We start from the raw sequence: 277,234 nt of genomic DNA, 5'->3' as shown, positions 1-277,234 counted from the left end.
TCAGCACCCGAGGGGGTTGCTTGGCAGGGAGGCAATTCGCCACCCGAGAGCCTTGGACCAGCAACGCGCTGAGCATCTCGCTGCTGCCATCGGTGCCCAAGAGCTGCTCCCGCCTCGCTGAACACAGAGCTCAGTGCGCGGCTGAGGGGGGCTCAGGCGGGGGGAAGGAGTGGAAATGAAATGCCAGCTTTGCTTCTCTGCTTCCTGCTCTCTGCATCAAAAACTTCTCCGGGATGATGTTTCCACAAATAAAAGTTAAAATCGCAAAAGTTCAGATGCTTTGCTCTGTGCTCACGTGGGTGGCTCAGCGCAAGGGGTGCCCAAGGGTTGGGCTGCGTTGGGCCCCTCACGGGTGCAGCCTTGTACCCGCACAAACGTTTCCCGTCCAGCACAAGGACCAGGAATCAGCAGCTCCGCTGTGTCAGGCCGTAGGACCCAGGCCTTGCTAACGCCCCCCCAGCGCAGAGGTGACAAAGGGCTGGTAAGAGAGAGGGGAGCGACCTGCCCCAGAGGTGCCAGAGGCCGGGTGACTGCCCGAGAAGCAGGAAAGTAGCAAAACCCTGTGGGAACTGGGGGAGAAGTAAAGGCGGTGGGGGGAGATCAGAATGACAGAATCATCCGGGTTGGAAAATCCCTTGCAGCTCCTCCAGCCCCACCATGAGCCTCCCCCTGACCGTTCCCAACTCCCCCAGATCCCTCAGCGCTGGCTCAGCCCGACTCTTCAACCCCCCCAGGGATCCCGGGGACTCCCCCCTGCCCTGGGCAGCCCATTCCAAGGCCCAACAGCCCCTTCTGCACAGAAATCCTTCCTCAGAGCCAGCCTGACCCTGCCCTGGGCAGCTTGAGGCCATTCCCTCGGGGCCTGGCGCTGGGGCCTTGGCTCCAGAGACTCATCCCCCCTCTCTGCCCCCTCCTGGCAGGGAGTTGCAGAGGGCCAGGAGGTCTCCCCTCAGCCTCCTCTGCTCCAGACTGAACCCCCCCAGTTCCCCCAGCCGCTCCCCAGCAGACCTGTGCTCCAGACCCTGCCCCAGCTCCGTTGCCCTTCTCTGGCCACGCTCGAGTCATTCAATTCGAGATCGTGACCACTGACTCAAGCCAAGACCAAAAAAACCTTTCCCCCCCAACACCTGCAAGAGCTAATTCACCCGGCAAGCACGGCTAATTGAAACAGAATTAACCAATAGCAAGTGGGTGGTAATTATGGACCAAGGAGTGTAACCTTGGACAGGCTTTTCCCAATCATGCAACAGACTAAATGGGCTGTAGTTCCTTGGAGAGGGGGGGCTGGCTTGGTGGAATCCCCCCAGCACCCCTCTTTGCCCGGCTATGGAATAAAGCCGTTATCTGGGCTCTGGGTGTGGGACTGGCTCTTGCGCAGAGGGGACGAGCCCCGTCTGAGGGACAATAGTGGTGACAAAGGGCCCCTTGTGGCTCCGGGGCCCACAGCCTGGCCCAGCCGAGCGCTGCGGAGGGGGTGCACAGGGCTGCCATAGTGGGGGGCTGGGGGGTCCCTGTCGCTGAGGAGCTCCCTGTGTGTGATTTCCCCGGGGGCAGCCCCCCCAGACCCGGGGGCAGCCCCCCCAGACCCGGGTTTCTCACCGCAGAGCCTCAAGGAAAAGAGGCACCAGCCCCTGTTTACCTGCAAAGTAGCCAGGAGGCAAGAGAAGGCTGCTCGGTAATGAGCCTCAGGACACTCGCAGCTATTAACCAGAGCTCACTTGCTAATTTTTAATCTCTCCTTGGGGTGAAGTGTCCAAAGCAAACAACAGTTTAACCCTGTGAGTGCTGGGCAGTGCGGAGATGGGCAGCAGGGGGGGGCACAGAGCCCTGCGCTGGCCACGGGCCCTGAGGGCTGGCGGGTTTGGGGTTCGATAGCCAGCCCCGGCCACGCGTGGGGGTGTCTCTGCTCCCTCCAGAGCTGGTTGCAGAGTTGCAAAGCCCTTGGGTGCGAGGCCGGCACCCCCGAACTGCCGTGGCAGCGCCCTTGCCCCAGCCTCAGGAATTAATCCCAGAACTAACGTCCGTCCGTGTTAATCCCGGGTAAAGGAACGCGCTCAGCAGCTCTCCTGACAGGATCCCTCCGCGGGGTCTGCAGCACCAACGGTCCCTTCTGGAAACACCCCCCAGCCTCAGCCTCCTGGGCTCATTTTATCGTGGCATCTTCAGCCCCTAAAAACGTCCCAGCCCGGACATTTCTTTGTCTTTTTGTCAGAAGTTTGATTTTTACAGACTTGTGACAAGTTTGCACTTGGCTGCTGCTCCCCGCACCAGGCAGCTGCCCCCGGGGAGCTGCTCGGAGGCTGCAGCCGCCCCGAGCCTGGGGTGTGGGAATAAACCCCCCCGGCACCAGGAGGCAGCTTCAGGGTCCCCACGGGACACCCCGGGGGAGGCCCTGCCTGGAGAGAGCGGGCACCGGGGGACAGCGAGGCACAAACAGCCCCCCCACTGCAGAGGGGACAGATGGCCGAAGGGACAGAGGGGTCCCAGTGCCACCGGTGCCCCTGTGCAGGGCTGGGGGAGGGGCTGAAAAGGGGCACATTACTGGGGGGGGGAGGACCGGCTCCTCCAGCCAGGTCTCCCCTCGCTGTGCCATGGGCGAGGGGATGTGGGGACAGTGTGTCCGTCCCCCCCGCCAGTGCCACCAGCCCCAGCAAAAGCCCCCGTGCAGCTTCATCGGCTGCAAACCCGCTAATTGTCCCCGCGGCAGCGAGCCCGGGGGGGCCAGGGGCCACCAGCAATCAATCCTCCCGGCCCGGGCTGCAATTACCACCCAGCTCGTTAGCACTAATTGGGCTACTCCCAGGAAGGGAGCCTGATGGAAAAAAGCCATAAACAAAAGTTCTGTTGCTTTTAACTTCATCTTGTTTGAAAGCCCGGGGAAGGGAACAAGGCAGAGGGTCCGCCACCCCCGGGGGGGCCCGTCCTGCCTCGGTCACCGTGGCTCCGACGGGACGTGGTCATGTCACCAGCCCGGGGTCTCGGGCCCGGGGCGTTCTGTGGCAGGATCCAGCCTGCCCGGGGCCAGGGGCGCCCAGTGTGCTGCCAGCCCCGCGCTGCCCCCCGCAGACACCCGCTCCGGGGGCGCCGGGGGCTCCCGAGCGCGGCTCTGCTCTCGCTGCCCAAGGCCACCCCAGCGCCAACTGCTGGGGGTGTCCTGATGCTTGTCCCCACTGGCCCCATTTTGGGGGTGCTTGTGGCCTGCAGGCGTGCTGGCCGTGTGCGACCTGGGGCAGCGCTGGGGGGGTGCAGGGAGTGTCTGACCCAGGCCAGGCCACACGGGACTGCAGGGGGACAGCTTGGGGACAGCCCTGGTGATGGCCTTGGGGACCGCTTGGGGACAGCTTGGGGACTTGCTCGAGGCTCTCCTGGCTGCCCAGGCCATGGGGCAGCTCTGAACGCGGGTCCCCAGCAAGGCCTTCAGCTCACACCTCCCAGAACCCGAGTCCTGTCCCCACCAGGACAGCGCTGCCCCGGGGTATGGGACGGCTCCGCATCTCCCCCCGTGCACAAACCCCCCTAACCCTGCACCCTGACCCTCACCCTGACCCTCACCCTGCTCCCCTGGCCTCTGCTGCCCTGGAGCTGCCCCACGAGCACCGGCAGGAGAATTCAACCTGCTGAACTGGGCTGGACTGGGATGGGGAGGTCTTGCAGCCACCCCCAGCCCCTGCCCCAGCCCTGTCCCCAGCACTGTGCCAGCTGCCCTGGCCCGGCACCACCAGGGCTTTGCTGGGCTGGTCCAAGGCTGGGGGGGCCGAGCAAAGCAGAACCACCCAGGGGGGGTTTCCTTAGGGCCATGGAGGTGGCAGCAGGGGCTGAGCAGTTGGTGACAGGTCCCGTGGCCACGGCTGCCTCCTGCTCCCAGGCCAGCTGGGGGACTGGCACGAGCCACAGCAGGCAAGGGGTGGCCAAGGGCACAGGCCGGGGAGAGTCTGGATTGGAACCCCCCCAACACTCTCCTGCATCCCCCTGTGTGGGCACAACCCCAGAGTCTGACACCCTGGGAGGGGGTGTCCTGGGTACCCCCAGAGTATCTGACCCTGGGGGGGAACAGAGGGGTAAGAGCAGAGGTAAGAAAGGCCCCACAGGGCTGCGGGGAGCCGTGGGGCTGAGCCCCTGGTGTGGCTCACACGGGGCAGTTTGCTGGTGACCGTCCCCAGGTTGCCCCATCTGTAGGGGTGCCCCTGGGCTCGGCACTGGGGAGGCCGCCCCTCGATTCCTGGGTTCAGTTCTGGGCCCCTCACCCCAAAAAGGCCATTGAATGACTCGAGCGTGGCCAGAGAAGGGCAACGGAGCTGGGGCAGGGTCTGGAGCACAGGTCTGCTGGGGAGCGGCTGGGGGAACTGGGGGGGTTCAGTCTGGAGCAGAGGAGGCTGAGGGGAGACCTCCTGGCCCTCTGCAACTCCCTGCCAGGAGGGGGCAGAGAGGGGGGGTGAGTCTCTGGAGCCAAGGCCCCAGCGCCAGGCCCCGAGGGAATGGCCTCAAGCTGCCCAGGGCAGGGTCAGGCTGGCTCTGAGGAAGGATTTCTGTGCAGAAGGGGCTGTTGGGCCTTGGAATGGGCTGCCCAGGGCAGGGGGGAGTCCCCGGGATCCCTGGGGGGGTTGAAGAGTCGGGCTGAGCCAGCGCTGAGGGATCTGGGGGAGTTGGGAACGGTCAGGGGGAGGCTCATGGTGGGGCTGGAGGAGCTGCAAGGGATTTTCCAACCAAGATCATTCTGGGGTTCTGATGCAATTCCCCCCCTCACCCCTTGCTGGGCTGCTGGGTGCTTTGGGTGCCTCCAAACCCCCCCCAAGCCACACACCAGGCCAGGACGATCTGAACTGCAAATGTCAGGGGCCCAGAGCGTTAACCCCCACCTTGGCGTGCCCGGCTCCTGCTCCCACGATGGCTGGGGAGGGTTACAACAGCCCATCACCCCCTGATCGCCGGGTACATCTGGGCCCGGGACGTGGCCGAGGGGCGGCGATAACAGACCCACACATCCAGCGAGTTCTGGGCCTGCACAACGGCTGGAAAACATCAAAATATTTCATCACTCCAGCTGGGCCAGAGTGGAAAAGTACCTGAGAGAAATCAATCCTCTTGGGCAATACAAACAGTGGCCCTAAGCGAGACCCTCTGAGCTCTCCTTTAAAGGGAAGCGTTGCATTTTCCATCACTTAAGACGGCCATCGAGCCCAGCTAGACAGGACTAAAGATGCCTGTGACCAGCATCTCCCCGGGCTAGGACCCTCTCGGGTATCGACCCTCGAGGCACCGTCCGCTCTGGCGAAGCCGATCCCCTCAGTTATCCCCCCCCAGGATGCGCCGTGAATGTTCCCTCTAAACCTGGGGAGAGGGAGATTGCAACCCCGCCGCCTCCTCTCGCACCCACCTCTCCACCTACCGCTGCGTTTGGGTGCACACGGTTATTTCTCACGAGTGTGGGGACATCCACATTTCACTGCATCCAAATACTTCTGTCTGTCTGCGCGTCTGTACGTCCCGTGTTTGTGGGTAGGCGCCTTTATGAATATGCATATAGCAGAATGAATATACATGTCCGTATAAATATACATATATACTGATGGCGGATACTTTATAGTAAGTCCGTGTGCAGCTTGTCATTTCTGAATCTGTAGATAAGTCGCCGTTTTAACCATCATTTTGCTGGATTATTTGGTCAATTCTTAAACTGGCTGATGGTTAAGCGCCGCTTGGCATTAATGAACATTGATTTGCTGCCACACCATTATGGAGTCCATATTTCCATCCGTGCCCCCGTTGCGCTGCCCCAGGCTGAGCCCAGCAGCATCATGTGGGCCCAGGGGCTGGTGCCAGGCCAGGCCTGGGGGTCACTGGGGCCCCCCTTTGGCAGCGGGCGGTGTAAGAGATGCTCTGTGTCCTCTGGGTCACAGATCCCCCCCCCCAGAGCCCTGCACACCCCCCCCGACAGCTGCTGGGCTGGTGCCCCGAAGCCCCTTCGGTGCCCGGATGGCGGATCGCAGGGAGTGACGCTGTCACATGTGTCCCCCCCCATGCTGGCCCCTCTTGAGAGGGGCGGGGGGCCACCCTGGCCACCAGCCCTCCCCAGCCCCACCGTGGGGGTTCCTGGGGCAGATTCCCCCCCTCTCCGCGTCCCCCATCCCCAGGGCAGCCAGACAAGGGGTCTCCAACGCCCCAGCCATGCCCCGGGGGGGCAGTGAGGGCCGTGGGTGCAGGTTTGGGTGCAGAGGGTGCCCCGCACAGCCCTGGCCCTCCCAAGCTGCCGGTGGCTCTGTGGGGGGGTCCCTGCGCGGCCCGGTCACACTGCCCGGCTGTCCAGGAGGTGACTGAAAAGTGACTGAGTGTGTCCACACCCCCCGTGCCCCTGCGCCGGGCAGCCCTGGGGACGTGGCGGGGGCACCGGGCACGGCGACAGGCGTGGAGGGTGGGGGCACCTCCTGGCCAGAAGGCAGCACTGCCACCCCCTCCCTGCATTGTCACCCCCCTGCACTGCCACCCCCTCCCTGCACTGCTACCGACCACCCCTGTCACCCCCCTGTCCCCCGCGGTGCCACAGCTGATGACGCTGTGCCATGGCCAGTGCCGAAACCACCGGCTGCGGCCGCCCGGGTGGCCGGGGGGGCTGCGCTGCCTTCCCCGGGCACACGCAGCCCCTGCTCCGGGCTGGGACACCGGGGTCCTCTTTGTCCAGCAGCTCTGAACCAGAGTAATGGTCATTCTGGTTTGGTCCCCCCCGCCCCAGCCCGTGTGCGGGCGCAGCAGCCGTGGCGGGGCGCGAGGGCTGGGTGCCATGCCCGGGGCCAGGCAGGCAGGCGGTGGCAGAGGACGGCCCCAACCTGCCGCCGTTCCTGCCTGGGCTCTGCGCTGCCTCGCAAGGACGGGGCGACCCTGCAGCACCCTGCGGGACAGGGCTCTGTGCCCCCCGGGACAGAGAGGGGGGGCAGCGAGCAGAGCCCCGCCAGCCCCACAGCCGTCCCCATCCGGTGCTGCTCCGCTCCCACCCGTCTCCAGGTCTCTCCCCAACCCCGTTTCTTCCCCTCCCTCTGCCCGCCGAGCACTGTGGGACAATCCTGCTCTTCCCAGCCCCACGGAGCACGGCGGGGGGGGGACAGCAGGCACCCAGCCCCTGCCCACGGAGCTCCCCCCCCCCCCCCCCCCCCCCGGTGCAAAGCACCTGCAGCCCCGCAGGGGCTGTAAAACACCAGGGCAGCCCCTGATCCTCGCCGAGGCCGTGGGCAGGGGTGAGCAGCCCCACGGGGGGGTTCAGACTGGGCTTCACAACTCGGGATTGTCCATGGACCGCTCTGACGCTGCTCTGAGGATTCAGCTGAGCTGTGCCCCAGCCCCACGCTGTGCAATAAACTCTCTCGGCGTTCAGAAGGGGAGGGTTCTGTCTAACCTGCCCGAGGCCACCGTCCCCGGACATGGGTACAAACGTTTCCCGTCCAGCACAAGGACCAGGAATCAGCAGCTCCGCTGTGTCAGGCCGTAGGACCCAGGCCTTGCTAACGCCCCCCCAGCGCAGAGGTGACAAAGGGCTGGTAAGAGAGAGGGGAGCGACCTGCCCCAGAGGTGCCAGAGGCCGGGTGACTGCCCGAGAAGCAGGAAAGTAGCAAAACCCTGTGGGAACTGGGGGAGAAGTAAAGGCGGTGGGGGGAGATCAGAATGACAGAATCATCCGGGTTGGAAAAGCCCTTGCAGCTCCTCCAGCCCCACCATGAGCCTCCCCCTGACCGTTCCCAACTCCCCCAGATCCCTCAGCGCTGGCTCAGCCCGACTCTTCAACCCCTCCAGGGATCCCGGGGACTCCCCCCTGCCCTGGGCAGCCCATTCCAAGGCCCAACAGCCCCTTCTGCACAGAAATCCTTCCTCAGAGCCAGCCTGACCCTGCCCTGGGCAGCTTGAGGCCATTCCCTCGGGGCCTGGCGCTGGGGCCTTGGCTCCAGAGACTCATCCCCCCTCTCTGCCCCCTCCTGGCAGGGAGTTGCAGAGGGCCAGGAGGTCTCCCCTCAGCCTCCTCTGCTCCAGACTGAACCCCCCCAGTTCCCCCAGCCGCTCCCCAGCAGACCTGTGCTCCAGACCCTGCCCCAGCTCCGTTGCCCTTCTCTGGCCACGCTCGAGTCATTCAATTCGAGATCGTGACCACTGACTCAAGCCAAGACCAAAAAAACCTTTCCCCCCCAACACCTGCAAGAGCTAATTCACCCGGCAAGCACGGCTAATTGAAACAGAATTAACCAATAGCAAGTGGGTGGTAATTATGGACCAAGGAGTGTAACCTTGGACAGGCTTTTCCCAATCATGCAACAGACTAAATGGGCTGTAGTTCCTTGGAGAGGGGGGGCTGGCTTGGTGGAATCCCCCCAGCACCCCTCTTTGCCCGGCTATGGAATAAAGCCGTTATCTGGGCTCTGGGTGTGGGACTGGCTCTTGCGCAGAGGGGACGAGCCCCGTCTGAGGGACCAGAGCCCCACGGCCGGGCCCTGGCTGGGGGATGCTCGCTGCCTGCTCTAGCACAGGACGACGCCTCCAGGAGCCTTTCCTGGTGCTGTCTGACAGACTTTGCTCCCAGGTCTGGCCAGGATTAGTCCCCAGCACGCAGTGACAATGGCACTGCAACGCACCCCATCACCCGAGGCAGAGCGGAGGCAGGGCCTTCCTGCTGCGCGTTTCCGACCCGCCCGACTGTCACTGCCCGGGCTCTTACCGACCCGCGCTACAGCCCGCGGGTTAAACCCGAACGGCCACAAACAGCCTCAAGAAAGAGGCTCAGGAACAGCCTCAGCTGCCCTGGAAACCCAGCGCCAGCGCAGGGGATTCGGGTTCTAAGTGCCAGTCAAGAGCCATTCCCTAAGGTGACAGTGGCCCATGTCGGATGGTGGGAGCGGGGAACCAGCCCAGCGTTACCCCGTCCTGCTCCGGGGTGCTGGTGGGAGCGGGGCGGGACCCCGAGCAAAGGGGCAAAGGCAGGTTGTGGGGGAAAACTTGTGGAGGTGACGGTGTACGAGAGAACTTGAGTGAGGCACCTGAACAGGGAGATGCTGTCAGAGAATCCCAGAACCCTTCAGGCTGGAAAAGCCCCTCGGGGTCATCGAGTCCAACCCTCAGCCCGACTCTACAAAGTTCTCCCCTACCCCACATCCCCCACAGCTCATCCCAATGGCCCTGAAACCCCCCCAGCAGCACGCTGGAGGAGCTGCAGGCCCGGCAATCCCACAGATGAAGGGAGCAGCGTTTATTAATCCTGAGAAACCCTCAGCAGTGAGATGACAAACCTGGGGAAGGGCCTGGAGAATCAATCCTGTGAGGAGGCAGGGCAGGAGCTGGGAGTGTTCAGGGTGAGGAGGAGGAGGCTGAGGGGAGCCCTCATCCCTCTCTGCAGCTCCTGACAGGACATTGCAGAGAGGCTGGGGCTGGGCTCTGCTCCCAGGGGATCAGGGACAGGACAAGAGGGAACGGCTGGAAACTGCCCCAGGGGAGGCTCAGGCTGGGCAGGAGGAGAAAATGTTTCCCAGCAAGAGTGGTCCGAGAGTGGAACAGGCTGCCCAGGGAGGGGGGAGTCCCCATCCCTGGGGGGGTTTCAGGGCCGTTGGGATGAGCTGTGGGGGATGTGGGGTAGGGGAGAACTTTGTAGAGTCGGGCTGAGGGTTGGACTCGCTGACCCCGAGGGGCTTTTCCAGCCTGAGTGATTCTGTGATGATTCTGTGAGTTTGCTGCCTTGCAGAGAGTGGGAACAAACCCCGCTGATGTCTTGTTCTTTCCAGTGTCGGAGCCCTGCGGCTGCCTGGGGGGGAGCAGGGGCTGGGGGGGCAGGGGGCTGCGTGGGGAGGGTTTCTCTGCTCGGGAGCGCCAGCGCCCGCTGCTCCTGGGCCAGGAGGAGTCCCACGTCCCAGGCCTTGCTGGTACAACTCCCAGAAAATGGGTTGGAACGACCCCGGGAGGGCGCTGGGCCAGTCCGTCCTCCGCAGCCCCGGGCCAGCTGCGCTGCCGCTCCTCACACCTGCTGGGCTCCAGCTCGTCCTTTCAAAGTTCTGCGGGTCGTCTGAGCGGACCCCGTCTCTCTGGGCTGTGTCTCTCCTTGCTGAGAGAAGCTTTTCCTGGTCTCTGAAACAGCTTCTTGAGTATGTGATGACTCGTTTCGTGTCTTGCCTCAGTCTTCTCTGTACCAAAGCGCCGGACCCTCCAGCCTTTCCTTCTGGCCGCCTTTCCCAGCCCCGTGGTGATTTTTGTGCCTTTTCCGACTCGCGTCGCGCTGCTGGTCACTCCTTGTGCTGCAGACCCGGCTCACGGGGTGAGAACTGAACCCAGCCCTGCGCCGGCCGGGCGCTGACAAGGTGCCTCGCCCAAATGACCGGGCTTCGGGGGTGGTTAGCAGGATTCTCTGGCCAGCGGGCCACACCGACTGGCCCTGGTGACCTTCTGGTCTTTGCGGCGCGACCCTGAGGGCACAGGAGGGAAACTCGGTTATCCAGGCCTGGTGAAACACCAGCACTTTCCAGCTGCCAGATTTTGGGCCAGATCCTTCTCGTCCAATTCAAGCATGAAGAGAATTCTGACGCTCAGTCCAAACCCGTCCCCTGCAGTGGGTGATCAGACACTTTGTCCCCAAAGGGTCTAAAGGTGCTTTTTAATCTGCCCCTGATGCGGGGGCAGTGCCTGGCTGCTTTGCAAACCCAGGGCTCAACCTAACACCTCCCTTTTCTCTGCAGCATTACTGGCAGTTTTACCACATCCATCACTGAGTGAGAGTTATTTGCTTTGCTTTATATTAATTTCAAAATATTTTCGCAATGTATTTAGTTTGGAGGTTTGGGGTTTTTTTTTCCTCAGCCTTCACCCTGCAGTCAGGAATCTTTCCCAAAGACTTTGGCTTTTCCTTTCTAATTTTATTAATGTCATAATTAGCATTCACACTGATTACTCCCTAGCTATCCTCTGTTGTGTAATAGATGGAGGGGGATGCTCCATCTATAAATCCCCTGGCAAAGCAGGGTTGGATTTCTGCCCAAGTTGTGCTGCTCTGTGACTCATCCAGTAAATGATCACTGGCTTGAAGAGAATGACTGGGCTTGAGTGGAAATGGGGTAAAACACACCAAAAGGGAGAGGGGTGTCAGACCGGCTGACTCTGACAGCACCTGGCCCCGGGACCAGGCCAGCCCGGACCCCGGCGGATGCCCCCAGGACAGCTCGGGGGGGAGATGGTGACCAGAGGAGGAATCGGGAGAGGAGCAAGGACCAGGATTCAGGCAGCACCAGCACGGGCTGGACCAGCCCCGGGGAGCGCAGGAGCCGCCGGGGGGGCTGGGTTGACGTTGTTATGTCCGTCCCAGAGTCTGCAGGGGCTGATGAAACCTGCTGACAGCCCAAGGCTGGGAGGTGTCACTGGGGGGGGGGATGTTTATCACAGGGGCCCTGGAGGAGGGAAGTTTCAAGCCCTCATTCTGACACCCGGATTGCCAACAAAATCTTCAATATGCCAGGAGGGAGAAGGGATTGCTGCAAGTCCTTGCTGCAGCAGCCTTGAGGCCTCCCAAATAACACTGCTGCCTTGGGGCTGGGGGGGACCGAGAGCCCGGCAGCCCCCCCTGCTCCGGCTCAGCCCGCACAGCGCCAGGCTCAGCTCTCGGGCACCGGCAGGAACCGGGCTGGAACCCACCTGGGGTGAAACCCGGGAGCGTCCGTGCGGGAACGTCCAGAATCCTGCCGGAAAACCAGCCGGGTCCCCTGCCAGAAACCTGCCTCCTGGGACCCCCCCCGAGGGGCTCCCGCTCCACGTTCAGCCCGTGGCTGCGCGCTGGCAGAGCCCCCGGTAGCTGCCCCCCCCCGTTCCTGGGGGTGCACCCCAGGCTCTGCGACGTGGCCGAGTGCCAGCGGAGCTCCCGGCCTGGCAGGGGTTTGGGGTGCCCTGAGGGGGTTGGGTTTGGCCTTAAATCCTAAATCCTGCAGCGGCCTTTCTCCCGGCCCATCATTTCTCCTCTTCCCTTGCTGCTGCCCTGTTCTGTCGGTCTGCACATCCACCATCTCCTCCCCCACGTTTTCTCCTCTTTCACCTTTTCTGTGTATTTTTGCCAGGGGTGGCTGCTTGTCCCCCGGCCCTTGGCCCTTGAGGGCATCCCTCCAGCTGCTCCCAGCCTGCACCATCAGCTCCCAGTTCGGATGGAGGTGCCTGTGCCCGACTCCCCAGCCCCGGGACACTCGCCTGCTCCTCTCCCAAGGGAAGCCACCACCACATTCCCCTCCCATCAGGTGTTTTGGGGGTCGCGCCATTGATGAGTCAGTTCGTTGACATTCACAACCCTGAGTATGTGTTTAAAATGAGCCTTTTTGGGTCAAGGCTGACAGGAATCTGCACAGTGACTCGAGCCTGTCTCCACGCCAAGCTCAAGGGACTGACACCGCCTGAGTCATGTCTCCAAAACTGGGCTCCCCCGGGACACCCCCCGCTCACGGACAGCCCCAAGCACCACGTCAGGAACCACGATAACCAGCTTTGTTGGGGGCGACGTCACTGGTGTCCCAGTCGTGGCCTGGGAACACCTCGACCCTGGCAAGTGCTTTTCCATGCAGGAAAGCGGCCACCAAGTGACCCCGCACCACAGGACCCCCCCGAGGAGGAACTCCCTCCCCTGTAGCCCCACTCCAGCCCCCGGGACCTGAGCAGAGCCCTCTCCTGCGAGGTGCTGCTGCCAGAGCTGGGCTTGCTCCGGCCGAGGGAGAGCGGCTGGGGGAACTGGGGGGGTTCAGTCTGGAGCAGAGGAGGCTGAGGGGAGACCTCCTGGCCCTCTGCAACTCCCTGCCAGGAGGGGGCAGAGAGGGGGGATGAGTCTCTGGAGCCAAGGCCCCAGCGCCAGGCCCCGAGGGAATGGCCTCAAGCTGCCCAGGGCAGGGTCAGGCTGGCTCTGAGGAAGGATTTCTGTGCAGAAGGGGCTGTTGGGCGTTGGAATGGGCTGCCCAGGGCAGGGGGGAGTCCCCGGGATCCCTGGGGGGGTTGAAGAGTCGGGCTGAGCCAGCGCTGAGGGATCTGGGGGAGTTGGGAACGGTCAGGGGGAGGCTCATGGTTGGGCTGGAGGAGCTGCAAGGGCTTTTCCAACCAAGATCATTCTGGGGTTCTTACCAGAAGGCTCTTGTCTCAAGTTTCCTTGCCCAGGCAAATCAGAAAGAGCCTGAAAGATGCAAAGACAGTGAGGAAGAAGCCTGACCACAGAGCACCCAACACCCCTCGGGTGCTGCGAGCGCCCTTCCCTCAGCCCCCAACTGCCTGCAGGGCCCTTCTGGGGGGCCCCCGCTCGCCCCGGAACGGCTGCATCTTGTCTTCTGGAAACACCGAATGGGGGCAGTTTGGCACCAAGCACCACTGTCCCACTTCACCCCGCGCGGTCACCAGCTGGTGGGTTTATCGACTCCATGGTTGCATCAGATCACCTTCCCCCTTTTCCCCAGGAATTGCTTCGTTCCCTGACGTGACCATCAGGTAAGAAATGCTGCAGGAATAACGTGAAAAACAACCTGCAAAAAAACCTGCAGCAGGCAAAGAGCAACACACATGGCCTTGCTGATGCCAAGTTCTGCTTACTCACAAAAACCACCCCAGGTCGGAATTGGTGGTAAATATACAAGTACTGGGTGTAGTTCAAAGCCAAAAGATGTATTTTTGCCCCGTGCAGCTGGCCAAGAGGGAGATCTCTGCAAGACCCTGCATCTACCCCAGACCCCTGCTCCAGTCTTGGATCAGATCAGTTTTTTCTCTTCCCCTGTTTTTCACAAGAGTGGCCAAGGGCTCAAATATTCACACACGTGCATCTGGAAGTCAGTGCCCGCAGGAACCCAACAGACAGGAGAAAACATTCCTTTCTCCTGCGCCAAATCACCTCCGAGGGAAATGGGGGGGATGCGGGGCTGGGTGCTGGCTCCAGAAACGGGGTGCTCTGTTCAGCCTGGCCAGGAGCCAGGGGTGGGGGGGTCCCCACGCTGCTCCAGGAGCCTCGGGGGTGCCTCGGGCTGGAAGACAGCAGTAGGATCTGACCACGGGCACCCAGAGCTTTCTCTTTGCAGCTGTAAAAACTTCTGAACTCTTGGTGTGCGCTGTTTTCCCTTGTGGGGAAAAAAAAAAAAAAAAAAAAAAAGCTTTGGTATTTTGAATCTAAAAATAAAAAAAGCTTTACCAAAAGGTCACAGGCCCAAGGTAAGACACAGCCCCAACACCCAGAGGGCAGAGAGCGGCTCCTCGAGTCGGGCGTCGGGGGCCCCGCGGGACGTGCGGCATCAAGGGGCCAAATCCCGATTGCAGCGCCCCCCCCGCCGGCTGTCACCCCCGGACTGGGAGCCCGGGGACTCACTAAGGGTCCCTGATCCCCTCGGGTTAAGTTAGGGTGGAACGACACCAAACCACGGGTTCAAACGTCTCAGCTGCGGTAGAAACAGCTTAAACTTGGAAAAGGATAATATGTGATGTGGTCCCTTATAAATCTGAAGGAGAGGGAAAAGGGGGGAAAAGGGAAAGAGGGAAAGAAAGGGAAAAAACAGGGGGAAAAGGGGGAAAAAAAAAGGGGGAAAAATCGGGGGAAAAGGGGGGAGAAAGGGGGGGGAAAAGAAGGGGGGAAAAGAAGGGGGAAAAGGGGGAATGGACGCAAAGCGCTCCGCACCCCTGGCTGCAGCGCGGCCCGGGCGCTCTCGCGGGGTGGGGGCTCACCCCGCGCGTTTCTGGGGCCGTTGCGTCCCCTCGCCGCGGACGTGCCCCGCCGCGGGGCAGAGGCGGGGGCGCCCCGCACTCCTTTCCAGGGGAGGCGAAAGGCGGAGCAGGGCTTCGGCACGCGGGTTGAGGGGGCATGGGGCGCCCCAACCCCCTGTCCAGTGGAGCTGGGGGTCACGCCTGTCCCCCCCTCCCCGGGCTTTATTTTTTCCTCAGTTCCCCAGATTTTTGCTGCCTTGGTGCTTCTTGACCGGCCATCCCGCTCCCGGGGCAGAACGCTCACCGCGCCCCGGCCTTTCGCCCACACTCGGCCCAGCCCTCCCCGCTCTGAGTTCGTCAATACAGCCCCAAGGGACGGGGGGGAGCACCCCTCAGCACCCCCCGCTTCCTTGGGTGACACTCCTGAGACAACCACGAAGGCCGCAGGGCCGGGCCCCGGGTCGCTGCTGGAGGCGTTACCAGCTCCAGGCTCCCGGCCTGCTCGTCCCCACGCCAGCCGTGACCGGAGAGCCACCGAGAGCCCAGGAGCGCCCCAAGGAGAGGGCGCTGCGCCCACGGGTGCTGCTCTTCCCCCGTCCCCCCGGTGTCTCACAACTTCATCGCTTTATTCCGGCGAAAGCCTTTATGGGGGCGTCCGCTGTCCAACCCCCCGCGGGATGGGAGCAACAGAGCGCAGGAGCCGAGCGAATATGCAACAGAAACAGCTGCGCTATTTGCAGGCGATATTTTATGCTTGTTACTGAGTTCGACTTCGATGCTGATGGAAAAGAATCTGAGGGGAGGCAGGACCACCAGGGAGTCACATCCTCCCCCAGCATAAATGCCTCTTTTTTTTTTTTATGGAGCACAAATGCGTTCTGGGCAGAGACGGGGCGAGCCTCCGAGGACTCCCCTGTATTTGCCATCTGGTATTTCTCAACAGCCTCTACAAAAAGTTTGGAGGATGCTTCCTACAGCAAGAAAGCAATGCATTGAAAATTGTAACTTTTAAAATAGGGAAATAGATAGGAAAGAGCCTTGGGGGGAAAGAGAAGCTCCTTGTTTTCCTGCTGCATTGCGGCTGCAGAGTGAAGTTACACTTTACTGCTGTAAATTAAGAAGCATCAGCTCAAATACATGCAGAGGCACAAAGAAAAGGAAAAAAGTCAGAGTTTTCCAGCTGGGAGAGGCTCAGCCTCAGTGCTTACAGCCCTCCTGAGCCGAGCCCAAAACAGCCCAAGGGATGGAGCAAAACCCAGGGCCAAGAACCAGCTGAGGAGGGCTGGGCCCGGCCCGGGGGCAGGCGGGATTGCGAGGGACCCCGACAGTGGGGCTGAGCCCAGACCCCGGCGTGAGGCTCAGCAAACCCGCGGGAAGCCCCGGGCTGCGGGGGGGCGGCAGAGCGGGGTGGCAAGGGGAGAAGTGCCGGGGTACAGCACGGGGCAGGGGGGAAGGAAGGAGCTGGGCTTGGGGCAGGCTGCAACCCCAACAGCACCGGTACCAGCAAAGGCTCGTCTAATTGCGAAGCTCAATTAACAGCAGCACCAGGCACGGGACACGGGTCTCACTGCTCAGCTCCGCTTGGTGCCAGCGAGCGCCAGAGCCCCAGAGCGGGGTCGGGGCACCGCGGACCCCGACAGACAGACACGGGGAGAAGCCGTGTGAACCCCAGCGGTAAGAAAACAACGACACGGGGAAAGGAGAGACTGGGCTTGTTTTCTGGAATAAACAGGGAGCTGGAAGGGGAGCACACCCCACTACATCAGGAGGTAAAAGGCTTTTCTAAAGAGTAGGGGGTTGTTTCTCTCCATGACTACCAAAGGATGAAGAGCTTAGCAGCATCGCTAATTCAGCTGGAATTAGAATCACAGAATCCCCGAGTCCTTCAGGTTGGAAAAGCCCCTCGGGATCATCGAGTCCAACCCTCAGCCCGACTCTACAAAGTTCTCCCCTACCCCACATCCCCCACAGCTCATCCCAACGGCCCTGAAACCCCCCCAGGGATGGGGACTCCCCCCTCCCTGGGCAGCCTCTTCCACTCTCGGACCACTCTTGCTGGGAAACATTTTCTCCTCCTGCCCAGCCTGAGCCTCCCCTGGGGCAGTTTCCAGCCGTTCCCTCTTGTCCTGTCCCTGATCCCCTGGGAGCAGAGCCCAGCCCCAGCCTCTCTGCAATGTCCTGGCAGGAGCAGCAGAGAGGGATGAGGGCTCCCCTCAGCCTCCTCCTCCTCACCCTGAACACTCCCAGCTCCTGCCCTGCCTCCTCACAGGATTGATTCTCCAGCCCTTCCCCAGCCTCGTTGCCCTCCTCTGCCCTCGCTCCAGCCCCTCCAGATCTCTCTCGGGTTGAGGTGCCCAAACCTGGACACAACCCTCCAGGTGTGGCCCCCCCAGTGCCGAGCACAGGGGGACTGTCACCTCCCTGCTCCTGCTGGTCACACCGGTGCTGATCCAAGCCAGGAGGCCGTTGGCTTTCTTGGCCCCCGGGCACGCTGCTGGCTCCTGTTCAGGGGAATTCTGTTCCAATTAGGGGAATTCTGAGCGCCAGCAATGAAACCCCTGAAGTGAGGAAGCCGGGGAATGTGCTGGATCGCAGGCTCTGAGGAGAGGGTGAAACAAGCAGCTCAGAAACCACCTGGGTCACGGGTCCTGGCTCCGCACAGACACTCCTGCAGCCACACCGAGCTGCGGTTCAGCAGCGAGCACCTCCCCACACACTCACAGCAAATACCGCGGAGGTGGCAGGTCTTGGTGTTAACGCTCAGACGGGATGAGGTTCCAGCCTACACCTCCCCTGGATGTCCCGCACACGGGGACGGGCTGACTCCCGCCGTGGGGGCTATGTGAAGATGGGGCTCACGCCAGCCCCGGGGAGAACGCGCCCAGCTTCGTGCTGCTGCTGGGGACGCAGCTGGGAGCTGGCAGAGCCAGCCCAGCCCAGGCCGCCGCTGGCCTCACTCAGGTGCATTTTAACCTTCTAACCCCGGGGCAGCCAGAGGCACGCTCCTCTTCCAGGCTGCCTGCCCAGACAGGGCCAAGGCCGGCATCGATCCCAGCCTTGTGGCTTTCAGACTTGAGAGGAACAGGGGGGAGCAGGGGCCGGCTGGAGGATCCCGGCGGGAAGGGTCTCGGCCTGTCTCCGTGCTCAGATCCAGCCCGTGAACCCGCCAGCTTCCCTCTTCCTGCCCCGGCTCCAGGAACCACGTGTTGTTTTTTTTCCTCTCCTCTCTGTAGCTCTATTTCCTAGAGAGCAGCAGCACCTTGCTGCCAAGCGGGGAGATGTTCAAGAGGGAAAGAGCCGGCGTAGCCTTGCCTTAGCCCACCCGCAGCAGAGGCAACAGGACCCCGGAACAGGGACGGACCCAAAGTGACCCCGCGGTGCCAGCGGGGGACTAGGGGACGCAGCAACAGGAGCAGCTGCTCGGCCTGGAAGGAAGCAAGTTTGTCAGCACAGCAGAGGCAGCAGGAGAGAGCCCAAAGGCCGGGCAAGCAGGAGCTGGGGAGGGGGTTAAGGAGGAATTGTGTATAGAGACAGCGGGGCCCGGGGCCTCCCCCCCTTCAAAAGGAGCCTTGGGGGGTGGAAACTGCCTGTGAGGCAGCCCCGTGCGCTGGCAGCCCAGAAAGGCCCCGTGTGCTGGGCTGCACCCAGAGCAGGGGGGGGCACAGGGCCAGGGGGGGATTCTCCCCTCTGCTCCGCTCTGGGAGACCCCCCTGCAGGGCTGGGTCCAGCTCGGGGGCACCAACAGCAGAAGGACACGGACCTGCTCCAGCGGGGCCAGAGGAGCCACGGAGATGCTGGGGGGGCTGGAGCCCCCCTGTGAGGACAGGCTGGGAGAGTTGGGGGGTTCAGCTGGAGGAGAGAAGGCTCCGGGGAGACCTTAGAGTGGCCCCCCAGGGCTGAAAGGGGCTGCAGGAACGGGGGGGGGGACTCGTCATCAGGGGGAGGGATAGGACGAGGGGGAAGGGGTTTAAACTGACAGAGGGGAGATTTAGATGAGATCTGAGGCAGAAATTGTTCCCTGTGAGGGGGGTGAGGCCCTGGCACAGGCTGCCCAGAGAAGCTGTGGCTGCCCCCTCCCTGGAAGGGTTCAAGGCCAGGCTGGACGGGGCTTTGGGCAACCTGGGCTGGTGGAAGGTGGCCCTGCCCGGGGCAGGGGGTGGCACTGGAGGGGCTCTGAGGTCCCTCCCAACCCAAACCCTCCGTGGTTCCATGATCTGTGCTCTGCAGTCCAGGCAGTGAAGGGTGAGCACCAGGGAGGCAGGAGCAGGGCAGAGGAAAGGGCCCGGCCATCCCGCTGAAGTTCTCCAGCAAACAGGGAGGACAGACAGACACAAGCATCGTAACTTGACTAAACCCACCTGTGAGGGTCTAACGGCAGCTCCTCAGCATCTCTACCTCGAGCCCGCACCTTTCCACACAGCCAGCAGCCTAACACAGCCCTCTCCAGTCCTCACAGCTCCCTCTGCCCCATCCCACAGGAGGTGAGCACGTCCTGCGAGAGGGATTCTGCTTCCCCAGCGGCCCTGCTCCAGCCCTTGCAGCTTCCCAAAACTCACTCAGACCTTCAAAATGACACAACAGCAGCCGCCCCGATGAGTTAAGCACGGGTGCCCCAGCACACCGAGTTTTTCCACTTATGTGCCTCATTTTACACGACACGAACCTGCAGACGGTTCTCTGGAAGGAACCCTGTGCTGGGCTCGCAAACAAGGCCCCAGCCTCCAGCTGCTTCAATTCACTTTTAATCAAAAAAAAGTGTTCCCAAAGTACCACCACTCATTCCTTCAACATTCCACATTTTATTGAGTTTGGCTGGATTGAAGGGTTAGTTGTATGGTACGTGAGTTCAATAAATATTTAAGAACTGGATGATGGAGCCCCATTGCATTTGAACAAGTACATAGAACAGTAAAAATGTATTTTTAAAAGATCAAATAACTAGCTGGGGTGGATAAATGCAACTCTTGGGGAAAAAAATAAAAGATGGTGTGTGCACTTCAGGTGGCTTTCCGGCCAACGACAGCATGGAAGCCCATTACCAGAAAACTGACTGATAGATTAGAGCAGGTTTTTAGTACAGACTAAAATGCACTGCAGCATTTCCTGGTCTGAACTGAGGAGGAATATTTACCAAGGCTCTGCCCTGCCAGGCTGGGTGGCCAGGTAACAATGCACCTACCACCAGTCTGCTCCCTTAAAAAGCTTTTTGGGAAGGGAGGAGGAGGGGACACGGAGAGTAGCAGTGGCGGGAGAAGGGTCTCACGGGCAGATGTGCGCAGACTCCAGCCTCCCAAGCTTGACAGAGATTGCTCCTTTGCTGTGACAGACAGCCCAGCGAGTGCACCACACACTTAGCCGGGGGATGATTTCCTGATGTCTTATCACAGCAAAGGAAGAGATACCGGTCAGGTCTGCTCCTTTCTCTGAAGACACGAGTAACAGTCGTTAATAAATGAAAAGAATTGCCTGAAGTCCCCAGACAGAGCTCTAAGGTAAGTGGCATTAGCACTGACCCTCCCTGCTCAGAAGTCCCGCCTACAGGGTTCAGCCTACCACCATTCAAGAGCACTTAAGTTTTCCAGAAGCCCAGCTACTAAAGTGATATACGAACTTGTTATGCACCCTACCATACCTGCGCACCAGCCGGGGAAGCTCCAACACCCCCCTCTGTGCCCCCGTCCCAGCAAACCTCTACGTCCCGGAGTTACACCGGGTGCTTCCACCTCAGGAGGACTCCAGCCGGGGTGGGGAGGCTTTGCTGGCGCTGCGGGGGGGCCGCGTTAGGAGCCACACATCATACACTCCTCCCGGTTCTCCAGGGAGCACACCATGGCTGCTTTGTTCCTCTCCTTCTCTTCCTCTTCCTTGGAGGCTTTCTCCCGCTCCCGGAGCTTCTCTTTGTTCAGGGTGAACTGGATGGGGTTGGCAGCTGGTTTTGTCCTTAGGTAGTACATGCCGGTCTTCAGACCCTGCAGAGCAGAAGCACGAGCGTTAAGAGCCACAGGGCAGGCAACGAGTCACTGCGGCCACCCTCTCCACTGCACTGGTCACACGCTCGTGACTAGTAGCCAGGATTAACAGAGCAACGCTACCTGCATGTGCAGCTTTACGCTCCAGAGAGGCGTCCCACTAGTAACACCGGGGTTTTGGGAAGGAAACAGCCCTTTCCCCTTCCAAGACCGGGTGAGACTAACTTGTCAGGCCAGAAGGGAGCAGCCCCGTTGGCTCCGTGCCCCGAAGGAGCCCCCCAGCCCCGCACACACACCTGCTTCCAGCCGTAGAAGTGCATGCTGGTGAGTTTGCCGTAGTTGGGCTCGGCGATGTGGATGTTGAGAGACTGGCTCTGGTCGATGAAAGCGCCTCTGTCTGCTGCCATCCTGAGGATGGTTTTCTGGGAGATCTCCCACACTGTCTTGTAGAGCTGCTTCAGGTCATCGGGAATCTCAGGTATGTTCTGAAAGGCACAGGAAGAGTTGAGCTGTGCGGCGCAACCACTGACTGCCTAAATGTTTGTATTTATAAAATCAAGGGCTTCACCAGCTGCTGAGACTTCAGCAATCCTGACCAGGACTAAGGCTTTTTGCAGCTGAACTCTGACACTGAATCCAAGTGTCTGGAAGCACCCCAGCCCAAAGAAACCTGCTGAAACAGGACAGCTCCTTCGGGGGAATTTGACAGAAAAAGCTGTTTGCAAACAGATCATTATGCTTTGCCCTGAAGAGCTGTGAGGCCTTACAAAAAGCAGCCCAGTAGCTCGTACCCCGCCGAGCTTCATGACGAGGGGGATGAGCTTTGCTAGCGTGCACGCGGCCACACACAACGGCCACAGCAGCATTTCAAACTCTGCAGCCTAAAGGATTCGTCCCACGCTGACTCTTCCACATGTAACTTCTGGATCTGGATGTCACACACCCAGCCCGCCCCAAGCCAACTCCCCGCTACGGAACTACCCCTCGATAATCTTCGTGATAAATGAGAACCCAAACAACCTGCAGACCCTGCCTGAGGTAAAGCGGCCTGACTCCGTATTTGTTCTCTCGGTAATTAGCAGCACGTTTCCACTGGGCCTCTCTGTCACATGGAAAGCTCCAGCAGGAGCAAATCACCTCCGAGATCAGCCACGTGCCTCATGCTGCAGCTCTTCCTCCCCAGCCCAGCTGAGTCCCTACCACACAGAAGAGCCCCAGGCACCCCCGCGCCGTCCTCCCGGCTTCCTCTCACGTACCTGGATAGAGCCGTTGTGGGCGATGATTTGGTTTTTCATCTCCTCATTCCACAGGCCCCTCTCTGTGAGATCTTTCAGCAGGTGGGGATTCACAATCTGTAAGGGGCAAAGGCCAAAGAATGAAAGCGCTGTCCGTACTCTGCTGAGGCAGACGCCCTGCCCAAGGCACAGACACACCGTCCTAGAGATCAATCCACCCCCAGGGGCTCAGGTTTTGAAATGGCTGAAGACGACCCTGCACAGCACTGACAACTCTCACCCTTCGGTCAGCAAGGACCAGGCTGGGCGTGAGCTTACACCAAGCCATCGGGGTACATGTGAGGTGCCGAGGGCCCCTGCGGACAACAGAAGGCCGGGTCTGAACGAGCAGGACAGGAACGGGAGAATTCCTGGGTGTTACAAGTGAGAATGGGGAGTGTGTGGAACTCCCCCGTGTGAGGAATGCCAGAAGATGTGAAAGGGAGAGAGCCTGGCTTACCAGGGCCACTCACAACCACCTGAATTACTAAACAGGGGTGTAAGCAGTCATTGAGACTGGGGTCAAAAGGGAAAGAACAAAATAGGTGCAAAATAGGTGGTTTATTTGGGAAGAAAAAAACAGGGAAGTTTTGCTTGCTGGGACTGGGGGTACCTGTCCAGCAGCCCTCCACAGAGGAGCAGGTAATAACCCCGTTGTTCTGACCCCACCACACGTGCCTGATCTGACCCCGCAGTCGGGGGAAATGGAGCACTTCCCCCATTTATTTATGAGTCACCACAGTTATTACCAGGACAAAATTTATCCTCCCTTCTCACGCACGCCGCAGAAACCAAATCTGGTCAAAGAAGCAGCGACCACATCCATATGTCAGTGACTTACTAACGTGTCTCCTGAACACTGAGGGCTTCTATCCAGATAAACAGTTTCCATTTAATGACAATTTCCTCTAATGTAAAAGATGCTCTTAAGTGGTAAAACTTTTTTTAAAAATACATTGGTGACAACTTGTGTATCTATAAACCATTATGCAGTGTTAATGTTCTATGTCCAAGACAAAAAATAAAACCTGTCAAAAATAAGAACAATCATTTCAGTGGTTTAAGCTTTAGCTGTAAAGAGTAGATCATCAAAATCACTTTGGATAATCTTTGAAAAAAGAGCTGAAAACAAATGACAGCTCATAGATGCAAAAAGCAGCATTTACTGTTCCATCAAATATTTCAGAGAATTAATAAACTGACACTTTGGCCTCAACTCAAGAACCATAACTCTTGAAATTTCTTATGTTTATCTTTTTTATGCGCTTTTCCCTACGGCAGCTATTCCCCTCGCCTCAGAGGGCTCTGCTGACTCCAGCCTCCAGAACTCAAATTGTTTCGTACTCTTTCCTAAACCCTGCTGCATCTGAGCAGCTTGTACATGACCTCCTCCCATCTCCTAGCACCTCACACACAGCTGTTTCCTCAGGACTGGGCGAGCAGCACCGTGCTCTCCAGCTTCCCTCAGTATTCCCTAATCCTCACTCATTTGACAGTTATCCCTGCAGGTCGGCTGATCTGATTTTCTTTCCCCCTTTTTGCCGTGTGTGAGGGGGAAGTGTTAGAGCGACTTGGTGTGTAGCTAGCATTTAGCCAAGGTCAAACCACCACAAGGCCTCATAAAGGTTTTTTTCCAGACAAAAGCAGTATTTCTTCACAGTTTTGCATATTCCAGGGTAGGTGTTCCCCTCGGTGCTTCTGGCCTCTGACATAAACACCTGAGCAAACCCCAAGTGTGGGGCCTCCACCTTCTTTCTTAGCAGTGAGAGTCAGAGGTGAAAACAGAAAAGCTCTTGCCCACAGCTGCCTTGCCTACCTGAAACTCTCCCGAGAGGACTCTGCGTGTGTAGATGTTACTGGTGTAGGGCTCAATGGATTCGTTGTTGCCCAGGATCTGAGCCGTAGAAGCAGTTGGCATGGGAGAAAGGAGAAGGCTGTTTCTGACCCCGTACCTAGCGACAACAGTCATGAGTTAGAAAGCTGCAACCAAATGAGATGAGACAGAAGGCCCCAGAGTGCAAACTGAGCTAAAGAGCCGAGAGGGCCGGTACAAGGAACACTCAGCTCACGTGCTCAGAAATCCCACCTCAGGGTCACCTGCAAACCTGCAGATTACCTGCAGTAAAAAAAGGGAAGCTCTGCTAATCTTGCAACGTGGGTCAACACGGAAGCATAAATCAAGTCTTTGCTGGTTTTATCTTTAATCAAGAGGCTTTCCCAAGTTCTTCAGCCATGAGCAAGGGTGCAGATCTGTCAGGCACTCCACAGCACTTGGGCAAAGCCAGAACAAGCAGCCCGAGAAGAGCCTGAGGCCCCTCCATACACAGACAGCAGACAGATTTATTAAATTTAAAAGTCAGACCCACATAAATTGAGCAAGTTCATTACAGGCACTTCATGCTTTAATGATTCCTGCCTTCAGGATGTTCAAGGCTCTGCTGCTCCTCCCTGTCAGTGTGGAAATTGTTCCCAAGCCCGGCTGACTCTGCCTCACTCATCACTACATTTGTTTAACAGGAACTCAAACGTTCTGCTGATGCATCCAAGGTGAAATAAGAGCTTGAGTCAGGGGGGTGGCTGCCCTCTGGCTTGTAAGAGCCAAAAGGAAAGCAAGCCATCTGCAAAACACTCTTGAAGAAAGATTTACTGGGGCGGGGAGGGGAACACATAGGGCCATTTTTTCCACTCACGGCCTATCTTTTGGTTTTAGTCACTCAGAACACACCGAGTGCATCTCACATCTCAGACAAACCGTGCAAGACTACTCACTTAGCAATCTTCTCCTTTAAAGCCTTCCAGTCCCAAAGCTCGGACGGGGTCACGTTCCACATGTCGTACTGGAGAACCTGAAGAACACGGACACAGTCCAAGTGAGACAGGGAGCTCTTTTCTCCGCATTTTATAGATCACATTGCAAATCGACCTCTTATTTTTGTCGACTGTTCTCTACAATTCAGCCTCAGCGAAGCTCCTGCATCATAAACCTCACAGATCTTTTCACGGTGCTAAAGGGGACAGCCAGCACAGGCGAGTCTTGCTTTTTTTCTGTTACTCCCTGCTCCTCTGTTTAACTTACGCTTGTCTCACTGTGCTTAAGAAGCCAAATGATGGAGGAAGACTCCAGCACCATTTGTGCTGCGGCAATACCATCAGCCCGAGGTGCTGCAGTCACCTCTCCCTGTGCAGCAAGGACCAGGCACAGTCACACCGTCTGCTCCCCCAGCGCTGGCACAGGGCAGCTCCTGTACTTACTCCTTTGCTGACCGGAGACCCCTCGTAGGTTTCGTAGGGCCCCTGCTCCTTGGCGAGGTCACAGCTGGCTTCCAGAGCACCGTAATAAATGGTCTCAAAGATCTGCTGGTTCAAGCGCTGGGCCTCGGGACTTTCAAAGGGGTATCGCATCAGGATGAACGCGTCCGCCAGGCCCTGCACGCCAATGCCGATGGGACGGTGGCGCCTGTTGGAGCGTTCAGCCTGCACTCAAGCAGAGAACAATCACCTTTAGCAGAACTACACCGAATCATAAAATGGAAAGGACCCCTGCGAGGAATTTTCATCCGTATCCATCGGGCCAACCACAGTGCTGCAACAACCCCCGCTTCCAGTTCTGCCCCCTGCCCCACCGTTTGCTGCTCGGTGGGGCAGGGATTCTGTGATTCTCTGATTTGAGGACCCAGATGAAGTTTGTTAGAAGCAATCACCGATTTTAATTGCTCAACCTGACACACAGAGGGAGCCATGATTCAGAAATGAACACTAAGCATCTTCAAAAAAAAAAAAAAAGACCAGGCCTGTGAAGACATTTAAAAACACATGCATTCAAATTGTGCACGCAGGAAAAAGTCTGATCCTCCTCAGGTTTGGGTTCACACTTCGGGCATGTGCTCACTTCCTCCTCCAGCGCCCAACGCCGCTGCTTCCCTTGCTGTTCTCGCAATGCAACTAATCCTGCTGCCAGTCCCCCTCTGCAACCACCAGCCCCTCCCGCTCTCCCTCTGTCCACGCACCCTCCCCAAAACGCCTAAAACCAACAAGCGGGAGTGACGCCTCCTTGGGATCTCTCCAGGATCCTTCTCCCTGTCCCACTTGCCACTCTGTTCCTAGTGCTGTTCTGTGCTTTGTGGAAATCCTCACGCAGGAAAAAATTCCAACTGCGGAGCCATCTCCAGGGGAGGATTTTTCTACAACTGCTTCACCAAGGAACCGTTCTGGGTTGAAGCTCAAGAAGCCCTTAACAACGAGTGACATCTGCAAACAGGTAGTCAACCCCCAACTCCTTCTAAAACAGGTTTACAAAACCCTTCACCGCTTCCTCCCACCCAAAACGGAGCTGGGGCTGGCACAGGCCCTGGGCACCGGGCCCTCGGCGCGCCCGCAGCCCCCGCCAGCGCAGCGCTCACCTCTGGCACGGGGTAGTAGTTGATATCGATGATTTTGTTCAGGTTTCGGACAATAACTTTGGTGACTTCAGCTAGCTTCTTGAAATCGTACGTGTGCTCTGGAGTGACGTACATGTTCAGGGCTATAGAGGCCAAATTACAAACTGCAACCTGGGGGGAAACAGAGGGAAAGCAGGTACAGCAGGGAACAGCCCAGGCAAACCCCCCCAGCCTCAGGGCCACAGCACGCTCTGTCCAGACTGCAGGGAAACCAAGGATCAAGCAACCTGCACGGCTGGAAAAATGCGTTTCTCATTGCTATGCCGTGAGCAGCTGAACAGGAGCCAGCAGCGTGCCCGGGGGCCAAGAAAGCCAACGGCCTCCTGGCTTGGATCAGCACCGGTGTGACCAGCAGGAGCAGGGAGGTGACAGTCCCCCTGTGCTCGGCACTGGGGGGGCCACACCTGGAGGTTGTGTCCAGGTTTGGGCACCTCAACCCGAGAGAGATCTGGAGGGGCTGGAGCGAGGGCAGAGGAGGGCAACGAGGCTGGGGAAGGGCTGGAGAATCAATCCTGTGAGGAGGCAGGGCAGGAGCTGGGAGTGTTCAGGGTGAGGAGGAGGAGGCTGAGGGGAGCCCTCATCCCTCTCTGCAGCTCCTGACAGGACATTGCAGAGAGGCTGGGGCTGGGCTCTGCTCCCAGGGGATCAGGGACAGGACAAGAGGGAACGGCTGGAAACTGCCCCAGGGGAGGCTCAGGCTGGGCAGGAGGAGAAAATGTTTCCCAGCAAGAGTGGTCCGAGAGTGGAAGAGGCTGCCCAGGGAGGGGGGAGTCCCCATCCCTGGGGGGGTTTCAGGGCCGTTGGGATGAGCTGTGGGGGATGTGGGGTAGGGGAGAACTTTGTAGAGTCGGGCTGAGGGTTGGACTCGCTGATCCCGAGGGGCTTTTCCAACCTGAAGGGTTCGGGGATTCTGAGCTGCCTGGGGGGTAACAACAGTTCAAAATGGTTCAGTAGAAATCAGTATTACCATAAAAAATTTGGTTCTCTGTCCTGGTCAATCCTATTGCCTGCAAGCCACCCTTACATAAACTAAGCCTGTTTCTTGTGTTGCCAGAACCAGCAGCTGATCTCAAGGAGATCCAGGCTGTATTAGGGCATTTTCTTGGTCATTTTTTAACATTAACATTATTTCCAACCCCAGGAGAACTGAAAGAAGTCAGCTAAGATTTCTTGTGCAGCACAGGCAGGTAGGCTGGCTCTCCACCTCTTCGAGGCTACGCAGGACTTTACAAATATGCCAAAACATGTGAGCTAAAGAACAACTGGCTCAGGCAGCAGGAAGGGATACGTTCAGCTACAACAGCCTCAGGAGCTTTCCCGCACTAGAAATCCCCCCAGCTCTGCTGGCACTAACTCATTCCTACGTCCTTCCTTCACCTTTGTTGGCAACGCTGCGGCCCAAACATCACACAACCTTGGAGCAGCAAGGTTAGGGTAGTACATGGGGAACCCAGGGGGAATTGTTACTGAAATCTAAGTCTAGGAGTAAGAGAGGAATGGTTTTACTAAATCATTCACCGAAGAGACACTTACGTCAGCTGCCAGCCAGGCAAAGAGCTCATTTCTCCCTCGGGCTCTCAGAGGTTCGCTTTGAGGGGTATCTTGTTTTACACCAAACCCTCCACAGGAGTTGGAAGGGTTGGGAAAACACACACACAGAGTCAGTGGACTCGGGTCAAAACATCCCCAGAAATTTCTTGTCTCCCCATTCCCTTCCCCAGGCAACAGTCAGACATATTCTAGAAAGCTGCCAGAGGAGCAGTCACATCTCTCCTAAACGCTGCGGGTTCCTATTCTCCACCTACCTCATCTTTGCTGGTGTACTCCACTATTTCTGTGCACAGGTTGCTGCATTTGATGGTCCCCAAGTTCTGCTGGTTGCTCTTCCTGTTGCAAGAGTCCTTGTAGAGCATGTAGGGTGTGCCAGTCTCCGTCTGAGACTCGATGATCGCGTACCAGAGCTGCTGGGCCTTCACCACTCTGCGGACGCGGCCTTGCTTCTCGTAACTGCAACGGAGCACACGCTGCTTAGGAATTCCCAGGGAAGGACAAGCATTTTTAACACTTTTTAACCTTTTTTTACCTCCTGGCCCTCTGCAACTCCCTGCCAGGAGGGGGCAGAGATGGGGGATGAGTCTCTGGAGCCAAGGCCCCAGCGCCAGGCCCCGAGGGAATGGCCTCAAGCTGCCCAGGGCAGGGTCAGGCTGGCTCTGAGGAAGGATTTCTGTGCAGAAGGGGCTGTTGGGCGTTGGAATGGGCTGCCCAGGGCAGGGGGGAGTCCCCGGGATCCCTGGGGGGGTTGAAGAGTCGGGCTGAGCCAGCGCTGAGGGATCTGGGGGAGTTGGGAACGGTCAGGGGGAGGGTCATGGCTGGGCTGGAGGAGCTGCAAGGGCTTTTCCAACCTCCATGATCCTGGGATTCTGTGAACACAACATCAGGTTCCTGGGCAGGCAGGACCCCGTTCACTTCTGACCTGTGTGAACTCTGCACTAGCCAGGAGAGGCTTAACAGCAGGGTATCAAGACTGTCCCTGTCCAAAGGAAACAGAAATCTTTCCCCACAAGATCCTACACAACCCATTCAGAACAAAGCCATCGACCACTTTAAGCAGGGATCACTTCAGAATTTCCCTCTAACAAGCTAAAACAACCATTCCTACGTACTTCTGTCTTGAGCAGGTCACAGCTTGAAGCAGACATTACCCATCTTTGCCCTCTTAGTCTGAGAACAGAACTCAGTGACCGCTGACAAGCCAACACCACAAACCTGTGCTTTGGCACCTGGATACCACACAAGGGCAGTTCTGGGAGTGGGTGACCACTCCTTAAAAGCCTGTTCACTTTTCTTACCTCTCGTACAGTTTCTCAAATTCCTCTCCCCAGACCTCATCTAGGCCAGGACACTCATTTGGACACATTAGGGACCAGTCCTACAAGAAGGGCAAAAATTCACAGAAAAATCTTCAGGCACCCTGTTAATTAAAGCCATTCAACTCCATCAGCAGATCCTGCTGTGAACAGGAGCATGTCAACTACAACTTCCATCCCAAAAAAACAGGAATCAACTCTGCCAGCAGCCATGGGAAAGGTGTTTGTGAGACTAGTCAGATTTATTTAAAAATTAATTATATGAATACTTATGACCAAACTGCAGCCCTGAAATGCGTGGCTCTCAAGACAGAACCCATCTGAAAGCAGATACAAGCAGTATTGAACATCAATTTACTGAGAAGATTTTGATGCTTTAAGGAAACTCCAGAGTAAAAGTTTAGCATTAACAGCACAAGCATGAAAGTCGTGGGCTGCAAGATTAAGCACTGAAGCAACATATCCCACTGGAGTGCCTGCCTGCACAGCCTGGCTCTCAAAGACGGTGCAGCAGCTCCTTCAGGCAGCTCCTTCGCTGCCAGGACAGCTCTGCAGCCCTCTGCCAACTCCTCCCAGCGCTGGGCCCTGGTTCTCCACTCACACCCCTCTTCTGCACCGATCAAGCTTCCTACCTGGTTGGTTTCAACTCGCTTCATGAAGAGATCAGGAATCCAGAGGGCAAAGAAAAGGTCTCTGGCTCGCTGCTCTTCTTTTCCAGTGTTCTTCTTCAAGTCAAGAAACTCAAAGATGTCCAAATGCCACGGCTCCAGGTAGATGGCAAAAGCCCCGGGTCTCTGAAACATAAAACACAGTCAAGATCAGAACAAACCAGCCCAGAAAACAAAATCTCCCGCGCAGCTCCCGAGTGCTCACAATACCCTAAACTAACTGGAGCTCAGTTTTATACTCTCGTTAGGGCAATTCAACATGGTTTTTTGCATTATTCTTGCTCTCGGTTACTGGAACCGGGCCATGTTACTCGTTATGGATTGTCAAAAAAAATTATTTAGTACCAAAATTATATTTCCTCTGTGCAAGCAGGAGCTTGACAAATCTTCGATTTACTCATTGTGTCATGGCCCCACTGAGCTCTGGACTATGTGAAGACAAAGGATCCAGAAGCTTCCTACAGTCTTACACCTTCATTCACTATAGGGCATTCAAGGAGTGACTAATAACCAGGGCCAGAGGCTGCTCTAACGTGCACGTCCCGCACCAGCCTCAAGACCTGACCTGACGCACAGTGAAAGGGGAACACCAGGATATCAACCAGAAGGGGAGAAAATGCCTTCTTTTAACCACGTGTCGCTGGGTCAGTCTTTCAGAGATGTGGAACCCCTCTCTCTGACCCCAGGTTCCCTTCGTGACCCCCGTTTAGCAGAAAGCCAGTACCTTGTTTCCGCCCTGATCCACGTAACGGGCAGTGTTGTTGTAGACCCTCAGCATCGGAACAAGCCCGTTGGAATTTCCGTTTGTCTGCAGAGGCACAGGAAAACCATCAGTAGTGAGAAGCAACTGCCTGGAGAGATGGGCCTACATTTGCCTTATACTTGCAGAACTCCTGTGCTAAAGCAGGAGGAACCCACCACCCCAAACAGTTGCTTGGTAGCCCTGTCCCCCCCTGTTATTTTAAATCAATACAAATATATCTATCAGCTACTGGTCCCTGAGTTACCTCCTAACTTTTCCTCTGTGTGATGTGGCCCACAGGCTCGCGGAGGTTACAAACACCGCGGCAAGAAAAGCAAACAGACACCCACAGTGATCCTGAGCAGTCAGAGAGGGAAAGGGCTCCCGCAGGACTCTCTGAGCACACTCCCAGGCTGCTCATACCTAACCAAGTTGGAATTATCTCATCAAACAGTGGAGTAAGAGCCTCTTTTTTGGAAGAACTTCTATTAAGAAGCCAAAACACCATGGGAAACCAAGCTTCGTGCTTTAGAGGCTGCTGCAAAGGGAAGGACTACTGAGCTAGGCCAACTGCTGTCTCGAACTGAGTTGTAGAAGCTGAGTTGATCTGGCAACTGAAATACAGCCATTTCCTGAAGTCAGGAGGTTAACCCCTGCTGGGAACACCAGCTGCACTCTCACCCCAGCAATGTAGCTGCCCGTGGCTCGGATACAGCTCACAGCAAGGCCAATCCCACCAGCAGACTTGGAGATGAGCGCACACTGCTTGAGAGTGTCGTAGATGCCCTCGATGCTGTCATCCTTCATGCACAGCAGGAAACAGCTAAGGAAAGCAAACAGCTTTAGCATACAAAGAGCAAACCAAAATGTCAAGAAGTATTTCACCAGGGCTGCAGAAAACCAAGGGTAAACACTGACTCTTTAACATGCTACGCAAAGCAAATAAATGAAGGGAAACCAGAGCTTGCAAAGTGGAATAAAGGATACTTTTGGAAAACATCAGGAGCAACAGTTGTATTACTGCTACCTGTGTTAGCAAAGCAAAACTTTTTAAAAATCCTATCAGATTTTGCTTCTTGGAGCATAATCAGAGCTTGCTACTTGTAGCATGTTTTAGGAAACAATGACCAGGATTCATTTTGCAATCCACAGAAGACCACCCACATAAGTAACTCCTAAATAAAATACAGCCGTGTAAACACTTCCATTAGCTTCAGAAGCTTACAGAAACCTGTGTATTTTTCCCCCCAAGACTACACTAGGTATAAGGTTAAATAGGACAGCAGCTTCTCAAAACTTCCTACAACAATCACAGAAACACAGCTACTACTTTTACAAGTTGTGAAAGCATTTCATTTGAACAGACCCGAGCTCCAAAACTTTTCTCTTCGTCCAGTTCTGCGCTGGACGAAGTCCAAGTTGAAAGCCAGAGGTACCTGGAGAGCTGAGGGCGGTTGGTGCCTGCGTTGAAGAGCGTGGGGGAGGCGTGCGTAAACCACCTCTCAGACAGCAGATTGTAGGTTTCAATGGCAGCATCGATGTCGTCTTTGTGGATCCCCACCGACACCCTCATCAGCATGTGCTGAGGACGCTCAGCAACTAAACGTGAAAAGCAAAGGAGAAAAGAGAATGTCAGTATGACAGGACTGGCACAGGTGGATGTAGGGGTCGGAGCAGTGACAACAAACAACGTGCAAACAGAGAGCCAGGTCTCATAGAATCACAGAATAATTCAGGTTGGAAGGAACTTCAGGGTCTCCAATCCCATCTCCTGCTCAAAGACTCAGCTAAGAGAATCAGACCAGCTTGCTCAGGACTCTATCCAGTCAGGTTCTGAAAAACTCCAGGACAGGGACTGCAAAACCCCTCTCAACAACCTGCTCCAGCACTCGACTGTTCTCATGGGGGGGAAAAGAGCCCCAAACTGCCTGTATGAGCCATTAAAATCCAACTAAACATCCAATCCAGGTTTATTATATTACAACGACCCTCTCACCCTTTGGGTGTCCAAGGACCGTCATGCTCAGGGCCTGCAGTAACCGGCACTGGCAGCAGAGCAGCTCTTTCAACTTAACTCTATTAAAAAGTGCTTAGCACTGGGGAACGAGTTATCAGCTGGACAGGGACTTCATCTCCTAAATCCCAAGGGGGCAGCTTTCAAAGCACAGGGGCACTGGGCAGGTGAAGCACAGCTGTCAGGTCCCACTGCTGTTACCCGGATGCCCACGAAAACTCGTTACAGCGCTGCTCGTCAACGAGCACGCTGCTGCCACCAAAACCACCCCAGATCCTCGGCCTACGAAAAGAAGTTGTGCGTGCCCACAGAACACCTGCTACAAAGGTTCAGCTGAATTTTCAAACCAGTACACAGTGCTTTCACTGGAGTGCTTCACAGAAAGCTACGGGGTAGCCACTTTGCCCCCTCAACTCCTGCTCTGAGTTACGGTCTTGGCTTTTAAGGAATACCTGAGGTTGGCAGAGACAGTTCGTACCTTTTGAGTTGATTTTCAGCAAGTAGGAGCGTTCTAGAGTCTTTAAAAAAAAAAAGAGAATGTGATTTAGTAGACACGCAGATCTCAGGTTTTTTTAAAAAATCAGCCCTGAATTCAAGCATCTTCATGCTCCTCATCCCAGGCTGCGGTAGAAGCCCCAGCCCTGCACTCCTCCTCTCAGTAAGGGCACCGGCTATTAGGTGACTCATGACTATAAAACCCACAAGTCCCCTGTAAGGTTCCCACACTGAGGACTCGACGCTTTGCACTACGGAGCAGTGGCAGAGCCAGCAGCCCCAAGGTTCAGCGCTGCCTCTCACCCCCGGTGAGTTACGGCTAGAAGCCAAGGGAGTGCTTGTTCCCCACGACCCCACCCCTCCTCAAAAAATTGCCAGCTTTACCAGGAAAACGCTTTCCAGACAACCTGCATCACCGGCTGCCGTGCTGGGTGTTGAACACACAAACGACAGATGGGGCAAGATGCCTTGGAAGCTTGTGCCCGATGGTTTGCAGCAGTGATTACAGGAGGGGATGTCAGGAATTGCACATTTATACACAGATAGGAACACCCCCTCCCGTCACGGTCCCCTCTTTCCATCCTGACCTGTTTCTGCAGCTGCTCTGCTCTTTACACACTAGTTCCCTCACTGCAGACTCCTTCCCCCAGACCAGAAGGTGCCGTATCAGGTGTGCTGATACTCCAGAGCCCCCCAGATCTCGCCGAGATTCACAAGAACCATCGGAAGCACCCGGTGCTGTGGAACAGTGAAATTCTCTCCCCCTCGCCCCTCCGGGGGGCCCACTGCGTCACGCCCGAGAAGAACCCAGCAAGGAACAGCAGGGGCAGCAGGACCAGATGGCGGGGGCTCAGGAGACGGGACTGGCTGTGGGGGAGATGTTCCAGCAGCACGGAAGACGGCAAAGGCGTGGGATGACACACTGAGAACAACTGTTACACGAAACCAGGGGGGGAAACCAAAACTGCCTTCTTTGGTTTATTAAGAATCAGATTTGTTTCCTTGAGGAACGGCACAAGCTGGGAAGCTTTCAACAACACGCAGTGCTGTCTGCTGCAAAACAGTTAGAGCCCAACAGCTAAAATATTGTAGCAGCCACGGGTACACAATGAAGCCAAGAAGAAAGTACATAATTCAGCCAGCCAACAGCTTTATGCAGGTACCCTTTGTTCTTCACAAACCCTCTGATGTCCCACCTACTCCAGTGCCCTCCTTGCCCAAAGCCAGGTGACTCTGCAGGTATTCCCATCCTTCCCAAAAGAACAACATCAAAACAGCAGTCTTCATTATCATGCTTTTTACCTTAAAACCAAAATAGTTGTAGGAGAAGTCTCTGTCATAGATAATGGCCGAATTCAGGCGCTGAGAGGAAATAATAGAGAGAAAAATTTACATTTACAATCAGCTTTTTTTTGCCTCACGTTAAGTATAACAGTGCCATCATTGTTTGCCATTTCTGGCCTCAGAGCTCCAGTGAAACAGATAGCAGGGTCAGAGGACTAAGGTAGGGAGGAGTGCTTAGCTTAAAACAAGAAATGCACAGTTTAAACTTTTTTTTTTTTTTCCCCCATATACAATGCACAATTGCTGGGTACATTTTACTGAAGTCTAACCAGATGCTAAGAAACACAAGATAGAATCAAAATACAAATGTGACTTTCCTGTAAGAACACAAACCTGGAGCAACTTGAAATCAGAAACCAAACCTCAGCTCTCCCTTCTGTGCACACAAAAGAGATTGCTACATCAAAAGGGACTTTTTTGCCAATTAGTTAGTGCTGCTGATCACGACTATGAGGACATCCAGGAAAAGAGATTTTGTTACAGAAACAACCTTACGTCAAGGTAATTCCTACATCCTCTCTTTTAAACTCTCCAGAACAGAGCAGTTATCACCTGCACTGGTTTCTGCATTGGCTTTTTGGCCTAAAATCAACATGGCTTGCCTAAAAATAAGAAAAATTAATTATCTGAACTAGTTTGCTGAATTTTTAAAACTTACAAGTTTAAAAAAAAAAAAAGTTACGTACATCTTTGTTGGCCAAAACTATGTCTAGAGTTTCTTTGGAGATCATTGGCGAGTGCTTCCCATTGTGAGGGTTTACGTAGTTGTAGAGATCATCCATCACATCTAGGACAGAAAGGTGTTTAGGAAGGACATCCACAGACCCGCACACACATCATCAGCCCTTCGCTTCCAAGGATTTCACAGGCAGGACTGCTCCGCCTCTGAAATAACCCCCTCCAGCTCTACAAACGTACAACTTCTACCTGCTCAGTACTATTACTCGTCTGTTAACCTTAAAAACGCACTTCTGTTACAGGGTTTCTTAACAGGATTTATAAGACATAAAAAATGGGAAAGAAAGCGGGTGCAACCTAATTTCAGTCCCATTTTTCATCAGTCTATTTATACAGATATTTTTCACAAACCAGGCAATTTCATTCTTCTTGTGACATGCCTAAAACTCACGGTTTTCATCTCCATGGCATTTTTAGTTAGCCTGGGTACTTAGTAACTTCTGTTTAAGAACGAGATTTCCATATTTATATCCTCTAAAACTCCTACTCCCTTTCTGACTAACTACTCCCCAGGTGCCCCCAGAAGATACTCACCACTGAACACTTTCTTCGTTTCTTTGTGCAGGTTGGACACGGCAATCCTGGCTGCCAGGATAGCGTAGTCAGGGTGCTTGGTGGTCAGGGTGGCGGCCGTCTCGGCTGCCAGCGTGTCCAGTTCCACCGTCGTGACACCACTGTACAGCCCCTGAATCACTTTCATGGTGATCTGGGCCTGAACAAGGAAAATTCTGGAGGTTAGCTACCTGTTGTCAGGGAAAAGAAAATCTGGTGTTCTGGCCATTTAAGATGTAAGATGTGCTTCACTAGAACCAGTACCGTTCCCTCTGTTTGAATAGAAAAGCAAATCAAAATGCCAAGCCCTCTTGGTGAAGTACTGACTCCTAAAATTTTAAATACTGGGGCAGAAGGGAGAGCGAAGAAAGCAGAAACTGTCAATCTGGAATCACTGGCAGTTTCTTCTCTGCAGACACTTTCCTAAAGTAGCAGCCAAGTTCATGGGGAGAAAAGGCAGATTAAAACAGTACTCGCCTGGAAGTTTTAAAACTCCAAAGGAAGCTGCTCTGTATAAATGCCTGATGGGACATGGAAGTGCCACGCTTAAAATTATTTCATGACAAGAGCAAAAAATCCCCAACCCTGGAAGGGCTTTTGCTTCACAGTTTAACCTAATCTTCACCTGCCAGTTGGGACCTTTCATGGGAGAAGACTTGCACCTACCATCTCTAAAGTACTTTCTGCTTTTCTCTCAAGCTGATCACTACAAGAAAGGGCATATTCTGCACTGGAGAGGTCTGATCTAACGTGGTAACTCTCAGGTACACTGGAAGTGCCCACAGTCTCACAAACCCAGGACATGCAGTTTTCAAACCTTACTCTCTGAAAGTAAGCACATCAGGTTAAGGATTTTTAGTAGGATTTAGCTTGTGAAGCATCTGGCACAAGAAGATCCAAGTCCAAAAGGAGAAACTCCATTCCAGGAAGAGATGTCACATGCTACTGCAGAATAAATAAGAATGCAGCGCTTCATGTCAGATCTGCTTCGTTACTGAGACAGCACTAAGAGACAGGAGGAGTGGGAATCTTGCTTTTGTCCTAATCATCATCTCCCTGGGTCACTGAGATGAAGTCAGTGCACTTTGTGTTTCAGTAACCAAGTCACCAATGCTCCCTCCTGCTCTCTAGCTATGGCTGAAGAGCACTACTCTGGGATGGAATGAATGTCAAATATTTCACAGGTGCAACTGAAGACAGAAAACCAGATCATTAGATCTTTGAGATGGGAAGAGCCTAAGTTGGCAACGCCAAACGAACAGAGTGAGTCTGCACATCTGCACAGAAATCTCAGAGATCAATGGATCCACGAGGGAGTCCTCCTCGGCACAGGCTGTGGACAGAGCAGCTTCCACCACTGGGATCGACAGGCACTCAAAATCCTACACGGCTCAAAAAAACAAAGTAGGGATAATGTAACGACAAGGGGGTTCTGTTGGACAGAAAGGGGACCTTGTTTTATTAAGAGGGCTTCAAGAGCTCCTCTCCACATAGCATTGCTCAAGCTTTGCCGACTGAAACTGAGAGCGATCTGCCAAACCCAAAGTATGTGAATTGGAGCAACAAACAGCTTGTCTAAGCACAAGAAGCTCAATCGCTTCAGCAGCGTTTTGAGGTAAAAGTAATTTACAATAGGTAGATTGATTTTTCTCCCCCCCCCCCCCCCAGTCTCCAACTCTGAACCTGTGAAGCACAAAACCTCAGAACCCCACTAGAAGCAGCTCGTTCCGATGCACCTGCACGAGGTGCTGCACCGGCCGCCACGCTGGGCTTTGGCCAAGGCCAGTGACCGGGTACCACCGGCTCATCGCCGCTGGCTCTCAGCTGAGAGCAAAGCAAGGGGCAGGGAACAGGACAGCAGGAAAAAGGACAGACAGACTCACGGGATCGACAAAGTCGGCGTTGAGCCCGTAGCAGAGCTTCTGGATGCGCGACGTGATCTTGTCAAACATGACACGCTCCTGGCGTCCATCTGGGGGGAAGAGGTGACTGTCACAACAGCTCCCGTTCCCGTAAAGAACCAGCTCAGCGCAGTATCCCCCCACCTGGCGCAAGGAGCCAGCCCTCTTTTGGGGCAACTTGGGGTGGGAATCACCAAGGACAAGCTGTTCGGGCCCAAAAGGAGAGGCTATCCCTCCACCCCAGCACGTTCTTACTGCAGACGATCTACTGATCCCTCCCTCAGAGGCACAGGTCATGGTACAGTGAAGAAAACTGGGGAGTCCTGTCCCCCCCCCCTCAGTGCCATGAGAGGGTCCCCCAAAGCAGAGGGGGTCCTGTCCCCCCCCCCTCAATGCCATGAGAGGGTCCCCCAAAGCAGAGGGGGTCCTGTCCCCCCCCCCTCAGTGCCATGAGAGGGTCCCCCAAAGCAGAGGGGGTCCTGTCCCCCCCCCTCAGTGCCATGAGAGGGTCCCCCAAAGCAGAGGGGGTCCTGTCCCCCCCCCCTCAATGCCATGAGAGGGTCCCCCAAAGCAGAGGGGGTCCTGTCCCCCCCCCCTCAGTGCCATGAGAGGGTCCCCCAAAGCAGAGGGGGTCCTGTCCCCCCCCCCTCAATGCCATGAGAGGGTCCCCCAAAGCAGAGGGGGTCCTGTCCCCCCCCTCAGTGCCATGAGAGGGGACACCCCCCACACACACATAAAGCAGAGGGGGGCCCTTCCCGCCACACTCAGTGCCATGAGGGAACCCCCCACCCCAAACCGAAGCAGGGGGGGTTCCATCCCCTCACACCAGGTGCCATGAGAGGGTCCGTCCCGTCCCGCCCCCCCCAAAGCAGAGGGACTGACCCCATCGCCCCCCCTCGGTGCCATGAGAAGGGACACCGACGCCCCCCCCTTCCCCGCCGAGGAGAGAGGCGGCCCCGCGACCCCCGCGGTGCCGAGGGAAGCTCCGTGCGGCGCGGAGGGCCCCCCCTCACCCCGCTTGACGACGTGCATGGCGGCGGTCGGGTCCCGGGGCGCGGGTCTCTCCCAACGGCTCCTCAGCGCCAGGCGCGGTCTGAGCGCTGCCGCTCCCGCCAACTGCGCTGACCCCGCGGCGCCGCCGTAGCGCTCCACCCCCCCGGCGGAAGCTGCCGCCGACATCTTGCCTCCGGGCACTGCCGCCTTCTTTGCCCGCTTCCCCCACCGCCACGACTTCAGCGCTGCCTTCCACCGTTAGCGGAGACTCGCCCCTTCCTCCATCCCCACCCTTCCCTCCTTCTCCTCCCGGGAAACACCACCCCGCCAGGGAAGAGCACGCCGCTTGCCCGCTTCCAAGATGGCGGCCGCCCGTGAAGGAGGCGGCGGGACGGCAAAGGGCGGGTCAGGCCGGCGCCAGCGCGCGCAGTACGGAGCGCGCCAAGGGACAAACCGCGCCCGTCCCGCCGTGAGCGGCAGGACAATGGCGGCTCTAGTCGTACTAAACCGTTGTAACTAATCTGCTAAGTTAAGCGAGGCGGGCACGCTTGCATGATTTGTAAATGTTAAACCATAATATCCTGCTGTCTAAAATATTGTAAAAATAGAATATGGTTCCCTGTGTGGATCCGAGATGATTTGTGATCACTATAACCTCTATTATAATTATGATGAATGTTTGAATATCTACGGATAAAATATAAAGTGTGCAATATATTGCTTGAATATATATTCGCTTGAAACAATGGAATCGCTTCTCAGAATCCCCGCCTAGAGCTGGTATGCAATCGCTTCTCACCTAGAGAGAATATGTCACCACCTCTCGGAACACCCCCCCCACCTAGAGCTAACCTGTGACTGCTGCTTGGAGAAAAGCCGCCAAAAGATGGGATCATGAGGCTTTTAAAAGATCCAGTAGGAGAAAAGCGCGCCAAGAGACCAAGGCTCCGAGACTTCCAAAAGACCCCACAGGGGAGGACAAAGCCCCGAGCATCTCAAAGGACCCGCTGGAGAAAAGCAGGACAATCGTCTGACGAGAGAGGGCTGGTTAAAGACGGTGGCACAGGAGTATAAAAACCTCTGTTGTTTTGAACTCGGGGTGCGTGTGGCAGAGCTGCGGCTCTCCCTGCACCCAGCACTGCTTTGCCTATTGCTTCCCACCCTCACTCGATGGAACCCAATAAAATGATATATTTTTATAAAAATCGGCTTTGTCTGATTATAACATAGTTGTACTAAAGTGAGGCCCAGCCATAAAACTTGAGGTGATCCCCCAAACGAGAGGCGGCCCGCGGCTCCTTTCTGCCCTTGCCCCGCGCAGAATGCCGGGCCCCTGGGGCAGGGGCCCGTACGGGCACGGCAGCCTGCGCGCCGCCATGGCGCCCAGCCCAGGCCCTGCTGTGAGGGGGAGCTGGCACCCGTGAAGGGAAAGGCCCCAGGGGACACAGAACCCCTGGAGGGCTCTGAAAGCCAGGACGGGGGAACATGGGGCACCGTCCTCAGCCAGGGCGGCAGGTGCCCCAGCTGAGGGTGACGTGATGGGCACACGTCCTGCCGCAAAGACCTCCTGGCATCTCAGGCGAGCCCATGATCGCCATTAAATCATCAGGACAGACAGGAGGGTGAGACCCATCCCTGCACCCGTAGGCAACCACCGTCTCCTTCTGCAGTGTTTGTTCCTCGCAGAGGCAGGGAAAATTCAGGGAGTCCAGACAGGGAGCGGCACCCAAAGCCCCGCTGGCATTTAGGCGCCTAATCCAACCCAAAACATCAGTAGTTCCTCTGCTAACCTGCTCTGAACGTCTTGGAAACCAGCAGCTGTGGCACTTGTGAGTCTGAAATGGCATGATAATATCTTGTGTTTATCGCTTACAGCATCTTCCTTTACTGCACAGAGGCTGTGAAGTGCCTCCCCCCCACCCCCAGAGCACACCCGCCCGCAGGGGACGATGCTGAGCAGCTTCATAGCACGAGGCCTCGCCTCTGTGTGTGGGAAACGGGAAACTGAGGCGAATACAGCACCGCAACGGAAACTTCGGGGTTTGCACCGTGAGAGTACAGTCATCCAACGTACCGTTCAGCTGAGGCTGATCCTGTGAGTCTCAGAAAGAGACCCCACCAGCTTTGGTGGCATGAAGTGGCCGGAAATTCAGGTTTTTATTTATTCTGAACAGACTGCTGTCACTTCCCACATGAGGGTGTTGGTTCCCTTCAGACTCTAAGCAGAAATGACAATGACTGATTCCTCAGCGCTAAGGTTGGCTTTGAAGGTGCCCAGCGCACCAACAGATCAGCAGGAGCACAGCACAGAGCCTGGCAGCCCAAAGAGCCCTCGTCTCAGAGATGTGACACAGGGAATTTTTGGAACTCATCAGGAAATGGGAATAAATTTGGGGTTGTTTCTCTGTTTTATTGGAAAAAAGCTTACAGGAGGAAAAAGCATGACATTTTGATCCATTTGAAGCCTGAGCTGTGCTCATGGATCTTTGCCCTCAAGTTCTACTTTGTCTTTTATTTACTTTTTTTTGAAAAAACAGTAGTAGGTGAGCAGTTGTTTCATTTCATGAGAATCTGCATGTGTGTCATGGCTTAAACTGCTTCAAGAGGAAAACCAGCCTCCTCCCCTCTGGCACGGCTGTGGTGAGATCAGGCTGACCAAGATAAACCCAGCTCCTGAGAGAGATGAGTTTTGGAAGGAAATGTAGCAACGAAACCCAAACTTCCTGAGGCTGCACAATACTTTACCTCCACCCAGCTCTGAGACAGCTGTGGCTGGAGTGGAGCCTCTGTGCTAACAGGTTACTCCTTTGCTGATTTCCACAGTGAAATTTCCTCTGTCTGAACAGGCTGATTCATTCAAACTGTCAGAGCCACGGGCACGTGCAGCCGGCAGCTCGGCTGGGTCTTTCTCAGCTGGGAAACAAGCGCTGAGATGGGACAGCACTCAAAACCCAACCAGGGTCGCTTCGGTACCTTATATTCACGCAATGTGATGCCACAAACCAGGTCTGGTCCTGCCGTGGATCAAAGGGACAGACGCACCAAGGAAACCGTGGCTCCTCGCCCTCACACACAGGTAGGAAGGGAGCGTGAGTCCGCCGCCCTGGTGTGCTCTGCAGGGAACCCAGGATGCTGGACCAGAGATTTGCATCTTATCTCCATCCAGAGCTGACACGCTATGTGACGTCTGGGTGCTGACCCCTCTTCTGGACCAAAAGGTCCAACCTCCCTTTCAGCAGGCAACAGAGTGCGGGCTTCTCTTCCAAAGCAGCCTTGGATGAAGCTGATGATTATGTATCTGACCACATAGCTGGTAAAGCTGGGCAAGTCTTGAGTTCACGTCTTCCCTTTGGAGGAGGGATTCACACGTGTGCTCGCCATCACCCAGGGAGCACTGTCCCTGGCAGGCTGCAAGCGTCCTCAGGAAGGAGGCTCTCTTCAGTTCTCCTGATGAAGATCTCCTGGTTTTCCCAGTCCCGCTGGTGTGTGCTGTGTGCTTTTGTACTGCTCGGGGCCCTGAGAGAAGACCTCCTGAAGATCCTGATGGCGCTGCGGTGCCAGGCTGCCCAGCTGGCAGCACTGCTGCTGCGAGTGGAGAGCTTGTGGGGCTTGAGGAACATTTCTGGCCAAAGCAGAGGAAACCCTGAGGGTGAGGTGGAGGCCCTGAGCCATGGGCTGAGCTGCACAGAAGTATTTTAACCCTGCCAGGGACAAAGACCTGGTCTGCTCTGTGACCCTGGCTCTGAGGCCCCCAGGCTACAGGGGAGGTTGTGAGTGTCTTAGATATCTTGGGCGTTTCTTACTGGATCCAGTCTGTGAGGAGAAAATACAGATGGAAGAGTCTAATCCTCCACCTCCTGGTTGTTTTGTGCCTCGTAGCACACTGTGCTAATTCCCCAGCTCTGATTGCTGGTCTCTCGGTTGCCCTGGGGCAACTGTTTGCAAAGCTGCACCATGAAGTGTTTGCAAAGCTGTGCCAAAACATGACCACCAAAATTACCCAAGTTAAAAAGACCTCTTCCATTTCCCTCCTTCGGGTGGAATTACAGTTAATTCCTCGACCCAGAAACATCTGTGGAAATGCTTCGCTTGAAGAGACTGTTTGATTTTGACTGTCTCCCTTGCAAGGTCCAGGGCTCTGCCCTGCCCCAGGAGTACAGCAGGGCTCTGGCCGATGGCGTGAGATGAAGGTGGCCGCAGACACCGAGCAGAATGACTCTTTCTTCCTTTGGTTTCCTCCCATGATAAGCTTCCTTTTTGCTCCTGACTTAGATGCGATTGCAGTCACCCCACAAAGACTTCATACGGTCTGTCAGAGGGCGTCACCGGCTTAGTGGGTCACTGGACAATTCACGACCCACTCCCACCCTGCGAAAGTTTCTGGGTTGAAAAGAATTGACTCTGCTGAACCTGCGTTTGGAGTCTGTCCCTTTCTCCACTCTCCCTGCTGTGGCGGGGGGGATAGTCCTGGTTCAAGGGGTATTCCCTCCTTCTTCCGAGGAACCTGCTCTGTTCAGAGGTTGGAAGCAGCTGGCTCCAGGTGCGGCGTGATGGCCATGGCCAAAGAGTGGCGAGGCCAGTGCCTCAGCCATGAAAAACACCCGCGTTAACACTGAGAGCCAGAGGGAAGCTGGTGTGCGCAGAGGGTCGGGGGTCTAGCCCCGCGTCCCCTGGAAGACGCAGAGGGAAGGAGGTTGACAAGAGCAGAAGGTGACTCAGCGGCTGGATCGGGGGAACTCTGGGAGAAATACTGACTCTCACGCAGAGATCACAGCTTTAAGTCGAGCTCTTTCAGCAGCTGCTACTACTGCTGACGCTGAGCCTGTGCGAAGGCGGCAGCAGTCTGTCTCCCAGAAAACCCGCACCACTACTTCTGCTCCTTATTTGGCTGCTGGTTTTCCCAGCAAACGGGCCAGGAGAGCACAGGCACTAACTGGGAAAACAGGGTGACAGTAACGGGGGTTTTAGGGGATGCAGCCATCAAAGATAACCTGGAAAGGGAGATGGAGCCATTCCTGAAAGTGCTCCCTCCTTCCACCTGGACGCTGTTCAGCCCGGGGGGGACAGAGGACCCCTCTGTGTCCCTTTGTACCACTCCCCCCTCATGCCTTCAGCACCGGGTGGGAGCCTGGCACCGTCTGCCTCCTCGCACTGCTCTGCGGGGGGGTCGGGATCGGCTGCCTTGGCAGCACCGTGGTCCCGCTGCCCCTCCGTGCTGGGTCACAGCTGGGGAGGGCCCTGGGCTGCTCCCGCAGGGTGGCTCAGCCACGGCCGTGGGGGGAGCCCGGCACAAAACCACGTCCCAGCAGAGGCTGGATGCTGAGAAGGGCCTCACACACACCCTGGGCCGGGTGAGCAGTGGGTGCTGCCCCCCACCCCTGCGGAGCCCCGTCCCCAGCACTCATACAGTTGGTGCCTCTGGTCCCTCCTGGCTGGAAACTCAAGCAGGATGGACTGTTTCGGGGGGGCTGTGCAGGCTGTGGGCTCTGGGGGGGCTCACGGGCACCCTGTGACAGCAGATCCCGCACCCCAAGCCGGCCGGGGCAGAGCTGTAGCTGGTGCGGGTGAGTGGAGCTCAGCCGTCCCCCCTCGCTCCCACTGCTGCACACTGGGCACCTCGACACGCCGGGGCCCCCCGGCCCCCACCACGCCGCCGGCCCCCATGGTCGGACCGGGGCCCTGAGGGGATGTGGCTGCCCTGCCCCAGGCTGCCCCAGGCTGCAGGAGCCCCTGCTCCCAGTGCCGGGGACCCGCGGGGTGCAGGTCACCCTCCGCAGCCCCGTTGCAGCTGGGAACCCCCCCAGTGAGCCCCGGTTGTGGTGGGGGCTGTCTGGATTCTATAGGCACCCACGCGCCAAGGCGATGGCCGGCCTTGGGGGCTCAGCCGGGCTCGGTTCCTCTTGCAGCCCCTCCGCCGTGGAGCAGTGCCCTCTCTCCGTCCCCAAACTGGGGGACGCCTCCTTCCAGTTTACCCCGTGGCTGCAGCGTGGTGGAGCCGCCGGGATTCCGCAGGGCGCACAAAGCAGCCGGAGCCCTGCGTGCCCTTGGGCGCGGGGCAGGGGCTGTGCCCGGCGAGGCCGGCTCTCCCCTCCGCGTGGGGCTGGTGCCGTTCGGAGGCCAGAGCGTCTCTGTAAAGGGCCAAAAGAGCCCCCGCTGCTCGCCCAACAGCTCGCGCTGCGGGGGCGAATGTGGGGGACAGAGGGTGTGGGACAGGCAGGCCAAGGGGGGGTAGCAGCTCCGGGGTAACCCCAGCCAGCGTGGGGTACATGAATGGGGGGCGAAGGCGTAAGGTTTCACATTAACAATTTTAGAAGGAGGAAGCGGAGGCACTTGCTGTAAAAGTCTGACAGAGGCAACTGGGGCCCAAATTCCCGTTCCCTTCCTTTTGAATGCACCCAGCCTTGTCCCTTCAGTAGGTCAGGTCCCAGGATATTTGTGGGGAAATTTCCCAGGATCATAACAGCCTCTGTTGCACCAGGCAACCAGCATTTTACCCAGGCAGCTGCCTGTGGCTTAGAGTCCCCAGAAACATCTGTAACCCAACATCAGCTCGGAGTGCTGAGAACCGAGCCCCCGTATCTACTAGAAATGTAACTGGAGTTCTAAGGGGGCCAGGGGGAAGGGTGATCAGCGAGTCTCCGTTCCTATTTTCTGCAAGTCTCCTTAAGTGCACCCCCCCGCCACCCCCCAGCTCGCTTACTGGGCACTGGGTGTCTGGTTTCCCCACCCTAAATCAATCAAACCTTCTTCAGGGGCAGTTGGTGTTTGAGAAGCAATTACCACCATCTCGTTAGGTTTCGGTTCTGCCCCTCCCCTCTCCCGAAGGGTCAGCTCGGCTGGGGGGGACACCTGCCTTTCGTCTTGCCGGGCTCAAATGAGCTTTTCTAAAACTGGTAGGCACATTGTCCATGCACTCTTGGGGAATCCCCAGTCCAATTCCCTCAACCCACAAGAGGTCTCTGTTTGCCCTTAATACTCGCGGAGAGGAAGGAGATGGATTTTCTTGCTGTTTCACTCTTCCTCTTCCCTGGTAAGGCTCATTCTCTGCTGTAATTTATTAAGTCTCGAGCTACATCTCTCCAGGTCATGGGTCCTCCCCCTGCCTGTCTCCCCCCTCGTGGGGCTGATGGATCCCACAAACGATCTTGTAGTTCTAACGCATCTCTAATTTCAAAGAAGCCGGCAAGCCCCGAATCAGGGGAGTCGTTTGATCAGGATTAGCAATTAATAGCACCGGGGAAGGAACCAAACGCCTGTCATGCATTAATTAGAGACAGGCAGCCTTCTGCAGAATTGTGGTCAAATGATTTGGGGTTGGGCTCTCGATCCATACCGGATCCCCCCTTTCCAAGGGGTCCAGACCCCCAGCCCAACAAGCAGCTCGTTAACGACCACAGCTCTGTCTGGTCATTAGTAAGTAAGAAAACCCCTGGCCCCCAGTACCCCTGGGCCTCATCTTCTGATAACAAGATTTGGTCTCCTCCAGTCACAGAAACCCTCCACACGCGCTCAGTCCCGGTTCCCTGCGCTCCTCGGGTATATTTCCCCTGAATTTTCACAAGCTCCGTCACTGAATACGGTGTCGTTGGAATGGTGACCTGGGGAGCTTCTCCACCCTGTTCATCGGTGGTTTCTGTTTTAATTAATGCTTTTAAATTTGCCCCCTCGTTTTTGGGGTAAAAAATGTCTTGGCTTCTCTCTGACTGCTTTGCAGGAGACAAGGGTCTAGCTAATGATTTTGCCAGACTCGTAGCTCTCTGTTCACTATCCAGAACAGAGCCAAGATCTGTCCAGTTGAGGTTTTTTTATTTTTTCTCCTCTAATTCAGACCATAAGATTTTTCTTGGTCCGAGACACCCGACAGAGCCGTGTGGTGTGGCTGATTGGTGTTACGCTCAGCAGCTAATTGGCTTTGCAAAAATTCAGTTTGCCTCTGCAAGTGTTCAGCTTTTTGTTCATTAACATGACGTTCCTTGGCCAATTGATCCTGGAGAAATTGTGCCTGATCTTGTAAGGATTTGATAAATTCTTCTTCCAATTCTCCATGAAAATGTTTCTCTTTTTGGGCCGCAGTTGGTGCTGCCCTAACACAGCGCACACTGCAGCTTTCCCTTTGCCTGCCCCGCCTCCAGGGAGTCCCCATCCCTGGGGGGGTTTCAGGGCCGTTGGGATGAGCTGTGGGGGATGTGGGGTAGGGGAGAACTTTGTAGAGTCGGGCTGAGGGTTGGACTCGATGACCCCGAGGGGCTTTTCCAACCTGAAGGATTTGGGGATTCTGTGATTCTATGTGCCAGCGGTGCAGACATCTGCACTGGGCATGGGGAAGGGGCAGGAGAGGTGATGCTGTTCCTTCCCCAGGAGAGAGAAAGGGCTGGAGTTGGGGGGCTGGGGCGAATGAGCGTGGCCAGAGAAGGGCAACGGAGCTGGGGCAGGGTCTGGAGCACAGGTCTGCTGGGGAGCGGCTGGGGGAACTGGGGGGGTTCAGTCTGGAGCAGAGGAGGCTGAGGGGAGACCTCCTGGCCCTCTGCAACTCCCTGCCAGGAGGGGGCAGAGAGGGGGGGTGAGTCTCTGGAGCCAAGGCCCCAGCGCCAGGCCCCGAGGGAATGGCCTCAAGCTGCCCAGGGCAGGGTCAGGCTGGCTCTGAGGAAGGATTTCTGTGCAGAAGGGGCTGTTGGGCGTTGGAATGGGCTGCCCAGGGCAGGGGGGAGTCCCCGGGATCCCTGGGGGGGTTGAAGAGTCGGGCTGAGCCAGCGCTGAGGGATCTGGGGGAGTTGGGAACGGTCAGGGGGAGGCTCATGGTTGGGCTGGAGGAGCTGCAAGGGCTTTTCCAACCTCGACGATTCTGGGATTCTGAGAGGTGGGCTCTGAGCTCCCCTGTGGCCGTGCCCGCTGCTGCCCCTTCCCGCAGTGACACTGCCTCTGCCCCGGGGGCACTCGGGGCTGCCCCTGCTGCCTCCTGCCCACCCCCAGCGCTTCCAGAAAACCACCCAGCCCCTGTGCTCCTGCAGAAGGGCCACCACCTGCGACACGGCTGGAGACATCATCGACGTGACTGGCAGCAACTTCACTGCGATGCCCCATGGCAGCAGCCAGGACTGACGCTGGCCCAGGGGCACCCCATGGCCTCGCTCAGAGCCCCCAGGACCCGCTGGCAATGGGGTCACCCACCCCAGCGGGCACTCGCCACTGATCCCGGCATGTAGTTTACTACTTTTTCCTGAAAACATCCTCCACACCCCAAAGGTGATTCTGGGGGACTCGGTGAGCACCCCCATGGGGCCTCATCCTGCCGCCTGCCCTGGGGCTCAGCACCCGGCTGTGGGAGCAGGGTGAGGCTCTGCCCAGGCGCTGGTTCCTCACTGGGGAAGCTGGGGGGGGGCTCCAGGGAGGCGTTCTTAACCCTGGTGTGGCACAGGGTTGGTTTGAGCAGAAGTGCCCAATCCAGACCCTGTGGGAGAGTCTGCTCAGAGTCCGGGGGGGCAGGTGGGGGGGAACTGGGGTGCTCCTCTGTGCCCCCCCCCTCCGCCAGCCAGGCTGGCTACTGGGGTCCCCATGGAACCCCCCATGCCCTGAACCCCCCCCAGAGATGGGACCCCTGCGGCCTGGGGAGGGGCTGGAAGAAGAGAGCAGCAGGCGTTGGCTCGTAAAATAGACTACATGCTTTATTGGATTTAAAAGTTTTATGAAATGACCAAAAAAAAAAAAAAAAAAAAATCAAAGAGTTGGCAGATGCGTCAACAGTTGCCGTTTGGTGGATCCCCAACCCCTTCTCCAGAAGCATCCACAGGTCTCTGCCACCACCAGCAGCGCCCCCGGCCCCAGCCTGGGTGCTCGTGGGGCACCCACAGCCCCCCCCGCCGCCCCGTCCCCCGACCGTGGGGGCCAAGCGAGGCGGCGTGTCCCCCCCATCCCCGCGCCTCGGGGAAATGCAGGCACTTAGTCATTTAGAGGCATTTTTCACTTATCTCAAAGCAACAGTGGAATCGTCTAACTACCACCTACGGAACGGGAAGAACCCCTTTTATAGCCCTTCCTGTATGTCAGCGAACACCTGGAGAGATTCTCTGGCATAAAGCGAGGCCCCGGGGGGGGCGTTCAGCCTCCTGCCCTGCCTCCTCGTCCTCCCCTGCCCTCCTGCCTCCTCCCCTGCCCTCGGAGGCAGCACCTGCCCCTGGGGACAGGGCGTCGGGGCGGGCAGGGACCCCCGGCCTGGCCGAGAGCTGGGGTGGGGGGGTCGGGTCCTGCCGGCAGCGGCCTCGAGGGATGTGGGAGAGCGGCCAGGGGCTCCTGCGCCAGCCCCGGCGCTGGGTGCTGCGGGCAGGGGCTGCAGAGCTGCGCCTGGGGAGCTGGGCCCGGGCCTAGGACAGAGCAAAGCTCAGCCCTGGGACGGGCTCAGCCCTGGGACAGAGCAAAGCTCAGTCCTGGGACGGGCTCAGCCCTGGGACAGAGCAAAGCTCAGTCCTGGGACAGGCTCAGCCCTGGGACAGAGCAAAGCTCAGCGCTGGGACAGGCTCAGCCCTGGGACAGGCTCAGCCCTAGGACAGAGCAAAGCTCAGCGCTGGGACGGGCTCAGCCCTAGGACAGAGCAAAGCTCAGCGCTGGGACGGGCTCAGCCCTGGGACAGAGCAAAGCTCAGTCCTGGGACAGGCTCAGCCCTGGGACAGAGCAAAGCTCAGCCCTGGGACAGGCTCAGCCCTGGGACAGGCTCAGCCCTAGGACAGAGCAAAGCTCAGCGCTGGGACGGGCTCAGCCCTAGGACAGAGCAAAGCTCAGCCCTGGGACGGGCTCAGCCCTGACACAGAGCAAAGCTCAGCCCTGGGATGGAGCAAAGCTCGGCCCCGAGATGGGCTCAGCCCTGGGATGGGGCAAAGCTCGGCCCTGGGGATGGGCTTCAGCTTTAGGATAGAGCAGAGCTCAGCCCCAGGATGGAGCAAAGCTTGGCCCTGAGACAGGCTCAGCTCTGGGACGGAACAAAGCTCGGCCCTGGGATAGGCTCAGCCCTGGGATGAAGCAAAGCTTGGCCCTGGGGATGGGCTTCAGCCTTGGCTTAGAGCAGATCTCAGCCCTTGGACGGAGCAAAGCTCAGCTCTGGGACAGGCTCAGCCCTGGGACAGAGCAAAGCTCAGCCCCCAGTTCCCGCCCTGAACTGGGGACTCCCCGCAGCGGCCAAGGCTGCGAGGCGGGGGGGGGGGATCGCACGGAGACCCGGGCAGCGCCTTGGGCCGGACCCAGCCCCTGCACCCCCGCGGTCCGGGGGGGCACACACAGAACCCCCACGCCCCGCCTCAGGGGACGGAGCCAGGGGAGGGTGAGGACACTTCGAGGCTCCTGCCGCTGCAGCCGGGAGCCCCCCCTTTGCGTGGACATGGCAGCTGGAGCCGGCCCTTCCCCGGGCCCCTTCCATCACCCCGGGGCCCCCCCCGCTCCACACCGGGGCCCCCCCGCTCCGTGCTGAGCCCCGGGGGCAGACGTACCTGGCTGCGGGCAGAGTCCTCCCTGGCCAAGGGCATTTGACTTGCTCTTGGTTCTCAAGAGCACATGAACCCGGGGTCCCCCCCCACCCCAACACCGTCACAGCGACGGGGGCCCCCGGGGGCGTAGAAAAGTGACACAGAAACGAGGAGAGAACTCGCCCCAAGGAGCGCTCCCCCACGGGGCTCCCACCACCCCGCCCTTCCCTACAGCCTGGGCAAAAGTTGGAAGAGGCAGAAGAACCAGGGGAAAAAAAAAATTTTAAAAATTAATAATAATAAAAAAGAAAATAAAAAAATAAAACCACATTGAAACCAAACCCAAATGCCGTGTGGCTGAGCAGAGGCAGGAGTAACTGGAAGCCATGCACAGCAAAGCCAGGGACTGCAGCAGGCGAAGGGGAGAAAGGGCGGCTGTTCTCTTTGGGGGGGGAGAATAATCGTCTTTTTTTGTGTTTTTTTTTTTTTTTCTTTTTTTTTTCTCCTTTTTTTTTTTTTCTTTTCTTCTCAGAGATCAGGAAATAAATAAATTTAAATAGCTCCTCCTGCTGCCGGTGTTGGGTGAGGTGACTCGGAAAGGGAGGGCGCGGGGGGCGGGCGGCTGCATGGCCGCCCCCGTCCCGGGGGGTCCCGCTCCTGAGCGGGGGGGTTCCTCGTCCCCCCACTCCCCTCTCCTCTCTCTACTTCTTGGGCTTCTTGAAGATCTTTAGGGGGAACTTTTTCTTGCTCTGGCCGAGGTCAACCTCGTCGCCTGTCAAGCTGCTGTCCTCGTCCCCCGGGCTCTTCTTGGCCGCCAGCTGCGGGATGCGGGTGCTCTTGGCGCCGCCGGGCCGGCAGTCAGAGATGGGGGACGGGGTGTCGGGGTCGGTGGAGCTGGGGCTGTGGGAGCGGGAGGAATCCGAGTGGCTGTGCTTGCCGCCTGCCGGGTGGCTGATCTCCCCCAAGCTGGAGGATTTCTCCATGCCGTGGTTCACCATCATCATCTTCTTCATCACCACGGGGCTCTCGGACAGTCGCTCCGGCAAAACCGCCAGGGCGGAGGCTTCGGCCTGGCGGCTGCCGCCGTTGGAGGTGGGCGCGCCGATGGCGGGGTGGCCGGGGGCACCCTCCTCGATGGACCGGGTCAGCAGGTTGGGCCGGGCGGCCAGCAGCTTGGGCGCCGAGCTGGGCACGCGCTGGTGGTCGCTCAGGTGCGGGATGGAGGAGTCGGAGTCGCAGCGAGTTAAATCTCTGCGGTGGAGAAGGCGGAGGGGGAGAAGAGGGGGCGTTAGCTCCGGCGGGCCGGGGACGCACGCCCGAGCCCGCGCGCACACACACGGATGCAGCAGCGGGCAGGGCAGGGCAGGGCAGGGCAGGGCAGGGGGGAGACCCCCGCGGCAGCCCCACGCCTGGCAGCGAGCCCCCAGCGAGCAGGAGCCGGGCAGACGCAGCCTCGCCCGCCAGTTCTGCTCCTCCTCACGGGCGGCAGCACCATCCAGGCTGGGGCCGGCGGCCCCCGGTGCAGGCGGCCCCCGGTGCAGGCAGGCAGGGAGGGAGGCAGGGCTGCCCGCTGCCTGCCCCTGCAAGCGCAGCCCCACAGCACAACCAAAACGCTGCCACCGTGCGCGGGGGCAGAACTGGAGGGATCGAGGCCCCGGCCCACGGGGCAGAGGCAAGCGCGGGGCTCCGAAGGCACCGAGGCCATCGAGACCCTGGGCCAGGCCCGGCCACCGCTGGGCTCCGCTCGGAGCCGGCAGCTCCCTCCCGCTCCCTGAAGAACGACCCTGCGGCAGGGAGCTCAGCACATCGCCCCGGCCCCCGGGGAAGCAGCACGGCTGCGAGAGCCGCTGCCCTTCCCGCTGCAGGACGGGGTTGGACCCTCATCGGCGGCTCCTCTGCCCCGGCTCAGCATCCGTGTGCGCGCGCGGGCGCTTCGCCCCCTCTCCCCCTTGTCCCGGGTCAGCCGGAGCGACCGGCTCATCCCCGAGGGAGGAATTCGAGGTCGAGCTCCCCCCCGCCCCGCGAAGCCATGCCCGAGCCCCGCGGCCCCTCTGCTGCACAGCGGTTTGTGCCCCAGCCTGGCGCCTACTCCGGATCGCAAACGGCATCGGAGCTCCCGGATCCTTCTGAAAAGCGGAGAGTGGGAGGTAGGAGGAAGGGAGAAACGGGAAGCCTCAGCTTCCTCCTTCCAGCCGGGATCCTGCGAGCCGGCCCCAGAGCTGCGCTGCTCTCGCTACCACCTCGCTACTGCCTGAGAGGGTGGGCAGGGCTGGGGGGGCGCCCGGGCCCTGCCCCACGCAGGGAGGGGGGACAGGATGGGAAAGGGCAATGGAGAGAAAAGGAGCAAAGAGAAGCGAAAGGGTGTGAGAAGAGACGGGAGGTGCTCGCCAGCTCCTCGGCCCCTGCAGCCCCGTGCTCGTGGCTCCCATCAGACCCCCCCGCCCTGCAGCTCAGCCCCGGGACGGGGTCCCTGCACCCCGCCTGGTGCTCAGCACCAAACCCGCCCAGCGCAGCATGTGGAGGGCCTCTGGTTCCTCTTTTATGACGGAAGGACAAATAAATCAGAGGTTGGAGTCAGCAAGAGGCAAGAGGAGGGAAGACGCCCTCGCCCCAGAGCTGGTACAGGAGGTGGCTGCTGGTGGGATGCGACCGGAACAGACCACAAGGTCACCCCACACGCCTGTACTAGCACAAGGGGCTTGTAAAAGGCCATAGAGATTCTCCAGTCGTTGCCCTTCGTAACGGTAACGAGGGTGTTTGTTAACAAACTCCCCTGAAAAAACTGGCCCTCGTTTAACAGCTCCACAGGAACACAGGGAGGAAAGGGGTACGCAAGACCCTGCTGTGCCGTTGGGGCACAGCCCAAGATCTGCTGTCAGAGCCCAACTGTGCAGGCTGTTTCACCTCTTCTTATAAGAAGAAAATAGCCCCGGGCATTGCTGGAGCAGTCCCGGCCTCTCGCACTGACAGAGCTGAGCCCACGCGACACGTGAGCGGCGGGGCTGGTGTGAACCCCCCCGGCTATTCTGAGCCTTGGAAACCGTCCAAGGGAGACAACTGCGGCCAAAAGCTCCGCACGCAGCCCCGGAGCAAACCATTCCCAGCGCCCCCAGCAGATCCTGCGGCTCCACAGAAAGTCACTGTCACGGTTCATGGCCCCAGGTCTCACTGGGGTAACTGGGGCTGCGTCAGGGGCAGCAGCATCAATAAAAGTGGACGGGGCTGAACACGGGAGTTTCAGAGCCATCTTAGAATTCCCGAATCCTTCAGGTTGGAAAAGCCCCTCGGGGTCATCGAGTCCAACCCTCAGCCCGACTCTACAAAGTTCTCCCCTACCCCACATCCCCCACAGCTCATCCCAACGGCCCTGAAACCCCCCCAGGGATGGGGACTGCCCCCTCCCTGGGCAGCCTGTTCCACTCTCGGGCCACTCTTGCTGGGAAACATTTTCTCCTCCTGCCCAGCCTGAGCCTCCCCTGGGGCAGTTTCCAGCCGTTCCCTCTTGTCCTGTCCCTGATCCCCTGGGAGCAGAGCCCAGCCCCAGCCTCTCTGCAATGTCCTGTCAGGAGCTGCAGAGAGGGATGAGGGCTCCCCTCAGCCTCCTCCTCCTCACCCTGAACACTCCCAGCTCCTGCCCTGCCTCCTCACAGGATTGATTCTCCAGCCCTTCCCCAGCCTCGTTGCCCTCCTCTGCCCTCGCTCCAGCCCCTCCAGATCTCTCTCGGGTTGAGGTGCCCAAACCTGGACACAACCTCCAGGTGTGGCCCCCCCAGTGCCGAGCACAGGGGGACTGTCACCTCCCTGCTCCTGCTGGTCACACCGGTGCTGATCCAAGCCAGGAGGCCGTTGGCTTTCTTGGCCCCTGGGCACGCTGCTGGCTCCTGTTCAGCTGCTGGTCAGTGAGAACCCCCAGACCCTTCTCTTCTTCTACAACCAGTTATCTGGGTGACAATCAGTAAAAAAAAATTTCAAGAAAGGGAGAGAGTAGCAAATGCAGCAAAAAATAGATTTTCTTTAAACTGAGGCGACTTCAAAAATGCCTCATTCAAGAAGAGGGCAAGTTTTCTCCCCGCTGGGATCTGCCAGTGCCCATCAGCTTGGGGACCCCCTTTCCCACAAGGCCCTGTGCAGTTTTTAAACCCCGAAGACACAAAAGCAAACCCGCGGCTCCGGCAGCGCGGGGAGAAAATGGCGACAGCAGATGCAGAAACATCCTCCGGTCCGGGAGGATCTTCCTCCCCCGAGCGCGGCCGCGGGGAACCCGATCCCCCGACAGCTGGTCCCGCGCCCCGGGGAGCAGCTCGGGGCAGGTTCCCCAGCGCCTGACACCTCCTCTCACCGCGACCGGGGGGCTCCCTGGCATCGAGGTGGTCGGTTTGGGGGTCACGTCCCCATTGCAGGCGTCGCTGCCGCTGCCGTTCCCCGGGGACACCCCGTCCCGGGGCCGATGGCCGACGCCGCGCTGGGTCCAACCTCCTTGGACCATCATTTTTTTCTCTCGGGGCTCCCCTGCTCGCCCTCCAGAGCAGGATGGAGGGCTGACGGGGGGAGCAGCCTTGAGCACACACTTTTCCACCATCCTGGCAGTGCTAAACCGACCCATTTTATTCACGATCTCTCCAGCCCAGAGCCCACCCCGCCGGCCGACGGGCCGGGACACGGGCACCCGCCGAGAGGCACCTCCCGGCCTGGTCTTCCAAACCGGACACCAGCAGCTGGGAAGTTTTACTGGGACTTTCTACAGCCCAAAATGCTCCTTTCGGGCGGTTCCCGCAGGACAGGGGAGGTTGTGTCCGTGCAGACACGACTCCTCGGATGAACACTGGCTTTGACAGAGAGAGCGAGGACGAGGGGACGCTCCCGAGCCCAGCGCCGGGCAAGAGGGGAGGAAAGAACATTGCCAGGGTATGGCCGGTCACGGGGGCGAGGCTCAGCCCGAAGGGCTGCCGAGAGCCGCTCGTTTTCATGAGGCTCCTGACTCGCTACGGCACATCCGCAAGAGGAAACGCTGCCCGGGACAGAGCCGCCCTCGACGGCCTCACAAGAGAGCTCCCGTGCGGTGCAGAGGGACCGACCGGGGGCTCGGCCCTCCCGGAAACCTCCGTGGAGATACAACCCCCCCCCATGAACGAGAGGGCGAGAAAATGGGAATGGGCTGAGCTGGCAAACGGGAGAAGCAGAGAGCAAAGCATGGAGTAAAGAAAGCAGCGGTGGGGAGAGGCGGGAGAGGGCAGGGGGATGATATAGGAGAAATATTTTTCCTCAACTCTGCAGCCCGCCGGAGGGTTTCTCCTGGTGGGCTCCTGCTGTCTGCACAGCCCAGGACACGGGGAAGGCGGAGGGGTGGCTCGGGGCTGTCTGATGGTGAGCAGAGCTCGGTCTGCCAGGCTCAGGCCGAGCCTCCACCTCCGCCAGCCCTGTCCTTGGCCCAGTGCACCGCGGCCCCGAGGCCGTCCCCTAAATCCCGAGCTGGTGCGTGGCACCGGGGCACGGGCCTCCCCCCAGGCAGAACCAAACCTGCCCCAGGGCTGCGCTACTCCGCCGCGCTCGGCCCGGCACAGGCAGAGGCTGCGACACAGCCGCTGCGATGCGAATCCGCCTGCAAGTCCTTCCCTCCCGCTCTAGGGGCTGCGAATCGCTCTTTTCCCTGGGTGACTGACTCCCGGCTCTTGCTACGGCTGCCACGTCCCTTCCCCGTTGGAAGAGCGTCGCCAGGGCGGGGGTTTGGTCCTACGCTCCCACCTCCATCGGGTTTATCCACGGGTGCCACCTGAAGCAGGCACTGGCAGCAGAAACCTCTGTGCACACAGCAGCCTCCAGCCCCTCTCCCCGCCCAGGGCCAGCCCTTTGTTAACGCCCACAAACACACAGCAGCCTTCGCCACACCAGCTCTGACCTTATTTGCACCGGATCCTCTGAAGCCAATTGCAAAAGAGAAGCAAACAGTGAGGAGTTCACGAAAGCGATTCCCCGGCCACGCGCTGGCCTTGCCTGGAGAGAAGGTCCCTACCCGGTCACCCCCAGCAGCCTTTAGCACCGCACGCACCTCGCGGGGAGGGAAGCGATCCCCGAGCCCTTCTCGGGGGCAGCGGGGGGGAACAACTTGTTTGAGACGATTTCTCTCGCGAGGTCTCGCCAGCATCGGCCGGATACGAGAGAGGCTACAGCGACCGGCAGCCCAAGGCACTCAAGGCAGCGCTCGCCTCCCACCAAGGGAGCCAGGCATTTTTTTGGGTTCCGCTTTCGTCCCTGGCAGTGACTCCCTGGAAGGCCTTTCTCAGCCTCAGCTTCCCCATCTGTTCCGTTTGCCTCCCTGGGAGGCTGTGGAGCGCGAGGGATGTGTGTCAAGGCCTCCAAGGCTGGTTACATCAAAGAGAAAGAGCGATCCATTGGCGTGTGCTGCGGCCGTGCTTTTAGAGACACATCGAAGCAGGATCTGCTCGTGAAGCAGTTTGACACAAAAAAAAAAAAAATTAAAAGCAACAAAATCAGAACAGAGGTGGGCACCCGATTCTTCATTTCTGTTTTCTGAAATGAACAGAGAATGGATGAGCATGGATTTTGGAGTCGTCTGCTATTGTGTAGCTGAAGCAAATCTTAGGTGGGAAGTTCTTCCTCCGCAAAACTCCGACGCTAAATCACTTTATCCTGCACCCACAGGCGGCCTGTGCTGTGGGAACGGGGAGAAAGCGGTCGGACCCGCCGCTGGGTGCTGACGAGGGACTAAGCGCCCGCGGGGAACAAGGGGAAGCCCCTGGTCATTCTCTCCTAACGCAGCACTGTTGCCTCTCCTAGTCGGGATCCCCAAGTCCCCCCCCATTTCCCTCTGCTGCTCACGGGATGGAGACTTTAACCTGGTCAGCAATTAAGCGTATCACAGGCCTGGGCTGAGAAAAACCATCACGTTTACACAGGAATTTTTGAAAGAGCGCTGCAGCCTTCGAGGGGCCAGGACAAGCCCTCCCTCCTGCAGGGACGGGAAGGTCAACGGTGAACAAGGCCTGTGTGGTGTTACCAGAAGCATTCCCAGCTTTTATCAGTCAAACCGGGACAGCTGCAGCTGAACTCAGACTGGCACTAATTAATCTTAATTATGCTGCTTCTCGTAATCCCCAAACAAATAGGACTAAATGAACCCAGACGTTGCTCTTTCATTGCCCACTGTGGAGCAGGAGCAGTAACATCGCCCTGCCCCGATACTGCGGGAGCCCCGACCTGCCCGGGGCTGCTCAGGCTCTATACGTGCCCAGGCACGGGGTGCTCGGGCCCAGCAAAGCCCGGCTTTGAGACACAGGACGGAGACTGTGTAAAAGCTGTCAGGAGGGAACCTGCGCCCTGCCAGTAAAGGAGTAACGGTGCAACGCGCCGGGACCAGTGAAGATGTGGTGACCTGGAATCCTGTCCTGCCTCGGTAAATAAATGTGAAAGGACACTGCCCCTCCCGACCTCCTCACTGAGAGACCTCCAGCCTTTTCCCAGAAATCTGTTCCCTAACGCTGAGGATAAGGAGACTATTTTTAATTTTACCAAGGAGAAAGCGCAGAACAGAGAGACAAAATGACTTGGCCGTGCCAGGGGCAGCTCCCCCACAGGGCAGGAGGACGGGACTCCCCGACAGCCCGTCCCCAGCACCCACAGCTCCGCACCCAGCGCCTGCAACGCCCCTCAGCTACAGCCCACGGAAATGCCCCCCCCGCCCCTCAGTCGAGGGTTTACCTCGAGCATCGTAAGAAGCTCGAGCCATAAGAAGCTCCAACTCCCTCCTCTTCTCATTCAGACGTTCCTTAGCCAGAACTCACCCATGCCTCAGCCCCTACCAAACCACCAGCAGAATCACTCTGAAACACAAAAGCCCTGAACGCTGCTTTTTGCCACCTCTTAAAGCCAGCACGAATCTCAAACCCTCCGGCAGCACCAACTGTCTCACAGCACCTCCTATCCCATCGTGTTTCCTTTGCAATTCGCTCGTGAAGACCCCAACTGAGGCAAGGCTTCAAATAAGGTCAGTGTTTGTCTGATTAGTTGTTACTGTTGTTCTCACAGGTGCATCACCCAAGCGAAAGACTCTTTTTTAGCGATAACCGAGGGCCCCGAGCGCCCGTTTGCTCAGCTACAGTTAAACAGCAGCACCTCCATGGTTTCTGCACCCACTGAGTTCGCAGATATGGGGATGGACCATGGAGACTCCTTAGAGAGCCCACGGCACGGGAGAGCGGTTGAAGAAACAAACACGTGGATAAACCATGAAATAAAGACCCAAAAGGAAAGGGCACGAGGAATCTAGGAGAAAGAGCACCCCAGCAAGCATCAGCTCTGAGACACAGCAGGCAAGAGGGAGCTAGAAAAGAAACAGCAATATACCCAAAGCTCTCAGTGCGACAGCGAACTCCAGAGGTGACATCAGGAGGGGGTAGATCGGGGATGGAGTCCATCTGAAGGAAATAAGAGGAGGTGGTGTGATGGTAATAGATAGGGTGGACATGGCAAGCAGGAGCAGATGCAGTGGTGGAGGATGAGGAGCAAGAGGTGGAAGAGGCGGTGGTGGCAGCAGATGGTGGGTTGGTGCCGGGAAGGTCGGAACTGAAAGACTGTCCGGAGGAGAGGCTGAGCTTTCGACGGAGAGAGACTCTGCCTGCCCGGAAAGGGGCAGCTTGGCCCAACTCATTCTGGCCTTGCACGTAACTCTCTACCAACCTCTGAGATCCGTGGCCGTGCTGGGGGTCCACCAGGCGCTGGCGAACTGTGCTGGGCAAGGCCGGAGCTGTAAGGAGAGAAAGGGGAGAAGGCTGAAGGCGGTGCAGCCGCCCCGCTGCCCCCGCTGCCCCCCGCCCGAAGTTATGCTGGTTTAAATGCAGAGGAAGCGTTAAGCTGGCGCTGCTGCTTAACATGCTGGATTAAAGCCCAGCCCATGAAAAAACTCTGACATAGGTGCTTTCTGAACACCTTATCGGATCATCTTGCTCGAAGCAGAGACGGGCTGCGTGATTCATCGGCTCTACATCAGAGCTACCACCCAGGCTCCCTTTATAGTGAACGTGAAGAAGTCGGTATTTTCAGGGCATGATTCATTTCATCCTGACGCCGACATCGAACGGTTCAGACGCCTCATGCCGTGGCAGTGTTATTTCTAGCCTAAAAAAAGGAGGTTCTGGTGATCAGCTCAGCTGCGGGACCCAGAGCCGGCGGGGTGAGCTCCGTGCTGGCGCCCAGCTCTGCCGCTGCTCCCGCTGCAGAAACTCCCAGCCTGGCACCCTCCTGCCCAGAGAACGGCCGGGACGGGGGCAGATGTCACTACGGTATTAACTGGGGCAGCACAGGCTTTCCTCATCAGTTCCCACCTGAATTACATCTCTGGTCCAAAAGGGCTATCACCAGTCTGTTTGATAATTACTGATAATTACTTACTGATCGCAGACACGCTCGGCTTGAAAAATATTTATCTCTAATTGTAAATTCTCTCTTCTCTCTCAAAGAATCACAGGAGGGTTTGGGTTGGGAGGGACCTCAGAGCCCCTCCAGTGCCACCCCCTGCCCCGGGCAGGGCCACCTGCCACCAGCCCAGGTTGCCCAAAGCCCCGTCCAACCTGGCCTTGAACCCTTCCAGGGAGGGGGCAGCCACAGCTTCTCTGGGCAGCCTGTGCCAGGGCCTCACCCCCCTCACAGGGAACAATTTCTGCCTCAGATCTCATCTAAATCTCCCCTCTGTCAGTTTAACACCGTTACCCCTCGTCCTATTGCTACAATTCATCTTGGTTCAGAGAGACTCCTCCAGAGCACTGTCACCAGCTGATTAACAGCTTTTGAAGATCACAATGATCCTTCTGGCCACAGCCGGGCAACAGAGGCCAGAGAGCTCAGCCAGTTCCCTCTGTCCCAAGCCTGCACTACCTCTGGGCCAAGCCTAGGCGCTGAGCCCGAGCCAGGGGGGCACCTCTGGAGGGGCAGAGGGAGGCCCCTCCACCTCCACGGAGGTTTCTGCGCGCTGGTTTCCCTCCCACAAGGAGGAGGAAGGACCCCGGGCTGCGTCGCCAGCCTGCGGACAGCCAGCCTGGTCCTGCTTAAACCACAAACTGGAATTTCCATACAAGATGTTCCTCCTTTTGCAGGAGATAAGGTGTTCAGGATTGTTCAGGATTTCTTATGCGCATAAGAAATAAATGTAAAAATGGGTTAAAAAGGTGAACAGACAGGAAAGCTAAGAAATGGAGAAAGAGCTCCTTTGGGAATTGAAGAACCAGCAAATGCTGCTGTGAAAGCATACAGCGAGGAAACACGAGTCTTCTGCAGCTCATCTGACAGCAACAGCTCAGGTACCACCGCTGGGACGTATTTCAAGTGGAAGAAGGAACAAGTGAGAATAACTCAGGCAACTTTGCTGTTTCCACATCCCCGAGGTTCATCCAGCTCCTCTCACAGGCTCCCACCGCTCAGGTTTGCTACTTCTTGTTTTTCTACACCGCCCAACTACGAACCCTTCGCTGGAGCTCTTCGTACCATCCGCTTTCTATTTCAAGACTTTTTTTTTTTCTCTTAAGAGCTGCAGAGCAGATATTAAGTGAAATCGAGTCACACGGAGTCAAGGTGGCAAAAAACCAAATCCCTTCCTCCCGTGGGAACTGCAAGAACCTGTCGGGAGGAGGTGAGGGGAGCGTGAGCGCAGGCAGCGCCGGAGGCTGCTCCCTGCTCCCGCGCCGCTGCGGGGCCACAGCTCAGGCCGGGTGGGCTAACGGGGATCCAAGCGCTGCACAACAGTTAACTGGGGAAATTCTGCGTTTCTGCTACAGGTTTCTTTTCCTCCTGGGCCACGCTTTTTTCCCTGAGGGGTCTGCTGGGTTTTTTTCCTGGTGTTCCACTCCCCGTTTACCCACCTGACGCCCTTGCGCTCTCCTTCTGCACGAGCTGCCCTGTGACGAGCACAAGCCCAAAGGCTGAGACCTGGCTTTGCGCAGCCACGGCGGCCCCTCGCTCCCCCCAGACCCTGCCCACGTTGCATCAACATTTGCCAAATAACCTGCCCAGCATCCCGAGGGAGACCCCAAGCCTGGCCTGCGTCCCCCTCCGCCCCGTGCCGGGCAGCGCTCGCGAGGGGAAGGCTTCCAGCCCAAACCAGGGGGCTGAGGGTGCCGGCCCCCAGCCCCGGCAGCAGGGCACTGGGGATGGATCAGCATCACAGAGCCATTCCTCAGTTTATTTAGGGACGCCGAGGGAGGAAAGGCCCGGCAGTCGGCAGCAGCCCCTGCGGGGAGGGAGCGGGGTCGGCCGCCGAGGGGCTGCGAGCACCTGGGCGCAGGAGGGAGTGGGGTGGGAACGTCACCACCTCCTCCCGGCCTAGCCCGAATCCTCCATTTCCACCTCCGGGGTAAAAACGAGTGAAAACAACCCTCCAGATTTCATAACTGGATTTTTTTAAAAAGCAAAACCCAAAGCATGTGAGAACTACAGCAAACTGTGATTCTTCTTCATCCCACCAGACTCTTCCCGGGGGTTAGTAAAGATGCTGATGACTCAGTGAAGAGAGGTACATTCATTAGTTTTCCGTGCCAGAAAGTTGGAAAATTTGTGTATGTATTTTAGTGCAGAAAAAGGGCAGAGGGTAAAACAAAAAAAAAAAAATTAAAATATAATTGAAGAGAACCAAACCAGGGTATTTCCAGAGGGACTGATCCTCCGAGGACAGAGACGAGCGGTCACTGAACCTGCGCCCGAAAAGCCAGGCTGCGTCTGGGATGGGCCCACCGGGTGTGCACGGGAGAGAGAAAAATGTGATTTACTGGGAGAATCATCACGGGCAGCGACATCCCCAGAGCATCTGGGGAGAAAAGACTTGGCGCTTCTCTCCTGAAGCAGTTTTTGTACACCAGGAAGGAAAAATCCTCTCGGGAAAGGGAAACACTGCCTTGGTTTGGGAACTTGGGTGCCCAGTGCTCGCTACACGGAGTTAGTGCCTGCAGGGATGCTGCGGCGAGCAGGCAGGGAGCAGGCAGGGAGCAGGGAGGGAGCAGGCAGGGAGCAGGCAGGGAGCAGGCAGGCAGCAGATTCGCTCCCCATCACCCGACTGACAGGAACTGCAAGTGCTCACAGCAGAAAATCTCCCTCAAGGAGTCTCAAGCAAGGCATGAAGAAGCTGAGGCTTAAAATCTCAGCTGAAGGCTCAGCTTTAGAGAGCTCCTGTCCCCGGAGAGCGTGCTTCAGGTGTTACTTAGGGCTCTCCTACAGACACCCCACGTGTTCAGTGCTACCTCGCATCTTTGCAAGTGTTTTATTAACGCTGTCTAGCTTGGCTTCCCACAGAATCCCCGAGTCCTTCAGGTTGGAAAAGCCCCTCGGGATCAGCGAGTCCAACCCTCAGCCCGACTCTACAAAGTTCTCCCCTACCCCACATCCCCCACAGCTCATCCCAGCGGCCCTGAAACCCCCCCAGGGATGGGGACTCCCCCCTCCCTGGGCAGCCTGTTCCACTCTCGGACCACTCTTGCTGGGAAACATTTTCTCCTCCTGCCCAGCCTGAGCCTCCCCTGGGGCAGTTTCCAGCCGTTCCCTCTTGTCCTGTCCCTGATCCCCTGGGAGCAGAGCCCAGCCCCAGCCTCTCTGCAATGTCCTGTCAGGAGCTGCAGAGAGGGATGAGGGCTCCCCTCAGCCTCCTCCTCCTCACCCTGAACACTCCCAGCTCCTGCCCTGCCTCCTCACAGGATTGATTCTCCAGCCCTTCCCCAGCCTCGTTGCCCTCCTCTGCCCTCGCTCCAGCCCCTCCAGATCTCTCTCGGGTTGAGGTGCCCAAACCTGGACACAACCCTCCAGGTGTGGTACCTCCAGAGGTACACGGTAACTGTGAATCACAAAGTCTAGCAGGACACCACGATCTCCCTGAGGCTTTAAACTTTCCCCGTGCACACCCAACCCCACAAACCGCCAGCTCCTACCCCCCTCCATCCTGCCTCCAGCCCCAGAATCCTGCAGCTCCCCTGTTCCTTAACATCCCGCCGGCCACCCAAACCCTCAGCACCCTGCCTTCACCCCCATCGCCCTGAGCTCTTGCCCCCGACCTTCACAGCACCTAACCCCAGCCCAAAACCAGGAGGGGGGTGGCGATGGCGCGTACAGGCACCTCCTGCAGCGCACACGGCCAGCACCAAGACTCTGCCGTTCCTCCCCCCACCTTCTACCCAGCTAAACAGATTTTTGGCAAAGTCACAGAATCCCAGAACCGTCTAGGTTGGAAAAGACCTTGAAGACCATCTAGTCCAACCATAAAAGTCCTCACTGGGTGACCCGAAGCAGACGTAACTGAAGACTGCTGCAGCTACCGCTGCCAGCACGGGCTCCCTCTCCCAGCCGGAGCTCCGGAAGCTGTGGCAGAGCAGCTGGAACTGCTCCTCAGCCCCCCCATTCTCTTGTGCAAGAGCCAGAGATAGGAAACTGTGTTTGGAAAATGCGTTTTTGAGAGAAGCAAGGCTGAATCTGGGTCAGTTTAACATGGGAATAGTAAGGACTGATTCACAAACCTTTTGCAGAGAAGGAGACAGCTTTCCCTTAATGCAAGAGCTCAGAGATCGCCAGAGTAACGGGCACAGGGTGACCCAAGTCCAGGCCCTTCCTCCCCCTGGCGAGACCTGGGCTCACGAGAGGGGGATCATCCACCCTCCCTCTGCAGCAGCCCCGCTCCTCCCTCCAGGAGCTGGTGCACTTCCCACAGGAACAGTCGCTGATGGCGAGGGCGAGAACACCCGTCCCGGGAGCTACAACCCTGCACAGGAGATGGGGCACTGGGGGTTCAGTTTCTGCTCCAGGAAGTGATGAGTAGGGTTACAGGTCCCAGGGAATGTTCAGTAGGTCATTACAGGTCCCAGGGAATGCTGAGTAGGTCGTTAGAGGTCGGCAGGAGCACAGCAGACCGACTGCTCCTCCCCACAGGGAATGGCAAGAGGTGCAAGTCCAAAGCCCTGCCTGAGGAGGGGTGCCTTTGGGTCCTTTTCTATCCCAGACAAGTCCCCTAGCCGGGGGGAGATGAGGACAACGCACCGCATTTTCCTTTCTCACTTTTGTGAGTCTAGCCTGTGCCTTTGGGGCTTTTGTAAATGCTTAAATTCAGTGAATCGAGAGAACAGCACACACATCTCGGAATCGCCCGTTCTGCAGGGACTAGCAGGCTCCAAGCAGCCCCAGCAGCGGTGGCCTGGCACTTAGGGACATTCCCGGCCCTTAATGACTAACAGTTTGTCTTCGGTCATTTAAAAACCAGCTTAAGCCCTGAATCCCTCCTGACACACCTGAACTACAGTCCCAGGGCTGCCCCCCGCGGCGGCGACCGCTCTACCTACATTGTATGGACATGGGAGACACGAGCTCTTCGTCCAAGTCGTCCACGTCATCGGTCATGATGAAGTGCGAGGGGTTGGGGCGCGGGGTGCCCATCCAGCTGGGGTCAATGTTGAGGGCTGAGGCCAGGGTGTGGATGCCCGGGTTGTTGACGATCTGGAAGCCGCAGAGCAGCTCGATCTGCTGCCAGCGGTGCAGGCGCTCCCGCAGCGCGGCCGTCACCTCGCTCAGCGCTTGCCTGCGAGGGAGAGTGTAGGGGAGGAAGGAAAGAGCACACTGTCAATTGTGTATGTTTGCGTGGACAGGGAGTCTACTCTACGGGTGATATGTGAGACAGCTTTCCATTTTCAGGAATAGAGGAATTAAAAAAAACCAAACAAATAAACAACTGAAATATCCAGGAACAATCTCTTTAGGAATACTGCAGCCTCCTGAATCCTCATTTTGACAGGATGTTCAACTGCTCTGCATAGCTGCGATTTCTTCTTTCACACAGATAAAATTAAAAAGTTATCGATTAAAAGGAGCAAGTCCAATCCCAGCTAACCAAAGCCAGCGGAACAAAAGTTCACCAAGGAGAGACCAAGAGCACCTTCAGAGGCTACAGTACGCTCGTGTCCGCAACACAAGAGGGCTGAAAGAGGCAGGCAGAAAGAAGGGAAGGTATGAAGTAGATACTCACTTTGCAGTTAAGATTTTATGATCAACATCATCTAGAGATGAGCTGTGAGCAACATGAAATGTTCCAAACAGGGTGTTTCGCTTCTTTTTAATTTTTTCAGCCTGGAACATCAACAGAAAAAGGTCACAGGAAGAAGACGACCTTGTGTTTCCTCCAGGACAAGAACATCCTGGATGGGCCGAGACAGAAACAGTCCCTGCAGCTGTTTGCACATGTGCAAACGGGGTTTTGCTGAAGGGAAATGTTATCCTTCCTAACACAGCGGGTGAGGAGTCTGCCAGCAGCGAGTGAGCAGGTTGGGGGTTTCATGCTCCTCCTTGGCCCTTCTCCTGATTTCCCAAGAGTCAAAGGGAACTGAACCAGCTACTTCATACAGCAAATGGCTCTTGTTTCGTCTTTCCCGTGAGTAAACGATCAGAGAAACACTGTTAATGCCCTAGTGTTGGTGGTTTGGAGAGGTTTTTTGTTTTGGGGTTGGGGTTTTTTTGCCTTCTCTTTGTGGCACAGCGTAGACTCAAAAGTAAAGTCTCCACGCACAGCGCTCTGGTTCACAGATCCAGTGGCATGACTACAAACCAAGGGTGTGGGCATGAGAACTGACACAGCAAAAAACCCCATTGCAATGTTAAAATGTTCACAATAAAAACATATTATGGCAGACAGATTTTTCTGTGCTGCCAGCTCTGACTGCTGTGAACGTCCACAGAGACAAGCACATGTTACAACAGCTTCCCTGCAGCTCATCGCTTTTTGGTTGGCACAGGAGATCTGAAACAACTGGGAATCCAGAAATGATTCATCCCTACAGATCGCATGCACACGTTTGGAATTCTGTTGCCTGTGCACGTCCATCACCTAGAGCAGGGATGAGGCTTAGTTGGTGCAAAACCTCCCGCTCCCTGACTGCGCAGGCAGCAGCTCACCCCCTGCCCCTTCCCCGCGCTCCAGCCCAGACACAGCCGAGAGGGGATCACCGTGAGGATCTTCAGCCCCTCCTCACACCTCTGGGAAGGTTTGTGCTGCGCTTGAAACAAACGCAAATATAAGGAACTCCAAAGGAAATAAAGAAGGTGCAGAGAAACCAACTTCATGGGTTTCGCTCCCCAAACCTTTCCCTGCGGCTGCGAGGGGAAGACCCGGGACAAGACGCTGAAAACTCTCACCCCTTCCTTGGCCACCAGCAGCTGCTTCTCCGCGTTCTGCTTCTTGATGTTGTAGTACTGGACCTCCACCTCGTGGGTCAGCTGGAGCCATTTCTGCAGGGCCTCGGGCGCAGCCCAGCTGCAGTGGGACTCCAGCTCCTTCTCGGCGTTCTTGAGCGCCATCCGCACCTGGGGGAGAACCGGCCGGCGCTGCAGCGAGGCCAGCACAACTGCTGGCTGCCACCCCCCCAACAAAGGGAAAAAAAAAGCCTCCACACAACTTAATCTTACTCGTGACAGAAGCGAAAGTCATGAGGAGGAGAGGTGGCACCCTGGTGCTGCAGGGATGCAGGGCAGCTGCCTGACAGACAAGGCGGCTGCTGGGGTGACCAGAACCCCCCCCAGTGTCCCCCCTTCACCCTCACACATTGCCAGCCACCACCACGCCGTCCTGCCTCAGCCCTCGGGGAGCAGAGGCAGAGCGTGTGCTCATCGCTGACCCGCTCGACCCCTTCCCACCCGCCCCTCTGCCTCACAACGGCACAAGCTGCAGGCAATCCCTCCTGAGCTGGCACGCACAGGGGAGTTAAAAGAGAGTTAGACTTTAGGTAAGGATATTCGGGGTGCTTGTTATAGCCTCTAGAAACCTCTGCAGATTTTTCTGCCTGCCTGCAGGTCTGCAAAGCCCACAGATTCTCCTCCTGAGGCAGAATCGCTGACAGCTCTGAGCAGGCAAATCGCCTTTTCTCACTGCAGCTCCTGAGCCAAACAGAGGGAGCCTGTCAAGAGACAACTTTCACACTGGAGCAAGATGATAAAAATATTTAGACACAAAACATGTGCTGCTTGGTCAGGAAAAAAAATAACACGTCTGGAATCAGCAGTAGCTTTCTGGGGGACTCTCCTTCCATCCCAGCTCAGTCTCCTCCACACACCATCGGTCTGGTCTCCTCCACACACTTATCTTGCTGGAGAAGGGAGCGATTACAAAATTAGAAGAAAGTGGGTGACAAGCAAGTCGAAGATACCAAAACCTTACATAAAAGCACTTCTAGGGATCATCAAGAATTCACACTTCTGCTCCATTACACACGGTGTGGAGAGATGAATACACCTGCAGCCTGCCACAAGCCCTGCCACAAGCCAACGTGTCCCAGAGCGGAGAAGCTGACGGATGGAGACTCCAGCTGGGAGGACCCTTCAGCCACAGCACCTCGCTGCTCCGGAGGGGTACACGCGGCTGGAGGCCGTACTACAGGCTTCCCCGCTGGTAAAATAAAAGCCAGCCCTAAGCACCTTCAAGAGCTTTCTCTGCCCAGCCAGCCCCGGCCCACCAACGCAGAGCCCGGGCCAGAGAGGTGGAGCTGGGAGGAAAGGTCCAGCTCCGGCATGGCCACACCTGGATGATGTCTGGCCCATTTTCTCTTTCTTTTTTCTCAAGGGCCCAGGTCTAAGGAAGGCAGAGGCAGTGGGAGCGTGTCCAGCGACCTGCCCGGGCCCTGTACAGACCCTGCCCAACGCCAGCACACGCTTCCCACCACCCCATTTACATCCGCCCTTGCCTGGTGCCGCTGCCTCTTCGCTTCCCACAGAGCAGAGCCACAAGCGGACTCAAGACAAGCATTTTTTTTTTAAAAAAGATTGCTCAAACTTGGATCTTTTCCCTTAACGTGTTATTTAAGTCAGTCGTGTCTCACCAAGTCTGGCACAGGCGTTTTCTAGTGAGCCAAAAGCACCGGGTTAGAGGCAGATGTTTTGAAATCCCGTATTTTACCCTCGAGGACGTTTGCACAGTCCATCGAGAAGCAGCCACAAGACACTGCACAGAAGAGGTCAACTACTTTTATCACCTACATGTGATACAGTCTTGCTGAGCACAGCATTGCCTAAATCATTCCAAAAGTCACAAATTCCTAATCGCAGACCCCAGGAAGGTCTGTTTTTTCCCCTCTTTCACCAGCAGCACCAGGTGCTGCTCCCACCAAGGCAGAACTTTGAGCACGATCTGCAAGTGTCTGGGATTTAGGAATACAGAGAATAAGCAGGCAGGAAATCTGTCACTGGGTATTTGGGGTAGAGGAGCACTCAGGGAGCAACGTTTCTATGGAATGGTGGAAAAGGGAAGCGGTGCAGAACAACAGCCAAGGGCCAGTGGTTGAGATGAGCCATTATACAGCAGCATCCAGAACACAAACCCTCTCAGGGGAATCAGTAAAAACCAGAGTTACTTTGCGTGTCTACGTTCTCCTGGGAAGATTTCCAAGATCTCATTTTGATCACTAAGAGCAACAACTGATAAAGCGAGGAGTGCCCTGGGGGTCTGTGGCCCCGGTGGGGCTGTGGGGGGATGATGGAGCGAGGAGGGAGGATCTGTCTGAACAGCCCAGTACGGGGCAGCCCCATCCCTGAAATACGCTGCTTCTCCATCTCAAAGGCCCAGCACGAACTTCTAAACCCTCCAGTATTGTTTTAGTGATCAGAATCGACTGGTGCAAAAGGTTTTGTTTTAGTACTCCCTGGGACCCAAGAATATCTTGAAATCGGATGAGTTTTACGGTCAGTGGGGGTGACTGGTTAATGCTGTCTGTGCCCTACAGCTCGCCGGGACGGTGATCGTGTTATATCACACAGTGTGGGTCAGGTGGGTAAAACCAATACTCACCCTGGCAACGCATCCCTCCCGAAGGCCTCTAAGAAACAACAGAGCAGTTAAGTCACCTCTTTCTGGGCTTCTTACCAAGCGTAAAGTGAAGGGGAAGCAGAATGGATGAGACTCTGACTCCTCCAAACGCCAGGAGCAGGTCGGGGACGAGGGCTCGGGGTTACCAGAGGAAGGCTACACATCCTTATTTCATGGCCAATGGGACAAAGTGCCCCGATTTGTGTCTGTGTGAGTACAGAGACCCCAGCGTGTGTGCTGGAACACAGCTCAGGGACTCTGCTGAGAGGCTGTAGGACCCGTTGGGAGGAACAGGGCTGCATGAGGACAGGGAGGCTCCACAGAGAGACCTGGATAGATCGGATCGGTGCCAACGTCAGCAGGATGGGCTTCAACAAGGGCAAGTGCCAGGTCCTGCCCTTGGGCCACCACAACCCCCTGCGTGGCTACAGGCTCGGGGAGGGGTGGCTGGAGCTGTCTGGGGGAGAAGGGTCTGGGGGTTCTCACTGACCAGCAGCTGAGCAGGAGCCAGCAGCGTGCCCGGGGGCCAAGAAAGCCAACGGCCTCCTGGCTTGGATCAGCACCGGTGTGACCGGCAGGAGCAGGGAGGTGACAGTCCCCCTGTGCTCGGCACTGGGGGGGCCACACCTGGAGGTTGTGTCCAGGTTTGGGCACCTCAACCCGAGAGAGATCTGGAGGGGCTGGAGCGAGGGCAGAGGAGGGCAACGAGGCTGGGGAAGGGCTGGAGAATCAATCCTGTGAGGAGGCAGGGCAGGAGCTGGGAGTGTTCAGGGTGAGGAGGAGGAGGCTGAGGGGAGCCCTCATCCCTCTCTGCAGCTCCTGCCAGGACATTGCAGAGAGGCTGGGGCTGGGCTCTGCTCCCAGGGGATCAGGGACAGGACAAGAGGGAACGGCTGGAAACTGCCCCAGGGGAGGCTCAGGCTGGGCAGGAGGAGAAAATGTTTCCCAGCAAGAGTGGTCCGAGAGTGGAACAGGCTGCCCAGGGAGGGGGGAGTCCCCATCCCTGGGGGGGTTTCAGGGCCGTTGGGATGAGCTGTGGGGGATGTGGGGTAGGGGAGAACTTTGTAGAGTCGGGCTGAGGGTTGGACTCAATGACCCCGAGGGGCTTTTCCAGCCTGAGTGATTGGGAGATTCCATGAACGACTCTGGCTCACAAGAGCAGAGCTGGTGACAGGTGCCTGTGGGTGCCTGGGCTCTTGGTATTCCAAGCAGGAAATAAATCTGCTCTTTGGTGACTATTTGCACACCAAGGCCACGCTGCCCCGCGGCTCCCTGGTTACTTGATGGCCCAGGACACTTTTTTCTCTCTTGTCAGTGGAGACCCTATGTTCTTGTCTCATTTTCTTCCCCGCCCTTCACAGCGGCATAGAAGTTTGGACACAGTGAAGTTGGGAGGAAATGCCAATGGCTGGGAACAGCCACGGTGCTCGCTGGGCTCGTGCGATTCTGGCTCACACAATTTCAGTTTAAACTTAATTATAAATTAATGTCGGGTAAGAATTCTATCAGCTGAAATGGGAAGCAGCAACTGGAGTTGTGGGTTTGCATCTCTCTTGTAGGTTTGGGCAAAGGGCAGTTTTGAGGTAAAATTCCCCGATGCTCACTCTCTGTCACTGCAGGCAGGAGCCATGAGCAACGTCCCCGATTTCCATTATTTCCCCACAGCTTTTGTTACAGGCTCGGGGGTTTCACATGTAGGACTGGGAGTGCTTTTTCTGACCTACAACAAATGATTTCACAAATGCCCTGTGTATCCTTCGGGACAAAACGCATCTCTGTTGCCAGCAGCAGCGTTGCACACAATATTCTGTCTAGGCCTACGTTATGATATGTAATTTGTGGATGCATTTTAGACATATTAGGACATATTTAGACATATTAAGTCTAAAGTTAAGTTTTTGGGAATCGCACCCGAGTCTAACCTTGCCGTGCAGACTCTAATGTAGCGCTCCGTGGCTTTGGAAGGCCGTTTCCTTCGTACACCCCTCTGATCCGCAAGCAAACGTGGCAAGCACAACCAAACTCATTCCAAATCTCCCCCAAACCCATGAATAGGCAGAAAAGAAAAAAAAAAAAAGGCAAGAGCTTATGGTTTGGAGTGGGAGTTAGAAGTCGACAGAGGGGTGCAGGTACAGCTCGGGGCGGGACGGCGCGTGACAGCAGCACAGCCACGTGGAGCGCTGGGAGAAACCCTCGGATCTCTTCCACCCGGAGGAGCATCACCAGCAGAACGCCGCTGGGTTCCTCTGCCTCGCCCTCTCCTGGCACGTCTGGGACGGGGGAGCACCCACCCGGCCGCCCCTCACCTGCTCCAGCTCCTGCTCGGCGTATTTCTGGCGGCTCAGCTCGTTCTCGGTGCCCTCCCGCAGCTCCCGCAGGCGGTGTGCCTCCTGCTTGGCGATGCTGATCTCGTCTTGCAGCTTCTTCTCCAGGTGCACCTTCTCCACCTCCACGGAGCGATGCTCCTCCTGAGCCTTCTGCAGCCTGCAACACAGCCAGAGGGAGCGGGCGCTGCGGCGCGGCCGGGCCCCACAGGGAGCCCAGGGAGCCCGCGGGCACGCGTGGCACCCGCCCCGCTCCCACGGCCACCGCCTGGGTGGCAGCGCCGCAGGGCGCGTCGGGGAGAGCCCCCCCCGCCCGGGGAGAGAGGAAATCCTCCGCTCCACAGCGTCTTCTCGGCGGTGTTTGTCAGCGTGCTGATAGGCGCTTTACAAATATGAATAGGAATAAAGGTATGACTATAAGTATGCCCAAGAAAAAATAAAATTGTCAACTCTACAGTTTCTTCTCAGGCATGTTTAGCAATAGGGTGATAGGTGCTTTACATAGAAATATCAATAAATATAAACATAAAGATAAATATGCCCAAGAAGAAATGAAATTGTCAACTCCACAGTTTCTTCTCAGGCATGTTTAGCAATATGGTGATAGGTGCTTTACAAATAGAAATAGAAATAGAAATATATGCCTGAGAAGAAATGAAATCATCAGCTCCACAGTTTCTTCTCAGGCACATTTAGCAATAGGGTGATAGGCGCTTTACATATAAATATAAATAAATATAAATATAGATATAAATATAGATATAAATAAATATAAATAAAAATATGCCTGAGAATAAATTAAATCATCAACTCCACAGTCTCAACGATTTTGTTTATTAAATACTCAGTATGTATTTTCTTAATTTTCCAAAGCGCATCAAGATTTCCTTTAATAAGCCTCAAAATCCATTTGAATGTTCAGAATTTTTACAAAACTGAAGACCTTTGCCTTTAATTAAAAAAAAAAACAAAGGGAGGGGAGCAGCAGGTATGACCGCCCGGGTGGGATGTCTCCGTGTTCCCCTCCTCTCAGTCTTGCCTGGCAGTGACTGTGTTTCCTCAGGACAGAATTAAATCAGAGGGAATTCTGTATGATAACAAAAAGGAGTAACAGGTCCCAAAGCCACATGCTTCTGGAGACACAGCGATCACCAAGACAAAGGGGGAAAAAAAAAAGATTTGGCAAATATTCAGTTGAAATGAAACGAAGAGGTTCGCTTCGTAATGAAAAACAGCGTGGAACCGCAGCTACCAGTGACAGAAATGAGTATTCAAGGGCTTCTTGCACGAACCAGCCTAATGATTCAAATGAAAAATACTTTTTTTTTTTTTTTTGAAACGGCGGCAACAATTGGTTCGAATCACGCCAGGATGAGTTTCCAGAACACGGCGAAGCGTGGTGGCTTACGCCGTCGGAAAGCAGGGGCATCAAACCACCCCACCTTCCAAAGATGAACTTCTCTTTCCAAGGTCTCCGTTATCGCAGGATGAGGCCAATCGGAGAAGCTGGACAAACCCGGACTGCCGGAGCAGAGGCAATGCTATTCTAAAGCCAGACCAAACTGAGGAAACTCCCGCTGAGCTCTGCCCGCCCCAGACCAGCCCCTTCTCCCTCCAGGTGCCTCCTGCCCTGCCCCGGCAGCTCCTCTGCGGATCGGTGGGATCTTAAATAAGGTGTTAACCCACACCAAGCTACCAGCAACGTCTGTGGGGTCAGCAAGGCACCAGCGTAACCAGCAGAACCAGTCGCACCTTACAGCAGATGGATTTTCAATGAGTAGAACCATCCATAAAATGAAAACAAAAAAACCCACCCTGCCCTAAACCCCCAAACGGAATCACTTTAGCCAGAAATAAGGATTTCAAGGTCATAAAACCTTCTCGCACTCCACATCCAACCTGGAGAGCAAACCCATACCTGGGCTGTGAATGGCCAAGAGCACGTCTGGGGGGGCCCCCGGACACCCAGAAAGGGACACACCACCCCGCAGTCACCACAGCCGCTGCTCCCCGCAGCAGGTGCCCAGGTGTCCCTCTCCCAGCCACACGTCAAAAAAAAAAATGACAATATTATCTGCATTTTTCATTTATAATCCCGAAAATTCGGTCCAGGTCCTGCAGGCTGTTGTTCATGGAGGTATTCTGTCTGACCAGGCAGGTCCACAGACGGTCTCTGAATCGCTGCCTTCTCACCTCTGCCTTCTGATACAACCAGCCCTCTTCTAGACACTTAAGCAGTCCCACTTTTCTGGCTCATCCTCCAGTTGCTAAAAGCACCTGTATCCTTAGTCACAAACTATTTTTTTATAGATTGGCGGGGCCGGGGCAGAGCCGCTCGCTGGCCCAGCCACGGGCTCCTCCCGGCGTGCGGATGGCAACGTGAAGGGGCTGGCTGGGCTGGGCTCTCCCCAGCCCGATGCTGGCTCTCTCCTTGGAAAAGCTCATTTTCAATTTACAGCTCTGTTGAGAGCTTCAAGTGTTTTTCTTCCTAATTTAAAGAGACTCTTGCCAAGACATTCCAAGTTTTTAGATAAACCCACGCTCTCTGCCCTGTGCCTCAGTGCTAAAGCTCTTCCATACTAGGGCTGTAAGAATCTCAAACCACCAAAATATCTCTGTTTAAAGGAGAAATTTCCCTTTATTATGACACATAAGAGGGAAGGAATTTGATCCTTAAGATAATTCTCAAAGGCACTCCAACACTGTATTTTCCCTTACTACCTTTTTTTTCCTGACAGCAGAGCCCGTATATTTTTTTTCTGCTGGTTATGGACAAACCCATGTTTTGTCTGTGCATTCCTGTTGAAACCCAGCTGACTCCCCGAATTCAGTTTCACGTGCACTGAGCTCCACGAGACGACAAAGGGCCTTCAGAGCTACACTTGTGACGAGGGCAAGAAACGAAACTCCACCCAGGGGCTTCACAGCTGAGGCACAGATCTTCAAAACAATCAGCAGATCACAGAATCCCCGAATCATGGAGGCTGGAAAATCCCTTGCAGCCTCTCCAGCCCAACCATGACCCTCCCCCTGACCGTTCCCAACTCCCCCAGATCCCTCAGCGCTGGCTCAGCCCGACTCTTCAACCCCTCCAGGGATCCCGGGGACTCCCCCCTGCCCTGGGCAGCCCATTCCAACGCCCAACAGCCCCTTCTGCACAGAAATCCTTCCTCAGAGCCAGCCTGACCCTGCCCTGGGCAGCTTGAGGCCATTCCCTCGGGGCCTGGCGCTGGGGCCTTGGCTCCAGAGACTCATCCCCCCTCTCTGCCCCCTCCTGGCAGGGAGTTGCAGAGGGCCAGGAGGTCTCCCCTCAGCCTCCTCTGCTCCAGACTGAACCCCCCCAGTTCCCCCAGCCGCTCGCTCCTCATGCGACATGTGCGCTGTTTGAAGATCTTCCCTACAGATCTTCAAGCAATCTCCAGTCGTCAGCGGGATGTGCCATGAACTTTTTTATCTTCGTGGGTTATTTAACGGACTGGAAAGTGCCACTGTTGAAGGATGTTCTCCAAAGGTATTTTGAAGATGAACAAAAAAGAGACTCTTGCCAAGACATTCCAAGTTTTCAGATAAACCCACGCGCTCTGCCCTGTGCCTCAGTGCTAAAGCTCTTCCATACGAGGGCTGTAAGAATCTCAAACCACCAATATCTCCATTTCAAGGAGAAATTTTTGTAGCTTTTTGTAGTAAACTTCCTTTCTCAGCTCCAAGAGCCTACCAGAGCTGTTCCTCCGATCACCACGCTAGCAGTTGGCAGGCAAGTGGACGGGCATCGCTCGCCTTCCGGAGGGGTGTTCAGCACCGAGGTTCAATGAGCCGGGAAAGGAGGTTCCTTCAAGCTCTAGAAAAGAAGTTTCTGAGCAGAACTTCAGCACAACTGCTACACAAGTCCATGGGAACCGGTGCCGTTGGCACGTTTTGGCAGTTTGTGCAGTGGCTGAGGACCACAGCTGAACCTCGCTGGGACAAGGATGAAGACGTGAAGGCGCGTTCCCCCTTCAGAGGAGAATGAGCTCAGTCCTCTGCCGAGAGGCCCCACAAGGTCCAGGAACTCACCTCCCCCTTGGGGAGCCACGGCTCAGTGCCCTCTGCAGAACACAAGCCCTTTCTGCAAACCCTGCAGAAACATCACACGCTGCTCTGGCTTAAGACCCAAGCCACGTTTAGTGTACGTGGTTTTGGGTTTCTTCCTCTCCGGCTTTCGAGCATTAGCTGAACTTCCCAGGCACATGGTTTTTGTTTACGTGGCTCTGCCCTCGGCAGCAAATCCCAAGGTTGTTCCCCACAGCCAGTGTTGGGACTTCTGGGGTGACCCCACTCCTCAGTGACACCCACAGACACCTCCCACCCCGGCCACCGCTCTGCTGCTTGAGGAGATGGACACCGAGAAGGAATTCCTGTCTCCTTCTGGCTGTAGGAAAAAAAAAAAAAATTTTTTTTCTTTGGGGTGTTTCTAACCTTTAACCTAAAATTACACAAAGCTCTGTGAAAGCAGCTGTAGATTAGAGCCGGCTCCATGGTGGGCAGAGGGGAAATGCACTTTATCCTACCCCTACACCAAAAAGAAAGCAGGTCAGGTGGCCGCACCGCTGCCAGGGGACCGTGCCCGGTTTGGCACCCGCACCTGGGTACTCCCTCCAGTGCTTGCTCTCCGTGCAGCTGCCAACTGATGCGATCGAAGAAGAAAACCATCCGAGTAACACCCACGTGCGGGACAATTCCCTGAAGACTGTCATGAGCATATAGGCAAGAGATGAGGCTGCAGGTCGTAGGGTTTCCAACGACTGGGCTGTTTGCGAACGCGAGGGGCTGGGCTCCGCTTCCAGGGAAACCACCAGGAACACAACTGGGTGCCCAAATTAAGGTTTATCCTAATGAAAAGTACTTACAGACAAAGACTATCACGCTATTTGCTAAACCTGCCCTTAAAAAAAATATTTCATTGCTGAAAAACCCAACTGGTTTGTCATCAACAGTCTTGAATGCTCTTTTCTCTGGTCAGTCATTTTACTGGAACCATTAGAAGCTTTTCTGTGAGTAGAGGTCACATTCCTGAGGCTACAGGATTTTGCCCAAGTGCCTAGAGTTCAAATATTCGTATTTAACACTCCAAAATTATTAATTTTTTCATCCTTCGCAGGCAACACTCCTGGATTTAGCTACCATCGTGCAGACAGGGAAGCATGGACTTTTACATACAGCTCAAAGAACTCCAGAGGGGATGTGTCATTCCTCTGATGGCTTCCACCCACAGCATGCTTTCTCCCCGTCAGAAGCCAGGGTGAAAAACCTGCTCAGCCTGGATGACAAATTCTAAGTGAGCTGGATTACCTTACAGTCCTTTAAGAGGCTCTTCTTCCCCTCCAGGTAGGGATTTACACTGCCACGTCGGGGCGTGGGGAGCCTGGTGTACTTTCAGGATGAGTCAAGCTGGGACTAGAAACCACTGTATGTTTCACTGCTCCTCTGTAATTAAATTTTAATTTAACTTTTCTATTATCATAGAAAAACTGGCTGCCCCTGGCCTGGATGAGTGAACAGTCTGCTGGGTCAAGCCCTGGCTGGATGGACAGTCCCAGAGAGTCAATGGAGCTAAATCCAGCTGGAGGCCTGAGGACACCACACACACAAGTGCAGTCCTCAGGGTCAGTGCTGGGACCATTTCTGGTCGGTGTCTTTACTGATGATCTTGATAGGGACACAGAGTGTGTCACCAGTAAATTCACAGATGACACCAAGTGCAGCGGGAGCGTCCATCTGCGTGAGGACAGGGAGGCTCCACAGAGAGACCTGGATAGATCGGATCGGTGCCAACGTCAGCGGGATGGGCTTCAACAAGGGCAAGTGCCAGGTCCTGCCCTTGGGCCACCACAACCCCCTGCGTGGCTACAGGCTCGGGGAGGGGTGGCTGGAGCTGTCTGGGGGAGAAGGGTCTGGGGGTTCTCACTGACCAGCAGCTGAACAGGAGCCAGCAGCGTGCCCGGGGGCCAAGAAAGCCAACGGCCTCCTGGCTTGGATCAGCACCGGTGTGACCAGCAGGAGCAGGGAGGTGACAGTCCCCCTGTGCTCGGCACTGGGGGGGCCACACCTGGAGGTTGTGTCCAGGTTTGGGCACCTCAACCCGAGAGAGATCTGGAGGGGCTGGAGCGAGGGCAGAGGAGGGCAACGAGGCTGGGGAAGGGCTGGAGAATCAATCCTGTGAGGAGGCAGGGCAGGAGCTGGGAGTGTTCAGGGTGAGGAGGAGGAGGCTGAGGGGAGCCCTCATCCCTCTCTGCAGCTCCTGACAGGACATTGCAGAGAGGCTGGGGCTGGGCTCTGCTCCCAGGGGATCAGGGACAGGACAAGAGGGAACGGCTGGAAACTGCCCCAGGGGAGGCTCAGGCTGGGCAGGAGGAGAAAATGTTTCCCAGCAAGAGTGGTCCGAGAGTGGAAGAGGCTGCCCAGGGAGGGGGGAGTCCCCATCCCTGGGGGGGTTTCAGGGCCGTTGGGATGAGCTGTGGGGGATGTGGGGTAGGGGAGAACTTTGTAGAGTCGGGCTGAGGGTTGGACTCGCTGATCCCGAGGGGGGCTTTTCCAACCTGAAGGGTTCAGTGATTCCATAAATGTGGTAAATAAACAGGAAGTACCTTTCTGACATAAGACAACACACTCTAAAAGAAGAGTGAGCACCATCGAGTACAGGAGCACTCACATCCCTTGCACTCAGCTGGATGTTTTGCTCCTTCCAGCAGCGAAGTGCTGAGGGTAGGGAGAAGAGCTCTCACACATCACCAGCACCAAAACTAAACAGCAAAATCTTCCCCAAAATCCACAACTATTTTTTTGAACCAGAAATGACAACCAGAGCAGAACAGGAACTAAACAAAGAGACAAAACACGACATAAAAACATCGCGGAGAGGAAACGGAGCGGGAGGACGTACGGCTGCGCGGGACCACGGGTCAGAGGAAACCTTCCCAGAAATCTAAATGATTAACAACCTCAGGAAAGCGACAGCTGAATGCCCCCACTGGGCGCACACATAAACCCCACCTTTCTTGGAGGTCATGGAGAGACTGCTCAGCTCTGTGAAGTCCCTCGAGGTCTTTCATCATCTTCTTCATGTGCTCCTTCGAATAGCGGTTCTGGATGTAGGCAAACCAGCAGCCGCCCACCCCGATGACGATGGACACCACCAGCATGAAGTCCTTCAGGTGGTTGTGACGCGTTACTGGAAGAGACCAGAGATGCTACTGAATTCAGCAGAACGGGATGATTAACTCCACAGTGCTTCCCCTGCACCGGAGCTGGACACGAGAGCTTGAGGCAGCGTTAGAAGGAACCGTGACCCAGGATTCCCAAAAGGAAAAGATGGGCTACATCAGTAGTTAAGGGGGAAAAAAAGAAGCTTGACAATATTTATTCAGTGTGAATGGGGAAGCAGGGAAAAAAAAAAAAAAAGGATGATTAAATTCAAAATCTTATAATTTGCCTGGCAGGACATGATGCCGGAGCATCCACAGCTCCCCAGAGCAGCTGTGCTCTTTTAGGACACGGCAGATACCCTGAGTATGAAGGTGTAAGAGCTAACAAGAAAAGAACTGTGTTGAAAAAAATACAACTGTGATCACAGAGACAGGCCAGATCAAGTATCGAACTGTCAAGCTGCAAAACTTTCCATCAGAATTACAGCTCAGCGTGGAACCCCCCTTTTCAGCAGTTAGCAAAACAGCTACTTAGAAAAAAGTGTGGATGCATGTGAGAGAGAGAAAGTAAATAAGTGGGGGTTTTAAGTGCTAAACAAAACCCCAAACCATGTGTCAAGCAGAATTTTTTACTGTTTACTATTGAGCAAAACCCCCAACAAGTATGTACTGAGAAAGCTAAAAATGAGAACGAGCAGCTTAGTCGGGCTAGCTGGGACTGCACGCCGTCTCCCGGTTTCGGCTAAAAGAAGTAGATTTAGATGGGATCTAAGGAAGAAATTTTTTATGAGGGCGGTGAAACACTGGCACAGGTTGCTCAGAGAGGTGGTCGATGGCCCCTCCCTGGAAGGGTTCAAGGCCGGGTTGGACGGGGCTTTGGGCAACCTGGGCTAGCGGAAGGTGGCCCTGCCCCTGCAGGGGGGTGGAGCTGGATGGGCTTTGAGGTCCCTCCCAACCCAAACCCTCCCGTGATTCTACCCCCAAGCACAACCTCCCCCCTGCACCTCACGGTCCCGTTTCCTTTCGCCACCAGTACTACGGATTTACCCAGAGCCGCGGATTTCCCGTCGAGGCTACACCCAGCTGAGGGGAACCCCCCTCCCCAGCAGCACGGGGCGTGCTCGCCCGCTCCCCCGGCCGCGAGTCCCCCGGGAGCCAGCCCCGTCCCCACGTGCCTCCTCTAAGACACCCTGAAGTCCCAGATGGAAAATCAGTGCAGGACGAGCAAGGTGAGCGTGTGAAGGGACATTTCTCCGTGAGCAGCCCCCAGACCCCCCCCAGGACCGGCTCTGCGTGACGGTGCTCGGCTGGACACAACCGACGGGGTAATTTAGGTTGGCAGCTGTGGGCGAAGCACAACCAGAAAACCCCTTTGGTTCCCCTGAAGCAGGAGCTGGGGGGGTTTGAACACAGAAAATGTTATGTCTGCAACCTGCCCCCTCCCCTCTCTGCCAGCCCTGAGAGCACAGGGCGGCTTCGGGGGGCTGGGGGCAGCCACGTCACCTCCGGGTTCTGAGAGCTGCCAGCAGGTCCAGCCACGGGAGGGCCCTTCCTTAGAGGAATTGCCAAGGATGTGCCAATCCCAGCTCCTCTCAAAGGACCCAGCAATGCTCTTTCTCCCAGATTGATGCGAAAACCCTTCCTCTGCCCTGCACCCAGGCTGGAGGATGCCCCAACCCAGCACGCACGAGCTGGGCTGCACCCACAGCAGCACCCATTTTCACAAGCAAAAACCCTGCCACGAGGCAAGTCCTCGCTGCCGGATCCTCGCAGCAATACCTGCCTGCCCGTGGGGCAAACGGGCCGCGGCGGCCCGGCAAGCAGGAGCAGGGCTCCCCAAAATGAGCTGAGGCAGGAACAACATTTATTGTACCCCAAATTCCTTGATGCCCTAGTGAAGTCAAGCCCAGGGACACAGGACATTTGCTTTACCTCATCCCCAAACCACCTGCCAGGAATCTCTTTTTCAGGCAAGACACAAGATGCAGAAACTAAAGGTTATTGCCAGCAGGCAAAACGTGATGAAGGGAAGATGAAGAAGTGGCAAAGGGGGATGCTGATGTGTTTTAATTAGGAGAAGAAGATTGCTGGATTTGGTACAATTCAGCATTCTGGGGATGGTGAGCTGGAAATGTTTTTCCATGCTCGTGCATCTCCAACAAATGATACACTTGGGATTTCCTAGCAAAGGCAGAATGACGTGCAGGCCTGTAAGAATATCCCCATCGAGCACAGATGATGGGGTAGATCAACATTTTCTTTTTCACACGCTGAAGCTGCCACGTTGAAGCGATACAGGGACTTCTAAACACAAACACCGTTACGAGCCACAGACAGAATATTCTGGTACTATCAAGAATACAAATACACACACAAACATAAGGATCTGGCCAAAATGAATCATTCCGAGCCAAAGGCTTTAGATGAAGCATCATGTAAAGGTGTGTGCAGCCTCAGTCTAAGGACTATATTGCCTCACGCAGAGGGACAGACGTGAACAGGCGCAGACATGAGCCTGCGAAGCGCGGCAGAGCAAAGCCAAGATCACGCTAAGCTCGACTGTACTGATTTCAGAACAGACGTGTTGCAACAGCAAGGGCATGAAACCTGTGAGGAGGAAACAGCCTTGTACTGGATCTTGGTTTGCTGATTTATTTCTTCTGAAGCAAAGAACAGCTGACATGTGCCGTAACTGGGAAAAAATGAGGCTTCTAAAGGTCGGCTCCCCCTGGCGCAGATGACGGATGCGCGTGCTCCGAGTCCTCTGCCTGCATCCTAAGGGATGCACCGCCCGGAGCCTGTTCCCAGCGACGCCCACAGCGATCTTCAGCTGTCCAAGGGCCCGAGTCTGACCCCGGTCCGGCACCAGGCGCTGCCCTGTGCCTCCTCCTGCTCGCAGCCCATGCTCAGTTCCTCCGCTGGAGCCCAGCCCGCCTGGAAGCGCGTCAGTCTGACGGGGCCACCCTCACTAGCAGAAAAATCATTTCTGGAGTGACTCAAGTGGGCTGCTGCCATCTGAGGCTGGCAAGAACTGCTCTGCTTGAGTGCGAGCCAGAAAGGAGGAATACACACAAGCCAGCCCAAGAAACAGATGTAAAGCAGCCCAGTACCCTGACTCTACGGAAACACTCTGGCAACCTGTGACGGACATTCCGCATTCAGGAACCTGCGATGTGGAGCAGACAGACTGCCCGGAGAGCACAGGGAAAACCCCCAGACGTGGTCGCCACTGGGGCTAGCTTCCTCCCACAGCTGTGCTCAGGCATGAGAGGCCAGCACGGCACCCGGGGCGGTGGCCCCGCAGAGCTCTTGAGGGGTGCAGGCAGGGACCCGCAGCTGCCTGCTGTGTTTGCATCAGTTGGGGCATAAAACGACTCCTCCACAACGTCTAAGAAATGTTTTCCAGTCGATAAAAGACAAAAGTATACCTGTGACAGAATGGGCTTCCCTCTAGGTTTGCCTTTACACACAACTCAGAGCTGGGCCCCCACCTCAGCGAATGGCAACTTCCACCAGTCCCAGCTCCTCCTCCTATCGGGATTCCAAACCATCCCACCATGCAAAGTCCTCCGCAGCTTCCCTTGGTGTTTCTTTTCTTTCAGTGATCATAAAGCCCATAAATTTCCATCAGTCAGCGAGTCCTGGCTTGGCTGCGGCTCTGCTCCTGATCACACGGTCTGTGGGGCTGTTTCAGGGCCATCAAGTCACCCAGCTTCAATCAACCCTCTTTTCTTTGTCGGTCTCCCACAACCTTTCCTCCATGTTCCATTTAACATTTCTCATTTCTGAGAGGTTCATCTCAGAACCTTTAAAAACATTAAAACTAGACGCTTTGATTATCACCCATCTCTTCTGTCTGTATCCGTTACACTATTCTGATCAGCTCAAGCATGCCTAAACTAAGGGTTTCAACCTTTTTTAACCCGGTCTTTACCCCGGGGTTAACTAGGCTGGGTTTTGGCCAGCCATGCGGAGGCTGTACATGGGAGGAATGAGCAGCGCAGCGCGGTTGTATGACTTCAGGCCAGCTGAGCCCCTGCAGCCTCACAACACTTTACTAATTTCTAGTCTCTTCTTCGGAATCACAATGACCACTGACTTCTTATTTCCATGGCCTCATTTATTTATGAGTAATTGTTAAAAAAAGCAGCAGGTAACTGCTGGCCAGGCTACAGGGGCTGCTCCTGCTCTCCAGGCTGCCGGGAACCTCCCCCTCAATTTAACCTGCAATTCCCGAAGCCAAGGAATAATCACCTCCCATTTGCCAGGAACAGATGTAAGAGCGTTTCAGCAGAAATTTATTAAATAACAATCGTAGCATAGTGAGACTGCTACGGCTTACGAAGAAGTGTGTGATTTTTAGGACAATACATATTTTTTTTAAAGCATGACATTCGCCTCTGGAATTTTATAGAGTGAACATAATCTACCGCTGAAAAATAATCGATGCCATCTGTCACTTGAAGAGGTTAATCGATAAGCAGCGATGGGGCTCAGCTCCCGGCCCACCAGCACTCAACTGCTGGATTAACAGCGGTTAAATAATAATTATTTAATGCAAACAAACACCGCAAAGGTAAAATCCCAGCTCAGGGAGGAAAACCTGTGCCCGTGCCAGGGGTGGGACGGCTCTTTGCCCTGCTGAAACACAAGCACTGCAGCAATCTCTGAGATGTGCAAACATAAACCAGAGGAGGAACGGCGTCCTTGTCCCAGATAAGCTCTCCTGCACACTCAGACCCCTTGCAGACGCTGGTGCCAGTGAGCTTCTGCAGGAGCTGATTTTTCTCAGAAGCAGATAGAATAGCTTGGCACTATCTCGAAACCCGACCCTGAGCGCCTCTCGGTGAGGCAAGCTGCTCCGGCTGAAATCCGGGCAGCAGCTCTCCCCCGCCAGGCTGACCCTTCCCATCTCAGCCCTTTCGGGGAAGTTTTGCTGCGATTTGGCCACATTTTCCCAGCAGACGGGTCCTGCAGCCGGCCCGGACACACAGCACCTCTGCAGCAAGCGGGAGCAGAGACCCACAGTGTGTCCCCCCCAGCACCCCGAGCGCAGGGACACCAGGGAAACCCAGCCTGAGCCAAACTGGCAAACTGGGAGGCACCGCTGGACAGACAGACAGTACAGATGGGTGACCAAAGGGGTGGGTGACCTCCTGGTGGGAGGCTCACCAGTGGCACCGACCAGGACAGGGTGGGGGGTGACAGATTTAAACTGACAGAGGGGAGATTTAGATGAGATCTAAGGCAGAAATTGTTCCCTGTGAGGGGGGTGAGGCCCTGGCACAGGCTGCACAGAGAAGCTGTGGCTGCCCCCTCCCTGGAAGGGTTCAAGGCCAGGTTGGACGGGGCTTTGGGCAACCTGGGCTGGTGGCAGGTGGCCCTGCCCGGGGCAGGGGGTGGAACTAGGTGACCGTTAAGGCCCCTTCCAGCCCAAACCATTCCCTGATTCAGTGATGACAGCCAAAGTACGAGCTGGGCCAAGGTGGGGGGGGCTGGGGCAGGCTGCTCACCTGGGAGGGGAACCCACAGAGGGAAGGTAAAGCACAAAAGCACACGGCGGGATGGGGGGGCTCGGGGGGGGCTGCCCCACAGCCTGCACCAGATCTGCACGGGGCAGGGACAGCAACGCTCCTCCCCTGACCGCAACGGAGGGGCTTCCCCCCGCGTCGGGGAGAGGGACAGGACCTTCCTCCTCCCCTTACCCTGACCAAGCCTTCCTTGAAACCATTCACGTGTAAATTCAACGCGAAAGAAATAAACAAGATTACTGGCCCTGCTTCCCATTCCGGATGGATTATCACAACATCCTCTTCTAAGGAGCAGATTCTGGCAAGTTGCTGCAGCTACGTCATTTTGAATCCCTTTTATTTCACGCTTTGAGAAGGCTGCTGGGCTGACTTGTTCAGATGGTTTGTTCTCCACCCACCCACAGCTCCTACAGCCTCTCCCTCCTCTCCCCTTTCCTCCCCGCTTTGCCCAGCTGGCTGCCAGCGCCGCTGCCTCACGCCCTGAGCTAAGGCAAGTCGAGGTGTTGCACAGAAATACCTGCCGGCCCCACCTCGAGCTGAGTCACCTCCCGCTCCCAGTGCCTCCCAGTGCCAACCATTCTCAGCTCCACCACACGGGCTCTTGACAAACACCCTTCCCCTTCAGCAGCGTGCACTCACGACAAGCAGGTAACTCAGGAAAACTCAGCTTGGATGCAAATGTTGCCTTTTTGCCCCCTAGAACTTTTCTTTGTGAGATACAGGTTGACCAGAATTATTCAAATCTCCCTTCCTGAGATGGAATGGATAGGTAGCAAAAAGTAAATTCAGCCAAGGTGTTTTTTCTCTGCAGGGCTTCTCCAACGGGAAGCGAAGGGCTCCCCAGAACAGGACAGGGCTCCCATCCCTAACATAACCCTGGGTTAAGCAATTCAAAGAACGGTAAATAAAAATCCAGTTAATCTGAAAGCTGTTCTACCCGCTGTTTGCATCCTTCCCCACGCTGTGAAAGGTCTCTGGGTATCTCAGATCTGGCACACAGTGCCAAGCACGTCGCCTCGCAGAGCGACCGGCTGCAGGATGTCTACACTTTCCAAATGGACTTTGGGAAGATAAAGAGAAGGGGGAAAAAAAAGGACAAAAAAGTACACAGCTGTTACATTTTACACTCAAATTCTCAAAAAACAGTACTTGCCACGAACTGCTGGTTTGTTTATCTAGAAATGTAGCTCTCAGTACTGTTAACCCACGTGAAAATGAAGAGCACAAAGCACGCTCGGCAGCAAGGAAGCTAAGTTTCCCCGAGAGGCATTTCTCAAAGTGCCTTTCAAGAACACACACGGCTTCGCTGCCACCCCCACGCGCGCCACGGCACCCCGAGGCAACCCAGCCGACCCTGAAATGGCCAACAGAAGGGCCTGGGAGCTGGCAAACGAGTGACTGCCATTGCAAACCAGCTTCAATGGTGTTTTAGTGAAAACCTCGGCGGGGCCCTGTCAGAGCCTGCTGGGAGAGGCCCCGGAAGGTGCCGAGGAGTGTGCAAGGCCGTGAGCTCTGCACCGGCTGTGTGACAGCTAACGCTGCCCTGACACAACCACTGGATGCAACACGTCTCCCGGCTGCAACTAATATCTCTTATTTCCTACCAAGTGCCACAACACAACCAAAAGGATTCACTCAAAGACCCGGCCAGGCTGGAGCCATGGGCTGAGCCCAGCTGGGGGAGTTTCACTGAGGGCAAATGCCGGGGGCTGCCCTTGGGCCACAACAGCCCCCAGCAGGGCTACAGGCCTGGGGAGGAGTGGCTGGAGAGCTGCCGGTCAGAGAGGGGCTGGGGGGTGAGAATGAGCCAGAGTGTGCCCAGGGGGCCAAGGAGGGCAACGGCATCCTGGCTTGTGTCAGCACTGGCGTGGCCAGCAGGGACAGGGGAGGGATCTGAGCCCTGGGCTCGGCACTGGGGAGGCCGCCCCTCGATTCCTGGGTTCAGTTTTGGGCCCCTCACCCCAAAAGGGCCATTGAATGACTCGAGCGTGGCCAGAGAAGGGCAACGGAGCTGGGGCAGGGTCTGGAGCACAGGTCTGCTGGGGAGCGGCTGGGGGAACTGGGGGGGTTCAGTCTGGAGCAGAGGAGGCTGAGGGGAGACCTCCTGGCCCTCTGCAACTCCCTGCCAGGAGGGGGCAGAGAGGGGGGATGAGTCTCTGGAGCCAAGGCCCCAGCGCCAGGCCCCGAGGGAATGGCCTCAAGCTGCCCAGGGCAGGGTCAGGCTGGCTCTGAGGAAGGATTTCTGTGCAGAAGGGGCTGTTGGGCCTTGGAATGGGCTGCCCAGGGCAGGGGGGAGTCCCCGGGATCCCTGGGGGGGTTGAAGAGTCGGGCTGAGCCAGCGCTGAGGGATCTGGGGGAGTTGGGAACGGTCAGGGGGAGGGTCATGGTTGGGCTGGAGGAGCTGCAAGGGATTTTCCAACCCAGATCATTCTGGGGTGCTGTGAAAATCCTGGTGACTGCACAGGCTGGGAAATGAGGCCACAGCAGAGCGACACAGTTACAGTCACGGGCATGACCCTGCCCCACACACTCCATGCCCCCAGCCCGATATATTCAAGCCCCCAAATTATCTTTCTGACCCTCTGCACTCGCCGTGTCCCACAGGTACAGCTCCACCAAACCCCCTGGGTGCAGGCGTCACACTCGGTTTGATCCATGTGGCGCAGAGCACGGCCAGGCACAGCCCTGACTGTCCGACAGGGCCCCCCACCATTCCAGTGTAGAAAAGACAGGGAAACTCTGTAAATCACAGTAAATCACTCAGGATGTGTCAGCGTGGGGAAGCGGGCTGAGGCTGTGTTCAGCCTCTGTGTCCAGCACCCTGTGACAGAGGCCAACCCTACAGCAAGGCACCGGAGCAGAGGTTTTACAGGTGACGCTGGATTGTCTGTGTCCAGTTTATCACAACTTCAATCTCGCCACAGCTCTGCCCGGCCTGCAAAGGGGCTGGCACAGCCTGCTCTGCTCGCGTGGGGCCTCTCCTGCTCCGCCGCTCCCGCGCCGCTTCACCCCTTCGCTCCCGGCACCGGCGACCGCGACCGGGCAAACCCGCAAGCGTGTGAACGCTGCAGGGAAAAGCAACACACCCCGAGGAAACCCGACTCTATGCTTTTTCTCTTTTTTTTTTTTTTTTCTAGGGAAGGAAGGAAGAACGGACACAATTTTACCAAAGCCTGTAGTAGTTAGCACACTGACTGCAAGACTGTTCGTGTCACGTCAGGTTTGCAGCACTGCCTTTGCTTCACCTTGGAAGGAAGCAAGGGAAAAAAAAAAAGCGCCCTACAGTAGCCAAAACTTAACAGCAACCTCAGGTGTCTTAGGCAAGAGTCCCACTATGAAAGCTACAAATTTGAAACCTCAACTTTTAAACAAAAAGTTTCACAAAGTTTTACTTTAAGAACAGAACCAGGATGGATTATTAGAAAATCAGCAGTTTTACAGCAACTTATCAATAAGCACCGATGAAACAGAAAAATCTACATACTCTGTAAATTCTACACCGGTTGTTGATGTCTCAGTTGAAATATCAGAAAAACCACACATAGGAATTACTAATTTTTTCATTTCCCCGTGTGAATCAATCAGAGCAGTGTAGCAGCAGACACTGTCAGACAGGAGAGGGAAGAGCCCACGCGAGGATGCAGACGCGGGACGGGCAGCGCTCCCCCTGAAGCCCGCCAGCAGCATAAAGCACAAAAATGCCCCTGACTTAAAAAAACCCAAACAAAGCCAACAGCTTGATCAATTCCCCTGATGGCACCTACAGTTCTTTTCTCTGTTGATAAAGCCCCAGTCCCTTCTCGAGTCTTTTTTACTTGCTAGTGGACCCTCAAGATAATTACGGAACGACGCTTTTATAAACGTGCCGATTTTCAGTGGCAATAGGACGCTCTATGACCAGCCAGATTTCCTGTTGCCCCACTCCTTGGCTGTCCAGGGTCAGAGCTTTAGAGGACCCGAGCCTAAAGCCCAGCCCAGCGCCGGGGTGCTGCTGGCAGACGGGCTGAGAAAACAATACGGTGACGCGAAGGGACCCTGTGAAGTCCATTAATGAGACAAAGCTGCTTTTCTGTCTAGGTGCAGGTAATCTAAACACAATCCAGTTAACTGTAAATATTTAAAGTGGATAGTAAATCTCGCAGCGATAAATGAATCTGGTATTTGGTTAAGAAATCCTATTGCATTAAACAAATAATGATTCAACGGATCTAGAAATACTCGTCAAATACGCTTTTACTTATTATAAAGGGAAACAAATCGTCACATTGGCAGCTATACCCAAGGAACTGTGGCTTCATCCACCCCAGGGAGGGGGCACCAAGGAACAAACGCTTCATGAAAAGCAAAAAAAAAGGTCAGTTTGTTCAGAAACCTCCAACAAGTGCCACCTCCTGCCTGGGAACCGTCTCCTTCGCCAGGCACCCGGTCCTTGCGCTGCTCTTCACCCACAGAGCCCAGGGCAGGTGCTGGTCGGGCAGCAGCTTGGCAAACCACCCTGGCTTGTGCCCAGCTGTGAAGAATTAGGTGTGGTGGATGGCCGCCCTGGAAGTGGAGCTGCAGAAACCTCTCCCGAAATCCCCCAGGCAACACACAGGTCCCTCGCTGACGGCCTTTGGGATGGAGAACTCCACGCACAGCTTTTTCTCTTTTAACCCCAAATGGTACCACAGTGGTGCCTTGAACCCCCAGTGAGGAGACATTATGACTCAGTCTCCATCACTAGAGCACTATAAAGAATAAAAATTTCAATTCACTTTTCACCAAAAATCCCTGTAGTTTTGGATTTGAATTGAGAACAGTCAGTGTGAGGTTAATGGTTGGACGAGATGATCTTCAAGGTCTTTTCCAACTGAGATGATTCTGTGAATTTTACTGCTTGTTTTTTTAATTCCCCTCTCCCGTTTCACCCGAAGTTGTGGTATTTTGTGCTGGATGAATTCCTGACCCCCAGGAACAGGACACCAAAGGGACACAGCCACGGAAGAATCAATCGCTTCATCTTGCTGAGATTTTAATTTTACCACACTCCTTCGCACTTGGATTAATTACAGAGCTACAACCCTGCAAGTGGGCAGACCTGTTTGAAGGAGGAAATGGCATGTCTGGAGCCTGGCATAGGAAATCAGACCTCGTGGGATCACAGGAGCCTACTGATCAGCATGGAAACTGGCCGGGTGCCCCACTCAAGTACCCAACGCTCGCTGGAGCCTCTGCAAGGAATTACCGGAGACATCAGAGAACGAGCTCTCTAGCCCCGGGGTGGGAAAAGGCTTCTCCCAGCTTTGGGTGACAGAGAGAGGAGCCGCGCCCCAGTACGTGTGCTGTAACCCCCTGACAAGGAGATGTCCGGGGCTTTATGAGGCTGCAGGAAGCAATCGCGGTGCTCCAGTCTAGGCTGACTTAATCTGAATGCTTTTATCCCTGCGCTGGACAGAAAGTAGCTTCAAGAGAGAAGAAAAACCCTCGTCAAGAGAGAAGACAAACCCTGGAAATCCTGCACATCCCCCTGCCAGCAGCTTCCCTCTCCAACAGCAAAGGCCACGGCAGCGCAGCTGAGAAGAACCGTCCCAGGAACGGGTCTGGAACCACTAAACCTAGCGCTGCGCCAAAGCTGCTTCTGCAGCTTAAGAGGTCACCAAGTACTTCCCGAGAGTGCTGATTGCTAATGGCTGCTGAAAGCCGCTGCTTCACACGCCGTCCCTTACGGAATCCGTCTGCCATAAACGTCCACTCACCCCGCACTGCAGTATGAACGGGAGAGAAATCCATCCAGCTGACCAGAAAAGAGAAAATATCACCGGAAAAGTGTTAAATCTCTACTTCAGCTAAAAACTTAAAGCGTGTTTCCTTTTCACCTACCCGATACGTACGCAGATGGCAAAAATCTGTAACAAACCTGGAGGGATCTGACACCAACCCCATGGGGACAGCTGACCGTGTGACCGGAGGGTGCAGTGCCACGAGAGCCGCGTGGCAAAACGGAGCACCCCAACCATTAATCCCAAACCATTACAAGTGATTTACTTTGCCGTTTACAGAGCACCCAAGAACTGCCTGAAAAATTCCCTCCCGCAAGCACAGGAGTTCCTGGGCCTTTGTGGGCTGAGCCACGACAGCAGGCTCTCACCCGATGTCTGCGCCACCCCCGTGCAATGCCACCGACCCACCAAAGAGCTTCGCCTTGTAGCACAGGCCAAATATAAATAAAAAAAGCAAACTGTGCCTGAATAAATATAAGCTTTTTAGTAACTGGAAGTAAAAATGGCTGATTTTATAGCCTAGGCTTCTAATTGACTCAGCTTAAATCTCTGCCCAGCCTCATAAATTTCACTTTGCTTAATCCGTGCAGCCACTTTTTCCAGGATTTACCTCACTGCCCTTTTTCTCAGGAATGTGGACACAAGCTGAAAAGAAGAAAAAACTGTGCTAACAGTTGGACTTAAAAAAAAAAAAAAAAGAATTGAAGAAATAATGGAAGTGCTTTATCACCTCCCACTGGCCAAGTGCTGGGCAGTCCCGAGAGGGGAGGCTGGAAAAAAAGTCAAAACCCCCCCAACTTCTCTATTAGATTGTCAGCAGATCCGTGTCCTGCAGAGTTAAGGGTACATCCTATCTGCTATTCCAGCAGCCATCAGTAGCAGATGCTTAAAAGAACCACCTAAACTACAGAGGAAGCACAAAGTAGAATTTTTGATGGTGTCACGCTCCAGCTGCCAGAGTTCCCAGGCCAGAATCTGTGCTGAAAATGTTGCATTTGAACCATGGTAAGAAACTGCCACTTTGGATCCACGGCAAACCCCCTGCACAGGGGACAGGTGACAAGGGAAAGGGAAAAGGGGCGTAAGGGGCTCAGACTGTGCACAGGCGACACAGTCTGCCCTAAAAACCCATCTCGTAGGCACAATGCCAAGCAGAAACAGGCCCTGATCACGCAAGGCTTTACTCCTCTCTCAGAAGCACCTAACGCTCCTGAGAAAGATGTTGAGTGAGGAGAGACAGAAGTACCTTTAACAGAGAGCAGACGTGAGCCAGACGGAAGGAATGCAAGAGGAGCGCCCCGGGCAGTGCCAGGGAACACGGGCGCCTGCCATCAGCATCCCAGGAACCCAGTTCCTCGTTCTCATCCAGCCTAAATGCCCTCCTGCCCACCCTACAGCCCGTCCCCTCATCCTGAGGTGGGTTAATCTGCAGCCTGAGTCACCCACGGAGCCCCAGGGCCCCTTCAGGCAGCAAAGCCGGGCAGGTTTTACCTGAGGGCAGCCCAGCAGACAGGACGCCTCCGGGCTAGAGACCTGCTCCAAAAAACCCAGAGGCAACCCACTGCTGTCTCAGAGGAGCTGTAGCAGGGATGATTTACCTAGGTGAGGCTGTGCAGGGCACGGTTTGGTTCACACAGATCTATCTTTGCTCTTCAATACTGAGAAGACACAGATGCTCTTGATCAACAGTCAAAGGACTTGGAATTTTGGTACTCACAGAGAGGAGGCCCAAACAGCACCGTGTCCAGCGCTTTCAGCTGCAGCTTCTGCCTGTGGCTTCGATCTGTCATTTTCAGAACACTTCCCATCATGGTAGCGTTGTTCACTGCTAGCCTGAAAAAAAAAATAAAAATTAGTAGGTATGGTCACATCCATCTGGATTAATAACTGACCAAAAATTAGCAAGGTGGAGACTACAGAAGGAGGAATGCAATGAGCAGGACCTGAAAGCTCCCTGCTTGGGCTATCAGGACAAGAGAAATCCCTCAGACATTGTCATCTCCCCCCAGCAGGGCTACAGGCCTGGGGAGGAGTGGCTGGAGAGCTGCCGGTCAGAGAGGGGCTGGGGGGGTGAGAATGAGCCAGAGTGTGCCCAGGGGGCCAAGGAGGGCAACGGCATCCTGGCTTGTGTCAGCACTGGCGTGGCCAGCAGGGCCAGGGAAGGGATCTGAGCCCTGGGCTCGGCACTGGGGAGGCCGCCCCTCGATTCCTGGGTTCAGTTTTGGGCCCCTCACCCCAAAAAGGCCATTGAATGACTCGAGCGTGGCCAGAGAAGGGCAACGGAGCTGGGGCAGGGTCTGGAGCACAGGTCTGCTGGGGAGCGGCTGGGGGAACTGGGGGGGTTCAGTCTGGAGCAGAGGAGGCTGAGGGGAGACCTCCTGGCCCTCTGCAACTCCCTGCCAGGAGGGGGCAGAGAGGGGGGATGAGTCTCTGGAGCCAAGGCCCCAGCGCCAGGCCCCGAGGGAATGGCCTCAAGCTGCCCAGGGCAGGGTCAGGCTGGCTCTGAGGAAGGATTTCTGTGCAGAAGGGGCTGTTGGGCGTTGGAATGGGCTGCCCAGGGCAGGGGGGAGTCCCCGGGATCCCTGGAGGGGTTGAAGAGTCGGGCTGAGCCAGCGCTGAGGGATCTGGGGGAGTTGGGAACGGTCAGGGGGAGGGTCATGGTTGGGCTGGAGGAGCTGCAGGGGATTTTCCAGCCTCCATGATCCTGGGATCTCTGATACAGCCTACCTCTGTGAAAGTGTTACACAGCAGTGTCTGGCTTTACTTGGACAGACGGAAAAACCACAGCCACACCTATTTCATTAATCCCAACAACCTAACTTACTGTTTTCCTATCAAAACTGATCTTTTGGTGTCCTACCAGTCACTAAATATATATATTTCTTTTTAATCAAGCATATACTGCTAGCCTTTGGCATCTTCTTTCACAGACCACAAGGAAGAAACGTGGGCACACCATGCACTGCCTCGAAAACCTTAAGTTGTTCCCAGCTAATCCCTCCTTCTCAGTTCACAAGCCCCTTTTTCATCAGTAATAACCTTTACCCAGAAAGCTGCACGGAGTTTTTTCAAACCTGTTATGAGTTTAGGCCAACTCACAGCCAGCGTTTCTCTTGAGGAACATGAGGCTTAGAAGTCTCCTTTGCTGGAGCACCGAGGGGCACAAACTAGCACCAGCACATACCAGTGCTGGGTGGTGCAGAGATACAGAACTAGTAGCCCATGAACCAGGGACTTAAACACTACTGAGATACAACCCAGAGAGCAGAGATGATCCTTTGCTGAGGCTGAACAAAGCCAGAGAAGCTCCAGGACTGGGCTGGGGTTATGAAGACAGGCTGTGGCAGGCTCAGAACGTAGCCTAAGTCTGGTCTTCTCCAGGTCAGGGTTTTAGCTCTAAATACGTAGCTTCAGGCACAGGCAGGTGAAGTCTCACACCCAGACCAGAAAGGACAGTGCTCACGAACACACAAGCCGGACTGCAGCCCCTCCTGGCACACACAGCAGCTCCACGCTCGCTTACGGTTAAATCCCTCCTTGCAGAGAGGGAAGCTGAAGCCTCTGGACAGAACTGAAGCAGAATAGGAGCCAGACCTGGCTCTGCGTGTGCCGAGGGGTGGCACACGATGTTATCACCTGCCCCAGACCTGGTTTTCTTCCTGGCACACAGAGTCACAGAATCATTCCGCTCTCGGACCACTCTTGCTGGGAAACATTTTCTCCTCCTGCCCAGCCTGAGCCTCCCCTGGGGCAGTTTCCAGCCGTTCCCTCTTGTCCTGTCCCTGATCCCCTGGGAGCAGAGCCCAGCCCCAGCCTCTCTGCAATGTCCTGTCAGGAGCTGCAGAGAGGGATGAGGGCTCCCCTCAGCCTCCTCCTCCTCACCCTGAACACTCCCAGCTCCTGCCCTGCCTCCTCACAGGATTGATTCTCCAGCCCTTCCCCAGCCTCGTTGCCCTCCTCTGCCCTCGCTCCAGCCCCTCCAGATCTCTCTCGGGTTGAGGTGCCCAAACCTGGACACAACCTCCAGGTGTGGCCCCCCCAGTGCCGAGCACAGGGGGACTGTCACCTCCCTGCTCCTGCTGGTCACACCGGTGCTGATCCAAGCCAGGAGGCCGTTGGCTTTCTTGGCCCCCGGGCACGCTGCTGGCTCCTGTTCAGGTGCTGGTCAGTGAGAACCCCCAGACCCTTCTCCCCCAGACAGCTCCAGCCACCCCTCCCCGAGCCTGTAGCCACGCAGGGGGTTGTGGTGGCCCAAGGGCAGGACCTGGCACTTGCCCTTGTTGAAGCCCATCCCGCTGGCGTTGGCACCGATCCGATCTATCCAGGTCTCTCTGTGGAGCCTCCCTGTCCTCACGCAGATCGACGCTCCCGCTGCACTTGGTGTCATCTGTGAATTTACTGGTGACACACTCTGTGTCCCTATCAAGATCATCAGTAAAGACACCGACCAGAAATGGTCCCAGCACTGACCCTGAGGACTCCGCTTCTGACCAGCCACCACGTCCCAGAGGAACCCAAGACAACGCCGTGAGCACTGACCTGGGCATGGCGTGTCCACTCAGCTGCAATTTTCTGAAGGTCTCTTCATATTGTGGCAGCTCTACGTAGGTGATGAGCCACTGAACCACCTCGTCGACTGTCCAGTTATACACTGTAGAAGAGGCAGAAAACAAGCAAGCAGCTTAATATTTTTACTAGGCAACTAAAATCATCAAGCCAGCAACAGCAGAACTTCACCAGACACACCTCAGCCTACCACCCTCAGCAGAGAAAAAACATCTGCTGAGTTTAACCACATTCCTGCTAAGTGAGCTGGGGTGGGGTATTAAACCCTGTGGACTATTAGACAAGACATAACCCCCTGGGATACTCCAGGCGATCCTGCAGGTCCTCAGCCTCTACCTGGTGGGATTATTCTTGCTACACACGATGGGCTAACACAGCTCCAGCGCAGCCGTGAGGGGCTGCTACACCTTTAGCCTTAACAGACAGCACCACGCCGTGCGTCAGGGCTGGTGCCTTCCCAAGGGCAGCCTCCGACAACAAACGTTTCACGGGGGTTGATTTGACACTGGGGATCTGAGCTCACGAAAGAAAACCATGCAATGAGGCCATCAGATAAAAGAGCCTCAGACAGTGCTGGCGCGGGCGATGTCACCAGAAGGGCCTGAGGCCAAAATCCTCCGAGAGGCAACACCCGAAGTGCCAGTGAGTGATGAGTGACAGCTTTTCATTTTCTATCAGCCAAGTGACTTTGCTGTCTCCAAACTCCCAACAAAGTACATTCATCCTCACCACATGCCCACACCCCTGGAGTACTGAACCCAGCCAACGTATCCGGCAACACACTGGGGAAGCCTCACCCCTTCCTCCAGACCTGTGACCTGAGTGTTGGTCTGCTCGAGGGTGGGGAGGCTGCAGAGAGACCTGGCCAGGCTGGAGCCATGGGCTGAGCCCAACTGGGGGAGTTTCACTGAGGGCAAATGCCGGGGGCTGCCCTTGGGCCACAACAGCCCCCAGCAGGGCTACAGGCCTGGGGAGGAGTGGCTGGAGAGCTGCCGGTCAGAGAGGGGCTGGGGGGGTGAGAATGAGCCAGAGTGTGCCCAGGGGGCCAAGGAGGGCAACGGCATCCTGGCTTGTGTCAGCACTGGCGTGGCCAGCAGGGCCAGGGAAGGGATCTGAGCCCTGGGCTCGGCACTGGGGAGGCCGCCCCTCGATTCCTGGGTTCAGTTCTGGGCCCCTCACCCCAAAAAGGCCATTGAATGACTCGAGCGTGGCCAGAGAAGGGCAACGGAGCTGGGGCAGGGTCTGGAGCACAGGTCTGCTGGGGAGCGGCTGGGGGAACTGGGGGGGTTCAGTCTGGAGCAGAGGAGGCTGAGGGGAGACCTCCTGGCCCTCTGCAACTCCCTGCCAGGAGGGGGCAGAGAGGGGGGATGAGTCTCTGGAGCCAAGGCCCCAGCGCCAGGCCCCGAGGGAATGGCCTCAAGCTGCCCAGGGCAGGGTCAGGCTGGCTCTGAGGAAGGATTTCTGTGCAGAAGGGGCTGTTGGGCGTTGGAATGGGCTGCCCAGGGCAGGGGGGAGTCCCCGGGATCCCTGGAGGGGTTGAAGAGTCGGGCTGAGCCAGCGCTGAGGGACCTGGGGCAGTTGGGAGGGTTTCCAACCCAGATGATTCTGGGATTCTGTGACTGTGCGAGCATCAATTTTTAAAAAGGGCATATGGAGAAACACTTGTAAGAAAACGGCTGTAAGCAGGGATTTGCTGGAGGAGGTGGAGCGGGTGCAACAGCTGAACCAGGTGAACTTTTCTTCTTAACTGCCTCAACCTGTGCATTTGTGTGTTATTTTTGGAGACGACACCCAGCCACAGATAAGGAAACTTTTGGAAACGAAGCTTCTGCCACTTCTAGCAACGGCTATGAAGGCAAAGAACATCATGCAACAGATTTTTTTTTTTTCACAGGACAGGAGGGGTTTCCTCTGCTTTAATTTACCAACTTCTGCCTTCGCTTAGCAGAGGCTGAGCTCTTGCAGCATCACCCAGTGAGCCAGAGCGCCGAGCTGGACGTCACCCGCTGCCGACCATCCCCACCTCGCACGCTTCTGGCCCGGCACCCGCCGGTCCCTCTCTCACATGCCCTTTCCAACAGCCAAGTGGAGAAAAGGCCTGTTGACTGCTGGCTCCGAGGCTGCAGCGCTGCCGAGCTCTTAAATGTCAACAGTGAGTTGTCCCGAAAATATGAGAAACATCCTCCAGCTCACTCCGGGGAGCTGAACGCCTTGGAGGGGACGATGAGCGGGCAGAGCGAGATCCGAGCGAGACTCGAGCACAAGGTGTCACCTCCACGGACACAGCTTGGCAAACGTGGAATCACAGAATCCCCGAACCCTTCAGGCTGGAAAAGCCCCTCAGGATCAGCGAGTCCAACCCTCAGCCCGACTCTACAAAGCTCTCCCCTACCCCACATCCCCCACAGCTCATCCCAACGGCCCTGAAACCCCCCCAGGGATGGGGACTCCCCCCTCCCTGGGCAGCCTGTTCCACTCTCGGACCACTCTTGCTGGGAAACGTTTTTTCCTACTCTAAGTCAGCAAACTGCCCTTGCTTCAGGAACCCCCCTCAGCTAACTGTCCTCCCAGGCCTGGCAGAGCTCCCCCCTCCCGGCCAGCCACGCCGGGCTTGTCCCACACGGCCCCTCCATGTCCCCACCTCTCAGCCTCACACAGCAGCCCCCGCCTTCCTCTGAACCCCCCCGGCCTCTCTCTTTTCATCCTTCCATGTCCAAAGGTCTTTATTTTGGGAGGAAATCACTAAAAAACCAGCTGGCAGCAGGCTTACACACAAAAGTTTTGAGCAGCCTGGGCTAGTGGAAGGTGTCCCTGGCCACGGCAGGGGGGTGGCACTGGATGAGCTTTAGGGTCCCTCCCAGCCCAGCCCAGCCCGGGACCGTGATGAGTCTGATCTGCTGCTTCGGTGGCTTTGGTAGAGCCCGGCTTGCCGAGGGCTTTACCTGTCAAATCCAACACCTGCTAAGAGCACCACAACCTTTGGATTTGGGGGTAATGAGGGAGCAGAAACAATTTTCTATTTTATACGAGTGACCAGGAACAACAGCAACAGCAGCAAGGAAAAGCACTTGGCTTGATAGCAGATGCATTGGGAACAACTGCCCCAGCACCCGTCAGGAAGGGTTTAACTGCCCCGGCACCCGTCAGGAAGGGTCTAACTGCCCCGGCACCCGTCAGGAAGGGTCTAACTGCCCAGGCACCCGTCAGGAAGGGTCTAACTGCCCAGGCACCCGTCAGGAAGGGTCTAACTGCCCAGGCACCCGTCAGGAAGGGTTTAACTGCCCCAGCACCCGTCAGGAAGGGTCTAACTGCCTCAGGCACCCATCCTCGCCAGACCTTGGTGCCCTTCCAAAGCCACTTTTCACACCCCCAGGAAGGAGCAGACCTTTTCCACAAGCCTAATTCTATTAGTTTCACGACTGGAGTTCAAACGCCAAGATTAGGCTCCATAGGACACGACCCTTCAGAAACTAATTATTTTCTCAGCTAGCTATACAGAACGATGAGAAGGGAAAACAAGAGTGGCAGCTAAATCCAACCCAAGGAAAACCGTTATACCACAGCAGCTCCACCCAAAGACACGGCAGGTCCCGTGTGTGTCGGAAGCAGCGAGCAAGCAGAAGCAGCTCAGCAATTAAGGGACCTGGGGAGTATCACGGGGTGTTCTCCTCCACCCCTTAATGATTTCTACCCTTTCCCAGCCAACACTAAAATATCCTTCAGGCAAAGCCATCTGTAAACAGCTGTACAACAGAATAAATATTTCTTACATGTGGTTTTCCTTGAACACAGGAGACAAAGCGACTCCTCAGCATCATCCCGACTTGTAAGTGGTTTGGATGAGAATTTTCAACCCGTGGCTGCCCAGCCCCACGGGATGGAGAGTCTGGTCCTGGATAAACAACTCCAGGATCGTGCACAGAACCGCTGTGTTTTCAGCCTGCCTTTCAAACACTGTACCTGAGTATTCATTCAGTCCTCCTGGGAGCGTGAGGGACTGTAACACTCCTTACAGCTGTACCTACACAGCGCCTTGGAAACCCCGAGCACATCCCACCCCCGGGTAATTTAAAGGCTAAGACAGAAAAATGAAATACAAAGAGAACATGGCACAAATGAGAAAATGAAATCTTTACAGTTGATGGATTGATCTGAGGACTGAAATCCAGTTTTTAAAGTGATGGGGGTTGATAAGTTTACCTGATCTTGGGAGGACAGAGGGAAGGGAAAAAACTAAGTGAAAGGAAAAGCAGCAGTTAAAAAAAAGGAAAAAAATACGTTCTTGAGAGCAACACGATGACCAGCGCACTCAGAGAAAAGGAGAATCACCGGAGGAGCAAAGGGCAGCCTTTGGCAGAACCAGTCTGTGCCACAGACAACAAAAAACCCCGATACACCAACGTGATCTGCATCACTACGCTCCTCACAACGCAGAAAGGGAATCAAAACGCATCGTCCAGTCAACACGTGTGCTCTGCAAAGTGTGATCTTCCCACCTCTATCCCCTCTCCCACCTTTGCATTTTCAAGGCACCGAAGATTTTTGTTATTAGTACTGCTGGTCTTATAAAGCACCATTCTGTAGTGAAGCCCCAGATTTGAGAATAAAAAGTTTCTTAACTGGAAAGAATAAAGAAAAGTCAGTTTTAAGATCTCTCAGAAAATAAATTCCAAAGTTCTGGTCGGGGAGAAAATAGAAGTGAACCCTGTGCCTTTTCTTGACCACCTCGGACACGCTCCAATGCCCAGAAACAGCCAGTGCTGCAAAAGCCCAGGGTGTGGGCAGCCCGCACGCAGCGGCCAGGGCAGCACTAGTGAACTTTAAAGTTTCTTCCAAAATTCAGAGTTTCAGGAGGTTTCCCACCAGTGACTGAACTTCCACCACCTCCCTGGGGTAATGAGTAATACCATTCCTTAACAGCTCGCAGCTTATTTCTACACCAAACGTATTTATGTAGACTTCCAGTTTTAGGACTTTACCTTCTTTTCACTAGGTTAAGAAGCTTTTCAGGTTCAGCAAATGTCTTCTACAGTAAACGTGCTAGGTAGGAAAACTCCCACATAGCCCTGTTGAATATTTAGGATGCTGCCGCCCCATAAAAATACCATCTGAAACTGGGTATTTGAAGGAGAACCTGGAATACGATGGTATTTAGCTCTATTTTAATAAACATTTATAGGGGTGGAGAAACAAAATAACAATTTATAGTTTTAAGGCTGTACTCAGATGCCAGCATTAACAGTTGGGAAGGACAGAGACCAACAAAATCCTGAAACCCAGCCTCAAAAAGGAAGCTGGAAGAGTACTTGTACAAGGCAGCAAAAGCAGCAGCAGATCTCTCCTGGGAGGTACACACACTGCTGCCATGGTTAGACAAAATCCAAAGTGTTTATGCTTTTTAAGACAAGGGGGTGGAGCGGGCTGTTTCAGTTTGCTTGTTTGTCTTTTTTTACCTTCAGATGTCTTCCAGGCCTTCCAGAGATCTTCCACACTAATGAGCTTGTCTTCTCCATGGAAGGTGCTGTGCTTGACTGTTGGGTCATGATAATTCAAGTCCTCCCTCAAGAACTAGGAGAAGAATAAACAGGGGGATTATTCTTTGATTCATCTTTTAGAGAGATGGGGAATATTTAAAAAAAAAAAAAAATCTTTCACCTGTCTTCCTTATTATCACATTCACAGGTTGTCACATAATAATTTCTATGGCAAAGTTCTCAAGTTCTCCCAAGTCTGAGATGCAGCAGCTCAGGTCTTCTAACCTTTGATCAAAACTACATCATCTCCTCAGTTCACAGAATCACAGGAGGGTTTGGGTTGGGAAGGATGTTAAATATCATCCAGTGCCACCCCCTGCCCTGGCCAGGGCCACCTGCCACCAGCCCAGGTTGCCCAAAGCCCCGTCCAACCTGGCCTTGAACCCTTCCAGGGAGGGGGCAGCCACAGCTGCTCTGGGCAGCCTGTGCCAGGGCCTCACCCCCCTCACAGGGAACAATTTCTGCCTCAGATCCCATCTAAATCTCCCCTCTGACAGTTTAACACTGTTCCCCCTTGTCCTATCCCTCCCCCTGATGACGAGTCCCCCCCCTTTCCCGCAGCCCCTTTCAGCCCTGGGGGGCCGCTCTAAGGTCTCCCCGGAGCCTTCTCTTCTCCAGCTGAACCCCCCAACTCTCCCAGCCTGTCCTCACAGGGGGGCTCCAGCCCCCCCAGCATCTCCGTGGCTCCTCTGGCCCCGCTCCAGCAGCTCACGCACGCTCTGTGCTGGGGTGCCCAGAGCTGGACAAAGTGCTCTGGGGCGGGTGGCTCAGGTTGGTGACACCATCTATTACAGACCTGCACTTCTAGCTGGAGGCATTTCTCTCTACTTCCAGTTTCAGGATTTTATTCTGCCGCCTTTTTGCCAAGTAGCCCTCTGCCAGCAGATTTCTGCCTGGGGCCGTGCTGACAGTAAGCAAGTCAGCTTAGGAGCTTCAGCCTCTCATTAAGACAAGGAAACTTTCCAGACATCAAACCATTCCGCTTGTTCTCTTCCAATCAGCTGCTTTCCGAGTCCTCCACTGACACATCAGCGTAAGACGGGGTCACAGCGTTCACAGAAGGCACAGACGCGTGGCAGCACTAATCCTTCTCTCCTGCTACTCCCTCTCTCTTGGCACAGAAACCCAAAATCTTCTTATGCTGCCTGTGCCCTCCCCATGGAGAGACCCCGCACCCCCAAGAGCATCTATGGAAGGGATGAGGGAGCATTTCTGAAATCCAGCATTCCACTAGGAACCGCCCCATGCAGGAACACAAGCTGCAACACCAGAAATAAGGACACATCCCCTTATGAGCAACAGTAAATGCTCAAAGCTTTACCCCAAGCCCGTGACAGAAGCTGCCTGCAGGCAGGGTGGAGCAAGATGTGCAACAGAAGCGTTAACCCAAAACCACCAGAAAGAGAGAAAAAAAGCCAAGTGATGGGGTCCTTGATGCCCCAGTGCTCAGGGGAGAGACGGGGCACAAGAGCAGCCACGTGGAAACATGGAAAAAAGCTTTTTCTAAGGAGGAATGGAGTGGGACAGGTGACGCAAGGCAGCAAGGTCTTGGTATTTACAGAGGGGTCTTCGGGGAGGGCGGGGGGCCGGGCTGGGGAGGGCAGGACAGTGGCTGCTCTCCACATGGAAATCTTACCCCGCAGTCCTAAGAGTTAAAGGTGAAACTGCACAATCAGATAAAACACCACAAGCTACTCCCTGCCCAAAGACGAGGCAAAGCTTAAAACCAGGTTTTCTGGGCTCCAGCAGATCCACAACTCCGAGGCTATCCAGGAAGCAGGGGGAGGTTTGCCAGCTGAAAAGCACTATTTTTTTTATTTTTTTTTTTTTTGGTTAAGACCTTGTGTTTGATTGCATCCAAATGTAGGTCATCAAAATCACCCAACGCTGCCAAGTAACAGGCTCCGTTATTTTGCAGGAGTTTCTGTGTCAATGAGAATTCTGCCCGGGATTACTTCACACACCACGCTGGGCAGCGGCAGCTCGGCTGCTGCAACATCTAGAATCGACTGAAAGCGCGGCCACAAAAGAAAGGATCTGCCCTGCCCGTGCCACATTCTTCCAGCAATCCAGCAGGAATCTGAGAAATGAACTTTAGGGGACTGAGAATAACAATATATGTAACAATAGGGGACTATAGATATATATTAGAAGATACATAGAATATATGTGCTTTGATTTTATATTTATATATAGTATAGATGTAAAATATATTATTATTATATATTTAGGGTTGTTTAATATATATTTAGGGTCGTTGGGATGAGCTGGTGGGGGATGTGGGGTAGGGGAAAACTTCGTAGAGTCGGGCTGAGGGTTGGACTCGCTGATCCCAAGGGGCTTTTCCAGCCTGAGTGATTCTATGATTCTACATCTGTAATAATATATAAATACATATATACATAAACCAAAATCATTAGTTAACTATTTTTGGTTGCTGCTCAAAACTGACAGATCAAACTGAATATGAACATTCTCTGCAGTACATCTGAAGGTTTCTGTTCCTGGTAAGAGAAGCCAGGAAATACTCAGCAAGCATATATGTTAAATTAATTTTAATACAGACAGAGTAGAATAAATTAATATAACTGAGGCTTTGGGGATTCCAGGATTTTGGGATTCCAGACTTTGAATTACAGTATCACCAAAAATTCAACAAAGCAGCACAATGGAACCAACTTTATGTCAATGGAGTAAGAATCCAAAAATTTATTTTTCCATCTGACCTGCACCTCCAAAGCAAAGCTGAAACATCTACGGGAGGGGAGGCATTTTCACTGACGGAACCCACACCTTCTGTCAGTAAGGTCTGCGGAGGTAAATCCACTCAGGGAACACTTGTGTCACAGTAAGGTGCTCTGGTGTGTTCCCACCCCCCTCCCGGCTCAAAGGATGGGCCAGAGACAGAGACACCAAAGAAAAGTGAAGAAAACTGTATTAACAACGAACTAAGAGAGTGTAAGAAAGAATTGAGGCTACCCTGCACGCAGGAGGGATTCATGAGATGTGAAGTAAGCAAAGTACGTGGAACTCAAACAAGAAAGGAGATCACGCACATCCCTCTATCTAACAGATGCAAGAAAACTGAAAAATAATTTCACATTTACATCCCTGCAGGCAGCACCCAGTACATGACTGCCATGCAGCCTCCTTTGTTACAGCTCCTCCAAGGGTGTAACAGAATTACTGAAAAAAAGAGTAATCTCTGGAGAAGGAGGTAGTATTTAATATCAGACAGGGCATGACAAATATCTGTGCAATTTTAACTTGCCAGGCTCTCCGGAGATGCCACCGAGGCCACGACAGGTACCTGCAGCTTGTGCCTGGTGCCTCTCCAGCCCACGAAAGCTTCAGCTGCTCTGCCCGACTTGCAGACAAACATGGAAAACGGGAACATTTGGGCAGGTGGTCGCCGATGGGCTCTGCCACGGGCCAACGTGCGGCCCGGAGAGGCGAAGGGACCGGCCCCCCGGCTCGGTGAGCCGTGACCGAGGGAAGGCGGCACTGTCACCCGGCGGGCTGCCAGCTCCCACCGGCCCCGAGGGAGCAGCTGCCGCTCTGTATATTTAGCTCGGGGAGCACAGAAAAGAAAAATGATCTCTTGCAGCTTTCCTCCAGCTCACCGTCACCAAAACAAACCCCCAAGGACTCTACGGAGGGGACGGAGCTGCTGAGATATCTCGATAAACAAGCGGGAGGAGGATGGAGGACCGGGCCGTACCCTCGTGCATGGTGCAGCCCCGGAGGCTGCAGGAGCTGGGCTGAGCGCACCAAAGCCCAGGAAGGCTTAAAAGCAGATTTTTTTTTCCCCTTAGTCTATTCTGGGGAAAAGCCAGAAAAGACGAATAGTGCAAATACAACAAGTAAGCCAAACTACCTGGCACAGCCTTTGGAGGTGAGGGCTGCTGTGCTCCGAGCTGGGGAATGGAGAGAGTTCACAGACTCATCCGGGTTGGAAAATCCCTTGCAGCTCCTCCAGCCCAACCATGAGCCTCCCCCTGACCGTTCCCAACTCCCCCAGATCCCTCAGTGCTGGCTCAGCCCGACTCTTCAACCCCCCCAGGGATCCCGGGGACTCCCCCCTGCCCTGGGCAGCCCATTCCAACGCCCAACAGCCCCTTCTGCACAGAAATCCTTCCTCAGAGCCAGCCTGACCCTGCCCTGGGCAGCTTGAGGCCATTCCCTCGGGGCCTGGCGCTGGGGCCTTGGCTCCAGAGACTCATCCCCCCTCTCTGCCCCCTCCTGGCAGGGAGTTGCAGAGGGCCAGGAGGTCTCCCCTCAGCCTCCTCTGCTCCAGACTGAACCCCCCCAGTTCCCCCAGCCGCTCCCCAGCAGACCTGTGCTCCAGACCCTGCCCCAGCTCCGTTGCCCTTCTCTGGCCACGCTCGAGTCATTCAATGGCCTTTTTGGGGTGAGGGGCCCAAAACTGAGCCCAGGAATCGAGGGGCGGCCTCCCCAGTGCCGAGCCCAGGGCTCAGATCCCTCCCCTGTCCCTGCTGGCCACGCCAGTGCTGACACAAGCCAGGATGCCGTTGCCCTCCTTGGCCCCCTGGGCACACTCTGGCTCATTCTCACCCCCCCAGCCCCTCTCTGACCGGCAGCTCTCCAGCCACTCCTCCCCAGGCCTGTAGCCCTGCTGGGGGCTGTTGTGGCCCAAGGGCAGCCCCCGGCATTTGCCCTCAGTGGAACTCCCCCAGCTGGGCTCAGCCCATGGCTCCAGCCTGGCCGGGTCTCTCTGCAGCCTCCCCACCCTCGAGCAGACCAACACTCCCACCCAACTGGGTGTCACCTGCAAACTGACTGGGGGTGCCCTCGATCCCCTCGTCCAGATCACCAATAAAGTTGTTAACCAGAAGCGGCCCCAGCACCCAGCCCTGGGGGACACTGCTCCTGACTGGCCGCCAACCGGATTTAACTCTGTTCACCACAACCCTTTGGGCCCGGCCACACCAGCAGTTTTTTATCCAGTTTCCCTCTGATTCTGACCCGTTAGCTCCTCAGCTGGGACCACCAGACACCCACTACTGCTCCACACACCTTCCCCAACCGCCCCGTGCTGCCAACCGGCACAAATCCGTGGGAGTTCCCCTTGCACCGGGCTGGGACGCACCAGCAGCGCTCGGGGCGCCTCTCAGAGCCCACGTTTGTGCGTCTATCACAGGAACGATTTTCAAGGCACAGAGCTCGCAGTTTTTCCCCGTTGGAGGGGCTCCCCACAGATTTCCTGTGCACAGGTAACTACCGAGCACTGACATTATCACAGAATCACAGGAGGGTTTGGGTTGGAAGGACCTTAAAGCCCATGCAGTCCCACCCCCCGGCCACGGGCAGGGACACCTTCCGCTAGCCCAGGTGGCTCAGTATGTGTGCATATATATAAAGCAGCCACAGGGCTCCCAGATCTTCAACTCACCAGGCGCAAGAACCACTGCGCAAAACATTGACCTGCTCACAAACCACCAAAAAGCAGCACTTTCAAAGTGCTACAGACCCTGCTGACCCCATCCCTGGAGATACCCTGAACTCAGAGTCCTGGGCAACCGGCTCTGGGTGCTCCTGCCCGGGCAGGGGCTGTGGCAGCTCCAGAGGTGCCACCCAGCCCAGCTTGAGACGCCACCCAGACCAGCTCCAGAGGTGCCACCAGACCAGCTCCAGAAGTGCCACAAGATCAGTTCCAGAGGTGCCACCCAGACCCCCTCCAGCTGCAGCCAGTCTGCAAATCCACAAGAACAGAAGGAAATGTAGTCAACCAAGAACCTCAGCACCAAGTTCAGAGAAAGACAAACCATGATCACACCTTCCAAAAGCAACAGGAACAGAACCACCACTACAGGCAACAACCAGCATGAGCAGAGATCGCTGCGGGAAGAGACAGCCTGTAGTGCCGTGCGTTGGGGAGGGAACACATCGCGTCCCTGCAGCAGCCTGTGGCAGAGAATTACCTGGTTTAGGAGGAAAACACTTTTTTTCAGTGCTCTCTGCTCGCAGCCACTCCGGCCCTGGGTTTCCAGCAAGTGCTGGAGGCACTGGCAGAGGTACGCACCCCCTCCAGAAAAAACAATTACAGAACCGTTTCGCCTTCCCCTGGTTAAACACAGGGACCTAAATTTTACTTCTCCACCTGCCAGATCCCGTGACCAGTGCGCTCTTCTCCACTCTGAGGGGCGAGGAGTTCCAGTTGCCCTGGTTCCTTGGTTAAGGCAAACCTGTTGTCTCGGTGGCTGAAATCACACTCAAAAACGAGCCATTCCATGAAGTGTGATTTTTTGGAGGTTTTTTCCTCATGTTTTTTAATCCGCAGAAACCCCCAACTACTTGCACAACCTCTGCACCTCCCCTCAAACCTTTATCTCTGCTCCCCAAGTGCCATCATCCATCCCGAACACCAACCTGAACATCTTTCCTGAGCTACCAATTTTCAGAAAATGTTTGTCTGCAAGCCCTCTTTCCTGCTAATGTGCCTGAGCCCAGGCAGCGGGATCAGAGGTTGAGAGGAGCCAGGGACTGACCCAGCAATACGATAAACCTCGTTTCCTTGGGAAAGCAGGCTAACAGCGTCTGTCGTGTGAACCTCCATCAGTGCCCCGAAACAGCTGGAGCTGCCTTCGGAGTGAGCCGAGGAGCAGAAATAGCTCCTTAATTAGACCGTTTCCCTGTCGTTTTAATCGAGGTCACTGATGTCATCTTAAACTTCATTGAAAATTCACTTCCAGAAAAAAAAAATACAAACACAATGATGATTTAAGGACAGCCTAAAGTCGTTGCACAAGATTTCACCTATAATTAGAATGTTTAAACGACACAGTTATCTGTCTGTCCCTCTCTTTCTGCCCAGTCAGGTCTTTTAACCCAAACAAAACGGACCCATAACTCACCGCCCCCAAGAGATAGGGCCAAAACAGCAACTGCAAACACCAAGTTCTCAGCCCACAAGGGAAATGCAGCTACGGGAGGGCAGAGCTTGCTCTCCACGGCCCCCGGGCAGGTGTCCCCACCGGCCTCCGCAGCAGCGTCTGTGAGACCCAGGGGCTGCCTGAAGCTTGCACACGCTTCTGGAGAACAGGTGACTAGATCTGTTAGCTCAGCTGGATCCTCAGCAGAGGAAGGGTTTGGGGTGGGGTTTTTTTAATTAAAGGAATTAAGATAAGTTGAACAGAAAGGCAAAAAGCAGAGAACTGTGGTTTTCCCGGCAACTCATCCAACTCAGCTCAATCTCTGTGCAAGGCTGACCAGTCACCAATGCGTTCTGTTCTGAAACAACATTAAGACGTCCATCAGCTCACTTTGTTCTGTGTCAAATCCACTTAGTAAAAAAATAAGCCCCTAGTATATAAACCTACACTCGAGGGAGACTCCTCAGAGCAACTGTTTGCAGCATGGCACTGCAGGTACCCGGGTCCCCTCCCAACAGAGACCTCCCGAGGTCCTGTCCCCCCAGTCCTGGGACCCCGGAGAGGCTCCCCAGCACGAGCCCCCCCGCAGGGCTGCTGGCGGGTCCCAATCGGGTGCCCAAGCACGTTGCCATCCCACACTCCTGTCTGGGTCCTTGGCTCCATCATTTTCTAAAAAAGTCTGCGGAAATGGAGCCATGTCACCCTCCATGTCCACTCCTGGGGCGGGAGCTTCGCACGCCGCAAGAAGAGTGTAAGAAGATTAAACGTAAAAGCTTAAAAGGGTTAAATTTGAGCCTCCTGCATTCTTTCAAATAATACCTCCAGCAGCTGTCCCACCAGCACAGAGAGGGAGTTAAAGCACGATTACAGGGTACACAGGGGGGTTAGAGCTGATAACCTTGAACGCAGAGAAACCGAGCACTTGGGCAGTGGCTGGCTCACCAAGGGGAATTCTTGAAATACCTTTTTCAGTGGCTTCAAAGTCTTTATTGAAAGTTTCATTTAATGCAACTTTAATAAAAGTGTCAAGCTTAGAAAAGGTAAAACTCGTGCCTGTTATTTATAAAATCATAGAATCATTTTGGTTGGAAAAAGAACTTTAAGATGCATCAAGTCCAACTGCAAACCAAGCCCACTGAGAATGCCAAGTGCACTGCATATAACCTGGGGTCACTACGACACCTCATTTTGTCAATAAGTCAACAGATATAAATCCGAACTCCCTACCAGCTGCAGAGACCTGCATGTGCACCCAAGGCTCTTCCACAGAGCGCAACATTGGCACAGCACGCTCACTGAGCATAAAAGGGAAAGTGGGGAAAAACGATCCTCGATCCTCACAAAAGATGTATATTTAAAATATTACAGAATCCCAGAATCATGGAGGTTGGAAATGCCCTTGAAGATCATCTAGTCCAACTGTTAACCCAGCACTGACCGTCCCCAACTCCCCCAGATCCCTCAGCGCTGGCTCAGCCCGACTCTTCAACCCCCCCAGGGATCCCGGGGACTCCCCCCTGCCCTGGGCAGCCCATTCCAAGGCCCAACAGCCCCTTCTGCACAGAAATCCTTCCTCAGAGCCAGCCTGACCCTGCCCTGGGCAGCTTGAGGCCATTCCCTCGGGGCCTGGCGCTGGGGCCTTGGCTCCAGAGACTCATCCCCCCTCTCTGCCCCCTCCTGGCAGGGAGTTGCAGAGGGCCAGGAGGTCTCCCCTCAGCCTCCTCTGCTCCAGACTGAACCCCCCCAGTTCCCCCAGCCGCTCCCCAGCAGACCTGTGCTCCAGACCCTGCCCCAGCTCCGTTGCCCTTCTCTGGCCACGCTCGAGTCATTCAATGGCCTTTTTGGGGTGAGGGGCCCAGAACTGAACCCAGGAATCGAGGGGCGGCCTCCCCAGTGCCGAGCCCAGGGCTCAGATCCCTTCCCTGGCCCTGCTGGCCACGCCAGTGCTGACACAAGCCAGGATGCCGTTGCCCTCCTTGGCCCCCTGGGCACACTCTGGCTCATTCTCAGCCCCCCCAGCCCCTCTCTGACCGGCAGCTCTCCAGCCACTCCTCCCCAGGCCTGTAGCCCTGCTGGGGGTTGTTGTGGCCCAAGGGCAGCCCCCGGCATTTGCCCTTAGTGGAACTCCCCCAGTTGGGCTCAGCCCATGGCTCCAGCCTGGCCGGGTCTCTCCACAGAGATAACATATTGACTAAGTTAAGCTGCAAACTGTGGTTTATATTTTCTTTTGCTTATTTTCTTCCACCTTGAACCTAAAGACGGTTGTCAGGGGAGGATGTTCTTGTTTTTATTCCCATGTTGTGCACACACCAACCTGCCGCGATGCCCCCAGTGAGCCCCCACGAGCTCCTGCCCTCTGGCCGATGGCTCACTGGGTTTCAGCATCCGCTGGGCTTGCTTTAACCCCCACCTGCCTTCACCAGCCTCCAGGTTTCCTCCTCCCCCCAGCAAAATCCCAGCACGTGTCTCTCGTGGCAGAGCCCAGCGCTGGGCGGCACTTGGGGTTGGGGGGAGAAGGATGGGCTTGTCCCACCCTTCCAGCAGCGTTTGAATGCAAAGGTAAATAAATGAAATACAAGCTGTCTCAATGAATCAAAACAAACTTTTACAAAAAACAGACTTTCTTATATGAAAAATTTCACATTTATCTACTTCTTCATACTACCCATATCTAACCATTAACAGCAGAAGTAACAGAAAAGCTTTTTCCATTAAACAACACCTATACTGTGAAGTGACGGTACGAAGGCTTTCACAGATAATGCTGTTAGTGCTCGTACAATAAGCTCTCAACTAGTCCACCGAGACAGAGGGCAAGACTTGCTCAGAAAGACAAAAATTGCCACTTAATGCCCAACTAACAACAGGAGCTTATCCTCAATTTAATAACAGGTGAGCAGGGCGCACCGATGAATTGATTTGCTGGAGGGTCCCTGGGAGAGGCAGAGCCCCACCTCAGCAGAGAACTGCCTCCAGGAAAAACACCACATTTTAGCCAATGCAATTGAACGCTTTTCATTTGTTTTAATTACTCTGTGAAGTGGGATTTAGGCAGAGGGAAGGGCACTGCAAGCCCGGAGCAGCCAACCCACACCACGGGCTCCTCATGAACAGGCTGCTCAGCTCCTGGCTCCCTGGAGACGGCTCCTGGGAGGTGATGGAAGAGCCCGGATTTGCCCAATAAACTGAGCTGCCGCGTCAGCTCGGGTGGGAGATTTAACTGCCCTGGACTGCAGCTTCTTCATCTGAGAAATGGGAATAAAGCACCCAGGATCTAAGGCAGAAATTCTTCCCTGTGCGGGTGGTGAGGCCCTGGCACAGGCTGCCCAGAGAAGCTGTGGCTGCCCCCTCCCTGGAAGGGTTCAAGGCCAGGTTGGACGGGGCTTTGGGCAACCTGGGCTGGTGGAAGGTGGCCCTGCCCGGGGCAGGGGGTGGCACTGGAGGGGCTCTGAGGTCCCTCCCAACCCAAACCCTCCTGTGATTCTATGAACTGGGACTGGAGAGCTGCCTGGGACTGGCAGCAGATTCCTTCACCAGTCTGTTTTCTTTTAGCTTCCAACACTTTCTTATGCAGATGCCAGTCTCCTTATAAGACAGAACCCCCCACCTTGAACAGAGCATCCACTGCAACTGAGGCAACATTGTAAAGGAACAGCTCTCCCTTTTCTAGTAGTCACTTATTTCGACAACAATTTTCTCTTCAATGAAGTTATCTGCTAAAATCTCCAACACAAAGACATCAAAAAAAAACCTGTTCCTTTTTTTCCTCAGTCTGCACACTGTAACTGTTTCAGGAGAGTTGCTGGAAGAACGCAGTAAACTGGAATGTGAAGGAGGCAGCACCCAGTGGATTTACACAACAGTGACAGAGGCTCCATCAGAATTCAGAGGTGTTTCCCCACCCCACAGTTACAGAAGGAATGAATTAATAATAACAGTCATTTAGACCAAACTCCTTGTCTTTCAGGGCTGGAATAAATTCCTAATACCTTGTGTGCAGAAAAAAAAAGTGGATGGAAACCCCCAGAACAGAGAAAAAGCTGTAAACACTACAGATTACAATACTGAACAACACTGGATCAGAAATTTGGCTCAAGGTGGCACTTTGCTTCCTCTGCCAGATGAAGAGGCAGGCGGCAGCCTCAGAGTCTGCCCACCCGGATTTCGGGCAGCCGCCACATCAGCATCACCCGGAGCAGAAGAGCCCCCCCGAGCGCGGGAGGAGGACAGCGGAGCAGCCGAGCACTGACCTCGTCGCTCTCCTCTACGTCCACGTTGCCATTGGCATCGTCGTCCATCTGCTTGTGGATGTTGCGGACGGCTTCGAAGCTGAGCTGCTCGTCTTCATCGTGGCACAAGGGCTTGTCGATGCGGCAGAATTCTGCTGAGGGAAGAGAACAACAGCGTTACGCAGCCTGTACCAAAAATCATAGAACCACAGAATCCCCGAACCCTTCAGGCTGGAAAAGCCCCTCGGGATCAGCGAGTCCAACCCTCAGCCCGACTCTACAAAGTTCTCCCCTACCCCACATCCCCCACAGCTCATCCCAACGGCCCTGAAACCCCCCCAGGGATGGGGACTCCCCCCTCCCTGGGCAGCCTCTTCCACTCTCGGACCACTCTTGCTGGGAAACATTTTCTCCTCCTGCCCAGCCTGAGCCTCCCCTGGGGCAGTTTCCAGCCGTTCCCTCTTGTCCTGTCCCTGATCCCCTGGGAGCAGAGCCCAGCCCCAGCCTCTCTGCAATGTCCTGGCAGGAGCTGCAGAGAGGGATGAGGGCTCCCCTCAGCCTCCTCCTCCTCACACTCAACACTCCCAGCTCCTGCCCTGCCTCCTCACAGGATTGATTCTCCAGCCCTTCCCCAGCCTCGTTGCCCTCCTCTGCCCTCGCTCCAGCCCCTCCAGATCTCTCTCGGGTTGAGGTGCCCAAACCTGGACACAACCCTCCAGGTGTGGCCCCCCCAGTGCCGAGCACAGGGGGACTGTCACCTCCCTGCTCCTGCTGGTCACACCGGTGCTGATCCAAGCCAGGAGGCCGTTGGCTTTCTTGGCCCCTGGGCACGCTGCTGGCTCCTGTTCAGGTGCTGGTCAGTGAGAACCCCCAGACCCTTCTCCCCCAGACAGCTCCAGCCACCCCTCCCCGAGCCTGTAGCCACGCAGGGGGTTGTGGTGGCCCAAGGGCAGGACCTGGCACTTGCCCTTGTTGAAGCCCATCCCGTTGATGTTGGGCACTGACCCAATCTATCCGAGTCTCTAAACACCACCATCGTGTTTTGTCTCCAAGCTGCTTCTGTTTGAAAAGCCCTCGCTGAGCTCTAGAGAAAGCTGCCCGGTGCCGTCGCTCACCGCAGGGCTACGGGCGATGGCCAGAGTGCAGCAAAACCCCTAAGAGTGAGGGCTGGGTCACGGCCTCAGCGAGGCTGCTCTTCTCCAGGTCACCTTCTTCAGCATGTCCACCCCCCTGGGCCCCCCGGCCTCGCTGCTGGGCTTTCTGCTGCCTGCGGGGTGGCGACCAATGCCCTGCGGGCAGGGGAAGGGGAAGACAGCAGCTATATTTTACCTCTTATTTCACAAGCTTCATTTCTCACTTAGAGATTGTTAGTGTTGGCACGGCGTCCAGCTAGGACAGCAAGAGGTGCGGGTTTATATAACACGTCAATTAAACGAACTAGCCTTCTTCCTGATTATGAAATGGGAGTTTTCTGGCTTGTTTTCCACATATTTTTCTGTTTCAAGACTAACACATTTAAATTTTGCCGCATGCCCGAGTCCATGTAAGCAACAAACGTGGCCCATCCATCCCTTCTACGGCACGGCGGCGCGTGACTCGCTGCAGGGCTGAGACAAAACCTCAGAAAACATCCCCCAAAGGTGAGCTCTTTGCAGGACACACATTAAAGCCCTTTTGTCTGGCAGAGGCTGTATCACATTCACCGTAAGCAGATAATGATTAAGAATTATCCAGGGGTGACTGCTCCCAGATCGCTGGAAAACCAGCCCAATAGCTCCTGGCCCAGTTCCCATTAGAAATGAGAAAGGTCTCATGTTCAAAAAACCGAAGAGAGTTCAGACTGAACTCCAAGGAATTTAAGCAGGAAAGTCCAAATTACCTATGAGCTCAAACCAAACTCTAAGATGCTCTCTACAAGATAAGTTTATTTACAGGAAAAGTAGATGGGCTTTCTCCTGCTGCTGTCACACACGCGCTCCCCTTGGTACCCAGAGATGATCACCTGGATGATCCAACTCTGTCACGTCTCCACACAATTAGTGAGTTCTTGGATTCGCCGTCAATGCGAAAGATTTTTTGAACTTCAAATCCACACAAGATTTTAAAAATTATTTTAGCACATACTACACAATCCCCGTGGGAAAAAAAAAAATTCCTACAGGAAGCCCAAACGCCTCTTAAACAGAGGTTCTGGCAGAATATATGTTACCTGCGACATTTTAAAGTCCACTCAGTCAATTTGCTCGTGAAACCGAGGCCTCGTGCTGCCAGACCCGCTGGGCAATAGCCCTGCTTTGGTCCTGCCCCGGGCAGGGACGGGCGCAGGCACCAGCACCCGCCGGGGCCGATGGAAAGCAGCCGGCAGGGACGGGCCTGGGGGGCGCAGAGGTGGCCGCGAGCAGAGGTGGCCGAGGGCGTCCTGGGCTGCAGCAGGAGGTGGCTCAGGGGGTCCCACCCCTGTACTGCAGGGAGGGGGCCAAGAGGACGGAGCCAGGCCCTTCCCAGCGGTGCCCAGTGCCGGCAGCAGAGGCCCTGGGCGCAGGCTGGAACACGGGAGGGTCCCTCTGGGCATCAGGAAACGCTTCTCACCGTGAGGCTGCCCCAGCCCTGGCGCAGGTGGCCCAGGGAGGTGGTGGAGGCCCCACCCTTGAAGATATTCAACAGCCATCTAGACACGGTCCTGGGCAACCGGCTCCGAGGGGCCCTGCTTGAGCTGGGGGTTGGGACCAGAGGGACCCCAGAGGTCCCCTCCCACCTCAGGCAGCGATTCTGTAACAGCACCAACCTCCTGACCCCTGACTCTGGTTAAGAGACGTTTGGACAACGCCTTTAATCATCTGCTTTAACTTCTGGTCAGCCCTGGAGTGGTCCGGCAGTTGGACTAGATGATCGCTGTAGGTCCCTTCCAAGTGGAAGAGTCTCTTCTGTTCCAAGTGTCAGCACACAACCTTCCCCCGGAGGAAACGGGCCTGGCGCCCGCGGGTGCCACGCGCTCTCCTAGATGTCACAGGGGAAGCTCAGCCCTCAAGCCTTCGAGACTGGTTAAAAAAAACCCCAAAACTAAACCAAACACCCACCTTAAAACCACCAACAAAACCCCCAAAAAACAAACCAAAAAACCCCACAGACCTAAGCTAAGCTGCTTACACAGTTCGGACAGCTGTTAGGGCGCAGGTTTTGCTCCTGCGAGTAGGTTCATGTTAGAGGAGAAGCCGCTGGCACTGTGGAGTGGGAAAGAGCAGCAAAGGCAGAGAGTGCACACCGAGAGACAGAGGAGTACAAATACAAGTATCGTTGCTTTGCCACTGATTTACCAGAACTCTAAAGTGTCCACACGAGAGCCGATGATCAAGCCAAGACACCCTGAATGGATGTTTGTGGTTTATGCAGAAGCCAGCTACCCTGAAGTCAGTGCAGCTTCAGCCATAAGCCCGCTTATTCTTAAGTATTTGTGAGAACTCAGTGAAAAAAAACACTCTAGGATGCCATGTAAATAAATGTAAGGCTGGTTTCCTACCTTTTAACTGTTGCTTTTCTCATGTCCCCACACTAAATAGGTGGCTCACAACCAGCTTTATTACGTGCGTATCCCTATCAGGAGGCTGAATAAAACACCAGGCGTTGCATTTTGAGGATCAGCCAAGCATCAGGAGTTTAATTGTAACTGCACTTATCTGCAGCAGAACTTTAAAGTGCTTTAAAGTCATATTCTGCTTAAAACAAAGTCACTCAAAACCCACTTAGGTGGATGCCAGAGCGTTATTCAAATCAGACCAAGCTCACAAATGCATTCAAGACCTGAAGCATTCAAGACCTGAAGCTACAGATTTTGCACCAGCGTCTTTCAAACCCCAAATTAATTTTATAGGCTAATGCATAACATCATATACTATAAACTGAAAGGGGGTTTTGTGGGATTTTGGTTTGTTTTTCAAGTAAAGTACCCTGCTCAGATCACCGAGCTGGTGTGTTATCGGCCCATCAGCCTTCAGCGCTCAGGAAACGTGGAGTCCTCGAGGTGCTGGATGAACCATCGCAAGAAAATTGATCTGTACCTTAGCACACAACTGCACTTCATGCACGCAGGCTGAAAACTGCCACCATTAAATACCCAAATCCATTCACGCAATAAGTATGGATAACTGTCACTGTCACATCCCCACGCCCCCCGGAACCCGACACCCCTCCAGGTTGGGTGTCTAGAGCCGCTCCAGGAAAGAGCAAGAGCCCTCAAAACCACAAATCAAAAAAAAAAAAAAATCTTAAAAACTAGAATTGCCCTAAAACTCCAGATCTGGTCTATCCTTTAGAGCTTTTCAAGAAGAATGTACTTCTAAATCTCCACCACTGGGGTCAAAACTGGTAGCCAAGCCCTTAAAACCTCTGCCAGCGGCACAGCAGGCAGCTGTACTGGCGCAGCCCCCGGGGTTCCTGGCGTGGCTTCAGTGCCGGCGCCCTGATCGCACGCAGAACGGGCCAAAACAGGTTTTGTTTGTACCTAAAAGTCTCTCTTTTTCAAACCTGGTGAGCAAACTGTCCCAATGGGTTGGTTCTTCAGCTCCGGCTGCCCCAGGACGTGCAGCCTCAGCCCTGCCACTCATCGGGGGAGCCCCAGGGCCCTTCAGATGCACTTACAGACAAAGCCCAGTGCTCAAGGGGAGGCACCCAAAAGCAGGTTTTTAAAAATGTGCTCTCTGCCATGAAAACCCGATGACCCTTCAGGGACAAACGGACCAGTCGCACGATGCGACGCTGGGAGAGGACGTGCTGGGCAAAACCTACTGCCACAAAAGCGCACTGCCAGGCATCGGGGTGTACCTCGGGGAAATTCCACCACAGCAGCCCTGGGCCCAGCACTGCCAACCACCACCAATGCTTTAAGGCAGGTGCAGCCCACACAGACCCCCCTCGCCGTGCTCTGCACCCCTGGGATGGGTATAACACCCCCCGCCAGCACCCTGCTCTTCCACCCACCCCCAGAATCCGGCCGCTCAGGGCCAGGTTTTCTTTGGTGACGTCTTTCTCAGATGTTGTGATCAACAACAAAATGTTTCTGTATCAGAGCACATCTGTGAGTTTCAAGTATTGCCAGGTCTGAACCAGCATAATTTGGGCTGAATTTGTAAATTTAGTTTCATTATCTAGAAAGATAATGATGATGATTATTAGGCGCAACCTCCTCCTCCTGTCTTCTTTAGTTGTGGGAAAAAACCCAAAACAAACCAAAACAAAACAGGAGAAAAACAGTTTATCTTTGAAAAACCAGACCCACCGTGCCTCCCTGCAGCAGGGCACTCTGTGAGGCCACGAGCTGCTTCATCTCCAAATGCCAAGATTCAACCATCTCTCCCAAATTACTTTAACAGCCATATTCCCTCGCTCCAGTCCAGATTACCTCACACTCCTACTGCTGCCCATTCATCCTTTACTGCCTCCAGCTGCAAAAAATAAAAAATGATCCAGAAGTGAGTATATCAGATTCTTTCAGTTTTGCCTATGACAGCACCACACCTAAAATGTTTGTAAGAAATGGAAAAATTCATAAAAGGTCATGAAAGGAGCAACTCCTCCCTCTGCTGACAAGTCGCCATGCCCCCGTTGTTGGACATAGAGCTGCATCCTCACAGCAACTCCCACAACCAAACCAGAGCCTAAACAAGACCCTTCCCCTTAGGTCCAGCTTGGGGCACTAGTGAGTAGGCTCCGTCTAAAGTTCTGGTTTTCTGCATTTGTTAGCTAGAAGAAAATAAGCGGTGGAACATGCTGCTCCTCCTGACAGAGATGGCAAGATGACTCAGTGATGGAAGCTGCTTGTGTGTTCCTGAAGAGGCAGGGCTGATGTCCCGCTGCTTCACAAAGCTCAGAAGTTTATTCTGCACGAACTCATGCTGTCCGTACGGTCAGGAGAGCCCAGCAGTCCTAGAAACGGTGTTCACTCACTGGGTTTGGTCCCGCTGGGACAGCTCTGGCCCCCTGGCACAGCGGGGCTGTCCTCTACCCCCGGTGCCCACGGAGAAGCCAGCGGAGATAAGAGTCACAGAGCCCGCGGCTGGACCTGGGAAAACATCTGGTACAGCACCACAGAGCATCCGAGCAGCAGGCAGGGAAGCATTTCCCCTTCGCGGGGGTGCCAGGAAGCCCCCACTCTTCCCCTGCCCCTTCAGGGCCAGCAGGAGGTGGAGGAGTGATGACCGGCGCGGCACAACGCGGCCACAGTGTTGTCCGAGCACTTCACAGCAAGCAGGGGGACGTAATTTTTCATCTGTGTAACTTTTTATTTTAATTGGCAAGGGAAAGGAACTTAGCAGAATTATTTTAAATATTATGGGATGCCCTAACGTTGATTTGCACAGATTCGGCTTTCCTCTCCTACCCTGCAAGAGATTTCTTCATAGTTACTGCAAAATTAGCTCAGGACTTTGGGCTGGGCCTTTTCTGCCATGATTTGTCATGCTCATCTCAGTGACAGAGAGCAAGCACACAGGATGGTCATGGTATTTATACTGCCTTTGGACTTGACTTCAGAAGGAAAAATTAAATCAGGCTGAAAGATATCTCCCAAAATATTACGTGATCATCTTGTTCTGAGCCTGTGCTTATTATTATAGCAATGAACGTAGCAACACTCTGGCAAAGTTCAAATTATAGGAAGGAAAGGTCGTGGTTTTATAAAACGAGTGGTTTTATTCCAATTAACACTCTCACAGCCACATAACTTGAGCCCCAAACGGTCTCTGTCCAAGTGATCCGTTGCATTCAGGCAAGACACATAGCTGAAGTGATCGTGCCCAAATTTTTTGCAACCACCAGGCCAACCCCTGGGTATTCGTAACACAAATGCTGCCAGAGAAGCTCCACTGTGAAAGCCGCAGAAAAGGCAATAAAGCAAGAACTGGCGAGTGTGCTGATAAGCAAGTACACAATCGGCAGCAATCAAGGTAGTAAATAGGGAGGAATTTGCTGTTAGAATCAAGGCCAGAGAAAGCCTGAATAAGGGCAGAAGTGATTTAATCAGCAGAAGACCCTGCACTGACAATAGAACAGGGAGGTTTCACCAGAGGGCACGGAGCATCCCCACCCCTTTACCTCAAGGGGAAGACAGGCTGCAGCTGTAAAAATGCCCACAACAAAGAAATAAAGACCAGCAACCTTGCCTAAAATTTATGCAGGATTAAGCAAAAAGACCAATCCAAAAGCCAGGTGCTCTCTTGGGTTCCTCTGGAGAGGTCCGTGAGGTAACGGGGGTTTAAGCACCAGCGCGTCTTGCCCTCGGTCACAGGCAGCGACACTGTCAGGCCGGTCCCTGGCACCTTCAGTGAGGGAAAGCCGTGAAATGAGTGTGAAATGGGTTTTCTTTAAGTAACATCTTCCTCTTCCAGGGGGCCCAGCATGGGGTTTTGCTACAGTAGTTCTTACAGAGACACTTGCTCTCTGGTCCTCACCCCTGTCCCAGGCTGTTCTTAGGTGACAGACCAGGATTTCAGGGTGGATTCCTGGACCCAGGAGCTGACACCATCATCTTAGCCCGACCCTCCCACCCCACCTCTCTGAGTCATCAGGAGTCTTTTGTCTCTCCATCCTGCCGTTTTGTGCCTCCGGTCCAGTTCTTTATCTCCCCACCATCACCTCTTAACAGCTGCGGTCTGTCCTTCCTTTCAGAACAAAAAGCCCTTTTTCCCTCCCGGGGTGTCCCGATGGCCCCTCTGAGCAGGGCACTATCAGCACATGCCATCTGTACGTCCCATTGTTCGGCACTCACCCCCCCCCCACCCCCCAAAGGTATTTTGCAATCCCCTGCAACCTCCTCCAAGGGGGCCCCGCACCCCCCCATGGGTGCCACCACCCAGGGCATCCCCAACGGACACCTCGGCCTAAGCGTAGACTAGACTGGACAGAGCTGGAAAGCCCTTTGGGTTGGTTTTAGGAACAGATGAGGAAGACTCGTTTTACAAAACGTTTGAGGAGAGACGAGACTTCCCAGGCCCTCCTCCTGCTGCGGCTGCGCCAGCCCCGGCCCGCTCCCAGCAGACAGGAGGCCTGTGCCACACAAACCACAATACGGGAAATCCAGCTTAAACATCTTCCGGCCAAGGCAGGCACAGGCTGCCCAGGGAGGGTGTGAAGTCTCCATCCACGGAGACACTCAAAACTCAACTGCCCACGGCGCCGGCCGAGCAGCTCTGGGTGCCTCTGCCTGAGCCCGGCTGGAGGGGACGATCTCCAGAGGCCCCTGCCCACCTCAGGGCCTCCGCAGCATCCAAGTATTTTATCCCAGACCTTTCCTCTCTCGCGGGTGATTCTCTCTAATGAGAATTCTGTTTGTTTAATTTCAGGTTCTCTCCATTTTCTTCTACGAGGTCCCATTATCTTTAATAATGTCGAGGAGTTGTGTTAATGCCAGCGCAGCCGATTGCCCCCAGTAGCACCAAGCGTCAGAGCAAGAACAGCCATCGGGACAGGATTAGAGAGCAGTTTAATTATAAGAACTGTCATTTACATAACTCGCTTTTATAAACACTAGAATGGCAGCCAAAAAAAAAATTAAGGTCTTATATTTAGGGAAAAGGAATTGTTTACATATTTTACTAATGTAAACAAGGACTCAGCTTAACTTCCTCACTCAGGGCTCCTCCCCTAAAACTCTGGTTTTCAATTTAAAAAAACGTCAAGGACAACTTCATAAATTTTAACAAGGCACTAAACGGTTTTGTGAGGAATGTATCCAGAGATTACCATTCTCCTGGAGGGGTAGGGAAATCAAAGGGAACCTTGCAAGGCTACAGGGATACCTGGCAAAGCCACAGAGCAGCAGCACGATGAGCAAGGCAAAAAAGGGCAAAGTAATCATAGTTTTCCAGCTTCAAATACCAAACAGCAGACCCTGACAAAGTTACGGGAGTATACAACCGTTTGCACTGTCATAGAAGTACTCAAAGTATTTTTATACTACAAGTTTACACTGTGCAGCTGGATATTGTTTACTATATAGAGAACTGCCAGCCACTACTCCATGTCTAAGGTGTAATACTTGTCCACAAATGCATGTGAAAACTCACATTTTTTTTTTTTTTTTTTAAAGGTGAATTTGTCAAACAGAATTGGGATTTCAGGATTTCACCCCATGCCCGTTTCCCTGTTCCATTTGAGCTAGTTTCCCTGGCAGTAACAGAATTCCTTCCCTCCCCGGGAGGTGCAGAGGCAGAGGCTTGCTCTGGAAGGCAGCAACGTGTGACTCTCCTCACACCGAGGAGTCACACACAACCCCCCGGCACTGCGAACAGGCACCTCATCCATCCTCCCACCTCCCTCACAGCCTTAAAAACTCCAACCCGTTATTTTCGTAGCGGTTTTGGTAGGTGCAAGATTGCAGCTGAAGGGAGTTTCCTCAGAAGCAGCGGAGAGCATTCAAGCAAGCCCGACACCACTGAATCATTCCCGTCCCCTTGCTGCTGTGACATTATCATCACCTCGGACACAGTGGGGCTTGCAGCAGACACTCAAATCCAAACGCACTGAAGGCAGCCAGTTTTCCCCTTCACCCCAAAGTGCTGCAGACTGCTTCTGCAGCAGAGACTCCCCCTTCCTCACCTGAGCACAAGTAACCCAACCCACAAGTCTTACTGTAAAACCTTCAGCTATTAAATACGTGTTAGCAGGAGTTCAAAGATACACTTTTTCCTTTAATGAAACAGCCTGCATGATGCACACACACCCCCCGTACCTAACTCTAATTAAGCAGTCTAGAAAAAATGTAAATACAGCCAGATATTAGACTATTTGATCTCCGAAATACTCTTAAAGAAAGTAACAAGGCCCTTGGGTGCCTCTGCTGGAAAGTCCAACTGAAGGTGTTCACAAACCACCTAGTAACAGCGTTCAGAGACAGGGGCCATGCAGAATTCACGGGGCCAAGTCAAGTCTCCCTTATTCCGAGGGCAGCCAACGGTTCCTGGAAAATCCACGGGTCTCTCGGGATCAACTCGAGAAAGCCAGGGAAGGTGGCACAGGTGCAGGAGGAAGCCCGTGGTGATCCACCCAGGCTCCTGGCACCGCAGACACTCGCCACTTCGTGCCACCGGCGCCAGCTTACGACAGCTACAGGAAGGAATTCAGCAGCAAAGTGACACTGTTGTACAGCTGCTAGCTCTTACTCAATTAAAAATTCAAAATTTCCTCCACAAATGGGCTGCTCTCCTTGGCACAAGCTCAGCATTTATTTACTACAATTAATTCCTTTAATGCTGATTGCAATTAGCCGCCTGCATCTTCTCCATGCAACAATTTACTGATTTAATATCAGCAAAGCTTCATTCCATTTCTTCCCAACAGCCTCGAAACCAGCAGCAAAGCCCTTTTTAACCCTTTCCTTCCACCCAATCCCCTCCACCACAACTTTTGCTGTCCCACCCTTCCTCTTCAAATCTTCTGCTCTTTCCAGACCGTTAGAAAACACATACCACCAGCCCCCCCCAACCAAACTTCTCTCCCCCACCTCGCTGGAGTGGGAAGCACACGCCACCAGCCCCATCCCACAGCCCTGGCCCGTACCTGCTCGAGCCCCCTCCCACAGCCTGCTCCATTTACCATAAACCATTATAAACCATCCCATCTCCAGCCCCCCCCACGCCCGGAGAGTCTGGCTGTGACTCTGCCCTTCCCGTTGCTCTCAAACCCCTCCAGACCAGATCTCAGCATCCTTGGGTGCTCTGGCCTCAAAGTGCCAATTTCACATATTTCCTTCCTGAGAAATTTTTGTTTGCTTTCTCCAGGCCTGAACACGACGTAATATTTCTGTTGGGCTGTCTAAATAAGATAGCAATAGTTGTTTTAGTACCGCCCTGCAAGGCAAAGTGGTTTTGCCTAGAGACAGCTAAAAAATACCACATCAAGTCCTTCAGCAAGACGAGCCGCAAAAGCCAAAATGTCCCATGGGCAGGAAAAAGTTCTAATGAACTTGGATAACTAGAGATTGGGTTACTTCATAATAATAAATTAAGTAATCTAACTGCTTACACGGCCTTCTCTTTTGTGCTGAAAAAAAAAAAATGGAATAATTAAAACCGTACCAAACAGCGAAAGCCATCTGGATTGGACTTTAAGGACGTCCTTCAGGCACTACAACTGCCCCTTCACAGCTGATGTACTCTAGAAGCAAGTTCGCTGGAGACAGGTGAAGTTTCACTGATTCATTTAAATCTGCTAATATTGTGGGTTATTTGAAAACTGCAACAATTCACCTAACTGGAGACAGATGGATCTGATACCTACTGGCATCGCAAATCCCAACACCAGAAAACACCAGTCACTGCCTAAATCAAAAGCTCTCCCTCCTCCACCTTAGTAAAACTCCCAGCTAAGTGGCCTCTGGGGACTCCCACAGTACCAGCGTCTGATGTCCATCCAAGTAAGAGCAGCAGCAACTCTTCTTATGCCCCAATTTGTGATAATTTCCACAAGCAACTGCTATCCATATTCCTGAAGAGGTACCAAGTGCAAAACGGGCAAGCACCTGAACAGGAGCCAGCAGCGTGCCCGGGGGCCAAGAAAGCCAACGGCCTCCTGGCTTGGATCAGCACCGGTGTGACCAGCAGGAGCAGGGAGGTGACAGTCCCCCTGTGCTCGGCACTGGGGGGGCCACACCTGGAGGTTGTGTCCAGGTTTGGGCACCTCAATCCCAGAGAGATCTGGAGGGGCTGGAGCGAGGGCAGAGGAGGGCAACGAGGCTGGGGAAGGGCTGGAGAATCAATCCTGTGAGGAGGCAGGGCAGGAGCTGGGAGTGTTCAGGGTGAGGAGGAGGAGGCTGAGGGGAGCCCTCATCCCTCTCTGCAGCTCCTGACAGGACATTGCAGAGAGGCTGGGGCTGGGCTCTGCTCCCAGGGGATCAGGGACAGGACAAGAGGGAACGGCTGGAAACTGCCCCAGGGGAGGCTCAGGCTGGGCAGGAGGAGAAAATGTTTCCCAGCAAGAGTGGTCCGAGAGTGGAACAGGCTGCCCAGGGAGGGGGGAGTCCCCATCCCTGGGGGGGTTTCAGGGCCGTTGGGATGAGCTGTGCGGGATGTGGGGTAGGGGAGAACTTTGTAGAGTCGGGCTGAGGGTTGGACTCGCTGATCCCGAGGGGCTTTTCCAGCCTGAAGGATTTGGGGATTCTGTGAAAGCTCGCCTGGCCCCCCAGGCTGGCTCTGAGTCAGGAACTGGGAACGGCAGGAGCCCTCCCTGGGAAGCATCGCTGCCCATGATCACCAGGAATGTCCATCTCAAAGTGGACATCCCTTCAAGCTCTCCCCCCTCCACACCCCTTGTCCAGGCCGGCTGCCAGCCAGTAGCAAACCTCGCTGGGAAGGACCCGGCGCGTGGAATGAAGCAGCCCTTAACCTTCCAGCCCAGCATCACCCGGGGCCAGCTCTCTCCCAGCCCCGGCAGTCCTGCTCCCTGCGCTTCACCCTCCAGCCCCCCAGAAACAGCTTCTGGGCTCCAGAAACGCTGGGCAGAGAGCGGGGTGGCTCCATCACACACGGAAAGCAGTTCTCATTGAGGAAGCATCAGAGGTTTTCTCTGAGAGCCGCAAATTATGAAAGAATTATACTCAAAAAATTATACTCTGAAAGAAAAATACTACCAGACACAATTCTGGTGGGTTTTCCTCTAGCCTCTGCTTTATAGCATTAATACAAGATGATGTTTTTTGCAAAACTGCAAGCATTTTTCTGAATATCCCTGGCATTCTGCCCAAGCCCTCATGCAGCTGCAATGGGGAAGGGTCCCCCTTCAAACCCCCAAACCCAGGAAATTCAGTTAACGCTTTTAGGTAAAAGTGACCTTCTTCACTTTACATTTGCTATAGGGTTATGTATTTTCAGATATAACGTGTTTATTAATGCTGAGGTATAAATATTTCTGAGTATGAAAATATTTTAGAATTTCCTCAGATTTCTCAAGAGCAATTCTCCACCAGTGCTTTGAAGCGGCCCCTTTTCTGAAGTCACTCCCCAGCCTCGCAGCGTCGGCCACGCACCCAGAGACCAAACCAAGCTCTTCCCCTGCCCATCGTGCCCCCTCACCCCCTGCCCCAACCAGGGAGGCTCCAACCCTTTTCCATGCCAGACCCAACCACCTCCCCGTCTCCGGCAGCACAGACGGAGCCGCGCCGGGACCCGGGACCGCGACCCACCACATCGGATGCTCCCGGCCACTGAGCACCAGCGCTCCCCTCCGAGAGCACGGTGGGACAGGAACGCTGGGGATAAAGCTCATGCCCAGCTGCTGATTCATCCAAGCACCAGGAGTTATTTTAGAAATATAGCCTGAAAGTCTAGAAACCCCTTTTTTATTATTCCCAGCTGAAACCCCTCCGGCAGAGCAGTTCTGTGCTGGGTCAGGCCGGGCAGCACTCCAGACCCGCACGCAACCTGCGGTGCCCAGTTCTGTTTAAGGTACACAGAGTATTTTAGTGGTAAATATTCCTTAGGAGATCTCTATCTCTCAAATGCCTTAACGGCGCGTCGTGAACTACAAAGCTTTCAGGGGTTAAGGAAACTTGCTTCTTTCCACTGGGGTCAGAGGCAGTGGGACACTCCACGCCACTAGTAAAGCCAGGAATGGAGCTGGGTTCCACCAGCGGAAAAACCAGCACGGGCTGCGGCAAAATCCAGGGCTTAACCCTTAATATGCACAGCGATTTGCAGGACCTTCCACTCACATAAGGTGATATTTGGGGGAATGGACTTAGGGGTTGGGGCTGGAAACTGCCTGTGAGGCAGCCCCGTGCGCTGGCAGCCCAGAAAGGCCCCGTGTGCTGGGCTGCACCCAGAGCAGGGGGGGCACAGGGCCAGGGGGGGATTCTCCCCTCTGCTCCGCTCTGGGAGACCCCCCTGCAGGGCTGGGTCCAGCTCGGGGGCACCAACAGCAGAAGGACACGGACCTGCTCCAGCGGGGCCAGAGGAGCCACGGAGATGCTGGGGGGGCTGGAGCCCCCCTGTGAGGACAGGCTGGGAGAGTTGGGGGGTTCAGCTGGAGAAGAGAAGGCTCCGGGGAGACCTTAGAGCGGCCCCCCAGGGCTGAAAGGGGCTGCGGGAACGGGGGGAGGGACTCGTCATCAGGGGGAGGGATAGGACGAGGGGGAAGGGGTTTAAACTGACAGGGGAGATTTAGATGAGATCTGAGGCAGAAATTGTTCCCTGTGAGGGGGGTGAGGCCCTGGCACAGGCTGCCCAGAGCAGCTGTGGCTGCCCCCTCCCTGGAAGGGTTCAAGGCCAGGTTGGACGGGGCTTTGGGCAACCTGGGCTGGTGGAAGGTGGCCCTGGCCAGGGCAGGGGGTGGCACTGGAGGGGCTCTGAGGTCCCTTCCAGCCCAAACCGTTCTGCTTTATTCTGTGCAGGAGCCTACCGTGCCTGCCACCAAAACACAGTGCCCAGGCACAGCCGGGGGGGCCGTGCAGGACCACGGTCCCTGCAGCACAGGGAATGGAGGGGGCTGGCACACCCTGCGGCACTTGCTCCCGGTCTCCAGGACCCAGGATCTACACTCCTGCTCAGTAAAGAGACAAGGAGATCATTACATGGCCAAACCCAGCCTTACAGACATTCTGAAAGAGAAACTCAGTGAGGGGTGGGAAGAAATCAATGTCAACCTGGAACCCTGTCACAGACATGAGTCAGCCCCAGCCCACGGTACACGGCTTTGAATGCTGGCTGCCGAGCACGGTGATGCAAAGCTAATAATTATTATTTTTTAAGTGAAAGAAAAATTGCTAAAAGTCAGGAAACCACATAATGGATGAGTGAGTCATTCCTGCCTGAAAAATTTTGAGACGCCAAAGAAAGCTAAGAAGAAATCAAAGAAAAAACCCCACAATATTTCTGCTGTTCCATCTCACCGTCCTTGACCCACACGAGCCATTTTTGCAGCAGTGCTTGCCCAAAGCCAGGGATTTCCAGTCCCCAGCTCTTGGCACTCCACTATGGGGTAGACACTGCAAAAAGACAGTGAGAGCAAGAAGAGCTCAAGGTACATAATTTCATTCTGCAATAGCAGCAAAAATTTTGGTAGCTTTCACAAGGTGGCAGAGAAATATATAACTCCTCTCTTGTTGTCAGAGTATTTATTGATAAATGCCTAACACCTAATACAAACATATTTCTAATTTTATTGTTCAGGCAAGACTGGAATAGAACATTATTTACCTCAAGGCTAGTCAAAGTTACTCCCAAAGCCATGTGTCATACGATAAAGATGTCAAGTAAAACTACAGAATCGTAAAATCGCAGTCACGGAGTAACGTAGGTCAGAAGGGAGCTCTGGAGCTGCCCCGGGTTCAGCTACCCAAAGCAGCCCTAAATCTGGGCGGGTTGCTCAGGGTGGAGACCCCACAGCCTCTCTGGGCCCCTCCAGTATTTGACTGCTCTTACACAAGTTTTCCCCCTGCTCGGCTCACCCCGGCACGGCGGCACCTCTTCTGTGCCGGGGAGCCCCAAAGCACCCCAGGCACAGCATCACAACTGCCCGAGGAAGGGGAGGACCTGCTCCTCGGAGCGGACGGACCCCCCTCCTGCCCCCTCTGCCCACCGGCAACTTCTTCACGGCGTCCCCAGAGTCCCTCTGCAAAGCTGCTCCCCCATGCCGGCCCCCAGCCCCGATCGCTGAGAGGGTTATTCAGTCCCAGGTGCCAGACTGGCATTTGCTTTTGTTAATTAAATAAACTTCAGGATTAACAAAGGTTCTGCCGGTCCCTCCAAGGGCCACGGCTGCCCTCCAACGCCCCCCAGGATTCGATGGGCCCCGCAGAGGATACAGGCACTTGCATTGGGCTGTATCCTGAAAGCAGGGGGTAACACCGGGGGCACGGGGGGGGAGAGCACCCTACACCCGCGAGCCTCCGCCAAAGCTGGGAGCGGCTCTGGCTCCATCCACCCCGACCACGGGGCTCCGCTGGAGGCCAGCCCCAGGATCAAAGCAGATAGGACACTTCAAAGGATCTGCAAAATTACAGAGAGTTGAAATGAGCCTCAAGTGTTCTGCGGGCTAGGGAGCAACACGTCAGGGCTGTGGTTGTCTCCAGAAGCAGAGATTATTGCAGATCAGCTCGAGGCTGAGCCGTTCTGCCTCTGAGGAGCACCGAGGTGGTTTACGCTCAGTTGGAATGAACTGGTACCACCGGTATCCACCCAGACACGAGTCAGCACTGCACCAGCTACCTCCAGAAAGGCACAAACCAGCGTGACGGAACTTGCAGAATTACAACCACCAAAGAAAAGAGGCTCTTGGCAGGGAGGCCGTGGGGGTACCTGGGGAGGGTCTCCCGCAGGGGTCACCCAGCCCTTCCATCCTTTTCAAAGCCACCAGCTACAACCCAAGCACGAAGGGGAGCATCACCCGACACAGGCGCTTCGTTAACCGCCGGCAGCACAGCGATCCCACAACACCCGCGGCCTCTGCTTCCTCACCACCACCCTTCTTCATCCAAGGAAAGGCTCCGGGACACGCCGTGAAGAGTATGGAAGGGGCCGGGACAGGCAGTAGCTCACACCACGCAGGACCCCGCAAGCTCCTGCAGCCAGCTCACTCCAAACACGGATTTCTTCCAAAGGAAACAGCCTCCCCCACCACTCACACTCCTACCAGCACTTCCTTCTCCCTCAAACTCCAGTCAGGAGCGGTGACCCCCAGGGCTGGGTGCTGGGGCCGCTCCTGGTTAACATCTTTATTGGTGATCTGGACGAGGGGATCGAGGGCACCCTCAGTCAGTTTGCAGGTGACACCCGGTTGGGTGGGAGTGTTGGTCTGCTCGAGGGTGGGGAGGCTGCAGAGAGACCCGGCCAGGCTGGAGCCATGGGCTGAGCCCAGCTGGGGGAGTTTCACTGAGGGCAAATGCCGGGGGCTGCCCTTGGGCCACAACAGCCCCCAGCAGGGCTACAGGCCTGGGGAGGAGTGGCTGGAGAGCTGCCGGTCAGAGAGGGGCTGGGGGGGTGAGAATGAGCCAGAGTGTGCCCAGGGGGCCAAGGAGGGCAACGGCATCCTGGCTTGTGTCAGCACTGGCGTGGCCAGCAGGGCCAGGGAAGGGATCTGAGCCCTGGGCTCGGCACTGGGGAGGCCGCCCCTCGATTCCTGGGTTCAGTTTTGGGCCCCTCACCCCAAAAAGGCCATTGAATGACTCGAGCGTGGCCAGAGAAGGGCAGGGGTCTGCAAGGGCTTTTCCAACCCGGATCATTCTGGGATTCTGTGAAATGGACTGTTTCAGGGCTGATCGTTGTCTCCTGCATTATGTCACCCCCACGGTGATGTAACTGGACTGATTACGTCAGCTAATGAAGTACAAAAATGTACACATAAGTAAATTTGATCAAAAATGAATTTTACCCCATTGATAAATGCATTTTACCTCGTGATTTTTGGCTTTAGCTAGAATAGTGGTGGTTTGGCTTTCTTGTTTGGTTGGTTGTTGGGCTTTGGTTTTGTGTGTTTTGGGGGCTTTTTTTAAATGCGATCCTTATTACTAACATTAAGACTGCTTCAAAAAGTTATCAGCAAAATTTGGAGTCTCTTTATTCATAGTATCCCAGAACCATCTGGGTTGGAAAAGCCCTTGCAGCTCCTCCAGCCCCACCATGACCCTCCCCCTGACCGTTCCCAACTCCCCCCGATCCCTCAGCGCTGGCTCAGCCCGACTCTTCAACCCCCCCAGGGATCCCGGGGACTCCCCCCTGCCCTGGGCAGCCCATTCCAAGGCCCAACAGCCCCTTCTGCACAGAAATCCTTCCTCAGAGCCAGCCTGATTGGGTTCACAGAAAAAACGTTCACTTCCGTGTAGACGTAAATCAGTCTAAGTGGGAAAAGCAGTTGCAAGCAGCAGCAAGCTTAGGCACAAAAAGCAGCTTTTGTTACAGCTACTCATCTTTCCCATACTTGGATAACTTTACTATTTGAATGCTGAAGGGTGTGTAACTCCCTTGTATCTTCATGCATGTAACTCCTACTGCTCTCGTCCTTTACACACAACTGAGAGGCATCAAGGGACACTGAGTCAAGACAGGAGTTCAGCAGCTCCCCCCTCCCCAGCAAAGCGGGGCCAACCCCTCATGGCCCCGTCCCCTTGAGCTCTGCTATCTCCATGGCCGGAGGCTGAGTCCCACCTCTTGAGTCCCAGTTTTGATGCCTGACTACCTCTGTTATGGAAACGCATCCCTAATATCTAGCCAGACATTCCCCTGCCGTGATTAGTGTTCGTTGCCTCTTGGCTTATCCTTGCAAACCTGAGAAGAATCCCAGAATCCTTCAGGCTGGAAAAGCCCCTCGGGATCAGCGAGTCCAACCCTCAGCCCGACTCTACAAAGTTCTCCCCTGCCCCACATCCCCCACAGCTCATCCCAACGGCCCTGAAACCCCCCCAGGGATGGGGACTCCCCCCTCCCTGGGCAGCCTCTTCCACTCTCGGACCACTCTTGCTGGGAAACATTTTCTCCTCCTGCCCAGCCTGACCCTCCCCTGTTGGAGCCTTATTCCATCTTCTTTCTATTCTCCCACTGCATTAATTAGGGACATGTTTTTATGATTTAAAATATTTCATCCTAACTTGTCAAAATTAAACCCACTTGTAACAGGAAAAAGATCACCCTTTTGAGCACAAGCTTTCTTTAAAGGAACTGTACTTCAGGGCTGAACTGGTTTCTTGCCTGTTGGCATTTAATTCAGCCTGGGCAGCCGGTGGGACCAGGCAGCTCGCAGGGCAGCGCAGAGGAGCCTCTCGTGCTCATAACGCGGGCAGGAAGGAGCTAAATCACCCACTCCATAGAAACTATCTATTCTTCCTGTCTTATCTCTGATTTTTTCTACAGGATGTGAAGAGAGATAAGAGAAACAGCATCTTCAGTTTGAGCACCTGCAAGCAGATGCCCACTTTCCCAGCCTGTAAAGCTGTAAAGGAGTTCTGCGCAGCTGGATGCACATAAGCCAGAAAACCAACAACGCTGGGAAGAGAAAACAGCCACAGATGGCCGGGCACATGCAGGTACCACAAACCAAAGGTGCCGAGGAAGACTTAAAGCAACTTTAAGTAAAACATGTTTGCTTCAGGGATGAACTAATCCCTCGCTGGATTAAACCTGATGGCAGGCAGCCCCCGGCGGGTGCGCTCACCCCGTACAGCCGGTCCAGAGCGCTGCTGCCTTCCACTTCCCGCTGCAGGGCGGGAGGGATAGGAAAAGGTGAGCCTGATTATTGTAACTGGAGGGCTAAACCCTTTACTCTGGGTCACTCTTAGTTAGATTAGCCCACAGAACGGCAGGCAGCAGCCCTGACGCTCCAACCAAGCCTTCCTTTCAAGGCTTGATTTCTGCAGAGATTCGGCGTTTTGAAGGCGAAGCATTTCAGGCACAAACAGCTCCTCCGTGCTAATCTAATACATTCCCATTCCATTTTACTAAATTTTCAATTCATTACTTTGGGAAGTTTCTTCAGGAACGTAAAAAGAGATTTACACAAATAGTAGTGTGGGGGGGTGGAAGGTTTCTGACATTACCGTCATACCCTGACAGCACAGGACTGACCAAAGGCCAGGCTTACGCCCCAAGTCTTGCACTCAGCTGCATCTCAGCAATGCTCAACACCTGGACCACAGCAAAGTTTCCACAACCACTGCTTTACTGGGGCTTTTTCAGCATTCTCCTTTTCCCCTGCTCTTCCTTCCAGAACCCCCTGTCCCTGTGCCAAAATCCCGCGTGTCTCGCCTCCCGGCCGCAGGGCACAGCTGACGGAGCCACTGCCCCAGGAGCCAACGCTGCACGTGTGGACAAGGCCGAGGACCCCTCACATGCATCGCCTGTCCCCTCCTCTCACAGCAGCCCAGGAATCGGGGGCTCCCCACAGTCAAGTTTCTGCATAATTAATTCAAGCAAAGCAGCACCATCCCCACGCTGCCATACAAGGGCAGCTTCTCCCAGTTTTAACCTTATTTATCCCTTGTGTGTCTTACCAAGAATTGATGATTTATATTTTCACAGAAGCTCTAGAGAGCAGAAAACAGAGACACCAGCTCAGCACCTTTTCTGAGGTGGCACCCACCCCGCTCCATGACTTTCCTCCGGCCTCGCACATAAACCATCCGTGGGATAACTGCGCTGCTGCATCCAGCAAGCTCACTGGGAACACATTCCTGTAGTTTAAAACATTCTCATTTACAAGATTTTTTTTTTTTTTTTTCCTGAAACCAGCAGGGCCACGCAAAGGTGAGATGCTGCCATCGCAGCGCCCACAGGCTGACCTAGCAGGAAAACCCTGTTCTGGAAAAAACACACATTAATTATTGGACCTCAAGAACAGTATGCAACTCTCGGCTTGACTTGTCCAGGAAAAAAAAAACAAAACACAACTCTTCCTGGTCATACTGTTATCCTTCTACTTCCCCAAACTCAACATTTTATTTCTAGTTCCCTAACCCTTTCCACAAGGATCAGGACACTGGTGACACAGGCGGGCCACCCACAGTTCCCAGATGACGGTGGAGGAGAAAGCTGATGGCACAGGGTGGGAAGGGGAAGAGGGTGGGAGAAAAAAAAAAAAAAAAAATCAGCCTAAAATCCCAGTTTTGTTATTCTTTGTGCTTGCAGAGCTGTTTGGTTCTACACACCTGATGGTAACAGTTGGGAACCCCAGTACAGGAACCCCGGACGAGATCCTGGATGTGTCAGGGATTATACAGAAGTCCTGTCAGCAGGAGAATTCTACCAGATTTCACATTTAACACGCTAAACGGGAATGACTGGAGGAAGGGATGAAGGCAAATGAAGGAGGAAGTGACACCACTCTGCACAAAAAGCTGTGGGAGAGCGTTCACAAAGCTCCCTCCCCGTGTGAGGGATGATCCCCACGACAGCCCAGCAGGGTCAGGGAAAGGCTCTTGCCAGACAGCACATCTTTTTTCCGCTACTTGTAACTATATCAGATTAATCTAATCCCCATGTTACTACCCTGGGGGTACTCTCCCCCTTAAACCCACTCACGGGTAAGAAAACCACCCCCAGCGATGTCAATGTGCAAGCAGCCCCGACACGGCGCGCCGCAAGGACATCCAGGAGAAAAGCATTCTGTCGGATGGGACCTGCAAACAAGGCGTTCCTAAATCCTAAATCTTCTGCTCCAAAGTAAGAGCTTTGAATACAAAAGCAAAATGAAAAACCAAGCCGGTGCTTTGAGCAGAACTGCAGCATAGGTGTGGGCTGGCACGCGGCCGCTGAGCGCGGCCACCACGCTGTCAGGAAATCTGGCCCGCCCGGCTGGAAGCAGAGCCGGTGCTGCCTCACTAATAAAGGTTGTTACTAAAAAACCAACCAAACAAACAAACAAAAAAGAGGCCATCCCAGTTCAAACCAAACCAAAACAAAAAGTCTTGAAATGACTCATTGTGGAACGCGGCCGAATTGGGTGTTTTCTGCCCTGTTTTGCTACGTAGGAAAATGGAAATGCTCTTCTTGGAGGAGAGAGCCCAGAGATTCACACCAGCAAGTCACTTGGAGAAATAATACATTTAATAAAGTGACTTCTTCCTGTAGGTGACTAGTGAAAGAGGTACTTTATAGAACAAGATGATGACTAAGTGCTGAGACCTCCCCTGGCCCCGGGGCCCTGCGAGACCAACCGCTTCTGCTGAACCAAACTGCTGGGGTGCAGGGCGGGCGCTGCCGAAACGGGGAGGGAAGGAGGAAACGCTTTTCAGCAGCGGCAAGCTGTTCTTCAGTCAGCTCAGCATCTTTTGAAACCTCGTCCTCAGCTCGAAAAAACACCACTGCAGCTTCACGGGGCAGAGCCGGGGCCGGCTCGGCCATTAGCGCTTTCCGGAACAGCGGCAATTTCAGAGCGATCACAAACCACTTCTGCTCCTTCCCCGTGAAGGTCTTTCAAAAAATCTTCAACGCTCTTTGCAGTAATAAAATGGCTTTAAAAGGCAAGCTGACAACTCATTGGACTACGTGGTCCTCATCTTCTACACCCAGGGAAGGGTTTCAGCGGGAGGCGATCCGTGTTCACGTTCAGCATTTTAAAGCAACATTGTTGGGGAAGTAAAAAACCCAGGGAAGAGACCGGAAAATGCCAAATTCTTCCTCAGCACTGCTCTGTTACTAACTCAGCTGTTGTTCCACTGACTTACAGCGTTTAATCCTCCCCGAGACTACCCAAAGCCTGCCCAGCGTGTGTTGTCGCCGTGTCCTGGCAGGGGAGAAGCTGCTGAAAATACAACCCATCCCTGTCTGTTCGGTCAGACACCCGCAGCGCGGCACCTCACCCGTTTCCCCACCATTTCTAAGCCCCGTTTAGCTGCTGCCTGCACTAAGCAGCCTGGAGAGGCAACATCACGGGTTTTACAACACGCTGTTGTCCAAAGCACGGCCAACGCTCCCGCAGAGGTGTGAGGACAGGACGCAGTTTTAAGGTAAATTAAAGCAGGAGAAAGTTTCTCTAAACACCAGGCAGCTGGGGCGTCAGGCTGCAACAGCCCAGCGACCACAGGGCAGCGCTTTAAGGCAGCACTCGGGGGGGGGGTTTAATCCAGAGCAAGGCTCTGCTCTGCTTACCCAGCACAGCCCAAAAGCCACTGACTGGACCCCGGCTCACCACATCTGAGTCCACCAGCAGCAATCTGGGGAGGATGCATGAATTAAAGAAATGCAAGAGGCGCTTTAAGCAAAGCTTGTAGCCAGGGCATTTCACGAAGCTGGCTTGAAACCCCCCAGGACAGAGCGCGTCCCACCCCCCTCAGACCATCGCCATCCTTCCGGGGCCCAGCAACTCAAACCGCACAACCCCACGCGGCAGTCATCATTTATCTACCTTCTGGTTTCTCCACACGCCGCAGGGCCCCCGGGTAACGCTGCCTGCCAGGGCAAACGCTGCGTATCGCAGAGAAATCCTCTTTCCACCCTCCCAAGAGGCTGAGCATCACGAATCGGTTTCCTCCGCGTTAGAGCTTCGCACTACAGGTGTGTATGCGTTCTCCTGCGCCTTGGCAAAGTGAACTCAGTACACGCGTGCTGTGTGGTACGTTAGATGTGCTATTTAAACCTGCACAATGGTGGAGTTAATTACTAGCTCCTGAACTCCCAGCTAGCCTTCCCAACAGAAACTACGTGATCAATCTCTCTTCGTTTTTCTAAGTGCCAAGGATGGAAAGCGCCATTCAGAGCCACGCCAGGCACAAAGCCAGAAGACTGGAGTTGAGTTTGACCCCGTTCGTCATTATTTCAGCTGAACAAACAGTACCTTTTCCATAACTGTTTCTTCAGTAAGAAACTCGCCCCACAGAGTTTCAACAAGGAGGATAAGTCACGTGTGACTGGGAAGGCAACAGGAGAGTCCGATTTGAGAAAAGCCCAAGCTCTGGTCCCCGAAGCCAGCAGCCCGGGCGTGCTTCCACAGCACAGCGGGTGCTTGGGCATGCAGCGCTGCACAAGGAGGGCAAACCCATAAATTAAGCAGAGTTGTTCTTTGGCACTCCCTAAATCCTCCTCACAGACAGGTTTACAACCCAGGTACGAAGGGATGAGACCCTTGCATCGCTAAGCACGAACCAGCCTCTGGTTAAGGAACGATTCCCAGCAGGACTTTATATTTGGTTTGGGATTACAGAAATTATTTTCCCTCCCCCTCACATACCTTCCCACACGTGTGGGTGCCTGCAGTGCAGCTTACAGCTGGCAGGCCCCTGCTGCAGAAATTAGAAATGGAAGGGACGTGTGCGGTCATGGAGGCCGGCTCGCTGCCATGGCCAGACGCTCTCGGCAGCGTGACCCTGCTCCTCACCAGCGCCCGGGCGCCGCGGGCTCCCAGCCACGCCGGCAGCACCCCAGCACCCACCCAGGGCTGGCCTCGCTCCTGCGTGGATTAGAACCGTCTCCTTAGAATAACAATAGTCTTACCAAGGAGATTTCTTTGAGGATTAAAGCCCCTACAGCAAAGCACTTCAAGTGCTGAAAAGACAGACGTCAGAATATAAATTTCAAGTTGAATCAAACAGCAGCTTATAATAGTTTATGACCAACATGAGTAATCAACTTCAGTGTCCATTAACTGTGTTCAGAAACAGAACACTTAATTTATGTTTAAGTTAATTATAGACTATCACAGCTTCCAACAATAAAAGAGGCTGTTTAAGCTATGCACTTCTAAATAAGAAAAAATTGTCTTATTTAAAAAAAATTATTATTCCATATAGGAGGGACCATGACTTTCTGCACACTGTAAACCACCAAACTCAAGACAGACAGACAGCAGCTTTCAGTATCCAAATCAGTATTCAAATGAAAAATAAAAATACTGTGATTACTGCACAAACATGACAAGACCAAAAGAACAATATTATTGCCATAGACAGCTTAAAAAGTTAAATCCTAACAGAAACATGCATCTGGTCTCTTTCTGAAAGAGACATGAAGAAGATAATTATAATGCCACGGCCCATAAAGCGAGTGACTGCCCTGCTCTTGTCCATAAAGAATGAAAATTTTATGGATATGGGGCTGGACAATTCAGTGGAATCTGCTTGAAGAGTTACAGGGGAGCTGCAGCAAAACTGCCTTCTGGTCCTAGTAAAACAAAGACTTCAGCCTCCGCAGCACCTGTGCTCCAGGCAGCAAGGAAAAAGAAGAAACGCGTGGAATCTTAACCCCAGCCTTGGCGAGGGCTCCGCTGCAGCCGCTGCCTTGGCTCAGCACGGCCACGGCTCTGGAAAACCTCTGTGCGAACTTCAGTCCCCCCACGGCTCGAGCGGCCGGCCACCCCAACGGCGGGTGCCCGCCGAGGGGAGGCTCACGGCCCTCATCGGCCTTCTGAAGGTCACTGCAAGAGGTGAATAACCGAGGAGCGCACCTGAGCAGACACCCACCTGCCTCTCCTTTGGGGAAAACTGCCAGGATTTGTGTTTGAAGGAGAGCAGAGTCCCTCCGACCCATCCCGGCCGCTCCCGCTGCCCAGCTGCCCCGGGGCTGGTGCCGTAAGCAGGAAGCTCAGTTTGCCAAGTTCATGGCAAAAAAAACCCCAACAAACAGAACATTTGTGCTGCAAAGGTCTGCCTTATGTTTTCAGGCTACATCAGCTGATCTGCAAAGAAAATTAAATAATTTTTAAAAGTATTGTGTTTCTCCCTATAAACTCTGCCCTGCCAGAGCCTTTCGACCAGTACAAGCACAGGACCATTGCCACTGGACGCGCTGGTAATATTTATTTCCCAAGAGCAGAACTATCACCTCTACAGCATTTCCGCACGCCCCGAGCCAGGAAACAAGTGACTAAGTTTAGCAACCGTTAGGCTACTGACAAATCGCTTTAAGTCCCTTTCATCTTCCAGGGCCATACCTCAAAGGCAGTTAGGAGCACCAGCAAAGCCCAACTATCACAGTTTTAGCGGCTTTTACCCTCTAGGCTTTTTACCAGCTATTCTGGCATCCACAGAAGCGGAAGAGACTCGCAGTGCTCCCGTCCAGGCCACTGCCTGGCACACCAGCCCGTCTGCCCCGTCACACCAAGGCGCTGGGGAGGGGGAGCGGCATCGCCTCGGCCGCGCTCCAGCCTGAACCGGGCTCTGACGGGGCGACGTCCTGCTCGCAGCCCAGCGAGCCTGCGGTTCCCTCAGGCTGACGAAAAGAGAGTTTCTGTATTTATTAAGTGCTTGTATTTGATGAGAGGAGCTCTGGAGAATGTCTGCTCTCTTTACCTACAAAGACCTATACGTTTACCACACAGCTGATTTTTTTCAGGTCACCATCAGCGAGCGCTCCCGGGCAGACACCGTCTCTGCAGGGACCAAAGGAGCCTCAGCACCAGGATCTGAGCAGCAACACGTGGGTACGTTAACAAAGAAAAGAAATAAATATCTCAGTGCTTAAAACTCTGGGTTATTTCTGTTCTGCTGTACTGGAGCAGGGTTATGTGGATTCAGTATTCAGCATCGGCTACATTGAAGTTAAAGGATTGTGTTTACTAAAGGCGTAACTTTGGCTACCAGTAAAATTCTCTGCCAAATCCTAACACAAATACATAGGTGTTTCAGGAATACAAGCCCAGACTCCTCTGAATCTTTTTTTTAGCTCCTCATTAAACAGGAACAGAGTTACCCCTTTCTATAACTGTTCAGGCAGAAAACGTTACTTGCAGCATCAGCATAAAGGGGAAAAGGTGCCACAAGCTTTGCTTCAAACTGAGCGACTTCCCTGCAGTTCCCTGATCCTGTATCAACACTCCCCTCCACTAAAAAGGCTCCTTCCTCGCCCTGAAGCCTTCACATGCACTTTTATCAATACTTCTATGAAGACTGTTGAACAATAGAACCTTTTTCTTCTTTCTTTCTGATGCAGTTTCTTTATTCAGACAGCTGTCTTCTGCTGCAACATCCGAGAAACCACAGAACTGAATTTGTAGCCTACACCTGGTTTGTCAGAAGTCAGCAAACCTTCATTAGGAGCTCGGGATTTCAGAAAAATTTAGCCAATATCCAAAAAAGGAGACCTCACATCAACCCCACACACTGCTCCCGTGCAAACGCTACGCGGAGACAAGGCGGCTGGAAAAGGGGTTTATAGAGGCAGGAACTGTTGTTCATTTACGTCCTGAATAAGTAACGGCAAGCTACTGGAAAACGGCTGCAATTAAAAATAACACAATGGGAGAGAATGCACTCTCCAGCACACAATTCCTTGAAATTTCATTGGTTCTTAATCTTTATTGAACCTGGTATTACCACCAGCCAGCTCTCGAGCCTTCCCAGAGGGATTTCCTGGACTATCACAGAAAAGAATGGGATGAGCTTCAACAAGGCCAAGTGCCAGGTCCTGCCCTTGGGCCACCACAACCCCCTGCGTGGCTACAGGCTCGGGGAGGGATGGCTGGAGCTGTCTGGGGGAGAAGGGTCTGGGGGTTCTCACTGACCAGCACCTGAACAGGAGCCAGCAGCGTGCCCGGGGGCCAAGAAAGCCAACGGCCTCCTGGCTTGGATCAGCACCGGTGTGACCAGCAGGAGCAGGGAGGTGACAGTCCCCCTGTGCTCGGCACTGGTGAGGCCACACCTGGAGGTTGTGTCCAGGTTTGGGCACCTCAACCCGAGAGAGATCTGGAGGGGCTGGAGCGAGGGCAGAGGAGGGCAACGAGGCTGGGGAAGGGCTGGAGAATCAATCCTGTGAGGAGGCAGGGCAGGAGCTGGGAGTGTTCAGGGTGAGGAGGAGGAGGCTGAGGGGAGCCCTCATCCCTCTCTGCAGCTCCTGACAGGACATTGCAGAGAGGCTGGGGCTGGGCTCTGCTCCCAGGGGATCAGGGACAGGACAAGAGGGAACGGCTGGAAACTGCCCCAGGGGAGGCTCAGGCTGGGCAGGAGGAGAAAATGTTTCCCAGCAAGAGTGGTCAGAGAGAGTGGAAGAGGCTGCCCAGGGAGGGGGGAGTCCCCATCCCTGGGGGGGTTTCAGGGCCGTTGGGATGAGCTGTGGGGGATGTGGGGTAGGGGAGAGCTTTGTAGAGTCGGGCTGAGGGTTGGACTCGATGATCCCGAGGGGCTTTTCCAACCTATGAAGAATCTAGTTTTGGCTGTTAAGGTTCAAATATTGGATTTCTATTCTGTTCCTAGTTTAACATAACTACAGTGGGTCGGGGATGCCCACGGCCACTAGCAACAGCTTCCAGGAAGAGACACAGCGTGTTGCCAGGCCCCACTGTGAAACTGGAGTGAGGGCGATGAGCAGAGCCCGGAGTGTCGCTCCCCACCACCAGCACAAGCGGTTTATTCCCACCCACTTGCTGCTTCCCCATCTGGAGGTGTGGGAGAGGCTCTGTGAAGGTAGCGGGCCCAGCAGATGAACCGATTCACATCAAGGTGCTAAATTTACTCTACAAGCCAAGCCAGATTTCAGCAAACTCCCCCATTACGAATCGCTCTGTAGCCGTGCCCGGGAAATGATGGATGTCCACAGGCCGGGCCACCAAGCTGACATTTGTGAGAGGGTTCAAGGCCCTGCTCTGCCAGATGACTTCCTGCGTGACAATGATACCTCTGCACTTTAATCCTTCATTTGAAATAGGAAGACTAGAGCTTCCACATCCTACAGTACGATGAGGTTAAATATCCCAGAGCCCGTGAGGAACTCTGAGAGTTGGAAGTGATGTTCCCAGTGCCATTGCTTGGCAGACACCGGACAGAAACCACCTTTGCTCACAGGTCCTCTCTGGACTTTAACCAAGGAGCAAGTTAATTTTAAAATTAACCTGAGTGAATGGCAGTTTGAGAGTTTCTCCCAACCCCAAAGGAATCACAAGTGCAATTGCAAGAGTGAACAAATTACACATGGACAACTGGATTAAGGAGGAGGTGGGGTAAAATGTCCCCCTCCTCTCGCATCCTGGGCACCCTCCACCCCGGTACGGATGCTCTCGGCACCACCCAACAGCCCACATCCCCGCCAGCTTTCCTGCTGCTTCTCTTATGCAGAGCCCAGCTAAGCCGGGTCTAGGCGAGATGTCAGATCCTCCCCAGGCTCTCAGCTTCACAGGAGGGCAAGAGGGTGACAGTAACGCTGGGATTTGGGGTGCTCTGTGCTCAGGGTATCTGTGCACAGACTAACTGTTGTTCTTATAAAGGACCTGACTTGCATCAGGCCAGACTTTTCTGCAAAGAATAGCCAAAGGCTACCAAAAGGAAGGCAGGCTGGGGTGAGGCACTCCCCACCGGGGAGGCTGCCGGGGTAAGCGGGGCACCTCCTTATAGCACAGTCACAGGGAACAGAAAAGCATCTCAGACATTTCACCTTGTTAGGATGAGTGGCTGAAAATAGCCACCAGATGAAAAACAAACCAGTTGGACAACTTATCCAAACCCTAACGCTAAAGCAAACAGCGAGCGGCAAGCTGGAGGCAGGGTGCGGGGCGAAGACGGAGCTGTGGAGCTCCGGCGGCGTCAGAAGGCGATGCCACTTGTCACTGCAAAAGGGACATGCATCTAGCCCCGGCTGCTTGAGCCCCTCTACAGCCCGTGAAGGACACAGGTACCTCTGGAGAGCAATTCCTGCGTCTAACACAGGGAGATGTAACAACCACTTGCAGTTCCCCACCTCCGCAGCAACGGCACAAGAATACTGGATGTTTAGATTAAGATACAGCTCCTAAGTGACACTCAAAGGGTTGAGTTTAAATCACGTAAGCATGAAACATTTGTTCTCCTTTCCCAAGAGGAAAAAAGAAAAAGAAAATAGGGGCGATAGGAAAAAATAACAAGAGATCCTACCTCCTGCTTTTCATACCACCAGCTGTAAGCAAAACTTCTGCAGAATTCACCCTGCTGTCTGCAGCACGGGAGAGGTGCACCCCAAATATCCCTTCATACCCTTTTTTTTTTCAATGATACAACAAATTGAAACAAATGAGAAACAGGAAAACCTGTTTATCTGCAAAACACAGAGAACAAATCTTCAGGAAACAGTGTGGCCCATGAGAATCCACCAAGAGCAGCAAGGTCCTGGGCATGCCATGCCAGGGGATGCTCAGCAGACACGGTGCTGCCCACACCCGAGCCAGCCCTGCCCCGAGCCCGGGGCTCCGGCCAGGGCACCGCAGACACCCCAGTGCCCTCTCAGCAGCTGCTGAGAGCTTTTTGGATGGCTGAGGGAAAGGCTGGCATGATGCTAACGAACGAATCGGCCCGCTCCAGCACACAGACAACCCTCCCGGTGCTCCCATGGCTCTGAACACATTCCTCTGGCTTCCAGCGCTCGTGGCCACGGCCAGGTGAGCTGGCACCTCTGTGCTCTGCCGGGGCCAGGAGTCAGCACCCATCACTGCCCCACCGACAGGTCCCTCTGCCCTCACCATTCCTCAAAATCCCACAGCATCTCCTAAGTTAGTTTTCACACCTCCCCAAGCACCTCCTCCTTGATTCAGAGGGCCTCCAGGACACCTAAAGCGAGCCAGGCTGCAGGAGTGCCATTTCAAGCTGCCACTCCTGATGAAGGCTGAGGAACCTCTTCATCTTCCCAGCACGGTGGCAGAGTTGCAGCTCACACCTCCAGGGACACCCGCAGCCAAAGCCAGCCCGGGGGCTCCGCTGCCAGAAAGGGTTTCCAACACCTTTTGCCGTCAGGCTGGCGATCGCTGCCGGGGTCATCCCGCTGGCGGTCACCTCTGGGGGGGAGCTGGGAACCTAAGAAAGCCACACTCACCCCCCCAGAGCCAGAGCAGAGGTGGGGGCTGCCCTGGCAGAGCCCAGCACCATCCTACAGCACCACATCCCCCCGGAGTTCCACCAAGCTGCAAGATTTTTGTGCCTCAGCCATAGTCTAAGCTGCTGGGGCTCGTCCCAGGGAGGAACCAGCCCGCGCCCTCCTGTGCAGAGAGGCCTTCCCAAATCACACAGCTAAAGGCATGGCTATAGACAAGTCGCTCTTTTCTGATCCTTTCCACAGCTTTTAAGCAAAAATAAATACTTCTACTCCTCATTTTGTAGCTTGAAGAACAGATACACCGTGAAATAACAGGGAACACCGAATCACTAGCTCCTTTCTGAAATGCTCAGAGATGATCTTTAATCAACCACTGCCACGCTTTATGCCCAATTTATTTCTTTTTACTTCCTACAAGCTTAATGCCACTGGTGACGGGTCAGATTCTGATCCAGCTGTAAAAAATATCAAAAAAAGAGGAGAAAGCTTCAAGGCTCTGCAAGGACCTGCCCAGCCCTGTAACCCCATCGCTTTTGAACTGCAACGCCCCCACTCCTCAGTGCTCACCGACCTCCTCAGCAGGTGGGAAGAGCCATCGCGTGCAGGATTAAGAAGGAATAACACTTGGAACAGGCTGGCTGCTCCGGAGGCTGTCCTCGCTGTACTTGAAATCCTGGAGCTTTTCAGTAATAAGCACAAGTCCCCAGGCCAGCACAGGATGACACACTGATTTTTGCCTTAAAACTGCAAAGCAGCTCGAACAAAAAACACTCGGGCGGCACCAGCGATAGCAGCTACTTGGGAAATAGTATTTTCAGAAATTATTTCTCCCCCCTCCCCCAGTCAGGTTTTATCCTGCATCTGTCTATCTATATCAGGGGAAAAAAACACCAACTTTTTTTCTTTGGCTTACAGATTAATTACGTACTGGCACTCTTACAAATCTAAACATACGCATTGCTTAGCAGCTTTAATCCTGAATTATTTCTCCCTTTCCTGCAACACAAAGCTTAACTTGACTAGCAAAGGGGCAGACTGTTCAAACAAGCAAGCTGTTCATTTGTAACCCAGATGAGGAACATTCTTAAAGTCCTCTTGTTTATTATGTTTCTATCCTCCGAGAATCACAGAATTTCAGGCATCAGAGCTCCAAACCTGAAGGAAGGAATTAAACAGATCTTAAAAGTCAGCCCTTTGGGGAAAAACAGCGTACTCCGCTAGAAAAATAGAGACTTTTCTCGCAAAACGTGCGGCGTGAGCGTGTGTTTGTTAAGAAACATCACCTTTTCTGAGCAGATCGCTGCTGCTTCCACTTCCTGAGGCCGGCTGGGATGGGCAGAGCCCTGGAGGGGCGAAGGGACAGCGCAGTCAGGCCGAGGTGGAGCTCCCCGGGAGGACGGAGGCGCGGCGTTTGCCTCTGCGGGTGCCCCTCTTCCAGCAAGGGTGGGCGACGGGCACACCGCAGAGGCACACCTCGCACCGGGCAGCAGCCTGGCGGTTCCCAAAGTCAGCCTGCACAGATGGCCGCAGGCCACAGCGGGCTAATGCGTTTTCCAAAGTGGAAAAAACGGGTTACTTAAAAATAGGTCCCTAATCCAAACAAACAAGCATCCTGATACTATTTCATAAAGATAAAACAAACAAGCGCAGACAATTCACGTACAAAAACACACGCGGTTATCTTAATGACTTCCTTATGTTCCTCTGATGATTTTCATATCGATTGTCGAGGTGGGTACTTCGTCCTGTAACTGCCAGTAAAAATAAATATTTCAGCTGGGCACAGTGCTGCCGTCGTTCGTCATCACCCGGCCCCGCAGCAGGGACGGCACGGAAAAGCTCACCTCAACACACAGCTGCACCCACCCCACGCTGGCAGCTAAGGAAGGGGTTGATGCTGATTTAGTTTTAGTAAGTTAAAAGAATAATTCACAGGTGACACTTCCAGCCCGGCACCCAGGTGAGCCACACTGGCACAGTGCTGGTTTTTTAACACACGGGCTCACAGTTTGAGGCAGAAGCTTCTCAGGGCTCAGTGTGCTGCAGGAGTAACGGGGCAATGGCTTAATTAAAAGAGTCCATCGTCTACGGCTGCCCGAGGACCAGCATCAACTGCTAAAAAATGAACTGGAGTCATGGAGGTGCCGTAAAATTAATCAGGCAGGGCTGCAGGGGCTGATTAAAATGAAGGAAAAATTAAAGTCTGCCCGAGACACCCGCTTGAATCAGATCAGACGGGTCAGCACGACGTTGCCTGCACGCGCATCAACCACCTCAAATGCCAGAAACAAAGTCCTCGGGGCGGGAGGTGGGGAAACAGAAGGTCCCGAAGGCTGTACTCTGGAACAGGGAGTTAAAGAGGCCAAAAAACCGCGTTATTAATAGCTCTTGACTGTGACCTAACGAAGGGTGATCAAATCTCCTCCTCCAGCCGCGGAGCGGGGGACTCCCAGCTCACGCTGCAGACCCCCACCCAAACAGCAGCTCAGAAACACCCTCCTGCCCCCAGCACGCGGCCCTGCCGCGGCGGGCACCCGCGGCACGGCTCCAGCACCCACCCCGCCCCGGGAAAACGCACCCCACCAGGCAGGGAAGGGCTCAGGCCAGCGGAACCCCAGCAAGAACCACCAGGCCCCGGCCTCCAGCTTCTTCTGCCTGCCTAGGAGTTTATCTTTGGTTTTAAAGTAAGGCTAATCAAGGAAGCAAAACAGTTTTGTTCAACACTAATAGGTTGTGCCATTAGGACTTTCAGAAGCGAAACGCAAGGCCGATTACACTCAAGCAGCTGAAGGCAGCAAAAGGGTAACGCAGCTCAGCACTGAACCCGGGCCTGGAGAAGCGCAGGGGGACCAGGGCCGCCGGCGGCGCCTTTTTTAACCAGCGCAGCCTCCGGGTTGGATAAGCAAAATTTTTAAAAGCAGAGGGATAGCCTCACGGAAAACTTGCTTTTCAAACACCTGCTCACACACCCTCCTTTCAACAAACAGATCCACCTGGAATTACACCACCCTTTTCCTTCCTTTTCCTCACCAAAAACCAGACAGGCCTTGAAATCAAACTCACGGCACGGTAACAGCTCCCCGGCAGCGTCGGTGTAAAGCGCAGCGTGCCCCAGACAGACATCTGTCCCCTGCCCGGAGGGAGAGGAGGTGAGAGCACTCAGCCAGGAGAGAATTATGATGTACCAATATACACCAAGTAGCCCACGAGCCAAACACAAACCGAGCAGGCAACAGAAAAAACGTTTTTTTTCCTTTCTTACTCCCTTTCAGATGAGGCACTCTCCATTTCACCACGACCATCAATCAAAGCATCACAGACCCTGCTGGCCACACCATAAGGGCTCTCAGGAGGCATCATCACCACATTTTATTGTTTCATTCCTCCTGAGAGGAAAGGATGGAGAGGAGGATGGCTGCTTTGGACTTCCCGCCTGTGCACACCTATCCCTGCCTCACCTCAGGAGAGGCCAAACCAAAAAGTACAGTGCAAAGCAGGATATAAAGAAAGTCTGCCATGGGTTGGTTTTTTTTTTTTTTTCCCTGTGAGAGTTCATTCCAGGACTGCACATTTAGGGAGGAACCCGAGTTACACCTTGCTCCAGGCTGCCACGGACCACAGGAGACAGAGATGGGGGCGGTTTGTAAAGCGTGAGAAAAGAGGATTTGGTGATGAGGACACTGAGTTGCATTCAGCCTCTGTCTCCACTTACACGCCAGGCCTGTCCCCCCCCTGCCCCCCCCAGCATCTCTGGGTGCCCAGGGTTACCCAGGCCCTGCTCTGAGCTCTGGTCCCTGCTCCAGCCTCCCCTGCCTACGCTTTCCAGGCGGTCAAAGTTAAAGCCAGGCTTTTCTCTCCCACTGGGATGCAGTGAGGGCAAAGGCTGCGAGTAGCCTGGAAAGTCTGAACATGAGTTTTACGTGTCCTTGCGCCAGCAGAACTCCGGAGAAAACAAATACCCCAGAGGGCTCATCTCTGCTGCTTCTTCACCCCAGCCCCAGGAGAGCAGGCAGCATCCCCGCGAACAGCGCTGCCCATTTGAAAGTACAACCTGGGAGGCACGTGAGGCGTGAAGAAAGTTGCTTTTCAAAGTAATAAATAAATAAATTTTTAAAGAAATAAATCTCTGATCCAGCTGAGCATCGCTCCAAGTTCCTGGGCCACCACAGGGCACAGCAGGAGCCAGGAGGAGCTGGCAGCGCTGCCAGCCCCAGCGTGCGCCCGTCCAGCCCCGCTCCGCCTCTACACGAGGCTGCACTGTGGTGCCAAAAGGTGCCTCCAGCTCTCAGAGCGGCCGTTCCTCGAGATGAGTTTCATTCCTAAACAAAGTGAAGGCTGTGCAATCCGCTGAGGTTCCCCATCAAGCTGGCAGAGAACGCTGACCGTTTCCTGGCAGAGTTTTCCAAGTGTTCTCCAAAACTACTACTTCTCCCCTGCCCAGCCCGAGGCTGCTACTCAGTGTGCAACTTCGTGCCTAGAAAGAATTAGCTGCAGGTACAGCAAACGGTGCAGTCACAAAATCCTTCTAGCCCTGGAGAGAAAGACGCCTTTAAAAAGCATTTCCCTGTAAAGCAAGAAGAGCACAGCAGGTCATGGCATTTCACAAACTCCTCCACGCCCGGGGACAGACGGAGGTTACTGGAGGGAAGGGGTTGGGACGAGCCGTGTCAGGCCAGGCCACAGGAGGATTTGGAGGTTTCCAGCACACTAGTACAGGGGCTGCAATCCTGCAGTGGTTCTGGTACACAGCACCGGGAGGTGAATCAACATCAGAGAGCAGGCAGGTCAGTGGTACCTCAGTCGGCTGCCTGTACTTTAACCCCACTGATGTGATGCTGACTGACCTCCTGTCTTCAACTGACAAGTCTTTTTCTAAAGGCAACTCCTAAAAGCATCCTACTTGTTGCAGCAGATGAAATCAGAGGCTCTGGCAAAGGAATAAAGGATAAATGTAGATTTTGGCATCACGGTGGGTGACGTAAACTTCAGCACCACGAAATAAATGCACTAACATAATGTTTCATTAACGAAGCAACTCCCGGTGATAATATTTAAATTGGAAGATACAGAAGGAACCATCCCTTTGTGTTCCCACCCTGCAAGATTCTGCGTCAGGCTTTTGAAAGACACCAAGTCCACATTCTGTTCATATGCCAAAAGATTTCACTGCAAGTTCAAAGTCCAAGAACGATCACTGTCCAAGATAAGAGATTTAGAAAGCAGATTAACCTGCGGTAAAACCCTGCAGCTTCGAATGACAAGCACAGGGGTTCTCAACGGCAGGGCCTGGACACACCATCCTCATCCAGAAACTAATTTCTTCTTCCCTATCAAATGAACCCCTAGTTAAAAGCTTGCGGTTGCAGCCCCCCTTCACCACACTTACTTTGTTAAACACTGGTGTTGCTTGGGTTTATGTGCAGCTTAGACTTAAAGCGCTACAGGCAAACGTAACTCTGAGGAGATGCAGGTTTTGTTTCGATACCATCTTACTATTTTTACAACTCGTGTTCTGGTAACACATTAACCCCCCCAGCTGGGGTAAGAGTCCTGTGTGTAAAACACCACTTGAACAAGAGCAAAGACAACCGCAGAAATCTTGTGATGGAGGAATCAAGAGAGGGAAGCAAGAGACAGGCGCAGGGAGCGTGAGGAAGGGAGGGAGAGGAGCCGTTGTGCCCTGCCATAAGTAAATGCCGAACGCTGCCCTGTGCCACCACCACACCAGAGGGTCCTCAGCAGCCCCCCGGGCTCAGCACCACGAGGTTCATGTCTCCCAGAAAATGGGTCAATCCCACCACACTCCCCAGAGCCCATCCTTTGACTCCTGCAGGAAAGAGACAGGGAAAATCCACACCAGGATCCCTCCTCTGTCTCAACGATGCTGAAACGGGGACCCAAGTGAGACCCCAGACCTCCTCCGGGGGGCAGATACTGCCCCGCATCCCCACTGTAGGCTGTGGGAGCACGGAAAGCAATCTCAGTGTAAAATGAAATAAGGCTGAGGGGAATGCAGGCTTCACTATTCCCCTGGTGTCGCAGGGCAACGGGGCAAAGCGGGTGAGAGATCACCACTAAGGGAACCCGGGATGAATCCCAGTCACCCAAAGCCCAGCCCCTTCATGGACCATTTTCCCTGGATCTCCTACAAACACACCTGGAGCCCAACCCGAAGGTCCCCAGCATCAGCAACGCCTCCCTGTCCACCCACACCCCCTGCGCAGAAGGCACTCAAGTGAAAAATTAAGAGCAGCAACCTCACTGGTACCGGTTAAGGTGATTTAATGAGGAACAGGCTATCGAGCAAGCTTGCTATTTTTACTTTGACCAAAGCAGCCGATGGTACACAGAATGCTTCTGTAAAACAAAATTTTAAAACTTTTTGACCAAAACAGCCAGTGGTACAGAGAACGCTTTTGTAAAACATTTGACATAACCCCAGACGATGCTCTGAGTTTTGCCAACAGAAAAATGACCAAAACCTGAATTAAACAGGTTCAGCTCGGGCAACTGACAAGAGTAACTAGAAAGAGAAGAACACCTACCACCTCAAAGCGATATTTGTAATAACATCCAGGAGGAGCCTCTCTTGCCCCTTTTAGAGGGGGGGTGTGTACGAAAGGGCTGGAAGCTGCGTCGAGACAAATTCATGCTAAAAATAACCACCAGCGGGTGAAAACAATAACGGCAGGGTGACTGTCAGCACATCCTGCGCGGCAGCGGGGGGACCGGCCGCCTTCTCCATGACACCGTGTTAGTCTGAAACATGTGCTCCGGCGTAAAAAGAAGCTGCCGGGAGGTTTGGGAGGTTGATTTTGGGGTCTGTGCTTGGCCGGGGCTTTGACTGTGGACTGGCTGTCCTTCCTGGCTCTAAAATACACAGCACCTCCGTCTCTACGCCTTGTGAAATGGCTCCTGTGCTTTTGAGTGTAACCAAAGTTAAATCTGATAGAGGCAGGAAAAGATTAAAGATTAAAGCACTCCCTAGAAGCACTTGCCTTTGAACGAGTCAAAGCCAGGAGAAAACCTGATTTTCCCTGGAGCTCAGTTGCCAACTCTTATTTTCCTCCATGGATAAAACTACCCATTTCAAACTCTTACTTAAAAAAAAAAATAAATCTTAGAAATCAGAAACATATACCAATACTCGACAAAGCATGCCAATGCAGCCCTTGAGCGTGCACAGGAATCTCCGCAACGGAGCCAAATGAACAAACAGTGCTGAAAACTCACCCTTCTGCTCTCTACAAACACTTCCCTGCACCCCCTGAAAAATTTCACTGCTCCAGGGAAAAGTGACCAGTGCTGCCATTAAAATCATGCCATGTTTAAAAAATAAAAAAACCAACAAACAGCCCGTTCTCTTCCAAAAATCCATCAAAAATGAACCTTTTCACTTTCAAAAATCCATCAAACACCTACCTCTGCTCCACAGTGAGAGCCTGTGCTACTGCAGGCACGCGTGCAGCCGACACAACCCAGGGAAGACGTAAGGAAAGTGTCACGGTCTACCTGAGGATATTCACACGCCGAGCTGCCAGCAACAGCTCTAGAAGCTACAAAGCAAAAGGCCAAGGGACCTCAGAGGACGCATTAACTTTAAGCAGAGTGCAACGAGCATCCCCCAAACTTCCCAGCCACCCCAGCAAGGTCCGAGGTGCAGTTACGCTGCGAGCTACCCACGTTCGGAGTGAACAAACCCCTTCGGGACCGCGTTCACCCGCACGTTTTGGGTTGCGGCCTGCAACCAGCTATTCCCCTGCAAGGTGCCACGTGCTGCTCTGCAGGTTTTTAAACCCAGAAGTAACATACCAGTTGTGAAAACGCAAGAGTCATGAAAAAGTACCTCTTTTGCAGGAAAAGCCCACCTGGAGGTGAGTTTATTAAAGAGACCAGGTCTCTGGACTGCTCCCTGCCTGCCCTGCCCTGCCTCTGCTCTGAGAGAAGAGCAAGTCAGCAGCTGAATCACCAGGGCTGCCACACTTCTGCAGGGCCTCCAAAAATAACTCATCTGGAAATTCCTTGGAGGCACAAACCTTGCTTCATCAGAAGGACTGCAGAGATCCAGTTTCCCTAATGGAGCAGACTGGATGTGAACTGGCCTAAGGATTTCGGATTGCACATAAAGAATGATAAAAAGAAACTTCTTACAGAACAGCTCGCACGGGGTCAGTATTAAGGGGAAAAAGAAAAAAATCAAAGTCACATAAATCATCACGTCGCCGAGATGAAACAATCTGCCTGCCCAGGAACCAGACGCCGAGTTCCCGATCCTTGGCCCGATACTGCGGCTCCAGGGACTTGCCCTGTTCTCACCAAGTGGCTCCGCACACGAAGCGGACTGCCTCCTTGGCAAGGCCGCGGCGGCAGCTTTCGTCCCCCTCCGCGGGGACGCCCGCACCCTCCCCTGGCGCAAACCCCCCTGAGCTCCGGGGCCCGGCCCTCGCCCGGGCGTGCGCCCCACACCCTCGGCGGGGCAGCGCCTCCCGGTCCAGCCGGGCTCCAGAGGGGCTCGCGGCCTTCTGCGCCACCCTGCCGCGGCGAGCTGCCCGTCCCTGGGGGACGCCGGGGCCGGGAGGGGCCCGGGCAGCGGCTCGGGGGGCGGCGGTGGAGGCGCCGAGAGCTCTGCGCGCCGCCGAGCGGAACGGGGCGCCCAGGCGGGCTGGCCCGCGCCCCGGCCGGCAGCAACTCAGCTTCGGGAGAGTTTTCCCCTTCAGGAACAAATTTATTTCTCCACCTGCTCACAGGGCAGAGCTCACCGGGGTTGGGTTTTTTGGTTTTGTTTGTTTTTTGTTTTTTTTTTTTTTTTGTTACCGCGCAAGAACTCAGCGCTGCCGCAAGGAAAAGGCGCAGAGCTGAGGATTTCTGTTTCGCCACCGACAATTAAAAGCACGTTTTATGGAGCGGGCTCCCTGCTCTGACCTCAGGGACTGTCACAAGGACACACAGCAGACACCAGTGCCCACGGGGATGACACCAAGCCCCAGCCCTCCGCCGAGGCTGGCTCCGGCAGCAGCGTGCTTTCACTAAAGCCTGGCTCCCGGGGGAAAGAATCCACTCGAGACCAGAAGGGCTCGGGCTTCTCTTTTCATTTTTTTTTTTTGCCAGGCTGCTGGCTTTTGGGGCAGGGGGGTGGGAAATGAGGAGGAAAACGAAAGAGCTGGCTTTTAGGTCTTTGCTACCTCTCCTCTATCAGGGGTGAGAGGTGGGAGAGGCTCAGCCCGGGAGCAGGCGAGGGCAGGAGGCGAGCCAGGCTGACACAAGCCTGCGGACCCCTCGCCCCTGGCCTGCTGCCTCCCCGGCCGGGCTGGGAATGTCCTTAAAAAAAAAAAAAATTAAACACTGGCATTTACTGAATACACCGAGCCACGATCCAAAACTCATTGCAAAAACACTCTCATTAGCAAATAGCTGGAGTCCGTTGCAAAAATAAACACGGATTATTTTTGGTCCTTCGACCCTTGCCCTGAGCGCCGCGGGTTTCCGAACCAGGGCCGGGACGCGATTAGCAGCAGCTTTTATCCAAGAAACCGAGCAGTAAAGCCTCAAAACGGAGCCGGGGCCGGCTCGCAGCCCCCCGGCCGAGGAACCGGCCTGAAGCCGCCGGGGCTGGAGGCTCCAACGCCGGGAACGGCCGCTGGCCCGGATCCACCGGCGGGGATCGAGCGATCCCCGCGGCTCGCGGCGCCGGCGGGAAGGCGGCCTGTGGGGGAGGGCCCGAGGGCCTGGGGCAGGGGGTCTCACCTGCGATGGCGGTCTCGTCCAGGTGGGAGCCGGGGGGCCGCTCCCCCCGGCCCTGCTGCAGGAGGAAGCCGCACAGGACCCACACGGCCACTCCCGACCGTAAATCCATTTCCGCGTCTGCCTCGCCGCTTCCCCCGCCGCTGTCAGCTCCTCCTCGGCATCGACCCCGGCGCTGGGCCCGGCCGCTCACCTCGGCTCCGCCGGACCCCCGGGCGGGCAGGGGCTGCGCGCTGCGGGGCTGCGGCCGTCCCCCACCTGAGGGACCCACGGTTATATTCCGGGAGTCCCGCCCAGGCCGGGCCGGGCACCTACCACCGGCCCTGCGCTCGCCCCCGGAACTCGCCCCGGGGTGTGCCCCCCGCCCCCCCGCGGCAGTGGTCTCTCCCGGGAGAGCCCTGCCGCCCCCCCGCTCCTCAGCCGTGGGCGCTTCCCGGGACAGCCCTGCCCCCCGCCGCCCCCCAGCAACGGCCCCCCGGGGACAGCCCGCTCCGCCCCGACCCCCTCCGCCTCTCCGCGGCCCGCTCCTGCCCCCGCCCCGAGCTCCATCCCGGGACTCCCCCCGCCCCGGTCTCTCCCGGGACTCCCCCCCCCCGGTGGTCTCTCCCAGCACGCGCCCCGCTGCGCACCGGGCCCTGGCGCCGCCGCCGCACGCTCAGTGACAGGGGGCGGAGCCAATCGCCGCCGTGTGAGACCCTCCGCGGGGCGGGGCCGCCCCGTGCCGACTGCCGCCCAATCAGAGGCGGGCATCTGGACACGCCCCGCCCCCCCGCTTGCTCGCCCCGCCCCTCCCGCCTCCGCCGGCCCCGCGCGCGCGCCGCTGAGCCGCAGCGCCCCCTGGCGGACGCGGCGCTGGGTGCCCGGGCTGGGCGCGGGCCGGTGGCGCGGCGCGGAAGCTAAGCAGGGCCGGCGGCGTGCGGGGCCTGGATGGGTGACCTCGGCGGCGGGGCGCGCCTCCAGCCCCGGGGAGGGCTTTCACAGAACAGAACGGTTTGGGCTGGAAGGGACCTCAGAGCCCCTCCAGTGCCACCCCCTGCCCCGGGCAGGGCCACCTTCCACCAGCCCAGGTTGCCCAAAGCCCCGTCCAACCTGGCCTTGAACCCTTCCAGGGAGGGGGCAGCCACAGCTTCTCTGGGCAGCCTGTGCCAGGGCCTCACCCCCCTCACAGGGAACAATTTCTGCCTCAGATCTCATCTAAATCTCCCCTCTGTCAGTTTAAACCGCTTCTCCTTCGTCCTATCCCCTGATGACGAGTCCCCCCCCGTTCCTGCAGCCCCTTTCAGCCCTGGGGGGCCGCTCTAAGGTCTCCCCGGAGCCTTCTCTTCTCCAGCTGAACCCCCCAACTCTCCCAGCCTGTCCTCACAGGGGGGCTCCAGCCCCCCCAGCATCTCCGTGGCTCCTCTGGCCCCGCTGGAGCAGGTCCGTGTCCTTCTGCTGTTGGTGCCCCCGAGCTGGACCCAGCCCTGCAGGGGGGTCTCCCAGAGCGGAGCAGAGGGGAGAATCCCCCCCCGGCCCTGTGCCCCCCCTGCTCTGGGTGCAGCCCAGCACACGGGGCCTTTCTGGGCTGCCAGCGCACGGGGCTGCCTCACAGGCAGTTTCCACCCCCAGCCCCCAAGTCCTTCTCCTTGGGGCTGCTCTCCAGCCCCTCCTGGCCCAGCCTGGGTTTGTGCCTGGGGTTGCCCCGACCCCTGGGCAGGACCTTGCCCTCGGCCTTGTTGCCCTCCCTGAGGTTCAGAGGGTCCCCCCTCTCCAGCCTGCCCAGGTCCCCCAGCTTGGATCCTTCCTCCCAGCTCCGTGTCGGTGCTTCGCCAGCCGCTGGGAGCTGCAGCACCCCGACGGAGCCGCCCGCTCCCGGCGCCATCACCGCTCGCCAGCGCTGGACCGGTGCCCTCAGCACCATTGGGGCCCACGGCCACCAGCGCCCGGAGCCCGCCAGCCCGCCGCGGGGACGGGAAGCTCTGGGATTGAGGTTTCACCTGTCCTTTTCCCGGAGCTGAAAGCGAAGCTCCCTGCAGGGATCGGATCCGGCCCCAGAACTGCTCCACAGCCGCCGGCCTGGAAGCAAAACCCCGACCTGCCCCGGCCCCGCTGCCGCTGGAACAGGCGCCTGTCAGCTGGGCAGTGTCCCAGTGTCCTGGTGTCCCAGTGTCCTGGCGTCCCAATGTCCCAGTGCCCCTGTGTCCTGGTTTCCCAGTGTCCTGGTGTCCCCGTGTCATGGTGTCCCACTGTCCCAGCATCCCGGTGTACCCATGTCCTGGTCTCCCAGCGTTTCAGCATCCCACTGTCCCAGTGTCCTGGTGTCCCAGTATCCTGGTGTCCCCATGTCCTGGTGTCCCAGTGTCCCGCTGTCCTGTGCCACCTCCCTGAGATGTGGATGGGGGGCACCAGGCTCCAGGACCGGCACCGCGTGGGGACGCCTGGCTGCGGCGGGTGCCCGGGATGGCTGCAGCGGGTGCCCGGGATGGATGTGGCGGGTGCCCGGGATGGATGTGGCGGGTGCCCGGGACGGCCGCGGCGGGTGCCCGGGATGGATGTGGTGGGTGCCTGGGATGGCCGCGGCGGATGCCCGGGATGGATGTGGCGGGTGCCCGGGATGGATGCGGTGGGTGCCCGGGACGGCCGCGGTGGGTGCAGGCAGCGCCCCGCGGTGCAGGCAGCTGCCAGACCGACTCCAGGCAGAAGGTTCCCGGTCGCGTCCCAGCCCCGATCCTCCGTGGTGATGGGGGGTGCGATCCGGGGTCCCGTGCCCGCAGACCCCCCGCGGCTCCGAGATGCCCCGGGGCCGGCAGCCGGGGCCCCCCCGGGCTGTGGGTGCTGCTGGGGGCACCCGGCCCTTGCGGGGCCCCCCCAGCCTGGGGGACGCGGCCCTCGGGGGGCACCGGCGGCTCCTCGGGCCCTGAGCCAGCAGGATAAGGCCGGGCTGGGGGGCTCTGCCCCGGGGGGGGGGGGACACGGGACGGGGCGGGTCCGGTGCCCCCCAGCCGGCCCCCGCTCCCCCCCGGGAGCCCCCCCAGTCACCGTCCCGACGGAAGGAAGCGGCGGGGCGGGGGCCGGGGCGGCGGAGGGAAGTTTCTCCGCGGGACCGCCCGGGGCGGCGAGAGGAGGCGGCCGCAGACTTCCCCCTCCTCCTCCTCCTCCTCCTCCTCCTCCTGCTGCTGCTGCCGCCGCTCCGGCCCCGCTCCCGCCGCCCGGAGCCGCCGCGCCATGTCCCGGGGTGAGTGCGGGGCGCGGGGGGGAACCGGGGAGGGTCCCGCTGCCGGGGGGTCCCGGGGCCGGGTGGGGGCGGTGGGAGCGGGACCCGCCCGGGGCGGCGCGGGGGGTAACGGGACGGGGGTAACGGGACGGGGGTAACGGGACGGGGGTAACGGGGGGCCGGGGCTCTGCCCCAGCCCCGGAGCGGAGCCGGCAGCGGGACCGGCGGCTCCCGGGACGGCGGGGACAGAGCCGGGCCGGGGGCCGCTGCACCCCCCCTGCACCCCCCTGCACCCCCGGCACTGCACCCCCCGCCCCGCCGCGCCTGGCGCTGCAGGGGCTGCACTGCAGGCCAGGGGGCACCACACTGCCCCCTGCACCCCCTGCACTGCCCACCGCACCCCCTGCACCCCCTGCACCCCCTGCACTGCCCACCGCACCCCCTGCACCCCCTGCACCCACCGCACCCACCGCACCCCCTGCACCCCCTGCACCCACTGCACTGCCCGTTCCAGTGCACCCCGTGTGCACTGCACCTGCCGCATGTCCCACTGCAACACCCCGTGTGTGCACTGCACACACACTGCACACACACTGCACACACACACTACACACACACACCACACACACACTACACACACACACCGCACACACACACACCACACACACACTGCACACACACTGCACACACAATGCACACACACTGCACACACACACCACACACACACACCGCACACACACACTGCACACACACTGCACTCACTGAGCAGCGTGACACTGCACACACACACTGCACACACACACTGCACACACACTGAACACACACACTGCACACACTACACACACAGAGTGCACACACACACGGCACTCACTGCACACAAACACACCTGCACACACACACTGCACCGCACGTCACTGCCACATGCGTGTCGCTGCCACACGCTGCCACACATGTCGGGCCCCACGGTGTGCGCACACGCAGCCCTGTCACACACGCAGCCCCGTTGCACACTCAGCCCTGTCGCACACGCAGCCCTGTCACACACGCAGCCCCGTTGCACACTCAGCCCTGTCACACACGCAGCCCCGTCACACACGCAGCCCTGTCGCACACTCAGCCCTGTCGCACACGCAGCCCCGTTACACACGCAGCCCTGTCACACACTCAGCCCTGTCGCACACGCAGCCCTGTCACACACGCGGCGCTGGGAGGTGCGGGGGGACAGGGGGACACGGGGTGCCGCGCTGCCCTGTGACGGGGCCGTGTCTGCCTGCACCCCGGCCCCCCCGGGCGGGCGGAAGGTGAGTTTGTGCCGCAGACCCCGACTGTGCCAGGGCTTGGGGTCACTGTGGAGAGGCTGCAGGGACCCCCCCAGGGACCCCCCAGCCCCGTCTCGGCGTGGGGCCCCGGGGGGTGCTGGGGGCGCGGGGGATGCGCTGTGCCTCGCCCAGACACCAGCTCCCGACTCGGCTTGTGCCACCTCTCGGTGCAGGGCGGGGACCCCCGGGGGTCCCCGAGTGCCGGGGGGGACGTCGTGGCCGTGGGCCGGGGGGGGGCGCGGGCTGGGGTCGCTCTGGGCGGAAGGAGAAGCTGCCGGAGCGCCGGCGGTGGCACGTGGGGACGTCGGGCGGCCACGCCCGGGGCTTTGGTTTGACTGTAGCGTCGAGAGGTGCCAAACTGGCCCAAACTGGGCCGCTACTGGTGTGCTCCACACCGTGAGCCGTGCCGGGCTGCGAGCTCACCCCGAGGCCCTGGAGCACGGCCTGGCCCCGTCCGTCCGTCCGTCCGTCCACCATCCCTCTGTCCGTCCCAGGACCCCCCGCTGCGGGCAGCTGGGTCTGACCAGGAGTAGCCTTGGCCAGTGCTGGCCCCGGCTCAGCACAGCGGGACGCGGCGGCGGGGCTCACCGGCCCCGGGGGGGGAAATAAAATGAGGAAATTAGTCACGACGAGGAGCCTGCAGCTGGAAAATGAGGGAAATCGAAATCCCGCGACTCAGCGTGGAAGTTATTTTAGCCGCGGCCGCAGGGCCCCGGGGCAGAGCTGGGGGTCCCGGCGGCACCCCGGGACTCGTCCCGCGGAGCGGGGACCCCGGTTCGGCCGCGCCGGTGCAAAAACCGCCCCCGCCCCGCTCCCACGGGGTCCCTCCTCGGTATTTATAGATTTTATTAGTTTCCTCTTTGCTGAGCCGGCGGCAGCGCCGGGGGGGCCGCGCTGGGCCGCTCTCCCCCCAGAGCAGGAGCGACCCCGGTGATGATGGTGGCTGACCCCCCCCCCCACCCCCCGCGGCCCCACGTCGGTCTGGGCTCGTCCGTCTGCCCGGGACAGACACGCTGTGGGTGTGGGGTTCGGGGTGCTGGGGTGCAGGATGTGGGGTTGAGGGTGCGAGGCGGGGTGCACGGTTTGGGGGGCAGGACACGCCGCGCCAGCCCACACCCCCACGCTTGGGTTTGCTGGGGGCAGTTTGGGGGTCGGGCAGGCCGGCAGTGGGGCGGGGGGGACCCCGTGGTGGTGAGGGGGTGCTGCTCTGCTCCCCCCCCCCCAGTGGAAAAACCCGGCGGGGGGATGCCCCGGCTGTGCGATGGCAGCGGGTTTTGCTTCCCTTTTCTGCTGAAGAAGAGATGAGTCGCTTTTCCCGTCCTGGGGGGTGGTGATGGCGGGGGGGGGGGGGGGGGGCAGGTCACGGTGCATCACCCGCAGCCCCCCTCGCCCTCCCGCACCCGCTCCCCAGCACCCCGAATCCCAGCCGAGCGCCCCAGCAGCCAGGGTCCCGCTGGGGTGGGGGGTGCTGAGCCCGGGGCCAGGCTCTGTGGGGTCCCCCCCGCGCCCTGACTCTTCCTCTTCCTCCTCCCGTTCCCCTCCTGGGGGGCTGGGAAGGGGCAGGTGCCTCCGGTGGTCCCCAGCCCCCCGAGGGTGCCCGCGCCCCAACATCTCTGGAGGGCCCAGGAGGGGTTAAGGGTGCTGCCGGCCTGGGAGAACAGAGCCGGCCTTGTGCAGGCAGCAGGCAGGGAGCAGGCAGCAGTGCAGGCAGCGGTGCAGGCAGAGGTGCAGGCAGGCAGCGGTGCAGGCAGCAGGCACGGAGCAGGCAGAGAGCAGGCAGAGAGCAGGCAGCGGTGCAGGCAGAGGGGCAGGCAGGCAGCAGTGCAGGCAGCAGGCACGGAGCAGGCAGAGAGCAGGCAGCGGTGCAGGCAGCAGTGCAGGCAGAGAGCAGGCAGAGAGCAGGCAGCAGTGCAGGCAGCGGTGCAGGCAGAGAGCAGGCAGCAGTGCAGGCAGTGGTGCAGGCAGCGGTGCAGGCAGAGAGCAGGCAGCGGTGCAGGCAGCAGGTACCGCAGGGATGCCACCATGCAACCCCCATCCCCGTCGTGGCTGGGGTGGCCCCCGCAGCACCCCCCCCTTTCCTCGGTGTCCCCGTCGCGGTGGCGTTCCGGGGGGCACCGAGCGTTTCCACTTGCGCCCCGGGCCCGGCCCTGCTGACTCAGCCCGGGGGCCGGGGGGGTGCCCGCTGGGTGCCGGCTCACCCCGGGGTGCCCGTGGCCCCACGGCCGGTTTGGGGGTGCGGGGTTGGAGCTCGGTGTGACCGCTGCCCTCCGTGCCCCGTGGTGGGACGGTCACGGGGCCGCGGCTCAGGGGCCACCCCGCTCCCCGAGGGATGGGGAGCTTCATCCCTGCACCCCGTTTCTGCTCACGGCGGCTTCCCCGTGCCCCCCCCGGGGCTGACTCCTGCCCACCCTGTGGCCGACCGTGTCCCGGGGCTCCTCCCGCCCGTGTCCTTCCCCCCGGTATTTGCAGACAGCGTCGGCTCTGCCCACGGGGTGTCCCCGGCACCCCCTGGGGTGCCCCCGGCAGCCTCTCGGGGCAGCAAAGCGCCCCCACACCCCTCTGACCTGGGGTCTGGGGCTGCGGCAGGACCCCTCCCACCCCCACCTCAGCTGGGGGACCCTGGCTGGCACCCGGGACCCCCTGCCCGGGGGGATCCCCCGGTGTCACATCACCAGCCAGCCTGGGGGACCCCAGCCTGGGGGACAGTGGGGACCCTCTGCCAAGCCCTGCTGTGTGCTGTGGGGTGACTGCCCGGTATGCAAATAGCTCCGGGGACCTTGGGGTGCCCACGGGGACAGCAGTGGCCTTGGGGTGCCTGCGGAGACAGTGGGAACCTTGGGGTGCCCACGGGGACAGCGGGGACCTTGGGGTGCCCATGGGGACACTGAGGACCTTGGGGTGCCTGGGGGCCGTGGGGACAGCAGGAGCCTGGGGGTGCCAGGGGGGCTGCGTGCCTTGTTGGGGGCCCCTCCGCCTCCCTGCCCCCCCCATCTCTCGCATCTTGCACCCCCCGGCCGGGTCCCCCCCCAGGTGTCACTCGGTGCCCATCCTGCCTGGCCCTACGGGGTCCCCCGGGGACACGGCGGCTTCCCAGGGATTTAGAAATAACCTTGAGAAAAAGCCAAAGGCTGGGATTTAGGAATAACTTTGGGTTTTTTTTCTCACAAAGCAAAGCCCAGTTGGGGTTGATTTCGGCCGGGGAGCGGCTGGCCCCGGCGACCTGACGGCCCTTGGCTTGGGAGGAGAGAATTTAAATCTAAAACAGGAACCAAAATGGCTTTCCAGGAAAATTCTGATTTTTGCCGTCTCTTCTTCAACCTGATCTCGTCAGAAAAGGCAAAAAATATCCTGCAGCAGCGCTGCCAACTGCCCCGGGGGGCTGAGGGAGAGCGGGGGGTGCCTGTGCCCCCCCAGGCCTCACCGACAGCGGCGGGGGGGAAACAGGTTGAAATCGGCTCAGCTCGGAGCAAGCGGGGCCAGGGGGCCGCAGCCAGGCCCCCCCCGTGGTGTGATGGGGCGGCTGGTCCCACCCCAGGGGCTGCCCTGGGGTCCCCCCCCAAGGTCCTGGGCGAACAGACACCCCGGCTGCGGGGCGGAGGGGCCGCGGGGGCCGCCTGGGGGTCCCGGTGGCCGGGGGTGAGCGGGCGGCCGGGCCCCCCCGGGGTTTTGGGCACGATGCAGCCGAGCCGAGGGACCCCCGGGGGGGGCTGAGGCGCTGGGGTCTCCCCGGGGGGTCCCTCCTGGTGCTGCCGGGTCCCCGCGGCCCCCCCCGTGGCTGGACGGTGGGCACAGGGCAGCGGGGTGGCAGTTGCCCGTCCCTGGAGGTGGCCCCGCGCAGCCACCGAGGGAGCTCGATCCATCACCCCGCTCCTGCTGCCCCCCGCCCCTTCCCCCCCAGCCTCGTGCCGCTGCTCCGAGCCCCCCAGATCCCGCTGCCTGCTGCCGCCCCATCGCTGACCCCCCCGGCCCTGGGGCACCCCGGACCCGCCTGCTGCCGTGAAACCCTCCGGGCTGCGCTTGCGACCCAACCCGGCAGAAAATCGAGGCCGAAGCCGGGGGTTTATTTGTGACCCCCCCGTGCGAGCAGCCCCGGTGGCTTCCTGCTGCGGGCAGGCGCTGCCGGGGGGGTGGGGGGGCTGCCTGCCATGGCCCCGCTGCTCCCCGGGGCTGCCGCCTCCTTCACAGGCTGAAGACACAGGGGACACCCCCCCACCCCCCCCGCCCTGCGCCGTTGAAACACTTTTGTGATGGGGAAACTGAGGCACCGCGCGGCGGCTTCCGCAGAGTTTGGGCCAGGGCCCCCCCCTGCCCCCCCGGCTCGTCCTGCCTGTACCCGGGGGTGCAGGCAGGGAGCCAGGCAGGGCGGGGGTCACGGCGCAGCCGGCCCCGCCATGGGCAGGAAGCCGGTGTCAGGGCGGGAAGAGGAAGAGCGACTTCCCCATCCGAGGGGGCAGGGGCCGGCCGGAGGGGCTCAGGGTGGGGGCCGTGGCCCCTGCGCCCTCCCCCCCGCCGCGAGGGGCTCTGGGAAGGGGGTGTGTGTCCCCCCAAACCCGGGGCTCGGGGCCGATGTGGCACCCCCGGGCTCCCCACCGTTTCCCCATGGCTGCGGCACGTGAGCTGCTGCCCCCGTGATGAATCCCAGCCCGTGGGGGGGGCCCGGCGGGGAAAGGGGCCGCTGGCCCCAGTGCGGCCCCACGGGGGGCACCCTCCCGCCCCGGCACCGTGGGGTGCCCCCGCGCCTCGGGGGTCTCTGCCCCGGCCTGCAGCAGGAAGGGGGGCAGGATGCGGCCCTGGATGGCAATCGCAGAGGGGACCCGCGGAAGGCAAACGGGGAAACGCGCCGGCCGCGGGGAGCAACGCGGCTGCCAGAGCGGCCGTGGCACCAGCCCGGCCTCTGCCCCGCCGGGGCCGGCACCAGCCCCGCTCGGTGTGTGCGGCACCGGGGATGGGGTGTAGGGGGGAACCCCCACGCTCCCACAGCCCAAATCTGCCCCTGGCTGTGTGCTGCCTGCGCTCAATCTTGTACCAGGCTGGTGCCATGGCACGGCACGGCGCGGTATGGCACGGCGTGGTACAACATGGCACGGCACGGCGCGGTATGGCACGGCACGGCACGGTATGGCACGGCGTGGTACAACATGGCATGGCATGGCGCGGTATGGCACGGCACGGCGCGGTATGGCATGGCGCGGTACAACATGGCACGACGTGGTACAACATGGCACGGCATGGCGCGGTGTGGCACGGCATGGCGTGGTATGGCATGGCGCGGTACAACATGGCACGGCACGACAGGGAATGGCATGGCAAAACATGACATGACAGAGCATGTCATGGCACAGCATGGCATGACATGACATAGCACAACATGACATGGCAGAGCATGACATGGCATGGCATGGCATGACAGGGAATGGCGTGGCACAGCATGGCACGGCACAACATGACAGAGCATGGCATGACATGATGTGGCCCGGCACAGGGCGCTGCAGCAGCCTGGCAGTCCCCGTGCACGCCAGCCGCGGTGGCACTCCTGGGTCAGGAGGTGCGTTTCCCGTCGGGGGAGTCTGTGTGCTGGGGGGGCCGTGCCTGGCCGGGAAGCCCCCGCCGGGCCATGGGGTGGAGGGTGAACCGAGCATGACCTGCCCCTCCGCACCCTCCGGCCTTGGGGTGTCCGAGCGTTGCGGGGGGGGAACAGCGGTGACCCCAGCCCCGGCGCATCGTCCCCCTGCGCTGAGCCTGTCCCCCTCCTCCCCGCAGGCTGCTGAAGGGACCCGCGTGGGGCCGCCGAGCCGAGCCGAGCCGAGCCGAGCCGCGGGGATGCAGAGCATCAAGTGCGTGGTGGTGGGCGACGGGGCGGTGGGGAAGACCTGCCTGCTCATCTGCTACACCACCAACGCCTTCCCCAAGGAGTACATCCCCACCGTGTTCGACAACTACAGCGCCCAGAACACGGTGGACGGCAGGACTATTAACTTAAACCTGTGGGACACGGCCGGCCAGGAGGAGTACGACCGCCTGCGGACGCTTTCCTACCCCCAGACCAACGTCTTCATCATCTGCTTCTCCATCGCCAGCCCGCCCTCCTACGAGAACGTCAAGCACAAGTGGTACCCCGAGGTCTGCCACCACTGCCCCAGCGTGCCCATCCTCCTCGTCGGCACCAAGAAGGATCTGAGAAACAACCCCGAGACCATGAAGCGGCTCAAGGAGCAGAACCAGGCGCCCATCACCACCCAGCAGGGCGTCAGCCTCTCCAAGCAGATCCGCGCCGTCAAGTACCTGGAGTGCTCGGCGCTCAACCAGGAGGGCATCAAGGATGTCTTCACCGAGGCCGTCAGGGCCGTGCTCAACCCCGTCCCGGCCAAGCCCAAGAAGCCCTGTGTCCTCTTGTGACGGGGCTGCCGGCCACCGGCCAGAGACGATCCTGCTCCCGCCCCCCCGGTGCCGCCAGAACCCCCCAACCCGCCTCGGCGCCCCCCAGACCTCGCTGCCCCCCGCCCCGGGCCGGGCCGCCAGCCCGAAGCCACCAGCTTTAATAATACAGACCTCGTTTGCACTAACTGGCCGTCCGCCCCGGGGGTCGCGGGGCTCCCCCAGCCCCACGGGGACCCCCCCTCCCCACCCGAGCCCCGCAGGACCCCCCCGGTCCTGGCTGTCAGCGTTTTGCTTTTGGGGTGACGCCCCCCCGGCCCCGGCGCAGAGCGAGGCGTCCCGACAAGGGGATGCCCGGGGCGGCCGAACCCCCGCTCCTGCCCCAAGCCCCCCACGGGGACCTGGCACCCCCACCCCGAGCCCCGCCATGGGGACCCCTGCACCAGAGGGGGGGTCCCTCAGCCCCCTCTGAGCACCCCTCTGGCACAGCCCCGACCTGCTGTGGGGCGCTGGCGGCTGTGCCGGGGGGTCTCCGGGGTGGTTGTTTGGGGTGACCCCAGCCCCGCGCGGCAGCTCCCCGGGGCGAGCGAGCGGGCCGGGGCTGCGCGGGGCGGGGGGACTCGCCTGTAACCGGCCGCCCCCCCGCCCCGAGTTGCTTCTTAAATAAAGAGACTTGCCCAGGCTCGGTCTCCTGTGCTCTACGGGGACACCCCGCAGCCGCCCGGGGGGGGACACACGGGTGCCCCTCGCCCCGCCAGGGCTGAGCTGAGGGTGCTCGTGGCAGCGCCACTGCCTGCGGGGGGGTCTCTGTCCCGTGGGGGGGACCCCGGGGGGGGGTTGTCCCTGCTATGTCCAGCCCTGACCCCTGGCCACGCTGGGGCCAGTGCTGGGGCCTTGGGGCCATCGCAGGAGGTGGCCCTGGGGACATGGAGATGTGGCAGGGGCGGGCACAGGGGGCTGCCGGAGTGAGGGACCCTCCCTGGGAGCCCCCCCAGCCCCCCCGGCCCCAGCTCTGCCCTGCCCCGCTCTGGGGCTGCAGGCAGTGGCCAGAGCCCTGGTGTCCCCACGCCTGGGGGCTGCGGTGGCCAAGGGCCTGTGGTGGCCAGTGGCTGCGGTGGCCAAGGGCCTGTGGTAGCCCAGGGGCTGCGGTGGCCCAGGGGACGCTGGGCTCTGTGGCCAAGTGCCGAGGCTGGCGATGGCGACAGCAGCAGCCCCGACTGCTTGGCCACCTCCTCGCCAGCCCCCGTGGCTACTGGCCCGTGCTGCCCGGCGGCCGGATCCGGCGGGGCCTGGCGGGGTCCCCGCTGCCCCCGCGGACACGGGCCCCTTGTCCGGCCCCGGGGCCCTTCCTGCGGGAGGGGCAGAGACCCGGCGCCGCCACAAGCCGCCTTTGTTCACAGCTGCCACTCCGGGGGGGCTGCGGGGGGCCGGCGTGGGCGAGGGGGCCGCCAGGCAGGGTGGCCACGGCCACGGCCCGTCCCTGTCCCCCCTCCCATGGCCGTGGTGCCCTGTGAAGTGGGGGCCCCCCCCTTGGACCCAGGGGACCCCCGTGCGCCAGACCCTGAGCCACGGCCCCGTCCTGGCTCCTGCTCCCCGGGGCTGCGTTGGCCGCCACCCACATCCTGCACCCCAGCACCCAGAATTTACATCCCACACCCCAGCCCTTCACACCCCAGCACGCAGGGCTCACATCCTGCACCCCAGCACCCGGGACCCGCACCCCACACTTCAGTCTTCCACTCCCCAGCTCCCAGGGTTCACATCCTGCACCCCAGCACCCAGGATCTGCACCCCGGTCCCTGGGATTCGCACCCCACACCCCAGCCCTCCACTCCCCAGCACCCAGGGGCCAAATCCTGCACCCCAGCGCACCCCCATGCTGACCCGGGGTGTGGGGTGGAAGCACCGTGGAGTTTGCCGAGGGCTCACAAAAATACTCAGCGCTTTATTTCAACCTCCAACACCACACGCACGCGGGGAGGGCGGGGGACACACGGCCGGAGCCCAGCACAGCGCTGTGGGGACACGTGTGATGCGGACACGCGTGACAGGGACACGTGTGATGGGGACACATGTGGCCAGGGCCACCACGAGGCCAGGAGGCTCCGTCGAGCCCCGGGAGCGCAGGGACGAGCGCGGGGACGTGGCGGGGGGGCGGGTGGTGGCATCTGCCTGCGCTGACGGGCCGCTGCAGGGCCCCGTGCTGGTCCTTGTGGCCCGGCGCGGCGCGGGGCGAGTCCCGGCACGCCCAGAGCCCCCCATATTCCAGACAGTGCCAACAGGCTCAGCCCTCCTGCCCGTTCCGCCGGGAGCGAGCCCTGGGCCACCTCTCCCAGCAGGTCCCCTGCAAGTCCCCTCCCACCCAAGCCCCCACCTGGAAGCCCCAGCCCGCGGATGGGGGGGTCCCCGCCAGCACCCGGGCCACCAGCAGCACGGCTGAACCCCAACAGTCACCAGCTCGAGCCCAGCGGCACGGGGGAAGCCGTGTGGGCCTCAGGCTGAGGACCTCCAGCACCCGCCCGCGGCCCTTCCTCCCCAAACTGGGCTCCAACTGGGGCACCCTGCGCTTGCCCGGGGGCTCCCGGGAAAGGCAGAGCAGGAGAGGGGGGATGCTTCGCGCACCCCCGCGCTCCCCTGGCTCCCGCGCACGGGCCGGCACCTTCCAAGACGCTCCCGGCCCGACGCCGCGGGCACGGATGGGAAGGGGCGCTGCCCCAGCCCCGTCCTGCCCCCCCCAGGGCCAGCCCCCCCCAGCTCCCGGGCTCACCCCGCGCTCAGGAGGAGCCTGGACTCAGCCCCGTTGTGGCAGCTCCGACTTTTTCCCAAGAAGTGGAGGCTGCGGGCTGCTCCGCTTTGGGGGTGCACCAGAGGGATGGGGGGCAGCAAGCGCTCCTTCTCCGGAGGCTGCTTTAAGCTTCGAGGCCTCAAAAGCCACCAGCCCTTTTTGTGAGGCCTTTGGCCAAGGACTCCCAGCCCCGAGGAGGAGCCGTGAGAGCACCCGGGCAAAGCAGGGGCAGGGAAAGCCCCCCCCCCCCCCCATGCCCCAACGCCGGGGGTAGAATCCTGCTCTGCCCGGAGCATCCTCCACAGTCACGGGCAGTGGGTACCTGCCCCCCTCCTCTGTCCTCCTGCCCATCCCAGTAGCCGGCAGGGAGCCAGGGCAGGGGGCACCGGCCTCGGGGGTCCCCAACAAGAGCCCCCAGCTCCCCCGTAAGAGAGCTCCGGGTGCAAGCAGGGACCACGCACAGATGTGTGGGGTGCAGGACCCCGGGACGATCCTTGCAGCAGCTCCACGGCAAACACCCCGGTCCCGGGGGCAGCAGGAGAGGGAAGGGGGGGTCTCTGCCTCCCCCAGGGGAAGAGCAGCCCTAGAAGTGCTTGTCCTCCAGCAGCGAGCTCACCACCAGCTCCTTGTTGCCGAAGTCCCAGAAGGCCGTCATGTGGAAGGCCATGTTGGAGAGGACAACCAGGTACTCCAGGAAGGCGAAGATGGTGTAAACTGGTGGAGAAAATGCCGCGGGTGAGGGTGAACCCACAGCCACATCAGCCCCAGGAGCTGGGGGGGGATCTCCTGGGGCACCCCCCCAGCCCCCTTCCTTACCTCCGGGGCCGCAGTACCAGTTGTGGTGGAAGTAAACGCACACGGCGAACGCAAACGTGATGAAGGTGAAGAAGAAGAGCAGCTGCTTCCACTTGTACGACTTGCGCTCCTGGAACAGACCAAGAGCTGGGTCACAGCCCCCTCTGGCCCGGTGTCCCCCCCAGCCCTCTCCCTCCTGGCCCCTGCGGACCCCCGAGACGCCCGAGGAACCCCCCCACCCTGTCCCCAGGGAAGCTCTGCCCCGGCCCCGCGGGCCCACAGGCACCGGGAGCCCCCCTGCACCCCGATTCCTTGGGTGCAGCTGCCTGGGGAAGGACCGTGGCTGCTCTGGGACTTGGGGGGGCACGCGGTGACAGGGGGGGTCACACCCACGCGGGGATCAACCGAGCCGCTGCTGGGGTTGCCAAGTGAGGGCTAACGGGAGCCACAGGGGCTTTCAGGTGACCCCACTGCCCACCGCGGTGCCGGGACACGCTCGGGGCCGTCGCAGCGCCCCGAAGACGGGCCGAGGGCTCGGTAATCCTCCCGGGTGCGGACGGGGTGGCTGCAGGTGGCCCCCGGCTGCCCCCCGGGGTGCTGCCCAACCGCCCCGGCACGGGGAATTCACCGGCGGCGTGTGCAGGCGGCGAGAGCACCCCCACCGCTCCCAACTGCGCGGGGAAGGAGGAAACCACATGAAGGGGCCGCAGCCGGGGCGGAGACATCGCACGAGCCGCCCTGGCACCTGGGGGGGCCCCATCCTGCCCCCCAGCACCACCCCCGACAGCGCAACGGGCGGGAGCAGAGCACGGGGGTGCCCCCCGCGCTTGCTGCTTCTGTGCTGGCCCCTCCAGCAAAAGGGGGAAGCTCTCCCCCCCCTCGGGGGGGCTCCCCCCAGCCCAGCGCCCCAGCCGCAGCTGCCCCCCTGAAGCCAGGGGCTGGGGGGCTGTGGTGGGGCGAGCAGGGGCCCCCCCAAACTGCGGGAGGACGCCCCCAGCGTCTCCATCCCAGCTTAGGGCAGCCAACGCGCTGGGGCAGGGGGGTCACCCCCAAAACCAGAGGGTTGAGGATGCTGCCGACGGCCCAGACACGGGCTGTTATTCCCGTTTCAGGGTGGGAGGGGAATTTCCCCCTCGTCTGACGTTTCACGTGAGAAAAAAAAAATCTCCATTTTCAGGGACTGCTGAGAATAAGGAAAATTTAAATTGCCCCGTCACACTTTCCATCGCCCCGCGGAAAGCGCCGGGGCAGGCCCGGCCCGCGCCCCGCGAGCGCAAACAGGTCACGGCAGGGAGGAAAACCCAGAGAGGAAGGACGGGCTCGTGGTGGCCATCTGGGGCCACCGGGCCACCCCCGCCTCTGCCCCACGGGGCCCAGGCAGGTCCCTTCCCTGTCCCCGGCAGCCCGGGGACCCTCTGGAGGGCGGTTTCCCGCAGGCAGGAGCAGGCAGCCCTGCCTGCCGGGAAGGAGGAGGCAGCGGGGGCTCAGCCGTGAGGGTGCGGGGCCAGTGGCACGGGGTGGGGGCCAGTGGCTCGGGGTGAGGGCCAGTGGCTCGGGGTGGGGCGAGCAGCGCTGCCAGCCCGGGAGTTAAATAACAGCGAGCGGCTGGGTGTTATGTAAAGTTTCACAGCGGAAAAGCGGGTCACAAACAGCCCTGCTTTCACCCCGGCCCCACGGCGGCGGAAACGCTCACGCGGCGCAGCGGCAAGAGTCTCCCCCGCTCCCCGGCACTGCACGGCGGGATACAGCGCTGCACTGCACCACTGCACAGCACTGCACTGCGCCGCACTGCACGGTGTGATACAGCGCTGCACTGCTCTGGGCCGCACTGCACGGTGTGATACAGCGCTGCACTGCTCTGGGCCGCACTGCACGGTGTGATACAGCACTGCACTGCTGTGCCGCACTGCACGGTGTGATACAGCACTGCACTGCTCTGTGCCGCACTGCACGGTGTGATACAGCGCTGCACTGCTCTGGGCCGCACTGCACGGTGTGATACAGCACTGCACTGCTGTGCCGCACTGCACGGTGTGATACAGCGCTGCACTGCTCTGGGCCGCACTGCACGGTGTGATACAGCGCTGCACTGCTGTGCCGCACTGCACGGTGTGATACAGCGCTGCACTGCTCTGGGCCGCACTGCACGGTGTGATACAGCACTGCACTGCTGTGCCGCACTGCACGGTGTGATACAGCGCTGCACTGCTCTGGGCCGCACTGCACGGTGTGATACAGCGCTGCACTGCTGTGCCGCACTGCACGGTGTGATACAGCACTGCACTGCTGTGCCGCACTGCACGGTGTGATACAGCACTGCACTGCTGTGCCGCACTGCACGGTGTGATACAGCGCTGCACTGCTCTGGGCCGCACTGCACGGTGTGATACAGCACTGCACTGCTGTGCCGCACTGCACGGTGTGATACAGCACTGCACTGCTCTGGGCCGCACTGCACGGTGTGATACAGCACTGCACTGCTGTGCCGCACTGCACGGTGTGATACAGCACTGCACTGCTCTGGGCCGCACTGCACGGTGTGATACAGCACTGCACTGCTGTGCCGCACTGCACGGTGTGATACAGCACTGCACTGCTCTGGGCCGCACTGCACGGTGTGATACAGCACTGCACTGCTCTGGGCCGCACTGCACGGTGTGATACAGCGCTGCACTGCTCTGGGCCGCACTGCACGGTGTGATACAGCACTGCACTGCTGTGCCGCACTGCACGGTGTGATACAGCACGGCACTGCTCTGTGCTGCACTGCACGGTGTGATACAGCACTGCACTGCACCACACAGCTCTGCACCCTGTGATACAGCACTGCTCTGTGCTGCACTGCACCATTCTGCGCTGCGCTGTGCAGCACCACAGCGTCATAGAGCATCACACCATGTTGCACTGCACTGCTCCGTGCCGCACTGCACAGCACTGCACCATGTGATACAGCACTGCACTGCACCGCGCTGCACCGTGTCATACGGCACCATGCTGTGCTGCACTGCATCACTCCATGTCATAAGGCATCACACTGGGCTACACTGCACCTCCCTGTGCCCCGCTGCACAGCACTGCACCCTGGGATATAAGCCCCACGCTCCCCTGCACTGCATCACACCGTGCTGCACTGCACAGCACTGCACCCTGCTGCACAGCACGGTGCTGTGATACAGCCCCACGCTCCCCTGCACTGCACCCCTGCACAGCACCGCACTGCGTGATACAGCATCACACTGCGCTGCGCTGCATCGCTCTGTGCTGCACTGCACAGCACCACGTCGCACGGCACAGCACCGTGCTGCACTGCATGGCACTGCATTGTGCCGGGCTGCACCCCAGGACACCGGGCTGCACCGTACGGCGCTGCAGTGAGCTGCACCCTGCAGCACCGAACGGCACGGCACTGCACCACGCCACTGCACCACGCCACTGCATGGCGCCGCACAGCTCCCGAATCCACACGCTGCTGGTGGATTTAAGGCACCCCCAGATTCCTCGCCAGGGGCTCCCCGTGAGCTGGCGGCCGAAGGCTGGGGGGTCCCAGGCAGCTGAAACTCCCCGGGTGTCCCCGGGCCCCCAGCAAAGCCTGGCATTAGGGATTAACCTGATTATCCCCTTGCCCCTATAATCCTGGGTCAGGCCGGGCCCAGCCCAGGGGAGCGCAGAGGGCACCTCTCCAGCCACGAGAGCCCAGAGACGCAGGGTCAGGGTGGCCGTTCCTGCAGGGACACCCCTGGGGGTCCCACGGCAGGACGAGGGGCAGGAGACCCCCAGGTTAGTGCCCTAGGCGGGGGAGCTGGCAGCTCTAAGCAGCCTGATAGGAGGCTGAAGCCCTCATCCCCTCCCTCCAGCTCCCCGTGAGGAAAAAAGAGGGATAAGAAAATCCCAGGGACGTGGCACGAGTGGCTGTGAAATGCTCCGGACACGCACTGAGGCGGGGAGGGTGGTTCTACAGCCTGGCAAACCCCAAGGTGCACCCCTCCTTCCCCAGGAAGGGAGAACCTTGACCCTAAGCCTGACCCTGACCCTAGGCCTGACCCAGCGCAGTGCAGTACAGAGCCTGCTCCCTGCAGGGCTGGGGCAGAGGGACAGCCGGGGCTGCTGGGCTGGCACGGCTGCAGCTGGCACTGCTCAGCTGCCAACCCCGGCTCTGCAATTTCCTCCTGGCAGGACAGAGTGGGGCACCCGGTGTCCCCTGAAGCCCCTCTGGTTTCACACAAACCCCCCCAAGCCAGCCCTGCGTAGCTGGATGTGTGTCTGGCCCAGAAGACTGCAGGCAAATTATATTTAGTTCGGCAGCTCGCAGGCTTTGAGCTGAGGCACGTGCCCCGTGCACACGGAGGCGAGTCAGGAGCAGGAGGCCAGATGATGAGGGAGAGGAGGAGACGCTGCCCTGAGCCTGCGGACGGCTCCTGGTGTCTCTGTCCCCCGTCCCAGGGAAGGCACCAGCCCCGCAAACCCAGCTCCAAGGCCTGGAGGATGGCTGCTGCGAGCGGGCGGGTAGGGAACACAGAGCCTCCTGCTTCTTCCCCTGCCTCCGGAGAGGACGAGGAGGGATCCTGCGGAGTTCACGCCCCAGGAATGGAATGGCAAAGCGACGTTAATTCAAACTGCAACAGCTATGCTCGCCGGCGGCCTCGCGGGGGGCACGCGGCACCCTCGAAGCTACGTGTTGCACGCCGGTCCCAGCTCCCCCCCGAGCATTTCTGGTGCCTTTGCGGTGAACCCGAAGAGAAACTGCCCCAGCCCTGAGAGCGCGGCACGGGGATATTTATAGAGGGCTTGTGTGAGCTACCGCAACCGCCCCCACGGGCCACCGTCACCGGTGCTGGATAGGCGACGGCGCTGCCGGGGAGGGGGGCAGAAACCACCCGTGCTTGGTACCTTCTGCACGGCCCCAGCAGCAGCTGGAAACGCAGCGCGGCCGTCCCGCTGCGGCAGCGCCGGCAGGAACGGCTCAACGGGCGCTGGGGGCGTCAGGAGCGGCCGGGGGGGTGTGTGTCCGTGTCCCCGTCCCCCAGCCGGGGCAGGGGGCAAAGGCGTTTCCAAACAAGAAGCGAAAGCGCTTCGCTCTGCTGCCCGCTCGCGGAAGGAGGGTCGGGGAGGGCGCGCAGCCGGTGCTGGGGGGGTGCCAGCCAGGGCAGTGCCACGCCAGCCCCAAGGCCTGGGGGTGCTCCCGTCAGGCCACAGCTGGCAGCTCTCCATTTCCCCTTTTCCCCTGAGCTCTCTTCTCTGCTTTGCTCCTTCCTCTCCTCGTCCCCTGCTTTCTCTTTTCTTCCCTCCTTTCTCTCACTCTGTGCCACCTTGCAACTGGAAACCGTCTGTACTTCCCCATAATGAACATGTTCCTCAGCACCTTCCTGCCCTTGCTGAAAGGCAGTTGCAACACAAGCCCCGATGAACGCGAGGCTTTTGCAAGACCAATTCCTGTCACTCACATGCAGAAACTCCAGCGAACCCGGGGAGCTTCGCCCCCTCTGGCAGCGCTGCCCAGCGGGGCCCGAGTGCAGACCCCTGCTCTCTCCGGAGCGAGCGGGAGGGAGGCTGGGTCCAGCTCCTCGCACAGAGTTTGTCCTGGAGATGGTCCCAGGTTTGGTCCTGGAGAACCTGAACCCCCCGGGGCCCCTCGGTGGCTTCCTCTGCTCCAGTGCAGAGGGAAGGATGGGACACCGCAGTGCCAGTCGTCCCCCTCTCCTGTCCCCTCTTGCCACCGCCGGCTCCAGGGCTGAGGGTAGCACAGGTGAACCAATAAACCCCCCAAACCCAACAGGAACGGAGCCACAACCTGGCCCTGAGATGCCGTGACCCGTAAGAAGAGATCACTTGTGCCCTGACCTAAAACAGCCCCGCCAGCCTCCACCCTGGCCACTTCTCCCTGCTCCTGCTGAGGCTGGCAGCTCCCGCTGGCCACTGGGCTCGGGGCAAGGAGGATGTGGTGGCGGCACAGCCGAGCAAGCCACAGTGCCGCAGGAGCCGGGCCAAGCCCGCCGGTGGCCCCGCAGAGCCCCGCGTGCAGTCCAAGGAAGCCAAACCGTGGGACAAGCCCCAGGAGAGCCTGTCCGGCCCGGAGGAGCCGTGGCCCTGTGGGATTCGTGGCCCCGTGGGTGGGATTCACAGCAGGAGCCCAACTCGCCCATCACGGGATGCGACAAGACGGGCCGGCGGCACGGAGATAAAGGCGAGCGGCCGCTTATCAGAGGATGCCACCCATCTAAGCCGAGGGCTGTGCTGCCACCCTGCTTTCCTTTTCAGAGGAACTCGCCTGTCGCCCTCGCTGCCCGGGCGACAGCTCCATCTGCCGACACGCGGGCAGCTGGTGTGGGGGACGAGTCCCGGCCCCGGGGTGACAGCCAGCTCTGGGGGGGCTGTGTACCGCTGCAGGCAGCTCCCCTCCATCAGCAGGGAGAGGAAGCCGTGCCGGGTGGGGGCACCAGGCATCGCTGTGCCCTCCCTTCCACCCCAGGACACATCCTCTGAGGGGACAAACGCTGCTTTGCTGGGCCTGGACACAGGCAGTGGGGGCTCCCCAGCACCGCGCGAGCCCCGCAGCATCGGGCAGAGGGCAACAAGGGCGAGCTGCCGCCTTGCCCACTGTGGCACACAGCTAGAGATGCTGCAGCCTGGCAGCAGCCCCCAGCCCGAGCAGGACTGGGGGGGACGGGACAGGTGCCCCTCATCCCATGCTCAAACAAGCCGCCCAGCAGCACCAGGGCAGGGGACGCACAGGCTGCTCCAGTGCCAGCGGGCGCACGAGGGCCCCGGTGACAGCATCAGTGGCACCGTCGGCTTTGGGGGCGCAGGCTGCTCCTCCAGGGCAGCCCCGGCAAGGCCACCACCCCCCAGCAGCTTCGCAGAGCAGCCCTGGACGTGCGGACAGACAGGACAGGCTCTGCACAACCACACCAGCACCTCCTGCCTCAGGAGTGGGTGATGGACCGCCCCGGCGGGTGACACAGTGGAGGAGGGCAACCTGAAGTGTTGCCACATGGCCCAGGGCACACGGGGTCAAAATGCCACCGCCGAGACTTGGCTCCTGGTGCTCCAAAGCATGAACTTGGGAGAAACCCACCCAAATTACGGGCAGAGAAAAGCCAGAGGTTCAGAGGCAGGCTGCTCACCTCCCTGACACGATCCTCTGGCTCTGATGGGTCAGGGTCAGGCCCTGCGACAGGCAGTGACACGTAGCCATCGCCGGCGGGCTCAGAGCCCAGCCCAGGGAATGGCCACCCTGCCCAGCTCGCAGCCAGAACACGAGCTGACAGCGGGACTAAGGCTGCTGCTGACACGCTGCAACCCCGGCTCAGCGGCTTGCTGCAGTGCTGCAGCCTGCAGAGGCACAACGGGGCTGCTCGGGGTGCAGCGCTGGGGGAGGAGATGCAAGGGCTGGGAGTTCTTGAAAAAAAATTGAAAAAACCAAAACAAACAAAAACCCCGACAAGGTAAAGGTGAAAGAGAGGAAGTTGCAGGAGAACTGCCAAGGAGCAGCTGCTGAGCTCCCATTATCCCTGTATCACCAGAGATGCTTCCCAGCAAGAGAGGGGAACCCCACGATCTCCAAAAGCCCCTTTCCTGGGGAATCTTGCAGCCAAACAACTGCTGGAAAGAGGCTTTTCCAGGTCTGAAACGAGCCAGCGAGGGGACGGGCTCGGTGAATTGCTGGAAGTGGACGATAAACAGCCGGGATGGAGCAGGAACCTCAGCTCCGTAACTGTCCGAGCAGAGCCCCCGCCCAGCACTCATCCTGCTGGGACACGCGTGGCGGGTCTGGGCAGAGCCCGAGCACAGCACCCACCCTGCCCTGTATCCCGGTATCCCTTTATCCCTGTATCCCATCCCTTCAGCCTACACCAGCTTCCTGGCCCCGGATAAGAGCACACACCTCCGACAGTTCCCCCTGAGCGTCTCTGCTTTGCACGGCGATCACCTTCCTGGGGTGTCACAGCCCAGGGAGCCTTCCCCACTTGGGAACGGGGACTGCAGGGCTCGGACTGGGAATCAGCTGGGAGAGAGGCATCCTCGAGGGGAGAAGGGCAGAGCGGTGCGGGGAGCCCAGAGACCCAGCAGTGCCGAGCGTGCCGGGGGCACCCAGGGAGTTTCAGAGCTGCGTGTCCTGCCCTGCCCTGCCCGGCGGCGGCTGCGCTCAGGGCACAGAGCGGCACCCAGGTGACGGAGCCAGAATTCCCAGCTGGATCCTGACCGGTGAGTTCCTGAGCCCACCAGGCCCCTTGCAGAGAACCAGACCCCCAGCCCTGCTCAGTGCAGCAAGTCCTGGAGCTATCACAACATCTGCTGCTGGCAGCTGTTCCCCATTTGTGAGACCAGCAGATTCCCTGGCACAAAAAAAGGCGATTTCAGCTCAGAAACGGGCCCCCACGGGCAAGGAGAAGGGGGCAGCAAACCCGACCCACAGGGACACTAATGGGGCAGTTTTCAAATGTCAGCTCCAAGCAAAAACCAGAAAATAGGAAAGGAAAGCATTCCTCCCCACTTCGTTTTGGCAAATCATGAATTCTGGTGACCAGGTTTCCCCGTTCCACCTGGTGGAACTTCTTCACTCCCAGTTGTGTCACAAGCGAGTGACAACCAAAACTGTGACCCCCCCCGCCAGCCGGGAGCCGCCTGCCAGCACCCAGCACTGCGCAGAGAGAAGAAAGAAAAGTTTCTGTACCTCGGGACTTACTGTGTGTTTCTTAGTCATTCTCCAGAGGATGCACGTCAGGAGCATGTGGCCCAGAGCCGACGTGATAAAGACGATGAAGGCATTTTCGTGGATTGCTGAATCAACGAGACAACAGGTTTCCTGTTACAGGCGAGCCAAGAGCACGAGGGGCACGCAGGGCTTCGGGGATTGCTTTCTGTGGGACGGGGTGGGGACCCAGACCCCGCTCCCCCCGCAGAGGAGGGGAAGGGGCATTTAAACAGAGCTGCTCATGTGTGTCTCAGGGCCCCCTGTAAACCCAGGGCTGGAGGGGGGATGCAGGCTGCTGGAAGATTTATCCCAAAGGTGCCAGGAGGGTGATTACGTGCTCTGGCACCCGGACTGAGAGTCTCCACTGCCCCACACGGCTCTGAACCTTGGGCACCCCCGAGAGCAGCTCAGCATCACCGCTGTTCTCCTAGGGATGGGGAAACTGAGGCACGGCACAGGGTGTTGCGGAGTGAGCCAGTCTGAGGCGCAGGAAGGGCCATTTTCTGGCCTCTTGCATTATCTACCTGCCAATTAACAGCTGCCATCAGCCTCCTCACCAGCACCGAGGCCGCCTCTGCATCCCTGAACCAGCACAGATGGAGGGTCAGGCTGGAAATGCAGCGGGAGCAGCACAGCCCACGGAACCCCAGGGCCACACACCAAGCCCACACGACTTCGGGCGAGTTATTTTCAGAGGAGCACTTCGACTGAAGAGAATTTCCCAGACTCTTCTGCAAGAACTGAACCACAGGCTGAATCCCCAACCACCTGAATGTAAGGAACGACTTTCCCTGCTTCCCCTCTCGATTCCAGGAGAAGGGAAACCGTGCGAGGAGCAAAGGCAGCAGCTCTCAGAGGTGAAGGTGTGAGCCATGTCCTGCCGAGGTGATTAACCTGAGCCTGTTCTCATCTCAGCACAGCAGCTGAGGATTGAAACTTTCCCCACAAGCCTGAGATTAGCCTGTAACAAGGATCCGAGGAAATTGGGTTAGCCTCAACTCTCAGTGTGGCTTTTACCAGCCACTCGGCCTCCTCCTCACAAAGCTCTGCCGGGCAGTGCCGTCGGCCACGAAATGAGGTGCAGGCAGCGCCATTCAGGTGACAGTGGGGTCTGAGGTACCCAAACCTCAAAAGAGCATCTGAATTTCTAAGGCCACGCTCCCTGAGGGGTTGGAGAAACCCCATGGGCAGGTCTGTCTGCAGTCCTGGGCCACGGTGGGGCAGCTGGGGACACTGGCCTCACCACGGGGACAGGGAGGGCTGGCAGGAGATGAGGAAGGTGAGCTGGGACAGGAAGGTCCCCTGGACCATCAGCTGGAGGTTCACGTCCAGCCATCCCAGGTCACTGGGCTCCACTATGGATCTCCAAACGCACCCTAAAGTTTAGGGGAGGTCCCTGGGCTCCCTGTGACACCGCAGCCCCGAAACCAGCAGGTATACTGGTGAAGGCTTACTGGTGAAGACGCAGCGGAAGCCAGTGAGCACCCAAATGGTGGGAAGCTTTGTCAGACCAACAGCACTAACAGCTGGTGTGCCAGTGACACCCACTGCTCTGGGCACGGCTCCTGAGCGACGAGCGGGGGAGCAGGGAGGCAATAACCACCCCATGGCGAAAGACAGAAGTGTTTGGGCATGGGAGAGCTGTCAGCTGCCTCACCAGCCCCGGGGCTCACACTCTCGTCGGCTGCTTTTCCTGGACTGTCACGTTGGTGGGCAAGACGCAACGTCTCCAGGCACCCGCTTTGGCAGGGAATCGCGACAGCCCCGGCGCTGCTCCACGCTCTGGATGTGGAATCCTGCCCCAGCGGTGGCTGGGGGGAGCCTCAGAAATCGTTTGCTTGGTTGTCCATGCTGGGGCTGGCCCCTCAGCCCCACAGGCACATCCCCAGCCTTCCTGGAGGGCTCTGGCGGCCACAGCCCGTTCCAGTCCATTGCTCGAAGCAGTTACAAGGTGTCCTGACCTCCTCTGTATCTGCCTTTCAAGAGCTTGTTTCACGGAATCCCAGAATGATCTGGGTTGGAAAAGCCCCTGCAGCTCCTCCAGCGCCACCATGAGCCTCCCCCTGACCGTTCCCAACTCCCCCAGATCCCTCAGCGCTGGCTCAGCCCGACTCTTCAACCCCCCCAGGGATCCCGGGGACTCCCCCCTGCCCTGGGCAGCCCATTCCAAGGCCCAACAGCCCCTTCTGCACAGAAATCCTTCCTCAGAGCCAGCCTGACCCTGCCCTGGGCAGCTTGAGGCCATTCCCTCGGGGCCTGGCGCTGGGGCCTTGGCTCCAGAGACTCATCCCCCCTCTCTGCCCCCTCCTGGCAGGGAGTTGCAGAGGGCCAGGAGGTCTCCCCTCAGCCTCCTCTGCTCCAGACTGAACCCCCCCAGTTCCCCCAGCCGCTCCCCAGCAGACCTGTGCTCCAGACCCTGCCCCAGCTCCGTTGCCCTTCTCTGGCCACGCTCGAGTCATTCAATGGCCTTTTTGGGGTGAGGGCCCCACCCGTTGCGAGTTTCCCTCAGCCCCTGCGAGTAGGAAGATACTCCTGGCACAAAACAAGCTGCACCCCTGCCCCTCATCTCAGCTCCCTTGCTGTGAGGAGACAACCCCTCTGGCACCGCTCCAAACCTCAGAGCTCTGGCCTGGCCTCCCTTTGTGACTACATCCTCCAGCATGGTCCCACGGCCGGACACAACATCCAACATCATCATCAAACCGCACACAGGGACAACACAATGTCCGTCATCATCGTCGAGCTGCGCGCAGGGACAGCCGACACAGGGCTCTCCTGCTGACAAGTCCCAGAACTGGGTTTGTTTCTGCTGCAGCAGCACCACCGCGCTGGCCCGGGGCTTCAAGTCCTCTCAAGTCAAGGCCGGTGCCTCCTCCAGATCTCGGGATTAAGCAGTGGCTGGCTATCATCAACGGCACGCCAATTCATTTCAGATGAGACCATGTGGGAGAAGAGCATTTCCCAGCCTATCATGACAGCATTTCACACACGCTGACTTAACCTGAAACATTGTGATGTTGTTTTCAGGTCAACAGAAGAAATTTTACCCAGGCAGTTCTGCAGGAGGGTATTAAACCGCAGCTGGAACAGAGGGCGGCTGGAAGCCAGCTCAGAGCTGAAGGCAAAGCTCGGCAGCGGAGACAGAGCGGAGAGCAGGGGCGAGCGCTGACCTGCCTGTGCCCAGCTGCGGTGAGACACGTGAAGCTGAACCAAGCACCGAAGGCTGATCCTAACCTCGGGACAAAATTTCAGCCTACGGTTTTGGCCAACAATCAGCAGCCAAGAATTCTGGGCAGAGCACAGTTATTTGCACATTATGGACGTAACTTTGCTTGATAAATGCTAATTTTAGGGCTATTAATACTCATTAATAGAGCTTTTTTTTTTCTTTTACTGTTTTTTCCCTCCAAACTGACCAATTCCAGAAGACTGGCGTGAAGCAGAGCTCTGCAAAGCCTCGCCAGCCGCGCGCCAGCCCACCGGCGCCAGGGTCAGCGCAGAGCGAGGGAGGAGACACCTACCATAGTTCTCCGAAGAGGACACGTAGGTCAGAAGGAGGAGGGCGAAGTTCTCGAGGAGGTTGAGCAGCAGGTTGAAGTGGCACAAGCACAGGTAGCGGGGGTGCGCGCAGTGGCAGCTCTGGTAGTGGTTCCAGTAGGCGAGGGCCACCAGGAAGCGGGGGGCCGAGTGGAGGCCGATGCAGAGGCGCCAGACGTAACGCTGGGGGGTCTCGCCCCCGATAGCGGCGCTGATGGAGGGGAGGTAGTTGGGCACCTGGAGGAGAGACAGCACCTCGTGGGGAGGGGCGCAGGGAGCGTGTCATATTGGCAGATTTACAGCTCTCCGAGATGCCTTTTTTTTTTTTTTTTTTTTACCTAAATAAGTTTATTCCTATTTCGAATGCCAGGAAACGTACCGCAGCAGCAATGCAGGTTCACGGCCCAGGACCACGCAGCCCCCGGGCCTGCCGGGACAATCTGGTGACAGAATCTCAGAATCATCTCGGTTGGAAAAGACCTTGAAGATCACCCAGTCCAACCACAAACCTCACCCTGGCCATTCACACTTTTCACCCTTATTCCCTGTGCTCACCCTGGCCCCCTGCGTGTTCTCTGCCCCCGTGTTTGGGGAGACAGGAGAGAAGGGTCAGTGGTTTTGTCAGCCCAGCACTGATGGGGAGAACTGACAGCAACAGCCTGTATAAGAATTTTAAATACAACCTCTGGTATGTCTGAAACAGATTTTAAGGCCCAGTGAAACGTGTTCAGGACTGAGGGATCTTGTAAGGCAAGCGGAACACAGCTCCACAGGCCTGAGAAGTGTTCTTAGCCTGCTGCTGGCATAGTCCCAGCCCAAGGCTGGCTTAAAAACCAGTCAGGCTTATCCTACAGAGACAGTTTTAACAAAGGATGATTAATTGACTGAACACAGGTGCTTTGCTAGATTAAGAGAATTTGGTACATAGAAACCACTCGCTCTACCCAAGCTTTTAACAGGACATCCTGAAGTCTTTCTCAGAATTGCACAAGATGAAAACCAGTGGAAGAAAGATGAAGATGATGATCCAGAAGATGACCCTGAAACTGAAGCAAGGATTGGAACAGAATGATGAGAATCAGCTGAAGCTGGGGAATATAACGGGCTTTGGAAATTGATCGAGAATGAAGAGCTGAGAGTTTGGGGTAACACACCAAAGATTTCTGCATTGCAGAATGTTCTGTAGAATCACCCAGAGAGGGTGTTTTTTGTCAGCCACGGCCACTCCCTGAGGTGCTGGCCCAACTCTGAGCTGAGAGATACCCACAGTCTGGCGAAATTCTTTAATAAGCTAGCAAAGACACGTTCAGGGACAAATATAAAAGCAGGAAAACCATCAATGCAGCCCCGGAATAAACTCCCGACCTTGAGAGTTTCACAGCTCAGGGAGCTCCCAAGCAGCCACGGTTCCTATACACTGGGTAATTTGTTCTTCCACCATCCTGCTGGGTCCCCCCTTGACCCCCCGCAGCACTGTTCCCCCCGCCATGTCCTGCAGAGGGACGTTCCCCACACCGGCTGCTCTCACGGCATCCAAGGAGCTGGTTCCTCCAGCAGAACCTGCCGCCACCACACAACATCCTCCGCTCCTCACCCTGGCAGAGGGGCGCAGCAGATCCCTGCCTGCCCTCTCCAGCCCAGCCAGGACCTCAGAGGTCTCCGTCCCACCTCTCCCCGCTCTCAGCCCACTGCCCCTTCCCATGGGCAGCTGAAGAGCCCTCACTCACCCCCCCCGGAGCTGCCTCACACCTCAGAGGTCCCTGCTGCCCTGCCCCAGGCACCTACGTCACGAGGCGGAGACGGAACCACGCGCTGGGCACGCACGTTACTTATCTCTCCAAATCAAACGGCCCTGGCGTTTCATCACTCCGTCCCCCGCCTCTGCCTCGCCCTCCTTGTGCCAGGAGCCGGGCATGGCCATCAGCCTGCATCACCTCGCTGCGTACGGGACCAGGAACAGCACGGACCCCAGGAACACCCGGGGTCAGCTCCCGCTGGTGCCAGGATGACTCCTGCCCTCTCTTCCCAGCTTGTAACCAGCTGCTTATCCACCCTTGTGCCGTGGCTGCTTGAAAGCCCTGGGCAGGGGGGACCCCAGTTACATCCCTTTTGCAAATCCAGGCAGTCCCTCTCAACCTGAGCCCCCCAGGCATGTGCTTGTGACTCCTCTAAAGAACTCCAGTAGATCTGAGGGCAGCAATTCCTTTTATAAAAGCTGGGCTAACTCTTCCACAAGACATTTACCTGTAGCTTCACTGGTTTTATTCCTTACCACAAACACCAACATGCTCAGTACAGACATCGGCCTGACCAGTCTGCACTTCCCCAGGTCCCTTTTAAAAACCCAAAAACCTCAGTGGCCAGTCCCGAGGCATCACAAATGCAATAAAATAAAGCAGCTTGTGCAAGCCCCTGCAACACTTCTGGTGGGAAAGCCCAGGAGAGGAGCCCTGCCACCCCACCAGCTGCCCCAGCTGAGCAGCTGCCCCTCAGGGGACATTTTGCCGATGAGAGTCACTTACCCCGCAATGGGTTGCTGTTGTCGCCTGGAAATGGAACAGCAGAGACCAGATCACGCAGAAAAGGAAACCAAAGAGCGGGCAAAACACAGTCCCAATGGCCAGCGTGGTGAAACGGAGCCGGAAGAGGATCCCGTCTCGATCCAGGGGCAGCGGTACCTGTAACATCTTGATGGACCTGGACACAAACAAACAAGTAAAGGTTTGATGGGGATTCTCTGTCCTCCTGCAAGGTCCAGCCCCAAGCAGCCCTGGGCGGGATGCGCACACAGGGCTGCCAGAGACAGCCTCTCACCCCCGAGTTTAACCGCCACGCAGCCCTAAGACGGGCATCAAGGACAGGCAGCACCTTTGCGGAGACGCAGCGAGCCCGAGACTCACAGACAACAGCGAGCAGGGTCAGAGCAGCGGCCCGCAGGCAGCGGGGAGGAGCAGGCAGCGGGACGTGCAGGCAGCGGGACGTGCCCCACGGTGCTGCAGACCGTGACACCGATCTGGCTGGAAAGGCACGTGAGCGCTTCTCGGCGGGTCACGTCTATCCAGACGGTTCCCGGGCTGCGGCCGGAGCTGCCTGCGCTGACGTAGCAAGGGTGCTGCCTGCTGCCGCTCCTCCACCGCATCCCCAACCGCCCGCTGCCACCGCCAGCACGGCCAGCGCCGTCCCAGCCAAGCGCTCAGCACCTTTACGGGCAAGACTCCGGCGGCAGGATCAGCACCTCGCAAGCCCCGCACCTTGCACAATGATAAAGCCGTTGCTCATCAGGTCGGGCAAGCTGGGACAGGCGGTTTATCAAGCCCGGCAGCTCAGGGCTCTCCATCAGCTCAGTCCCGACGCTCGCTGGCTACGATCGCGCCCTCAGCCTTGTTCATCCTTGAACCGTCCCACCGCCTCGGCCGCGGCCCAGCTGCCCCCAGACCACCGGGGTCAAAGCCACGTTAAATCAAGTTTGACCATCACATGCATCTTCCTTGGAGCTCTCCTCCCGCCGCGCCTGGCCCCGACCTCTCCTGTCCCCGGTGCCGGCAGGCTCCCCCTGCCCGGGGACAAGGGCCACCCAGCAGCCCCAGCGCAGGCTCCGCTCGGGTTCTGGCTCCCTGCCCTCACCTCACACACCGCTCAGACTCCAGGACAAATCCGATTTAGAGACAATCCCGCAGAAGCCAGTTACCAGTCTGGGCAGCTGCCCCCAGGCAGCGCAGCCACCCCCCTTCTCCAGCGCCACAAGCCCCCATCCCTCGGCGCAGGGACGGTCCCCGGCAGCGCTGTGACCCCCCCAGCAGCGACAGGCTACGGAAAACGCAACTCAGCCCCTCGCCCGGGGTTCTGTGTCGCTGCTTCACAGGCTGCGGCGGCGGCGCGGGGGGGATGATTTATTTTCAGGATGAAAGCAAAGCACAAGAGCAGCTCTTGCAGCAAGCTGAGAAGATGGGGAGGGGGATCCCCCAGCCCCCCAGGAGCGACCCCAGCCCCAAGGCTGTCGGACGCAGCCAAGCAAGGCCCGAGGTGGGGGGTGAGGGCTCCCTGCACCTCCCTCGAGGCGGGACTCCGCTGGGGGGACACACCGCACACCGTGTCATGGGGATGGCCGGGGCACGTCCCCCCGTGCGGTGTCCCCGCTGTTCCCAAAAAGGGAGCCCCCGATTGGCCCCCATCCTCCTTTCACGAGCGTCTTGCCCAAAGAGGGCAGATTAAAAAAAAAAAAAAGCAAATCTTCTGTGTCAGGCACTGAACGGCCCCCAGGCTGCCCTGCACCAGCGGCCCCAGCACCCCACACCCCTTAGAGACCCCCGCGGCCAGGCTGCAGCACCCCTGGGACCAGACTCCCCCCGAGACCCCCCCCCGGGCAGCCCACACCCCCCCCAGGACACCCCGAGGGAATCTCACAGCGCTGTGACCCCCCTCAGACACCCCGCATGCCCCAGAGACACCCCCCGGACCTCACAGTGCTGCGAGTGACCCCCCGGCACCCCCCTGCTTCCTCAGTCCCCCAGAACTGCACCACCAGCCCCCCCCAGCCCCGCACCGCTCAGCCCCCGCCGCACCGCTCCATGACCGGGTCCGGCACCGCCACCACGCCCCCTCCGCCGCCGCCTTCCTTCTTCTTCTTCTTCTTCTTCTTCTTCTTCTTCTTCTTCCTCTTCCTCTTCCTCTTCCTCCTCCTCCTCCTCCTGCCGCCCGCCCCTTCCTGCGGCTGCAGCCAGGCCCCCCCCACGCCGCACCCCACACGGGGCCTTGCAGCTCGGGGCCGGGGCCGGGGCCGGGGCCGGGGCCGGGGCCGGGGCCGGGGCCGGGGCCGGGGCCGGGGCCGGGGCCTCACCCCGCCCCTCAGGGGCGCCCCCTACCGACTACGCTACCTCAGCGCCTCCTCACGGTCCCTTTAAGGCTCTCGGCTCCGCCCCCTGCGCCGCCCTACGTAAGCGCTCGCTCGCTTTCGGATTGGTCCGATTGGAAAAAGTCCCGCCTCCAACGCTGCGAGTGACCGAGTGGGGGCGGGGCTGCGTCGCGACGTTCTGGATCCTTCCTCAGCATCAGCCCCACCTACTCCGTCGCGTCAGACCAATCGGTGCTCAGGGCGCGGGGGACGTACAGCGCCGCTTCGCCCAATCAGCGAGAAACATCCTCCCGTACCCCGAGGGGCGGGAGCCGCCTCGCTTTCAAAAGGCGGCGGCCAATCAGCGCCGGGCGCGCGGGGGCGGGGTTGGCCTGTGGGGCGGGCGGCGGCGCCGCGCGCGGGGGCGGCTGGGAGCGCGCGGAGCGGAGCGGGTGTGACGCAGCTCCCCTCCCCCTGCGCGGCGGCACCGCGGGAGCGGAGCGGTGAGGCCCGGCCCGGCCCGGCCCGGCCCGCGCTGCCCGCCCTGCCCGCCCTCCCCTGGGCGCCGGCGGTGAGCAGCGGGGCGGGGAGGGGGCGCAGCGGGCGGGGGTGGGGGGCGCCTCGCGGCCTTTGTGTTCGTAGCGGCGCTCCGGGAAACCGGGCCGGCCTGCGCCCGCGGGAGGTTGGCGGGGGTGGGGTGGCCCCGGTTTGAGAGGCCCGGAGCGGGAGGGAGAGCTGAGGGTGAGCGTTCAGCGCGGGGGGAGCCGCGGGGGAAGGGGGCGCGTGGGAGCCCGCGGGCCCCGCTCCGCCTGCTCCTTTTTTGGGGAGCGGTGTCCCCGCGGGCTTGGGGAACGGGCTCCTGCCGCCCTCTCCCCCGTGCTCGGGGGCTTTCCGTGGTTTCCGTTTCTGGTATCGGGTTCTGGAAGAGGTCCCGGGGTGTTCAGGAGAAGGGGAGCGAGGAGGGGGACACGGGCTGGGAGTGATGGCGGCAGGAGAGCCGGTAACGCTCGGGGGGGCTTTGCTGGGGGGAGGACGCGGGAAGCGGCGTGGTGTGCCTGGTGAAATCCCGGGACAACGGCGGGCCTGTCTCCGGGGACGTACAGGCTAGCTATCGGGAGAGTTATTTAAAGTTATGTTAATGAATTAGTTGCCTTCTTTGGATGTGGGTGGAGGTTTATGTAATATTATTGTAAAACCGTAATTAGAGCCCGCCAGGAGTGAGGGGATGGCTCCTCTTCGGCTGGGGATGGCGCTCAGCGAGTGGGAGAGGACTGCTGCATAAAAAATCCCCAACTCCTGTGAATCCTGCTCCGGTAGTTCTTCAGTTCTCAGCTGCTGCTGGTGTTCCTGCAGTCAGGGGCTCTCAGTGGGCTTTCATGGCACAGCTCAGAGCCCGTTTGGTTAACACAGCGGTTTCTGTGTGCAGTTGTGAGCCCGGGGTCTGCCAGCAGCGTCTGCCTGGGTTGAAGGGGCTGCGGTGTGTCCGTGGCATCGGTGACCGCTTCAAGCTCACGTTGTGTTGTGGCTGAACCTGAGGGTTGGTAGGTAAGGACGGGTGGGTGTCAAGGGAAAACAAAGCTTCAAACCCCACAGGAGGGTGAAATCTGTTAATAACTTCTTTGCATATTAGAAAATAACACTTCAGATTTTTTCTGTAATGAAAGTTGGTATTTAAAAACCCCTCAGTGTGCTGACTTGGGAAAAGCAGTGGCATAAACCAGGGGAGCAGCGAAAGGGGGAGGTGTTTTATGAATTGCAGGTAGGGTTTAGAGTAACAGGATTAAACAAGAACCGAAAACTCTGTGGACCCTTTGTAGCTGGCCTTCGGGAAGACTTGCTTTGGGGCAATGTGACCAAAAATAGCTTATGGAAATGGAGAAGAATGTGGCTGAGGTGGGTGTGTAGAGTTCAAGCAGTGTGCTTGCATCAGGCATTGGGATAAAATTTATCTTACAAGTGTAAAAGAATAGGTAGGGTTTTGAAGGCATCCTTATAGGTGGGGTGTAGCATAAGGGAGAGCAAGTCGTGAAGCGTGGGGTATTGGGAGGCGGGTGGGGGGTGATGGATGTTCTCGGAAGCTGCGTACAGTCGTGCTGGAGCAGAAAGGATGGATTTTGAGGGAGTGAACTGGAGGTGGCTCAGCGATTTGTCCTGTGATGCAAAGCCAGGTCCTGCTGGAAAATAAAAAGCAGGTGTGGCACCGCCAAGGTGAGGTGCTTAAGGGAGAGTTGGAGGTGCAGCTGGGGGTGTGCGTGGCACGGGGGGGGATGCAGCCCCTGGTCCTGCGGAAAGAGCCTGTTGTGAGGCAGGCAGCGTGCTCTTCCAGGAGGCAGCTCTGGGCTTGGGGTGCTCTGACAGTGTGTCAGATCAGCTTTTTCTTTCTTAGATATCAGAATCTTTTTTTTTATTTAAAATACTCTCAGTGGGCATAAGAAAGTCAATAACGACTTGCATGTGTGAGTGGGCAGACTCTTAACACCACAAAATCGTGACATACCTGCTGTTCTGAATAGTTGACTATTACCCAAAGCATCTTTTGAGTTACTCTTTAATGTAAGTGTCAGCTACTGCTTGGCTCTTCCCTGTTTTAGTCTCCGGTAGTGTTGGGGTGGATGGCTGCAGAGCTGTGGGTAGCTACGACGGCTCAAAATCCAGATTTGGCTGTTCCTAGAAGAGGTGGTACGGGGTTTTGGGAAAATAAATACTTAGGTATTTCATGGATGGGCAGATAGATTTAGTGATTTTGCTCTGGAGGGGCTGTGCGGGGCCGCAGTGTATGCTTCCTTTGGGTTAGGAGGATCTAAAAGGGGTTGGAATTGGGGACCTCTAGAGAGGCTGTCAAATCTGGGCAGGGGTAAAGGTTTTGAGTAACCTGTTGCAACCAGAGAATACCTGATAGGAGTTTATTGCTATCCTGGATGTTGAGCGTCCTGGAAAACCTAAACGGAGTTAAAAAAAAAATGCCAAAATGCTCAAAGTTAGTGTGCTGTTACATAAAACAGTGTTACCCTAACGTGGTAGTTTTGTAAATCTCCTCGGTATGAGCTGTGTCTTAGAGTTTTCTAAACTTATTAGTTCTGCATGGCCGTGGATTAGCTAATGCTGCCAACAGTAGATTATTTTTTTTTTCTGGATAATATTGGCATTTTCAGTGGTGGAGCTAACAGGTGTTAGCCCCAGTACAGAAAAAGACTACAGGTTTCTCTGGAGTATAGCTAAGGATCTGTCATGATTTTATTTTAGCTTGTTTGCTTTTGTTGAAAAAAAGCTGTAACAATGTGTTTGTCCTTGAAGAGATTGGAGGGAGGTTGCATTACTAAATGTGTCTAAAACGATGGGTGTTGTAAAGATAAATGGGGCCTCTGCCTAAATGGGGTAAAACTGCCCCAAACAAGTGTTTAAAAACAACTTTTAGAAAGTTAAATTCCCGGTGCAGCCCCGTGAGCAGTTGATGGGAAGCAGATGGAAGGTGTATTCCTGTAATTCTGGTGCAGTGCGTTTCCACTTCTCTTGTTTGAAGGAGTTGGCAAGTAGGGTTGAAGTGCAGCTCAGCCCTGTGCGGAGCCCCGTGCGCCTTCTCGGAAGCCTTCCGGCCTTGGAACATCTTCCAGGCGTCGGGATGGCTGAGCACAAACGAGTCTGCCTTGCCCAGCGTGCATCAAACGGGGTAGGAAGAGGTGTGGGAAGTGCTGTTAGTGTTAGATGTTCTAGAGGGTTTTGTTGAACGCACAGATCAGGGGAGTAGTTGAATTTATTAGTGTTTTCAGTCTGTAAGGCGTACAGAAAATCTAGCCATAATTAAGGGTGGAAGGCAGCTTACTTGTGATGTCACTAAAGCATTTGTGTTCTTACCCCATTTAGGGTTCTGACTTTCAAATTGCTTAGTGTGACTTAAACATGCTGTCATGCGTTTTATGGCTTAATTACTCAAATTAGATTGCTCACATCAACAACGAGGAGGATGAGGAATGAGTTTGCAAGATAATCTTTAAATAAAAGCTGAATTCTTCTTTCCAGGTTTAGGGGAATATCCTGATACATCCTGAAAATGTTTAACAAATCCTTCGGAACTCCATTTGGAGGCAGCACTGGCTTTGGGACAAGCTCAACTTTTGGTCAAAGTAAGTCATACACTGACGCTGACCTTTCAGGTTTTTTCCTGGAGGTGCAGCCAGAGGGTCAAACAGGGGTGGCGGCTCATGGTGTGGGCTGGAGTTGGATGCTGCTGGGCTGTCCAGCTCGCTCGCTTTGCAGTGAGTCGGGTTCAGGAGCTCTGGGCTTCTCCACTAACCCTTTAATTTGGGTAGATACCAGGATGCCACATACAGTCCTTGAAGCTTCTGTTTTTAAAAGGAGTGGAAACGCAGATGGTTAGCTCAAGGCCATCTTGCCAGGGTGGGGGGAAAGAATTTTTTCAGTCAGGACTGGAATATGCTGGGAAAACTTGGAAGGGAAAAGCCCGTAATCCGAGGAGTGTCTTCTGGAGATGCACGTTGTGAATACCCCAGTGAGTGAGGTTTTAGCCATTAAAGCAGACTGTGCACTGGTCTGTGTGCCCTGTTCATTAGGAAGGAAAGGCAATAGTTCTGTTTATATTGCTCCTGAACCAAGGAGTGAGAAGATCAGCTTCCAGTGTTTTTACATTCTGTAGAAGTGGCTGACTCAGATATTGTAGCCTCTTGCTTCGAGAGCTCTGTATTAATTGTAGCACTTCACGTATCCCGGCCGCTGGTGTAGCGGCGGCGATGCACAAACTTCTTTTGGGAAGCTAAAGAGGCGGTGGCAGCGTTTAGTGTTCTAGTACGTGTTTGGTTTAGGTGGAACCCCGTTCTAAGTGCTGTTTTTTTTCAGATGCTGGCTTTGGCGCTACCAGCGGAGGAGCGTTTGGAACATCAGCCTTTGGGTCGAACAGCAGTACTGGGGGCCTCTTTGGGAGCACACAGACAAAACCGGGTATGGCTGGCTTAGGGTCGGAGTGGAACACAGTCCCGGAAGAAGGATGTTGTGAAAAAAGGTGGAGGGGAAGGAAAAGGGGGGAAAAAAACCAAACCCAAGCAACTGTCAACAAAAGTAACAAAAACCCAAACAAACAAAAACAAACCAAGGAACTGATGGTTGCAAATGACGATTGGTCTGTTTCTGTCTTCAGGAGGGTTATTTGGCTCGACCACCTTTAATCAACCAGCCACCTCCTCCACAAGCACTGGCTTTGGCTTTGGAACATCAACGGGGACATCAAACAGCCTCTTTGGAACGACCAGCACTGGTGGAGGCCTCTTCTCATCCCAAAATAATGCTTTTGCCCAGAATAAGCCAGCTGGCTTTGGAAGTGAGTAGAAGTGCTGTGTGTCTCTTGAGCGTTGCTTCTTTTCTCGGGTTGAGAAGCGCTGAACTCTGGGCGTACGTGTGGACCTGGCCCCAGCTTTGGTGGCTTTGTCTCCTGAAGGGGATATAGTGATGTTATTGTGGGCCGTGGTAGCCAGGAGTGAGCCTGGTGTGCTGCAAAACCTGGACCTGCTGTTCTAGTGGGTGTTAAGTTGAAAAAGGTGGTCGGATGGCATTTTCTATTCTTAAATCTCTTTTAGCGCTGCTTGATTTTAGCTTTTTATTCTGCTGTTGTAGAGCAGTTACTGGTTTTGCTTCTGGCACTAGAATGCTTGAAATGCCTCTTGAAGTCTGCCCTAATTCCCCGAACCAGAAGCAACTGCTTGAAGATCCCTCTGAGAAGAAAAAAGAAACCTCCCCGATTCCCTTTTGCACATCATTTTCTTAGCGTTGTCGGGAGTAGAACGAAGTGGCTGCCGTGGTTATTCTGGTGTTCCCTGGGGTGATGAGTTGGGGGCAGACTTTTACAGCAGAATATTGCATGAGCAGACTATTGGTTTCCAGCACTGCTATAATTATTTTTTTTTCTAGCCATTTCTTCCGCTTCCGAACTATTTTGTAATTTGAACAAAATATTGGGGTTTAAGTTTTAAAGTTCAGGTTTGTTGTAGTACTGATGCTTTTATTTTTATTTTTCAGATTTTGGAACCAGTACCAGCAGTGGGGGTCTCTTTGGAACCACGAACACTACTTCCAATCCTTTTGGGAGTACGTCTGGCTCTCTTTTTGGCCCAACTAGTTTTACAGCTGCTCCAACTGGCACGACCATTAAGTTCAACGTAAGTTCTAGCTTTCCTTTCTTGATCAAGCCTGTTTGATGTAGGAAGCATTGTGTTTTGGAGTTATTTGTGTAGTGTCTTGGTCACTGAGCTGAAAAAATGAGCAGCTCACACGCAAGTGTGCAGTGTCCTGAGATGATTTGAAAACATCCCCTTTAGCGGAACTGTTGTGGGGGGAATAGGGTGGATAATTAACTCTGAAGGACTAGACTTTTTTTTTTTTCATTCTGAATTTGACAAACTTCTTAAACGCTGGGGAGTAAGGCCCTCTCCAGACTTACTAGGCTCACAGCTGTTGTAAAGCAGCTTTTAAAATGGAGCCCTCTCAGGAAGGTAGGAAGTGCCACCGAATCCAGGGTGAGCAGCACTAACAGCAGTGAGGGTTAAAGACATCCTGGATTGGGACAGAATAAGTTTAGTTCTCTTATAAGACAGCTTGACTTTGGGAATGTAAAGTACAACGTGAGGACTGATCCCCTGTGTTTGCTGGGTGAGTTCCCTTTTAGGAAAGGGTTGAATAACACAAGTCCCGTGGCAGTTGAAACCAGGGGACGGCCAGGAAAAGAAACCGTTGTGGAAAAGGGGTAACTGGTATCTGCTGGGGAGAGGCTGCCTCTTTCCCAAATACTGGCTCCTGCCAGTGTCAGCCCTCTTCACATCTAGACTGAGCTGATTTAACAGACCAAGACTATTATGGGATGTAGGCAGAACTGTGACGTTAGCTTGGGCGGTTGGAGCGCCGTGGAGGCCCTACTTCCACAGTGCGATTTAAAAAACGGGGGATAATGAGACCCACACGTTGCCAGGGCATTTGGATCACAGATTTACGTAAACTGCTTTTAAAGTGAAACTGAAAAATAGCTGTGCTGTGTTTTGAGTGTCACGGGGGTAAATTCCACTGCTGATTGCTACCGAACGTGCCTCGCCGCTGGGTGAGGCCAGCACTGCCCAGGTGACACTAACACCCCGCTTCAGGTCCTGTGCTGAATTTAGGTTTTAACAGCATCAGCCCAGAGCACTAATTGTATTAACAAAAGTCTGTTTGGATTTTAAATTTGATATTGTAACATCTTGCAGCCACCAACCGGTACGGATACTATGGTAAAATCTGGAGTTAGCACCAACATCAATACCAAGCACCAGTGCATTACAGCTATGAAGGAATACGAAAGCAAATCTCTCGAGGTCAGTCGATGAGTGTTCAGACGTGCTTCCCTTGTTTGGCTGTTCCTTAGCAGGGGTTTAGTAGAAGGTTTTTTGACTGTAATAAGTACCTTCTGTGCTCATTAATGCCAGTACAACCTTCGATATCTGCATTGCTCGCAGAAGAGACGTATCAAGTAAAACACTTAATGCATCATCGTATTAATCACATTTGTTTTTAAATGCTTAACACTGCAGTTTTGGAAGAGCTGGAATTCCATCTCGCTCTATACCACCAGGGTGAGAGCTCCTGTCAGGAGTGATCCTACACTGATGAGATAATGGTAGAATCTTGTACAAAACTCAGATATTTAATAAAAACTGGTGTTCCCAAACATTTAACCCTGAAGCCTTTCCATTTGGGTTGACTGAGCTGAGACTTCAAAACAGGTCTTCTACTCAAAAGATCTGAAAAAGCTCTGAGAAGTAAAACTGAAGCCCAGGCGTGAACTGCAGAGCTACGTCTAAGTTTAGGTCCTGTCTATGGTGTCCATTTTAAAAATCGAGGCGTTACAGCTTTCCTTGATGTCCTCATCCTGGAGTTGGCTAGAGGGCTGTGTGAACATGCTAATGACACTGTTCTGACCCTACCCTGTGTAAAACAACGTGTAAAGAACTGGATTTCCCTTTACTAGGAGCTGCGTTTGGAAGACTACCAGGCAAATAGGAAAGGGCCCTCAAATCCTGTAGGAGCAGGAGCAGCTGCAGGCTTGTTTGGGTCTTCCACTGCTACGTCAAGTACAGCTACGGGACTTTTTGGCTCTTCTACTACTAATACGGGCTTTTCGTATGGACAGAATAAAACTGCTTTTGGAACCAGTAAGTACTGCCTGTCCCCTGTCATTACTACATGCAAATAGTCTGTTGAGCTGTTTAAAATTCTGTCATTAAAAAAGACGAGGAAATGCTGCTCTGAGCTCCAAATTTTACTAGTTGCATTACCAACATGCCATAATCGGATTCTTCGCTGTAGAAATTTGTTTACTCTGCAGGGGTTGCAGACTTCCTCCACATCCCCCAGGTTCTGCGGAAGCCAGTTGGTTAGGGCAGCTGGCTCTGTGAGGAAGCCAGCTAGTTCCCACGGGTGGGTAAAACGATTTGGAGTAAAACCACCAGAGTGGTGGCAGTGATCAGCAGGGTGATGGCATCAGGCGGTTCATGGTGGAGTCAAGATTCTGCTTCTGCTAATGAGCAAACATAAATTCCCTGCAACTGGACAAGTTAATTTATAGTAGCTTAACTAGATTTTGTGGAGCTTTTCTCCACAGTGGATCAGGGTTGGGATGTGGGCTTGCTTATATGTTGTGTTGTCCTGGTTCCACGTTGTCTGTTTTGGCATCATTGCTCAGAAAGTAAAAGGTATAAAGTAATTAATTTACATAAATGTGTGGTTGCAGGTCATTTGTGCCAACCAGTTAGTGCACCTTTTTGAACTTAGTGTAAAATAGTGCTGAAAAGCTCACAGATTTTATTAGCTTCTGATAATCTAAAAGTGAGTGAGTATTTGTCTTTTTGTGGAGTTACTGTGAACAGAAGATCAAAATCCTGCGGTCTGGAGGAACAGAAGCAACTACCTGCTGTAAGAAAGGCTCTACTCCTGGGTTAGGATTGTGTCTGTTCTTAACAACGGGCACTGCTGGGCTTAACCTGGGCTTGCTTGAGACTTGGGTGGGTTGAGCTGAGCTGCTGTCCTCGAGAAAGATCAGCGTGAGGAGGAGCAGAAGCTCTGGTCTATGTTTTTATAGCTTTTTTACCACACGTAAACAGCCCTCCTCCTTCGGGGAGGAAAAGGGGGCCGGTGTTGAAGGTGAGGTAGAAGTTTCTGCAGCGGGAGTTGTGCGGGTTTTGGAGCTGAGCTGCTGCCTGCCCGTGTCGTGCCCAGCGAGCTCTTCCCAGGCCCTCGTGGCACGATTTGCTTTGCACAGTGGAGACCAACCGGGTCGTATGAAAGCTGGTGCCTTTCTGGTCAGCTCTGTCCGTGAGGGAAACTTGCTGGTTGTGCTCGGGTGTTGTGCTCCCGCTGGCTGCGGGACAGGGAGGACCCGGTGCAATACCTGTGCTGACGACGCTGAGGTTTTGCTGTTCTGTTGGGACAGAGAAAAAACATCTTTTCTCCTGTTTGAATCGAGGGTGGAAGTGCAGTGGGTTTGGATACATACTCGAGGGTTTTCTAACCAGTGTGTTTGTGTTGTAGGTACGACTGGCTTTGGAACAGGAACAACAGGGGGGCTTTTTGGTCAGCAGTCTCAAACTACAAGTCTGTTCAACAAACCATTTGGTCAAGCCACAACAACGCAGAACACTGGCTTTTCTTTTGGGAATACCACTCTAGGGCAGCCGAACACGAACACAATGGTAAGATAAATCGTTTGAACCCTTAAATGTGTGAATTGTGGGTAGCTACTCCAGCCAGACGCAGGAGGTTGGGATACAGAGATTTAGATCTTCCTCAGATTGTAGTACAGCTTCATAAAACGGGGCTGCAGAGCTTTGAACACCGCTGGCTGAGCTAGCAGCTTCTTGCCAGTCAAAGTTTTTCATTCATAAGTGGACAGCAATACAGCTTTTAACAAGTCACTTTTCCCATTCCCTTCTTGAAGCAGTCTGCTCTCTATCAATTCAAGTACTTCTGATCACGTTCAGATAATATAATTCCATTATTAACATTCTGTGGGAATTCATTAACAATTCTGTACTTTCTGGTGACTACTGGGCAGCATTCGTGGGCTCTTTGGACGGAGACGTGCTACATAGCTGTAACCTGTTGCCTAGCTAGGGGCTTTGGCTCCAGATATTCTGTGTTCTCTCTGAATACGTGGTGACTTCTCCCGGAAAACCCTGTGAAATGTTTCTTTCCCATCTCCCTCACTCAAAGTGATGAGGAAATTTCAATATCTTTTTAAGCTTGGGGCATAAACTCTCTGACTTTATTTTTAATTTCCTTTTTGTTGCTATTTCTCAGAGAGCGAGTAAAGCTTCTGAAATGCTTTTCACCCACCTTCTTCCCCCAGTAAGAGGGGTGATGTTGTAGCACCATGTTCTTAACTGACTGTGTGTTCTGTTATCGTCAGCGCTCGGCTCCGAAAAGCTCTGCAGTGTTCTCTTAACCTAGTTCCTGTTTGTAGGGTCTCTTTGGGGTAACCCAGCCCTCGCAGCCTGGAGGCCTTTTTGGGACAGCTGCCAATACAAATGCTGGTACTGGATTTGGAACCGGAACTGGCCTTTTTGGACAAGCCAACACAGGATTTGGTGTTGGCGGTTCGGTATGTCTGTACCTTAATAATAAAAAAGATGAATAAAATGAGAAAGGAAAATAAAACCAAATAGCTCAGAATCCTGTTCCTGGGTTTTGGCCTCCAGGAAAGTCGCTTTGTTTTAAGAGTTAAGATGCCCATGATGCAAAAATAGTGTGGTTTTGTGTAAACTGAAGGGTAGAAGCATGTGTAATAAAACTAATGTTGTAGAAATTTTTTTAGCAAGTCAGGAGTTGAGTGATAGAAGATAGTAAGAGAGAGGGAACATCTCGCTGCCTGTTTGTTGCTGGGGATGCCTCGGCATGGTGTTGAAAATTGTGATGATGACTTAACTGAGAATGAATTAGATTTGTAATATTTAGTCTTTTTGTTTTTAATTGAGTGAAAATAGTTGTTTCCAGAAGGTGCTTGCCATGTACTAGTGCATGCGGCTTGCGAATAACACACCCCTCTTGGGAGTCTGGGTTGTGTGCTCCGAGTTGTGCTTGGTGTTAGTTCTGCTTTAGTCTGTCAGGTTTAGAAATTCATGTTTTCTTCTTTTCAGACCCTGTTTGGTAACAAACCTGCTGGATTTGGAACCACCACGACCAGCGCTCCCTCGTTTGGAACAACCACTGGCGGCGGCCTCTTTGGTAACAAACCAACCCTGACTTTAGAAACCCATACAAACACTTCTCATTTTGGTACATGTTAAAAAAAGTGGGATTTCAGTCACTTAAAGCTATACTGCATATACCACACACCTGGCTGCTGAATAGCACCTGCGAAATGATTGTGAATGTTAAGATTCTCGGGTAAGCTGTGCTTCTGATGCAGGTTGCTGCAGGGAAACATCTTGGGTGCTGTTCTGCACCTTTCCTCTTGGTGTACTCCCTGGCTCGAGAAGGGAGGTAGCTGAGTAAAAGTACTGCTCGTTCAGTGAGTGCTTAAGGGAGGCTGTAACCTGTAGCTGACAACTCTTGAACTCAAAGAATTCATACAATGTAGGGGTTTAAGAGGCTGCACATGCACTCTGGTTGCAAATCACAGAATCCCCGAACCCTTCAGGTTGGAAAAGCCCCTCGGGATCATCGAGTCCAACCCTCAGCCTGACTCTACAAAGTTCTCCCCTACCCCACATCCCCCACAGCTCATCCCAACGGCCCTGAAACCCCCCCAGGGATGGGGACTCCCCCCTCCCTGGGCAGCCTGTTCCACTCTCGGACCACTCTTGCTGGGAAACATTTTCTCCTCCTGCCCAGCCTGACCCTCCCCTGTGGCAGTTTCCAGCCGTTCCCTCTTGTCCTGTCCCTGATCCCCTGGGAGCAGAGCCCAGCCCCAGCCTCTCTGCAATGTCCTGTCAGGAGCTGCAGAGAGGGATGAGGGCTCCCCTCAGCCTCCTCCTCCTCACCCTGAACACTCCCAGCTCCTGCCCTGCCTCCTCACAGGATTGATTCTCCAGCCCTTCCCCAGCCTCGTTGCCCTCCTCTGCCCTCGCTCCAGCCCCTCCAGATCTCTCTCGGGTTGAGGTGCCCAAACCTGGACACAACCCTCCAGGTGTGGCCCCCCCAGTGCCGAGCACAGGGGGACTGTCACCTCCCTGCTCCTGCTGGTCACACCAGTGCTGATCCAAGCCAGGAGGCCGTTGGCTTTCTTGGCCCCCGGGCACGCTGCTGGCTCCTGTTCAGGTGCTGGTCAGTGAGAACCCCCAGACCCTTCTCCCCCAGACAGCTCCAGCCACCCCTCCCCGAGCCTGTAGCCACGCAGGGGGTTGTGGTGGCCCAAGGGCAGGACCTGGCACTTGCCCTTGTTGAAGCCCATCCCGCTGGCGTTGGCACCGATCCGATCTGTCCAGGTCTCTCTGTGGAGCCTCCCTGTCCTCACGCAGATCGACGCTCCCGCTGCACTTGGTGTCATTGCACATTTACTAATGATACACTCTAAGGAGGCAAAGGAGAGCTGGAGGAAATGGGGTAAAACCACAGTGATACCTGTAGCCTTATGGCAGGGACAAGAAGATCTTGTACTGGAGTGAGGGTGAAAGGGAACAGTTCTGGCTTCACTGGTAGCTGGTGATGTGCTTTATGGTGTGAAGGATCGAAGTCCTGAAGAACTGGGTCTGGTGTTAATGTTGGCCTCTGATGCTGCTGTGAGAGAGCTGGTGTGGACTGAGCGTGTGGTTGAGCAGGAGAAAGGGGCAGTGACAGCTCAAGTAAATGACAGGCTTCCTTCGCTGCACTTCTGTTGAAATCTGCTTTGTTTTTTTTTCCTTCACTCAGAGTAAGCAAACTGTATTCCTGAAAGGGAGCAGGAGTGGGGTTAGATCCTGACCTGTCCTTTGGTGGTTTTTATATTTTAATATCAGCAATCAAGTAAAAAATGCAACTAGCCTGTCAGAACAGAGGGAAGAAATGGTAAATTCTGGCTGCCAGGGCAGCAGCTCCGCAAGTGCAGTGTCATTGTGGTGAGCAGCCTTGGGCGAACTGTTATCACAGTGTTTGTGACAGTCACTTCCAGGTCCCTTGGGCTGGTGTTCTCCGAGATCTTCACAGCCACCTTGGTGTGGTGACATGGTTTGGTCGTGACCCAGACTGCTGCACTGTGGTTTTATTTGCCTGCATTACTCGCAGTGGTACAGCTTATAGGAAAAATGGAGTTTGGTTCTGAGGTGATTCTGCTGTTGGTCCACGACTGCAGTTTTCTTGTTAAATTCTGTCTTTGCATACTCACCAGCCATAGGATGGCTTCAAAGTTTCTGTTTAAAAACTGATCTGGCTCATGTTAGATTTGGGTTGTACTTAGTTACAATTAGAGGTGTGTCTTTGAACAGTGTTCTTGTACAAATCCGAGTTGTTACCTGCTTTGTGGGCGAGGATCAGAGACGTGCGTGTGTGGTATAAACAGTATAAAATGGGATTTGTTCCTTCCAGGCAGTTGAGGAAACTTAATACATTTTATTCTGTTGCTGGATGCGGCATCATGTTTGTTCTGTCTTTCAGTAAAACTCTGAAGTTTGTATCAAATTGAAAAGCTTAAGAAGTCAAAGCAGTATTTTCCTGTACTGATGCTTTCAGTATTATGTTCATAACTCAAAATACTTTTTTTTTTTACCACTGACATCCCTCCTTGCCAGTTTACCTTGGACTGTTGTGTCAGATTTGACCTTAGCTGTGGCAGGGCTGTCTCTGAGCTGGTGATGCTTATTCATTTAAAACCGCGTTTTTAATTTCATCTCTGATACTGTTAGATTAACGAGCTACTGCTTCTGTTCTTGAAGGTTTTGGTGCCAACACTGCTGGAAATAGTTTGTTTGGAAATAAGCCTGCAACTGGGACTCTGGGAACCGGACTTGGAACAGGGTTTGGAACAGGTACATGGTTTATCAGCTTATTCCGCGTCAGCCTAAGCACAGTCCTCAAACTTCAGTGAAAATACAGCCTTGGTATTACTTCCTAACTCTGTGTAAAGGCTGTAGATGTTTTAGCCTGAAGCCTTGAATCTCAGCCTCAAATCGGAGGCAGGCAGAGCTTGCTAACACGATGCTAAGTAGTGACCTTTCAGAAATGGCAGGCGGCGCTGCTTACGGGGTGGGCAGTGGCTCAGAAAACTGGTGTCCTCTGTGTTCAAGGCTTCTCATCGAGTCTTGAGTGCCTGCAGCGTTCATGAACGTGTTAAATGTTTCTTGGAATTTAATCAATAATTGATTCTTTGTCGCGGGCTAAATTAGCTTGTAAGTTTGTTGCGGTCTTGTAAATGTTGGTCATCTCTCCTGCCACAGCTCTTGGGGCGGGACAGACTTCTTTATTTGGGAACACCCAGCCTAAACTCGGGGGAACGCTGGGAACAGGAGCGTTTGGAGCACCAGGGTTCAATACATCAACAGCTACTCTGGGCTTTGGAGCCCCTCAGCCTGCTGTGGGTAAGTACCGTCACCCGCATCCCAATTGCTGCTTCCTCCTTTGTTTCAGATGTGCCCGATCACAGGAGCACATCCCGCCCCAGTGCTTCGGAGGGGAAAAAATGTTCGAGTGTCTGAGGCCACTTCTGTCCTCAGTAGCAGTGCAGACCACGTTAATAACATCTGGTTTTGCTAATTCTATGTATATATTTTTAAGTAATTCAGAGTTGCTTACCATTGCTAATTGCTAATAGTTGCAGCTATTTTGGAGCTTTGTCTTCAAGATTACTGACGTAGTTCCCATCATTGAATTTGGGGCAGCAACAGTAGGTGCTTACAGAAAAAAAGGAGCAGTGTAGGCTTAGCTTCTCCAGTGTTTCCTGATAGGATGGCTAGAGGGACTTAATTAACAGCTATGCTGCGCTGCTGGGGAAACGAAGAGTCTTCAGCTTCAGGCACTCGCGCTGCCATTTTGTAAGTGAAAACATCTGCCACGTCCAGCAGCGTTCCCCTTGTTTAGCAGATGTGAGCACTTTGAATGGCCCCTGAGGCTGCCATTTCAGGAAAATGGTTTTAAATTTGGGGCAGGGGAACAGTGACACACTCATGTGGTATATGACACTGGGAAGACAGGCCCGAGAAAACTGGAGGATGTTCAAGGATCTCCTCCTCTGAGCTCAGGAGTGTTCCATCCCACTGAGTGTGAAGTCAGGTAAAGCAACGGGTCCCAGCAAAGCTCCAACACAAAAAGGAGTCTTAAAGGAGGCACGGACAGGAGCAGGTAGTCTGGGAGGAATTCAGAAACGTTGTCTGAGCATGCAGGGATGGGTATAGGAAAGCCAACGCCCAGCTGGACCTGAATGTGGCCAGGGATGTCAAAGGCAACAAGGAGAGGGCTTCTCGAAGTGACAGAAGAGGTGTAGGGGTGGCTGATGGGCCTGAGGGTCACGTTGCCATGCAGAGACACCTGGGTGGGCTGGAGAAATGGGCTGGCGGGAGCCTCGTGAAGTTCAACAAGTGCCGAGTCCTGCCCCGGGCAGGGACGGGCGCAGGCACCAGCACCCGCCGGGGCCGATGGAAAGCAGCCGGCAGGGACGGGCCTGGGGGGCGCAGAGGTGGCCGAGGGCGTCCTGGGCTGCAGCAGGAGGTGGCTCAGGGGGTCCCACCCCTGTACTGCAGGGAGGGGGCCAAGAGGACGGAGCCAGGCCCTTCCCAGCAGTGCCCAGTGCCGGCAGCAGAGGCCCTGGGCGCAGGCTGGAACACGGGAGGGTCCCTCTGGGCATCAGGAAACGCTTCTCACCGTGAGGCTGCCCCAGCCCTGGCGCAGGTGGCCCTGTTTGAGCAGGGGGCTAGGAGAAAGGTGACCTTCAGAGGTGCCTCCAGCCTCGCTGCTCCTAGGAGCACCCCTGAAAGTAACTTCTATACTAGTTACGACAGGTAGAATGTGGTTGAGGGGAGTTATGTTCTCATCATGATGAAATACTGGGTGTGTTGCAGTCACATTTTATATATTTCTGTCTTGCTTCCATCATACATCTGTATTTCTTGTGCTTGGATCTCCCTTGATGTAAACCATTGTTTCTCAGAATGGTTGTGGTGTTCTTTGGGAATGCACAGATTCAATCTGTTTTTCTTAGAATTAAGCTGCTTTAGTTTGCTTGAGGCACTTAATAGTGTGAACACTTATTTTAATGGGAGTTAAAATTAGATGCTAGAAGACAGACAAAATTAAGAGGCTGTTGTTGTAGAGGGGGCTCTAGATCTGTAAGTTTGATTGCGGTAGCAAGAATATCAAAACAGCATCACAGATCTTTCTTTTGTTCTTTAAAAGATATTTCAGAAGTCAGATGTATGAGTGAAAGGTTTTGGCAGGCCAGGCTCATTCTGCTGATCTGTAGCTCTCCATGTCCTCAGCTTTTCACAGATAAAAACTTACTGAAGGTGGTTGCAGATTCTAACGAAGGAATAATCTGATTTATTCCTTGAGACTGCTGCAGAAATGGCAACTGAAAAGCAGGGGAAAGGAATGCTGCAGTTTGTGTAGAAATTTGGATTCCTGTGAGGAGATCCTCTGATTGGAGAGGTGTCTGTGCTACCTACCTCGGTTCTATTAGTAAAATCGCTAAACCTCAAAAATTATTTTCTTTTTATAGCGCTGACAGACCCAAATGCATCAGCTGCCCAGCAAGCCGTCCTTCAGCAGCACCTCAATAGCCTGACTTACTCCCCCTTTGGAGATTCTCCACTCTTCAGAAACCCCATGTCAGACCCAAAGAAGAAAGAAGAGGTAAGTGCACAATAAACTCACTTTGAGTGAATTTCAAATGACTTGAATTCAAGTTCTGTGCTCGCTGTCTTCACGTAAGTACGCAGTGAGCAGCAAAGCAAGTTGCCATCTGTACGCTCATACTGGTGCAGTGGCTTTTTCTGCTCCCCAGGACACAAACTGCTTATCCTGTGGCTTTTTTACTGCTTTTGACTACATCAGAGCCTTGGCTTTGGTGTTTTATGCTCACTGCTGCTGGCTGAGAATAAAGATGGGTAATTGTCTGTGCATGGAATATTTTTAGTGCTTAGCTTGAGCTTTGCTCATGACATCTCTTATGATAGTCCCTGTTGGTTTGTTTTAAAAGACAACAAAACAAATGCTTTTCAGACTTTCTTTTTAAGTGTTAAGGGAGGTTCTAAACGGTGCATTCCAGGGACTAGAGATGACTCCTGCCCAGCACAGAGCCCACCAGCACAGCTGGCCGCACGGCTGCAGAGCAGGCTCTGCCTTCAGCAGCGCCCACGCGTAACGCTACCAGGGCTCCCGTAAAACTTATCTGTATAGAGCCACCTCCCCTCCCTCCTCTTTGGCTGATAAGAGTTGAAGTTCCCTGGTGAAAGCACACGTGGTCACACTCTCTAGACTCACATTTGTGGACCCCTCTGGCATTAGTGTGGCCCCTCTGTCCATCCCACAGCCCTGCCCAGGTCATGAGCCCTCTTACCCGCTCCCCAGCGCAGGCTGGTTTAGCCTGGTGCTGCAGAAAGATGCATGTGCTCACTCATTTCACAAGCACCTTGTACTCACAGGTCCCTCAACACCAGCACAAGCCTTCTGCCTCTCCCGTATCCCTGCTGGGACCCAGGCCCCCCTCCTTGTGTGCTAGTCCAGCTTGAAGCTTGCCAGTGAATTCCACATGGACACCCCCTACACTTGAGGTCTGGGGCGATGGAGGTTCTGTGGATGTTGCAGACACCTTCGCTCACCCCAGTCCACCCCCAGTAGATACACCTGGGGCACACACTGGTCCCATCCCAGGGGCTGGAGCACAGACCTTCACCTGCTCCAGGCACTGAGGCTTCCCCTTGGAGTGCCCACACCCCCCTGTGAGACCCCAGTAGCTGTCCCCAGATTCACTCAGCCTGGACAGGAGGTCACCAAATCCTTCAGGTTGGAAAAGCACCTCGGGATCAGCGAGTCCAACCCTCAGCCTGACTCTACAAAGTTCTCCCCTACCCCACATCCCCCACAGCTCATCCCAACGGCCCTGAAACCCCCCCAGGGATGGGGACTCCCCCCTCCCTGGGCAGCCTGTTCCACTCTCGGACCACTCTTGCTGGGAAACATTTTCTCCTCCTGCCCAGCCTGAGCCTCCCCTGGGGCAGTTTCCAGCCGTTCCCTCTTGTCCTGTCCCTGATCCCCTGGGAGCAGAGCCCAGCCCCAGCCTCTCTGCAATGTCCTGTCAGGAGCTGCAGAGAGGGATGAGGGCTCCCCTCAGCCTCCTCCTCCTCACCCTGAACACTCCCAGCTCCTGCCCTGCCTCCTCACAGGATTGATTCTCCAGCCCTTCCCCAGCCTCGTTGCCCTCCTCTGCCCTCGCTCCAGCCCCTCCAGATCTCTCTGGGATTGAGGTGCCCAAACCTGGACACAACCCTCCAGGTGTGGCCCCCCCAGTGCCGAGCACAGGGGGACTGTCACCTCCCTGCTCCTGCTGGTCACACCGGTGCTGATCCAAGCCAGGAGGCCGTTGGCTTTCTTGGCCCCCGGGCACGCTGCTGGCTCCTGTTCAGGTGCTGGTCAGTGAGAACCCCCAGACCCTTCTCCCCCAGACAGCTCCAGCCACCCCTCCCCGAGCCTGTAGCCACGCAGGGGGTTGTGGTGGCCCAAGGGCAGGACCTGGCACTTGCCCTTGTTGAAGCCCATCCCGCTGACGTTGGCACCGATCCGATCTATCCAGGTCTCTCTGTGGAGCCTCCCTTGTATCCAGGGTGCCCCTCCCCAAAGCTCTGCCTGCAGCTGCTTAAGGGCCCATCAGTGAGTTGGTTGGAGACTTTTGGTCTTCAGTGGTGTTTCCGCTGCCTGTTGTGAACCAGCTTTCGGTCTCTGGTTTTGTTTGTTGCTTCCCCTTTATCCCCTTTGTGTTTTTCTGTAGTTGAGAACGGTCAGTGTGAGGCTAATGGCTGGACTGGATGATCTTCAAGGGCTTTTCCAACCTCGATAATTCTGTGAAAAGGTCCTTGACTGGAGAGCCTTCAAGCAGGTGCTCTCACCCTCCACAAACCCTTACAGTAACTGCCATGAAAACTGCAATTCTTCATCTTTTTGTTTCAGAGGCTGAAACCAACTAACCCAGCAGCTCAGAAGGCCTTAACAACACCCACCCACTACAAACTGACTCCGCGTCCAGCGACCAGAGTGCGGCCGAAGGCCCTGCAGTCAGCTGGCTCTGCTAAATCTCATCTCTTTGACGGTCTTGACGATGACGAGCCATCCCTGTCCAATGGTGCATTCATGCCAAAGTTAGTTTTTCTTTTGTGTATGTTGGAGGGAGGAGGTGGTGCGAGAATCTTCGGATCAGATGAAGTAAACTGTATAGAGTCCTAACTTTTGTGACTGTTTTGTGACCTGGTTCAAGTATGAATAGCAGTAACAGTTTTTGTGTAACATTTGAATAGAAATATTTTCTGTAGAGGAGGTGGAAATGATCAGCTTAAACTGTGAAGGCCAAATAAGCTGTAAAATGAGATCAGCCTGTGATCAGAGCAAAGCTTCTGTGAAGTCAAGCAGGAATGTTATGAGGAGAGCCCGTAGGGTGTCATACTTCCTCCTTCTGAAGGAGAAGTGTCGCTGGGTTTGCTAACGCACCGGTATGAAGAAGGCAGATTTCTGACGTTTTCATAGCCCGGCACTGGTTCTGGTTCAGACGCACAGGTGTTTGTGAGAAGGGAACAGTGCTGCCACGGGTCTGCCCTGCTGAAGCTTTTGGGTTCAGTCTTCAAGAGCACCGGTGGCAATTGAATTGAAAAGGGGTTTGGAAAGCTTTGGCGTTTAGTTAACAACAACAACAAAAAATGTTTGGAGAAGGATGCATCAGTCCTTGAAAGTACTTCTAAGCATAGGCTTTTTTAAAAACACTTAGTGACTTGGGTGAACTTGGTTTGTCTTTAATTTAGCCTGAACCATCTGTTCCCTGGGAGAGAACGGGGTAAGAATTACTCAGGTGTTTTATTGAAAAACACCAAATGAACAAAAAATCGGAGCAGAGGGGTACTCAGGTGACTGAGTGTAAGTGCTGATGTTCAGTGATCTCCAGCCTGCGGGCAGCGAGCCCTAGCCTAGCCCTGGACTTGCTCCTGAAGGGGCCCTGGAGTGAAGAACCCCTGGCATCCGTGGGCCAGAGTTCCTCTGCAGGATTCTGTGCTTCTGCGGGAGAAGCTGTTTTGTAAAACAATTCTGTGCTTTACTGAACTTGGGTTTTGAAGCTTTCAATAACTTGCGGGTTTCATTCTTACTCAAACCAAAGCCTTGAATTGAATTCTTAGAAGGGTTTTTATACCTCAGCTCCTGCAGTGCTCTTACAGAACACTTGATATGTGGGAACAGGTCGCACAGCTGGTTCCTGGCCCCTGGAGCATGTGAATTAACACAAAATACAGATTTATGCAGTGGATATATGCAAATTTCTCTCTGGTGTTTTACTTAGGAAGAGCATCAAAAAGCTGGTTTTGAAGAATCTCAACAGTAGCAATCTCTTCTCACCTGTTAATCGAGAAAATGAAGACCTGGCTTCTCCTTCGGAGTATCCAGAGAATGGAGATCGGTATGTTGAGTCATCGTGCAGGTGTTTATGCAAACTGGTTATGCTTGTCTCTAAATTATTTTTAATAGAATAGGTGGTTATTTTCAGGGATGTTGTCTTAGCTGTTTATTGGAAGCGACTTGACCTATTGTGAGATTCATTTCCTCTTAAGCTGTATATTCTTCCTGTGTGGTCACATACCGGTGGTATCCATCCAAAATGAGGAGTTCAGAGAGGAATGACCTCTTTTCTGGATATTTTCTCTTCATTCCCTGTAGCAAGAAACGAGGCCGTTTATTTCTTGAGGAAGCGATAAACCTGACCTGGAGGTGAGAAGAACTTCTCCTGCTTAGTCCTCAGGAACGTGGGAACTGCAGGGAGGCTCCACTGATCCAAATATCTCATAATAGTGTTTCCTACATATTAAAAGGAGGAATCTCTAAGGCCGTGTGTTCTCTACATGCTAAAATGAGGACTCTCTAAGGCAATCTCTTCCCCCCAGATGCCTGAATACTGACTTCCTCTAAAAACCTGTGGCTGTATTTCAGATGAACTCTTTTTTTATTTTTTTTTTTAATCAGAGGCTGGAAAAATTTTTGACCAGCTCACCATTTTGATTTTATTTAAAGCAACTAGAAGAAGTGATTATGGGAGGGGGAACCTTGTTTCTGATCACCTTAGTCCTGACCTGGGCATTTCATAACGGGGCAGAGGCGTTTGCCTGTGGTGCCAGCAGTCAGGCACAGCAGGCAGCTCCCTGAAGCTGGAGTTTTGGACCGACTGTCACTGGAGCGTCCTCAAGTTTGATTTGATCACGGTGCCTGCAAGACTTAATCATCCCATTCTTCTAAAAGTGTGTGTGTTTTGGGCACAAATGTCTGTGACAGTCTGGTTCATGAGTCACTGAGTCGTTCTGGTTGGAGGTGACCTGGGGAGGTCTCTGTTCCTCACGCAGGCTCGGTGCTGGATTCAGACCTGGTTGTTGGGGACTTCACCCAGTTGGGGAGTCTCAAACCTCTGTGGATAGAAATTCTGTTCTCATGGATTTCCTTGTTTTAATTTTACTTTTTTTCTCACCCTTCTGCCACACCTATCTGTGGAGAGCCTGAATTTTGTCTGGGCTGTTGGAAGGCTGCTATTACACCCCGCTGCAAACCTTCTCGCCAGGCTGAGCAACACAGTTCCCTCAAGCTCTGCTCACAGGGCGTGTACTTTAGTCCCCCAACTGTCGTGGTACCCCTCTCCCAGTCTTAACCACTGTCTCTTAGTGGGAGCCCAGATTAGATGCAGAATGGCAGAGGGTGTCTAACAAGGGCAGAGGGAAGGGGAGCAATCGCTTCCCTCAGTCTGCTGACTCTGCAGTTTGTGTGGTGGTCCTGTTTGCTTTCTCTGTGAAAAGACAGCAGAATTGTAATGTTGACATAAGTCCCTTAGAACTAAATAATTCAACTTTATTGTTCATTTCTTCAGGTTCTTTCTGTCGGTACCTCCTGATGAAAACCACAGACAGGATGGTGAGCGAGAGGAGGAGGAGGACCCTCATGAAGTGACGAGGTTTTACACGAACCCCATTGCCAAGCCCATCCCACAGAGCCCAGAGAACACCGTGCAGAGACGCCAGAACAACGTGGACGACACCATTGTGGCTCTGAACATGCGGGCGGCCCTGCGGAATGGCGTGGAAGGCAGCAGCGAAGATGCCTCGTTTCATGACGATTCCCTCCAGGATGAGCGCGAAGAGGAGCCCGAAACTCTGCATCATCTGCACCCTGCAGGTTAGACTCTGCATGGGCAGCGGGCGTGTAGTTCCTGACAGCTCTTCATGCATGCCTCAATAAAGTTCTCTTTTGCTGTTTTAGACCCTCAGCTTTTCCTCTCTTCCCTTCCCTCCTCTTTAGAATACAGATCTTGCTTTTCAGTCTCCTACCTAGTGTAGAAACTTTTTCTGCCGAGTCAATGAGCAGTTAAATTTCATCACCCAATTTTGTATTAGATTGAGGTGGTGAGATGCATGAGAGGGAGGAGGAGGACCCAATCTGTAAGTATTCTGCAGTCGTAGACTGAGTTGGCTGTCATTCGGGAACAAGATCTTAGAGTTAGAAATCCAACATCTGGTAGTTACCCACGTTCAGACTGCCCTGTAGGGTTTGCCAGGACAGGAATGAACATAGAACATGGTTGTGTCTCTAGACCCGTCGTGCGTGTGTTTTCAGTCCTCTCAGTTCAGTCTCGGGGTTTAGTAAAACTGGAAATGATGGAGAAGTGTGAAAACGTGATGAGAGGTCTTGAGTACATTTCCCTTAACTAAGACTTTACGGCTGTTGAAGTGGGGATGTATGTTAGAGGGTTTGTTTTGTTTTTTAAACTCACGAGTGATCTGGAGAAGGCGAAGAGGAAAAGCTTTGTTCATCCTTTCAGGTAATATGTGGCATCTGATGAAACTAGTAGGTGTCATGTTCAAAAGAAAGGCCTTCAGGCATTTTGTAGGTGCAAAAAGTTTTTTGTGAATTTTAAAGATCATTAGGCAGGTTAATAGATTAAAAAAAAAGTCATTGGAGGCTGTTAAATGTAAAAGATGCTGCATCTTGGTCAGCAGGTGCCTGAGCCCCCAGATTGTTAAAGCTGGGACAGTGTTTCTGTCAGGCATTGCTGTTGCATTTTTCCCTTTCCCTGCGCTCGTACTGATCCCTGACAGATTGCTAGGCTGGAGGAACCTGGCATAACAACCGTCTGAACTTCCTCTGAAGGCTGTGGAAATCAGGCAGTTTCATTTCTCTGGGTTTGTTGTGCTGATTCTCAGTTCATTTGGGACCTTCAGTTCAGGCTTGCAAAATGAAATGGAATGAAACTCTGGAAATGTTAAAGCTGACAGCTTGCTGTCAGCCTGCTTCTCAGTGGATTTTCTGGTGTAGGAATTGTTCTGACGAGAGCTGGCTATTACACCATCCCGTCCATGGAGGAGCTGGCCAGATTTACCAACGACAGAAACGAATGTATTGTGACAGACTTCACCATCGGCCGCAGAGGTAAGTGCTGGCGGCTCTTCTAGGGGCTTGAAGAGTGATTTTACAGCCACGGAACCCAAATCTGAGTGCCGTGCCCTCGGTAGGATTGTGAATGGTGCCCTTGCACCATGCACAACTCGCGCCAAAGGTTTGTAAAGTCTCAGCGTGGTGGCACCAACAGCTGGTGTTACGGGGCGGCTTGAGAAGCCTGACTGAACAGAACAAAAGCACCTGCAGGTGTTGAGGTGCTGCTTGTTCTTTGACACAAAACTTGTAAAATACAAACTTGCTGGAGCACTGAAGCAAACCTGAGTTTTCAGATCTTAGTTGCTATCTCTGCTGAAGTTGACTGAGCTGTAGTGAAGAGCCTTCAGCCCAAACTCTATTCTTTACTGCTTTTACTTTAAAAAAGAAAAAAATCACATGGTGTATACTATTTTTTTTAAAACACTTTTTCTAAATATGCTGCGAAGCTGAGGGCACACTTAATATTTGTGTTGGCAATACGAATAGCCAAGTGATAACAAAAAGCTTTCTGTGCAAAAGAAATGACTCTAAAGTCATCTTCAGTATTTTCACACTGGGAAGGAGTCGCCGCTTGTACCTTGTTCCAGAGAGGTGACAGAGCCCGGGGTGAGGTGGGGAAAGGAGGAGTACAGCAGTCGTGGGGTTCTTGGCCCTGAGATTCTCTGTGGACAAATTGGGATGGCTTGTTTTGTTTTGCAGGTTATGGATCAATTTACTTCGAAGGAGACATAAATCTGACTAACTTAAATCTGGATGACATTGTACATATCCGTAGAAAAGAAGTTATTGTTTACCCTGACGATGAAAGGAAACCCCCTATTGGTGAAGGTTTAAACAGGTAATTTTTAAATGTGTGTGGGAACAGTGGCTAGTAAGGGTGTTTTTTATAATACTGACAATCTACTGCGTTTGCAGGCGGCCCCCAAGAAATCTAAATCAGAGATGTGCACTCACATTGCCGCATTACACAGTTATTGGATACTTGCAAGTTTCTGAACCAGAAATAGAGTTTAAAAGCTGGTTTGAGCCCCCGTGTTCAGTGCTCAGCTCCTATGTGTGTACTCCAGTAGCTTTGCTCTGAACCTTCTTGTCTCTTACACTTTTGCCCATCTTTAACAGACGAGCAGAAGTTACCTTAGATGGAGTCTGGCCTACAGATAAAACATCTCGTTGCCTGATCAAAAGCCCCGAACGCCTGGCAGAGATGAATTACGAAGGCAGACTGGAGTCTGTGTCTCGGAAGCAGGGCGCCCAATTCAAGGAATACCGCCCAGAGACTGGATCCTGGGTCTTCAAGGTAACGTTTTGCTCGAGCTGGAGAGTGACTTACAGGCATACTGGAAGTACTCCCAAGTTAGAATTACAAGTTAGAACTTGTAATTCCAAAATTCCGCTCAGCTTCTGTGAAGTGTCTCCCATCCTTCAGCTGGGTGCAGACTGTCCTCACCGAGCTGATCAGAAGTTCCTTGGATGGCCAAAGACCTGCCCACGGCGGATGTTCTTGGTCTGTCCAAAAACTGAATTTGTTCCAGCTCTGTCGGGTGGATGCTTACCCCAGCTCCTTGTTCGGACCTTTCCCAAGCGGCTGCCTGAAAACTGAGCTGTGACCTGTTTGCCCTTCTCGTTACGCAGGTGGCACACTTTTCCAAGTATGGCTTGCAGGATTCAGATGAGGAAGAGGAAGAGCATCCTTCCAAAGTGGACGCAAAGAAGCTAAAAACTGCGCCCGCACCGCCCCCAGGGCATCTGCCGCCCCAGCAAATGACCCTAAACGGCAAGCCAACGCCTCCGTCTCAGGTAGAAGGAGGACAGTGACTAAAAGGGAATTAATAAAATGAAATTTGAAGAATAGCTGGTGCCGAGGGAGGGGTTGTTGAAGTAAGGAGTAGCCTGGAAACCGAAGAGTAAAACCTTACACAAACTTGCACTAGTAGTAGTTCTGATCTCTTGAGTGTTTGCATGTTCTTTTTCCTTAAGACACTTGACATTTCATACTGGGGATGTGTGGGGGATGGGAGGGCTTGAAGCCCTTGTTTCTTGTTTAACTTCTGGTCTAGATGGAGTTTGGCATATTTGCCCCACTTACAGAAAAAAAAGTTGTTTTTTGTGAATATCGAGTATATGCTATAGAGTTATAACACCTTGTGCTGCCTGCCTTGAGAATGACATCGTGCGTTAATTTGACTTGACCATCATGTAGTACGCAAGACTGTACGCTTCATATTTTAAGAATGTGCTCTATTTTTATTAAAACTTACTTTTTTAAGGCTGGTTATATGCTGGATTTTTAAATGTATTTGGTTGGATGTGACCGCTTCTAAAGCTCTGTAAAACATCCCCAGCAGTACACCCCTGTCTTACCCAGGGAAGTAGCACTTCAGCCAGTTCATTGGTAACCCCTTTAAACCTCTCAAATCCTCACATTTTATTCACTGCTGACTCTCAAATCTTCACATTCCGTTTAATTTAAAATCAAAATTTCATTTTTAAGGTTTGAAGGTCAGTCTAGCTGCAGTTGATACGCTTTTCCAAATGTGACAATGTCCAAATGGCAATCTCCAAACTAATTCCATTTTCCAAATGTAAGTAGTTTGGCTATTGTCAAGCTAAATTAGGAGCCGCTTCGTTGTGGGTGAAAAAACAGCCGGTTTGAAAAGCATCCTGGCATTGAATATTAGATATTGGAATATCCTCTCTGTGCCAGGGGTTAACGGTAAACGTTTGTGAACTACCTATAGCTTTTTGAAGTAACCTGTTAGAAAACAGAAGGCAAGTGCAGAGAGCAGATCTTTTAAATTTTTTTTTTTTTCCTTCCCCCAAACTGGGTTCCCCATTGCCTAGGTGCAAAAGTTAAACCTCCAGCAGGTTAGGCGTGCCGGAGGGCTGAGCAGGGGGGTTTAGCAGCCGGGCAGGACGTGCTGAGGGGGTTTTGCTGAGGGGTGTGAGCAGGCTTTCTGCCTTGCCCCCGGTACTCGGGCGCGCGGCGCAGGGCGACCTCCGAGCTGGTGGCTCGCCGAGGCGTGGGCCACGTGCCACCGTGCTGCTTGGCGGGTGGCCAGCGTTCGTGATGTCTCGTAGCAGAGGGGGAGAGTTTTATATCTGCATCTCCAGAGCCAAAGCATGAAAAAGCTTAAGTGGCAGTACTATCGCATAGGTCAAGCACTTCGTTTTTTTTCTTTTTCCTTTTTTTTGTTTGTACTGCGTCTTGTTCTTTTGAAACCAGGAGATGTTACAGCAGCGTTTCCCTTCGTGGGCTGATGGGTTTGTGTAACTTGGGGCCCTCTGGACAAGGGTCTGTTCGTAGTGTCGGGAGATAGAACAAACCACGCTGCTTCACTGCTTGTGCAAAGAACAGTTTCACGACTTTTGTGGTAGGAAAACATTAAATAACTGAGAATTGCTTTTAATCTTACGTAGTCTGCAAGGTACTTATAACCACTGCAGAAATGGCTCTGTGTGAGCTGTTCCAGCTCTGCTGCTTTCGGTCGGAGGGGCCCAAAGCAAAGGTCTGTACTGCTTTCCAGTTTCCCTTCTTGGTCACATTACTGGGGACCAGAGCTGATGTTTTAAGCTGTCAAAAATATTGGGAATGTGTGTCATTTAGTCAGGCCTGTCTTACAGAATCAAAAGTACTTGTCAAAAACTTGCCTGGGTTAATTAACCTCTTTGACTTGCTTACCATTAACTAAGGTTTTTGTTTCTGAAAATAGAAAAAAGCCATCAGCTTCATTGCCCAAACCCCTGAGAAACAACATAGCATGGCTTAAAAGCTCGCCAAACTCTTGGCATGTAAAGCACCTGAAAATTTAGTCTGTAGGAAGCACTTCTAGAGTTGAGGTGTTTTTCTTCCCTCACTAGCTTGTATATTAATGAATTTATTAATGTTGCAACATCCCTGGGAAATAGTTACACCAGGGACCTGGCTGCATTAAAGCACAATGAAGGGAGTAGTGAAACTTTTGTGTTTCTAACCATATTTTGACTTGTAAATCTGTTCCACATACTGTGGGCATGCTCAGACACCGCCAGCTAATGCTCCTGCCCTGTCTGCTCTATCTTTACAGACACACACCCCTGCCCCCCCAAGTCTCATTTTATCTCCCTTATCGGATAACCTTCATCACATTTCCTGGCTGATTCTAATGAGCTAAGAAGCAGCCATTTGAGTCTTAAATTACTCAGCATGATTCCAGTGCTCTGTCTGCCACGGTTTCCTTGCTCATATATTTGCATCACTCCAGAGCGTTGCTTCAGCAGTCTGTTTGTGGTTGCTTCTGGAAACCATGTAAGCTCTAAGCATGAATTTGTCACAGGATGCTCATATCTAAGCAACAGGCACTGGTTAGACTGGTGCAAGACCAGTGTGCTGGTTTGGGGTTCGACCCCCTCGGGAACCACCTGAAGGCCATTCTGCTAACGTGGCCTGGGCCAGTTACTCCTGGGCCAGGTGCTTTTTTCCGCCTGGCCTGTGAGCTGCACGATACCAGCAGGGACTGACCTTCTCCGGGAGTTTTTGTCCTGTCAGACAGTTCTGGCAGCAGAGCTGACACCCGGTTGGGCGGCTCGTGGCGTGCTCGGTGCTGCTGGGGGGGGTCCCCGCTGTCCCCATGGCCGGCGAGCCGGGCGGACGGGGGGTGAGGGCAGCAGGCAGAGTTCGTTTCCGATGTCTGCTCCTTGGTTGGGCTGGCTGAAGGTTTTCTGGCCCTGCCTGGAGTGTGAGTCCAAGGTGTCCGGAGCGATGAAAGGTGCGCAGAGGTCACCTCCGGCTCATCGCAGAGGTGATGCCCTGTGATTGCCTTCAGCAAACTCAGAAAGCTGGCTTGGATGGCAGTAGAGATGAGAAGTTGAGCTGCAGATTGGAAGAGAACTACCGTATTTAACTTCTGAGCTGCTCGTGTGCTAGCAATAAGTAGAATATCATTGGAAAATCCCTACAGTTTTCCAGTCCAGTGTCAGTTATGTCCTGATTTAAAATGTAAAAAAAAAATAAAATATACACACAGGTGCACACACCCCCCCTCTGTGACCCAGTCTTATGTGATCCTGAAGGGGCTCAAGTCTTAAAAACTTCTACTAAGTTCTCTGTGAAATACAGACTCAATGTTTTTAACTTGAGCTACCTCGCAGCTGGGGAGACAAAGCAGGTATTGCAGTGACTCGTCTGCTCACCAGCACCAGTGGTACCACGGTTAAAGCTGGAGAATCGCTGCTTTTAAACTGGTTTCTCAGTCATCTAAAACATCCCAGGCACAGGAAACTTTTCTCTGTATGATAACATCCTGAGGGAGAAGGGGAGGCAGGCAGAAGGAACAAAACTTTGTTGGTCGTGTGCGAAGTGGAAAGCTGAAGAATAGTTTAAGCTGAATGGCAGAACTCTGTAAACTTCAGGAGGGCGTCCCTAAACCGTGACTTCTCCTTCGCTTTAACTTGCGCTGTTACAACTCCGAAGAAAACGGGAGTAGGTTATAGATACTCATCCCTAAACTTAACGTGGAGTCTTGACACAAGCAAGGGAGTACTCCACCTCGTTTGCAGGTGATTGCTGAAACTTCCAATACTCTTTCTCGGGGAACTGTTGCACTGTGGTGGTGTCTGACGTGGCCTCTGCCTGTGTCCGCAGAGCCCGGAGGTGGAGCAGCTGGGCAAGGTGGTGGAACTGGACAGCGATATGGCAGACATCACCCAGGAGCCTCCCCAGGACTCTGCCGTGGAGGAGAGCGCAGTAGAGGAGCAGGAGGCAGTGCCTGCCTCCACTCACATCGCATCCACCATGGGGATTAACCCCCACGTCTTACAGGTGAGGCTTCTGCAGTTTCCCCTCCTTTTTGGAGAGGAACATCAGCCAGCAGCGTGCCCGGGGGCCAAGAAAGCCAACGGCCTCCTGGCTTGGATCAGCACCGGTGTGACCAGCAGGAGCAGGGAGGTGACAGTCCCCCTGTGCTCGGCACTGGGGGGGCCACACCTGGAGGTTGTGTCCAGGTTTGGGCACCTCAACCCGAGAGAGATCTGGAGGGGCTGGAGCGAGGGCAGAGGAGGGCAACGAGGCTGGGGAAGGGCTGGAGAATCAATCCTGTGAGGAGGCAGGGCAGGAGCTGGGAGTGTTCAGGGTGAGGAGGAGGAGGCTGAGGGGAGCCCTCATCCCTCTCTGCAGCTCCTGACAGGACATTGCAGAGAGGCTGGGGCTGGGCTCTGCTCCCAGGGGATCAGGGACAGGACAAGAGGGAACGGCTGGAAACTGCCACAGGGGAGGCTCAGGCTGGGCAGGAGGAGAAAATGTTTCCCAGCAAGAGTGGTCCGAGAGTGGAAGAGGCTGCCCAGGGAGGGGGGAGTCCCCATCCCTGGGGGGGTTTCAGGGCCGTTGGGATGAGCTGTGGGGGATGTGGGGCAGGGGAGAACTTCGTAGAGTCGGGCTGAGGGTTGGACTCGATGACCCCGAGGGGCTTTTCCAACCTGAAGGGTTTGGGCATTCTGTGACTCAGTAACGTTTATCACTAACTTCTCAGTTTGCCTCCCCAGATGCATTTATATCCAACTTGCACTAAACTATACATCACGCCTGTAGTGTGATTCAGACTTACTTCAGACTCCTGTGTGTCTGTGGTAAACCTTTACAGCCAAGAAAAGTTTAATGCAGGAATGAAAGTCATCTCAAGGCTAGTATTCAGGTTCCCAGATTCTGAACGGTGGGTAACATGATAAACTAAACTACTACCCAGCCAGGACCAGCTGAAGTACTGCCCTGCCTCAGGCCCAGCCATTGGCAACCAGGGTCATAGGATAACTGGGCCTGGTTGGGAGTTGGTGGTTTTATTTGGTGACAGGATGGTACCTGGAATGCCTGTGGTTTTGATTTGTAAGGAAAAAGTAGTGGAGTTATTACTTAAGCTGAAAAACAAGTAGATAGCGCTAAGATCTAAGAAAACATGATTATTTTAGGACTTCACACCCATCCTAACAAGTACTATGACACTGATTTAACGAGTAGTTTGTAGAAGGCTCATCAGCTGATGAGCTTGCCTTCGGTTCTCGACTGCATGCCTTCGCTGTTCCTTAAAATATCCTTAAAAAACGGTGGCATCGTTTGGTCACATGCAACACGTGGACGTTCTCCTGGTTGGGAAAGGAGCTGATGAGATCAGCTACCTGCTGCTGTGAGTGATCGACTGCTAACGTGCAGGCTTGGCTTCCTGCCTTTGTTTAGATTATGAAAGCTTCCTTGCTTGCTGATGATGATGACCTGGATTTGATCCTGGATACTTACGGTGAGAAGCAACCTGTGAAGACGGATACTTCTCAAGAGATCTGTTCGCCAAGGCTCCCTATTTCCAAATCACAAGGACAGAGAAGATACTCAGGTATTACGAGAAACCACATTTTGCTTGAAGAAAGAGTTAAATTCTGATATTAACAGGCAAAGTGCCATCACTGGCTGAACATATGGCAGAGCAGTTGGGTACTGGGCTGGGTTAGCTTTGGCCAGCAGCCAGGTGCCCACCCAGCCACTTTCAACCCTCCTCAACAGGATGGGGGAAGAAAACTGGATGACAAATGGGTTGAGATGAAAACAGGGAGATTGTTTTCCTTGTGACAGTAACTGGTAAGCAGTCTTGACTAAAATTAATTTGTTGCCAGTAAAAATAGTTTTGGGTAGTGAGGAACAGAGACAAAACAACACTTCCCTACCCAGCCCCCCGCCCTTTCCCAGGCTCAACTTCCCTGTGTCCTTCCTGACTCCTTGATCTCCTCCTGCCCACTCCAGGGGGTGGCAGGGATGGGGAAGGGGGGCTGTGGCCAGTCCATAGCAGCTCCTTTCTGCCACTTCTCTTTCCCCACACTTTTTGTCCCTGTTCCAGCAGGAACTCTCCCAAGGGCTGTGGGGGCAATACCTGCTCCGATGCCTGGAGCACCTCCTTCCCTCCTTCTCTGACCTTGGTGCTTCCATGCCTGTTTTCTATTGTTTTTTTCCCTGCCTGTGTGGCACTTTCTGCCCTTGAAGATCTCACAGAGGCACGACCAGCTTTGCAGATTGGTTCAGAGGTACCACAAATTCCCCTGATGGCTCAGCTGTGGCCTGCGGTGGGTCTGGTGTGGACACCAGCTGTGTCCAGCACAAGGCAGCCTCTGGCCTGTTCTCACCCCTGTGGCCCCCCTACTACAAAACCTCGCCATTTACACCCAGTACATCCCCCAACTGGTGATGTCAGTAGGAATAATACCTCTTACAGTGAGTATGGAGTTGCTTCCTGAATTAAATGGGCAGACCTGAGATGTCTCTGTGGGGACAGTTTCAGCTCGGTTCCTGTTAGTAGCAAACAGCATCTGCTTTCCCCAACAGATGCTTCTGTTCTACTGGTTTAACTACACCAGTATCCGTTAGATTAGTCCCTTCTTTGGAAACTGCAGGTTTTAGGGTGAGGCTGTGCTGTTCTTGGTGTAATACCACATGCTTATGTTTGGATAATGCAAAGCAGGCTGTGCATGGTGGGCTTTGCAGTTCTCAGTACTGCAAATAATCGTGCTTAGCTGTGTGTTACCATCACAAACCACGGCAGATGTTTTCCCTGGCTGCTCAAGAAGTACTGAAATATCTTTGAAATACCAGAAATGTACTGAAAAGCGAGTACCCCCATCGCTTTAAACGTTCTTCCTGCTTCTTCCCTCTAGTTGGTGGGCTGCTGCAGTCCAAATTTGCAAACATCATTTTCCAGTCACCGAGTGCTACTCTGCAAGATTTGAAGGGAGCGAGGACTTTGAGCAGCCCCCCCACTGCCCCTTGGTCGGCCATTTCTCCGTTGGCGCCCGCGTTCCCCGTGCCGCCAGCGGTGCCCGAGGTACAGATGAAAACTGTTGGTGTCCGCAGGCAGCAGGGGCTGGTACCCCTGGAGAAGTCCATCACCTACAGAAAGGGGAAGCTGCTGATGGACATGGCGCTCTTCATGGGGCGCTCGTTTCGTGTCGGTTGGGGACCCAACTGGACTCTTGTCAATTGTGGAGATCGGCTGAGTAGATCAAGTGAAATGGAAGATCTTCAGTGTGAGTCGGTGGAATATGGATTAATGCCAGCGCCTGTTGTTCCAAAATCGTGAGTAGTAGTTTCCTTCAGGATCATTCTGACATACTCTGTTTCTGACAGGATTGTAGGTCGATAATCCTGCTGATTTTCAGAAATGGTGCAAGATATGTGACCAGCAGGAGCAGGGAGGTGACAGTCCCCCTGTGCTCGGCACTGGGGGAGCCACACCTGGAGGTTGTGTCCAGGTTTGGGCACCTCAATCCCAGAGAGATCTGGAGGGGCTGGAGCGAGGGCAGAGGAGGGCAACGAGGCTGGGGAAGGGCTGGAGAATCAATCCTGTGAGGAGGCAGGGCAGGAGCTGGGAGTGTTCAGTGTGAGGAGGAGGAGGCTGAGGGGAGCCCTCATCCCTCTCTGCAGCTCCTGACAGGACATTGCAGAGAGGCTGGGGCTGGGCTCTGCTCCCAGGGGATCAGGGACAGGACAAGAGGGAACGGCTGGAAACTGCCCCAGGGGAGGCTCAGGCTGGGCAGGAGGAGAAAATGTTTCCCAGCAAGAGTGGTCCGAGAGTGGAAGAGGCTGCCCAGGGAGGGGGGAGTCCCCATCCCTGGGGGGGTTTCAGGGCCGTTGGGATGAGCTGTGGGGGATGTGGGGTAGGGGAGAACTTTGTAGAGTCGGGCTGAGGGTTGGACTCGATGATCCCGAGGGGCTTTTCCAACCTGAAGGATTCAGTGATTCTAAGATCATGTTAGCCATGGAGATTTCCTTCAGGTTGCTACTTTACAAAAATTCTGTATCTCAAAGACCTGGAATATCAGTGTAGTCATTTTCTTAACAAGGCAATAGCAGCATCCTCCAGCAAAATGTTAAAGTCCAAAATTGTCCAGGAAACATCTAATCTGCCACTGATTCTCCCTGTGAATATCTGCCTTAGCTAAGAAATTGCTCGTTGAGCATCTGAATTCTCAGACACCTTCAATTCTGCTTGTCTGTAAAGCAGCACATGGACCTTCCCTGGGCTGTCCAACTCCTACCTAAACTGGGCTGGACTGTAACTATAGATGTTCTGCCATTTCAGTCTTCCAGAAAGTTTGTTGGGTCGATGTTCTCCAGCATACCTGGTTTGCTGGCAGACTGAGGCACTCACAAACGCACTGGGCTGTGGTAAGGTGTGCTAACTGCCTTTTGAGAGCTTGAAGCACTGGGTGGAATGAAGTTATTTGCCAAAGTCTGATTTTTTGTTTTTTTTCTAGTCCTGGACTGCGTAGGCAGGTTTCTTGTACGTCGCTGTTGAGCTTGGATCAGGCTGTCGTTGTGTTAATTAGGACAGGCTGTGCAGTGCAGCCGCTCTGTGATGGCTGCAGCTCACCGGCGTGGAGAGCAGTTCAGAACATGACTACCTGTTTTGATGATTTTTTTTTTTTCTCCAGACTCTCAGAATCCTCTTTCAAGGTTCACGTGGAGAAGCTGAGCTTAGAACAACGGAAGACGGACAGATACAGAGAGCTCTACCTCATCCCTCTGGAGATAAAGCTGAAACACAGCACTGTCCACATGGATGAGCACTGTCCTCTCCTGGCACCCAACCCAGGAGTTTCTGCCATCCACAGCTACGCTGACTGGGTTAGGAAGGCAGCCGAGGATCCCGCTGGGACCGAGAGTGAGTATGGAATAACTGGTTTCACAATGGGGATAATCTGGAGCAGTGCCCACTTCGGATGAACTCCAAGTTGCATCTGAGTGGTAAAATGGGAATAAAAGAGAAAAACTGACTGTACCTCAGCGTTCTTTCTGAAAGCATAAACATGGTTGGTGGCATTTGTGGGGCTCGCTGACTTCCTGCATGGACTGGTGACAGTGGGATAGCCTTTAAGATACCCTACACGGTTACGGTCGTCATCTTCCATGAGTCCTGTCTAAATATTCTTCTGTACGTTTTCCCTCCCGATGACTGTCCTGACAGCTGTTGTGAAACACTGGTGCTTGGCGTGGACTTTATGTGAAGCAATTTGGGGGAACTTGAAGGAGTTAGAAGCCAGCTTAGAGGAGCCCAGCGAATACGTCCTGGCCCTGGAGCGCAGGAAAGCCTTCTCTCGCTGGCTCTCGGAGACGGCGGCGGCACGCATTGAGGAGGAGCTCTCTCTGTCCCGCCACGGCAATCACGTAGAGGCTGTGTTCAGCTGCCTTACTGGGAAGAGAATCGGTGAAGCTTGCAGGCTGGCGCAGCAGTCGGGTGAGATGCTGAAATCTCTTGGTTTTCTGGGGGAGGGAGACACATCAAGAGAGTTTCCCTCGTCAGACAGCGGTTAAGGGGGGGCTCTCCGCTTCCTGCCTGAGTCACGCTTACCTGTCAGCTCTCCTCAAGTTAGGGAGCCATGCTCTATTGCATTTGGAACTGCTTTTTTTGCCTAGTGTCTCCTTTGGATGGTATTTAATTTGCTGTTATTCTTGAAGTAGCTCAAACATGAAGCTACTTCATGTTTGTTTTAAAACTGTACATTTCCAGAGCCTAATGGCTACTTGCATCTTGGTCTTTAATGTCAACTTCTCTGTTCATTTGTCTCCTTTGGGGAGTCTGTCCTTCCCATTCCTTTGCCTTCCCCTCACCCTGTCCCCATTCTAGTAGGTGCTTAGTGCTTGATTTGATAAGAAATGGTGTACAGAACCCAGTGGTGCAGCTGCAGGCTGCTGGGAGGCTGCCCCACGACTCGGGAAGGGGTAGCTGTGGCCCTGCTCGGTGGGAGGATTTGCCTGACATGCTGCTGTCTCCTGCGCAGGCGACCACAGGCTTGCTCTGCTCCTGGCCCAGCTGGCTGGTAGCCAGCCCCTCCGGGACCTCCTCACCATGCAGCTGGTGGACTGGCACAGGCTGCAGGCGGACTGCTTCATCCAGGAGGAGAGGCTGCGGATCTTCGCCCTGCTTGCCGGGAAGCCGGTGAGTTCTGTCACTTGGCTGTTCTGTCTTCCCCCTCCTGACAGCAGCACGCTCGAGCTCTGACGCTCCAGCACAGCACGTGCTACACACCAGGAAGGGGTGTTTTTCTTATTAAATAACCTCATGCTGTTTCATGCCTGGTATGTATTGACCATCATGCCATAAGTGTGACTAAACTTGGCGATTTGTTTCTTCAGGTGTGGCATTTATCAGAGAGAGTGTCAGTCAACGTGTGCTCGCTGCTGGACTGGAAGCGTTGCATGGCTGTCCACCTCTGGTACCTGCTTCCTCCCACAGCTTCCATTTCCAAAGCACTTGCCATGTACGAGTCGGCATTTCAGGTAGGTCGGTCATGCCTGGGTGAAGCTGGGGATCTTACTCAGTGCCACCGACTGTCCCGTGCTGCCCCAAGACCTCTGTGAGCAGCCAGGGATCGCTGCGGAGGTGCCAAGCGTGGAACTGCGTTCGGGTTCGTTATTTCACTTGTCACAGCTTTAGATTGTTCCCTGGCTTCAGGAATGAGCTTTTCAGCAGCACAGTTTGATAGGAATGCTCCTGCCCCTGCTGCAACTGGGAGGAGAGCACTGAGGTTGAACTTGCTGGTAATTCACTCAAGCAGCTTGGGCCCTGCTCTGCAGGGGCGCTTCAGGGTGTTCCGGTAGTGACTTAATGTGAAGCAACTTATATGAGCCAGAGTGTGCCCAGGGGCCAAGGAGGGCAACGGCATCCTGGCTTGTGTCAGCACTGGCGTGGCCAGCAGGGCCAGGGAAGGGATCTGAGCCCTGGGCTCGGCACTGGGGAGGCCGCCCCTCGATTCCTGGGTTCAGTTCTGGGCCCCTCACCCCAAAAAGGCCATTGAATGACTCGAGCGTGGCCAGAGAAGGGCAACGGAGCTGGGGCAGGGTCTGGAGCACAGGTCTGCTGGGGAGCGGCTGGGGGAACTGGGGGGGTTCAGTCTGGAGCAGAGGAGGCTGAGGGGAGACCTCCTGGCCCTCTGCAACTCCCTGCCAGGAGGGGGCAGAGAGGGGGGTGAGTCTCTGGAGCCAAGGCCCCAGCGCCAGGCCCCGAGGGAATGGCCTCAAGCTGCCCAGGGCAGGGTCAGGCTGGCTCTGAGGAAGGATTTCTGTGCAGAAGGGGCTGTTGGGCGTTGGAATGGGCTGCCCAGGGCAGGGGGGAGTCCCCGGGATCCCTGGAGGGGTTGAAGAGTCGGGCTGAGCCAGCGCTGAGGGATCTGGGGGAGTTGGGAACGGTCAGGGGGAGGGTCATGGTGGGGCTGGAGGAGCTGCAAGGGATTTTCCAACCCGGATCATTCTGGGATTCTGTGAAGCACATCTCCCACTGATGGCTGTTGCCAGGTGTTTGACAGCAAGACAAAACTAAGAAGGTGGGCAGCAACCAGCAGCGGGGATGCCGCTGGGACTGGGTAGCCAGTCAGTTTTCCTGGTGTGATGATTAATACTTATCTTCCTGAGTTCTAAACCGGCCCTTGCCCTGTTTGTTGCCCTCGCTGTTTCTGCAGCCCAAGTGGAAGCTGTCCCCCAGGCTGCATGCATTATGCAAAGCTTTGTTTGTTGCTGTAGATCTGTCAGCCTCTCTGTACAGAAAGACAAAGGGTTCTGTTGAAAAAAGGGTTTAATCATTTAACTAAAGGTAGTTCAGCCCTTGATCTGTAATGCCTAAAGGTAGGCCAAGCACAGCATCGAGTCTCGTGACTTCTCATTGATGCGTGCTGAATGCTGCAGGGATGTTCAGGGTTCTCTTTGCAGGTAGTGTGCCAGTAATAACGTGTTCATCTCTTCGAAATACCAAGCTTTAGTTTTGTCATCACTTGAACTGAAGATAATTCTGCTAGGGTAGAACGTGGGGGTGGCCTCACTGCAGCTCCATGATGTGGAGGAAAAGCAGCTCCGGCTCGTTTTCAGAACTCCCCGTAGGAGCGTTGAGAAGGAAACCAGCAGGATGTGGAGTGCTCTTCCAAACCCACATCTGTGAAAATGCCAAGAGGATTTCAGTGCCCCCCCGACTGGTTAGATGGTGTGAAAGGCAACCGTTGTGCAGTTCAGTGCCCTGGAAAACGGTTCTTGTCGCCTCGGCGCGTTCCGTGCCGCCCGCTGGGGCTCTCCAGGCTCTGCTTAGCCCCAGCGGCAGCGGAAGCTTGCCGGGCTGCGCCGTGCTTCCATCCCTCAGCTCACGGGGGGGGTTCCAGCTGTTAAATCATTCAGGAAACGTGTTGCGTGTATGGGTTTGCAGACTATACCTCCACACGGCAGCTTTCAAGAGCTCAGTGGGGGGTGAAACGAAGCCTGCTGAAGCATTCTGGGGTTAGTTTTTTTCTTTTTAGGGTTCATGTTAGCAAGTTTTAACTGCACGTGCAGCAGGGTGCACCACTTCGGAGCAGAAAGCCTGCTGCTGAGCCTGCCGAGCTGGGTGGGATTCAGATCTGTCCAGAGCGCTGGCTTTAACCTTCCTCTTCAAATGATTTCTTTAGAACACAACAGAGAGCGAAAAATACGCCTGCTGTCCTCTGCCTCCTTACCTAGAGGATTCTGGTTGTGTAATTGAAGATGACGATAATGCAGGAAGACCTTTGAGAGACGTCTGTTTCCATTTGTTAAAACTCTACAGTGACAGGTAAATGGGTAAATAGTTCAAAAACTACTTAGAAAAGTCCTGATCAGTCAGTGACTTGTTGAATTCACAATCCAGGGGCATGAAATCAGCTTCACTGTTTACCAAACCACTTGCAGTAGTCAAAATTCTGCCTTGTGTGGACACCGGTGGTGACGCTGTCACTGCTGGTGATGGTACAGATGAGGAAGCTTAAGCTTTGGAGCGTTTGTGGGGTTATTACGTGTTTTGTGCGTCTGAAGAGCGCCGTAATCTTGCTTCACTGTAGTTGCCTTTGAGGTATTGAGAAATCTGCAAGAAGAACACATACAAAAGAAAAGATTGTGACAGTCTGGCTGCAGACTTAAGAGCAAAAGGATTTTAGCATTTGCTTCTCTCTTCTTGAAAAAAAACAAGCAAACAACCCAAACCCTCACATAAATCACATACATGGAATAATTGGAGGTGGGTGAAGGGCAAGAACTAAGCAGCACCGATTTCTGATTTTATGTGGACATGAGTAGCTCTTGTTTACAAATCTGTTTCCCTGCAGGCACTATGATCTTGACCAACTGCTCGATCCCAGGAGCGTAACCTCTGACCCTCTGGACTATCGCCTCAGCTGGCACCTGTGGGAGGTGCTCAGGGCCCTGAATTACACCCATCTCTTCAAGCAGAGCCAGGGCGTGCTCAACGCCAGCTACGCCGCCCAGCTGGAGAGCGAGGGCCTCTGGGAATGGGCTGTCTTCATCCTGCTGCACGAGCCTCACACCCCGTGAGTAACAGATTGTATTTTCCTCTAAAATCGTGCGATCGCTGGTTTCTGGACCTGCTGTGTGTACCGTAACTGTCACAGCTTCTCTCGCCTTAAACTGGAACTGCGCGGCTGGAGAGCTTCATGCCATGAGTGAACATTGTGTGCTAGGATTACAAAGGGGCACGGATAATCCTGCTCAGTTAAATGTCTTGGCAGATGTTAAATCGGGTTGTACTGTAATGACTGCAACTCCTGAGCTGTGTCACAGAAGCAGTTCTTGTCGGGCTGATACCTGGTGGCCGCGTGGCTCGTCTCTGGCTCAGCAAGCTCCCCACGTTCAGGGGCTTGTCCTGAAAACATCATTAATGCAAAATGCTGTCACAGTTTCCACTGGAGCTGAACAGGAGGCAGTGTGTTTGAGAGGAGAGCTTGGGAATCACCAAAACACACATTTGGCTTGTGCTGTGAAATAGAGACTTCACAAAGAATTGTTTTAAACTTGTAAATCATACATCTTCTGTGGAGAGGTGCCTCCTGCTGTTAATGTTTACCGCCACCATTAACACATCGAGACAGAATTTTTTCCAACCAATAACTTCAAGTCGAGCCTGTATATTACTCCTAGGGGCTTGGCTTCTACTTAGATGATTTTAAGCTTACAATGTTTAAGATCTTACAAAACACTAGTGATGGCTTTTCTTAGTGGTTAACCCGTACTGAAGGAACTCAGCTGATTTTAGAGCTTTCCTTAACGTCCTACAGCGGGGCTGTTGGCGGGCCAGCGAGGCTGGCGCTTGCTACGCCCGTGCCTCCACCGTGGCCAAACAGTCCAGTGCAGCCCTCAGCTGCTGCTATCGAATTGTCTTCTGACGGAGGGGGGTGAAGGATTGCTTGCTGGAGTAACGCCTCGTCCTCTCCTCCGCAGCACGCGGGAGAAGGCGGTGCGGGAGCTCCTAACCCGGCACTGCGCGCTCGCCGAGACCCCCGAGTCCTGGGCCAAGGAGACCTTCCTGACACAAAGGCTCTGCGTCCCCCCGGAGTGGATCCATGAAGCAAAGGCGGTTCGAGCGAGGATGGAGGGCGACAAGCATAAAGAAGCCCTCTTCTTGTTCAAGGCTGGGCACTGGAACCAGTGTCACAAGCTGGTTGTCAGGCACTTAGCCTCAGGTGGGTCTGCTCTCCTGTCCTCCGAGCAGCGCACACAGCCGCAGCCAGAGCAAACGTCACTGGGTGTTCACTGACGGGAAGGGGTAGGGCTGTGCTGCTAGCAAGGGGGTTCCACAACAGCTCTCGCTTGATGTCTGGAGTGATAACTCCCTGCCAGGAGGGGGCAGAGAGGGGGGATGAGTCTCTGGAGCCAAGGCCCCAGCGCCAGGCCCCGAGGGAATGGCCTCAAGCTGCCCAGGGCAGGGTCAGGCTGGCTCTGAGGAAGGATTTCTGTGCAGAAGGGGCTGTTGGGCGTTGGAATGGGCTGCCCAGGGCAGGGGGGAGTCCCCGGGATCCCTGGGGGGGTTGAAGAGTCGGGCTGAGCCAGCGCTGAGGGATCTGGGGGAGTTGGGAACGGTCAGGGGGAGGGTCGTGGTGGGGCTGGAGGAGCTGCAGGGGCTTTTCCAACCCAGATGATTTTGGGTTTCTGTAATTCTGTGATGGTTCTTTGCTGTAGCCACATGAGAAGGGCTCAGCCTCTGCACATCCCCCTTCCTGGGCCAGAGGTGCCTCAGGGAGCGAGGGCAGCGGTGGCGTTCCTGCAGCCCCCATCCCGTGGGTGCCCCTGCTCCAGGGAACAGGGTGCCCTTACACTGGTGTGGTCAGGGAGTTACAAAACTACCCGAGAGTGCAGTCCCTCCGTTAGTTTTTCTTTAACAATGACTTGTAAGAAACTTTTCTGCTCTGTTACTGACGTGCTTGTTCTCTAGATGCTATTATTAATGAAAACTACAAGTACCTGAAAGGATTCCTGGAGGACCTTGCTCTTCCGGAGCGTAGTGCACTCATCCAGGACTGGGAGGTGGCAGGGCTGGTCTACCTGGATTACATCCGTGTTATTGAGATGCTTGATAGGATTCAGCAGGTAACAAACTTAAAAGGGTGGGGTTTTGGTTTTGTGGTGGTTTTTTTTCCTACAGTTTGGAAGCTCACAGAGAGACTTGCTTTTGAAACAGCCTTTTACTGGCTGCTCAGTGCCAACGTTAGCGTTTCCCTTTGGCAGATGCTAGCGAGCAGAATATGGTGCATCTCTGAAAAGACAGAGATTTGGTAGATGTGGTCCAAATCAGGTCTGGGCTCTGCCCCGCAAACGTGCTCTCTGGAGCATGATGGGTTAGTGAGGGAGAAGCAGCACGATCACCTGGTAACTAGCTACCTAGCGGGGAGTCTGCCTGTCAGTCCCCTCTAGTTCAGTGCCAGGCTCCCCATTTCCCCCCCTCCGGGTGGTAACTTTAAGCAGGGATTAGTGTAGACTGTCTTCTCTTGGATAGATTTGGCTCAGAGCGTGCTCGGCCGTCCGCCTGCGGTTCTGCTGAACCTCTGGGTGACGCAGAGGCTGATTTTTCTTCTTTGCTTCCAGCTGGATTGTTCCACCTACGACCTGGAGCGGTTACATACCAAAGTGACGTCGCTGTGCAACAGGATAGAGCAGATCCAGTGCCGCAGCGCCAAGGACCGCCTGGCTCAGTCGGGTACGATGACACGGGGACACCGATAGCCCCCTGGGGACGCTGGTTTTACAGCCTCGCCCCACCGCTGCGGGCTGTCGGTGTGGCTGTTCCTCCGCCTGTGGGATGGGGAGGCTGCGGGTGGGGAGGGGAGCCGGGGCTTGCTCCAGCACTTGCCCTGCATGCAGCTCTGCCAGGAAAGCTCCTGTCCTGGCTCCCGAGGAATTTCCCCTTGCATCGCTGCTAAATTCACCCCAAAAAAGTCTGCCAGGCGAGCTCCTGTCCTCGCTCAGGAGCAATCTCCCCTTGAATTACTGCTGAATTCACCCCAAATTCTGCAAAAAAAGAACAACCCCCTGACACACTCACTCCTGTGCTGGCTCCTGCAGACTTTCCCCTCGAATCGCTGCTGAGTGCACCCCAGACCCTGCGGTACCCCAAACCGAGCTGTGCCGCGCCGCCGACGCTCCCTTTTTCTCCCTTTTCTCCCCGCAGACATGGCCAAACGCGTGGCCAACCTGCTGCGCGTGGTGCTGAGCCTGCAGCCCCTGGCCGAGGCCGCCCCGGACCCCCAGCGCGTGCCCCTGCGCCTGCTGGCCCCCCACATCGGGCGCTTGCCCATGCCCGAGGACTACGCCTTGGAGGAGCTGCGCGGCCTCACCCAGTCCTACCTGCGCGAGCTGACCACGCGCTGAGGGCCCGTCCTTCCGCCGTCCTTCCTCCGAGGGACAGGGTGTGGGGCTTTCACCTTGTCCGCAGGACGAACCACCGAGTCTCTGCCCGCACAGGTTTTTCTGTTGAAGTTTTCAAAAAAAAAAAGTTGATTCCGTGGGCTGACACAGGAGTTCATTATTATTTTGTGTGTCACCTGGGGGAGCGGTGAGAGGCGTTGGACCTTCCTGCCCGGCGCCGTGCCCCCCCCTTCTAGAACCAACAAAGCCCGTTTTGCCCATCCTGCCTGCCCCGAGCTGCTACCTGGGGAGGGGCAGGTCCTTCCCCTCCCGCCGTCGCGGCGCCGAGGACGTTTCGATGAATTCTGGGATGGTTCCGAGGGCAGGTGGCCCCGCGCCCTGCACCCCACCTGGCTCTAAGCGGGGCGTTAAGCGGGGCTTTGTGGTGAAAATGCGCCGGGGGGTGGGGGGGAGCGTGCCGAGGGAGTAAAAATCCCCTTCAGCAGCGTCTTTTCCTCTTGGTAAGTGGGGAACGTGCAACCGCCTTTCGCTTCTCCGTCTCCCAAAGCGAAGCGACACCCCCCCGGCCCTGCCGCGCTCTGGGGCTCCGGGTTTCTGCTGGGAGGGGGCAAACTGTGCGCCCAAAGTGGGGAAAAAACCCCACACCAAAACCGATCACACCCCCCCAGCCCCCCAACTCCCTGGGCACTGAGCGGAGCCCCCGTCTCCCCCACGAACCCCCGGCTCCCTCCCCGAGCTCCGCTGGGTCCAGCCTCTACTCTTGCTCTGTTTAGAAACTGAATATTTTTGGAAGAAGGAGAAGAGGAAGAAAAAAAAGAAAGAAACCAAACGTGTCTCGGTCTGCTCTGATTTCAGGGTTACTGCGGCGGCCCCTCCTGCCACGGCTCGCAGTAGCCAGCGGCTTCCAGCCCGCCTGCTGCTGCTTTGCGTTGGCTCACCGAAGGTCTCGATGCATGGGGGTTATGTAAAGGTTTTTATTAAAAAAAAATTATTAATAAATGATCTAGATTATTTTCCTGTCTTTTTGAAAACAATAAATAAAATGTTTATAGTATTCCCACTGTTTCCTTTGCTTTTTACGTAGGTTTTCTGGTTGGGAGCCCCGTGGCTGCGTCTCGTCGTGGCTCTTACTGGTTAGACTGGGCCTAAGCAGACTTAAGGGAGGGCCTGAGCCTGGAAGACCCTTCGGGAAGGCTGCAGCGCTGTGGAAGACCAGCGGGAAGAAAAGCGGAGGAGGACGGGGGGAGCCGGTGGGGAGCTGCAGCCGGGTGCTGGGCACCTCCTGCGGCGTGAGGGAGAGGAGGGTGGGGTGAAGGCCGAGGGGGTGCGGAGAGGGGAAGGCCCTGGCTTGGAACAGGGATTTCTGGAGAGGGGAGGGATGAGCGGGGGGCCGGCGTCGTGGCAAAGGGCGGGAAGCGCTTTTCTGTGCGAGGCCGAAGGGCTTCGCCAAGGCTGGAAGCGGCGTGTCCAAAGCCGGGTTACACAAACCACAGACGATTATCCTCGGCTGGGCACAGATCCGCACCCCAGGGTGGGGGGATAGCGGGTGCCCGCCCCTGGCTTCTGCAGAGGGGGCTGGGGGGCTCCTGCTCCCCAGTGAGGGGCACGAGCAGCCGTAAAACCAGCAGCAGTTGGTGCCCCCTGGGCGCTGCACGTGCCCCCGGCGCGGTGCGGGGAGCCGGGGCAGCCGGCTGCGCCTCTTGCGTTACCCTCATCGCGTCCCTGCAACCCCAGCTGCCGCCCTGGGCAGAGGCCGGGACCCGGCGCTGGGGATGAATAATTCACCGGCGGGAAACAAAACCTCCAGCCTTAAAACCGATCGGCGCCCTGCTTGGCGTCTGCTGCCGGGGACCGCTGTGGGAAAGGTGCCAGGGAGGGGCCGGGGGCAGCGGGAGCCGGCGGCCTCCCGCAGGGCCGGAGCTGGGGCGACGCTCCGGCACCTCTGCGGCAGGGACCTCTGCCACTTGCTGCTGCGTCTCCTTGGGCGCGTCCCTTAACCTCCCGGGATTTTGCTCTCAATGGGAACACTCTTCCCTTTCCTCGCTCTTTAACCAAGGCCGGAGACCGGGATGTCCGGCACCGCGGTCCCCCCGCCCCGGGCCCCCCCGCGCCCACCCTGGGCTCTTCCCACCAGCCCTGCACGGCTGATCGCTGCACAGAGATCGTCGCTCCCTGGGGGGGGCCGTGCCCCCCCGCGCTGTCCCAGCCCTGACGTCACCCCGGCGCTCGCAGGCAGCACGGGCACCCCCCCGTGTCCCCCGAGACCTGCGCGGGGCGGGAACGCGGCGGGATGGAGCCCGGAGCTGGCCCCCTGCTCACCCTCTGCCTCGCCGGCTGCCTCCTGGCCCCGGGTAAGCAGCGGAGGGGCAGTGAGGGGCGCTGACACCCCCCCACCCCCCCCGGCCCCGGGGAGAGGGTCCCCTGAGCCCTGCGAGCAGCGGCAGCCCCGCACGTCGGGCAGCCCTGGGTGGGGGACGGCGTCGGTGGAGTTGGGGGGCTCGGGCTGGTGGCGAGGAGGGACGGGGGTCCCCGTGTGCTCCCCCGGCCGCACTCAGCTGGTTCCTGGGGGTGCCTGGGGAGGGCTCTGGCTGCACCCCCGCCTGCAGCCCCTCCAGCCCCACTCTGGGTCCCCGCAGGCTGTTGGGGGGCTCAGGGCAGATTCGCCTACAAGTTGCTCCACGACCTCTTTGCCAACTACTCCAGCGCCCTGCGGCCCGTGGAGGACACAGAGCGGGCGCTCAGCGTCACCCTCCAGGTCACCCTCTCCCAGATCATCGACATGGTGAGTGGCACCAGCGCCGGCGGCCCGGCCCAGCCAAACCGGGACCGGCCCCGTCGCACTCCTGGCCACGGCTTAGCTGGGCTCTGCTCTTCCCCAGCGGGTCCTGCTCATCCCTCGAAACGAGCCAGGACCCCCCAAAACCAGCCCAGCTGCCCCCGGGTCAGCTCAGACCACCTGAAGACAGCTCAGGCCCCCCAAAACCAGCACAGCCCCCGGCAGCGTGAGGTTGGATGAGGGATGGGGGGTTCAGTCTGGAGCAGAGGAGGCTGAGGGGAGACCTCCTGGCCCTCTGCAACTCCCTGCCAGGAGGGGGCAGAGAGGGGGGATGAGTCTCTGGAGCCAAGGCCCCAGCGCCAGGCCCCGAGGGAATGGCCTCAAGCTGCCCAGGGCAGGGTCAGGCTGGCTCTGAGGAAGGATTTCTGTGCAGAAGGGGCTGTTGGGCGTTGGAATGGGCTGCCCAGGGCAGGGGGGAGTCCCCGGGATCCCTGGAGGGGTTGAAGAGTCGGGCTGAGCCAGCGCTGAGGGATCTGGGGGAGTTGGGAACGGTCAGGGGGAGGGTCATGGTGGCACTGGAGGAGCTGCAGGGGCTTTTCCAACCCGGATCACTCTGGGGTGCTGTGACTCAGATCGCTCCCACCCCCCCACAAGCAGCACCCTGGAAGGCAGCTCAGCTCCCCCAGAACCCTCGCAGTGTTGGGGGCTGAGGGGGGGGTGGCACCAGGGTCTGTCCCCGCACGCACCCACTGCCCTCGGCAGGACGAGAGGAACCAGGTCCTCACCACCTACCTGTGGGTGCGCCAGGCCTGGCTGGACGCCCACCTCGCCTGGGACGAGGACACCTACGGCGGCATCGACAGCATCCGCATCCCCAGCAGCTACGTCTGGCGGCCGGACGTCATCCTCTACAACAAGTGGGTTGTGCTGGACACCCCCCCACACACAACGGCTCCCGGAGCTGGGGGGGCTCTGGCTGGGACTGGGGAGGGGCTGCGTGGGAGATATTTCCAACCTTGGGCCCCCGGGGCGTTCCCGGTGTGGGTGACGAGGGCGGGGGGGGGCCGGCACCCCCGAGCCCACACTTTTGGGGGCAGGGTGATGCGGGGAGGGGACACGGCGTCGGGGGCAGGTGATCGGCCCTGCAAAGCCCCGGCCCACGTGGGGCTCGGGGCCACCTCGGCCCTATGGCCGTCCCGCCCCCAGCGCCGACGACCGCTTCGGCGGCTCAATGGAGACCAACGTGGTGCTGCGCTCCGACGGGCTCATCATGTGGGACTGGCCCGCCATCACCAAGAGCTCCTGCAAGGTGGACGTCTCCTACTTCCCCTTCGACCGGCAGCGCTGCCGCCTCACCTTCGGCTCCTGGACCTACAATGGGAACCAGATCGACCTCCACAACCGCCTGGACACTGCGGACCTGACGGATTTCGTGGAGAATGTGGAGTGGGAGGTGCTGGGCATGCCGGCCACGAGGAACGTCATCACCTATGGCTGCTGCTCCGAGCCCTACCCCGACGTCACCTACACCCTGCTCCTCCGCCGCCGTGCCTCCTTCTACATCTTCAACCTGCTCCTGCCCTGCATCATGGTCTCCTTCCTGGCGCCGCTCGGCTTCTACCTGCCGGCTGACTCGGGGGAGAAGGTCTCGCTGGGGGTGACGGTGCTGCTGGCCCTCACCGTCTTCCAGCTGCTGGTGGCAGAGAGCATGCCACCCTCGGAGAGCGTCCCGCTCATCGGTGAGCCTCGACGGCAGCCAGAACCCTCCCGCGGGACCCGCGGGGGGGTGGGTGGGCAGCACCCATGCCAGGGGAGGGGAGGGTGGGGCTCTCCACCCCTTCGCGGCATCACCGTCCGTTGCCCACGCAGGGAAGTATTACATCGCCACCATGACCATGATCACGGCCTCAACCGCGCTGACCATCTTCATCATGAACGTCCACCACTGTGGCCCGGGGGCCCGGCCCGTGCCCCCCTGGGCCAGGCGGCTCATCCTGCACCACATGGCCCGGCTCTGCTGCGTCTACGAGGTGGGCGAGAGCTGCAAGAGCCCCCGGCGGGCGCTGGGCGAGCGGGAGGATGGAGGGGACGCTGCAGGGCTGGGGGAGAGCCCCGGCCGGGGGGAAGTGGGTGCTGAGGCCAGAGCCTGTCCCCGAGACCGCTGCCTGTGCCACCACGATGGGCTGCTGACGAACGTTGGCTACATCGCCGGCTGCTTCCGACGCCACCGAGCTGCACAGCGCCGCACCGGCGAGTGGAAGAAGGTGGCCAAGGTGATGGACCGCTTCTTCATGTGGGTCTTCTTCCTCATGGTCTTCCTCATGAGCGTGCTGGTGCTGGGCCGAGCTGCCTGATGGCCCCCTGGACCCATCGCCCTGATGCACCCACTGCCCACAGCCCCCCGCCCGCTCCAGGGACAATGGTGGCCATGGGTGTGTCCTGAGAGCGGCTCATCCCGACACCTGGCCCCCCACAGCTGCAGGGTGGGAGCTCCAGCCGCACCAGGCAAGAGGAACCTGACAGCGGGAGCCCCACCCCAGCCAGGGCCACATCGTCCCATTCCACCCCCCGCCTGAGAAACCCAACAAAACCCAAACTAAATAAACCCTGGAGGGTGACCTGGCTCTCCTGCCTGGGGTGGGGAGGTTCTGGGGGGGTGACCCTCCTGTCCATGGGGCCGTGCCCGGCCCTTGCGGCCCCATCTGCAGCTCTGCAGCAGGGGGCGGGGGAGCAGAGCCTTTGCCCCGGGGATTGGTGCAGCTCGCGGGGGTCTCCTGTCTCCCCAGAATGAAGCCCTGTGGAGCCCCGAGCTGCAGCTGCTGCTCCCAGGGCTGCTCGTCCCTGTCCGGCCCCTCTCTGTGTCCCCCCGGCATCTGCTGCCCTGCCCAGCCAGGGAGGGGCTCCACTGCATGGTACTGGGGGGCACATGGCTGGTGGGGACATCCTCGGGGGGTCGGCCCACGGCCCGCAGCCCCCGGGGCCTGTTCTGGAGGGGGCAGGAGGCAGGAGCAGGGTGCAGGCAGGCACAGTCCCTGCCTGCTCTGGCAGGAGCGGCTCTGGGCCAAGCAAACGTCCCCGTCGTGGTGCTTACGGACACGGGGCCGCACAGAGGGGACAAATCCCGGGGGAGCTCGGAGCCAGCACCTGGGGGAGACCTGGCAGAGGAGGGGGGGTCAGCAAGGGACCCAAAGGGGAGGTTTGGCAAAGGGACGGGGGAGAAGGGGCATCGAGGGCTGGGTGGAAGAACCACGGCACCAGGGATGGAGAGATGATAATTTAATTTTTGAAGCCAGCAAGTGGGGTCGCCCCAGGGAGGTTCCCAGCCCTACACCCCCCGTCTGCTGTCTCTGGGGTGCCCGTTGCTCCCCTGGGACCAGCCTTGCCACCGCCGGGGATACCGAAAAAGCCGGTGGAGGAAGAACTCTCTGGGACCCAGAATCAGAGGATCAGAAGGCAGGATTCTTTACTGCAGCGCTGGGTGCACGGGGGATCTCTCTGCCTAGCGTGCACACCCAGGCCCCTTCGCTTACATCTGAAATGCAGGTACCTTCTCCATATTCATAGGGCTGCACAGTACAAACATACATACAGATAACCCGAGTGGGGTTTAGTTCAAAGGGCCTGTGCCAGCAGAACTGGAATGTTTCTGTCATCTTTGCGCATTGCCTCCTGCTGGTCGTCTTTGGGGGTCGTCAGGAGGAAGGCCAGTAGTCTTCCTCATCACCTCCTCCCCAGTTTCGACATTGCCAAGCCTGAGAAACAGTTTGTTTTGGCTGTCCAGCTTGTTACCCCCTTTTCTAAAAAATGTTGTGCATCCTTTGGCCTCGGCTCAGTCAGTTGGGTCAAAAAATGCCCATTATCTTCTGTTGACATGGTTTCACCTCCTCTGGCCTTGAGCCTCTGTCTCTGTTTTTGTGGGCCTGGGTCTGTGTTCCCAAAGCTCAACATTCCTTTGACTGAACAGATAATTCTTAAACCTAGTATCATCACTTTATTAATCCTGTGCTTAATTTCTCAATGTTTCTCTATCACGGGGTCTTGGGGGATCATCAGAAGCAGCAGCAGGACTGCAAGCCCTCTTGCCACCAGGCCTTGAGATACCTCCAGAGCCGGGCGCAGCCCTCCTGCAGGCACCGTCCCAGCCTGCATGGCCCCGGGGATGCCCGGCCACCCGTCCTGCCTGCGGGCACCCGCTGCTGGGGACTGGGCTGTGCCGGGCTGCTGCTGCCCAGAGCCCCGGGGCTGGTGCTGCCCAGGTGCACGGGGCTGCTGCTTCTTGTTTCTGTGGGGCCCCTCATGTCCATCTCCTTGGGGCTGCTACTTTCCAGCCCCACGGGGCTGCTGCTGCCCTTGTTTGCGCAGCTGCTCGTGTCCTGTGCCACGTTCTTGCTTGTCTTGTCCCCATCCATATCCTTGTCTCTCTCCAGGACCCCCCCCGGCACCTCCACTCTCTCCCCATAGAGCCAGATTTTGTGTCCCGGCTGCCGCAGCTTTGCCTCCACCTCCGTGACGGTGGGGGGCTTGTAGGGTACCCTGGGGAGGGTCCCATTGCTGCCTGCTGTCGTCACAAGGCGCTGATCGTCCTTGGAGGACTGGGCAGGTCCCGAGGGGTTTTGCACCACCTGCTCCCTCATGGCAGCAGGCCCACGCTCTGGGATGTAGAAGAAGCTGTCGCTGGAGGAAATGGAGGCCCTCGTCGAGGCAGGGCCCACAGAGTGTGTCCGATGTAGCGGGTACAGGCGCTCCATGGGTGGGACACAGAAGAAGCTGTCCAAGGAATCGGAGCTGCTTATCGAGGGGGTGTCCAAGGCATACATCATCCCAGGTAGCTGCCACAGGTCCTCCATGCTCGGCGCCTTCGCCCTGGCCCTGCAGAGGAGCAGAGGTAAGTGAACCTGCCGCAGCCCGGCCCCTCCGGCGGGACGGGCAGGGCACGGGCTGAGGGGCTGGGGCAGGATCTGGGGGTCTCCCCCGGCACTTGCCCTGTCTCCAGGGTCGGTGCAGGCTCCTTCATCCCTCTCCCTGTCGGTGGAGAAGCCGCCGAGTAAGGAGAAGGCCTTTTCTCAGGGCTGCCGTGGGGTGTCCGCCGTTTGCAGGGTGCTTGGGGCCGGACCCGCTCACCACTTGGCTTCTGCGTCTGGGCCTTGGCTCTCCTTCGGGAACGTTTCACTGCTGTCCTCATCCCCTGCAAAACCCCAAGAGCTGGGTGAGATGGGAGCAGCTCTCAGGCCCACACCACGGTCCCCCACAACACCCCTCGACATCCCACCCCCCGGCATGGTGCAGTGTCACCTACCCAGAACCTCTTAACCCTCGACATGGCGTTGGTCAGGAAGACCAGCACGTTGAGCATCAGTAGCGGGAGCCTCTGGCCCAGGCTGGGCCTGTTGCCACCCGCCATGATTGTGGCCCCAGCGCGGCTGCGGCCTTTTATACTGGGGCACGTGGGCGGAGCCCCCTTTGTGACATCACAGCACGGGTCCCCTGCCACGCCCTTCCCCCTGCGAGGGTCTCTGGTGGGTTTGGGGTGCATCAGGGTGCAAGGCAGGGGTGCAGACGGGGCATCAAGGGCTGGGTGGAAGAACCACGGCACCAGGGACGGAGAAATGATAATTTAATTTTTGAAGCCAGCAAGTGGGGTCGCCCCAGGGAGGTTCCCAGCCCTACACCCCCTTCTGCTGTCTCTGGGGTGCCCGTTGCTCCCCTGGGACCACAGTTTTCAACTCGGGTTTGGGGAAGCAGCAGCAGCAGGACCGCAAGCCCTGTTGCCACCAGGCCTTGAGATACCGCCAGAGCCGGGCGCAGCCCTCCTGCAGGCACCGTCCCAGCCTGCACGGCCCCGGGGACGCCCGGCCACCCGTCCTGCCTGCGGGCACCCGCTGCTGGGGACTGGGCTGTGCCGGGCTGCTGCCGCCCAGGTGCCTTGGGTCCCCGCTTGTGTCCTTCTCCATGGGGCTGCTCTTCTCCAGCCCCACTGGGTCTGCTGCCAACTGACTTTTTGTAGCTGCTTGTGTCTTGTGTCATGTTCTTGCTCTCTCCTCGTCCTCATCTGCAGCCTCATCTCTCTCCAGTAGCCCCCATGGCAGCTCCACTCTCTGCCCACTGAGCCCACTTTGGCTCCTGGCTGCCGCAGCTTCGCCTCCACCTCCGTGCAGGTGGGGGGCTGGTAGAGCACCTTGGGGAGGGTCCCACCGCACCCCGACGTTGCGACCAGTCCCTGATCATCCTCGAGGGACTGGGCGGGTCCCAAGCGCTTTTACTTGCCATGGCTGCAGGCTCACGCTCTGCGATGTAGAGGAAGCTGTCGTGGGAGGAGACGCATCTGCAGGTCAAGGTGGGGTCCCATGAAATATAATATCCCGGGTAGCTGCCACAGGCCCTCCGTGCTCGGCGCCTTCGCCCTGGCCCTGCAGAGGAGCAGGGGTAAGTGAACCTGCCGCAGCCCGGCCCCTCCGGCGGGACGGGCAGGGCACGGGCTGAGGGGCTGGGGCAGGAGCTGGGGGTCTCCCCCGGCACTCGCCCTGTCTCCAGGGTCGGCACAGGCTCCTTCATCCCTCTGTGCTTCAGTAGATTCGTTGCCCGGGAAGGAGGCGGGGTGAGCTCAGGGCTGCTGGGGGGTGTCAGCCGTTTACAGGGTGCTCGGGGCTGGGACCGCTCAGCGCTCGGCTTCTCCGTCTGGGCCTTTGTTTTCTCTTTCTGTTGTTTTGCCTTTCTCCTCATCCCCTGCAGGACCCCAAGAGCTGGGTGAGACAGGAGCATCTCCCAGCCCCGCACCACAACCCCCACAGCCCCCCACAACACCCCATGCCACCCCGCCCCCCAGCTCGGCGCGGTGCGGCGTCACCTACCCAGAACCTCCTGGCCCCCGACATGGCCTCGCTCAGGATGAGCAGCAGCCTGAGCAGCAGCATCGGAAGTGTCTGCTCCCGGGTGGGCTTGTTGTCACCCGCCACGGCTGTGGCCCCAGCGCGGCTGCGGCCTTTTATATTGGGGCAGGCAGGTGGAGCCCCCTTTGCGACACCCGGCAGCGCCCCCCTGCCACGCCCTTCCCCCTGCGAGGCCTCAGGAGCCACGTAGGGACCTTCACGGGACCATCTTTGTGCCCCTTCCCGGTGGGGGGGTAGCGACTAGCAGGGCATTGCCCGCCGATCCCTCTGCGCCTCCAGACTTGCCCTTTCCTGACGAGCCCTGGCTGAAGGAACGGCCGCACCCGCTCTGGCTGAGGGGCCTCCGACTCTTGTGCTGTTGGAGAATGGCTTCAAGAACAAGGAGATGGCAGCATGGAAAAACTGTTTAGAGATTAAATACAGGGTGATTTGTTACGTCTACGCAAAATAGATATTGCTTGAGTTGCTCAGCTACTATCTCCTGCCTGGAACTGAAGCTGCCCCCCTACCTGCGAGAATGCGTATGTCAGCAAAAGATTACTCCAAGAACCCACCCAGACTGGCTCAGCGGTTTGGCCCGGACCCAGGGCGCGACGGAGGCTGCGCAGGACTTCAGGGTGAAAAGGTCAGCAGTGAGGAAGGGGAGAAACTTCCTCTCCACGACCACCGACCCTCCCTTCACGCCCCCTGCCCAGGACATTGAGAGCTCATTGCGCAGGCGTAAAAGGGAGGAGACCTAATTACAATAAGAAGCGAAGATAGGCGGAGATAGAACATAAATATGTATAGGCGTTCTATGTATATGCAATTCTCAGTGGATATAAGGATGTAAGCCAACAGAATAAAGCTGAAGCTTGCTCTGTCATTCACATTGAATCGACTGCTTGCTTCCTCCGCTCGTCGAAAGTTCGTGGACTACATTGTGCCACAGCGACGGCGGCTCTTTCTCTGCCGGAAACTCAGGTTTGGGTGTTGGGTACTGAGAGCTTGCGTTTGTGAGCCCAAAGTCTCCAGAAAAGGGGGGAGCTGCTGCCTGCTCGCTGCTGGCTGCCAGCAGTTGGGGCTCAGTGCTGTGAGGGGCCTGGGGCAGGATTGTGCCCAAGGACCTCATGTTTGCAGCTTGGGTGGGTCCATCCCGGGGAGGGCAGAGAACCAGCAGACACCTGGGGAAGCCCCTCAGGGACTCTCCCCCAGACAGTGTATTCACACAGGCAGTAGATCCTCTTGAAATAGGTGTGTATTTTCGGATATGACAGGAAAGTTCCTTTCTTTTCTTGTCCATGACAAGTGTGCCCTTGGCTTTGGGCATGGCTGTTGGGTGGAATGATCCCCCGAGCACCCAGCGCTGCAGCACAGCCTGCCTGCCTTCCAAAACTTCCAACTGAGCCTCAGAGGGTTCTTCTGAGGTCCAATTTATGGTAAGATTTGGTGACCCAGATGGGACACTGCTGCTGAATCTCGATGGACCCGTGCATCATAGGACCTGCAGCCAACACCGAGGGATCCTCGGGGAGATCCTCTGATCCCTGGGCCGAAGAGCTGGGAGCAAATTCCCATGTCAGGTGAAAGGCATTCTGTCAGGATTTCCAGTTGCCTGCCTGCCAGACGTGGCCAAATCTCTGATGGGTCCTGTCACTGGGGCTGGGGACTTGATACTGGGCTGCGGCTTGATCCTGGGGCTGGGGAGCACCCACCAGAGCCAGGGGGTGGCAGCTGCATTGAGGGGCTGGATTTGGGGGTGGGGGTGTCGATTTTGGGGTGTGCTGTGTGCTGGACTGGGGGGGAGGATCCTGGACTGGGAGGTGGGTGCTGTGCTGGGGGGTGCGTGCTGGCCGTAGAGAGCCCTCTCCTGTTCCCAGCCTGTCCCAGGCTCTGTGCTGGGGGATCCCTGCAGCCCCCTCCAGCACAGCAGGGCTCAACCGCTCTCCTTGACACCCCCCCCCCCAAAGCCAGAGTGAGGTGCTGAGCCCCAACAAACTCACTGCAGTGATGGGGGGGCAGGTGGGCTCCCCTTGCCCCCCTCCAGTGCCCTCCGTGAGACGCCGCCCATGACCCTGCTCAGCCAGAATGGCCATGAAACCCCCAAAGGGCTGCCCAGTGGGAGCACTGGGGGCACTGGGAGTACTGGGGGTTGTACTGGGTCTGGCTGAACTGGAATCGGTTTTCCCCTCCAGCAGCCCCACGGTGCTGTGGTTTGTGCTGGGAGCTGCAGGGTGTTGGCAGCACCCTGGGGTGGTGGCTGCTGCTGAGCAGGGCTCACACAGCACCAAGGCTCTTTCCGACATTTCCCCCCGCGGTGGGACGGGGTGGGCGAGATCTCGGGAGGGGACACAGCCAGGACAGCTGACCCGAACCGACCCAAGGGACATTCCAGACCCTGTGACGTCTGCTCAGTGTGAAGCTGGGAGAAAGGAGGAAGGGGGGGTCACCCTTGGTCCTCCAAGGCACCCACTACGGTATGGGAGCCCTGATCCTGAGAAGGCCCCACAGCGCCTCTCCGTGGCAAGGAGAGAGTAAATCTGGGGTTTTATTTTGCTCCCACACGCAGACCTTTGCTTCGCTGTGCTTATACTAAACCTGCTTTTGTTTTACCCACAAAGGTTGGTCTATCTTATTTTCTTTTCCCTCTTTGCTCTGCTGAGAAAAAAGAGGAAAGGGGGGGGGGAAGTGATAGAGCGACTTGGTGGGTACCTGGCATTTAGCCAAGGTCAAGCCATCGCAGCCTTTCTTGGCGCCCAGCGTGGGGCACACAGCGGCAGGTTTAAGTGTGCTGTAGCTATAGCAGTTATTAAGCGACAAGCTCCTGTGCTGGTCACAGGTTTGTTGATTTCTCTGCTTATGTTTCTTTAGCTAAGCTCGGGAACACGCTGCAAGGCATTCCAGCGGGAACATGGGTGGTTTTATTCTGCAGGCTCCCGAGGTGCTTATTCACCCTTACGTTAGGTCGCTGATACTCCTCATGAATGCCGTTCGCCTGTTGTGGGTTGTGTGGAGCTCGGTATGATTTTGGTGTAAGAGAAGGCAAATTTTGGATAAGCCAATACTAAAATGTGCCCTGAGGCGCCTGTCCCTGGGTGGTGGGGGGAGTGGAAGGATCTGGGCAGATTCCTAGGCCGGTTATCACCTCCTGTAGCTGGGATCTCACCCCTGAACAGGCAAGCAAGCCCACAAAATCGACACAAGACCTGGGAGAAGGGTGTCTTGCCTATCCCAGTGAGAACCAGCAACTTCTAGCGCTGTACTGGGGCCTGGCCTGTGCTTACCGAGCTGCAGTTCAGCCCTCTCAAAGCACTGGTGTGGAGGTGGGAACTCAAACAGTAACACCAGCAGCAGAGATTGCCCCAGTAGTAAAAAGAAACAGGGACAAGGAGAACAACAGGCCCATACCCTCGACTGCTAAGGGAGGAGAAAGAGGAGGAATATATGATTATCAATAGTGGAGGAAAGAGACAATATCCATTGGCCATCATTATGCAATGGGACTCAGAACAAACGACCTCTACGAATTTTAGAGTGGGTTTTCACTGCGCATACCCCTAAGAAAACCATAACTACAAGAGCAGAATTACTATCACAATTAATCGTGAAAGGCAGACATCAAATTATTGAAATTACAGGTACTGATCCTCAAACTATTATTGTTCCATTAATACAGGATTATTTAGACTGGTTGCGCAGACATTCTGAGGCATCACAAGTTGCTCTTGAAGATTATGCTGGTCAGCTGTCTAATGTTTACCCAGCACGTCGATTACTACTATTGTTAATGAACCAAGTAATCGAAAATTTTCCCGTGCAATCAGAAGTGCCAGTTCAAGGGTTACCAGTTTCTACAGATGCAGGGAAAAAATCGAAGCAAGCTGCGTGCACCTGGTTAGAAGGAAATGAATGGAACTATCACCTCATTCAAGGCCAAAGAGAAGATTCCTTACAGACTTTAGAACTCCAAGCAGTTTTGTGGGCATTTCTGTCCTGGCCACATTTCGGATTAAATGTAGTGTCTGATTCACGCTATGTAGTAGGAGTAGTAAAAAGGATTGAACGGGGACAAATAAAAGAAGTAAAAAAAGAACGCTTAGGAAAACTGTGGCAACAATTATTTCACACTCTGGATCAGAGAAGTGTTGTCTACTTTTCAGAAGTCATCAATCCAAGGAGGGACTCGGATATGGGAATGAATTAGCGGATCAATTAGTTGCTCCGGCCTTCTCCAAATTTGTTTGCACAAGCTAGAGAATCTCACAATTTTTCGCATCAGTCAGCAAAATTGTTGCATGAACAATTTAAAATTCCTTTGGCAGATGCAAAAGGCATTGTTGCCTCTTGCCCATAGGGCAATATGTTGCCAATAGGGTTTGGCCTGGGAACAGGAGTCAACCCACGGGGCCTATCTCCTCTATAATCGTGGCAAATGGATGTTACTCACATAGCAGAATTTGGTAGGCTAAAATATGTGCACGTTGTTATTGACACCTTCTCCATGGCCGTCTGGGCTACAGCCCAAACTGGAGAGACAGCTAAACATGTTGGAAAACATTTATATAGTTCTTTTGCAGTATTTGGGGTGCCAAAAAGGATCAAAACAGATAGTGGTCCAGCATATATTTCTGGGCGCTTCCAGCATTTCTGTATCTTGTGGGGAATCGAACGCTGCACAGGAATTCCACACTCTCCCACTGGACAAGCAATCGTTGAACGAGCTCATCAAACTCTGAACCAAATGCTTCAAAAACAAAAAGAAGGAACCACGGGTATGATGCCAGCTGAACGATTAAGCAAGGTTTTATATGTTTTTAATTTCTTGAGGCTTACAGGAGAACGTCAAGAACCACCAGTGATGATTCACAGTTTAGCAATAAAAGGTGATGCTGAACGATCTCGGGGTATACAGCAACCGTTGGGTGTGTTCAAAAATTTAAATACTGGGCAACGGGAAGGGCCTGTTAAAGTGCAATTAACCGGCAGAGGTGATATGTGTTTGCTTACAGATCATGGCTTGCAGTGGGTTCCATCTCGCTGGGTGCGGCCCTGGAGAGAAGGCCAAGCTCGCAATCCTAAACCTTGTGATGGTTCTGACAGTGCTTAATGCTCATCCAGTAGGAGCCATTTCTCCTCGACCAAATATATGGGTAATGATAGCTAATGAGACAGGCCAAGAATCCTTTTGCCTTTCAATGGCTACTCCTTCAGACCCATTCTGAACATGTCTATTAGGAGTTCCATACTTTAACCCACAGGAGTTTATTGGGCTGGTGTCAAACAACAGTTGGGCAAAGATGACCTTTTCACAGGCCAATGCCCCTGTCCAAGCTACTCATCGTGGCATCAAGACCACAGCTTTTTGGCAAGGTCAGCTCATTATGAGTCTTAACAAAACCATGACTGAACCACGAGAGTTAGATTTGTTAGGCTCTATGCCACCCAGCTTTGGGGCAGTAGGGAGTGGGAAAAAAGCTGCCTTGTTAGTTAATTCTAACGTACCCCTGACAAACAGTGACACCAAGCAACGCTTCATATACTGGGAACCAACCTGGCAATTGCTGTCCCCCAAAATGTCGTATTCCTATGTTTGGGGTAATAACACAGTGGGATTATGTTTACCTGCCCACACTTTCTTGATCTGTGGGGGAAGGAGTTGTTACAAGGGGGAATTGTTGTAATTCTTGTAGTTATCATGCTTGCTGTTATTTTGCTGTGGTTAGTTTTTTGTGTCACACATTCAGTACAGAAGGGCCTGCAAGAAATTTGGATTGCTCAAAACCAAGAAGAGGGATATGTTGGGATCTGGAGGACTTTCGGCAAGAGAATGGCCATGTGAGCAATCCTGCGTGAGAACAAGACTGATAGGAGCCTCAGCCGAGCAAGAATGCGATAAGGATGTGACCCTGAGTGAGGGGGGAGAAACTCGACGAGACAAACAACCCCCGGCAGGGGTTGGGACGGAAGAGGCAGTTCCACAAGGCGGGAAGCCTGGCAAGGCTGATGGGGCACTTTTTATCCCGTCATGGGAAGGTTTAAAGCGCGGGCTAAGTTAACTCTACAGTCTTGAGGACTTGTACTGCATGTTACTCACGTGTGCGGGAAAACATTATGAAAGGGCTTTCTTAGCTGTAATAAACGGGCATTGCTTGATCACATCGGTCGTGTGCGTGCTCAGCTCTCCAGCAGGGGTGGGGCGTAAAACCGGTGTCCCCGGGGGCTACCGGTGTCCCTGAGTCACTGTGTTCTAACGGAGAATAAAGTCTCCCATGGGGGTATTTGAAGGGACTGGGAACAAACCCTGGGAGGTGCGCTCAGCAAAAGCCCCTGGCGAGTCGATCGCAGAGGATCTGCCAAGCAGGCTGGCCCGGCCCCACCAAGCCCCCGACGTGCCCTAGAGGGGGATAAAGGCCCCGTAGTGGGCATGAAAAGTGTGCTGGGGCAGAGAGTCTGGGCTGTTCCCGCGTCGGGAAAGGTCAAGCCACGGCTGGGATTGCTTTTGTCGCGGGGCCGGGTGCCCTGGGGGGGTCGTGCAGGAGGACGGAGAAGGCAGCTGTGTGCCCCAGGGGATTAGATCTGAGGTGAAAGAGCCAAGGACCTGACCTGTCCCATCCCCCTGTTCCTGCAGTGGGTGCCCCGCAGCCCCCGGGCTCTGGAGGGGGCAGGAGGCAGGAGCAGGGTGCAGGCAGGCACAGTCCCTGCCTGCTCTGGCAGGAGCGGCTCTGGGCCAAGCAAACGTCCCCGTCGTGGTGCTTACGGACACGGGGCCGCACAGAGGGGACAAATCCCGGGGGAGCTCGGAGCCAGCACCTGGGGGAGACCTGGCAGAGGAGGGGGGGTCAGCAAGGGACCCAAAGGGGAGGTTTGGCAAAGGGACGGGGGAGAAGGGGCATCAAGGGCTGGGTGGAAGAACCACGGCACCAGGGATGGAGAAAAGATCATTTTTATTTTTAAGCTGTCAGCTGGGGTCACCCCAGGGAGGTTCCCAGCCCCACACCCCCTCTGCTGTCTCCTGGGTGCCTGTTGCTTCTCTGGAACCATCGTAGTCACCTCGGGGACAAAGGGATCTCATCTTCAGGACTCACACAGCCAACTCCTGGTGGGAGGGTGTCCGTGGAACTGGAGCTGCTGGACCAGAGAGGGCCCAGATAGTGAGTTTCCACATAACACAAAGTGTCCGGGGGAATGGAGACTCTTGACGAGGGGAGGCCCCTGTGTATCACGGGTAGCTCCCACAGGTGCTCTGCTCCCGGCGCCTTCGCCCTGGCCCTGCAGAGGAGCAGGGGTAAGTGAACCTGCCGCAGCCCGGCCCCTCCGGCGGGACGGGCAGGGCACGGGCTGAGGGGCTGGGGCAGGATCTGGGGGTCTCCCCCGGCACTCACCCTGTCTCCAGGGTCGGCGCAGTCTCTTCCCTTCCTCTCCCTGCCGGTGGAGAATCCTCCGAGGAAAGAGGAGTTTTCTCAAGGCTCCCGTGCAGTACTGTCGGCCATGTGCAGATTTCTTTGAGCTGGACCCACTCACCAAATTCCGCCTGGGCCTTGGCTCTCCTTCTGGAAATTCCCTTCCTCATCCCCTGCAGGACCCCAAGAGCTGGGTGAGATGGGAGCAGCTCTCAGGCTCATGCCACAGCTCTTGAGCCCCCCACACCACCCCACCCAATCCCACCCCCCTGGCACAGCACGGTGCGGCGTCACCTACCCAGAACCTCCCGGCCCTCGACATGGCCTCCCTCGGGCTGAGCAGCAGCCTGAGCATCAGCATCGGAAGGAGCTGGTCCAGGGTGGGCTCCTTGTCACCCGCCATGGCTGTGGCCCCAGTGCGGCTGCTGCCTTTTATATTGGGGCAGGTGGGCAGAGCCCCCTTTGTGACATCGCTGGGTTGCCAAAGCTCACTTTGTGACATTACAGGGTGGGCCAAGACGCCTTTCTTACACCGGGCAGCCCCCCACTGCCACGCCCTTCCCCCGGCGAGGGGCTCAGGAGGAGCTGGGGTGTCCCCCTGGGAACCAGGGAGCCCTGTGTCGGCCCGGCCCGGCCCGCTTGGAGGCTCAGAGACAAACCCCACAGGGCCCCGGGGGCAACGTAGCCGAGAGACCCCGTAGCTGAGGCCAGGCCTGGCGCGGTGGGACGAGGCGCTTTCTGCCCGCCTGCGTGTAAGGCCCGAGAGCCGCGTCGGGACCTTCACGGGACCATCTTTGTGTCCAGCTTTGAGCTCGCTGGGCTGCGCACGGGGCTGGCGCTGATGCCCGCGAGCTGGGGGCGGCAGCGGGGCGCCTTGTGTCCGTCAGCATTTCTGTTGCACTGGGGCTGCTCCTGGCCACTTTCACGTTCTTCCTTCGCCCCTTGTCCCCGTCCGCAGCCTTGTCTGTGTCCGGGAGCACCAACGGCAGCTCCGCTCTGCAGCCCTGGGGCCACATTGTGACCCCTGCCAGCCCCAGCTGGGCCTGCACCTGCATTCTGGGGGCATCTGGGGGGCTCCTTGGGGAGGGCTGTATAACATTTGGTAACCCAGAGGGGACACTGCTGCTGAATCTCGATGGATCTGTGGGATCACAGGACCTGCAGCCAACACCGAGGGATCCTCGGGGAGATCCTCTGATCCCTGGGCCGAAGAGCTGGGAGCAAATTCCCATGTCAGGTGAAAGGCATTCTGTCAGGATTTCTGGTTGCCTGCCTGCCAGAGGCGGCAAAAGCCTCGCCAGGTTGGGCCCGAAGGGCACCGAGGGCTTGGAGTCCCTCCTGGACAAGTTCTCCCAGAGGAGAGCTCAGAGGATGCCTGGTCTGAAACGCTGTGGGTGCGAGTGTCGGCTGGTCTGAGCTGCTGTGGGTTTGAATCCCACGAGGTCTGAAACTGGGCCGGGGCTTTCAGTCCCCTCTGGGAGAATTGTGGCTGCGGGTCGCACCCGCTGCTCCTGGTAATTTTGAAGGATGTGCTGTGTGCGCTGGATTCCGGTTTCTGGATTACGTGCTCTGTTTACTGGCTCACGGTTGCTGACTTTGTGCATTGGACTACGGCTTGTGGCTTTGTCTGTTAATGAGACTTAAGTCAGGTTGTTTGATCCCCATCTAAAACTGTTTTGGTCAAGTCTCCCATGGGGGTATTTGAAGGGACTGGGAACAAACCCTGGGAGGTGCGCTCAGCAAAAGCCCCTGGCGAGTCGATCGCAGAGGATCTGCCAAGCAGGCTGGCCCGGCCCCACCAAGCCCCCGACGTGCCCTAGAGGGGGATAAAGGCCCCGTAGTGGGCATGAAAAGTGTGCTGGGGCAGAGAGTCTGGGCTGTTCCCGCGTCGGGAAAGGTCAAGCCACGGCTGGGATTGCTTTTGTCGCGGGGCCGGGTGCCCTGGGGGGGTCGCGCAGGAGGACGGAGAAGGCAGCTGTGTGCCCCAGGGGATTAGATCTGAGGTGAAAGAGCCAAGGACCTGACCTGTCCCATCCCCCTGTTCCTGCAGTGGGTGCCCCGCAGCCCCCGGGCTCTGGAGGGGGCAGGAGGCAGGAGCAGGGTGCAGGCAGGCACAGTCCCTGCCTGCTCTGGCAGGAGCGGCTCTGGGCCAAGCAAACGTCCCCGTCGTGGTGCTTACGGACACGGGGCCGCACAGAGGGGACAAATCCCGGGGGAGCTCGGAGCCAGCACCTGGGGGAGACCTGGCAGAGGAGGGGGGGTCAGCAAGGGACCCAAAGGGGAGGTTTGGCAAAGGGACGGGGGAGAAGGGGCATCGAGGGCTGGGTGGAAGAACCACGGCACCAGGGATGGAGAGATGATAATTTAATTTTTGAAGCCAGCAAGTGGGGTCGCCCCAGGGAGGTTCCCAGCCCTACACCCCCCGTCTGCTGTCTCTGGGGTGCCCGTTGCTCCCCTGGGACCAGCCTTGCCACCGCCGGGGATACCGAAAAAGCCGGTGGAGGAAGAACTCTCTGGGACCCAGAATCAGAGGATCAGAAGGCAGGATTCTTTACTGCAGCGCTGGGTGCACGGGGGATCTCTCTGCCTAGCGTGCACACCCAGGCCCCTTCGCTTACATCTGAAATGCAGGTACCTTCTCCATATTCATAGGGCTGCACAGTACAAACATACATACAGATAACCCGAGTGGGGTTTAGTTCAAAGGGCCTGTGCCAGCAGAACTGGAATGTTTCTGTCATCTTTGCGCATTGCCTCCTGCTGGTCGTCTTTGGGGGTCGTCAGGAGGAAGGCCAGTAGTCTTCCTCATCACCTCCTCCCCAGTTTCGACATTGCCAAGCCTGAGAAACAGTTTGTTTTGGCTGTCCAGCTTGTTACCCCCTTTTCTAAAAAATGTTGTGCATCCTTTGGCCTCGGCTCAGTCAGTTGGGTCAAAAAATGCCCATTATCTTCTGTTGACATGGTTTCACCTCCTCTGGCCTTGAGCCTCTGTCTCTGTTTTTGTGGGCCTGGGTCTGTGTTCCCAAAGCTCAACATTCCTTTGACTGAACAGATAATTCTTAAACCTAGTATCATCACTTTATTAATCCTGTGCTTAATTTCTCAATGTTTCTCTATCACGGGGTCTTGGGGGATCATCAGAAGCAGCAGCAGGACTGCAAGCCCTCTTGCCACCAGGCCTTGAGATACCTCCAGAGCCGGGCGCAGCCCTCCTGCAGGCACCGTCCCAGCCTGCATGGCCCCGGGGATGCCCGGCCACCCGTCCTGCCTGCGGGCACCCGCTGCTGGGGACTGGGCTGTGCCGGGCTGCTGCTGCCCAGAGCCCCGGGGCTGGTGCTGCCCAGGTGCACGGGGCTGCTGCTTCTTGTTTCTGTGGGGCCCCTCATGTCCATCTCCTTGGGGCTGCTACTTTCCAGCCCCACGGGGCTGCTGCTGCCCTTGTTTGCGCAGCTGCTCGTGTCCTGTGCCACGTTCTTGCTTGTCTTGTCCCCATCCATATCCTTGTCTCTCTCCAGGACCCCCCCCGGCACCTCCACTCTCTCCCCATAGAGCCAGATTTTGTGTCCCGGCTGCCGCAGCTTTGCCTCCACCTCCGTGACGGTGGGGGGCTTGTAGGGTACCCTGGGGAGGGTCCCATTGCTGCCTGCTGTCGTCACAAGGCGCTGATCGTCCTTGGAGGACTGGGCAGGTCCCGAGGGGTTTTGCACCACCTGCTCCCTCATGGCAGCAGGCCCACGCTCTGGGATGTAGAAGAAGCTGTCGCTGGAGGAAATGGAGGCCCTCGTCGAGGCAGGGCCCACAGAGTGTGTCCGATGTAGCGGGTACAGGCGCTCCATGGGTGGGACACAGAAGAAGCTGTCCAAGGAATCGGAGCTGCTTATCGAGGGGGTGTCCAAGGCATACATCATCCCAGGTAGCTGCCACAGGTCCTCCATGCTCGGCGCCTTCGCCCTGGCCCTGCAGAGGAGCAGAGGTAAGTGAACCTGCCGCAGCCCGGCCCCTCCGGCGGGACGGGCAGGGCACGGGCTGAGGGGCTGGGGCAGGATCTGGGGGTCTCCCCCGGCACTTGCCCTGTCTCCAGGGTTGGCGCAGGCTCCTTCATCCCTCTCCCTGTCGGTGGAGAAGCCGCCGAGTAAGGAGAAGGCCTTTTCTCAGGGCTGCCGTGGGGTGTCCGCCGTTTGCAGGGTGCTTGGGGCCGGACCCGCTCACCACTTGGCTTCTGCGTCTGGGCCTTGGCTCTCCTTCGGGAACGTTTCACTGCTGTCCTCATCCCCTGCAAAACCCCAAGAGCTGGGTGAGATGGGAGCAGCTCTCAGGCCCACACCACGGTCCCCCACAACACCCCTCGACATCCCACCCCCCGGCATGGTGCAGTGTCACCTACCCAGAACCTCTTAACCCTCGACATGGCGTTGGTCAGGAAGACCAGCACGTTGAGCATCAGTAGCGGGAGCCTCTGGCCCAGGCTGGGCCTGTTGCCACCCGCCATGATTGTGGCCCCAGCGCGGCTGCGGCCTTTTATACTGGGGCACGTGGGCGGAGCCCCCTTTGTGACATCACAGCACGGGTCCCCTGCCACGCCCTTCCCCCTGCGAGGGTCTCTGGTGGGTTTGGGGTGCATCAGGGTGCAAGGCAGGGGTGCAGACGGGGCATCAAGGGCTGGGTGGAAGAACCACGGCACCAGGGACGGAGAAATGATAATTTAATTTTTGAAGCCAGCAAGTGGGGTCGCCCCAGGGAGGTTCCCAGCCCTACACCCCCTTCTGCTGTCTCTGGGGTGCCCGTTGCTCCCCTGGGACCACAGTTTTCAACTCGGGGTTTGGGGAAGCAGCAGCAGCAGGACCGCAAGCCCTGTTGCCACCAGGCCTTGAGATACCGCCAGAGCCGGGCGCAGCCCTCCTGCAGGCACCGTCCCAGCCTGCACGGCCCCGGGGACGCCCGGCCACCCGTCCTGCCTGCGGGCACCCGCTGCTGGGGACTGGGCTGTGCCGGGCTGCTGCCGCCCAGGTGCCTTGGGTCCCCGCTTGTGTCCTTCTCCATGGGGCTGCTCTTCTCCAGCCCCACTGGGTCTGCTGCCAACTGACTTTTTGTAGCTGCTTGTGTCTTGTGTCATGTTCTTGCTCTCTCCTCGTCCTCATCTGCAGCCTCATCTCTCTCCAGTAGCCCCCATGGCAGCTCCACTCTCTGCCCACTGAGCCCACTTTGGCTCCTGGCTGCCGCAGCTTCGCCTCCACCTCCGTGCAGGTGGGGGGCTGGTAGAGCACCTTGGGGAGGGTCCCACCGCACCCCGACGTTGCGACCAGTCCCTGATCATCCTCGAGGGACTGGGTGGGTCCCAAGCGCTTTTACTTGCCATGGCTGCAGGCTCACGCTCTGCGATGTAGAGGAAGCTGTCGTGGGAGGAAACGCGTCTGCAGGTCAAGGTGGGGTCCCATGAAATATAATATCCCGGGTAGCTGCCACAGGCCCTCCGTGCTCGGCGCCTTCGCCCTGGCCCTGCAGAGGAGCAGGGGTAAGTGAACCTGCCGCAGCCCGGCCCCTCCGGCGGGACGGGCAGGGCACGGGCTGAGGGGCTGGGGCAGGAGCTGGGGGTCTCCCCCGGCACTCGCCCTGTCTCCAGGGTCGGCACAGGCTCCTTCATCCCTCTGTGCTTCAGTAGATTCGTTGCCCGGGAAGGAGGCGGGGTGAGCTCAGGGCTGCTGGGGGGTGTCAGCCGTTTACAGGGTGCTCGGGGCTGGGACCGCTCAGCGCTCGGCTTCTCCGTCTGGGCCTTTGTTTTCTCTTTCTGTTGTTTTGCCTTTCTCCTCATCCCCTGCAGGACCCCAAGAGCTGGGTGAGACAGGAGCATCTCCCAGCCCCGCACCACAACCCCCACAGCCCCCCACAACACCCCATGCCACCCCGCCCCCCAGCTCGGCGCGGTGCGGCGTCACCTACCCAGAACCTCCTGGCCCCCGACATGGCCTCGCTCAGGATGAGCAGCAGCCTGAGCAGCAGCATCGGAAGTGTCTGCTCCCGGGTGGGCTTGTTGTCACCCGCCACGGCTGTGGCCCCAGCGCGGCTGCGGCCTTTTATATTGGGGCAGGCAGGTGGAGCCCCCTTTGCGACACCCGGCAGCGCCCCCCTGCCACGCCCTTCCCCCTGCGAGGCCTCAGGAGCCACGTAGGGACCTTCACGGGACCATCTTTGTGCCCCTTCCCGGTGGGGGGGTAGCGACTAGCAGGGCATTGCCCGCCGATCCCTCTGCGCCTCCAGACTTGCCCTTTCCTGACGAGCCCTGGCTGAAGGAACGGCCGCACCCGCTCTGGCTGAGGGGCCTCCGACTCTTGTGCTGTTGGAGAATGGCTTCAAGAACAAGGAGATGGCAGCATGGAAAAACTGTTTAGAGATTAAATACAGGGTGATTTGTTACGTCTACGCAAAATAGATATTGCTTGAGTTGCTCAGCTACTATCTCCTGCCTGGAACTGAAGCTGCCCCCCTACCTGCGAGAATGCGTATGTCAGCAAAAGATTACTCCAAGAACCCACCCAGACTGGCTCAGCGGTTTGGCCCGGACCCAGGGCGCGACGGAGGCTGCGCAGGACTTCAGGGTGAAAAGGTCAGCAGTGAGGAAGGGGAGAAACTTCCTCTCCACGACCACCGACCCTCCCTTCACGCCCCCTGCCCAGGACATTGAGAGCTCATTGCGCAGGCGTAAAAGGGAGGAGACCTAATTACAATAAGAAGCGAAGATAGGCGGAGATAGAACATAAATATGTATAGGCGTTCTATGTATATGCAATTCTCAGTGGATATAAGGGTGTAAGCCAACAGAATAAAGCTGAAGCTTGCTCTGTCATTCACATTGAATCGACTGCTTGCTTCCTCCGCTCGTCGAAAGTTCGTGGACTACATTGTGCCACAGCGACGGCGGCTCTTTCTCTGCCGGAAACTCAGGTTTGGGTGTTGGGTACTGAGAGCTTGCGTTTGTGAGCCCAAAGTCTCCAGAAAAGGGGGGAGCTGCTGCCTGCTCGCTGCTGGCTGCCAGCAGTTGGGGCTCAGTGCTGTGAGGGGCCTGGGGCAGGATTGTGCCCAAGGACCTCATGTTTGCAGCTTGGGTGGGTCCATCCCGGGGAGGGCAGAGAACCAGCAGACACCTGGGGAAGCCCCTCAGGGACTCTCCCCCAGACAGTGTATTCACACAGGCAGTAGATCCTCTTGAAATAGGTGTGTATTTTCGGATATGACAGGAAAGTTCCTTTCTTTTCTTGTCCATAACAAGTGTGCCCTTGGCTTTGGGCATGGCTGTTGGGTGGAATGATCCCCCGAGCACCCAGCGCTGCAGCACAGCCTGCCTGCCTTCCAAAACTTCCAACTGAGCCTCAGAGGGTTCTTCTGAGGTCCAATTTATGGTAAGATTTGGTGACCCAGATGGGACACTGCTGCTGAATCTCGATGGACCCGTGCATCATAGGACCTGCAGCCAACACCGAGGGATCCTCGGGGAGATCCTCTGATCCCTGGGCCGAAGAGCTGGGAGCAAATTCCCATGTCAGGTGAAAGGCATTCTGTCAGGATTTCCGGTTGCCTGCCTGCCAGAGGCGGCAAAAGCCTCGCCAGGTTGGGCCCGAAGGGCACCGAGGGCTTGGAGTCCCTCCTGGACAAGTTCTCCCAGAGGAGAGCTCAGAGGATGCCTGGTCTGAAACGCTGTGGGTGCGAGTGTCGGCTGGTCTGAGCTGCTGTGGGTTTGAATCCCACGAGGTCTGAAACTGGGCCGGGGCTTTCAGTCCCCTCTGGGAGAATTGTGGCTGCGGGTCGCACCCGCTGCTCCTGGTAATTTTGAAGGATGTGCTGTGTGTGATGGACGGTACGCTGTTTGTTCATCAAAATCAGCAAAAAGACAATGGAAAGGTGAACTGTCATATGAACTGTTGCACATTATATAGAACTAACAGCAAGTGCTTAACTGAACTAACATGATAAAATGATATTGTGTAAAAGAGTGAAAGAAAGGGGAGGGGGGGTAATAAGAGAGAGAAGTGTCTGTACTTTATAAAGCATGAACAAGCACGTCCATAAATCTCCTTACTCAAGACCAGTAATGAGACTAGACCACCGCCCATGATTTGAAGACCCCGACCCGTAATTTTCAGCAGCATCTGCGCAAGCGTAAAGGACTGATAAGCTAATTTCCGTACGAAGCGGGAGTAGGCGGGTTTAGGTAAAGTATATGTATAGGCGTTTAATGAACATGCAATGCTTTGTAGTATAAAATTAAGACAAAATTCCTTGAGAGGTGCGGGCCGTTGTTGGAGCAGGAGACACCCCGGCCACCCAGCGCTGTTTTGCTTGTTGCCGCTTGCTAAATAAACTGGAAACTCTGACTCAGCCAATTCTAAGAAGTCAGTTTATAACACTGGGTGTACTGGATTCCGGTTTCTGGATTACGTGCTCTGTTCACTGGATCAGGGTTGCTGACTTTGTGCATTGGACTACGGCTTGTGGCTTTGTCTGTTAATGAGACTTAAGTCAGGTTGTTTGATCCCCATCTAAAACTGTTTTGGTCAAGTCTCCCATGGGGGTATTTGAAGGGACTGGGAACAAACCCTGGGAGGTGCGCTCAGCAAAAGCCCCTGGTGAGTCGATCGCAGAGGATCTGCCAAGCAGGCTGGCCCGGCCCCACCAAGCCCCTGACGTGCCCTAGAGGGGGATAAAGGCCCCGTAGTGGGCATGAAAAGTGTGCTGGGGCAGAGAGTCTGGGCTGTTCCTGCGTCGGGAAAGGTCAAGCCACGGCTGGGATTGCTTTTGTCGCGGGGCCGGGTGCCCTGGGGGGGTCGTGCAGGAGGACGGAGAAGGCAGCTGTGTGCCCCAGGGGATTAGATCTGAGGTGAAAGGCTCTGCTCCCCCGCCCCCTGCTGCAGAGCTGCAGATGGGGCCGCAAGGGCCGGGCACGGCCCCATGGACAGGAGGGTCACCCCCCCAGAACCTCCCCACCCCAGGCAGGAGAGCCAGGTCACCCTCCAGGGTTTATTTAGTTTGGGTTTTGTTGGGTTTCTCAGGCGGGGGGTGGAATGGGACGATGTGGCCCTGGCTGGGGTGGGGCTCCCGCTGTCAGGTTCCTCTTGCCTGGTGCGGCTGGAGCTCCCACCCTGCAGCTGTGGGGGGCCAGGTGTCGGGATGAGCCGCTCTCAGGACACACCCATGGCCACCATTGTCCCTGGAGCGGGCGGGGGGCTGTGGGCAGTGGGTGCATCAGGGCGATGGGTCCAGGGGGCCATCAGGCAGCTCGGCCCAGCACCAGCACGCTCATGAGGAAGACCATGAGGAAGAAGACCCACATGAAGAAGCGGTCCATCACCTTGGCCACCTTCTTCCACTCGCCGGTGCGGCGCTGTGCAGCTCGGTGGCGTCGGAAGCAGCCGGCGATGTAGCCAACGTTCGTCAGCAGCCCATCGTGGTGGCACAGGCAGCGGTCTCGGGGACAGGCTCTGGCCTCAGCACCCACTTCCCCCCGGCCGGGGCTCTCCCCCAGCCCTGCAGCGTCCCCTCCATCCTCCCGCTCGCCCAGCGCCCGCCGGGGGCTCTTGCAGCTCTCGCCCACCTCGTAGACGCAGCAGAGCCGGGCCATGTGGTGCAGGATGAGCCGCCTGGCCCAGGGGGGCACGGGCCGGGCCCCCGGGCCACAGTGGTGGACGTTCATGATGAAGATGGTCAGCGCGGTTGAGGCCGTGATCATGGTCATGGTGGCGATGTAATACTTCCCTGCGTGGGCAACGGACGGTGATGCCGCGAAGGGGTGGAGAGCCCCACCCTCCCCTCCCCTGGCATGGGTGCTGCCCACCCACCCCCCCGCGGGTCCCGCGGGAGGGTTCTGGCTGCCGTCGAGGCTCACCGATGAGCGGGACGCTCTCCGAGGGTGGCATGCTCTCTGCCACCAGCAGCTGGAAGACGGTGAGGGCCAGCAGCACCGTCACCCCCAGCGAGACCTTCTCCCCCGAGTCAGCCGGCAGGTAGAAGCCGAGCGGCGCCAGGAAGGAGACCATGATGCAGGGCAGGAGCAGGTTGAAGATGTAGAAGGAGGCACGGCGGCGGAGGAGCAGGGTGTAGGTGACGTCGGGGTAGGGCTCGGAGCAGCAGCCATAGGTGATGACGTTCCTCGTGGCCGGCATGCCCAGCACCTCCCACTCCACATTCTCCACGAAATCCGTCAGGTCCGCAGTGTCCAGGCGGTTGTGGAGGTCGATCTGGTTCCCATTGTAGGTCCAGGAGCCGAAGGTGAGGCGGCAGCGCTGCCGGTCGAAGGGGAAGTAGGAGACGTCCACCTTGCAGGAGCTCTTGGTGATGGCGGGCCAGTCCCACATGATGAGCCCGTCGGAGCGCAGCACCACGTTGGTCTCCATTGAGCCGCCGAAGCGGTCGTCGGCGCTGGGGGCGGGACGGCCATAGGGCCGAGGTGGCCCCGAGCCCCACGTGGGCCGGGGCTTTGCAGGGCCGATCACCTGCCCCCGACGCCGTGTCCCCTCCCCGCATCACCCTGCCCCCAAAAGTGTGGGCTCGGGGGTGCCGGCCCCCCCCCGCCCTCGTCACCCACACCGGGAACGCCCCGGGGGCCCAAGGTTGGAAATATCTCCCACGCAGCCCCTCCCCAGTCCCAGCCAGAGCCCCCCCAGCTCCGGGAGCCGTTGTGTGTGGGGGGGTGTCCAGCACAACCCACTTGTTGTAGAGGATGACGTCCGGCCGCCAGACGTAGCTGCTGGGGATGCGGATGCTGTCGATGCCGCCGTAGGTGTCCTCGTCCCAGGCGAGGTGGGCGTCCAGCCAGGCCTGGCGCACCCACAGGTAGGTGGTGAGGACCTGGTTCCTCTCGTCCTGCCGAGGGCAGTGGGTGCGTGCGGGGACAGACCCTGGTGCCACCCCCCCCTCAGCCCCCAACACTGCGAGGGTTCTGGGGGAGCTGAGCTGCCTTCCAGGGTGCTGCTTGTGGGGGGGTGGGAGCGATCTGAGTCACAGCACCCCAGAGTGATCCGGGTTGGAAAAGCCCCTGCAGCTCCTCCAGTGCCACCATGACCCTCCCCCTGACCGTTCCCAACTCCCCCAGATCCCTCAGCGCTGGCTCAGCCCGACTCTTCAACCCCTCCAGGGATCCCGGGGACTCCCCCCTGCCCTGGGCAGCCCATTCCAACGCCCAACAGCCCCTTCTGCACAGAAATCCTTCCTCAGAGCCAGCCTGACCCTGCCCTGGGCAGCTTGAGGCCATTCCCTCGGGGCCTGGCGCTGGGGCCTTGGCTCCAGAGACTCATCCCCCCTCTCTGCCCCCTCCTGGCAGGGAGTTGCAGAGGGCCAGGAGGTCTCCCCTCAGCCTCCTCTGCTCCAGACTGAACCCCCCATCCCTCATCCAACCTCACGCTGCCGGGGGCTGTGCTGGTTTTGGGGGGCCTGAGCTGTCTTCAGGTGGTCTGAGCTGACCCGGGGGCAGCTGGGCTGGCTTTGGGGGGTCCTGGCTCGTTTCGAGGGATGAGCAGGACCCGCTGGGGAAGAGCAGAGCCCAGCTAAGCCGTGGCCAGGAGTGCGACGGGGCCGGTCCCGGTTTGGCTGGGCCGGGCCGCCGGCGCTGGTGCCACTCACCATGTCGATGATCTGGGAGAGGGTGACCTGGAGGGTGACGCTGAGCGCCCGCTCTGTGTCCTCCACGGGCCGCAGGGCGCTGGAGTAGTTGGCAAAGAGGTCGTGGAGCAACTTGTAGGCGAATCTGCCCTGAGCCCCCCAACAGCCTGCGGGGACCCAGAGTGGGGCTGGAGGGGCTGCAGGCGGGGGTGCAGCCAGAGCCCTCCCCAGGCACCCCCAGGAACCAGGTGAGTGCGGCCGGGGGAGCACACGGGGACCCCCGTCCCTCCTCGCCACCAGCCCGAGCCCCCCAACTCCACCGACGCCGTCCCCCACCCAGGGCTGCCCGACGTGCGGGGCTGCCGCTGCTCGCAGGGCTCAGGGGACCCTCTCCCCGGGGCCGGGGGGGGTGGGGGGGTGTCAGCGCCCCTCACTGCCCCTCCGCTGCTTACCCGGGGCCAGGAGGCAGCCGGCGAGGCAGAGGGTGAGCAGGGGGCCAGCTCCGGGCTCCATCCCGCCGCGTTCCCGCCCCGCGCAGGTCTCGGGGGACACGGGGGGGTGCCCGTGCTGCCTGCGAGCGCCGGGGTGACGTCAGGGCTGGGACAGCGCGGGGGGGCACGGCCCCCCCCAGGGAGCGACGATCTCTGTGCAGCGATCAGCCGTGCAGGGCTGGTGGGAAGAGCCCAGGGTGGGCGCGGGGGGGCCCGGGGCGGGGGGACCGCGGTGCCGGACATCCCGGTCTCCGGCCTTGGTTAAAGAGCGAGGAAAGGGAAGAGTGTTCCCATTGAGAGCAAAATCCCGGGAGGTTAAGGGACGCGCCCAAGGAGACGCAGCAGCAAGTGGCAGAGGTCCCTGCCGCAGAGGTGCCGGAGCGTCGCCCCAGCTCCGGCCCTGCGGGAGGCCGCCGGCTCCCGCTGCCCCCGGCCCCTCCCTGGCACCTTTCCCACAGCGGTCCCCGGCAGCAGACGCCAAGCAGGGCGCCGATCGGTTTTAAGGCTGGAGGTTTTGTTTCCCGCCGGTGAATTATTCATCCCCAGCGCCGGGTCCCGGCCTCTGCCCAGGGCGGCAGCTGGGGTTGCAGGGACGCGATGAGGGTAACGCAAGAGGCGCAGCCGGCTGCCCCGGCTCCCCGCACCGCGCCGGGGGCACGTGCAGCGCCCAGGGGGCACCAACTGCTGCTGGTTTTACGGCTGCTCGTGCCCCTCACTGGGGAGCAGGAGCCCCCCAGCCCCCTCTGCAGAAGCCAGGGGCGGGCACCCGCTATCCCCCCACCCTGGGGTGCGGATCTGTGCCCAGCCGAGGATAATCGTCTGTGGTTTGTGTAACCCGGCTTTGGACACGCCGCTTCCAGCCTTGGCGAAGCCCTTCGGCCTCGCACAGAAAAGCGCTTCCCGCCCTTTGCCACGACGCCGGCCCCCCGCTCATCCCTCCCCTCTCCAGAAATCCCTGTTCCAAGCCAGGGCCTTCCCCTCTCCGCACCCCCTCGGCCTTCACCCCACCCTCCTCTCCCTCACGCCGCAGGAGGTGCCCAGCACCCGGCTGCAGCTCCCCACCGGCTCCCCCCGTCCTCCTCCGCTTTTCTTCCCGCTGGTCTTCCACAGCGCTGCAGCCTTCCCGAAGGGTCTTCCAGGCTCAGGCCCTCCCTTAAGTCTGCTTAAGCCCAGTCTAACCAGTAAGAGCCACGACGAGACGCAGCCACGGGGCTCCCAACCAGAAAACCTACGTAAAAAGCAAAGGAAACAGTGGGAATACTATAAACATTTTATTTATTGTTTTCAAAAAGACAGGAAAATAATCTAGATCATTTATTAATAATTTTTTTTTAATAAAAACCTTTACATAACCCCCATGCATCGAGACCTTCGGTGAGCCAACGCAAAGCAGCAGCAGGCGGGCTGGAAGCCGCTGGCTACTGCGAGCCGTGGCAGGAGGGGCCGCCGCAGTAACCCTGAAATCAGAGCAGACCGAGACACGTTTGGTTTCTTTCTTTTTTTTCTTCCTCTTCTCCTTCTTCCAAAAATATTCAGTTTCTAAACAGAGCAAGAGTAGAGGCTGGACCCAGCGGAGCTCGGGGAGGGAGCCGGGGGTTCGTGGGGGAGACGGGGGCTCCGCTCAGTGCCCAGGGAGTTGGGGGGCTGGGGGGGTGTGATCGGTTTTGGTGTGGGGTTTTTTCCCCACTTTGGGCGCACAGTTTGCCCCCTCCCAGCAGAAACCCGGAGCCCCAGAGCGCGGCAGGGCCGGGGGGGTGTCGCTTCGCTTTGGGAGACGGAGAAGCGAAAGGCGGTTGCACGTTCCCCACTTACCAAGAGGAAAAGACGCTGCTGAAGGGGATTTTTACTCCCTCGGCACGCTCCCCCCCACCCCCCGGCGCATTTTCACCACAAAGCCCCGCTTAACGCCCCGCTTAGAGCCAGGTGGGGTGCAGGGCGCGGGGCCACCTGCCCTCGGAACCATCCCAGAATTCATCGAAACGTCCTCGGCGCCGCGACGGCGGGAGGGGAAGGACCTGCCCCTCCCCAGGTAGCAGCTCGGGGCAGGCAGGATGGGCAAAACGGGCTTTGTTGGTTCTAGAAGGGGGGGGCACGGCGCCGGGCAGGAAGGTCCAACGCCTCTCACCGCTCCCCCAGGTGACACACAAAATAATAATGAACTCCTGTGTCAGCCCACGGAATCAACTTTTTTTTTTTGAAAACTTCAACAGAAAAACCTGTGCGGGCAGAGACTCGGTGGTTCGTCCTGCGGACAAGGTGAAAGCCCCACACCCTGTCCCTCGGAGGAAGGACGGCGGAAGGACGGGCCCTCAGCGCGTGGTCAGCTCGCGCAGGTAGGACTGGGTGAGGCCGCGCAGCTCCTCCAAGGCGTAGTCCTCGGGCATGGGCAAGCGCCCGATGTGGGGGGCCAGCAGGCGCAGGGGCACGCGCTGGGGGTCCGGGGCGGCCTCGGCCAGGGGCTGCAGGCTCAGCACCACGCGCAGCAGGTTGGCCACGCGTTTGGCCATGTCTGCGGGGAGAAAAGGGAGAAAAAGGGAGCGTCGGCGGCACGGCACAGCTCGGTTTGGGGTACCGCAGGGTCTGGGGTGCACTCAGCAGCGATTCGAGGGGAAAGTCTGCAGGAGCCAGCACAGGAGTGAGTGTGGCAGGGGGTTGTTCTTTTTTTGCAGAATTTGGGGTGAATTCAGCAGTAATTCGAGGGGAGATTGCTCCTGAGCGAGGACAGGAGCTCGCCTGGCAGACTTTTTTGGGGTGAATTTAGCAGCGATGCAAGGGGAAATTCCTCGGGAGCCAGGACAGGAGCTTTCCTGGCAGAGCTGCATGCAGGGCAAGTGCTGGAGCAAGCCCCGGCTCCCCTCCCCACCCGCAGCCTCCCCATCCCACAGGCGGAGGAACAGCCACACCGACAGCCCGCAGCGGTGGGGCGTAAAACCAGTGTCCCCGGGGGCTACCGGCGTCCCTGAGTCACTGTGTTCTAACGGAGAATAAAGTCTCCCATGGGGGTATTTGAAGGGACTGGGAACAAACCCTGGGAGGTGCGCTCAGCAAAAGCCCCTGGCGAGTCGATCGCAGAGGATCTGCCAAGCAGGCTGGCCCGGCCCCACCAAGCCCCCGACGTGCCCTAGAGGGGGATAAAGGCCCCGTAGTGGGCATGAAAAGTGTGCTGGGGCAGAGAGTCTGGGCTGTTCCTGCGTCGGGAAAGGTCAAGCCACGGCTGGGATTGCTTTTGTCGAGGGGGCCGGGTGCCCTGGGGGGGTCGTGCAGGAGGGCGGAGAAGGCAGCTGTGTGCCCCAGGGGATTAGATCTGAGGTGAAAGAGCCAAGGACCTGACCTGTCCCATCCCCCTGTTCCTGCAGTGGGTGCCCCGCAGCCCCCGGGCTCTGGAGGGGGCAGGAGGCAGGAGCAGGGTGCAGGCAGGCACAGTCCCTGCCTGCTCTGGCAGGAGCGGCTCTGGGCCGAGCAAACGTCCCCGTGGTGGTGCTTACGGACACGGGGCCGCACAGAGGGGACAAAAACAAACAACATCCGTAAGGTTGTAGATGATCTTCTGACAATATTTCCGTCAGGCAGATGGTCCAGAGGTGCACTCTCCCCACAAGGTACGCACCTAAATTCAAGACAACAACAATGAACACAGAATTACCGCCTCCCGCTAGAGGAGGTATTTCACCTGTGACACTTAAAACCCTGAGCCCGAACACACAGCAGCAGTGATGACCCAGCGGGCGGGCACTGGGCCCTGTCCTTCCTCCCCGGGCGCTTCCCTGGCGGGTGGGAGAGCTCCGCGCTGCGCAGCATCACCTGGGCTGCGTCTCCCACACGCAAAACAACCGCACAACGGGGCCCCTTACACTTACTGCCGACACGACATAGAATGACAAATACTACCAACATCAAAACATCATTCGGGATACTGAAAGCCATTGCTGCACGACAGCGTCAGCACCTTCTCTGTGAAAAACTGTCGCTTTGGCGGGGGGGGGTAGGCGGGCGCGGGCCGAGAGCGTGGTGCCGGGCTCTGCGCCCGGGGGTCGGGCGGCCCCGGAACCGGAGCCGTGGCGGCGGCAGCGCCGCCGCTGCTGCTGGCGGCGAAATGGACCGGGTGCGTCCGCCCAGCAAGCGCGAGGTGTGCAAGCGCGTGGCAGCGGAGCCGAAATCTGCTTTTGAGGAGACTGGCAACGCCAAGGAGGTGACCGACACCAAGTACAGCTTCCTGGATGGGAAGGGCTCTGCCGTCAAGTACACGCAGTCGGATATCGGAAAACATCTGTAAGCGGCTGCGGGATTACAACCTGCGTGAGGAGAGGAGCGGCAGGAACAGACTCGCCAAGGGCATGTCGGAGACGTTCGAGGCCCTGCACAACCTGGTGCACAAGGCCGTCGAGGTGGTGACGGACATCCCCCGTGAGCTGTGGAACGAGACCTCTGCTGAGGCGGCTGACCTCAAATGTGCTGGCGGAGGAGTACGCAGACGTGATCGAGGACTGGCACGGGCACCACCAGACGGAGGATCTCTCCCAGCTTCTCTGCGCTGACCACGTGCGGGAAGGGAGGACACAAGCTGCCTGGCAGAGAAGTGGCGTGGCAAGAAGGGTGACTTGGCGAGCGTGCGGGAGAAGCAGAGCAAGAAAAAGAGCAGGACGGAGAAGGGCTGGAAGGACGAGAGCGAGGGAGCTGCCGGCCTCCCGGCAGCGGGGGAGGCCCTGGAGGAGAGCGGGCCCCAGGAGGAGGCTCGGCTTGCCCACAGCCCGGCCGATGAGCTGTGGGCGTGGGGGCTGCCCTGCCGCATCCTGTGGGTGACAAAGGAAGGGGGACTGGCATCGCAGCGGGAGCGACTGCGGGGAGGCTGGACCGATGTCCGGGTGGCCGGAGGGCCCGGCCCAGCCTTGCCCGCCCGGGTGCGGTCCTGCGAGCAGCGGGGTGAGGGGGGCCGTTCACGGAGCCGCCAGCTCCGCGCCTGCAGGCGGGGGGGCGCGAACGCTGAGCACAGAGATCCACGCGCTGGGTTTTCCAGACAGAGTTCTGTGCTGGCGTCAGTGCCGTTTGTAAAAGCGCCAGCCAGTTCCATGGGACTGACTGATATCCAGGAGCGACTGCCTCCGGCGTACGTGTTGTAAATGACTTTTGCAGCCCGTCCTCATTAATGCTCTTCTGTAGTTCTTTAATAACAGAAAAATGCCGTCCTTCCCAACGTGGCTGATGTCCCAGCTCATAGCTTACAGGAGCAAGAATCTTTCTCGCCGTGTCCCCATGCCCTTGCGCCAAGGCTTCTCACCTCACTGTTACCCACGGATCATCCCCAGCTAAGGAGAGCACAGCCCAGGTTTTTTCAGGATTTACAGCGTCAGGGTCTGAAAGCTTATCACAGCCAAAAGACCCAGCATATAAATCTTGCTCCCGGGGTTCAAAACCTGCATCCTCGCACTCTGTGTTCTCATGCTCTGTGTTAACAGCCTGGCCACGTTCATTATTTTGGGTTTGGGGGATTTTTTAAAAATTATATTGGGGAACTCTTGGTGTTTAAATCTCCAAAGAGAGAGATAAAAGAAATATACAGAAGATGGGGACAGCACTCAGCGTTGAAAGGGGGAGGGACGCCCCTCGCTGAGGTTTTCCAAAATTAGGGAAAGATACCTTTGGCACAATCATAACAGAAAAGGAAACTGATAATATGGTGCCAAGAGGAATGGCCATTCCTGACAAGAAACAGAGGAGGAGGGCCAATGGGTGTACGGCCTCCGAAAGGAACAGTTACACCCCATCAGCAGAAATTGCTCGGAATCATTTTGGAGGATTCTGAGAGTCAAGATATTGATTCTCGGCATGTCTAGTAGAATGGGGGTCAACCAAGACAGAAAACCTCCTGGATAAAAAGTGAAGGGAGTTGACTTCCTCCAGCTCCTGCAGCTGAAGAATCTGAACCGCCTTTCAGAGTGCTGGCGTGTATCCAGCGCCTCTGGATTCCAGCCCAAAGCCTGGAGCGGGCCCTGGGGCAGGCGCCGGCGTCTCTCCAGTAACAGCAGCCAGGGGACACGAGCCTTGGAAACAAGGGGATTTAGTCGCTTGGCAGGCAGAAGCGCCTCGCTTACGGGCTGCTGCTGAAAAATGTGCTCAGCCGGGAATTGTCACCCCTGACTGGAATGATAGGAAAACTATTACAAGAACTATTTCAAACAGAGGAAAGGGAAAAGATTTTCCAACAAAAGTGAGAGAGTAACTGATTTGTCAAAAGTTTTGGAATGGAGACAAAGATCAGACGAGCACCGAAGTGATTATTAGGGCCGATTGAAGGCTACTTTACTCATTATGGGGCATGACCCCTGAAAATTTCCAAGAGCCACTAGCTATTTTGGGGTTTTGGAGAAACTCACGCCAGGCTGGCAAGGTGAAACAGTCAAATCTTGAACGTTGCTGGTTTTGCTTTTGACCGGAGAGGTGGCGAAAGGTTAAAACTTGAGAAGAAGCAAGAGCAAGGAAAGAAAGAAAGCGAAATTAGGTTGCTGGCTGCAGCGATTGCCCAAACCTATAACCCAAGAGGGAGAGGTCGGGGATTTCCCCGAGGCAGAATGAGGGGAAGGCGGACGCGAGGCAGAATTCCTCCCATCTCTCAATATGCCAGTTCTCTAGAGTGCTTCTGCTGTGGGAATCTGGGCCGCAGGCAGAGAGAGAGCCCGCTGAGACCCGTGTCTGCACAAGGAGGATCTCCACCTGCCAGACCTCCCCGACCTCACTCATCTTCTCTGGGAACGGAAAGAACAATGGGACCCCTTGGAACCAAGGTACACGAGCACGGTCAGATTTCTGCAAAGGTAAACAGAATCGTTTTGGGTAAGGACTTGGTTTGGGGTAACTTTGTGATCTCTCCCAATTCCCCTACTGGCCTTCTGGGCCTCTACTGAATTTTGAAGTTCCTCACATTCCAAATGATCGTACAGAGAGCAGTAGGGGAAGCGATAAAACATGGATCTACCCCTTTGACGAGACCTTTTGCAGGAACTTGGTACATTTATCTCCTTGGCTCTAACAGGGATTCGGTCGATTTGAATGGGCTCAAAAATAATTGAATTGGGAGGTCAAAACCCAAATGATTTGAACGATGTACGCTTTGAATTGGCTGCGGCTCCCAGAGAACTTTGAAGTCCAACAGGAGATGCAGTGGGATGGTTAAAATCAGCTGAGCCAGTTGTGATAAAAACAGAAGGAGGGACGACTCCTTCAGCTTGGCAATATCCAATTATAAATGAGGCCATTCCCAGTATAGAAAAACAAACTGTGCGGTTTTTTTAAAAGAAGAGTTTTGAAGGAGTGTCGTAGTCCTTGTAACACTCCAATTTTACCAGTTAGTAAACATAAAGCAGATAACGATGGAGATGCTGAATATAGATTTGTTCGAGATTTACGAGCTGTACATGAGCAGGTCACGGCTTCACACCCTGTGGTACCAGATCCTAGGCTGATTTTAACACAGATTCCAGTCCGGGCACAGTATTTCACGGGGCTTAATCTTACAGGAGCTTTCTTTGGCGTTCCAATTGCAGAAGAAAGCCAATCAGTCTTTGCCTTCACGTGGCACGGGAAGCAGTTCCCCTGGGCTAGGTTACCACTAGGATTTTACCAGTTCTCCAACAGTATTTTCTCAAATTTTGAAAAATTATTTACAAAATTTGTTTTTTCCAGGTAAGTCTGCCTGGATACAATATGTTGGTGATTTGTTACTGGCAAGCAAAACTAAGGATGACTGTATCAGGCATTCTGAGTATCTGTGTATCCAGCTGGTTAACAAGGGACACCGTGCATCTCTGTCCAAGTGACCGCTATGCGCAAACAGCGGGCGAAATATCTTGGGTTCATATTAAAGCCAGGACTTCCTGATTATTCAAAGCCTTTTACATTCTGTTGTGATGAAAAGAATTGCAAGAGGGGTGTTAGTACAAACTTTAGGACCACACGAACGACCTGTTACCTATTTTTCTCCCAAATTAGACCCAGTGACTGAAGGAACTCCTTTTTGCATTAGAGCAATAGCAGCAGCAGCTGGAACGACAGAAGAAACCCCAGGACAATTGTCCGAGGACATCCACTAACGGTCTGTGTGCCCCATTACGTAGAGATACCGTTAAAACAATATGCAGAGAAAGCTTTCTCTCCTCAAGGGGCGCACAGAGACAGTCCTATCCTTGGCTAATCGTTTGAAGTTGGAAAGGTGCAATACATTGAACCCTGCCACCCTAATGCCTTCACCCTCCCATGGAGAGAAAGATAACCAGAACCGTGTTCAGTTATGAAGCCAAAGCAGCACACTGCGAGACGGTTTACAGGATCAGCCTTTAGATAACCCTGACTTGAACCTCTTCACGGACGGCTCCTCCTGTTATGCAGGAGGTCGCAGATGTCCCCGGTTTCGCAGGGGCTACGGAAACGCGGGTACTCTCGGCGGGACCTTTGCCTGCACCTTTGGGGGCACAGGGAGCGGGAATAATTGCTCTCGCAGAAGCTGCAAATTACGCAAGAGGACAAGAGGTAACATTTATACGGACTCTAAATACGCTTTTGGTATCTGCCACGCGACTGGGACTTTATGGCAAGAATGGGGCTGCTTACCATCAGCTGGGAAGACTATGGCTCATGGCAAGCAGCTCAAGGCATTACTGGAGGCGCTACAACCACCCTCTGAGATTTCTGCCACCTGTATAACAGCACCTACCCAGAGGCAAGATAGGATTTCAGAAGGAGATGCTTGAGCTGACCAAGCAGCCAGAGCCGCAGCACGACAGGTGGTGTCTATCGTGTCATTATCACATCGTGAGGCGACATCGAACTCCCGGAGATAAAGAAGTTACCTGAAGACCTCCCTGGCGAAGAAAAGGAGCAGTGGATCCGGCCTGGAGCCCAGCCACAAGGAGAACAACGGGTGCTCAGTCTCAAGCCTCTTCTTCCACAAAGGTATTTGTTACCGGTGACGCGATGGCATCACAAAAACACTCATGGGGGGCCAGAGAGCTTAGCACTCCCGATTCAAAGACTTGGGGCTGCCCCGGGAATTAGTGCAGCAGCCAAAAGAATCTGTGAAGGGTGTAAACTTTGTAAACAATATGCTTCTGTATGAATTAAGGCACCCAGCGGAAAAAGACCTCCAGCCACCTTTCCTTTTCAAAAGCTCCCACCTGACAGTGCTGCCATGCCAGAAACAATGGGCTACTCTGCCATGTTAGCGATAGAAGCTTTTCCTACTAGGAAAAAGGAGGCAAAAGCAGTAGTAGAAATTTTACTGAAGGAAACAATTCCCAGATACGGAGTTCCTGAAGTCACCGATTCTGATCGAGGGGGTCATTTCAGAGCTGCAGTTTGAATTCAGATTTATAATTCCTTTGGCATTTTTTGTTTCATACTCATCTGGTATTCAGAATCATCTGGTCAAGTAGAACGAATGAACAGAACCTTAGAAGAAAAATTAGTTAAGGCTTGTAAACAGGCTTGCCTAAAGTGGCCTGATGCTTTACATGTAGTGTTCCGGGATATAAGGAATACCCCAAGAAGCCAACTGGGATTTCCCCAGCTGAAATTTTATTTGGGAGAATACTTGCTGTGCCTGGTACAGTCTTTTGGATGGAGATGAACTGGTTACACAATATCTGTAATATCTGCACAATTCTTTTTTTTAAAAAACACACAATCCTGCTGATGGGTATCAGGCACTTACCCCGAGATTGAAGTTCATGACATCCTGGTTTCCGAACTTAAGGACCTGGTTAAAGAAAGTAATTGTCGCTGTTCTAACAACTCTAGTCATACTAGTCTGTGTGACTGACCGGTTTCAGTGCTGCCCTGGTTGTGGTTCTTTTATAAAGCAGAAAATAGAGAGATGTGGAATGATAAATAAGAAGGATCGCAGGAGTGCAATGGAAAAACCAAAGGAGGGAACTCGTAAAAGGAAGAAGCTTTAGAAAAACTCCTTTCTCTCAGGATATTGTTAACAGCAGGAAAAATTAATAAGTGGCTATCGTTTGACAGGTTTAATTACCAGCGCCCAGGCGCTCTGGGAACAATCCTGACAGTTTGAGATTGGTCAGAAGCCGAGTAACCGCGATGACCCGCGGCCTGGCGGCCCTGCTGCTCGCTGCCCCCACCCGGGGCCGTGCCCCCCGCCCCGGCAGCCTGAAGGGACAGGCCGACGCCCCCCGGCAGGCCCCGGTCCCCTCCCCGCGCACCTGCTCGGAGGCCTCGGCCTCGCAGCCGCAGCCCCTGGCGAGGCGCAGGGGGGCCCGGCCGGGCGCGGGGCCGCTGCGGGCTCCGGGAGGGGCCCGACCCCCCCAGCCACGGGAGAGCGGCGGGGGGGAGCAGGAGCCGCACCCAGGGCCCCCAGGGCTCCCGGGGCCCGCCAGTACCATTAGTGTCCCCAGTGCTCCCAGTGTCCCCCAGTACCCACAGTGCCCCTGTGGGGCCCCACCCGTCACCCTGCTCAGGCAGAGCGGCCGCGGAACCCCCCAGGGGCTGCCCAGTGGGAGCACTGGGGGTACTGGGAGCAGAACGGTGAGTCTGCCGGGGCTCAGAGACCCTCGCTCCGGCTTTGGGCAGTGCGGGTGGGTGTGCGGGTGGGCGGCGGGCAGGGGTTGAACCCCGCCGTGCTGGGGGGGGCCTGCAGGGATCCCCCACCTCCGAGGCAGCGGAGGGACGGGGGGAGGCTCCCTCGGCACAGCACCCACCCCCCAGACCAGGATCCCGTCCGCAGCCCAGCGATTTCCTTCTCCCAATTCCTTGTCGGCGCCCCTTCCCGAGACGGGGCTCCCCGCTGCCCGGCCTCCCTCCCCTCTGCTTCCCCACTCCCGGCCCCGCGACCCCGGCACCGGGGCAGCCGGGGAACGAGGTGCTCACCTGGGGGGCGGCTGAAATCCTTCCGCCTCTCTGGCAGCTCCCGCAGGGCTCAGGATGGGGTGACTGGCCCTGGCTCTGCCTCCGCCTCCTCCTCTTCTGGCGATGGCCCTGCTCCGTCCTCACCGCGTACACTGCCAGGGCATTGCTCGGGGTGTTTGTCTTCTCGCCGGGAGCGCCCGACACCGGCGTGGGCTGGGCCTCTGCTTCGGCGGCAGCGCCCGCCCTCGGCCTTGGAGCGGCTGCAGTTTCCGTTGAGGACCTGGCAGGGGCCGCAGCCTCTGGGGTCTGTTCCCAGCCCCAGAGCCCTTCTCTCCCCTCGGAGGGCACGGAGAAGCCTTCCTTCAGCAGCACCCGGTAGGCGTGGGCCAGGCCCCAGCACGTCGCCGCGACCCGCGCTCCTCTGCAATTACACTTTCTCCAGAAAATCCCCGAAGCTCCAACGAGGGAGGAATAGGGCAGCCAAGTTCCAGTGCCCCGCAGGCGCCCGCGGGCCCAGGCACTTGCCCGGGCGACCCCGCACCCCCAGCCGCTCGCAACACTCCAGCCCCGGGGCCGAGCTCCGGGGGATTCTCTCCAACAGCTGCTTCGCCCCCAACCCAGCCCGAGCCGCGGGCAGGAACACGCCGGCTCCCAGCAGCGAGGCGCCGGCAGGGAACGCCAGCAGCCCCGGGACCCTCGGCACGCCCGGAACTCTCCAGCACAGCCGCACACAGCCCCCGGGCCGCCTCCCGCCCGACAGCAGCGCCGGGACCTGCCCGCGGCGCCACGGGGCGGCGGCAGCGCCGGCACGCCGCTCGGCAGCCGCGGCGACCAAACCTGCGGGGGCCAAGGGACCGCCGGGAGGCGCCGTCTGTCCCGGCTCAGCCCCGAGGCCGGGCGGGGTCTGAGCCCGGCCGGTGGCCGCTCCCCTCCCGCCCCCCGGTAACACGCGGGAGGGACGCGGCGGCGGGAGCCGCCGGCGGAGCGGAGAAGCGGCGCCGGGCCGGTCCCGGCCCCGCGCGAACGAGCCGCGCTCCCGTCCCACGCGATGGGCAGCCGCCCCGGCCACTGCGGGCCCGGAGCCCAGCTCCCCTCCCGCCCGGCCCGAGGCCCGCCCCCTCTCCCGGCCGAGCCCGGGGCGGCTCCGCAGCGGGGGGCGGGCAGGGCCTTTCCGCGGGGACCGGGGCGGCCAGGAGGGGGGCGCCCCCCGGAGGCCGGGGGGGGCCGCGCCGCGACCTGAGCTTCAGCCCCCTCGGCGCCCGGCACCAACGCCACCCGCGAGGTGCTGAGCCCCCTCGGCGCCGGCACCCGCGTTATGGCCGGGCAAAGCCGATTTTTATAAAAATATATCATTTTATTGGGTTCCATCGAGTGAGGGTGGGAAGCAATAGGCAAAGCAGCGCTGGGTGCAGGGAGAGCCGCAGCTCTGCCACACGCACCCCGAGTTCAAAACAACAGAGGTTTTTATACTCCTGTGCCACCGTCTTTAACCAGCCCTCTCTCGTCAGACGATTGTCCTGCTTTTCTCCAGCGGGTCCTTTGAGATGCTCGGGGCTTTGTCCTCCCCTGCGGGGTCTTTTGGAAGTCTCGGAGCCTTGGTCTCTTGGCGCGCTTTTCTCCTCCTGGATCTTTTAAAAGCCTCATGATCCCATCTTTTGGCGGCTTTTCTCCAAGCAGCAGTCACAGGTTAGCTCTAGGTGGGGGGGTGTTCCGAGAAGCGGTTACCTATCAGCTCTAGGTGATGGGGTTCCCAAGAAGCGGTTACCTATCAGCTCTAGGTGATGGGGTTCCCAAGAAGCGGTTACATTTTTCCAACCGAATGCCATACTTGATATTTTATCCATATATATTCAAACATTCATTGTAATACGGGTTATAGTAACTGCAAATCACTTCAAAACCCACACAGGGTACCATATTCTATTTTTACAATACTTTAGACAGCAGGATAGTGTGGTTTAACATTTACAGATCATTCAAACCTATCATACCCGCCTTGTTTAACTTAGCAAATTAGTTACAATAGTTTATTACAGTCCCCCCATTTCTTTTTATACCTCAACTTGCTGGTTAGGCTTAAAAATAGCTTCCCTAGCAGCCCCTAAAACGGTGCCATCTTCTTGTTAAGTCAGTATATTGTTGCCTTAATATCATGAGTTGGACAGTTTTAATCCTGTTCTTAACAAGGTTAATTAATTAAGATACAAGGTCCAAAAGTGAGAATTTTAACAAAATAATCAGGGATCCAATTAAGGTTGTTTTTATCTCCTAAAGGACTGAAAACTTCGTTCAAATTATCATTTATCCGTACATGGCAACACCAGGATCCCGTATCATTTCTCCATACACAGGTTCGACTATAAACGCTGTTTCTGTATAACTTAGCATATTCAGTTTTATTTTTATCTGACCAGAATCCCTTGACCCCTTTGCTATGTCCCTGTTCATTAAGCCATAACCATATATAAATACCTCTGTCTTTGTTGATTGATTTCTGTGTAAGTGTCCACTGGCATTTACTCTCCCCTACATCAGTTCCTCCTGTCCGAGTTCGGTTCACACAGATCTGCCCTGATTTGGAAACTGGATTGGCCATGCTCCGTTTTCTTCCCTGGTAGTGTTGTTAACATCACTGTAATTACTCACAATCTGCGATGGAGTAAGGGGTACAGAGACCCACGGCCAGCTGGACAGTCCTACAGGTCCTCCACAGACCCAACAGTGGCTTCGATTGAAAGTTCTGCTCATTGTCTTGGCTAATAAAACAAACTTGTTATCTTCAAGGGGATCACATGGAGCACTTCGGCTTTCTGTATCCAGGACAGGGCCGACACATATAATTAGGAGAAAAAGGAAACCCCTATAGTGAGGTCCGGTATGGCACATTTTTCTGTTTGTCCCTAGACCCATTGGGTTGCTGCCAACGGTCGGGTGTTTATCTTCTCAACAGCAAAAATGGAGGCCAACCCGGTCTTGCCCTCACTTCGAATTTATTTTTAGTCTTCTTCTCCTTTTTGTTACTCTTATTCAACTTCTTGTTCAACTATATACAGCGGCTTATACACTTATTTATAAAGCAGACACCACAACTTATTATAACAAACATTCAGGATTTTACAAAGCTTCATAGCAAATACCTTACATTTTCTTGTTACCAATACAGAGTCCTTCTAATTATTCAATTAGTCTTAATGAGTCCATCCCTTTGTTGATTCCGCTGCATTCGAAGCTTTAGGTCTCCCGGCGTTGATTCAATCTTCCACTGAGGCTTTTCTGTAACCGGTCCTTTCACCCTGAAACTCGAGTCCACCCTCTCTCAGCAGTTCTTACAGCAGTTTTTGTGGTTAACAGTACTCGGAATGGTCCTTCTTATCCATGAGATAAGCTTTCCTCCTTCCAGGTTTTAATCCTTACTTCATCTCCTCCCTGTGTTTTGTGTACTGCAAATCCTAAAGGAGGTGTCTGGGCTAATATGATCCGAATTAAATGCTTTTATAATTCCAAACCGTGGTAGAATTTGTTCCAGTACTATTTAGTTACTGACTGAGCAGTCGCTCTGGTGGTAGGAAAGGCTTCTACCCGGTGAGTTAATTGATCTGCCATTACCAGCAAATATTTGTATCTCCCAACTTTTGGTGGTTCTGTGAAATCTACCTGGACCCTCTCAAAAGGTTGATAAGCTGTTTTCCTTCCACCAGCTGCGGTCTGTCTCATAGTTCTTTTATTAATCCTTTAACAGGATAAACAACCGTATGTAGTTTGTTTTGCAATTTCATATATTCCAATGCAGCCAAAATATCTCAAGAAATGATCACTCAAAGCCCTACTGCCCCCAGGACTTCATTTTCTACAATTTGTAATTTAGATTTTGAAACCTTGAATTTTTTTATTTATTTTTTTACAAAGTTCAGCAGTTCTATAGTCCCCATCCTGACACCATTCTCAGTTTGTCCAGCTATTAATAAATCATCTCCATATTGTAAAAGCTTTTTTTTTTTTTTTAATGCCTGCCCAAAAAGGTTAGGCGATTCTGTAAACCCTTGGGGAAGCCCTGTCCCTCTGAGTTGTTGTTTTCTATTATTAGATGGATCTTCCCATTCAAATGCAAAATAGTCTCTGTTCCCCTTGTCCAGGGGCAGGACCAAAATGCATCCTTTAAGTCAGTTACACTGCAGCGAATAGTCAGGGGTGGTTGGTTAAGCAGCACATGGGGGTTTGCTACCACAGGGAAACGAGCCACAGTTGGCTGATTCACAGCCCTGAAATCTTGCACCCATCTGTAAGATCCGTCTGATTTTAAAACCGGTAAAATAGGTGTATTATGTGGAGACATACAAGGTCCCAATGTGCCTTTACTTAATAATTCGTCTGTAATTGGTTCCAGCCCCTCTCGACCCTTTAGGGGAACGGGGTATTGTTTTGTCTGAATTGGTGTCTCCGGATCAATTCTAACAATTTAAATAGGCTTTATTTTAAGCTTTCCAATCTCTCCTTTTGTATACCAGACTTTAGGATTTATCTGTCGCTCGTCTTTTCCCATTAATGTATAATTTTTTTTTTTATTTTTTCTTGTACTATTATTTATTTTTTTAATTTCAGCTTCTGGTAGCAATAATAAATCCCCTCGGAATATTTTTTTACAGTTGATTTTTTTTTTTCCCCCCGCACCCCTATTTGCTAAAAATCCAAACTCTTCTCTCTGGGGCTTCATTTTATTTTTATCAAGCACTCCTTTGACGTCTTTATCCCCAGAAAATAGAACTCCCGACTCTGTTATTCTTCTTTAAACATCCTTTTATCCTGCTCCTGTTTTCTACAGTTCTGCTGTAAACGTCCCTTCTTTCCACAATAATAGCATGCTAATTCGTTTCCTCTAATTACTGCCCCTTTCTCTTCACCACCCAAAGCTGCAGGTAAATCCGTTAGAATGAGATCTCAGAGGTTTCTCTGACTGCTGCAAATATTTTCGCCTTTGCTTTCTGCTTTTACACTTTCTGTGTTTCTTTTAATAGCTCCTGCAGACTCCGGTCTTGCCAATTGTATACTTCCTCTAACTTTGCCCTGATGGCACCTCATGAATTGGCTACGAATTGAGTGGGTTTGGTTTTTTGGTTTGGTTTTGTTTTTTTAATAAAGCCGCTCCCACGGGGCGTGTGGGCTCTACCCCCGAACACATTTGTAAATTCTCTCTTGATCTTTCCAGCCGACCAGTGGGTGGTTCATCTCTCCCCTGATGTTCGCTAAAGGCTTTATTAATGTTTTGCCCCCGAGGAACTGCTTCTCTAATGCCGGCCACTGTTCAATTTCTGAGGTCCCTCATATTCTGTCGGCCCTGTTCTTATGACCCCAGTGAGGGCGGACACTGGGCCAGTTCCGACCCGCCGGCGACCCCGCTTGGTTTTGCGGTTCCCACAAACACATTCCGGCTGGTCTAATCATTTGCCTTTCCTTGGTCGTAAATAAAACGCTTAAAAGGGACTGTGCTTCTTCCCAGGTGCAAGTACTGGGACCTAAACATTGATCCAACCTCTCAGCTGCTCCCAGAGGATCATCTAATAGAGTCCCCATTTTTTTTTCTTGTTTTTAAATTTGGTCCATCGGAGGTGTTGAACGGGACTGCCCCAAATCCGATGCCTCCTTGATCGCCTCCGAGGGGCACCTCCCGTGAGGGGTAAAGAAGGTCCCTCAGTTACGGCAGTTTTACCTCTTGCACATGCAGCCGGAGGCAGAAGGGAACCGCCGGGGGTGTCAGAGCCGCCGGGGCAGTTGAGGCCTCGGGGGCAGTTGAAGCAGCCGGAGTTAAGGCCGCCGGGGCCGGGGCTGTTAAAGTATGGAGGCGGCCAGTTATCTAGTGGTGCCCATTCGTCATCTTCCTCTATCCCTTCCTTGTTCTTATCCCCTTTTTTCTTCAGATTTTTCATCCTTTTTTAGTGTAAGTATTGAAGCTGGATAAGGACGTGAAGTCCTGATCCACAATTTTGCATAATCGCTTTCTTCTCGACTAAAAGGTTTTCTTGAGTAAACAGATGTAGTAAAGCCTGGCAAATCCAGTCTTCAAAAAAATCCAAAAGTAGGCCAGAAGACAGGTGGGTTTAAAGGTTTCTTCGGCCATTCAACCATACAATATTGGACTCATTTTAATTTACTTTTTCCTTTTCTAGGACCACTTTCATTCCAGTTTCTAACCATTATGCCTAATGGACTATCTGGTGGTATATCCGGTAATTTACTCTTTTTTTTTTTTTTTTCTTTCTTGCTCCCGGGTTTTTGATTCCTTTTGACCCATCTAGGGCTTTTACTGTGGAAACTCCTACAGCCCTTGTAGGGGGTTGGACCCAGGGAGTTGGGCCTCTTACCCATCCACGTATCCTTTGGGAATTTTCTACGGCAATTCCTCTCGCCTTAGGAATTTTCTACGGCAATTCCTCTCGCCCTTGGTTACCAGTAAGAGTGTCTTGCGGGAGGGCTGAACCCTTTACCCACCCACGTACCCCTAGAACCCGTGCACCCACCCACGAGTCCTATAGGATCCGCTTCGGTCCTTCTCCGGCCAAATCCCTCGCGGGAGTTTGGAACCGCGGTTAGAAGACCTCCGCACTCGATTCGGAACTCAAATCCTGGCTCCAAAACTACTTTCGTTTCCAGAATGAGGTTCCGTCTCAATCACACTCTCACACACAAGCAACCGAATCCCACCCAACCGAACGGTGTGCCTTATACTCACCGCTCCGTCGGCTTCGTTCGGGTCTTCGTGCACCAGAATTCCGGGTATTTTATACTGCAGTTTTTCCTTTGGAGCTCCAATTCCTTTGACTATTGCTTCTCTTTTGTCCGTTGATCTCTGGAGACTGACCCACGCTGCTACTTTCGAGCCACAATCTGTGGGGCGCCCCTCGAGAAGCCGCAGTCCAGGAAAGCACACTGGTGACGCCAACGTGATCTCAAATTGTTATAATCGGACAAAGCCAATTTTTATAAAACCATATAATTTTATTTGGGTTTGTGATGGTTTGACTCTGGCTAAATGCCAGGTATCCACCAAGTCGCTCTATCACTTCCCCCCCCCCTTCCCTTTGTTTTCTCAACAGGGTAAAGAGGGGAAAGAAGATAAACTAACCCTTGTGGGTGAAACAAAAGCAGTTTTAATATAAGCAAAGCGAAGCAAAAGTCCGCGCGCGGAAGCAAAAGCAAACAGATTTATTCTCTACTTCCCATGAAGAGGCGATGTCGGGCCTTCTCAGGAAGCAGGGCTCCAATACGCGTAGTAGTTGCCTCGGAGGACCAAGGGTGACCCCACCCCCTTCCTCCTTTCTCCCAGCTTTATACTGAGCAGACGTCATATGGTATGGAATATCCCTTTGGTCGGTTTGGGTCAGCTGTCCTAGCTGTGTCCCCTCCCGAGATCTTGCCCACCCCGTCCCACTGGGGAAAATATCAGAAAGAGCCTTGGTGCTGTGTGAGCCCTGCTCAGCAGCAGCCACAACACCAGGGTGCTATCAACACCCTGCAGCTCCCAGCATAAACCACAGCACCGTGAGGGCTGCTATAGGGGAAAACCGATTCCAGTTCAGCCAGACCCAATACAGTCTCCACCCCTTATTCCATACCATTTACGTTATGCCCAGGTCCCACATAATATTCATTTATCTATTCCATAAGCTTTCTTCACTTCTTCAGATGTTCAGTGTCTTGGCTTCCATCTGTCAAGATAGATGCTCAGGACAGAAGTATGCTTGACCATTGGACTCCAGCACCGGCTGGGTTTGGGTCGTCATTGCACGTGTCTGGTTCACTCTTCATCGTTCCTACTTCCTCTATCACTTCCTGCAACATACAACTCACCCCACAGATTACTTTCCCCCCAAGGTTAAATGTCCTTGAGGCACACACTGAGTAGTCCCATCCTCCCGCATTACCCACCAAGTACATCCAGGTCCCTGAGCAAAGACAATCCCACGCGTGGGCTTGCCTTTTCCCAAGGGAGGAGCAATCCACACTGCCTTCCCAGCCACCTCCCTGTGTGTACTACAGGGACCTTATCTCCTCCCACAGTATGAAGGGGGTTTGTTTGGGCAGGCCCAGGACGGTTAACAGATCCTCTGGTATTAATTAGCCAAGTGGCTTCTGCTAAATTTATATCCCAATGCTTCCATCCCCCATTGTCCAATGCTTTCAACATAGTCTTCAACAGTCCGTTATATCTTTCAATCTTTCCAGACGCTTGTGGGTAATAAGGGATGTGATACACCCACTCAATGCCGTGTTTCTTTGCCCAGGAGTTCATAAGATTATTTCGAAAATGGGTCCCGTTGTCTGACTCGATTCTTTCAGGAGTACCATGTCGCCATAAAATTTGCCTTTCAAGACCCAAGATGGTATTTCGGGCAGTGCCATGATTTACAGGGTACGTTTCTAGCCAACCCGTAGTTGCTTCTACCATGGTGAGTATGTAGCGCTTGCCTTGGCGTGTTCGTGGCAGTGGTCCAATATAGTCAATCTGCCAGGCCTCGCCGTATTGAAAACTCAGCCATCGCCCTCTGTTCCAGGGAGACTTTACTCGTGTGGCTCGCTTGATTGCAGCACATGTTTCACATTCGTGAGTGACCTGTGAGATGGCCTCCATGGTCAGGTCCACCCCTCGATCACGAGCCCATCTGTACGTTGCATCTCTGCCAAGATGCCCTGATGTTTCATGGGCCCATCGAGCTACAAACAGCTCACCCTTACGCTCCCAGTCCAGGTCCAGCCGAGCTACTTCAATTTTGGCAGCTTTGTCTGCTTGCTCATTGTTTTGGTGTTCTTCAGTGGCACGCCTTTTGGGCACATGAGCATCTACATGACGCACCTTTAGAGCCACGTTTTCCACTCGGGCAGCGATGTCCTGCCACAATGCAGCAGCCCAGATGGGTTTACCTCTGCGCTGCCAATTGGTCTTCTTCCACTCCTGTAGCCACCCCCACAGGGCGTTAGCCACCATCCAGGAGTCCGTGTAGAGATATAATACTGGCCACTTTTCCCGTTCAGCAATCTTTAGGGCAACTTTGATCGCTTTTACTTCTGCGAACTGACTTGACTCTCCTTCTCCTTCAGTGGCCTCAACGACTTGTCTTGTGGGACTCCACACAGCAGCTTTCCACTTCCGATGGCTTCCTACCACACGACAGGATCCATCAGTAAAGAGAGCATAACGCCTCTCATCTTCTGGTAACTCGTTATATGGCGGTGCCTCTTGGGCACGAGCCACCTCCTCAGGCCGCACTCCAAAATCTCTACCTTCTGGCCAGTCCATGATCTCTTCCAGGATCCCTGGATGGTTGGGTTTCCCCAGTCGAGCCCGCTGCGTGATTAACGCGACCCATTTACTCCAGGTAGCACTGGTTGCATGGTGTGTGGAAGGGATGTTTCCTTTGAACATCCAATGTAATACAGGCAGCCGTGGTGCCAAGAGGAGCTGTGCTTCTGTACCAACAACTTCTGAAGCAGCTCGAATCCCCTCATATGCTGCCAGTATCTCCTTTTCAGTCGGAGTGTAGTGGGCTTCTGATCCTCGATATCCCCGGCTCCAAAATCCTAATGGTCGACTCGAGTTTCACCTGGTATCTTCTGCCAGAGGCTCCATGTGAGTCCGTGCTCCCCAGTTGATGTGTAAAGTATATTTTGCACAGCTGGTCCTGTCCGAACAGGCCCAAGAGCTACCGCTCGAGCTATCTCTTGTTTGATGTGCTCAAAGGCTTGTTGCTGCTCAGGACCCCACTGAAAATTGTTCTTCTTTCGGGTCACTTGATAGAGAGGGCTCACAAGCTGACTGTAACCTGGAATATGCATCCTCCAGAATCCCACAAGTCCTAGGAAAGCTTGTGTTTCCTTCTTGTTGGTCGGTGGAGACATAGTTGCTATCTTGTTGACAACATCCAATGGCACATGACGGCGTCCATCTTGCCATTTTATTCCCAAGAACTGAATTTCTCGTGCTGGTCCCTTGACCTTGCTTTTCTTTATGGCAAACCCAGCTCTCAGAAGAATCTCAATTACTCTTTGTCCTTTCTTGAACACTTCTTCTGCCTCATTGCCCCACACAGTGATGTCATCAATGTATTGTAGATGTTCAGGGGCATCACCCTTTTCCAGTGCAGTTTGAATTAGTCCATGACAAATAGTGGGGCTGTGCTTCCACCCCTGGGGCAGTCGATTCCAGGTATACTGGACACCCCTCCACGTGAAAGCAAACTGTGGCCTGCACTCTTCTGCCAAAGGAATCGAAAAGAATGCATTGGCAATGTCAATTGTGGCGTACCACCTGGCTGCCTTTGACTCCAGTTCATACTGGAGCTCTAACATATCTGGTACAGCAGCACTCAGTGGTGGCGTCACTTCATTCAGGCCACGATAGTCTACTGTTAACCTCGACCCTCCGTCAGACTTCCGCACTGGCCATATTGGGCTATTAAAAGGCGAATGTGTCTTACTGATGACACCTTGGTTCTCCAGTTGACGAATCAATTCTTGGATGGGAGCCAGAGAGTCTCGGTTTGTACGATACTGCCGTCGGTGCACGGTCCTCATAGCAATTGGCACCTGTTGTTCTTCAACTTGCAACAGTCCCACAACAAAAGGATCTTCTGAGAGGCCAGGCAGATTAGACAACTGTTTCACCTTTTCTGTATTCACACTGGCCACACCAAAAGCCCATCGGTATCCTTTTGGGTCTTTGAAGTATCCCCTCTTGAGATAGTCAATGCCCAAGATGCAAGGGGCTTCTGGGCCAGTTACAATGGGATGTTTTTCCCACTTGTCCCCAGTCAAGCTAACCTCGGCCTCCAATACTGATAGTTCTTGACAGCCCCCTGTCACTCCTGAGATCCAGATAGGTTCTGCCCCTCTATAACTTGACGGCATTAGTGTACATTGTGCCCCGGTGTCAATTAAAGCCTGGTACTTCTGTGGATTTGATGTGCCAGGCCATCGAATCCACACTGTCCAACACACCCGATCATCCCTTTCCTCCTCCTGGCTGGAGGCAGGGGCCCTCTATTCCTGTTCTTGGTCGGAGTACTCACTGTCTGACTCTTGCCGTGCCAGGCCGGAGGTTCCTTCTTCAGGATCAAGGGAGGTGATCTCAGTCTTTCTGTATCTGGGAGATCGCTGGTTACTTCCTTGTGGTTTTACACCAGCTACATTAGCAACCTTCTTAGATGTCTTCTTGTTGGCAGGGGTCTTTCCTCGCAATTCATGTACACGTGCTTCCAACTTAAAGGTGGGTTGACCATCCCACTTCCTCATGTCCTCCCCCTGGTCGCGCAGGAAGAACCAGAGTTCGCCACGTGTCATGCGCCTTGGCTTTCCTTTCCCCCTGACTGGGACAGAAGAGAAATGATTTCTTGGGGAGCTCCTAACATCCAGGGCACTCGCCCGTAGAGATGAGGAGGTACCAAGACTCTCTTCAAAGTTCTGAAGCCAGGAAGAGACTGCCTCCACAGTTGGCGTACATCTTAGTCCTTCTCCTGCATCCATTTCTGGGTAGTACATTGCGGCCAAGCCGGCAGAATACGAGGATGGCGCACCTTTAATCACCTTCCTCCACATAGCCCGTGTGCATGGGACATCCTCTGGATTTTTAGGGGCTTCATCATTATCTGGATCACCATAGATGACTTCCATCACTGCTAATTCTCTCAGGTACTGGACACCTTCATCTGCAGTAGCCCACTTCCCTGGGGTGTGGTCCATAAGATCTTCCTTAAAAGGATACCTTGCTTTAACACTTGAAAGGAGCCGTCTCCACAGACTGCAAATTGCTGTCTCTTTTCCAATTCCCCTTTCAATTCCTCGATTTCTAGCAAGGGAACCCAGCTGTTGGGCTTCCTTCCCTTCTAGCTGTTGAGCATCTGCCCCGTTATCCCAGCATCGCAGCAGCCAGGCAGCGATCCGCTCACCCGGCTGGCGGCAGTAGTCTTTCCGCAGATCTCGCAGTTCTGATGACGTCAGGGACCGGGTAGTTTCTGCCTCCTGTTTCAGTTCTGTTATTCCCTCTTCTGATGCCTTTGCTGAAGGACCAGCTTCTTCCTCCTCTTTCTCCTCCCTTATTAATCGAGGGTATGGGCCTGTTGTTCTCCTTGTCCATTGTTTCTTTTTTACTACTGGGGCAATCTCTGTTGTTGTTATTGTTTGAGTTCCCATGTCAACCACAGTCCTTTGAGAGTGCTGAACTGCAGCTCGGTAAGCACAGGCCAGGCCCCAGTACAGCGCTAGAAGTTGCTGATTCTCACTGGGATAGGCAAGACACCCCTCTATCGGGTGATGTGTCAATTTTGTGGGGTTGCTTGCCTGTTCAGGGGTGAGATCCCAGGCTACAGGAGGTGATAACCGTCCTAGGAATCTGCCCAACTCCTTCCACTCTCCCTGCCACCCAGGAACAGGCCGCCTCAGAGCACATTTTGGCACCGATTCACTCAAAATTTGCATTCTCTTACACCAAGAGCATACCGAGCTCCACACAACCCACAACAGGCGAACAGCATTAATAAAGAGTATCAATGAACTAACATAAGGATGACTAAGTACCTCGGGAGCCTGCAAAATAAAACCGTTCATGATGTTCCCGATTCCTTGCAGCATGTTCCCGAGCTTAACAA

At 56.1% G+C, this 277,234-nt stretch overlaps 8 protein-coding genes across 21 annotated transcripts; 3 read left to right on the top strand and 5 right to left on the bottom strand.

The window, feature by feature from the left end:
• Positions 1-19,435: 19,435 nt before the first annotated feature.
• Positions 19,436-38,871, bottom strand: RRM1 (ribonucleotide reductase catalytic subunit M1). The gene is made up of 19 exons (XM_074919973.1): positions 38,672-38,871; positions 37,641-37,729; positions 35,740-35,917; positions 35,154-35,254; positions 34,426-34,485; positions 33,107-33,146; positions 32,051-32,213; positions 31,296-31,437; positions 30,597-30,680; positions 29,837-29,998; positions 29,187-29,266; positions 28,143-28,344; positions 26,299-26,448; positions 25,151-25,372; positions 24,668-24,744; positions 23,715-23,850; positions 21,881-21,976; positions 20,921-21,109; positions 19,436-20,624 (listed from the first exon to the last, which is right to left on the bottom strand). Exons 1-19 carry the CDS (start codon positions 38,835-38,837, stop codon positions 20,436-20,438), a joined length of 2,526 nt encoding a protein of 841 aa, XP_074776074.1. The 5' UTR covers positions 38,838-38,871; the 3' UTR covers positions 19,436-20,435.
• An 11,495-nt stretch (positions 38,872-50,366) lies between these two features.
• On the bottom strand, positions 50,367-151,491 carry STIM1 (stromal interaction molecule 1). 8 transcript variants are annotated; one of them, XM_074919896.1, is made up of 14 exons: positions 151,482-151,491; positions 150,856-151,110; positions 110,960-111,093; positions 99,736-99,850; positions 94,256-94,367; positions 91,434-91,549; positions 78,275-78,452; positions 71,228-71,405; positions 66,263-66,430; positions 65,100-65,200; positions 64,420-64,655; positions 61,742-61,822; positions 58,463-58,862; positions 50,367-51,352 (listed from the first exon to the last, which is right to left on the bottom strand). In XM_074919896.1, the coding sequence occupies exons 2-14, from the start codon at positions 150,962-150,964 to the stop codon at positions 50,803-50,805; spliced, it is 2,478 nt and encodes an 825-aa protein (XP_074775997.1). In that variant the 5' UTR covers positions 150,965-151,110; positions 151,482-151,491; the 3' UTR covers positions 50,367-50,802. The 8 variants fall into 8 exon arrangements, 7 of the variants coding, with proteins under 7 accessions (XP_074775997.1, XP_074776026.1, XP_074776007.1 ...); XM_074919925.1 differs by having other exon boundaries at positions 58,796-58,862; XM_074919906.1 differs by having other exon boundaries at positions 110,960-111,090.
• A 2,474-nt stretch (positions 151,492-153,965) lies between these two features.
• On the top strand, positions 153,966-162,414 carry RHOG (ras homolog family member G). The gene is made up of 2 exons (XM_074933351.1): positions 153,966-154,066; positions 161,125-162,414. The coding sequence occupies exon 2, from the start codon at positions 161,185-161,187 to the stop codon at positions 161,758-161,760; it is 576 nt and encodes a 191-aa protein (XP_074789452.1). The 5' UTR covers positions 153,966-154,066; positions 161,125-161,184; the 3' UTR covers positions 161,761-162,414.
• A 1,250-nt stretch (positions 162,415-163,664) lies between these two features.
• Positions 163,665-182,242, bottom strand: PGAP2 (post-GPI attachment to proteins 2). Of its 4 annotated transcripts, none has more exons than XM_074919876.1 (6): positions 182,111-182,242; positions 180,071-180,245; positions 177,533-177,785; positions 173,991-174,097; positions 165,341-165,449; positions 164,964-165,238 (listed from the first exon to the last, which is right to left on the bottom strand). In XM_074919876.1, exons 1-6 carry the CDS (start codon positions 182,116-182,118, stop codon positions 165,108-165,110), a joined length of 783 nt encoding a protein of 260 aa, XP_074775977.1. In that variant the 5' UTR covers positions 182,119-182,242; the 3' UTR covers positions 164,964-165,107. The 4 variants fall into 4 exon arrangements, with proteins under 4 accessions (XP_074775960.1, XP_074775969.1, XP_074775977.1 ...); XM_074919885.1 differs by having other exon boundaries at positions 174,003-174,097; XM_074919859.1 differs by lacking the exon at positions 173,991-174,097 and having other exon boundaries at positions 163,665-165,238.
• Positions 182,243-182,806: 564 nt separating this feature from the next.
• On the top strand, positions 182,807-225,761 carry LOC141966758 (nuclear pore complex protein Nup98-Nup96-like). The gene is made up of 33 exons (XM_074919840.1): positions 182,807-182,950; positions 186,397-186,500; positions 187,231-187,332; positions 187,529-187,708; positions 188,404-188,543; positions 189,621-189,728; positions 190,382-190,565; positions 191,941-192,101; positions 192,872-193,009; positions 193,545-193,632; positions 196,257-196,349; positions 196,758-196,898; positions 199,031-199,164; positions 201,478-201,665; positions 202,850-202,966; positions 204,416-204,720; positions 205,858-205,971; positions 206,677-206,815; positions 207,097-207,274; positions 207,610-207,774; positions 211,598-211,774; positions 213,179-213,332; positions 214,642-215,059; positions 216,418-216,647; positions 216,951-217,220; positions 217,765-217,922; positions 218,120-218,263; positions 220,411-220,553; positions 221,083-221,304; positions 222,212-222,453; positions 223,203-223,357; positions 223,853-223,964; positions 224,436-225,761. The coding sequence occupies exons 2-33, from the start codon at positions 186,428-186,430 to the stop codon at positions 224,633-224,635; spliced, it is 5,373 nt and encodes a 1,790-aa protein (XP_074775941.1). The 5' UTR covers positions 182,807-182,950; positions 186,397-186,427; the 3' UTR covers positions 224,636-225,761.
• Positions 225,762-228,228: 2,467 nt separating this feature from the next.
• On the top strand, positions 228,229-230,036 carry CHRNA10 (cholinergic receptor nicotinic alpha 10 subunit). Its single transcript, XM_074919850.1, has 3 exons — positions 228,229-228,325; positions 228,751-229,147; positions 229,278-230,036. Exons 2-3 carry the CDS (start codon positions 228,871-228,873, stop codon positions 229,760-229,762), a joined length of 762 nt encoding a protein of 253 aa, XP_074775951.1. The 5' UTR covers positions 228,229-228,325; positions 228,751-228,870; the 3' UTR covers positions 229,763-230,036.
• Positions 230,037-250,664: 20,628 nt separating this feature from the next.
• LOC141966738 (neuronal acetylcholine receptor subunit alpha-10-like) lies at positions 250,665-257,761 on the bottom strand. 2 transcript variants are annotated; one of them, XM_074919783.1, is made up of 5 exons: positions 257,553-257,761; positions 253,282-253,410; positions 252,371-252,525; positions 251,549-252,081; positions 250,665-251,418 (listed from the first exon to the last, which is right to left on the bottom strand). In XM_074919783.1, exons 1-5 carry the CDS (start codon positions 257,673-257,675, stop codon positions 250,934-250,936), a joined length of 1,425 nt encoding a protein of 474 aa, XP_074775884.1. In that variant the 5' UTR covers positions 257,676-257,761; the 3' UTR covers positions 250,665-250,933. The 2 variants fall into 2 exon arrangements, with proteins under 2 accessions (XP_074775884.1, XP_074775893.1); XM_074919792.1 differs by lacking the exons at positions 253,282-253,410; positions 257,553-257,761 and having other exon boundaries at positions 251,549-251,945; positions 252,371-252,467.
• LOC141966746 (nuclear pore complex protein Nup98-Nup96-like) lies at positions 255,014-264,986 on the bottom strand. Of its 3 annotated transcripts, XM_074919827.1 has the most exons (5): positions 264,624-264,986; positions 263,452-263,496; positions 262,592-262,814; positions 257,237-257,358; positions 255,014-256,260 (listed from the first exon to the last, which is right to left on the bottom strand). In XM_074919827.1, the coding sequence occupies exons 4-5, from the start codon at positions 257,274-257,276 to the stop codon at positions 256,061-256,063; spliced, it is 240 nt and encodes a 79-aa protein (XP_074775928.1). In that variant the 5' UTR covers positions 257,277-257,358; positions 262,592-262,814; positions 263,452-263,496; positions 264,624-264,986; the 3' UTR covers positions 255,014-256,060. The 3 variants fall into 3 exon arrangements, with proteins under 3 accessions (XP_074775928.1, XP_074775917.1, XP_074775908.1); XM_074919816.1 differs by lacking the exon at positions 262,592-262,814; XM_074919807.1 differs by lacking the exons at positions 262,592-262,814; positions 263,452-263,496.
• Between the last annotated feature and the right edge of the window lie 12,248 nt (positions 264,987-277,234).

Source organism: Athene noctua, chromosome 1 (genome assembly GCF_965140245.1).
Source record: "Athene noctua chromosome 1, bAthNoc1.hap1.1, whole genome shotgun sequence".
In the NCBI taxonomy this organism is placed as follows: domain Eukaryota; kingdom Metazoa; phylum Chordata; class Aves; order Strigiformes; family Strigidae; genus Athene; species Athene noctua.
Note: the sequence above shows the minus strand (reverse complement) of the source record. Positions and strands in the feature narration are given on the sequence as shown.

What these genes read in the sequence shown, in the direction of transcription:
- RRM1 (XM_074919973.1), bottom strand. Translation starts at nt 38,837, where the DNA reads ATGTCGGCGGCAGCTTCCGCCGGGGGGGTGGAGCGCTACGGCGGCGCC. An exon ending in ACGCCGACTTTGTCGATCCC is followed by an intron (nt 35,918 to 37,640) that starts GTGAGTCTGTCT and finishes TTCCTTGTTCAG; the next exon opens with GCCCAGATCACCATGAAAGT. An exon ending in AGCGAGTTGAAACCAACCAG is followed by an intron (nt 29,267 to 29,836) that starts GTAGGAAGCTTG and finishes CCCTTCTTGTAG; the next exon opens with GACTGGTCCCTAATGTGTCC.
- STIM1 (XM_074919896.1), bottom strand. Translation starts at nt 150,964, where the DNA reads ATGGATTTACGGTCGGGAGTGGCCGTGTGGGTCCTGTGCGGCTTCCTC. An exon ending in CATAAAATCTTAACTGCAAA is followed by an intron (nt 64,656 to 65,099) that starts GTGAGTATCTAC and finishes TCTCCCTCGCAG; the next exon opens with GCAAGCGCTGAGCGAGGTGA. An exon ending in TGTCGCACTGAGAGCTTTGG is followed by an intron (nt 51,353 to 58,462) that starts GTATATTGCTGT and finishes TCTCCACCGCAG; the next exon opens with AGATTTAACTCGCTGCGACT.
- RHOG (XM_074933351.1), top strand. Translation starts at nt 161,185, where the DNA reads ATGCAGAGCATCAAGTGCGTGGTGGTGGGCGACGGGGCGGTGGGGAAG.
- PGAP2 (XM_074919859.1), bottom strand. An exon ending in CAACAGCAACCCATTGCGGG is followed by an intron (nt 177,786 to 180,070) that starts GTAAGTGACTCT and finishes TCTCTCCTCCAG; the next exon opens with GTGCCCAACTACCTCCCCTC. An exon ending in GTCCTCTTCGGAGAACTATG is followed by an intron (nt 165,450 to 177,532) that starts GTAGGTGTCTCC and finishes GGTCTGTTCCAG; the next exon opens with GAGCGCAAGTCGTACAAGTG.
- LOC141966758 (XM_074919840.1), top strand. Translation starts at nt 186,428, where the DNA reads ATGTTTAACAAATCCTTCGGAACTCCATTTGGAGGCAGCACTGGCTTT. An exon ending in AAGCTCAACTTTTGGTCAAA is followed by an intron (nt 186,501 to 187,230) that starts GTAAGTCATACA and finishes GTTTTTTTTCAG; the next exon opens with ATGCTGGCTTTGGCGCTACC. An exon ending in CTGGATCCTGGGTCTTCAAG is followed by an intron (nt 207,275 to 207,609) that starts GTAACGTTTTGC and finishes CTCGTTACGCAG; the next exon opens with GTGGCACACTTTTCCAAGTA.
- CHRNA10 (XM_074919850.1), top strand. Translation starts at nt 228,871, where the DNA reads ATGCCGGCCACGAGGAACGTCATCACCTATGGCTGCTGCTCCGAGCCC. An exon ending in GGAGAGCGTCCCGCTCATCG is followed by an intron (nt 229,148 to 229,277) that starts GTGAGCCTCGAC and finishes TTGCCCACGCAG; the next exon opens with GGAAGTATTACATCGCCACC.
- LOC141966746 (XM_074919827.1), bottom strand. Translation starts at nt 257,276, where the DNA reads ATGTTGTTTGTTTTTGTCCCCTCTGTGCGGCCCCGTGTCC. An exon ending in CTCTGTGCGGCCCCGTGTCC is followed by an intron (nt 256,261 to 257,236) that starts GTAAGCACCACC and finishes TTCTCCCCGCAG; the next exon opens with ACATGGCCAAACGCGTGGCC.
- LOC141966738 (XM_074919783.1), bottom strand. Translation starts at nt 257,675, where the DNA reads ATGGCTTTCAGTATCCCGAATGATGTTTTGATGTTGGTAGTATTTGTC. An exon ending in TCTCCCAGATCATCGACATG is followed by an intron (nt 252,526 to 253,281) that starts GTGAGTGGCACC and finishes TGCCCTCGGCAG; the next exon opens with GACGAGAGGAACCAGGTCCT. An exon ending in GACGTCATCCTCTACAACAA is followed by an intron (nt 252,082 to 252,370) that starts GTGGGTTGTGCT and finishes TCCCGCCCCCAG; the next exon opens with CGCCGACGACCGCTTCGGCG.